Below are 234920 nucleotides of genomic sequence, written 5' to 3'. Positions count from 1 at the left end.
GTACCCGCTGTCACTCATTCCCCCACCACCACCACTCCCACTGACCCAGGCAATCCATTTTCTATCTCTACACATGTGCCTGTTCTGGAGATTTCCTATGAACAGGGATCATGCAGTATGTGGCCTTTTGTGTTGGACTCAGGTTTTTGAGCAGTTCATGTCCTTCTACCAAAGGCTGCCTTCCCCAGCAGCCATGCCACTGCCTGGGGGTGGGATGAGGGGTGAGGTGGGATCCTGAACATGGAGCATGGAAAAACTGGGGGTGGGAAGAAGGGACCCCCAGCACCTGGAGGTGCGTGAGGGAACTCCAGAGAGCGGCAGTAGGTGGGGGTGGGCCATACTCTTCCAGAGCCTGGTGGCCACAGTTAAGGTTTATTTTTTAGTCAACGCTCTTTATGATCCTCAGGGCTTCAGTAAAGTCTGTTACACAGGACAGCCTGGTGTTGGCTGTCCTCTGGGGAATAAAGGGCCTGGGTCCCCCGTTGGTGGTGAAGCTGGACAGGGGAGAGGAGGCCCGGCCACCAGTATCCAGCCGCTGGTACCACTTTAAAAAGCTCCCAGATCTGTCCTTGTCTCTCCAGGGGTCTTGAAGGTACAATGGAGTCAAACCCGTCATTCTATTTGTGTGTGTGTGTGTGTCGACTACTCATCACACGTTCTCTAAGTAAAACACTCTCTCCCGGGAGAAAGGAGAGAACAGACGTGGTGGGTTTGCAGGTTCGCCCTCGACAGAACAGACTCACGCCCACAGGTGACAGAGGACGTGGACCAGGAGGGCAACCAAGGGCACTGCCGTGAGAATTTTGAAACCATAGAAAACAATCAGAAAAAATGTATATCAACAGCATGTGTAAAATAAGCTACAGTTCAAAGTTAAGCTGAATAACCAAACCATGAACATTACCTCCAACTAATATTTGCTATTATTTAGAACATTGCACATATTTTCAATAACTTAAAAGTGAATGTATATTCTTCACATCTCCTAATCCCCCCAAGAAGTACAAGTTTCTTTTCAGTAGATTTAAATAATACATCCAAATATTTACTCATAGTAGGAGATTCTGGCATTAACTATAGCTGAGTTTAACAGAAATGTAGAAAATCAAGAAGATATATGCAGCATTTAAAAATGATCACTTGGGGCTTCCCTGGTGGCGCAGTGGTTGAGAGTCCACCTGCCAGTGCAGGGGACGTGGGTTTGTGCCCCGGTCTGGGAGAATCCTACGTGCCGCGGAGCGGCTGGGCCCGTGAGCCATGGCTGCTGAGCCTGCGCGTCCAGAGCCTGTGCTCCGCAACGGAAGAGGCCATGACAGTGAGAGGTCCGTGTACCGCAAAAAAAAAAAAAAAAAAATCACTTGTAGCAATTCCTTAGAAGTCCTAGGGGAGAAAGGCAGTTCTCTACTTCCTAACAGCACCTAAGGTTTATGCTGCATAATGTAATTCAGCAGAACAGCATTCTGACCAATGATAAGCAACTTACAGAAAATTCTTTTGCCTCTTCAATGTTTCGTTTTAAAGCTACTATTTTGACTGTCTCCAGCCCCAGCCCCAGCCTTGGCCTCACGGTGGAGGCAATTCGTAACCTCACCTCTGCGCATGGGGAACGGATTCTATGACGGAGGGTCCGTGGCTGCCCCCTCGGCTGCCCACCACCCACCCCTCCCAGCCATGTCCGTTTGTCTGTCCTGCAGGCTACGGCTCAGCTTGGCCCCAGCTGCCCCAGGAGTTCTGGGGCTCCGAGCCTGTCTCCAGGACCCAGACGAGCTTAGGATCCAGATGGCTAATTGCTAACCCCTTATACATTTCCTCTTCCTTAGTGTATTTGTTTGCTAGGGTTCTGGTAACAAAGTACCACAGACTGAATGGCTTAAACAGCAGAAATGTCTTGTCTCACAGTTCTGGAGGCTGGAAGTCCAAGATCAAGGTGTCAGTGGGGTTGGTTCCTTCTGACGGCTGAGAGGTGTGGCTCTGTTCCTGGCCTCTCTCCCTCTATCTCTTCCCATGGTCTCCTCTCCATGCAAATTCCCCATTTTTATAAGGACATATTGGATGAGGACCCACCCTAATGACCTGATTTTAACTTGATTACCACTGCAAAGACCTTATCTCCACATAAGGTCACTGAGGTACTGGGGGTGAGGACTCCAACATATCTTTATGGCGTGGAGAAATTAGATTTATTTGAGTGACTGTGTATAAAGCTAACAGATACATTCCCAGCCTCTCTTGTAACCATGCAGCTTATATGAGTAGGTTCCAACCAAGGAGATGTAAGCAGAAGTTGGTGGGTGAGACTTTGGGGACAGTTGCTTAAAAGAGCTCAGATAGGTAAATCTTCTGCCTTCCTTCTGCTTCTTGCCTGGGTTGAGGACATGATAGCTAGAGTTCTAGCATCTATCTTGGGCCTTGAGACAACCTTGAACTTGGAAGTTGTGGCCTTAGGATAGTGGAACAGAAGCTAGAAGGAGCCTGGGTCTCTGATGAGATAAAGGGGCCACCATGCCACCTGAGGGCTGCCCACCTCCAACCATTTTAAGTGAGGGAAAATAAAAAATTCTCCTTTGTTATTTCTAGTCTCTGTTACTAGCCCCCGATGGCAACCCTAATGGAAAAAGCCTCCAAGGAGCCAGGATGGTGCCGTGGGGAAGACATGTACTAATAATTTGGCACGAGACAGACTTGATTGGGTCTGGACCCTCCTCTGGACCCTTTATACACACAGTTGTCTCACAGCATAGAAATGACCTCTCTGCTTGTCTGCCCTCGCCCTACATTGTGAGCTCCTTAAAGGCAGGGTCCATGTCTGTTTGTCTTTGTTTTCCTGGTGCCTTGCACAGAGCTGCACATAAAAGTGGTCACTGAGTGTTGATCTGAACAGATTTCAAATCCTCTACACTTACCAGCTCTGTGGTCTTGGACTCTGAGTCTTAATTTCATTAATGATAAAAAAAAGGAGGTTATAATACCAGGGCTGTATTAAAGATGAAACACAAATAAATGTATAGCATTTAGCATTTGTTGGATGTCCAAGGAATGGTAGCCCTTATTAGTATTAAGAGCACATTTTCTACAAAATCCTAGTTCTAGGCCCAGTGTGATGCTCCATTTACTTCTGATGACCAGACTTTTGCTTTGTCCTAAGAGCAAGTCTCTGACATACGCACATTGTATTTATCAGGTTCCCATCTTATTCTCTTTGACTTCTTTTGGTCTTGAGAACCTTATCGGTACACAAGTCCCTGGGTTGCCTGGGTTCCAATTCTGGCATCTCCTAGTCTGTCCGTTTGAGTGCAGGTAAGCCTTCCATGCTCAGCTTGGTGATCATCTAAGTCAGGACACACGGAGCATGGGGGGCTTTACATTCTATCTGATGGTCCTGGTTATAGAAGAGGGCCTTCCCATGAAGAGAGCAGCAGAGATGGCCCCAATGTTCCACCCTTCCCAGTGCCCAGGCCATTTGCAATGTGATGGAGCCATTTCCCCACTGCTTGGGTCTGAGCTAGCCTTGTGACTCTCTCTGGCTGATAAATGCAGTGAAAGTGACACTGCCAATTTTGGGTTAAGACCTTGAGAAGTCTCGGACACTTCCACTTGTGTTCTTAGACTTCTCTGAGCCCTCTTCTTGACCAGTTCAGCAAGAATCCTGCCAAGCCAGTTTAGCAAGAATGCCCCCTCCCTCCACTTGGTACCTAACCAAGTTCCTCTTGGTATTTTTCCATCCACTGACTCTCTCACCCTGCCCATTGGCTATAAATCACCCCCCCCCCAGCTGCTTCTGTTGTGTTCAGAGTTGCATTCAATTTTTATCTCCTATTCCAATCGTCTTGACCCCTATTGCAGTAGTCTTGAATAAACTTTTCCTTGCCTGTTTAACTCTACCTGATACACGTTTTCTTTGACTGCTTCCATCATGAGAACAAGCTCAGACTAGCCTACTGGAGGATAAGAGACCACGTGGAACAGAACTAAGTCCTCCCAGCTAAGGCCGTCCTAGACCAGATGCTCTCAGCTGACTGCAGTCACGTAAACAAGCCGGGTCAAGATTGGATGAAGTAGACTCATGCCAGCCGACCCCAAGGCTCATGGGAAATAATAAATATTTGTTAGTTTACTCCACTATAATTTGGGGTGATTTGATTTGCAGCAATATTGTGTCAATAGCTTATCGGGGGCTCCCCTGGTGGCGCAGTGGTTGAGAGTCCGCCTGCCAATGCAGGGGACATGGGTTCGTGCCCCAGTCCGGGAGGATCCCACATGCCGTGGAGCAGCTGGGCCCATGAACCATGGCCACTGAGCCTGCGCGTCCAGAGCCTGTGCTCTGCAACAGGAGAGGCCACAGCAGTGAGAGGCCCGCGTACTGCAAAAAAAGAAAAAAAAAAAAAAAAAAGCCTATTGGTACAGAGGAGAAGAAAAGGGAAGAAAAGCAGAGCAGGACCTTTTGAAAGACTCCCCCTGTCTTGAGCACCGTGGGTCCTGCACGGTGTTACGATTCCCGTAGCGGTAGTGAGGGACAGCCCTGTGTCTTTGGCTGCCACTGCCGGAAAGGAGGGACTAGAGCTGCAGCTGACTGTGTGGGTCCCGCAGGCACCAGGCTGCAACAGAGAAGGGAGGGAGGATGGGGCACTGGGCAGGAAGGGACCGGCTAGTTACGGGGCTGCCCTCATGGGATGTGCCAGCTAGGGAACAGCCAAGTCCTGTATTCCAAATCCCTTCAAGTGAAGGTGCTGGGACTGAGCTATTCATAGCACCTGAAGAATTCTGCAGTGTCAGCGGTGGAGCGCACTCTGTGCCGGAGTCAAAGTCACCCCTCGAACGTTCTCCTCCTCAGTCCGGGGCTCTACCCTGCCCGGGCCTCCTGTCCTCTCCACAGCTTCTCTTGCCCCCTCAGCCCTTTACTCTTTTTCTAATTTTTAAAATTGTGGTAAAAGATGCATAAGGTAAAATTTATCATTTTTAACCATTTTTAAGTGTACAATTCAGTAACATTAAGTACATTAACAGTGTTGTACAACCATCACCACTGTCCATTTGCAGAACTTTAAAAAATCTCAAATAGAGATTCAGTACCCATTAAATAATAACTCCCCATTCCCTCTATTCCCCAGCGTCCCAGCCCCCAGCCCCTGGTAACCTCTATTCTAGGTGCTGTGTTTATGGATTTGCCTATTCTAGGTACGTCATTTGAGTGGAATCATATATTTCATTGGCCAAAAAGTTTGTTCGGGTTTTCCTGTAACATCCGAATGAACTTTTGGGCCAACTAGTATTTGTCTTTTTGTGCCTCTCAGCCCTTTATTCTTTTTTTTTTTTTGGTTGCGCCGGGTGTTAGTTGCGGCACTTGGGCTCCTTAGTTGCAGCATGCGAACTCTTAGTTGCAGCATACATGTGGGATCTAGTTCCCTGACCAGAGATGGACCCCGGGGCCCCTGCACTGGGAGCATGGAGTCTTCACCGCTGCACCACTAGGGAAGTACCTCAGCCCTTTATTCTTACCAAAAGTTTTGTTTCCAGACATCTGAAAAGCAGCCCACCAGGGCTATGGACTTTCTTTAATTCCCATCCCCCTTCCTTTGACCTGCAAGTGTCGGGTTACAAGACCTTGGCCTTGGGGTGTCCCTGTCCCCATCAAATCCCCAAACAAAACACACAAATCGGGGGCTTCCCTGGTTTTGCAGTGGTTGAGAGTCCACCTGCCGATGCAGGGGACACGGGTTCGTGCCCCGGTCTGGGAAGATCCCACATGCCGCGGAGCGGCTGGGCCCGTGAGCCATGGCTGCTGAGCCTGCGCATCCGGAGCCTGTGCTCTGCAACGGGAGAGGCCACAACAGTGAGAGGCCCGCGTACCACACACAAAAAAATTAAATAAAGAAAAAAACCCACACAAATCACTCTTCCTGACCACACTGAACAGGGGCTGTGAGGATGCCCCGCCCTGCATTTTCCTTTCCGCCTTTTGGGCCCAGCTGTTCTCACCACCCACTCCGCACCCCTGGCTGCGCTCGCTCCAGTTGGATGGGGAGCATCGAGGTCACTGTGAGCCTCAGGTTTGTCTAACCGACCCCCAGAGGGCAGGGTCCACATTCCTTGAGCAGCCCCAAGGGGCCTGCCCAGTTTTAGGTCAAAAGCTCCACAAGTAAGCTGAGCCTCAATAGCAGAAGCCCTGGCTTGAGATGGGTTGGAATCAGACCAGCCCAGTGGGGTCGGAACACCCCGGTGGAGCCTGAGGTCTGTAGGCAGCTTGTTTGTATGAGTCAATGAGGTAAAGGAGATGATGGGGAAAATGCAGAATATTTAAGTTTCCACCCTCTGCTGCTCCTCCGTGCAGCTTACACGGCCTCACACACACACACACACACTCACACACATACTCTTTCACACACTCACACACTTGCTCACACCTGCCTCAGGGACTCATGTTTTCAAGGCCTGAGGTGAGAGAGCTACCCCGGGCATAAATCAAAGATGTGTTCTACAGGACCCTGGGGGCTGTGAGCCGTGGGGTCAAAGGTGACCCTGAGAGGGAGATAGAGGGTTCTTTCTCACTTCCTTGAGAGCACAGTGCTGCTTTGGCCCTTTGGCACCCTGGGGACAGCACCTGGGGGCCCGTGGGCAGGGGCAGAGGCGGTCCTTGAGGTGAGGAGGCGGCCTCAAGAGGCCTGAGGGCCTGAGGAGACCCAAGGCAGTGGGGGAAGAGGGAGAGGGGAAGGGAAAGGGCCAGGAGGGGCAAGGGCTGGCGGCTTGTTTTTCAGTGTCTCACTCCCGGGGACTCTCAGGTTGCCTTCCATCAACTTCGCCCCCAGCAGGAGCACCAGACAGTAAATTCCACCTTGTCCTCAGGCAAGGAGTTTATTTTCATTCTTTACTTTCATTCTGAAGCTGATTCTTCATTATTGAGACTTCTCTACTTGACTTTCCTGCGTGGTCTTTCCCAGCCCCCTTGGTCAGGGGGGTGCATGGCTGCCTCTATTGGGCAGGGGGTTCTGGGCTGGAGTTGAGGAACCCCACGGAGCCCCAGTTCTTTACAGTGGGAAAGGTAATCTAGAATCTAAACCCTTGTAGGTTTGCAGACTTACACAGGAAAAAGTTATATATGTCTATATGATATGCATGTGTAAACACACATTCACCACACATGTATGTACATATGTATATGTACGTGCACCACACGCAGACCATTTATGAATGTATGGTGCTTAGCCCAGCACCCAGCACATCATAAGCCATAAGTGTTATTGTTGACCCTTATCATCATCTGGGACTCTCCCTAGCAGTGGCTTTTTGTGGCAGGGGACTTGGGGTGTCCGAGCAAATGGAGTGTGACAACAAGGTAAAGTGACTTTAACATCTTTTTTTTTTTTTTGCGGTATGCAGGCCTCTCACTGTTGTGGCCTCTCCCGTTGCGGAGCACAGGCTCCGGACGCGCAGGCTCACCGGCCATGGCTCACGGGCCCAGCAGCTCCGCGGCATGTGGGATCCTCCCGGACCGGGGCACGAACCCGTGTCGCCTGCATCGGCAGGCGGACGCTCAACCACTGCGCCACCAGGGAAGCCCGGTAAAGTGACTTTAAGGTCTCTTAGCACGTGGAACATGCTGTCACCCAGAAGCCCTTGCGCATTCATTCGTTCCTTCAGGAAGTCACAGAACAGGGCAGATTACGTTCTCTACACGTTCAAAAGCACCAACCTCACATGGCTCCCTGCACTATGGAAACAATCATTTCTCAGGCTGGCTCACTTTCCCTGTCTCTACAACTATTCCAAACGTTTTCGCTCTCTTCAAGCCCCACCCCCTTCTTGCCCTCCTCCTTCCCGTTTGGGTGGGCCCTGCCACTTAAAGGGAAAATGGAAGCTGTCAGAGGAGAGCTGTCACCTTCCCCATCTCATCCGGACAAACCTGCTCACCCGGGCACGTCTCTCCCCTGCTTTCCCCAGTTGAGAAGTCCTTCCTCTCCAACTTCACATGACTCCCTCGCCTCTGCTCATTTTGATTCCGACCCCTCCTGCCTCCTCAGGAAACTGACCTGCCCTCTCTTGGTTATTTGAACTTTCCCTGTCAGCTGGCTTGACATACCCTCAAGTCTTTCAACAAAACAACAAAAAAACAAGAATGCAAAATGTCGAACTTGACTTCTTTCTCTAACCTCGCTGTCATAAGCTGGCTCGCCAAGTGTGACCAACACACCTCCTGATAAGACAAAGCCGAGGGCATCACTGCTGCCCTGTCAGGGAGGGGAGACCAGCAACGCTTGGATCTCAAAGCCAGGAAGACAAGGTCAGAATTTTGGTTTGAAGTGAGTCCTGTATCTCAGTGTGGGGGTTTAGGATCAGGTAACGATCACGATACCACAGTCCAGGATGCGTGGAGACAGCAAGGTGAGGGGTTCAAAGAATCTTCAGGCACAAACTGGAGATGCTTTTCACGGAAGAGTTGTCTTGGGGGCAGTTTCCGTAGCAAACACTATTTGCTTGGGAGGACAGTCCCGCCAAGAGTAAAGAAATGCTAATGAAGATAATAGAAGAGCCCCATCTTGCGACTGTGGGTGGGCAGTAAGGGGTGGTTTCACTTCCCTCACCTAGGCTGAGGGTGGGTAGAACGTTCTGGTTCTCAACCTCGAGCTTCTACCCTCCTCCTTCCTCCTGTTCACCACTACACTTCTCAGAAAAACCCTTCTCTGCTTGCTGAGGCCATGTTCTCCCCTCCCACTCATTCCTTAGCCCTGCAACCCGACTCCAGGCTCCCTGGAAAGCAGGGCTCACTACGCTAAAGCCTGGATGCCACGGGGGCCTCATCATCTCCCTGTCGAGTTCCTGGGGGCAGCACTTGGGGGGTAATTTGGAGCAGCAAGGCACCCAGAGCCCATCTGCCACCTCTCCCAAGTGCTGGGTCGCCAAGGGACAGCCAGCACCAGTGTCTACCCAGCAGTGGGGACACGAAAGGAGCCACAAGGACTCCCTTGGGCTGGGTGGCGGAGAGTAAATGAGTGAAATGCCATGGGAATCAGGAGACTTCCAGCTGGACCCAAAGAAATGGGCTGGGAGCAGGAAATGGAATCAGGGCACTTGGAGGATCGCTGCAGAAGGACACTTCCTTGTCATCTCTCCGAGTCTCCTGAGATCTGAACTCCTCAAGTCTAGGGTCCATCAGAGGCCAGGGCAGGTGGTCTCAGCCCTTCCCATCCTCTCACTCCAAGCTCTGCAGCCCAGGGCTGGTCTGGTCTGACTAAACCCAAGTTGGTGGGTGGCCTGGAACTCTGGACGAAAGTGACCTAGAGGCCAAGTGCAACGTAGGCTCCGCTTCGGGGGTTCATTGAGCCGAAGGCCCTTCCTTGGAAACATCTGTGCCCCTGTCTCAGTGGGTAAAGTGCTGGCTTCAGGCCCCTGGTGTCCTTGTCTTTCCCCCAGTTTAGCCTGCAGGAAAGTGACCTTGTGAGGGAAGGGGGAGAGGTCCCAGGAGAGTGTCTGGGAGTCAAGGTGAAGTAGGACTCCCAGGTGTTAACAGGCCTCGCCAAACTCCTTATACTGACCCCCTTCCAAGAGGTGACCACCTGCCCAGCCTCCGCCAGGTAAAGATGGTTCAAGAGCTGGGTCCCTGCGCCCTGTACCACTGGGCCTGTACCACTGTACCCTGTACCACTCCTCCATAACCACCATGCTCTGGCCTCTCCACCACCCTCTTCCCTCCCTGGCCGGTTGCCCAGGCAGTTAGGTCCTTGCTGCCTCTCTGCATGGCAGCCCTGACCACCCCTGCTTGGCCTGCACAGAGGCCGTTCCATTTCCTCTGGGTCTCTAGGGAGCTCATTCACCCTCTGCACCCCTGACCATAAATAACGTGTCCTACTGGTCCTCTGAGGGGTCACATCACCCAGCTGCACCACACGGCTCCAGCAGCCAGCTGCCCCATGGGACGGGGCTCATCTCATTAGGCTCGTAGGGGTCCCGGCATTCCCTCTACCCCTACCCTCTGTTCCCTGCCCTCCTACCACCCAGCTCCTCTGAAGGATCAGGGGCAGACCTACCTTTCTCCAGCTGCCTGGCAGAAGGTCATCTTGTGAGCACAGCAGTCAGAAAGGTGTCCTTTCCTCCAGGCTTGTGCCATGGACACAACTTGGTGGGTGAAGTTACAGCTGAAGTCCAGCCTGCCTCCCAGCACCTCCTCACAGCTGCACAGCTGTGCACTCCATGGAGACCCTGGGTCGCCTAGACCCTGGGAATCCAAGTGAGTTACTGTACCTTCCCCATCTGGTCCTAGATGCCATATCTGTGCTCCAATAGCCTCCTCTATAGAGCAGGATTTTTTATTTATATTCTTTGCTAACTCAGTGAAGTTCAGTTATAAAAATAATGATGTCCATTTGTGGAACACCTACAGGTGTCTACTGTAGCATCTCACTTGATCCTCCAGAACCCCTCTGATGGGAGGTATTAAGACCCCCTTAGGAGGCCAGCACCCTTCAGTGGCTGGCTTGAGGTCACCCGGTCTGCCGGCCCTGAACCCCTCTCCTTCCTTTCTTTGCCCAGCTCTCCCAGGGTCACTGCCTCTGGGCTCCCCATGGGCTGCTACTGAAAATCATCCTTCCCGTTCTGGGCCCTCCTGCTTCTGGCTGAATGCTCTTCCCAGATAAATCTCTTGCCTGCAGTCTCCCCTTGAAAACTGCTTCCGCACCTCTCTCCAATACATAAGGAGAGGGGAAAGGAATCTATTCCATTTGTGTCTTGTTTATAGTTTGCAAATAAAAATGAAAATTGGTTTCATGGGAGAAGGCAGCTGCCTTAGGAAAAAATTGTACCTGGTTTAGAATCTCATAACACAGTCTGTAGTTTTCCCCAGGGACTTCCAGATATGCCTCAAAGGGGATCTGCTTCCTTTTTCTTAAGTCAGTAAAAAAATATAGAGAGTGAGTGGTTCCGGCAGAGATCCCATCAGCCTCCCCTCTGGACCCCCGAATTTTCTTTCTGGTCAGCCTTTATGATGAGCTCCTGTTCAGAAACCCCTCATTAGAAAACCACCAAGAATCCGAGGTCCCAGGGAAAGCCCAGTTGGTAGAGGGGGACTGGATACCACCAGTGCCCTGAGGAGGGCTGTTCAAGGTCAGGTTCACTGTAGCCAAACCGCCTTTTTTTAAGGGCTATGTGATCTTGAGCTTTCCCATCCATGTCCTCCTGCTTTCCAGAATGCTTTGGAAGTACAGGCAGCCCTGGATAGGCCATCCTTGATGGGACACCCTGCCCTCTACTCTGCCAGCTGGCTGTGTCAGGCGGGCTTGGCACCAGCAGTGCCAAGTGAAGTGAGTTCAGTGAGGAAACTATTTATGGAGGCGTGGACAGGTTAAGGGACCAGGAAGCGGTGGTGAGACCCGGGGATGAGCAGGGTCCTTTGGGTGGGGTGGGGGCTGACTGTGGAACACATCCCTGGACCTGGTTTTCCTCCTGCTCTCCCTCTCCCTCAGCGTCTCTCCTTGTCAGAACCTCTTCAGCAGCTGGAGGGCAAGGGGACCTGGGTGGTGTGGTCTGCAGGGTGGAACCTGAGTGGGACCCGAGGAGAGAATTGAGAGCTGCAGAGAACAACCCGCCCAGCGTGGTGATTGTTTTGTGATGGTTCATTCAACTCAACCAATATTGGGTAAATTCCATGTGCCAGGCACTGTGCTGGGCGCCGAGGGATACGGCGATGGATACCGTTCCTGCCCTTCTGAACCTTGTGGTCTAGAGTAGCAGCTAATGACCATGAAAGTGCCTCTCTGAACCTCTGACAAATGCCTGAGTCCTGCATGTGATGACTGGGGGCTGAGGCGCGAATAGTCTCAAACAACTCACAATCCCTAAGCCATTCTTTGGCTCCACTGTGTGATGTGAGTTTCCCTGCCAGTGGATGGCCTGCCCGAGGTATACTTGGCTTAGCTTTAGAGCAAAACAAATGTGCATTTCCTAGCCACACACAGGAGGAACAGCAGCCAAGGAACACGCAGAGCAGAGGGGCAAAGAGAATTTGTGTTCATTGGGACACACCGTGGAAAAGCCATACGCGCGCAATGAGAAACTGATGGGTCGAACGTTGGTGGACTCCCACCCTGGCCGTGTTACCCTCACTGTGATCTTCTGCTTACTTCAGAAAGCCTCTTAGCTCACCTGTTGCAGAAGCACATTTCCCCCACAGCCCACATTCTACCAGGGCTCAGGACGGTGTCCCACATCAGCTATGAAGGCTGCTCATAGCTGAGAGGATGGAGGTCTGGACTTTGCAGCTCTGGATCCCTTCTCCCCGCTGCATGGAAGGGCTGGCGGCTGCTGGGTGGGGTGGGGAGAAGGCCCCACCTCATCGGAGAGGCCATGCATGAGTGCAGCAGGTCCAGAGCGACATCTGACATCAGCCTGGCTCTGGCCTCTCCACTTTCTTAGCTTCTCTGTTTTGACCCGAGCTCGAGGCAACACAGTTGGTTGGGATTGGGGATCAGATAGACCTGGATATGAAATCCCCTGCCTTTGCCACTTCATGGCTGGGGCAAGTAAACTCAACTTTCAGAGCCTCAGTTTCCTCATCTCTGAAATGGGAGCATGATACCTAATTTTACAGTTTGTTTGTTAAGGGTAAAATAAGAACATGGGCTTTAAGGGCCAAGCACAGGGCTGGCAGGTGCTATCTGCTTGGTGATTAAGGGCCCTTGTCAAACATTGTGTCCAAGGGATTATCTCCGTCTCTGGCTTCTCACCAATCTGTCCAGGTGCCCCAGTAAGGAGTCTCCTTGATTTCATCCTGTCTTCTTGATCTTCACTCACTGGACCAAACAATTGCTCTAACTTGCCCACCTTGTAACCTGTGTGCCAGGCTGATTCCTGAGTGGCAATTTCCAACCCTGTTGCCTTGGGCTCGTCCATTCCAGGTCCATCCGGGGAGTCTGTCCTGCCCCTGGAGCATCCCCACTGTTGGGGCCTTTTGGAGAACAGTATCACGGCACCTGGAGAGGGTGCCTCCTACTCACTTCCAGTGGTCTCTCTCCAACCTCTGGAAGCATCTCAGGGGCAGGCCCATGGGGTCCTTGCTGTCACCCACAGAACACAGGGTAAGACACATTTTATAAAATGCTACATGGACCTCAATGAAGGTCAATCTGGAATTAAACTGGAGATCTGTTCATCATGATGTCCCAAGGTCATGACTGTATAGCTCCCCAGCTCTGGTAGAGGGGGCTCATGCTCCAGCACCCACTGCGGCTCTGACCCTCCACTATCGCAACTCTCCACCTGGGCATGGACCTGAGAAGCTGAGATACAGGCCTCATCCAGGCAGTGACCTTAGTCAATGCCAGATGAAGCGATCCCTGTAAGCCAGCTCTGCGCTTGGGACCTACTATCGGTTAACTGTATCTTTATCCAATTTAAATCTTTCTGGCCATGTACATCCACAAAAATGTTAAATGAGGCAGTTAGGTAAACAACTGTCAAAACTACCTTTCAGTGAGAGACTGGCACTGTTCTTTTTGGTATTAAAAACCATCTCCAGGATCAGCTCAGTGCTTTGTGACCGCCTGGAGGGGTGGGATAGGGAGGGTGGGAGGGAGACGCAAAAGGGAGGGGATATGGAAACATGTATATGTATAACTGATTAAATTTGTTATAAAGCAAAAAAAAAAAAAATTAAACTGTTAAAATACTAAAAAAAAAAAAAAAAAAAAAAAAAAAAAAAACCATCTCCAGGACTTCCCTGGTGGCACAGTGGTTAAGAATCCGCCTGCCAATGCAGGGAACACAGGTTCGAGCCCTGCTCCGGGAAGATCCCACATGCCGCGGAGCAACTAAGCCCGTGCGCCACAACTACAGAGCCTGCGCTCTAGAGCCTGTGAGCCACAACTACTGAGCCTGCGAGCCACGGCTACTGAAGCCCGCATGCCTAGGGCCCTTGCGCCACAACAAGAGAAGCCGCCGCAGTGAGAAGCCTGTGCACCGCAATGAAGAGTAGCCGCCCACCCACTGCAACTAGAGAAAGCCTGCACGCAGCAATGAAGACCCAACGCAGCCAAAAAAAAAAAAAAAAAAAAAGACATTACAGAGATTTGTAAAAGAATGTAAAACAATGCCACTCTTCCCACTAGATTAAAAAAAAAAATCTACAGTTCCTCTGTTTTAGACAACTTTATACATGAATAGTATCTTTTTTCAGACAAAATTTATTTCCTATGCATATATGGAGGAATAATACCTCTCAGATTTTAATGCATACAAATGTCCACAGAATCTTGTTGAGACGCAGATTCTGCATTTGTAACAAGGCCCCAGGGGATGCCAACTCTGCTGGTCTTCAGACCACACTTTGAGTAGCAAGATGGTAGTGGGAGACGGTACACGGGTAAGTGCCATCCTCGCCAGGTGTGTCTTCAGGGTTCAGCCAGCCCAGTGTTTGCAGACTTTCTGGAATATCTCTTTAGAAGTCTGCATGGCCCTTTGTGCAATGGGGGCTGTCAGAGCGAGCACCCCCTGCCTTGACAGTGAGAGGACCACGCCCTTGAATTATTATTTTCTTCTTTTATAGCTTTTTGCCTTGTTCTGCCTTGCACTTGCACTCCTGGAAGACACTTTCAGGTTGGTGCTGACAATATGTGACTCCAAATAATAGCCTTTGATGTTTCCTCCCTTGTCCGGTCCTCCACACTCTACCTGGCCCTGCTGGGACCTGGCCAGCAATGTCCTTAACCAAACGGTCCTGACAGCTCCTAGGAGATGAACTCAGGCTGTCCCTGGGGCAGGGGAGCCCTGGGATGCTCCGCCCCACACAGAGAAAACAATGAACAGGTAACAAAACTACCTGGCTCACATTTGCTCTGTTCCAGCCTACCCCTCCTCTGCACAGGCAGATTGCAACGCAGGCAAGAAGGCGGGCCGTTCCGCACTGAACTGGAAACGTCTGAGAAAGAGCTCAGCGGTAGGGCGGTAAACAGACCTATGTGCTGCCGCGGGAACGGAGGGGCCCGCAGTACACAGTGGTTTGTGCAGAGTACGGGGAGGCCCAGAATGGGTCTGCTGGGCGGGCCACCAAAAGAATAGAGGAAGTTTTGGTCAGGAGAAAAAAACCAAGGAAAACAAACAGCTTTGCCTTTGGTGCGGATTTCCTGCTTTAATGCAGGTTTGATTGGGGGGAAAGAAGGGAAAGGAGTGACCTCTACTGTCACTGGCCTGAGGCCTCAAGGCCTTTGGGGGATGGGGACTGATCCTGCCCGGGCAGGGCGCACAGCGGGCCCACTGCTTGGGGACAGGGCAGCTGCCACCAGGCCGGCGGCTCCTTGCTTTCCATCTCTAACCTGACTTCACAGTCAGGGCACCAGAGGAGAGACACCCCCGGTCCACCAGGCCAGTCTGGGGAAACCAAGTCAGGTGGGGCGGCTCCTGCCATCCCGAGGAGCGTGGGCTTCCCCAGACCCTTGGCCTTGAGGAGAACTGCAGAGGCTTCAGGCAACCCGAGAGGGAGCAGGGCTTGCAAGGGGTCCAAACCTGCCGCTGTGGTGGACGGTGCAAGGGCAGAGCCTCGGGGTCTTCTAGAACAGTCTGCTGAGCGGCCGCCTTCTCTCCACACAGGCACAGGCTGCCTCCACGACTCCTTGCCAAAGCCCGAGGCTGGGAAGTGACTGGCAGTCACCACATCCCAGGAGGCGCAGGCAGTGACCTTGGTGCCCTGGCCTCCGCCTCATTCCCCTTTTCCTTCGGAAAGCTCATGTGATGGACAAGGAAAAGGAGACCTCTGGACAAAATTTTTCATTCTCCGCCTCCTTCCCAACTGAATTAAAACCAATAAACTCCCCACTTAACAAACCCACAGGTCAAAATAGATGTTTAAATTGTCTTAAAAAAAATGGACCCACAACTTCTTAAGTCCACCTCATAAATGCCCCAAACCAAACTGCCCCAAACCCAAGAACCTGAGCCTGGCTTTAAGACACAGGCAGGACGCAGGGTGTTGCCCTCCGCACATCTGGGCCGGTGGCCCTTGTCACCTCTTGGATATCCCCTGAGCTTGGCGGGAGACTCAAGGCAGATGGGTGGCGGGGAGCTACAATTTCTAGATGCCAGTGGCCCTGCATCTCTGAGAGGCTTTCCACCCACCGGACCCTCACCGGGGAGCTGAGTGGGCTGGGAACCAGGGGGGGTCATCAGGGAGAAGCAGGTGACAGACACCAGCAGAGGAAGGCCAAGGGCGGGTTATATTCAGGTGATGGAGACATTCTGAACACCTCCTGTTTCTTTCCCAATTTGCCTCATAAACAGTAGGTGCCCCAGAAATAGTAATTAACCTTTCAAGCCCAAGAGATCACATTCATCATACCCCTCAACAAAATCATCTCACAACTGAATCCAGCTAAGGAAATTTGTTAGCAAAATATTTATGACTAAACTCTGTTACTCTGGGTCCTGTTTGCTCTCCCCTTGGCCACTCCTTGAATTCCTCCAACCTGTGACTGTCAGATTCTTTCAAGCTCTGCTGACTAAAGCCCGGTACCCTGTCGCCCCTTCTCTGAGGTGATTGCAAAGCTCCGAATCTGTGTGTGAAATCGAGGCGGAGATGGTGGCAGATGAACTGTAATGCAGGGCGAGGGTGACTGGTGAGACTTAACACGTCTACACATACACATACGTGGATATAGAAACAATAAAATATTTTAATTCTCTTTTTACAGGGCCACAGCCTTCCTTCCATCCGGTGAACCACAATGGGCACCTCTCCCCTGCAGCTACGAGGGGATAGAGTGATGAGGTGCCTCCATACAGGTTGTCCCAGTGAATCGGTACAAGTAGCAACGAAAACTCTGCACTAACAGCCCTGGGGACACGGTGATGCTAAGAGCTGTTGCCTCTTCGATTGACTCAGCCTCAGCTCAAGATGCAGTTTGTCCCAGCTGTCAAAAGCCTCAAAACACCAATCATGCATCTTACCCTTCTTCTGGATTTTATAAAACACTTTATATAGATAAGTAGATAGATAGATAGCACAATAAATGTGCCTGTGATGCACTCTAACATAGAGCACAGGAATGCACACCACGGATCCCAACCCCACCATCTCCACAGTGGGGTAAGTGTGAAGGTTCGTGTACATGCAGGACGTGATGGCGGAAAGGTATAGAACATCACATGCCACACCTTTCCACGCAGCCCATCCGAGTGAGAGCTCGTCTTCTTTGTCCCATTGGTGGTAGGAGCAGTAACAGAAACAATGTCATTTTCTAAGGGCAGAAGATGTCCACCTGGTTCAGAGAGAGTGACTGTTATCCAGAGATTATCTAGAAATAATTGCCGAGGGTCAGCCTGGCTCCTGACCCCAGGCTGAGGTCTGTTCTGCAGAGGGTGGGGCTGGCTTTGCGGGTGGAGGGCTGACGTGACATCTGTGCTGTGAAACACACATCCTCTCACACTCAGCTACACGCTCCAGAGGAAAGTGCACTTCCGACAGCGGATACAAAAATCGATTGGCACGCTCTTTTGACACACTGAGGGTATCATCTTTTAGGAGCTTTCTCCCAACTTCTGCAAATCTCTTCCGCAATCTGCTCTAGAACTTTGCACTCCGAGTTGGAACAGGGCTGGAGAGAAGGCCCTGGACCACACCTGCCAGGTCTGCGTGTGGTCGCGAGGAAGTCTGGGTGAGGCCAGCTGGGAAATCTGGTGAGTGGAGAGCTGGGAGAGCCGCCTTCTGCTCGGGTCTCCCCTCCCTGGCTGAGCGGTAAACGGTTCACAGCCCATCTTGGCTGGCCAGATGGAAGACTCCCTGAAAAGTTTCTGGTTCTGCTTCTACACAAAAACATGTCGAGAGGAGAAAAGTTTGCTGTGTTGAGTTCTGTTTTTGCATTTCCAGTAGTACGCGCTGCCCCAGCGAGCTCAGGGGAAGTGGTCCCGGCCCTCCTAGGAGGCCTGTGCTAGGAGCTCTGGACCAGGCGTCTGTAGTGGGGCATGACTTCGTGCTCCGGCAGATGAAGGGCAAATTCCAAGGCCACCAACACCGGGAACTCGAAGGCAATCAGTTCTCGTCTATTCAGCCGGAACTTCTCTTCCAGCTTCTGCAACAGAAATAAAGGAAACCAAAAGCCTTTTAGCTTTGCAATAAAAATCCTAGGTTTTCTCCACATGTAACCTCTGTATCCATCAGTCAGAGAGTGTTTACAGAGAAACCCGTTATGGGCAAGACTGTGGAGGAAGAAACGGAGGCGTCAGCTGTGTTTCCTGCTCTCAGTCCTGATGGAAAAGGACTCATACCTCCCTGAGGACCCACAGTCTGCCGGGAGCCTGAGATACATCCCGTACTTCATTACACCTCTTGATAATCTTACAAGGTCAGTGTTACATTTATCTCTATTTTACAGATGGGTAAACGGGGTCAAGAGGTTAAGAATTTGTCTAAGGTGACATGGCAGCACGTTGACATGCTGAGATTCAGACTCAGCTGAGGCTCAAACTGTACCTGTTACAACTAGGTTATTCAAGCTTAGAGGTAAGACTAAAACCATAGCGAATCATCCATAACAACAATATCCACGTGGGGGAGCTGGTTATGTGTAGTTTGGTCCTTGCATTTTACGCTCGAGGACCAAGTCCTGGCGAGGCTGCCTCACTTTCAGAGCATTACATGGCTTGGGTGGATCTGACTGGGCTGAGCCCACGCCCAGGGGCTCCCCTCCTGCACTGCCGCTTGGTCCAGCTGCTGCCGGAGTAGGAATGGAGAACAATCAGGGTGAGGGTGGGTAGGGAAGGCCTCATTTTTGCTAGAGTACATTCTGCTTTGGCTTAAACTTAGCTTTCGGCTTAATTTAAAAAAAAAAATCTCAACACCAGAGTAGTCGGCGACTACTTTCAGATTATAACTGGGTCGGGATCTTGCATTCAGTTAATTGCTACTGCAAATAGCCCGTCAGATCGTTACCCTTGTATTCTGCATTGGTACTATCAGCATTGCTGGATGATATATTTCTCAACGATGAAATGTGTGTAACATCACACTTGTAAAGATTCATTAGTTCATCTATGTAAACCTATTGATTCTCAGCTCAGGTTTGGTATCCAAACATCACCTCCACGGTCCTAAAAGTGTTTACTACACAAATTAGATGATTCTGTACCATTTCTTCCATGGATGGATGAATGGATAAACAAAATGTGGTGTATACATGCAGTGGAACATTATTCAGCCTTAAAAAGGTAGGAAGTTCTGATGAATCTCCTGATCTGTTGGCTTTATTGTATCTCAAATTTTCTACGAATACACTGATTTTTTTTTTTTTTTGTCTGCACTGTGCAGCTTGTGGGATCTTAGTTCCCCGACCAGGGATTGAGCCCAGGCCCTTGGCAGTGAAAGCGTGGAGTCCTAACCACTGGACTGCCAGGGAATTCCCAGAATACACTGAACTTTAAAAACAGGCATTCTTGTATCTGTCCAAGAAGATCAGTGTTTCCTTGCTTTAAAGGGGCTCTACTTTAATTTTTTTTTTTTAATTAATTATTTATTTATTTAGCTACACTGGGTCTTTAGTTGCAGCATGTGTGATCTGGTTCCCTGACCAGGGATTGAACTTGGACCCCCTGCATTGGGAGCATAGAGTCTTAACCACTGGACAACCAGGGAACCCCAAGGGGCTCTATTTTAAAAGGAAGGAGATACCACTCAGTCAAGCCCACACCCTTCCCCAAAAAAGCAGCCGAGGCCACAGGAAGCCAAGGTGTGTCTGATGGATGTTCTGCAGGTCACACCACCCGCAGGACCCCTGGCTATTACAGTGGCTTCTGTGGCTTGGAGAATAAGCTCACCCTCATGGTGCCTAAAAGTTATTTTATGGCCAGACCCAATGAGATCTTCAGTCTCATCAAAGTGGCCTATCCCTCTGTTCTAAGACAGCCCAAGATGTGGGGTCTGACATCTACTGTAGAAGGGCCAACCTCACAGCCCTGGTCCCTTAGCTGGTACTAAGGCTCAGAAGTCTCCGGGGCTGGGTCACCAACCAGGCTCTTCTGAGACCAACACAGGCCTGGAGTGCATGCCTCCCCACCCCTGCAACCAGCCAATCAGAATTCAGCCCACTTACGTCAATTAAATGCTTGACTTCATGTTTTTTGAGGTCGCTTCCAATTTTGGCTGCTAAGAGCACGCACGCCCCGGCACAAAGCTTCCGGTTGTGTTTGTTTAGCTTTCCCTTGAGGGCGAGCTTCTCAAAGTAGACAAATGCCATGGCCACCGTGGGCTCCTCGAGGCCACAGTCCTCCTGGGCAAGCTTCCGCATCTCTCGCTTCAGGCTAGAAAAAGATGGGAGGGAGGGAAGAGTCTAATCAGAACTTGGAGTTTCGGGTGACCCCAAAGAAAAAGACTACCCTGTCTTGAAAGCATTTTCTCTTTCATTTCCAGAAGGGTGACGTGGAATGGGATTAAATCCTTATGAGTGAGAAAGTTACGTTGTATGTGGCCAACAGACTTAAGTCGCTGGGACTTCGAACCCTTCTCTGTTGCTCAAGCTGTACAGAGCACGTCCAGGTGGGACCATGTTGAGCCCAAGTGGATAGCTGAGGGTCCGGAAACTAGGAATAGAGCCACCCACAGTGACAGAGGGAAACTAAGGTCACTCCAGAGAGACAGTTACTCGGATAAATTAGGTACTTGGTATCAGCTCTGCCCAAGATCGCTTATGGCCACTAACTACGGCCGAAGAGGGGTTAGACTAAGAGTGCAGCAACCAGCCTACTTAGGAAAGCTGCCCAACCAACAGACAAAATATGAATACTTAATTTTTCTCACCTCTTCTGGCCAGGAACGTGCCAGAATCAAATCAGGATTGGGATACATAAATGTATGAATGCTGGCACATGTTCCAACACTATGTTTGTGTATAGCCTAGCCTCCATTACTACACACCCACATACACACACACACACGCCCTGAAATCTTGCTGTCCTGGCACACAGATGCAACACAAGTCAGCTTCTCTCCAGCCCAGCAGGGCCAGTCCTCTCGATTACTGGGCCGGAAGATGTGGGTCACCACAAGGTCGATCCAATCAGCTGCAGGGGAAATGTGGGCCTGATTTTGCTTTGGCCGTTTTGCTGACTGCTTACACATAGGGCTTGGCTGTCACCTCTGGGCAGACGGTTGTGGGTAAAGAGTTATCTCAAATCCTCTGATACCAATTCTGTTCTGTTTTGCCTGCATTTGAGAACGCAGGGAACTGAATGTTTCCTATTCTCAGTTTTCCATAACATAAATCTTACTGAACTGTAAGCCACAGATAGTGTGAAATGATTCTTTCATAAGGAACCTCACTACAGATTCTTGTCAGCTTGTGTCAACGGCTCCGCCTCTGTCCTGCCTGCCTTGGCTCACTCACATCTGGGCACCGGTCAGCCAGCACCGGACGAGCCTCTTCTAGCTGAATGAGACCATGTTTCACTTCTCCAGAACAACAGAAGACCCACCATACAAAGCACGAGCTCAGTGCGTGCTGGGAGAGGGGCCTGGGGGAAACTTCAGGTTCATCCCCACGTACCTCCTTATTTTGCTGAGTGTTAACTTAATGTGAGGAAACTTCTCCTTGAAGGTCTCATTCATGTCCTTCTTGAGATCCGAGGGCTTCACGTAGTCGATCACCGTGGTCTAAAACAGATGGGGCGACACGGCTCACTCCTTAAAATACTGGTCATGGGTATAATCATGTGCAAGTTAGAGCCAACTTCTAACACCCTGCACTGCCAGCAACAGGGGACTCAGATGAGGGCCACCTTAAGGGCTCTGCTGGAGGCAGGAGCCTGACATGCAGGGCCTCTGCAGGTGGAGGGAAGCCAAACCCTGTCCATCAGCAGGACAACACTTAGAAATCATCAGGAGTCTGTGCCTGGCAAAAAAGGGAGACCCTCTTAGTGCCCATGTTTCAGCCTGTTGTTCACAGAGTGTGATACCTGGACCCTCGCAGATCTGGGTACAATCCTCACGACCACCATAAGTCATCTGGCTGTGAGAGGTGTATTTATTTAGTGACCCCAAACTTCAGATTCCACATCTGTAAAATGCAAACAGCAACAGTGCCTACCTCATACGGCTATTTGGAGAACTACGTCAGAAGTGCTCTGTGCGGTGCTTGGTATACAGCAAGTGCTCAATAAATGTTAGCTACTGGTTTTTTATTTTTTTAATTGTGGGAAAATACCCATGACATAAAATTGATCATTTTTACCTTTTTAAAAAAAATTAATTAATTTATTTATTTTTGGCTGTGTTGGGTCTTTGTTGCTGCGCGCAGGCTTTCTCTAGTTGTGGCGAGCGGGGGACTACTCTTCGTTGCGTTGCGTGGGTTTCTCATTGCGGTGGCTTCTCTTGTTGCAGAGCACAGGCTGTAGGCGTGTGGGCTTCAGTAGTTGTGGCTCGCGGGCTCTAGAGTGCAGGCTCAGGAGTTGTGGCGCACGGGCTTAGTTGCTCCGCGGCATGTGGGATCTTCCTGGACCAGGGCTTGAACCCGTGTCCCCTGCATTGGCAGGCAGATTCTTAACCACTGCGCCACCAGGGAAGTCCATTTTTACCATTTTTAAGTGTTCAGTTCAGTGGCATTAAGTACATTCACCATATGGTACAACCATTACCACCATCCACCTCTAAAACTGTTGTCATCTTACAAATCTGAAACTCTGTCCCGATTAAATGCTAACTCCCCATTCTCTCCCCGCAGCTCCTCCTGGAAACCACCATTCTACTTTCTGTCTCTCTGAATTTGACTACTCCTCATAGAAGTGGAATCACACAGTATTTGTCCTTCTGTGTCTGTCTTATTTCACCACGCATAATGTCCTCAAGGTTTATCCATGTTGTAGCACGTTTTAGAATTCCCTCCCTTTCTAAGGCTGGATAATATTCCATTGTAGGTATATAACGTTAGCTGTTATTAACAGTCCCATGAACCCTGAGTTCCTCCTCCTCCACTTCCCCTTCCCAATTCCATCCATCCTGAAAGACCGGCTCCTTCGAGCTCTCTCTGCGTACCCTGATCTCCCTTGCTTCTCTGTGCCTTACACTATTAACTCTGAATTAAACTCAGTCTGGTGGGGAGGGATAAATTGGGAGACAGGGATTGACATGTACACACTACTATATATATAAAACAGATAACTAATAAGGACCTGCTGTATAGCACAGGCAACTCTACTCAATACTCTGTAACGGCCTATATGGGAAAATAAAAAAAAGAGTGGATATATGTATATACATAACTGATTCTCTTTGCTGTACACCTGACACTAATACAACGTTGTAAATCAACTATACTCCAATTAAAAAAAAAAAAAAAAAACTCAGTCTGGCTGGATCTCACCAGAGTAATCTTACCCCACCTCCTCAGGAACATACTTTCCAAGGGTTGCAACAACGTGGGATGCCTCTCCTGGCTGGTTATGGGCGGTAACCTTTGTCAGGCAAAGCCAGAGAAAGAAGAAACCACAACTGTGACGAGGAGGCCGGTTCCCGTGGACAGCTACTGCCAGCCTCTTCTCAGGTGACTGCCTGGTCTTTTTCAGAAGACACGTCCAAGGTCTCCTCAGCAGCTCTAACAAAAGTTGGTGGATTTCTGTGAATACCCCCATTCAGAAGACGTTTAGTTGGACACGGTTTCAGAACAGGCACATGGAACGTCTCTGGGGTCACTTTTTTTTTTTGCGGCACGCGGGCCTCTCACTGCTGTGGCCTCTCCCGTTGCGGAGCACAGGCTCCGGACGCGCAGGCCCAGTGGCCATGGCTCACGGGCCCAGCTGCTCCGCGACATGTGGGATCCTCCCAGACCGGGGCACGAACCCGTGTCCCCTGCATCGGCAGGCGGACTCTCAACCACTGCGCCACCAGGGAAGCCCTGGTGTCACTTTTATAACCAAGAGCAGGCAAACAGCCTGCATGTCCAAATTCACACTGATCTCGGTGGCCCCTTCTTTGCTTCTCTGGCCAAGAAAGGCAAACCACAGTCCTATTAATGCACACGATTCCACCAAGCTTGTTCAGAGCTTTTCCACTTCTGGGTGGAAATGGACTCGGTGGGTGCGATGCCACGACTTCCGCCTCGGAAGTGGTCTTTCCAGCCCAATCAGGAAGGCTGTCCCTCAGCTGACCCAGGACACACCCATCTGGTAGCTGCCATGTGTCCCGGCGACGTGCCAGTGAAGAGCCGGGAAATAGCAACCAGCCGTGGAGCACGTGTGGACACGTGCACGCACACACGCATGCGCAGTGCTGCTCTGCTGGGCGATGGGAGCGGGGTGCACACATTTTATGGAAGCCACTTACTACCAAGGTCCAGGAGAGTGGACGCCTTCCCTGTGGCAGCCCTCCAAGACGTGCCTGTCATCTCAAACAAACGTCTCCTCTGGGCTGAACAGGATGTGAGAGTTTTCATTTAGGAAACAGGCGGCAGAACGGGGTACCCCATCTAACACATTTACCTCAAGCTGGGCCCATCAGCCAATCAGCCAAGTTTTCTGTTTCCTAAATAGCCAGTATCCCCTCCCCCTTTCTCCCACCCCTCCCCACATCCTGACCTCCCAGAGACAGCCCCTCCTGCTCTTCCTCTGCAGACAACCGTCGCGAGGCTTGCAATGATGTGAGCAGGTTCAAGCCAAGAGTTGCCAGCTTTTGCTGGGGGTCAAACCTGGGTGAGCCCCCAGCAAGGATATTCCAGGGGCTGGAGGAGGTGGGGTTGTGTGGGAGGTGCCTGGATCCCTCCCCGTGGCAACCACAGCGGCCCTGCTGTTTTCTGTCTTAAATGTAGATACACGCAACGCTTCTCTTGAAAGAAGGCTCCCACTGTCAGAAGAGTGCCTTCCAGCCACCTCACCTTACAGAGGAGGAAACAGAGGGTCAGAGAGGTGATGGGGCTTGCCCCCACTGAGGTAGGGCACACTGCTTTCCTGCTCTTAATCAGACTGAAAGAGCACGAGTTAGTAGCAGCCGGGAGTAGCTCCAAGAGGCTGGCAGGTGGAAAGGGTTGGGGACGGTGGTTGGCGGTTCCATCTCCAGCGAGCCAGGCCTAACTTGCAAAAAGTGGCTTAACCTCCCTGAGCTGAGCCTCACCTTCCTCTTCTCTGCACAAGGTAAGAATACCTGATGGGCTGCTTCAGAGGTTTATCTCAGAGATCAAACAGAGAACACGATGTACCTAAAGGACCCTGAAGAGTTTTATCAAGAGGACAACAGGCAGACGGCAGCACACCAGTTCCGCTTCAGTCCCACTGAGTCAGTGTCTGAGGGGGCGCCCTGCTCTCTGCACCGTGATCTTGCCCAGGTGATGTTTATGCGCATCAGAGCCTCCTTGCCTAGGCTGCAATGCCACTTCTGCAGGATCATCTTCCCTAAACCCCAGTGTTGCACCTTCACTATACACTATGGCTTGGATATCCAAGCCCCTTCTGGGATGCCTTGCTGTACTCCCCGACTCCTTTGCAGCTAGGATTCCAAATACAATTCCAGTTCTTCCTATCCCGTGTGCTGGTGTCAGAAAGCAGAGCTGAAGCAGAGGCTGGGCTTCTGTTGTTTCTGCTACCAAGCAGAGTCGCCGCAGGAGCCCTAGAGTCCCAGTCTCCATTTTGCGGGTGTGGACCACAGTAGGGCAGCATGGGTGTGGATCCAGCAGCAGTGGCAGCTTCCTGACCATTGAGGTGGCAGTATTGTCACATCCAGAGCTGACAGCCAGTGCAGACTCCCCTAGTGACCTGGTTCTGAAGTATGGTTTTGGGATCATTCCTGAAACCCCAACTTAGGCTGTTTCATCGGCCTCCCCATTGACTCTATAAGCTGTTTGGTACCCTGGAAGAAAATGCCTTTCTTCTTAAACTAGCTCGAGTGGATGCCGTGCTTCATAACTGAACCATAAGTGAGGCATACACTGTTTTCACTGAGGGCATTTATTGCTACTGTAACAGGACCTTACTGGGGGGATGTGGGGTAGGGCAGAGCTCTGCTTCCCCTAAAGGCACCGATGTCATCAGTTCACCGCAGCACTGGGGTCCTCCCACGCCACTTCCTGACCAGTCCTAGCTTTAGAAGGGCCCCGTGAGCACCAACAAGCCAGCTCAGCTTGCAGCCCTGGAGGTGGGGCAAGGAGGGCTCCGGCCACCCCCAAGCCCAGACCTTGCAGGAGAGACTCTTATTTGTACAAGTAGCCTCATCCTAGCTCTTGGGATACGGAGCTGGGACCTACTTTTCCTGGCAGCAGGATGAGTGGATAGCTGTATTTGTTTCCATGCTGGAGCCTGGAGAGGGGTGTAGAAGGAGGGCCAGTGAGCTGATGCTATGAGACCCTTGGCTCAGCACCTGGCCCCCCAGCGAGGGCTGCACGTGGCCAAGCCCTCAGGTTCATGTTCTAAGTGGCAGAATTCCTCTGAACCCCAGCTCTGCCACCTGGAGGTACAGAGGTGGCACTCTGTGATGCCTTCTGTGCGGGGTTTCCAGCCACAGGGCCATGTCCTGGTGACTGCTCCCCGCACCGGGCAGAAGGCTGGCTGGCAGCCTGACCCTCCATTTACTGATCGATTTGGCCATCACCTGGCTACTCTCTTTCCTCAACTAGATATAGTACATTTTGGGGGTAAGAGGGTCTCTGCAAACTTCCATCTTTCTGTCAAGGCCCCCCCATTTCCTGACCTCCAAGTGTCCAGCAGCCCTATCCTCCAGGGCGGTGTGGCAGAGGGAGGGTGGCTCCACTGAGGAAGGTACAGGACGGACACAAGCCAGCTGGGCCTGCATTCCTAGGGGTTGGCAGCGTCAGGAAATCCAAGGGCATCTGGGGAAAGAGGCTGTGCATGCTGACTGCTGAAGGCTTGCTATGCCTGGACCTGAGGCAGGTGCCCAGTAATAGTCATTCTAGTTCACTAGCTTACATATATTTTGGGGGTGAGGTAGGTTGGCTTCTGGGGCAACGAAACGCTGCAAGGTTCAAGACAGCAGGAGGATGGTGGTAAATCTCGGATGTCAGTCTGAGTGCCTTAGAACACAAAAGTGGTTGTATCAGTGTCCAGTGGCTGCTGTAACAAACTACCATAGGCTTCATGTCTTAAACAACAGAAATTCATTGTCTCACAGTTCTGTATGCCGGAAATCCAAGATCAAGGTATCAGCAGGGCCATGGTCTCTCTGAAACTCTCCCTTGCTTCTTCCCAGCTTCTGGTAGTCCCAGGTGGTCCTTGGCTTGCGTATGCATCATTCCAATCCCTGCCTCCACACGGTGTTCTCTCTGTGTCTGTGTTCACATGGCCATCTTCTCTCTGTGTCTCTGTCTTCTTAGAAGGTCACCAGTCCTATTGGGCTAGGGCCCACCTTGCTCCAGTATGACCTCATCTTAATTAATTTACATCTGCAAACACCCCATTGCCAAATAAGGTCACAGCCTCAGATACTGGGGTTAGGACTTGAGCCAATCTTCTTGGGGGGACACAACTCCACCCACAGCAGTGGTGTCGCTTGTGATGGAGCTGCTGTGCAGCCTCGCTGTACTCTGATCTCAGCCCTCCATCCCAGGCTGGATGCAGCGTCGCCCCTGCCTGTGAGGCCCCGCTCTGCCCCGGGCAGCAGGTTCTGGCCTTGACCTTGGTCTGAGGGAGCACGTCTCTTCTGCCCCCACCTCCTCCACCTCCAGATGGCTCTGGCTCACTCTTGCTCTCATCTCTGCTTCTCTGAGCTGCAGCTCAGTGGGGAGGATCCAGACTCCGGAGCCAGATGCCTGGGTTTAAACGCCAGCTCGGCCACTCAGCATCCGGGCACTAGTGCAGGCGGCCTAAACTCTCGGTGCCTCCATTTCTTCATCTGGCTTCTCCGTCACGTGCTTTATGATGATGGCTGCAGGGTACCAGACGTACGGGCTGCTCGTGCTCAGCGGCTCGGGGCACGTGATCAGGGTGGCTGAATGGGTGGCCCCCAAAGCGACAATCTGCTCCCAGGCCCTTGCTCAGACAGGGCCTTGCACGCACGCTGCACCTGGAGCCTGCTGCTTCAGATCGGCCTGCTCTGGCCAGGCGCCAAGTATGGGAAGAATAGCCCTGAGCCCAGGACGACCCCTTCAGGTAGATTCCATGAGGGATGACAGTCCTCACGGTCCTCAGCTCTGGTTCCCCTCTAGGAAACACTTTCTGGAACACAGCAGCCACGACTCCTCTGCATGGTCCTATCTGTCTTGAGGGAGCCTTACGACATCCTTTAGAGGCTGGACCTCCCTCCCTCCCCAACCCCGAGAGACACTCGTCCTCTTTCCAGTGACGGGGGGTGAGCCGAGGCGGCAGTTCTGGGAGGCTGAGCTGCAGGCGCGGGTTACAGTGGGCCCCCAGCCACCCATGCGTTCTGGCTCGAGAGAGAATGAATGAAACGGGAGGCTCATGCTTTGTTCCAGGTCCCCCATCAATCTAACTGCACAGTTTACAAAGACTCACAACGGCTGGGTTTTGCCAGTGGGCGTGCGTTCCTATGAATCAAAGTGCTAATAAATGGGCTGTGGTCCCCTACTGGTCTGGTACAGACCGGGTGACCACTGTGCTCAGTGCCACTAAATTCCAGGCCGCGGGATTTGCCAAGTGCAGGGGTCCTTGCGGCCCCAGCAGTGGCCAACAGCTGGGCACGGCTGCGTTTGGGATGGGCAGCTCCATCCCTGGCGCCTGTGATTCGCAGGGTGGGGTGGAGCGAGAGGTCACTTAAATGCACTTTCTTGCAGCTGCCTGGCTGCGGGGAAGCTGTGTGTGCACAGCTGCAGAAAGAAGAAGGAAGGTCAGCCGGGAGGAGGAGACCATTCGAACGCAACGCAGAAGGTCCAGGAGATGCAATTCAGAAAGGAGCCCTGCCCGGCCTGCCCCGCCAGAGAGGCAGGCAGAGTTAGGAAAGGCCCAGCATGGGGGCTGATGCCACACATGCCTTCTGAGATAACAGGAAACGACGGTAAGACCACAACCTAGTTCTCCAGCTGGAAGAGTCTACTGTGCCGCAGAGACACCCTTTGCTTTTTACAAAAACAAATAAAGGCTTGGACTCACCGGGAGAGAAGGGAGGGAGCCTCCACAGAGCTGACCTTGGGCTCCATTCTGGCCCAGGGCACCACCAGGATGCCCTCAAGGGAAGGCCTCCCAGGGTGGGCTTGGGGTGCAACAGGAGAGGGCGGGAGGCAGCAGGTGTGCGCTGGGGGTGCGTGCACCCTAGTAACAGTGCTGGAGGAGAACGAGGGGCTCAGAGCTGACAGGCTGATGGTCTGATTCCCACAGAAACAACATAAGAGGTGCTTCCGCTCGGGGCTGGTAAGGCTCTCCTTCCTTTCGTCCCCACCTCCAGGGCTCACATCTCTCTAGGGACTCTTAGAGCAGCTCTGAACTGATGCGAGCTTGCTGTCGGCTCTGCTGCCGCTCCCCTCTGGGTCAGAGGGGCCCCTGGGGGGGCAGGAACATTCCAGAGGAGCCAGGTTCCAGCGGCAGGGCTACCTGAAACCCAGGAGGCAGCAAGGAGCTCAGGGCAGGTGTGCGGCCTCTCTGAGCCTGGCTTTCCTGGCCTGTGAAACGGAGGATACAAGGCTGTGATGTCTGCAGCTCTTTCCGGTGCCAACAGCCAGCCTCCACGGCACTCGCCTGACACCCACGGGGCTCCGAGCCCAGCTGGGCACCGGAAGGCACACGTGACCTGCTCGCCAAGGAAAGCAGAGCCGCGGCCCTTGATGAAATCTATCTCACCACACACAGCTGGGCATTTTGGCTGTTCTGTGTTTATTCCTTTTCCCTGAGAGGACTGTAAATCACAAGGAAGCTACGGGAAGGAGTGCCCAGACCACTCGGGCTGGGGCTGCATTTGTTGCTATTTCTACCCATCGGATTCCAAACACAGGATCCTGGGTCTAACCCCTGCCTCTTCCCTTAGGCGAGCAGCTCTTCAGGTTCGCTCACTGAAATGAGATGGCTTGCAAATCGGGGAGAGGCACACAGGGAAAAAGCTGCGTTTGCGTCAGGATTACACCACCATGTGGACTGGCCCAGTGTGCAAAGCACGTTCACGGTTTCAGACGTGTGTCGAGTGTTTACCTGGTACTACAGAAACTTCTGGAGTAGTGTTTCCACCCACCTGAGATAACAGTGGGTGGACGTGGCCCTGAGGTCACACACACCCAGATAGTATTTGCACTTTTAAATGCATGCTTCTTAAAGGGTGGTCTCAGAGCACGAGCTGATGGACTGTGTGTGCAGTGTCATGTTAAAAACCACAAAGTGATAATCAAAAATCTGAGACAAATACAGAGAAAGGGAGCAGATGCTACCTCTTGGTTGAAATGTAAAGCAAAGTTTCGTTTCATATTATTTTTACAAGAAAAAAAGATTAAAAAACCCCCACAATACTGATGCATGCTACCACATGGATAAACCTTGAAACCATTATGCTAAATGAAAGAGGCCAGACGCAAAAGACCATATTGTGTATGATTCCATCTTCATGAAATGTCCACAATAGGCAAGTCTATAGAGACAGAAAGTACACTGGTGGTTGCCTAGGGCTTAGAGGATGGGTGGGTGCTTAAGGGTATGGGGGCCTCTTTTTGAGGATGATGAAAATGTCCTGAAATTGACTGTGGTAATGGTTGCACAATTTTGTGAATATACTAAAAACCATTGAATTGTACACTTTAAAGAGGTGAATTGTATGGTACGTGAATTTCATCTAATAAAACTGATACCAAAAAAACCCCAAATCCCAAACCCCAAACCCCAAACAGAAAACAAAACCCACCACGATGCAATAAGGCATTTTATTTTTACACTTACATCAAAAGCTGGCAGGCCTCAAAGCCCCACTGCTCAGCGTTTGTGCAGGCGCCTGGCAGGGAAGTTCCAGGGCCCCTTCGAATCTCCAGAGAGGCCCAGCAATGGTGTAACACTGAACTACTTTTCTTAAAGAGGGTCTCCCGAATTGAATAAGCTTCAGGCATCTGGAAACCTGGGGGCCTGGAAAGAGCCTTGCGAGGGAGGGGCCCCTGGGCTCAAGCTGCTTTAGCTTCTCAATAAATCCACCTGCAGACAGGTAAGTAAGTGCCCACGTCATCCAGACAGCTTTCAGTGAAAAAGAAATATGGAGGGAAAGCAGAATCCAATCTCACGGAAGCCTGGATTAATCTTCCTTTATTGTCTTCTATTCCCTCCTGCTCAGTATCTCCTACTGTCCTGAAAAGTTAAGTTCTAAGATATATTCCCACAACCCTGGGGAAATGCTGAAATGGAAGGAGGGGCTTTTCTATGAGTCCTTAGATTGTAATATTAAGTAAATAAAAGAATAGGCACCGTATCACGGAGATCAATCCAAGAGACATCCTCTCGAGACTGAGATACCTATAGGTATCACAAAGGTCGTGAGTCACCTTTCTTTCTGTTGTCAATACAGTTCGAGAGGGCTTTCTTCCTGAGAAAAGGATCCAGAAATCCCTTCACAGAACGTTAATTTTGTCGGCATTATCTCAGTCAGTTCTCTTATTTTCTCCTCTTAATTGCTCTCCACACCCATAAGGGGGGAAAAACCACTACCGACTTCAGCTGCCAGGTTCTAATGATAAATAACCGCTCTCTAGTGAAACTTTAATTATAGGCCAGGAGGCACAGGGCAGGAAGCACCCGTTCTAGTGGGAGGCCTCTGGCCCCCCTCACTGCATTGAGAAACCATATGAAGCTCAGGCCCTACAAGAACCTGCATGTAGCCAGGAGGCTCGACATACTTTCATGTTTCGTGGTCACCTTCTAGAAACCATAAGGCCAAAACCACGGGGGCAGCTGCAATTTGATTTCCACATCTGCACCAGGAATTTTTTTTTCATTCAAACCTCTCCTTTGCCCTTTCACAGTGGCTAATACTGGGAGTGACTTGCTTGGATCAAAGTTAAAAGATACAACTGTAACTACAAATGCAAGGTCAGTCTCAAAGGGTTCCACTTAAACTCTGTAAATAACAGCCTTCTTTCTGAGCCTCGGGGAATGTTCAGCTCTGGAACCTTCCCACTTTAAGGCACATCCCAGCAGTGGCAATGACTGGCCTTTTTATCTTCTAACTGAGAACAAACATGAACGAAAATATACCTTCAACTACATCCTGGCTGGTAAACATCACCTTCACTGACTCAGAAAGCCCGCTCCTAGGTATTTACCCAAGAGAAATGAAAATGTATATCCACAAAAAGACTTGTATGTGAATGTTCATAGCAGCAATATTCATAATATCCCTAAGTTGGAAACAACGCAAATGTCCATCAATAGGAGAACGGGTAAATAAATGATGGTATATCCATACAATGGAATCCTACTCAGCAATTTAAAAAAAACCAAAAAACTACTGACACATGCAACATGAGTGAATCTTACAGATATTAAATTGTGTGAATGAAGATGGATTAAAAAAAAACACAGTACACAATTCCGTTCATATGAAGTTCCAGTAGAGGCAAAACCAATCTTTGGTGACAAAAGTCAGAACAGCAGTTGCCTTTGCTGGGAGGGGGTATGAAGCAGAACACGATGGAAAGGAGGGAACTTGCTAAGGGGATAGAAGTGTCCTACATTTTGGTCGGAGTGGAGGATACAAAATTCATGGAACTATATGCTTAAAATTGGTACGTCTGATTAGCTATAAGTTATACCTTAATATGAAAAGAGAAAAAAAATGGCAGGACTTGCCTGGTGGTCCAGTGGTTAAGACTTCGCCTTCCAATGCAGGGGGTGCGGGTTCGATCCCTGGTCGGGGAGCTAAGATCTCACATGCCTCCCGGCCATAAAACCAAAATATAAAGCAGAAGCAATATTGTAACAAATTCAATAAAGACAAAAAAAAAAATTGGTCCACATCAAAAAAATCTTAAAAAAAAAAAGGCTGCTGCAGGATTTGATGGGAGTAGACGCACTATAGCTCATCACTGTAAAGGTTGCTTGATTCTGTAGAGGCCACACCAGCACCTCAGACCCTGAAATTCCACAGGTATAAGACACCCCAAAACCCAGGACAACAGCCCCTCATTCTCAGATCTGGGCCTCTGCTTGGCTGGCCGAACTTAAACTGCCCTGGGGGCCTCGCGGGGACAGGCGTATGGCAGCAGGACCCCAGAGGCCTTGGAGGTTGATATTTAGGGAGATGTGTCGCGCTGCTCAGTCAGCCTGTGAGGGACTTGCTGGTTCCCTTCCCCAACTTCCACAGCAGGGAGCCGGGGAGAGGGAGGAAGGAGCAGGGCTTCTCACAGGGTTGAGTCCGCCTGCAGGGGGAGCCCTGCCAACCATGAGGGTTCACCCCGCAGCAGGAACGCTCCAAGCTGTGTCACTGTGTCAGCTCTTCCTACCCACCTACAGGCCAAGATGTGCCCCAGACCCTCAAAGAGGGCCTTTAACAACCTGGATTAGATAACCCTGTAGCCCCCTCTGACCACCTTGGTAGCCGGCGCCTACTGACAAGTGCAGCTCCCTGAGCATGGGGTCAAGTTAGCACAGAAAATTTGTCAGGATCATCATACTATTGACGTGTGTGTGTGTGTGTGTGTGTGTGTGTGTGTATAAAGGGCAGTGACTGTTACTGTTAAAAATATCCATTTTACACAAGGTCAACCTCTTGCACACTTCAGGCTCTTGCACATGGGGCCATCCCCCCAAGGCCTGGCAGGCCTCTCTCCCCTCAGCGTTGACTTTTGCATGTCTTCAGGGGAGCCCTCCTTGAGGCCCACGTCCAACCCCTAACCCTCCCTGTCATTCCTCACCACTTTTCTAAGATGATTCCTTCCTTACCCTCCTCACTGCAGTGACTTGTGTACTGTTCGCTGTCTGACTTCTCCACTCACTCTAAGGTCGAGGAGAAGGGGGTCGGCTGGTTTGTCCTCCACTGTATAAGGAAGCACCTGGCCTGGCACATAGTAGGGCCTCAGTCAATACTGGCTAGATGGACAAATTCTATACCTGTTACCCAACACACAAAATAAAGCAAGCAAACCAAAGCCAAACCCTCTACTTTTGCTTTTGCAAGTTCAGTGCCAAAATGCATGTGAAACAGCCGCAGAAGCCACGTCTGCTTCTAGAGAGGAAGTCTCCTGGAAGCCAGTCTGAGGCAGTTTGTAACCATGACATGCACGTCTGCGCTGAAAAGTGGACGGCCCACGTTTTATCAAAGTACCAATATCTGTGGCCAGAGCAGCAGGAGATTTCATAAGGTTAGGTCTTATGAAAATGACCAGGCAAATGCAGTTCATGAGCAATTTCATTCTCTAAAAAATGGACGGTTACAGGAAGCACAGGCTACAGATTCAATGTAGTGAACTGAAAAATGACCCACTTGGGACCATAAAACGAGGAGGGTAGGACATACATACTGACTTGGCAGGTCATCTAGCGCACTGTCTGGTGGAGCGGGGGAATGATCAGTCTGCACAGGTGTGCACATGTAGACTACAGCCCAGAACCTCGAAGCTCACAATTAAATCATTTAAAGAAAAAAAAAAAATCAGAGCCACACCAGCCAGACACCAGGCCTATAAAAGGAGAGGTCAATGTTATCACCAGACGTAACACGACTACAGAAGAGCTCCCCTCCAAACCCCAATGCCAATCAAAAACAGTGCACCTTCTTATTCTCTTGGTTACGTAGAAATCTGTTAAACTGTTGGCCCAGAGAATCATCTTCATGTTTTACCCTGAGGTCGGGGGTTCTGCCACTGGCTGCTGAGGGACATGGATTCAGAGGCACAGTAGGAAGAGTACTAAGCCCAGGGTTCTAGCCTCAGCCCCTCACTTCCTGTCAACTCTGACAGCCTCACTCAGACTCCCTGAGCCACAGTTTCCTGCCCAAATTACTTAATAAAGTGAACTTTAATAAATAAAGCAGTGAACAACATGAAGAACCCTTACTGTTACACAAGTCACGAACTTTCAGTTGCTCCCTCCACGACATCAGGGTAAGGATTCTGGTCATTTATCGGACGCTTATTATGTGCCAGCTGATACGAATAAGCCCTCATTTTTAGAAAGAAGTAAATAATCTAACAGGTCATAGGTAGAAAAAAAAATAACTCTATATGGCTCTGGTTTTGCTTTCTGTGTTAGGAGTTGGAGAATAAGGATAGGAGAGAGAGGAGTCGGGGCAATTTTAAACAAAGTGCCTTTGGCAATTCATTCTGATTCAATGTGGCATTTTATTTTATTTTATGTTTTAAAATATTTATTTACTTATTTATTATTATTATTTTTTAATGATATTTAATTTATTTACTTTATTTATTTATTTTTGGCTGCGTTGGGTCTCCATTGCTGTGTGCGGGCTTTCTCTAGTTGCGGCGAGCGGGGTCTACTCTTCGTTGCAGTGCGTGGGCTTCTCATTGCAGTGGCTTCTCTCGTTGCGGAGCATGGGCTCTAGGCGCGTGGGCTTCAGTAGTTGTGGCTTGCAGGCTCTAGAGCGCAGGCTCAGTAGTTGTGGCGCACGAGCTGAGTTGCTCCGCCGCATGGGGGATCCTCCCGGACCAGGGCTCGAACCCATGTCCCCTGCATTGGCAGGCGGACTCAACCACTGCGCCACCAGGGAAGCCCCTAAAATATTTATTTATTTAATTTTTGGCTGCATCAGGTCTTAGTTGTGGCATGCAGCATCTTTCGTTTCGGCGCGCAGGCTTCTCTCTAATTGTGGTGCACGGGCTCCAGAGCACGTGGGCTCTGTAGTTGCAGTACACGGACTCATTAGTTGCTGGAGCGCAGGCTCAGGTGCCCCGCGGCATGTGGGATCTTCGTTCCCAGACCAGGGATCGAACCTGCGTCCCCTGCATTGGAAGGCGGATTCTGAACCACTGGACCACCAGGGAAGTCCCTCAGTGTGGCATTTTAGAATGATCTCTGAGCTATCTGCCAAATTACAAGAGGATATACATTGAAAGTGAACAGTGAGGGCCTGAGTTCTGCCTGGTGTTTCTCTGACGTCAGCTACTTGCCAGATGCTCAGTGAGAAGAGAAGCTGGGGAGTTGGGGCGGTGGGGGGGCCTCACTGCTGAGAATGCTAAGCTTAGAGTGAGTGCATGGGGTGGGGTCCCACTCTGGTCTTTGCAGACACAGGAGCCTAGAACAGAAGAAGGACTCCCTGCTCACTCCTGGGGCCAGGGCTTCTGACATCAGCCGGCCGGGGAGGAGCAAGGGAACCAGAGTAGGATGTTTTCAGCTGCGCTCACCCCTCCGGGCTGGCAGGGGGGCGGTGGGGACATCCTGGGTCGGTGCTCTCTACCCGATGGTGTGCGTGGCCTGGCACGGTGGGTTTCTCTAAAAGCCCGGCTCCCACAACCCCACAGCAGCATAGGCTCCGCCCACATACAAGTCAGGACAAGTCTGCCCAGTGAAAGTACACAGGACCCTGTCAGGCCCCACTGGTGTCTGGAGAAACAGCGGCCAGAGCGGTGGGAAATGGTGGTCTGCCAAAAGCAGAAACCAAATTACACAAAGGGAAGAAGAGGAAGAGCCTGTGAAATAAAAACAGCAAGGAAAGGTTTCGCATTTAACACCCACATTGTCCTACTTTCACTTTCCCGGGAGATGATTCTCTCATCCAGAACCCAGTGCCAAATGCTTGCTCAGAGTGTGTGCAGAGGCCTACGGTCACCGAGGAACTCCAAACAGCTGAACTTGAACTCAGCGCTGCCAGCGATGGGCGTGATTGGTGAAGCCCTACCTAGTGGGGTCCATGGACACATACACCCTCAGAGGTGAAGCTGCACCCTGAGCTGGCAGCTTTCACAGCTGCCGGCAATCCAGCCTTCTCAAGCCCTCTGAAGTGGTGCACCTGGGCCAGGTGGCCGGAAGAACCCTGGATGTCATGCAGGTCCTTCCCTGAGTGACCCACACGCGGCGGGGGGTGGGGGAGGTCCTCGAGAAGAACCAGACAGAGCAGTGTTTGAACAAGCCCCCAACCCCAGGAAGAGCCACTGGCCCTTAGGATGAGCACGGCACCTCCAAGTTCTCCGAGGAGGCTGAGGGGGTCAGCTCCCCTGCCACCCCTCCACCGCCACTCACCATGTACGAAGGAAAGATCAGAACTCGTTTGTGCTTGCCGCAAGGCCACTGGGGGTCATCCAGGAGATTCGGGTCATAGTCCATAAACTCTCCCAGGTCGCTACCTGAGGATCACACGCAAAATGATAACTAGGGCCCGGGACCTCCTGAAGCAGAAGTAGCCGGGTGAATGCCTGGTACAAAGTTAGACTGAAGAAAGGGTGGCTTCAGGTCACTGAGCTCAGAGTCACATTGCTCGCTCGGACCATCAATAAGCGTGTCTCTGCACGCCAGTGAGTGTATGCCCTGGCAGAGGGAGTTCACCAAACACTTAACACTCTCTGCCATTTTTTCCATTAAAAAAAATTATGAATTAATCTCCCTGACCCGGGAGAGCACAGAACCTCACGAGCATGAAAGATGCGGTGAACACTCACAGATTACAAAACGAGGCACGGAAAAGGCTCATTCTCTAAACCTGCAGATCAAATGAGCCTCAAGTGATTGCACGTGAGAAGCACGTTTGGTGTGAATGGTTCCGGGCAGGCTTTGCGGTCTGAAAGAACGCAAACCAGAGCAGCCACCAGTGCAAACAGCCGTCAGGGACCAGGGGTGGCCGAACATCAGCACAGCGCTTCTGAGCTCAGCACCTGGACAGACCTAAGGAGCTTCGTGTCCACCTGGAATTTCTCTGACAGTGGAAATAATCCTGCCTCATAAAGCATGGTTCTGCCTGTGTGGATTCTCACAAAGGCTTGTACAGGCCAAGTTGGAAGCATCCAAGTCTTCCGTCAGCAGCCGAGTAAGCTCACCCGCTGTGAGAATCACAAAGGAAGTTCTCACACCTGATGGTACGTTTATGGGCCAATTATTATTATCATTATTTTTTTTACATCTTTATTGGAGTATAACTGCTTTACAATGGTGCGTTAGTTTCTGCTGTCTAACAAAGTGAATCAGTTATACATATACATATGTTCCCATATCTTTTCCCTATGGCCCAATTATTTGAAGAAAGGCCAAACCTGAGCACTAGGAGAATGTAGGCAAGAACCAGGTATTTGGAGAGATAAGGAGCGGAGCGATGGAGAGAAGCCGGGGAGTCTAGCCATCTCTGCAAGGCGGCCTGGGCATGTCTCCTCGTGGGAGCTCAGGGGCTGGCGACTGAGGCCTTTCATTAAAGAGCTCGCCCCTCGGCAGGGTTGTGAGCCTGCCTGGCCCGAAATCGGCTTGCCCCAAAGTCCCGTCACCTGCAGGATGAGGTCACGCTCCAGGGCACCTGTCTTCCAATGTGCACATGGAGACCCAAGCCACACTGTCCACCAAGGCACCTCCTGCTGCAAGCTACCCAGACCAGCCAGGCCCCAGCTTACCTGTGTCGAGGCTCCCCTGGGTGCTGCTCGCCCGGCCGATGGAGAGGCTGCGGTGGCTCAGGGTACGGAGCTGGGAGAAGGCGGACATGGAGTCTAAGGTGTTTCTCCGCGCTCCAAAGGCGTTCGTGGGTAACAGAAACTGGGTATAAGAAACAGTCTGAAAGGTGAAGACAAAAACGGGCCAGTGATTAACCCCGGGCAGCGTTAGGTTTGCGTTCTGACCAAGCTGCGTTGCCGCGCCAAGTTCACGTCCATATTCTCATTGCTGCAATTCTAAAATCCAAGATCCGAAAAATGAAATTTGTTTTGGCACTCGTTTGTGCCAAAACCTAAACTGGACTGACTAGAGGCCATCTGTAGTTTTAATTTATCCCACTTGGCGTGAATATTCATGTTATGGGGCAGAGATATTAGTGTGTCTGATAACAAGGTACTATCGCAGAAGCTGCTAGGATGTTGTCTAACACCAGAGGCATATATCGCGGTACTTTTTCTAATCCACCAAGTGCAGAATTCTAGAATATCAGGTCCCAAGAGTCTCGGGTAAGGGACTGTGCCCTCCCATGTTCCTCTGGCAGACGCTGTGTCTCTGATGCTCATCTCACTTCATCCTCCCTCCTTCCTCTGTGAACACTCAACCTTCAGGAATGAAGAGGCAACACGTGTTTTTCTTTTCACCCACTTGGAGAAGCACGGCTCATACACCCCGACACGTGAGCTCAAGGCCGATGTCATTTGGGCGCAGGGGTGACCAGCGGGAGCGGTGATGGGTGGGTCGTTTGATGCCCCAGCAGCTTTACCCACAAGCAAGCTACACTGGACGACTTCCCCAAAGACATACTTGCGTCGTCTCCATAAAGAGGCTCTGGGAGTGTTTACAAAGACTGCCTGCATCCGGCACAAAAAGGTCAAGTTCATATTTCAACCTTCCCTCCTTAGACTTCAACCTAGCAGCTCAGTGAATTGTGGATGAAAGTGGGATATGACAGACCCTGCTCGGTGGTCACTCTCTCAGGCCGAGGGACTCTTAGCCTCTCAGGACCATGGGTAGCAGAAAACACTGTCTAGTAGTGGGGTTGCTGCCTGCCGTCACCACCAGTTAATGCATGTTCAAACCACCCGCCACTCCATCCTGGAACATGCACCTGTGTGCGCGCACGTGTGTGTGTGTGTGTGTGTGTGTGTGTGTGTGTGATAAAGTAGTCTCCCCTTACCCACAATTTCAGTTACTCGTGGACCAAAAATATTAAATGGAAAATTCCAGAAATAGACAATTCATAAGCTTTAAATTGTGCACCATTCAGAGTAGTATGATGAAATCTAGCACCGTCCTGCCCGGGATGTGAATCATCCCTCTGTCCAGCTGATCCCATCCCTTAGTCACTAAGCAGCCATCTCGGTTATCAGATTGACTATCATGGTATCACAGGGCTTGTGTTCAAGTGACCCTTATTTTACTTAATAGTGGCCCCAAAGCTCAAGAGTACAGATGCTGGCAATTCGGATATCCTCTTACTGTGCCTAACTTATAAATTAAACTTTATGATTGGTATGCATGTATAGGGGAAATATGGTATACATAGGGTACACTGTACCACCCAAGGTTTTAGGCATCCACGGTGGGTCTTGGAACATATCCCCTGAGGATAAGAGCGGGTGACTGAACTGGTCAGGACCAGCATTAGTGGCGAAATAGCTGTGCTGCTATTTAACCCATGTGCACACCTGGGATCGGGGACAGGCTGGCGTCACGCGCCCAGAAACGTGTCCCACATTGGGTTACCCAGCACGAGCGCAGCTCGTGGTCCATCACACAGCCTCTGTTTCCTGACCCTTGTGGTGTCTGTCAAACAAGCTGGTGGCCTGGAAGCCAGGCAGCCTTACCTTCCCGTCAGCGCCCAGCTCCACGCCTTCCAGGCCAATGATCTCTTTCAGGCTCACAGCTCCTGCTGACTGTCTCCCTCCGTCCAATTTCAAATCCCTGGGGGGGATAAGCCGAGGATTAAAAATGGTTCTGTTTGCACCCAAAGGAGCCACGGAGATGTCTCCTAACGGAACACTACAGTCACACTCGCAGAAATGACAGAGAGCCCTGCTGGATGAGACCCTCTCTTTGTCCCTCCTTCTCAGTGACACTCTGTGGGTAGCTAGTTCTACCCACTTTGAAATAAACGAAATCCAATGGAACAGAGAGCCTGAAGACGAGAGTCAGGCTCAGAAGCCAATGGATTACCGACATCCCTTCCCGCTTGGCAAGGCCATTGGCTCTTAGCTGGTCAGCTAACTGGAAGCCAGGGGGAGACCAGCTCTCCCTGCCACCCCCTTATTAGATGGGAGAAAGAAATTCTTACCCTAAACAGTTCTCAGCTTTACTACTAGTAATGAAGGAATTAAGGCCACAATAGCCACCCCAGCTTCCTTGCCAGGCCACTTAGACAATGATTATCTTTCTATAAAAGAATAACCTCCAGTGTTAACAGCAAGCATTTATAGAGCACTTCACACTTTACAAAGACTTTCACACATCCTCCATTTCATTCTTTAAAATCATCCTATCAGACAGGCGTTGCAATTATTATCCTATTTTACAGATGAGAAAAAAGAACCCAGAGCAGGTAAACAGCTCACCAAGGTCACCCTAAGAGCGGGCTGTAGAGACCGGTTTTGCATCTAGTGCTGTATCTTGTGCAGCACGTGGCCTCGGTCTGGCTGTGCCTCTGCTCGGGGGTAACTGCTCACATTTTCATGGACAATCCCCCTCCTTACAGTAGTTCTGACTTTCGCTGCATGTTAGAATCACCTGGGATCTTTGACAAACTACAGGCTCAGAGATACTGCGGGTTCAGTTCCAGATCACCCCTATAATGCAAATATTGCAACAAAGCGAGTCACATGAATTTTTTGGTCTCCCAGTGTTTATAAAAGTTATGTTTACAGTATGCTGTAGTCCATTAAGTGTGAAATATTATGTCTAAAAAAACAATGTACATACCTTAATTTAAAAATATTGCTAAAAAATGCTCACCATCATCTGACAATGCAAGGTTGCCACAAACCTTCAATTTGTGAAAACAAAAACAAAAACAAAAACGCAGTATCTGTGAAGCACAACAAAACGAGGTACGCCTGTACGGTGTCTGGCTTCCATCCCCAGACATTCATTCTGATTCAGTTGGACGTGGGTGGCAGGAGTTTTAAACCCTCCCCAGGTGATTCCAAATTGCAGCTATGTTTGGAAGCTCTCTCTTCCAGCTTGGCTCTACCACACAGCGCTTATCAGTCAAAGCCGCCCCAGGCTGGCAGCATCTTGCCGTGTGGGCTGGAGGGAGGCACCCCACTCAGGGGTGTCTCCTACAACCTAAGCAAGAATAAACAAAACGTAAAGGCAAGACTGTCCAGGCCAAAGGTGAAGGAATCATGGAAAGAGAGAAAGGGAGCCGCGTGAGAGGTGGGGAAGAGACAAGAGGCCACCCCCTCCCACCTTCTAAGGAGGAAAAAAAAAAGTATTCTCTCACTTTGTTGAGCAGTCATCCTTGTCTATGGGCCTCCCATGCGTGAACTGACTCCCTGATCCTATCTGATTAATGACACTTTCCATAAGAAACACCGAAGACCTGCATCTAGTAAGTACAATATTTTCTAAGGTAGTCTCCTTGGGAGGCCAAGGTCGTGTCAAGCTCAGGATTTCTCTGGAGCCCCTTCTGGAATGAACACTAACGTCATGCAGAAAACAACAACAACAACAAAAAGCAACCAACCCATTCCAGTCTTCAAACTTTATATGTATATATACAGTGCATGTGTACGTGTGTGTGTTTGGGTGTGTATATATAATTATTTATTTATTTATTTTTTGCGGTACGCGGGCCTCTCACTGTTGTGGCCTCTCCCGTTGCGGAACACGGGTTCCGGACGCGCAGGCTCAGCGGCCATGGCTCACGGGCCCAGCTGCTCCGCGGCATGTGGGATCTTCCCAGACCGGGGCACGAACCCATGTCCCCTGCATCGGCAGGCGGACTCTCAACCGCTGCGCCACCAGGGAAGCCCTATAATATTATTTAAAACCTTGAACACTTACTAGTTGAATCAGTGTCCCCCCACCCCAACGGACCAGATTTCACTGTAAATGACTTCAGGTACTTCCAAACATCAAACTCACCCCTTAAGGACAGTACCGAACAGGACAGTAACCCACAGAATTGCAAATACTTCGTTAGAAGGTGCACATCACCCCCTCGAGAGCCCCTAAAATGTTCTGAGCAACAGAAGTGCTCTCGGGATGCGTCTGAGTTCTCCCGCAGGGGCCTCCTCTGCTGGGGCCACAGCCACCGAGGGCTCTGAGGTCCAGGCTGATGTGAGTCATGTCACTTTATGAACATGCCATGCCAACAGAGAGACCTGTTTTCCAGTTATTGGCCTCAAATCCCAAACTGGAAGGACCAGGTGGGCTGGAACAGAGCAGGGCTCAGCAAGGCCGCCAGGACCTCAGGACCTCAGGTACCCAGAGACCACGTGCCTAGCTGCCTCACCTCCTACATCAGCCATCGGGGCAGCTCTCAAAAGACTTCCTCAAGCAATTAAGGATGGAGACGATGACTGCACCAGGGCAACTAACAAAGGGAAATGCCTCCAGAGCAAGAACCCGAACAAGACATGGAGGCAAAAATAGCAGTGGTGGGAAAGGCTGGAGAGGCCCAATGGCGGAAGACCAGGGGCTGAGCTGGTACAAAGAAGCAGAGCCTGGCCTTTGGTTAAAGGACCCACGGCGTGCTTCTGCGGACTTACTGCGTTTCCAAAGCCTAACCCAGCAAGCACGTGCCTCAAATTCCCAGCTCTCAAAGAACTGTCTCCTTGATTCCACTTCACCCAGATGGAGGATGTTATTTAGGACTGAAACTAATACAAAAGCAGGGAATATCTTTATGGGATGAGAAGACCAAAAGAAATAAGGAGTATTAAAAGAGGCCCCTATTAAGAGTGCTCCTGTTGAAAAAGAATAGATACATGTATAACTGAATCACCCTGCTGTACACCTGAAACTAATACAATATCGTTAGACAACTATGTTCCAATACAAAATACAAATTAAAAAAAAAAAGAGCGCTCCTGGATGGAGAGCTGGCTACAGGCAGGTACAGAGTCTCAATCCATGTCTGTATCTTGTCTACTTGGTGTCTGATGTGTGAAGATGCTTAAAGAAGTGCTTACTGAACAGAGCTAGTCTGACTCTTTGCTAGTTCATAAAGACAGCACAGAAGGTGGGTGTTTTGCCATCGTGCCCCTTTGCATCTGTCTCAGTTTGCTCCCAGGCTCACTGCTTCCCTGGGGCAGCTTTGCCTTTGCCTTTGCCAGCTGGCCCCTAGATACTGGATGCACACACCCCAGTTCGCAGAACCAAACCAGCCACCTTCACTCCACACTCTTCTTCTTCACTCCTCCCCCATGGGAAATGGAGCCATAACAAAAGTTATACTTCTTGTGCACACATGAAATGCAAAACTCCTCTCCATGAGATAAACCCCAAGTCCCATTTAAAGGAACAGGGATTCTTAGACTGTCCAAGCACCTCCTGGACACTTTGGACCACACGGAAGAGAAAGCGTGATGGGCAAAACTCCACTACCCCTGACCGCGGGCACTCATCTTTCGAGAATTACTGTGCCCTTCTGCTTATTGCAGCCACCCTTCCCGCTGGCGCTTCACTTGTATCTTTCTACTTTCTAAATAACTACGGCATGCTGAGAAAGAAAATAAGCCAGGAGAATAGTGCATCCACCCTCACCGGCTACTGAGAAAACACACACTGCTCATTATAGTCCAACAGAAACTCCCACAGTGAGGGAATCTCCTCCATCTGAGCTGTCCTACAGGGCATCCACGAGCCACATGTGGCAATGGAGCACTTGCACTGTGACCAGTTGACTGAGAAACTGAATTGTTAATTTTGGGTAATTTTAGTTAAAATTTAAATAGCCACATGTGGCTACTGTACGGGACTAATAAGTCAGCCTTTTTGCAGTGGCCTGGCCACTTTCTTCCCATTGCCTCCAAGGATGTCTCCATTCCAGGCCCCAGCTCACAGAAGAGACCCAGAGTGGGCGGGGGAACAGAAGCAGGACCCTGTGGATGGAGCCAGAGCACACCAATGAACAATGAGCAACGGTGCTCCCCAAGTTCACAGCATTCCAGGTCCTTTGTGCATCCTGGAGGGGAGAAGGGGGTGCCCAGTGATAATTAAGTCTGAATTTCCCTCCAGCCTTGTAGAAGGGAGTTTATATTATTCATATTACGTAAACTAAAAAAAAAAATGCTACATTTCTTGTACACCAAAGCTGGTGCACCTGTATTGGCTACACTCACATTTCAGAAACTTCACTGACCTGGTTATAAATATCATAACTGCTCTAGAAAATTGACTGCTTCGTGGTGGCAGTTGAGGGCACACTTTTCCGTTTTTGCTGCCTCAGATTCAGGAAGAGGCTGTTACTAACTTCGGGGCTGCCGTTTTGGCGGCATTGAATTAAGAGTGCCCACGTCCACACATCCACTTCCACAGCCACGTGTGCACGGAAAGTGAAACATGTCAAATCTATTTCCATAATGTTGGTCTCTTTTAACAGCTTTTTAATTGTATACATTGAGACTCTTAGGATATAAAAAATACTTCTTTCAAAAGAGACTGACAAACTTCTCGAGGTGCCTTAGCTAAGTGCTCTCATAAGAGTTGCTGAAATGTATACAGTTGGCCCTCCATATCTGCATCCATGGATTCAACCAACCTCAGATCAAAAACATTTGGAAAAAAATTCCAGAAAGTTCCAAAAAGCAAAACTTGAAGTTGCCCTATGCTGGCAACTATTGACATAGCGTTTACATTGTATTAGGTAGTCTAAGTAACCTAGAGATGATTCAAAGTATGCAAGAGGATGTGTGTAGGTTATATACAAATACTATGCCATTTTATATAAGGGACTTGAGCATCTGTGGATTCTGGTTCCACCGGGGGTCCTGGAACCAACTCCCCGTGGATACTGAGGGATGACCTACATTAACAAGAACCATATGAAACTGCTGTTGTCTGTCTGACTTACATAAACTGTAACTTCACATCGTGACACCTAATTTACAGACAAAGTAACTGCTCAGGACTTACATGTAAGTGTAAAGCAAGCAAAAGACCCGTGGTCCTTGATGCCCCACTGTTTTGGGAGCCAAGGGTTGAAGTCAACCACAGAAGGGAATTCTGAATGGTGTTACTGGTTCACCCAAAGAGAGTTGCCAGTGACAAAAGAATTAAGCAGAAGTCCCAGAGGAGTAGTGATAAAATCGTGATGTTTTCTAAGATGATCCTTTTGAATTCTCATTAAAATGGTGTATGAAAATAGAAATATCTCTTTGGCTCAAATGCCAGCATTAACCCTCCAGTACCAAGAGGTTGAGCTGGATAACAGAACTACAGCTGAAAGTAATTAAAAGCAAACTGAAGTTGGACTTTTCTATTTCTTTGAAAAGCCAAGAAGATTATCTTTTCCCAGATATGTCTAGAGTTCAAATATTAATTTATTTATGTTCTACCTCCTTCTGAAAATGGAATGAAGGCACGTTCAAATACCAGATGTGGATATTGTCCAAAACTGTATGCATTAAGGTTTAAATGCTATAGCTTGCACTCAGAGACAAACATGGTCAGTCAGATCATAGGAGAGAATCTCATTTGGGCAGATGCACTAACAGACCTCTAGTTAAGAAACCGGACAATGCATAGGTCTGATTCCTTCTCTTCCACAGGCCTGGGTGATGCTACAGATCCGACTTATTTAGGTACAAGAGCTCATTTCTCATTCTATTCAAGTCTGTTAACTTTCGCAGAGGCTGTAGGCAATAAACATGCTTTGAAAACTCAGCTCAAAGATTTTTTTTTACAACATGTGGCCGATGGGTTGGGGAGTGGATGGCAGCGGTTCAAGGGGGGATGGGGGAGGGGCTCGCAGAAGACTGCGGGGAGATTAAAACAGAAGATGAAAACGCATTTGGGGACACAGCCAATCAGCAGCTGTACCCTTAAGCAAGGAGCAGAAATGTAGGTTGGTTCTTTTTGGGGGTGTAAACCCATCCTTCATAGGACAGCACTGGAAGTCATTTAATGCCGCTCTCCTGAAAGCCTGTAGCTTCATGGCTGGAAACCCCCTGGACCTCTTAGTTTTGGCTCCCACGGCATAGTGAATGTACATGATTTCACAGTTGTGAAGTCATCCGGTCCAAGCAGATGGCCAGTCTAGATATCCTGGTGCCCAAAGGGGGTTACCCAGGTCGCTATTCATCACACAATGGCCAACTCCTGATTTCATCTTGTGTAATAGGCAAAATGATCTTTCGTTTCCTTTTTTTAAAGCTCACTGAGCCATAATGCATGGAACTGATCAAATGAAATTCCCTATGAGATAAGAAGAAATTCAAGCTAAGGCCCTTTCCTTAGGCAGCAATGAACCAAAATTCCTCTTACTTAAAAAAGAAAAAAAAAAAAGATTTAAATACTTAACCCCTGGGAAGTAGATGGAACAAGTGTGTGTGTGATCAATTAACTAGTTTCCAGGGCTTTCTGCTTCCAAGGTGGGGATGGCCTGACTTCTATCCCTAATCATTCCTCTCATGGAGCCCCAAAGTCAAGACCTTGGAATGCCAGCCCGGAGCTCCACTGGGCACTTGCTCTTTAAAGAACCACAATAGGTTGAGCACTTTAATGTGTAAATAATTTAAAAGCCAGTTAATTGGGAATGACACATATACACTAATATGTATAAAATAGATAACTAACGAGAACCTGCTGTATAAAAAAATAAATAAAATTAAATTAAAAAAAAAAGCCAGTTAAATATTAACAGGATTTCTGGGTCCTAAAAAAAAAAAAAAAAAAAAAAAGAGATCTGCTGTAAAGAAAGCAAAGCTTGAAAGCTGGATTAGGAAAGAAAATACCACTTGTGAGCTCATTTTAATTAAGAGATCATACATCCACTGGAACTCAACCACACAGCATTTATCATAGTCTAAGTGGTTCTAATTGTCACTTCTTCAGATACCGTACAGCTGCCATCTTGGATTGGGTCTGCTCCCTTGTATCAGAGCAGAACATTATAATATCACAGTTCAGTCGATGGAACAAGGCCCAGGAATGACAGGAAAAAGTGAAATCCAAGCAGCTTTTAGTCCAGAAGTCCAGCCCCTCTCACACTCAGCACTTCATTGATAAACCATCCCTACCCCCCTTCGGTAACTGGCAGACAATGAAGGGACCATAACACAGCTTACACCAAAATCTTTGTCTAAAGGCAGCTCCTATAAACAGCGGGGTAATAGCATGATTCATCCATGAGCTCATTCCTGAATCTGTCTCTGTGTGGAAATATGCTTGGTGTGAGGAAAGAAACACAATTTGTGAATGTGCAATTTTCCACAACGAAAAGAGATGTTTTTTGGGAAAATGGGTGGGGAGGAAGGGGGGGATGGGCTGGGAGCCAGGCAGGCAGCATTTAGGCTTAGAGGCCCTCTCTAAAAATAGAAGAAGCCGTTCTGTGTGTCACCAAATGATCAACTCAGGAAATGGACCCAAGAGGATGACCTCATCTGAAATGCCCCAATGCCAAAAAGCTAAGGACATAAACACCATGTGGAAGCTGCTATTTTAAAACACGCCCCCTAAGATACCTTGTGCTCCACTGGGACGCCATTTTCTTCATCACATGGTCTCTGATACATTTATAATAAAAGTAACCCAGCGACTTTCAATCAGGTGTGGTTATCTGAATGGGTCTGTACCCACACACATCTCAGAAACTGTTTTTTGCTGCAATCACTACCTTGGTTATTTAACATAGCCTCGAATCACAGGTTAACTGGGTTCATTCCTAATTCCTTTTGTTTGGATCCATACATACAGAAATGCCTACTGATGTCCATGTTTCAGGAAATAAGAGCATGTGGGCACCCACGTCACTCCTCTTATGTACAGTCCTGGGGCTGGTCCTCAATACAATGCCTGCATCTCCCCCTCAGCAGTGGGTTGTTATCCAAAAGCTTATGAGTCCGCCCTCTGGAACTCAGAATGCACTTCCCACTGACACGATGTTATAAATGGCCATTAGCCCACACAATGCCCTTTTTGGCCTACAATGTAACTGAACTAGCCCAAGAGTACCATCAAGAGCTGTGGTTGCAGGAGCAGCAGGTCAGAGGGGGTAAGAGGGCGAAGAAATAAGAGAAAGTTGGGTTTGTCTCGTGGTTTCCCGGTTTGGGGCTGACCCTCCATAACATTTTAAAAGAGGTCAAGTTTGCCTTATTTCCACCTCCCTCTCTGAGCCTCCTTTTCCTTCTCAGGATCCTTCCTTCCAAGCTGTTCCTATTTTTTCACAATTTCCTCTCGCTCTCTCTACTTCTGAACTCATAGATTCCTTTACAGCTCCCAGATTTTCCACTCCTGGTCCCATGGTGATGGCACAGCAGCCCAGAGGATGGGGTGAGGGCTGAGAGCAGGAGAAGGGGCAGTGGTCTTAGAGGTGTGGATGAGCTGTTAATCAAGTGGGGTTTGCCTACTTAGGAAAGTCGAGCATCTTGCTTGCAATTCATTTCATAAGTGGAGGGTCGCCAAGCCAAACCACAAATCCACGCTAGAAAAGAGAAGGCAATGACTAATGTGGATAAAAGGCAACGAGGCTCAGACAGGCCTTGGCAACTGGTTGAGAGGAGAGGGGCTGGTTTAAGGCTGGGACTCTTCCCAGAAAATGGCATAATTTACAAGCTTAATCTGAGAAGAGTGTTTACAGCTATGGAAGGTTTGATGTTTCAGTTATAGTGAAAAAGGCAGGCAACATCTGTTCCTCTTCTCAGCAACCAGCTTCTAATAGCTTGTTTTGAAAGGTGGGGTTTGGCAGGGCCTCTTAGCACTAGCAGGAAAGATCAGAACAAAACAATCATCTTGTCATATTCCCTATAAGCCCATGCACTAGGGGGAGAAAAAAGACTGGAAGGAAATAGACCAAAATGTTAATGATGCCTTTGAGGTGAGGCTCATTCATTTTTAGTCTTCCTTTTATTTTTATGTATTGTCCAGATTTTTAAAAATAAGCAGGTACCATTGAGGAAAGCAACGTAAAGACCAAGTGAAAAAGCAGAGCTGCAGATGAATCCCTTTTGTTTGTAGAAACACTCACTGGCTACCTCACCATGAACAGGATTGAGATTTGCCATGTTGGGGCGCACCTAGAAAGACTGATCAAGTAGCTCTGTGACCAGACAAACATGTTACCAAAGTTAACATTTAATGAGTATCTACTAACAGGCTGGCAGGGGGCTCAGAGTGTTCATACCTAATTTTCCAGTTAATGTTCTCAGAATTCTGAGGTTGACATTATAGCCGATTTTATAGGTGAGTAAGCCTGGGACCAGAAAGTTAGTTAATTTGCTGGGACCAAGGATCCTGTCCGAGCCAGCTCTCTCCCATGCCGATGGCTCCCTGGCTTCAGGGATGGATAAGGACTGTGGTTTCACTGATGGGGCCATGAGGGACAGAGTGGACATGAGTGGGCTTCTCATCCCCACTCCCACTTTTCTGGAATAACTCTGATGTTAGGGGTTTTATTTACTGGTGTTCTGTGTAAACCTGTGTTAGAAGAACGGTTTTTTTCAGCAAAAAAAAGAAAAAGTCTGCTAACCACAGGACTAGACAGTCTCTGAGTTCCTTCTAGCTCTAAAAGTCTACCTTCGGAGCTAAAGGGTGCTCCCTGTCAATGAGCTCACATGAACGGGCGTTAGCTGGCAAATGGTCCGTGCCAGATGTCCTTTAATGAATTAGCTGGGAGACACCCCGAGGAGAAGTTGCAATGCCCTTACGTCCAGGAAGGACTTCCACGCCCGCGGAAGTGGCTTCTGCTCATCGAGCTCAGCCAGTAGGCCTGCTGTTTTGAAAGGCAATCCACCCCTGGTGATGATTCGTGGGGCTGTGGGCTCAAGTGCTGGTTATTTGACAGGAGTGAGCACAGCCTGTAGCCTGTCTTCAATCTAAGCGTGCCAGTAAATCCCGGCATCTTCCCAACACGTGCACCTGAGCACAGATGGCCACACTGGGCCACAGAAAGGGCAGGGCAGGGAGGCCCAGCTTGTGCACGTGTGCGTGGGTGGTGGTGAGAAGGACCGAGGCAGAGGCTTCGGTTCACCCCCCAGCCACGGAGGGGGCTCCAGTGATGGGATGAAGGTCCCCCCTCCCCCCAGCACTGACCTGGGAAAACGGCCCTCTAACGCTGCGCTAGATTCAATCCAAAGTGTGTCCCTTGCCATAAGCGAGAGCAGGAAACGTGAAAGGAAGATCACGTGTTGCTCTGCTCAAAATGGGGCTGTTACTTACACTGTGATCACATGATGCCGGTTCCGAGGCGTTCTGGCAACCTGAGTTGACTGAGGGCCGGGTAAGCCGGCCGCTGAAAGCCAGGGAACTCTGAGGTTGGCAGAGACTGTAGAAGCCAGGCGTGACCTCAGCAAAAGGCCTCGGTGCTCTGGGGTTTAACATGTGGGGTGCAGCATCTGTGAGTGACTCTGAAGGAGCACCGCGTGCCTGGCTGGTGGTGCCGTCCAGGCTGTGAGGCGGACATGGGAGAGACACCTGGCGAGGCAGGTCGGGCTGGGGGACCCTGATGGGGCTCGGCACCTGCACGCGGGTGCAGCTGGAAGCCCTCTGTTGTTGTCACCGGGCTTAGCAACTTTCACTGAGGGTGTGACAGTTACTCGCAGGGAAGCAGGGCCCTGAGGTCCATGTCAGAGCATCCTTGTTAGCACCGTCCAGGCCCTTCCTTCTGACTGTCCAGCACCACTTCTATGGAGATGCCGCAGGGACGAGGTACCAGGCTGAGGGCTCCTGGGAAACAGCCCTTGCTCCTGCTGATGCAGAAGGTGTGGCCGTCATTTGCTGGGGCAGTGATGTATCTTCATAAAACTAGCCACTTTTAATAGCCTGGGGAGAGTCCTCAGAAACACCACTTCTACTCGTTCATTCAACAAGCATCACAGGAAGGAGTACTGTGCACTGAGCACTGTGGAGACGGCTGTTGGACTAAGACAGAGTCACACCCTCAGCGGGGTGAGGACAAGCTACAAAGAGGTTAAATACATGGGTGAGCGCTATGACAGGCCTAAGCAAAGGCCCCACAGAACATGAGTGGATTCCTGCGGGGCCTGGGAGGGGGGCGGTAGGACCTGGGGAGCGGTGCCTGAGCAAGCGGCCTGGAGGAGAGGTCCGGGTATGGTCCCAGCTGGAGGGCTGCAGGTTGGTGGTGCTGCTTGTGGCTGAGCTCAGAGTCCTGGGGTTTAGTTATCCATGGAGTCTGATTAGAACGTGTCTCCTTTCAGGGAAGCATGGTGTGGGGAGGGAGGGGACCCTCTGAGGATGCTTCCTATGGATCCTCTCCTCCCGGAGGGCTCCCTCCCAGGGCTGATGCTGGGTTGGGGGTTGGAGTCCCTTGGTGGCCTCCCCAGGTCCAGTTCGGGGGCAGGTGGATTCTGCAGGGAGTCACGGTGGCAGAGGCCAAAGTTGGCTCTCAAGTCCCAGGAAGGCTGAAAACTGCATTTCCCATACCCCCGCGGGTGACCCCGGTTCTGGCATGGGAGCAGTCTGTGAAGCCGGGAGACAGAAGTGAGTAACACACGGGGAGACCAGGGCATCTGTCGGGCATCAGGTGGAGGCATCAACAGCAGCGTTTCCACAGGAGCCCCGGACTGGGCTGCATGTTTGTCCTGGCTGCACGGCCTCCCACTGGGTTGTTTCTGGGTGTCTATACTGGTTTCTCTGTCATTCCTAGACATTCTGTGAACTATCCCAACTCCACTCCCTCCCACCCCAACCGTCAGCGAGGATCCCACTGTCTGAGTGGACCCGACCCTGCGTTCTGCCCCTCCATGCCCATCACTGCCCCTGTGGGTTCAGGCAACAGGCACGACTCTGAAATCCTAAAGTGAAAGAGCGGGGACAAAGGATAGTGATTAGGAGCATCTTATTTCATCTAATGGAAGACTTCCTGAAGTGCTGTGCGTGAGCAAACTCTGTAGATCCAACGCTATTTTAAGAAATAAAGTAAGAAAGCTTACCAAGAAAGAAACAGGGCTTCCCTGGTGGCGCAGTGGTTGAGAGTCCGCCTACCGATGCAGGGGACACGGGTTTGTGCCCCGGTCCGGGAAGATCCCACGTGCCGCGGAGCGGCTGGGCCCTTGAGCCATGGCTGCTGAGCCTGCGCGTTCGGAGCCTGTGCTCCGCAACGGGAGGGGCCACAGCAGTGAGAGGCCCGCGTACCGCAAAAAAAAAAAAAAAAACAAGAAAGAAAGAAACAAAGCTCTTAATCGTCAAAAGCCCTGTCACCAAGCCTTTTGTAAAGTGAAGACATATCTGGTGCTGCGAATAATAATCCTCTAATGTAACTGTTCGGCACAGTTTCTCAAAGGAAGCCTTTTCTATGCATAGCATGAAGACAGTAGAAGACCCTTACCTGTCCCGGAACTGCTTCCAGGTGGGCCTGTGGGGTGACCTGGGCGTGGCTGGGAAGGTCTGGGGAGACGTGAGCCAGCAGCCCATCAAGGTCGCGAGCCAGTGACGCCCACACACGGCCCGCGTGTCTGCACAGTGTCGACACCTGGAGAACGTGCCTACCCCCACCTGCCCCGCGCCCCACCATATACCTTCCTGTTCTACAGTTGACAAATATCCACGTGGGAGAATTAAACAGATGACTTTCCACCCAAGACTCCACCCAGAGATGCCTGGGGTTTGCCCTTGGAGGAGCCCAGGCTGCAGTGTAAATGGGCACCCTCCAAAGCCACCACCCAGCACCATGGCCACCGGGTCCCCAGGAAGTGGCCCTCCTGTGGCACATGACAGAGCTCCGTGTCACCCAGTGCACATCTGTCAGCCAGTGAAGCCCGTGTGTCACTGGTCCTGAGCCAGCAAGCCCAGCCCCAAAGCAGTGATGCTGCAGGGAATCCACTGGGCATGAGCGCTTTCGGGATGGCCTCTGGGGGGTCAGCTGGGCCCAAAGCAGCGCCTGCAGCCAGCCTGCCTGCCCTCTCTTCCCTCTGCTGCTGCAGCCATGCTTCCCTCTGCCCCCGACTCTGCACCTGTAAAAGGATAACTGGAGAATCTGCCTTCTGAGGTTGTTGTGGAAATTAAATGAGCAAATGTTTATAAAGCTCTCAGAACAGTGCCTGGAACACTGGAAGCATTATTTACCTTTCAGCTTATGTTATTACCTGTATTTGTCATGTTCATGCAATATCTGACTACACAATCAGCTAATCCTAAGGAAATACGCTCTTTTCTCAGAGAGCTGTATCTGTAAATCAAGGCAGGGAAGAACAGTTTGGAGACTGCTGTAGTTGGTAAGCAATCAGAGGGGTCTGCTTCAAGCAGAAGCTCTGGAAATCACTTTGTGAATAAGCCTATTGTCAGCTTTGTATAAATCTGGTAGCATGCAAAATGACCCCAAACATTTCACATTGTTCTCAACTCTGGGTTGCTTTAGTACCTATCCTTTTAGCCCATACCAGAATAGAATGTACCAAATAAGACTGCAGAACGTCACTAGATCTGTACATTTTAAAAACTGCACAGAGAATAATTATTCAGATGTGAGGTCTAAAAGCAGCTGATGGGTGGTGGATGGGGAACGTGAACAGTATGTTTCATTCATAAACTCCTTGTTCAGCCAGACTTACAGCTTCCACATTAGCAAAGCAGACGGGGGTGCGAACACAGAGGCAAGCATTCTGAGCTGGCAGGATCTTTGGAGAGTGTCGTCAAACCTCCCCATTGGACAGTGAGGGAACTGAGACCCCAGTGACAGTGACATCCCAGGACCAGGCCTCTCAGCACAGCTCCCTTCTTTCTGTCCCCACTCCTTCCCCCTCCCCTCACTACACAGGCCTGAACCCTGCAGTGTCCTCAGCAATGGGATTACAGCTGGGATGGCGCTTTATGGAATTCTCTCAACAGCTCAGGCATCATAGAGACCCTGCCCGGAAGTTCATGAGCCAGAGTGTCCTCGAACATCCTTGGAAGTCAATGCTGAGGCTGGAATATCCTTCTCCACCTCTCTGACACCTCACACTTGCAATCTAGCTGAAGCGCCACCTTCTGTGGGGAGCACTCCCCGATCCCTCTGTCCGAATTCACCCAACTCTTCCCTCTGTGCTCCAGCTGTACGCTGCGTAGGACTCAACTGTTTGCTCTTTGGCTTGAAGGTTAGTTTGTTTACCCCCTTGTTTCTGTCTCCTACTATTAGACGGTGAGCTCTATGGGAAAAGAGGCATTTTCTTGTTCACCGCTGTATCCCTGGATACTGCCTAGAACACAGTAGGTTCAACAGACTCCGTGCGGTGAATGAATGAAGTCTGCTGTGCAGTGTTAGCACCTGAATGTCTACAGGGAAGGCAGGCAGAGATGGCCATGTACTTGGAGGTGTAGGCGGGGCTGAAGAGACTTTACAGAGCAAACATCTGGCTTTTACTGAAGACTGTAGATTTACTGTAAATGTGGATGTTGATAAAGATTTGGGGGCAAAGTGCTCTCTAGCGCCTCTTTGGGGCTCCCCAGTTGTCTTGGTCTGGCCGTTCACATGTTTGGCTTCCTTGTTCAATAATAAGCTCCTGGAGAACAGGTCTTACTCACCCCTGCGCCCTCCCAGCCTCCAGCAGGGCCTCACACTCACTAGGGGCAGAAGAAATGACCAAATGCATGAATGCAAGAATGAATGGATGGATGGTAAAACCTCTCCTAACACTGTCCTGTCCGCTTTGGTCACCTGATGTTGGGAGCCAAAATAAATATTCAGTTCAGTTTAAAGCCAAGAAAAAGCTTTGGGGTCAGGGTGGCGGGGAGGGTGAACCAAGATATGAGGGCAGGACTTGGGAAGCTCCAGCACAGCACAAGAAGCCAGAAAACAAAACCGGAAAGAGATAAGGCCATCCTGATAGATGCTTTCCATGAAAGGGAGGTTCAAGTACACAGTGGATGAACTTTTGAGTTTCCTGTTTTTAAAACTTTCTTATGGTGAAGTTGGAACTGTACATTGTCCCCTTCAGCGGGGGGTTTGTGCTTATCTGGAATAATCCAGCACATGTGGCTTAGTCCACATGCATGTGTAAGGACAACGGAAACATGGGAGCTGGAAACCACAGTGTCAGCAGGCCAGGGTGGCCGGAGTCCTGGGCTCTGGCGCTGCTGGGTTTGCTGTCAGTGTGAGTGAGTCTCATCCCCCCGCGGCCCCAGGGGCCTGAGCTATGATGCACGGAGGCCATACCATGTCATCTCTAGAGCCCTTTCCAGCCTTGAAATTCTAAGACTCATGTCTTGGCCACAGAGAGAACTTTAGCATAAAAGCAAAGGAATTTTCCACAGTACAAAGGCATTAGTTACTATGTACACAGACTACCTGACTTTAAAATATATATGTGTATAATTTACTAGGATAAATATTTTTTTTTTTTTTTTTCTTTTTGCGGTATGCGGGCCTCTCACTGTTGTGGCCTCTCCCGTTGCGGAGCACAGGCTCCGGATGCGCAGGCCCAGTGGCCATGGCTCACGGGCCCAGCCGCTCCGCGGCATATGGGATCCTCCCAGACCGGGGCACGAACCCGTATCCCCTGCATCGGCAGGCGGACTCTCAACCACTGCGCCACCAGGGAGGCCCAGATAAATATTTTTTATTATTTGAACACAGCTGTTTCCCAATAATTAGTTTGAAAAAATCATAATTATGATGTGGCAGATATTCATAAATAGGATGTCTGCTCATTAAAAAAATTTTAAAAGCAGAATGCTTTTCTTTTTACATTTTTAAAATTGAATTATAGTTCATTTATAATGTGTTACCTTCAGGTATACAGCAAAGTGATTCAGTTTTATATATATATATATATATATATATATATATTCTTTTCCCGATTCTTTTCCATTATAGGTTATTAGAAGACATTGAACATAGATCCCTGTGCTATACAGTAGGTCTTTGTTGTTTATCTATTTGATACGTAAGCAGAATGCTTCTTAACCCCGCCACTAATTTACAATATTTTGAATTCTGTTCAGAGTTTCTTATGTGAGAACTTAAGGAGGGTATGCTGCAGAAATAGGCATGCTCTTTTCTCTGTTAGGTATTATGAAGGACCCGATTATGTGTTTTGTTACAGAAAATTAACCCTTCTGCACCACGGTTTCCTCATCTACAAAATTTGAAGAATTAGTGTGTTTGAGTTTATTCATGTCTAGGATGTAAAAAGTTACGTCCTGTGATCCCACACCCTGGTTTTGCTTCTCTATCTGGAGTCATCGGGCAGAATAGCTGACACATCCTATGATATATCCTCCTGAATCCCACCAGGGCTTCCCAGCAGTGGGGAGGAGACCTGGGCTCTGACAGGCCCCATTTCCCCGCATCCTGGCTGCCAGCTAGCACTTCCCTGAGGTGTTCAAAATGTGGAGGGCCACTTATTTCCACAAGGATGTCAAACAGAGATACTCTGGGTGATCTCTTCCCAGGTAATCTAAGTTACAACACATCCCAATGGGCTTTGCATAAAATGCAGTGATCTTCAAATTAACGGCACAGGTAGTAACCTTCCATCCTCGTTCTAGAGAGGACCAAGCACAGGCTCACAGAAGGTAAGTGATTTGCCCAAGTGAAAAACTGTAAGTCTCTAAGTTCTCCACACGAAGCCCCGCATTTCTTTTGCCTGTGTGCCAGGCACTGTGCCGGATCCCAGGCACCCAGTGAGCCTCAGTTAACTTCTGGGAGGCGGTTATCATAACAGTCCCACTGCACAGACAGGTTTCTGTGAATACAGAGTTTGTCTCACCTGTTGGCCAGAGAGAGTCACGGGAAGCCCTAGGCTGGACAGACTCAGGTTCAAATTCCTGTTCTGACAAAATCTATAAAGAACTCATACAATCCAACCACAAAAAAAACAACCTGATTAAAATGGGCAGAGGATATGAATAGACATTTTTCCAAAGACATACAGATGGCCAACAGGCACATGAAAAGGTGCTCAACATCACTAATTACCAGGGAAGTGCAAATCAAAAGCAAAATGAGATATCACCTCATACCTGTTAGAACAGCTATTATCAAAAATACAAGGAATAACAAATGTTGGAGAGGATTAGAGAAAAGAGAACCCTTGCCTTTTCCACTGTTGGTGGAAATGTAAACTGGTGCAGTCACCATGGAAAACTGTATGGAGTTTCCCCAAAAAATTAAGAATAGAACTACCATATGACCCAGCAATTACACTTCTGGGTATTATCTGAAGAGCATGAAAATGTTAATTCAAAAAGATATATGTACTCCTATGTTCACTGCAGCATTACTTATAATAGCCAAGATATGGAAGCAACCTAAATGTCTAATGATGGATGAATGGATAAAGATGTGGCACCTATATGTGCGTACACGCACACACGAATACTATTCAGTCATAAAAAACCCTGTGATTTGTGACAACATGAATGAACCTTGAAGTTATTACGCCAAGTGAAATAAGTCAGATGGAGAAAGACAAATATTGTATGACTTCACTCATATGTGGAATCAAAACGAAACAAAGCAAAACAAATGAACAAACAAAATAAAACAAAAACAAACTCATAGCTACAGAGATCAGACTAGTGGTTACCAGAGGAGGAGGTGGCTGGGGGGTGATGGAAATGGGTAAAGGGGGTGAAATGTATGGATGGTGACTAGACTCATGGGGGTGATCACTCAGATATTGAACTGTAATGCTGCACACCTGAAATTTATTTTAAAAAAATTCCCATTCTGGCCCAAAGTTGATGTATGAGATGTTAAGTCTTGACGATCAGTGGTTTTATCTATAAAACGGAGATAAGCACTTGGATACCATAATGAGGGGACCCCAGGACTTGGAAATAAGATCATCTTTCAAGAATGAAACTAACGGAATATTACTCAGCCATAAAAAGAAACGAAACTGAGCTATTTGTAATGGGGTGGATAGACCTAGAGTCTGTCATACAGAGTGAAGTAAGTCAGAAAGAGAAAGACAAATACCGTATGCTAACACATATATATGGAATTTAAGAAAAAAAAATGTCATGAAGAACCTAGGGGTAAAACAGGAATAAAGACACAGACCTACTTGAGAATGGACTTGAGGATATGGGGAGGGGGAAGGGTAAGCTGTGACAAAGTGAAAGAGAGGCATGGACATATATACACTACCAAACGTAAGGTAGATAGATAGTGGGAAGCAGCCGCATAGCACAGGGAGATCAGCTCGGTGCTTTGTGACCGCCTGGAGGGGTGGGATAGGGAGGGTGGGAGGGAGGGAGACGCAAGAGGGAAGGGATGTGGGAACAGATGTATATGTATGACTGATTCACTTTGTTATAAAGCAGAAACTAATAAAAATAAAAAAATAAAAAAAGAATGAAACTAACACGAACACTTCAAAGATGAAAATGTGGAGAAGCCAGATTGTGTTAAAGAAACAGAATGAGTCCTTGGATAGGAAGACTTGGCAGTCACGTGACTGAATACTCTTAGCCATTATTAAAGGTGGTTATTAATCATATGTGAAATTTTTATGTGTCTTCCCTCTTGGTTGTAAGTTCCATGAGGGCAGGAACCAGATCCATCTTTCCCTACCTTTACCTCCAGGACCTAGTCACACAGTAAGCCCTCAATAAATGAATAAATGGAACATAGCTAAGGACAGAATGCGTTCATCAGAAAGGTGAGCAAGGAAAGCCCAGAAAAATAAGGCTGGCACCACAGTGTCCAGGCAGGTCCTCGCCATGAGAAGATGTACTTGCAGACAGACTGATGATTCAGATCTCCTGGAAGTGCACTTACAGGCTAGTCACACTCAAACATTCTGAGCCCTGGGGCCATTACTTGTAATTAGATCAATGAACTGGCCTTCTGGGTCACACAGAGGTCTGTGAGCTGGTACAAGCTACTGACCCAAGAAATAAGCCTGCTCTCAGGGGTGGCCAGACCCAGGACCACAGCAGGTTGAAAAGATAAAGAAAACCTTTCTTTTTTCCCCTCTACTCAGTAGAGTAGAAGTCTCTTAAGGGCAGCCCGCTGGCCACACCCAGATGGTCCTACAAACCTCAGAGCTGCAGGATTTGCTGTTACATTTTTTAGAGCACCTGCTTTGCAAGGTTGTCGTGAGAATGCAGATAATGAAGAGGACTGGCACAAAGTAAGTGCTCAATAAACAGTAAGATTATTATTGCTCTTTAAGGCACACATCTAATAAATGACGGAGTCAGCATTCCATGAATAAAGATGCCTGATGTTCTGTCCCATGGAGCTTACAGCGTAGAGTAAAAATAAGGACCATGGTGAGTTTAACAGGCTGAAAGTCTGACAGGTCTGCAGTGGGGAAGGGAAAGTCATGGTGAACGGGGATGACCAGGCAGAGCCCATGGAAAGTGGTGGAAGAGGAATAAATGGCAGTGTTCGGGTGTCATTGTTGCAATGACCAGAGGGCAATACCAGCATTTAGTTTGCAGAAACCAGAGCTGACATCTCACAATGCTTCCGGCATCCTACGCAGGGAACCATCCTGCCCTAAATACCAGCAGCTCCATGACCACAAATAGCGGATGCAGTGACCAGGTGAGGGGGCGAAGGAGTCAGACTCAGATGGAGAAACAGCACAGAGTTCGGGGATGTGGAATGAGGAGGGGGGCTTTGCCAGGTCAGAGCCTCACTTACTTATTTTTAGAACAAAGAAGGGGCTTGTTGACCTAGAGCAGTGTGCAGTCCTCCGGCCTGTGGCGAATCACACAGGTCTGTTCCTGATACCACTTTGCTTTGTACAGCTTGCTGGTCAGCGTCCAGCCCCAAGCCCACAACGCAAGGAGGCAGGATGGCCACGTGGTTTGTCTGATTCCTTTCCTGAGCTGCCTTTCTCCAAAAGTCGATGAGGCCCTGAGAGGTGGGTGGGCCCCAGATTGCTCTTGCTTTACAGAATTGTAAGAGGTGACAAAATGCACGTTTAGAAACAGCAGGCAATATGGTAAGGACACACATGCGCACGTACACACACACGCACACACACACACACACCAATAACAGGGAAGCTTCCTGGCTGAAAAGAAAGTGGAACATTTTTTTCTTTCAAGTTTACAAATACTAAATTTGCAGTGTCAAAGCAAGGCAAGTTCTTTGAAATGGAAAGGGTGGTCACATTATACACATGGTGTCAGAAGTTTTCACCCAGAGAACTACAAAGCAAGCATGCATATACATACCCAACTTGGGCACTGTCGCGGTACGGCAGCACTGAAAATATACTACAGAAGGATCTTCTGCCACTGATAAGGACTATTCTAAAAAAAAAAAAAAAAGAACAAATAACAAACACACTAAATGCAAAGCCTCTTAAATAAATTTTAAAAATCTATAGCAATTAAGCATTCATGGAATTCACAGCAGTATTTGCACACTCCCGCCACCTCCTCTGACAGATGGTATTCTGCTCCCCTTGCAAAATGCAACCTCAGCGCAGCACAATTACAGTGCCTCTCCTCATCCGAATTTTAACATGGTGAGACTCTGGCAAGGGTCTCCAAGGAGCACACGTGAATCCATTCTCCGATGAGAGAGGCTGGCTGTGGGCCGCATGTATTATACAAGACGGAGCAGACGGAGCTATGGGTCCGGGGTGCCCAATGCTGGGTGAACAGTCATGCCACATTTAAACCATCAATTTCTACATTGCAGTAAACAATGCAAGAGCAATAGTGCCAGAAACCATGAGCAGGAAAGACACTCAGATGCCACTGTGATCATTAGGGTTTTTCAAATGCTGGCAGCGTGTTAGGTTCTGAGAATAAACCGAGGGAAAAATTACATAATCAGTCTTAGCCTCCATTCCTGCTATAAAGATACTACTGGAAACAGTTCTACATGACGCTCTTATGCAATCAAAGGCACTTAAGAAAACGTTAAAAAAAAAACCTCTCAAAAGTACTTATCTTGGCATCTGAGAATAACTTGCCAAAGAGAACTGCTGATGAAAAATTGGAGAAAAAGTGGAGGAGATTAAAAACCAACATCCTTTAGCACAACAGTGACACACATCAGATATGGAGCTTACTGACTTTTGTCATCTTTTCCCTCAATAATTATAAAAATAAAACCAGGGGAAAAAAGCAGTAGTACTAACAGCATCAAGGTTTGGGTATTCTGACCTTGTGTTAAAACTATGATATTAAATTGCTTACATGCTCAGGATAAAGTCAGCTTCCCTGGCAGGCAAACCAGGACCTTTGTTTTCTGGCTCTTTCTGTCTCTCTGGTCTCAACACACATGATATTTGCCCCTGCATTTTATCACGCATCCCATGCTAAAGTACTTGCAGTACCCCACCTTTAAAAAATTTTTTTCGTAAGGTCCCTGGTGGGGACTTTTTTTTTTGGCTGTGTGGCAAGCATGCAGGATCCTAGTTCTCTGACCAGGGATCGAACCTGTGCCCCCTGCAGTGGAAGCATGGAGTCTTAAACACTGGACAGCCAGGGAAGTCCCCACCCATACCTTAAAAAAAACTCTGTTGTTTCATATCTCTGTCCTTTGCATGCTATTTCTTCTGACTGTTGTGTCTTACTAGGTATGCTGGATGAACTCCTATTTAATCTTCAAAACCCAGCTCATGAGTCACCTCCCCAGGAAGCATTTCCTCCTCTTTCACTGAGTTACTCATTCTCTTTAGGGTGCTGCCTCTACTCCTTATTTCCACTTCCAGGAGCACCCTGATCACTAAGTGCTGCTAAACATTTGCTGCCCTGCCCTTTTCTAGAGGACGAGTTGAGGGTTTCGCACACAGTTTGGGCAAGGTCGGGCTTCAGAGCAGCACCTGAGCACCCATCCCTGGGAAGGCAGGACCAAAGCTACATTCCCAGCTTCAAATACCAGCTCTGTCACCTTTGTATAACCTCAAGCAGCCCACTAATTCTTTAGTTTCCTCATCTAACACAACGGGATAAAATGAGTAGATATCTTATTGGAATGTTGAAGAAACAGCAAATGAGTCCCTATATGCGAGAGCCCTCAGAACAGTGACAATAATACACGCTCAATAAATATTCATGATTTTTACTGGGAACTGCCTTCTTGGGTGGAGGTAAGTTTTCCCACCAGAGTCTGTGGATTCAGAACCTCTTCAGACCTCTGTGCTAAAATACACAGGCCTGCTAAAGGTGAAAGGTCGAGAAAGGACAGCTGAAAGCCGACATGTGTGGCCTGTCACAAAGGTGTAACATGTACACAGAGGCACTGCTTTCACCCCTTTGGCCCTGTGCTGACAGTGTCTGACCAGGCAATGTCTAACGCCATCCAGGATCCTTAAGTGTTCTCTCTTATGCCGAAAACTGGCTTCTTGTTCTATTCCCACAACCCTGCAGAGTCTCTGTTGCCTGTGGGAAGTTTTGATCTCTTCCAGGTAGAATATTCTATTATAGCAATGATATTCACTTAAGGACATTAAAAACATGCAAAGAACTTCGAAAGTCAGGGCAAAGAAAATCACAGTTGCAACAATGGTGGGTGAGTACACTGATACGTGAACACAGCCCAGGAGCGTCCACCACCCAGGGGTGCATGTTGGGTGCTGTACACACATGTGGAGACGCATTCTCAAATTCTGTATTTCATTCCCTCCATGCCCAAGAAGCAAGAGAGAGCATACTTTAAAATGCTGGTATTGTGGTTTCAATCGTGTTCCCCCAAAAGACGTACTGAAGTCCTAATCTCTAGAACATGTGGATGTGGCCTTATTTGGAAATAGGGTCATTGTGGATGTGATCACTTAGGAAGAGGCCATAATATATTAGGGTGGGCCTTAGATCCAATGACTGGATTTCATAAGGAGAGAGATGTGGAGATTTCTAGAATACAGAGAGAAGGCCACGTGATGACAGAGGCAGGCATTGGAGTTAGTCTTCTCAGCATGACTGCCAACACCGCCACCACTTCCACGACCACGTCCATTACTGCTAATGTTACTATGACGACAGTGCAGGCCTCCACTGCCTGCTAAGGTGTACCTTATCCTACAATCCAGGGAGGGGTGGAAGATTCCTGAGAAACAAGTTATAGGATCTTCCTCTCCTCCTCCCTCCCTTCCACAAATATTTTTGGAGCACCCACTCATGCCAGACATGGTGCAAGGTGCTGGGGACCTGCTGATGCATGACACAGACAAGGGCTCAGCCTCTCAAAGCTTATGGTTGTTGGGTGGGAGGTAGTTACGCAGGGGTGTCAGTTCTCTGACTGGGGACTAGAGGGCGCTATCGCACATCGGAGGGACAGTTAATCTAGCTTGAGGGAAGCTAGGTGGGCTTCCTGGAGGAAGTGATGGCTAAACTGAGACCTTGGGGAGAAGGGACAACAGGCTACAAGGAGAAGATACGCTGGCAGAGGGATTGGTATGAGTCAAGGCTGGGAGGAGGAGTGGAAGGCCTATTAGCGGAACACAGGGTGCTGTAAAACTCTTCACTGATTTCCCTTGCCTAACCCATCAGGGTCTCCACTCCCCTCCATAAATCACTTTGACCAACACTCACGGCACACCCAAAGCTCAGGCTGGTAGGCTGCTCTCTAGGACACCCACACTGAGTTGTATACTTGCTAAGATCAGGTCTGGATGCCCTCCACCTGTTTCTGCCAGTTGTATTTGTTAGTTATACTTTGTTCATTAAAGGTTGCACAGGGGCTTCCCTGGTGGCGCAGTGGTTGAGAGTCCGCCTGCCGATGCAGGGGACACGGGTTCGTGCCCCGGTCTGGGAAGATCCCACATGCCGCGGAGCGGTTGGGCCCGTGAGCCATGGCCGTTGGGCCTGCGCGTCCGGAGCCTGTGCTCCGCAACGGGAGAGGCCACAACAGTGAGAGGCCCGCATACAGCAAAAAAAAAAAAAAAAAAAAAAAGGTTGCACAAACTAATGCCATGTAAAAATCAAAAAAAGGAGAAACGCTGTTTCTATAAAAAATAACACTGAGTGCTTTAAAATTTTTTCAAACAAGGCAAATCACTAAAAAAAAAAACAACCAAAAAAACCCTGCAGTTGAAATAGGTACGGGCAAGACGTCTATAAAAGATAAGAAAGAATTGTAAAAATCCAAAAGGATTCTACACTTAGTTTCTTGGGTTACTTTAAAGAAGTTCAATCTGGACATGGAAGCAACAGGTGGGCACGATGATAGTGTGAGGTCAGTGACACAGACAGAGTCTGCTCCGTGAGCCCCAAAGGCAAAGAAAGACCTGGCATCCCAAACCTGTGGAATGGGCGATCGCCAACATGCCTGAAATGAAAGTGTGGTGTTTGAACTACGTATGTCATTTCTGTGGGTATTTTTTTCAGCATTTACTAACCTCTTCCCTTGACCAAGCGATTACTGTAAATAATTCAGCAGAGCTGGACCTGGGGCTCAGGGGGCCGGGGGCGGTTAGGATGGCGATGGTGACGGAGCCACAGCTGGGTGAGTGCCCACAAGGGTGGGGAGTGCAGTGAGGAGAGGCGGACAGGGAGAGGACAGGCAGCAGAGCGCACGACTGCAGTGAGAGAGAGACTGAGGGAGTGTGGAGTTTGCCAGGGCTGCCGTAACAAGGTGCCATGCACCTTGCTCCGTGGCAAGGGCTCCCACAACAGAAATCAATCATCACAGTCTTCCAGAGGCCAAGGTGTGGAGGGCCAGGTTCTCTGAGGGCAGGACCTGTTACCAGCACCTCTTCCAGCTCCTGGGAGTTCCTTGGCTTGGAGCAGAATAACCCCAGCCCTCACAAGGCTGCATGGCGTCTCCCCATGTGCATGTCTGTCTCCAAGCTTCCCCCTTTTATAGGGACACCGGTGATTAGATCAGGGGCCACCTTGCTCCAGCACAATCTCATCTTTTTTTTTTTTAACATCTTTATTGGAGTATAATTGCTTTAAAATAGTGTGTTAGTTTCTGCTTTATAACAAAATGAATCAGCTATACATATACATATACATATATCCCTATATCTCCTCCCTCTTGGGTCTCCCTCCCACCCTCCCTATCCTACCCCTCTAGGTGGTCACAAAGCACCGAGCTGACCTCCCTGTGCTATGCAGCTGCTTCCCACTAGCTATCTATTTTACATTTGGTAGTGTATATATGTCCATGCCACTCTCTCACTTTGTCCCAGCTTCCCCTTCCCCCTCCCCGTGTCCTCAAGTCCATTCTCTATGACTGCGCCTTTATTCCTGTCCCACCCCTAGGTTCTTCAGAACCTTTCTTTTTTCTTTTCTTTTTTTTAGATTCCATATATATGTGTTAGCATACGGTATTTGTTTTTCTCTTTCTGACTTACTCTGTATGACTGGACTCTAGGTCCATCCACCTCACTACAAATAACTCAATTTTATTTCTTTTTATGGCTGAGTAATGTTCCATTGTATATATATGCCACATCTTTATCCATTCATCTGTCGATGGACACTTAGGTTGCTTCCATGTCCTGGCTATTGTAAATAGAGCTGCAATGAACACTGTGGTACATGACTCTTTTTGAATTATGGTTTTCTCAGGGTATATGCCCAGTAGTGGGATTGCTGGGTCGTATGGTAGTTCTATTTTTAGTTTTTTAAGGAACCTCCATACTGTTCTCCATAGTGGTTGTATCAATTTACATTCCCACCAACAGTGCAAGAAGGTTCCCTTTTCTCCATACCCTCTCCAGCATTTACTGTTTGTAGATTTTTGATGATGGCCATTCTGACTGGTGTGAGATGATATCTCATTGTAGTTTTGATTTGCATTTCTCTAATGATTAATGATGGTGAGCATCCTTTCATGTGTTTGTTGACAATCTGTATATCTTCTTTGGAGAAATGTCTATTTAGGTCTTCTGCCCATTTTTGGATTGGGTTGTTTGTTTTTTTGATATTGAGCTGCATGAGCTGCTTGTATGTTTTGGAGATTAATCCTTTGTCAGTTGCTTCATTTGCAAATATTTTCTCCCATCCTGAGGGTTGTCTTTTTGTCTTGTTTATGGTTTCCTTTGCTGCAGCACAATCTCATCCTAACCAGTTAATTACATCTGCCACGACTCTATTTCCAAATAAGGTCTCATTCTGAGGTACAGAGGGTTGGGGCTCAGCATAAGAATTCTGGGGGTATACCATCCAGCCCATAACAGGGAAGTAGGAAGGAGGAAAACAAGTTGAGTGTGGTGTCACAGAGGTTAGAAGTCCCCTCTGGAGCCCTCTCATCCTTGCTCTTCCAGGACAGCACTGGTCCTAAGTGTCCTAAGCGTGGCCCCAGCCCCGCCCATCTACTGGCCCTAATGATGGTTTTCTTCTCAGACTGCTGCGGACCACTGGTGGGGACCAAGGTCTGGATTCCCCCCGGCTCCCAGGCCCTCTCATCAAGCAGAGAGTCGAAACTGAACCACCAAGGGAAGGTTCTCTCCAACCTCTCAACCTTTTTTTCCTGTGTCTCATTTTATTTCCTGTAAATCAAACTGGTTGAAAAGAAGCAACAAGCATTCCCAGGCCGAGCACTTTTCAGCACAGTACATCGCACAGGAGAAGCACCAAGCACAGTCGCTTATGACTGAAAATAATTTATCTCAAAAGCCTCATGCGGAGTCACAGAAAAAGCCAGCATACCCTCCGTGCTCCTTAAAGAGGTAGAGATAATAACACCGTAATACACCTGCATATGGTGCTGACCCAGTGCCAGCCCCAGCTGGGCCCCCGGGTCTACAGCCCAGGTCCTCCTTCCCCCTGTGGCACCAGGGAAGAAGCAGAGGCCAATCAATGGGGCCGTCATGATTGAGAGCAGCTCTGGGGGCCCCTTCGGTGACAGAACAGGCTGTGCCCAGGAGTCTCAGTGAGGTTTGGGGGTTATTAAGTCTCTTTCAAGTCTATCCACTCGCTGTCCTTCAGGACTGAGGTTTTGCTGACAATTGGTTAGAAACACCGATGATGATACCGATAAAGATGCTTCCCTGCCAGCCTCCTGCTGCTGGGGGGATGGAGGGTTCTAGTCTTTTAATAAAGAACAAAAGTTCTGGGGGGTGGGGGGCGGTTCCCTGGTGGTCTAGTGGTTAGGATTCTGGGCTTTCACTGCTGTGGCCTGGGTTCAATCCCTGGTCGGGGAACTGAGATCCTATAAGCCGCATAGTGCAGACAAAAAGAAAAAAAATAAAAGCTCTGGGAGTAGAAATGCGTGCTTGGGAAGAGACAGATGTTTCAGGGAACCTCACAGAAGATGCCTGACATCTATCGAATCGGATGGAGAGAGAAAAGGCGATGACATATTTCTTCTTTCTAGAAGGCCCGTCCAGAGTTGGTAAACTAGCTGTTTTGTTTTTTGGAACGTGCCACTTCCTCCAACTCATTTTTCAAACTAAACTAAGCTGACAGGTCAGAACTGATGAGATGACAAACGAGGTTGTAATTTAGTTATGACCCATTCGCCCAGTTCCCTCCAAAATTTTCAATATAAAAATGAAAGGCTACAACTTGACTTCAGTTACTGCACTTTTTTTTTTCTTTTTAACCATCTTACTTTACAAAGTAGATAAAAGCTGCGGGAATCTTTTATATTTTTGCTTTTCCTACTGAGTTCACCCTTTAAAGAGACAGCCCTCGAGCTCGATGCTCTGTCCATTATCTCAAATCTTTTTAAGTCTCTTTGAAAACTCCTGTCAAGGGATGAGACAGACCAGTCCACTCATTGCAAAGGGCACTTCTCTGCCTGTTCAGAACGCAGGGATTCTCACGGCAGACCCAGGCGGGGGCACTTCCGGTGCAAGTGGCAGCCATCGCTTGTGCTCAAGGCAGACATTCGAAAACCAGATGACTTCAAAAGGATGCAAAGTAATGCCTGAGGGAGGGTGACGTCCACTTGAAAGCAGAGCTCTTGTCTTCCACTGCTCTCAAAGACAAGCGCCCAGAGGAAAGGTCCTGTCCTAACGGGACCGTGAGGGTCACCGGACATAATGTGTCTTTGGCCGGTGGCTAGTCTTCAGTCTTCACGCTCACCTTCCATTCTGATGACCCAGATCTACCTGGCCAGCAATCAGCTCTCTGTTGGCACTAGCTAGCCTCATAATGGTTGTCATTTTCAAGGGTGTCTCCTCCCCAAGGGCCGAGATCTGTCTTTACTTCCGGTTAACCCAGGAGACTGGGGGGCCGCCGGTGCCCCGTGTGGAGATGCAGATCAGTGTGAATGGTGACTGGCTCTTCTCTACTAACCAAGCGGCAGTTCCCAGTCTCCCACCACCATCCTCAGGATGTTCAATGGCCCCCTCCAGACGCTAAGGCCCTGGACTCCTCTCTGTCATGACAAAGGGTTTGCTTCTACATGTGTGAACAGTTTCTGAAAGATCTCAGGTCATTTCTGAACTTCGTATCAAAATTAATTCGCTTTTAGAAGACAATACACTATACACACACCCCCTCTAATTTTCTATAAGAATAAGGTTACCAAAGAAGACCTATGGGACTTCCTTGGCGGTCCAGTGGTGAAGACTTCGCCTTCCAATGCAAGGGGTGCGGGTTCGATCCCTGGTCGGGGAGCTGAGATCCCACATGCCTCGGGGCCAAAAAACCAAGGCATAGAACAGAGGCAGTATTGTAACAAATTCAATAAAGACTTAAAAAAAAAAAAAAAAGAAGACCTGTGATGCTTGCCCTTGATTTTTGGTTGGCCAGAGTGCTCCTGATCAGAGCCAAGCCAGAGCACGTCAGTCGTCTGCCTAGCACCCTCCATAGCTCCCATCTCACTCAGTGAAAGCGGACATCTTCACGATTCACCCTCCCAGGACTCCTCAGAGTGCATCTCTCCCTCCTCTCTCCCTCTCTTCCACCCACACGGCTTTCCTATGGTTCCCCAGGCACAGCCCTTGCGTTCCGGCCTCAGCACCTCTGCAACTGATGTTCCATCCACCTTGAACGCGCTTCCCCGCTGGGACCACACGGCGCTGGCTCCCTCACCTCCTTCCCACGTCTGCTCAAAGCTCTCTCCATCAGTGGAGTCTTGCCCCAGCATATGCCCTGCCCCCACCCCAGCAGCTTCAGTTTTCCTCCAGAGCACATCTATCCCATCTCTGATGGGACACACTTACTTGTCTATCATCTGCCTCCCTGACTAGCCTGTAACTCCATGAGACAGGATCACGGCTTTATGCACAGATACATCTCATCACTTAAAATAGTCCCAGTGCAGAGCAGAGGTCAGCACCTAGGTGCTGGAAACACTGAACACAGGTTATCACTGCATTCTTCATAGTTAAGGAACTGCTTTATTAGGCGCTGTCTATCCAGATGCACTTGTCTCCTTCCAGAAAAATGGCTATTTACACATAGGCGGTTCAATGAAATGAGGCGAAATGGTTATTCCCATTGGCTATGTGCCATGCCTCCTACCCTCCGTGGGGAGGGGGGCTTGGAAAATCCTAGTCCAACAATGGGGCCGTCCTAATACAAATCCAGTGTCCTAAAACGTGACACTCGTGCAGATCGAAGCTCAACAGATGCGACTAACCCTGACTGGGTGCAAAAGTGATACATTTCTGGGATGCTATCTCCTTCTATCAGGACGAGCTACATTAGCTCACTCTGTAGTGACCTCACATCGTTAGCCCCTATGGAGCACACTGTTTAAAATCTAAATTCCAAGATATTTTTCACATGAACTTCTGAAAAGTCTGTACCCTGTACTGTAATTGATCATCTACCTCTGTTACATTTATCCTCGCTACGTTTAACCTCGGGGAGCTGTTGAAGGACCCGAGCCTTGGTTCTCCGCTATAACACAGTCTGCAGCTCCTCCTGCTTTTGGTCTTCCACGTGGGCCACCACGAGGCCGACTGGCCTTCATGCTGCAGGGGAGATGATGTTCAAGGGCATATACCACGTGCTCTTCCTCGCAAGCTCCCTTCAGGCTGACGAAGCTTGGCTAACACACTTCAGCTGCCTGCAGTTTCTCCAGCTGCACAGTCACCCAGCATCCCTGGGAGATGCCATAATATGGAACCGTCTAATGTTCTGCTGAAATCAGGAAATGTCAGTGTGGAGGTCCTCTAATTTACTAGCCTAGTTGTTCCATCTATAAGGAGATGAAGTTAACATGACCCTTTCTCAGGGAAGTCATGTTGGCTGTGGCCACCTCCATTCTTTTCTAAAAGCACACAAACCATCTGTTTAACAACCCGTTCCAGAGCTCTGCCAGCGATCAGCTCTAGGCTCGCTGGTTTATGACTATTAGGACTTGTCCTCTGCTACCATCTCAGTCTCTTTTTGACTTTTTCTTTTCTTTTTTTGGCTGTGTTGGCTCTTCATGGCTGCACGTGGGCTTCCTATAGTTGTGGCGAGCGGGGGCTACTCTTCATTGTGGTGTGCGGGCTTCTCACTGCGGTGGCTTCTCCTGTGGCGGAGCATGGGCTCTAGGCACACGGGCTTCAGGAGTTGTGGCTCACAGGCTCTAGAGCACAGGCTCATTAATTGTGGCGCACGGGCTTAGTTGCTCCGCGGCATGTGGGATCTTCCTGGACCAGGGCTTGAACCTGTGTCCCCTACATTGGCAGGTGGATTCTTAACCACCGTGCCACCAGGGAAGTCCCTCTTTTTCACTTTTTAAAGGCAATGTGTGCCTGGCATTCAACTCAGCACTTCTTTTATTCTCCCCGGCACTTTAAAGATCATTTGTATTTCTAAATTCTTGCCATTCCCTGATCTAGTCCTGAAGACTGAAACATTCAAAATGTAAGGCCTCTCCGTTCATTTATTCCACAAACACTCGCGGAGGACCTCCTGTGTGCCCGGCACCTTGCTTTGTTCAGTCTACATTTCTTCACAGTTCCACTTGTTAAAGATGCTAATGCTAGCCCAGCAGCTGACATCTGCTCGTTCCTTGTACCATCAACCCCAAGAAGTTTACCATCCCTTTCCTCCCTCTTCTGAATATGGTTTTAAAAGCCCCATGGCTATCACTGGTGTTTTATTTTATTTTATTATGGCAAAATATATGTAATATAAAATATGCCATTTAACCACTTACAGGTGTACGATTTTGTATCATCAAGTACATGCACAATGTTGTGCAATCATCACCACTATCTGTTTCCAAAACTCTTCCACTGCCCCAAACAGAAACTCTGTCCCCCTTCCCCCAGGCCCTGGTAACCTCTAGTCTACTTTCTGCCTCTATGGATTTACCTATTCTGGATATTTTGTATAAATGGAATCATATATTGTGTTTGGCCCTTTGGGTCTGGCTTATTTCCTTTTTTTTATTTTAATAAATTTATTTATTTATTTTTGGCTGCGTTGGGTCTTCATTGCTGTGTGCGGGCTTTCTCTAGTTGTGGCAAGCGGGGGCTACTCTTTGTTGCGATGTGCAGGCTTCTCATTGTGGTGGCTTCTCTTGTTGTGGAGCACCAGCTCTAGGCGTGTGGGCTCGGTGGTTGTGGTACTCAGGCTCGGTAGTTGTGGCTCACGGGCTCCAGAGCGCAGGCTCAGTAGTTGTGGCACACGGGCTTAGTTCCTCTACGGCATGTGGGATCTTCCCGGACCAGGGCTTGAACCTGTGTCCCCTACATTGGCAGGTGGATTCTTAACTACTGCATCACCAGGGAAGTCCCGGGTCTGGCTTATTTCAAACAGCATAATGTTTCTCAGGATTCATACAGACTGTAGCAGGTATCAGTAGTTCATTCTTTTTTACAGCTGAATAATACTCCTCTGTATGTATATACCACTTTTGTTTATCCACAGTCTGTTGATGGACACTTGGCTTGTTTCCACATTTTGGCTATTGTGAACGATAATACCATGAACATTGATGTGAACGTACCTGTTTGAATTCCTCTTTTCAATTTTTTAGGTACACGTGCCAGTGGAATTGCTGGGTCATATGGTAATTTTATGTTTAACTTTTGGAGGAACTGCCAAATTGTTTTCCATAGTGGCTGGACCATTTTACATTCCCACCAGCAACATATGAGCGTTCCAACTCAGAATCTGATGTCTGAATTTGGACTCCACCCCCCACTTTCTAGCCACGTGCTCTAGTTTCCTCCTTTGTAAACTGAAATGATGAGTGTTTTAGTTTCCTATGGCTGCAGTGATAAATTGCGGCAAAGTTAGGGTCTTAAATCAACACAAAATTATCTTACAATTCTGGACATCAGAACTCTGAAATGCATGGGGCTAAAATCAAGCTGTTTGGAGCTGCTTCCCACCGGAGGCTTGAAAGGAGAATCTGTTTTCTCGCCTTCTCCAGCTTTGGGGCTGCCGCAGCCCTTGGCTCATGGCCGCTTCCTCACCTTCAAAGCCAGCAATGGGCAGTTGAGTCCTTCTCACATCACATCACTCCAACACTGACTCTCCTGCCTCCCTCTTCTGCTTTTAAGGACCCTTGTGATTACACCGGGCCCACCCAGACAATCCAGGATAATCCTGCTACTATTTTAAGGGCAGCTGATCAGCAACCTCAACTCCATCTGCACCTTTAAGTCCCCCTTGCCACGTACCTGACATAGCCACAGGTCCTGAGAAGAGGACAGTGACATCTTTGGGGCACATTATTCTGCCCAACACAACAGTAGTAATACCTTCCTTATGAGGTTGTTTCAAGGATTATTTGTATTTTCTAAAGTCTCTCCATCCCTCGAAATACAGGCCTGAAGACTGAACTCATTTAAAAGGTCTCTCCAGGGGGTGGAGAGAGGGGGAGTTGGATGAAGGCAGTCAAAAGGTACACACTTCCAGTTATGAGATAAATAAATACTAGGGATGAAATGTACAACATGATAGATATAATTAACACCGCTGTGTGTTATGTATGAAAGTTGTTAAGAGTGGATCCTGGGAGGTCTCATCACAAGGAAAAAAAACATGTTTTTTCTTTTACTTTGAATCTATATGAGATGATGGATGTTTCCTAAACTTATTGGGGTAACCATTTCATGATGTGTGTAAGCCACATGATTATGTTGTACCCCTTAAACTTATACAGTGCTGTAAGTCACTTATAGCTCAATAAAACTGGAAGAAACATAAAATAGAAGGTCTCTGCCTTAATTTACTCAACAAATACCCATTGAGATGAGTTAATGAAACAAAGCCTATGAAGTACTTAGAGCCTGGTGCCCAAGAAGCTCTCAATAAATGTTACCCATCATCACTTTATGTTACTCTGAATTTTATAATCCCTTTTGGCAATATGGATGCAGCCACAATAATCCACTTCTCAGTCTGAACCTTCTGAGATCTGTCTTCCTAAAACCCAGACAAGCATTGCTTTCTTTTCATAACTATCAAGTCCAACATGGCCTCCCCATCAGCAGCCCGTCTTCGTGTTAAGGCAGAAGTAGACCTAGAGGGTGACAGCTCCCTCACCACCTGCCCCACCTGCTGGGAGATGAAACACCGGCCAGCCAGGGAGGAACCCATCATGCCATCTGGCTCTAACAGTGGAGCTGAAGCTCCCACCACGGAATTTGTAGCCTGTGTTCATGCTCTGTCCTTCTTCGCTCCTCCTGCCCGAGGGTCTGCAGCCCGAGTCCCACACGCTCTCAGCATGGTTCTCTGCTCTTGATCCGACGCAAAGCCTTCTGGCAGGTCCCCAGTGCCAGCCTCATAGAATGCACCGATTCCAGACAGAGGAAGACGGTTCTCACTTCAAGCGGGCTCCATCCTCCATCGGAGCCACACCTGCTATGGAAGAGGCTCACCTCCGCTTCTTGTGCTGTTGGACTTGGTCTAATGTCACAGAATGAAGTGGGTGAGCACGGACCGGCTGGGGCCCCGAGGTTTATTTCTCAGTAGCTATCTTGATATTACGGATCATGAAGTTAACTTGGACTTTTTGTTTTTTCAGTGACACAAGTATTGTCTTTTATTGTATTTGCTTCTCAGTTTTAATATTTTTTCCCCTTTCTATCTCAAAATTTTGCTTAGAACTCTCAGTCAGGTCAGGCTAGAACCTTATAACGGACACTCTACTCATTTCCCACGCTGCGCTCTAGTCCTTGCTGAGACCGGAGCCCAAGTCCCCCTTGACGCCAGTGCCTCTGCCCCATGGTCAGCAGGCTTGGAGGTGGGGGAACCTCAATACCAAGGTCTTCGGGTCCAGAACAGTGAGTGGGCCCTGGGTTCGGCCTGCTGTCCAGGAGGCTGGTCTGTGCTGCCCGGAGGTCACAAGGAGACTCCGGAGCTGGGCAGAGCTGTGAGCAGGCAGAAGTCGGGGCTGGAGTAGGGACAAGCCTGCCCAGCTGGGAGGATGCCTCCCACAGGCCTGGGGGGCTAAGCAGGCCCCCTTTCAGTCTGTCTTCCCCGGCACAGGAAGAGGCGGACGCACTAGTACTCAGGCCACTCTGTTCTCAGTCCAGACCTTTGAAGTGCTTTAGTGAACATCTCCAGGCTTCTCAGTAAAGCCTCTTTCCTCCCAACACGGCAGGCAAACCCGAGTCAAGTGGCTCCCATGTGGGCTGCAGGAAGGCCCCCTTTGGTGTGGTGTGGTGTGTGTACCCCGCACGCCCGAGGTGGGAGCATCAGAGACCCCCAGGCATCGCCCCAGGCCCTCCCTCCCGAGAGCATGTCCAGGCCCCCTGCTACCCACCACCGCAGCTCTGAGCTCATCCCCGTCCCAGGCCACCTCCAGCAGGACGACCTCACGCCTGCTGCCCGGCTGCGGTGGGTCCCCTCCTCCCATTCATCAGCTCCTGACCACAACTTCCTCTGTCACCTCAGAAATCATAGTTTCTTCCTGGTGCCCTCCTGAGTTTTTCTTTCATCTGTCTGAGAACAGTCCATCCCTGCTAATAAATCAACCAGAGGGAGGAAGGAGAGCATCTCTAGGCCTTTCATCTTCTCCGGCACCGAAAAAGCAGTTCTCACCTAGGCAGGTACAACCGGCTGTCACCACTGCCTATATTATATATAGCCTGTGCCGAGAGCTTGCTTTCCTGCCCTAAAGCCCATTTCTTAGATCTCCAGATAAGCTAACAGTCCCTCCTGGTTCCCTCTGAAAATTCCCCAGCAAAACTGCCAGCAACTGCACGCTTTCTGGACTGTTGACATTGTTCCAGGGTCAAGGGTGTGCCGGGGAAGGAGGCTTCGGAATACACTATACACTGGTGATCCCATTGGTCCAAACCTTTTACTAACTGCATCCTCTCACTACAAACCATGCCAGGTGATTGATTATCTGACTTTGTGTCCTCAACAGCATTGAGAAGTGGGGAATACCATTAATTTGGCCCACTTTTTGGTATTGTCATTGATTTTATTTAGGAAGCCGAGGCTTTCTATGTTTATTTTATGGTTCAAGAGATTATGGACAAAAACACCAACATACATAAATGATGAATAATTATACTAAAAATGGCATAAGTAAGGTTTGTATTCACTAAGAGCCACGAAAGAAAAGAAAAACACGGTGGTTAAGTGAATAAGACACAATAATTGTGACAGTGAGAGTCAGGGTGAGAGAAAGAAACTCAGGGTATTCTATTTCACAGATGACAGCTGGGTTCATTTTAACTAAAAGCTCTGTACTTAAAATAGGAATATATACTGAGTTCGTAAAAATTATTTGATGGGAGAGTTCAATTTGGCCATTCTAAAATCGTTGAATAGCTATAAAATTATGTTCTCTGTTCAAGTGAGGTTTAAAAACTTGAAGAAAACAAGTCTTTAAGTACTGTAATTGTTAGGTATTCAGGTTGTGCGGTGTATTTTACACCCAATTATAGTAATGCTGGGCCTTAATCATGCCACGAGTCTAACATTTTAGCAATTTTCATTTGGTATAGATTAGAGAGTATTAGTGGGGCCCATATGAGCTTCTGTAAATCAGGAGGAGATCAAACGAAATGGTCTTGGGGCAGGAACTCTGCTCTGGGATGCGTCTCTAACTATGATCCAGGTCACAGGTTGGTGGAGAAGAGCCACCCCCAGGAGCACAGAGCATCAGGGGACCCCAAGAGGTCTTGGAGCCCTCTTCCCAGCACTGTTGTGAGGCTGCCATGAATGGGCTTCGCCATTCAATTATAAGCAATGCCGGCAACAAGGATTCACATCCACTTGTCACCAGGAAGGTTTGAATACCAAGGTCATATACATTTAACCATAATTTTCATTTAACAGCCCTTTCCTAAAGAGCAACTCTTTGCTGGAGGAACACATGCTCCAGACGTACGTCAGCAGGCCCAGGAATCTGAATCGGCGCCCAGGGAGAATCTGCTGGCAAAGTCGTGATTCTCCCCTCTTAATGAAAATCATCAGAGAGAGAGCCAAACCCGACTTCAGGTGCAGATCTGGCAGGATATTGACTGACCAGAGCACAGAGCCCTGGTGAAAAAAGAAAACAAAACCCCCAAAAAGCAGAAAAAGAAACAACAACAAAAACACCCAAAAAATTCAACTGTTTTCTGTTCAAAATTTCCTAATAAAAATATATTTCAGTACTATTAAAAATTCAGTTTTAGTTAGTCTAAAAAACTAAGCCTTTGGTTGCCATTAGAGAGCAGTATTTTCTATCAACTTCTTTGGATGATTCTGGCAGGAGTGGGGTGGAAATAGTAGTCTGTTAGGGAAGGTTACATGAGATCCTGTTCATCCTAACAGTGGGCTTCACTCTGTGAGGTCTGGCCATTCAAAGGGTCCCCTCTTCCCTTCCCCACTGGACCCGCCCCCTCCTACAGCAGGGAGGATGGGGGCAGCTTTTGTTAGCATGATACCTGCCATTCCTGGTATCGTGTTGCCGCATATTCTTGATAAAATGAATCTTCTTAAAGTTCTTTGGTCTGGGCGAACCTGAGAGAGTACGACATCTGAAAAATAAAGCCATTTCGAAAACACAGTCAGTTGCCCGTGGACAGCTGAGACATCTCCACACAAAGACAGGAAGGAAAGACCAGACTCAAATGGTTTGAGTAACCCCAAGGATAATGAGGACTATATGGCTGGAAGCAAGGAAGCTTTAAAAAAAAAAACCCAACGACAGACAACTTCCTTGATAATACTGATAATAATTTATATGGGTCTCTGAAGAGCCAGCTAATGAAAACTATTGTCCTGAGTTACAATAACATAACCTACACGAATTCCAAAGACATTATTTGTTCCTGTCATCTTAAAAAGAATCCTCCTGTATCAACACAGGTAACGGGAACAGAAAGCTGTAAATTTAAAGAATCCAGAGGGGGGAAAAACACTGGAAAATTCAGTTTAAAAACAACCCCGAATCATTTTTCTTCTGTAGCAGGACTCTGGCTTGAATTACTTGGACTATTTTTTTTTTTTTTTGCGGTATGTGGGCCTCTCACTGTTGTGGCCTCTCCCGTTGCGGAGCACAGGCTCTGGACGTGCAGGCTCAATGGCCACGGCTCACGGGCCCAGCCGCTCTGCGGCATGTGGGATCTTCCCGGACCGGGGCACGAACCCGTGTCCCCTGCATCAGCAGGCGGACTCTCAACCACTGCGCCACCAGGGAAGCCCCTTACCTGGACTATTGCCTCAACATTCAACTTGGCTCTGCCTGGAAGTCGCAGCTTTACTTTGAATGAGAATCAGAGACTGAGACCCAGCTAGTGGCTGTTTTTTTTTTTTTTAAAGATAAATTTTAAATAAATATTTGTTGAACAAATTGACTTGGATTCCAATTAATTTTTCCTAGAATATACAACATGTGTTTGCACTACAGGAATGACAGGACAGACCACAGGCTGAAAAGATCTCATTTGTGTATATTTTTTCAAAGGTACCTGGCAAATTCTAAGATATACAACTGCAATAAGAACTAGGAGAAAAGCAAAATTCCCAGCAACTGAGAAACTGAAGTTTGGTGTTGTATTGAGAAAGGGAGCAATGACTTTTCTAGTTGAGTTTTTGCTACCAAATTTTTTTGTTTACCTTTCTGACCATGGACCCCGAGGGCTGGCTCCTGGCATCAGACGTGGGTGCCTGAGACCTTATGCTTCAGAGAGTGAGTTCCAGAGAAGCAGGGCCTGGCTTCCCAAAACCACACTAAGGTCCAGGCCATCACCCGAGTTCAGTCACTTCTGACCTTTGAGGCTTCAGGTAAGAGAATAACAAGATGACCCAACGAGGAGGTACAGTTGAGGGCAGGTGGGGTGTGTGGGCCCATTGGTGGCAAAGGACTAGGGAATGGGCAGCATTACAGACCTGCCTAGCAGCTTGAACCTTTACTCTCCTCCAAGGGCTCCCCTCAAGGGAAACTGGGGGATAGCCCTGGGCTAGGCTAGGTGTACAGCTCCCAAACCCCCTTACCTGCCCTCAAGTAAGGGTCAGTCTTCCTATAAGCCCTTTCCCAGAGAGTGCTGAAAATTTTTTTTTTCCTTAAGAAACAGCACCTTAAAATGTAATTTAACTCGAAAAATATATATAGTAAAGTGCATGAGTGCAGGTCAAAGCAAAGACATGGTAGCAGGTATCTGGTGGCTTTCATCAGGGAAACGGGGTGCCCTGGGTCTTGGATCTAGAGGAAGGAAGGCCCCCTGCCAGTCATGTCCATTCCACCGGAGCAGGGTTCACAGCACACGGCCATAACCTGAGTGGCCCTCCCAGCATCCACCACAAACTCACTACCAACCCTAGTGACCTATCACTAGTAATATTTCAGACCCCTCCCTGGAGCTGTTGTGAGGATTAAACGTAATGATTTCTACAAGAGCTTCATACAGTGTCAAGTGACACGTTCAAATACAAATATTCACATTCATACATATGTACACACATTCATATACACAGTTCAAGTGTGTATTATTAAAATCTTTAACTACAAAGGGTGCATATTTTGTTACTGTTTGCCTCCTGTATTCTGAAAACCACAGCCCTTATTAAGGGTCCTGAATTCTTCTTTTTGTTGTTGTTTGTTTGTTTGTTTTAAATAAATTTATTTATTTTATTTATTTATTTTTGGCTGTGTTGGGGCTTCGTTGCTGTGCGCGGGCTTTCTCTAGTTGTGGCGAGCAGGGGCTACTCTTTGTTGCGGTGCACGGGCTTCTCATTGTGGTGGCTTCTCTTGTTGCGGAGCACAGGCTCTAGGCACGCGGGCTTCAGTAGTTGTGGCACGTGGGCTCAGTAGTTGTGGCTCGCGGGCTCTAGAGCACAGGCTCAGTAGTTGTGGCGCACGGGCTTAGTTGCTCCACGGCATGTGGGGTCTTCCCGGACCAGGGCTCAAACCCGTTTCCCCTGCATTGGCAGGAGGATTCTTAACCGCTGCACCACCAGGGAAACCCTGAATTCTTGGTTTTAAATAGATTCTTTTAAAGACGTGCAGAGGGACTTCCCTGGTAGCACAGCGGTTAAGAATCTGCCTGCCAATGCAGGGGACACGGGTTCGAGCCCTGGTCCGGGAAGACCCCACATGCCGCGGAGCAACTAAGTCCGTGCGCCACAACTACTGAGCCTGTGCTCTAGAGCCCGCGAGCCACAACTACTGAGCCCACGTGCCACAACTACTGAGCCTGCGTGCCACAACTACTGAAGCCCACGCGCCTAGGGCCCGTGCTCCGCAACGAGAAGCCACTGCAATGAGAAGTCCGCTCGCCGCAGCTAGAGAAAGCCCATGCTCAGCAACGAAGACCCAACACAGCCAAAAATAAATAGTATAAATAAAAATATAAATTTATAAAAAAAAAAAGACGTGCAGAATCCTGCCTGAGGGCATTTTGTAGATGCTTCCTGTGGACCTCAGGAAGGGTTTGAATAGGGAAAAGCACCCACTAATCCCCCTCCCTACTCCAAGCCTCTGAACCCACATTGAGCCTTCTTGGGGTCCAAGAAGATTCAGCCTCACTCAGCCTTCCTGGGGCAGCTCTCTGGAAGCAGACCCAGCACCTCAGACTGCCTCTGTTCTACCTCCAGAATGACTGTTAGAGTCTGAAGGCCACCCAAGGTCCCCAATTGTCTCTCTCACACACAGCAGAAGGTTCTAGAACTATGTAGTCACTGGAGAGAGGAGAATCCTTGAAGGCATAAATGTGTGCTATCATTGGTTGCTGGACCGTTGTTCAGGAGCATCCTCACAGCCTTACCCAGCTTCCCCCCAAAATGCAGAGCTTCCTGGGCCCCCCAGTCTGAGGGCAGTGGGCTAAGAGCTAGACTGTGAGGATACCTTCCTAAGACCCCAAGCTGCTCCCTGCCTCCACAGCTGCAGAATGAGGTGCTGTTACCCTCAGGTTTGGGCACAAAATCTCCCAGCCTTCTGCTGAAACCGGAAGTTGGCAAAAGGGGCACAGGTGGCTTTCGGCACCAGTAATTACTTAATGGCACAGCAGCCCGCACACATCAACTGAGACAGGCTGGAAACTGGGGCAGGTGGTGACGGCTGCCGCATTTGCTGCAGCTGAACTGAGGTTTTTCTGGACACCTAACAGAGACATCCTAGATCCTTATTTCTGGGATACCAGGTAACCACCAGGCAAAGTGGAAAACCCCAGTCTAAAGCCTCTCATTGCAAATGCTCAGTCCTTGGAGTTCAAGGTGGATACAGGAAACTCACCTGTGATGTGCAAGAGAAAGGCAAGACCTTTAAAAAGATAACAGAGGTGCTTTCTTTCGATACCAGCATCCAATTCTAACTGTATATGCTACTGATATAGCCCTTCGATCAGCAAGTTGTTTGTTGTCTTTTGTTTTTTTTAAGCATTCAGCCTCCACCCCCCACCCCCAACCAAGAAACCCTTTAAGAGAATTGTGGCATTAACAACAATTGCCAAGGAAACTGGAAGACTAAGCACTCAGGTTATGGCAGGTTAAGCAAAGAAGGAATTAATTTCGAAGCCACCTGCATTGACGTGTAAAAATACCCATTTAAAACTACACATTTTGGGCTTCCCTGGTGGCGCAGTGGTTGAGAGTCCGCCTGCTAATGCAGGGGACACGGGTACGTGCCCCGGTCCGGGAAGATCCCACATGCCGCGGAGCGGCTGGGCCCGTGAGCCATGGCTGCTGAGCCTGCACGAACGGAGCCTGTGCTCCGCAACGGGAGAGGCCACAACAGTGAGAGGCCCGAGTACCGCAAAAAAAACCCAACAAAAAACCCCCATATATATTAAGTGATGTAAAATTAAATTAGGATAGAATTAAACTGAAAACTAATTTAATGAAAGATTAGCTCTTTCTCGTTTGCACTGGTTATGGGATACACTTCATTATGCAAAAGGTTTTTAATAGATGCCTTGGAGCCGTTTGTTCTAGGTGCTGAGTTTAAAAGCAAGTTGGGCTAATAGCCTTCCGCCCCCGCAGTTCCCAAAACACTTCAGCATCATTACTGGTACATTCATTTCACAGAATCGGGGAGCTGGAAAGGACAGAGATCAGCTGATCTGCCCCTCCTGTTTTACAGGTGGGAAAACCGAGGCCCCAGAGTAGGTAAATGAATTTCCAAAGCCACATAACCAGTTGGTAGAAGAATCAGGCCAAGAATTCAAGTCCCCTGACTCCCAAACTAATGCCCCTTCTGCTATTTTAATTTCTTAGGAACAAGTAAGTTTCTAAGTAAATATCAGAATTTTTTATTGAGGTATAGTTGATTTACAACTCTGTGTTAATTTCTGGTGTACAGTAAAGTGAGTCAGTTACATATGTATACATAAATATATATATATATATCTTTTTCCATTATGGTTTATTACAGAATATTGAATACAGTTCCCTGTGCTATACAATAGGACCTTGTTGTTTATTTTGTAATAGTAGTTTGTATCTGCTAATCCCAAACTCCTAATTTATGCTCCCCCCCGCACCTTTCCCTTTGGTAACCATAAATTTGTTTTGTATGTCTGTGAGTTTGCTTCTGCAGTAAATATCAGAAATTTTTCAATTAAAAAAAAAGTCCATTAGGGAAAATAAGGACTTCTTAAACTGCCAACTCCCTTGGTTTCAGACTTACTTTTTAAACTTTATATGTACACAAGATTTGTTGAAAATGAAGTATAGCATTCTGTAGGTAAGGGTGGGATGAAGTTACAGTTAGGGCAGATAAGCCATTTTTACTCTGCCCATTTCTGCTATCACAGGACTGAGGGGTAGAGGTCCAGCCTGGGCAGATTCTGAAAGGAGGGTACAAGGGTGATGGGGCCCATGACCAGGAACACAGCACCCAGCTCCTTCTCCAGCCCCCCTTTACCACCTGGAATCCCCGAGGTGATATTTTAGAGCCTGTGACTTTTTTTTAACCTGGTTTCCTTGGTCACAGCTACCACGTTGCTCGAACGACCACGGCTCCTTGCATCCTCTCCAAACTCCAGGGCCTTTGTAGCTCTGTTCATTGATTGGCATCAACTGTACTCAAATGCCAAAGCCACTCGGTGCCACCGGAGAACGTTTCTCCCCGACGCTCGCTGATTACTTTGGGCCACTTAATAGAGACTGACAGAAGAACACTTGTACCCAGGCCACGTGGATCACACAGCCACACACCATCAGCCTAAGATGGTCCCAGAGGCTATGTGTGTTTTCAAAAAGACTTCAAAAGTGGAAATCGGACTGTCTGGCCCTGACTTTCTCTTTGGAATGATGTCGGTGATGAGATTCACAGTCACTGATGCTTCCAATCAGATCCCAGGCCTGGCCTGTCTATGCTCCACCTTTTATCCAGGTGGTCTGTGGACAAGACCCGTGACCTGGGGGTGAAGCTCCAGGCAGGGAAGGAGCTGGCTCCAGGGGGAGATGCTTACCTCCACCTCAGCATCCTCCCAGGCTCAAAGGGAGGAGCCGGGGACTCCCAATCCCTGGCCAGCAGCCAAAGCATGCATGAAGGGTGCAGATGCGGGTTCCCGTAGGAGCTGGTGCGAGGGCATGAGAGCACACACCCTCCCTTGGCTCGGCCCCATCTGCAGCCTGCCACGCATCCCCTGTAAAGCCACAGCGTCCCACAGGGGCCCGTCTTGCCTCAGCTCCTCCTGCACAGCCAGCTCAGCTGGGGCTGCGGTGAGGGCTGCAGGGGACGCAGTGTGTGTCTCCTGAACTCCAGGAGGGCCAGGTGGACCGAGGCGCAGATTAGAGGAAGGAGAGCTGCCAGTCAGAGGCCCGCCACAGCTCAGCAACTGATGTCACCCAAAAAAAGATGCTTTGAAAGCACTTTTCTAATCCGGAGGGAGAAATGGAATGCTTTCAGCCCCAAGGGAGCACTCACAGCTGACCTACCTGAGTTTCCCAGCACCTGGCTCTGGAGGAACATCGTGGCACCTGCTATTGAAGTCGGGGACTGTGATTACTGTGTCACCGCGCCTGGGAAAGCCGGGGCAAGTGACGCGCTCTTCTTCATCAAGCAGCAATTTTCAAGAGGAACGGGTAACCGCACCTGAATTCACATGCAAACTGGGCTATTCTGATACATAATTGGGATTTCATAGTGTTCTAGTTCTAATGTTCCAAAGGGCTGGGGCTTCCAAACAGAGTCTGGGGATCCGATTGTCATTTTTAGAATTTAATTCTGTAGATCAAAAACTAAAAAAAAAAAATTCAAACTTTGGCCGCCACCTTGTATTACAGGCCATTCACACACACATAAATGCAACCCGAAAACTTACCTCCGTAGAGGAGCGTTCTCCTCAATATCTTCCAGGGTCTCCAAGGACGATCTCTGGGAGATGAGGCGACGTCTGCAGAGAGAGGGAAAAAAAAACCTAGGAGTTAAAACTGCATTGTGAAATGGATCAGGCATTTCTATAAAGCTAAAACTGTTCTAAAAAAATAAAGTCCACTAAGGAAAAAATCAGGCAAAAGGTGTTTTAAGAGGCTGCCATATTCCCAGCCTGTACCCTGAATGCCAAGCCCATCTTGCCTTGCTGAATCCTGAGCTTTCTCCCTGGTGGTAGGGCTGCTTTTTGGTGATTAGGGAAGTGATGGATACTTTTTATGCCGCCTAAAACCAAAAAAAGACAAGGTGCCTCTGATAGTGTATAAATTTGGTACTGTGTGCACTTTTTCTAAAGCATTAGATAGTACTGTTAAGTATTCAGATATCAGTGGTCTGAACCAGCTTTAGCTGATAAATATTAAATATTAAAACCGTACTAAATAAAATCTCAAAATCATTAGGAGGCAAGAAAAAACGTATGGTCTCTGGGCCATAATTTCGAAAGCAACTAGAAACAAGGCAGACATTATTCCCCTGGGAGAATTTCTCTGAGACCAGTGAGAATATATATCAGGGCGTGATTAGGCAAAACACAAACTCTTTCCCTCTGCTAAAGAAGTGCAAACCACCTGCCCAAACCTCCTCAATCTAGTTTCTTTTGTCAGACTGAAATAAGAATGGGTCCTAGTTAATTGAGAATATCTGGTACAGGGACCAGGCGGGATGGTGGTTGGTAATATTACAGCAAATCCGTTTGAACAAGGGCCATCACTTCATAGTAAATGATTTGGCTGAAGGGTGGTGTGGACAGAAAAATATCTGATTGGGTCTTTACCTTGGAAAACAATGGGACTAAAATTAGAAGACTATGTCTATTTTGTGTTCATCTGATAACATTTAGGTTAAGAACATGCAATTATAACCATGTTCTAATTTGTTCTAAAGAATAAAAAAATGAAACAGATGTTTTTTGCTTTGTTCTGTGTGTACTTTTTCTGACCAACCACACTGATACCTTTTTGCTTCGTGTTTTATTTTTAATAAGACAATCAGAAGGGTCATTTTTGCAAACCATTCGAGGGCTTCATCAATTTTCTGAGAGCCTGTCTTCATGTTTTGACAGTCAAATCCTTTCTAAAACACTCAGCACACACCTCCCTGCTTCTCTCTCCAATGAGCCTCGTTTGTCCACATGTGAGAACCAGGAGCTCTCCAACATCACCTTCACTGTCTTCATGACACACGGACCTTCTGCAAGATCTGCAGTTTACTCTGTAATTAACTTACGCTAAGCTTCCATTTCTGTAATATGGTATTGTTAGACTTCCAGCAGTCAGTCAGACCAGGGAGACACTGGTCTTACCTGAGTGGGTGGGGAACTGATTTTATAGGTGGGGATTTGAGAGGTGGCCAATTCATGAGGGAGTAGGACTCGCCTGTGTGCAGCCCCCTAAGTCCAGGGACTCGGCATGCCAGGACCCCTGTGACAACACCTGGCGGCTGTGGCTTTGAAGGAAGTGTCCAGGCCATCGTGAGGCACAGCCCCTCTAGGTGCCAGGTCTGGCTGGGACGGAGTCCCAGGCTGGGACGGGGACAAACCCCCAGTTAGTCACACTCCCACCCAGTGTAGCTCTCAGGGATAGGTGTCCCCATGCTTCCCATCCAAGGGACGGTATGATGGTATGATGCTACATGTGTGCTGGGTCAGACAGTCTCAGATTTCAGTCCTGGAGTGTGGAGGCTCTGGGACCTTAGAAAACTCCTTAATCCTTGCCTTGAGCCTCAGTTTCCTCACCTATGACACGGGGAAATGAGAGTAAGTATGAAACAAAGCGACATGAAGTCCTTGGCACAGGACAGTTAATGACCAGGAGCTCCTGGGATTTTCAGATATTTTTTTTTTTTGCGGTACACAGGTCTCTCACCGTTGTGGCCTCTCCCATTGCAGAGCACAGGCTCCGGACGCGCAGGCTCAGCAGCCATGGCTCACGGGCCCAGCCGCTCCGTGGCATGTGGGATCTTCCCGGACCGGGGCACGAACCCGTGTCCCCTGCATCGGCAGGCGGACTCTCAACCACTGCGCCACCAGGGAAGCTCACTCCTGGGATTTTGATTGTTACTCCAGTTTCCTCCACTGGGGCTGCAGCCTGACCTGATGCCCTCCCCGCTCAAATGACTGGGGTCAGCCTGGCTGTCCCAGCTCTGGCCGCTCCTCCAACCCCTGCCAGTGGCAAGGTCACTCCCAAATGCCTTGTGCCCGAGCCAACCTGTGACACGTGCTCCTTCCACCCCTACACCCCCTTCGAAGCAGAACTAACTTGGTGTCACCTTCGCTGAGGCACTGGCCACCTATAAAATGAGAGCCCCAGGCCTCCATGCACTGTTCTTACCTAATACCAATGTCTCCTCTGCAGCTGTGATTAAAATGACATTTACTCTGTTTATCGTGGATAATGTTCTGAGTTTCGTTCTTCATTTTTTTTCTTTTTTTGGCTGCACCATGCAGCATGTGGGATCTTAATTCCCCGACCAGGGATCAAACCCTCACCCCCTGCAGTGGAAGCACGAGTCTTAACCACTGGACTGTCAGGGAAGTCCCTCTTCTGAGTTGTTAAATCAAAAGTGAAATATTAATTTAAGTATGCACCCCTAAATTGTCATTAGACATAACATAGTCACAGGCAGAAATAAATGTATGGGTTTCAGATCCTGAAAATCCCAACAAATTCTGTCAAACTTTGAGCCTTCCTCTGCAGGCAAATGCAGAGGCACCTGTCCCCTCTGCATTTTCAGGTGACAGGTAAACAGACATTTAACATTTGGCTCAATCTGCACCCGAGGTGACTGCAGCAATTGTGCATCTTCAAGCTCTCCCTTCCTTCAATTATCGTATCAGAGGTCCCCTGGGAAGCTCTGTGGTTGGCTCCTTGGGCAGTGAAGATACAACCAAGGCCGCAGCAAAGGCCAGGCAGGTGCATCCTTTTCTGCCCACCCACCCGACCAAGCCTGGCCTGCTGGGACCACAAAGCTGATCCCGGCTTAACTCTTGTCCTCAAGGAGCTCATATTCAAGGGGGAATCCGTGGGACCACCAGCAGGGAATTCCATTAACAACCCTTCAAGCTCCTCTGGCATTTGAGGTTGTCTCCCTTTCCCACCCCAAGAAGAGCATGGCCAGCCCTCCAGCTGAAAATGTGGCCATATGAACCCACAGAGGACACATGAGGCACTGCCAGGCGCCCTGGGGCCCACAGGCTCCCGTCCAACATTCAAACCAGGGGGTTCACCCTAGAAAACTAGGTCAATTCATAAAAGCACACAATCTGATTCCCCCATCTAAAACCCACATCCGGCAATTCCTATGCTGGAAAAGACAGATGCTATTTGGAAAATAATCAAATTAGAATACACCTTTCTATATATTTATAAGGATTTGTTTTCTAAAAGCCAGTACATCTGATATTCTCTTCATGAGTTGAACAGGTATAGATTCTCTCCCTGTCACACACACAGAGGCACTTAAGGTCTGGATTCCTTAGAGGGAAAAAAATTCAAAACCCAAATGCCCATCTGTTCCTTTAAATTCAGCAGACGTGCGCTTCCCTTCTTCATGAACAGAACTAAGCAATATATTCTTTGAGATGCACATATAGAGCTTGGAAAGAACTACCACGGATCGTTGTAAAGACACTGTCACATGGTGCCAGAAAAGCGAAGATGCGATGCCTGCTCTTCCTGCACGAGGGCCTGCCCTGTGGTGGTAGCTCATCTCTGCCCCTGCCACCTGCTAAATCCTTCCAAGCTGTGTAGTAACCTTTCCCCTTGCCCTCTATCTTCAGAAAGCCCACAGTGGAAGGGAAGGCTAAGGGCTTGTGGCCCACCTTCACCAGGCACTTTTCACCCTGTAATCTGCCTCATAAACCAAGTCCATTACTGTGCAGACTCCTTACCATTGGGCACAGTTAACAAGCAGAGGTCTTTGAATATTTTAATGACTGATGAGGAATACTTAGCCTTGGGCCAAAACAGCATGCCCCTTTCTGAACCAAGAAGACATTCAGTGAGAGCCCAAGCGTTATACGTCGAAATCACTAAACGAAAGATTGAGTCCTCAGAATTCAGGGTTCCCCATCTTGTCTGACAATTATAATTTGGGCCCTTCCACACTGGCCACCAACACTTCTGAGGCCGATGGGGTTCACATTCAACACTCATGTGTAAGTCAGCCTCCCTAAAGCACCCAGACTCATTTTAGAATACTACCCTTTGAATGTTGGATTCTGCCTAGGCAAGGAAATTCTAATCCATGACAAGGTTGCCTATCTGGATATCCCTACTTGGACCAAATTAATCCACTTTTCATTAGGGCTAATGGTTGATTGTGGTGTACACCAGAGTGGACTCTGGGCTCACTAATGTCCCTGCTGACCAGTGAGGCTGGGGCAGGGTCATCCTAGCTCCAGCTGGGCCCAGGGTTTAGGACGGTGATTTAGGACCAAGCTGGGATAAAGAAGGTGACCCCCAGCCTCAGCATTGGTGTCAAACAAGTAGGTAGAGTTGGATCAATGCTCTCCACCCAGGGAACATTAATAATCTCTGGGGGAAAAACACAAGCTTTGGGAGCAAGAAGGGACCCTGACCATCTGGGCCAACCATTGCTACCCTCACAAAAAGGCAATTTAGCTGTGTGGTTCCCCCCACGTATGGAGTCCCCTTCCTGGCTGTCAGGCCGCTGGAGGGCAGGGTTACCTCTTCACAGACGTGAGGGAATGAGGGCCTCACGGATTCCTCAGTTACATAAGGGATGGGCCACCTGAGGTCATAATTACTTCAGATTTGTTCCAACAGTTATTATGACCAAAAAAAACCCCAAACAAACAAAACCTCCAACCATAAAAATAACTTATTCTTATAGCCACAAGACACCCACAGACTTGTTTTTTTTTTTTTTTTTTTGCAGTATGTGGGCCTCTCACTGTTGTGGCCTCTCCCTCTGCAGAGCACAGGCTCTGGACACGCAGGCTCAGCGGCCATGGCTCACGGGCCCAGCCACTCCGCGGCACGTGGGATCTTCCCGGACCGGGGCACAAACCCGTGTCCCCTGCATGGGCAGGCAGACTCTCAACCACTGCGCCACCAGGGAAGCCCCCAGACTTGTAATTTATTTGCTGTGTTACTTGGGTCCTGCTCCCACTGACCACATCACCTCCCTCCCCCAGACAAAACTGACCACTCCAGCCAGTGAGCAGCAGGCTCTCCTCACCTGCATAGCCCCAGGGATGGAAGATGCTCAGTAAACAGCAGGGACTCGATCAGGGCCGGCTGAATAAACTAATGAAGTCCACCATCTGCCGGTGGCTGTTTGGGATTTTCCCAGAGAGCACCAGACCTTCCACTCAATGCTTTTCTATACACAATTACTGGCTCTTCTCTATTCAATACACAAGGTCCCAATCTGATCACCAGGAGCCCAGAAATCATCCTCAGAAAGCTTCCCATTGTCTCACTATAGCGAGAAGAAGAGGGAGGCAGAAGACCCTCATCCTGCAGGGCTGGGGTGACTGGGTGGGCAGAAGGGCCAGGGTCCCCAGCACAGCCCAGCAGTTCACAGGCAGAAGGCATGATCCGTTTAAAATGGATTTCTTCTGTTTGAGTTTATTAAACATTCATCTTACCAAATGGATTTTTCCCCCTGCTTTTGTGACTATAAGAGTACTATGTTTCACTGTTTAAAAAACAATTCAAATCAGGAAACGTATAAAGTAGAAACTGAGGAAATGACCTGCAAACCCCAGGGCCCAAAGAGCACCTTCTAAGAGTTTAGTGTATGTCCTTTTAGACTTGTTCCTATTTCCACCTCAACTTATAAATGTGCGTGTGTGTGTGTGTGTGTGTGTGTGTGTGTGTCTGTGATTGAAACTATGAAAAAGACAAGAAGGGTTTGCTTTTTTAAAACCAAAGGCAACAAGGAAGAGCAGCCCGCCATGGGGTGAAGCTGGAAGCTGGCTCCACTGTTGGTGACATGTGCAGTGTCTGAGCAAGATATAAGGATGGGATCTCAGAGAGACCGCAGCCAAGAGAGAATCTGGGGTCCTTCCCAGGCTGGGAAGCAGCCCCCGGGGCTGGGTGCCCTGTTCTCTGGCTCTGGACCAGCAAGTGAGAAGCAGTGAGCACAGAGGGGCTGTGCTTGATTGCTTGCAACACCAGCTACGGAGAAGGGGATCGAGGACCCCCAGTAGGATTAGGGCTCCAAGCTCACCACTGAGGCTTGGTCCTGGTGCCCGCAGGTCCAGCAGCCTTCCCCACGCTGAGGTGCAGATGCGGGAATGGTGGCCCGAGACCTTTCTGGGGGCTGGAGGACTATCTCACTACCTCAGGTAAAAGAGGTACTGCAGGCAAGGAATCAGGGCTGGACAGCAAGCAGTCCCACTTCAACCTAGAGACCACGGGAGTCTTCATCTCTCAGCCTCCTTTTCTGACTCAGAGTCAAGTCACAAAGCTTCCAAGGTCCCAATCAGGGCCCAGCAAGAAAAGGTGTGAGGGTCACTAACCTAGACAGCAGAGCTGGCCTTTTTAGCAGTTAGGAAATCCCTTTGCAAAATGTCATAAGATCCCATCCCCTGGTTCGTATATCTCATGTACGAGAGGAAGCTCACTACTTCAAGAAGCCCTAAAGAGAAGAACCACTATGTATCTAAGAATTGTACTTTCATTGATACAGCTTTTGTGAAAATTCTCGTTTTCAAATACCAGGCTTCAAAGTCAAATGGTAACATCCCTCCCCACTGTTCTTTCCTTCATTTCTCTAACGTAGCTTCAAGGTGTTGAGGTCACAGCACCAGGAGCTTGATCTCCAGATTCAGCAACTAAGTTGTGATAACTCTGGTCATGATTTGGCAAATTTTAAAGCCAGGATTCCAGATGCTCCTGTAGCAGAAGTCAAATCAGACTGTGCTCCTTGAAGAAGCAAACTGTTTTGCACCAATACATATGTGATCACAGATGAGAAAGAAAAGCCAGCTGTCCCCTCTCAACAGAAGCTACAGTCTGAAAGCAAAAACGGTCTTGGCTTCAGCCTGAAGGCATGTTTGTTAGATGCATGCTCAGTTCTGCTTTCCACGATCTAAAGCTTCATCCAGCAGCAAAGGTGCTGAAACTGAGTGAGGCCCTACCTTGCTCACCTGGCAACGGCTGGTTGATAGACTGTGGAAGAAATCCCAGAGGAGAGCTGTGGAATCTGACACAGCAGTGGCGCACTGGCTGGGCCAGGCCACCAGGCTGGGGTGACTGCAGAGCACCCTGCCTGGACCCGTCAGGTCCTGCAATGCCACCGAGCAAAGAGCACACGGCTGATTTGCTTGTGCAGGGAAAAAACCCTCTCCCCGTGGCAGCATATGTGTCTAAAGGCAGATCCATATGCAGAATACGGATGGACACAATTCACACCCCCCCAGCGGTCATGGAATTTTCCTTGTAGAGGAAGGAAAATAGTTCATCTTTAAGAAAAGAATGGCTGCGTGGATCAAGAAACAGACAAAATGCTAGGAAACTGATTTTGAATCTGGCTATATTTTAGAGTCTCTAGCTGATAATCAGGCACAGAATCAAACTGAAGTCAATACACCAAGAATTGCCAATCAGCTTGTTGAAATAAGATCTGTTTCTACATTAAAAAATATTCAGCCATTTATTTCCTATTTTTGCAAACATTTATTTATTAATGATATATCAAGTATCAAGCAGCAAGCTGGATGCAGAAATACAGCAGTGAAAAAGGTAAACACTATCCCTCCCTCATGGAATTTAAATTTATGGTCAGGAAGACAGACACTAAACAAGTAACATAATTCTAGTTGTGAAAGAGATTAACACAAGGGAGGAAGAAAACAAACTACCTATAATACTGTGGGGCTACTAGCAGGATACATTTCAGTTATTTGTAAAGATACTGAGTTCTTGTTTCTGCATGTGTGGCAAGAACTTCCCTGGTGGCACAGTGGTTAAAGAATCCGCCTGCCAATGCAGGGGACACAGGTTCGACCCCTGGTCCGGGAAGATCCCACATGCCACGCAGCAACTAAGCCAATGGGCCACAACTACTGAGCCTGCGCTCTAGAGCCCGCAAGCTACAACTACTGAGCCCGTGTGCTACAACTACTGAAGCTCACGCAGCTAGAGCCTGTGGTCCGCAACAAGAGAAACCACCGCAATGAGAAGCCCGCGCACCACAATGAAGAGTAGCCCTGGCTCGCCACAACTAGAGAAAGCCCATGCACATCAACAAAGACCCAATGCAGCCAAAAATAAATAAGCAAACAAATAAATAAATAAAATTTAAAAAGAAAGAATGCAACTCAAAATGTTTACAAAGAATACAGAGACACTCGGCTTGCCTGACGCTACGTTTGTTTCGAGGTTCTCATCAGACTCACCAAATCCTGTAAAACCAAGGTGTGAGGTCATCTTAGCATTTAGGGCTGTGCAGAGACAGACTTGTTGGCAGGATTTAATGACTAGCCAGGTTTTCACTCCTCAGATTCCCCACTCCACCCTGCCCACTGTGCCCTGCTGATCTTACAAAACACCCTTTCCATCATGTCATTCCCTAATTTGAGGATCCACAATGATTCCCTCCGGGAACAAGTTCAAACTCCTCTGACAAAGGGACTAGATGGGGAGATCAGAAGACAGCAGACACAGCACACAGGGCCATCCCGGAGGCACCTCCCAGTCTCCTGGGGCATCCCAGGAAATAGAGGGGCCATGCCAGAGCCACGAGTTGACAGTGCCACATTCTAATTCCCCCTCAGCCTCATCCCGGAGGGAAGGGCCTGGCCCTGCAGCTGGAGGGAGCAAGTTGGGCCAAATGTGCAGAAGAAGAGAAACCAAGAGCAGGTAGATTGGTTGAAAAAAAAACAATCAGGACCCAGAAAGGTTTTGGGTTTGTGTGGCCGATGAGATAAAACGACATTACCTTTACAATAGAACATTCTGGATAGCCATGGGGGTGACAAGTGGGGCCCAGACCAGGGCAGGGTGAGGGTGGAAAGGAGACATGAGCAATGGAAAACCACTCAAAATTAAAGAATCGCCTTCATCCTGGAGACGAAAGAGCCCTGTGGATCAAACAGAACCAGTCCAAGGAGTTTGGGGCCAACTCACGTATGTTCTGGGTGGGCCCCAGAATCAAAGGAATCAAATCCAGGTGTTTCTGTGAAAAGAGTGCCCTGAGCCAGGTGAAGGAGGGCGGCTGGGAACCCAGCACCTGGACCCAGAGTTTAAGGCCAGGACAGACCAGGTGTGGAGTGTGTGGGGGTAGGGGAGGGCACGAGTGAGCTTGAAGGAGAGCCAAGATTTCACTGGGAGAGGACCTCCTGGGGAAGAAGCAGCTGGACTAGCCCCGGAGGCTCAGGGTAAACTCAGGAGGGACCTGAAGAGGGGCATGCATGCCTCATGGGAGTTGAACAGGATGCAACACCAGGCTTTGCAAGACATAGAGGAATTCCCTGAAGCAAAGTCCGGGAAGGAGCCCAGTAGGAGCTGGGAGACAGACAGGCCCCTATCAGATGGCTGAGGTCAGTTCCAGGAGGAGCTGGCGAGACCCCAAAGGCCAAATGAACACGCAGATGGGTGGGCTGGGGCCTGGCACCACAGTGAGATGGAACAAACACGTGCACCCATAAGCGTGTGTGCACTTGCGTGTGCATTTACACAGTGTTTCCTTCTGAATGAGAACAACGGAGGTGCAGGGACACCTGCAGGGCACATGTGGGGAAGCAAGGTGCAGGCACAGTTGGCTGGAGATGCTTCCTTAGACGGAGGCTGATTGCAATGGGTTCTGAGCCTTCCAAAGACCCACAAGCATCTGAGTCGTGTCAGATGGACCCTCGGCCTCCACTCATCTCCAGCCTCTTCAGGAAGAGTGGGTCACCCTGGACCCTCTTCTCTGTACTCAGGACGGGGCCTTCTCTTAAACAGTCCACCCTGACAATAGCCCAAGCATCGGTGACCTCACCTTTCTTTCCCAGTCATTAGGAGGACTTAACTGTTGCTTTGCAAGAATGCCTTTACATGCTGAAGACCTTTTAAGTTGTTAGACGGCTGAATGGGTGCCCTCTATGTCCATAGACAGTGCTATGGGGTCTGCAGCACAAAGGCTAGAGATGGACGAGAAGAAGCCAAGCCCCGCCCCGGGAGGTGACCTCCTCTCCCCAGCTCCGCCCCCCCCCCCCCATCTTGAAGGGCTGAGATGTCAATGGGGCCTAATTTAATTAGAGCAGCGGAGTCAGGTGGGGCTGGTTACTTCCCCGCTGGCATTTCACTGAAACTTTCAGAGGCTGCCTTCCAGCATAATCACTCCCCTGAGTTTCTCCCTTGGTTTCCAGCTTGACCTTTCTCTGTTCCGAAGGGCTGTCAGTAGAAATGGATTCTGACAGCTCGGAAACAGCATGCAATTATTTATAGCAAATTCGGGATGGATCGGGTTTCATCAATCTTTATTTTCTGCTTTTTCCGATTAACCATGGCCCACGTTCAGTCGCAGCTTATGGAAACGAAGACTAATGCTCCCTTGTCTTTCCAGCTTCAAGCATCGGCCTCCCTTTTCCTAACGAGGGGCCCAAATGATCTCACTCCTCTCTGGAAGCCTTTTTAAAATGCCTTGCTTCTCCTTGGCTGCCGAGGTTTATTCCCTTTATTGAAAGCTGATGGGGATTGGGCACAGCTGAATCGCTGGTCTCTTGAGGGGCTTATAGGGTAAGGAATGCCCCAGGGGTGACCAAATCTTAGCTCAAAAGAAAACTCAGAATCTGCTTCACCTGCTCTTCATCCAAATGCTACCATCTTCCTAAGGCACAGGGCGGTGCCACCTGCTCTGCGAAGCTACCTCTGACATTTTCTGAATTCCTACATTTGGTATCTTTACTGTATTACGTGGAAATTTTGATATCTAGATACTTGTAGAATGATTGATTTTATTCTTATTACACATTGTATCTCCAACCTGACTGCAAATACCTTGAAGAGATAACTATGTCTTCCCTTCTCTGAAACCCCCTCGGTGACTGGCACATTACCTGGTCATAGTAGGTGCTCAATAAATCCTTAAGTACAGCATGAACAACTGTCTGTAGCTACAGCTGGCACACAAAGGGCAAGGATGGATCTTAACTCCAGGGAGTCAGACTAACACTGCTCTGAGGGACTATTCTGAGACCCCTCACCGAACCAGCAGAGGCCCAAACCATATCAGGAATGAGGTCCAAATGAAAGCTGGGAGGGATCTCTGAGATCACCAGATCACCTGTGTTCAAACTTCTTCTGAGCAGCAGAATGTTTTTTTTTTCAAACTAAATCTGATATCAAGTCTCCACATATGAAGCAGATTAGAATAATTATAAATTTTATAAGTAATTTTTATATTCAAATGTATAACTCAATCACTATTAGAACAGTGAAGCTATTTTGCTGTACAAGCAAATCTGAAGTTATGGTGACATTTCTAGTCTGAGGTCAATCTCAGCATCTAGCTTATTTCTTTTGGTCTTGGTTGTACAGTATGGAGATAATCCCAATTGATACAGATAGGTAGGTGCCTATGGTAACCATTTTTAAACGTCTCAGGACCCACTTCAATTAAATAGATGTGGCAGGTGAAGCTTAGGTGCACAAAATCGACTTACTGTGGCAACATGTTAATTAATGCAAAATTAATGTATTGACAATCACCAGCATGATAGCTATGAACACTACTGAGTTTGTACTTTTCCACAGTTTTAAAAACACTTTATATATGTATATAAGTGTGTAACATACGCACATATAAATTATACCTCAAAATGTTAAACACAGAATTACCCCATATGACTGGCAATTCCATTCCTAGACATAATCCAAGAGACATGAAGGTTATACTCACACAAAGAGTCGTACATGAATGTTCACAGCAGCATTATTTACAATAGCCAAGATGTGAAAATAACCTAAATTTCATCGACTGATGAATGGATAATAAAATGCAATATTCTTCAGCCATAAAAAGGAATGAAGTACTGATACATGCTAGAAAACGGATGACCCTTGAAAACATTATGCAAAGTGAGAGAGTCACAAAAGACCACATGGTGTATGATTCCAATTATATGAACCCCATAGAGGCAGAAAGTAGATTAGGGGTTGCCTAGGGTTGGGTGGGGGGAGCGGGAAGAATGGGGAGTGATTGCTAATGGCCACAGGGTTTCTTTTTAGGGTGATGAAAATGCTCTAAAATTAGAGAGTAGTGATGGCTGCACAACTTTGTGAATATACTAAAAACTGCCGAATAGTACACTATGACTGTATGAATTATCGCAATCAAGCTGTTAAAGTGATATAGAAAATCTATGTAAGTAGGAAACTATATTCTGAGGAAAAAATTAGAGTCAAAATGAATCAACTGTTTGTGGAATTCCTTAAAGCCCTTGCTGAGCTCCTTAGTGCTCTATTGAGATAATACGATTATGAAAACTATGGATCTGGTTCCTTTCCTTTGACCAGACCTATGGACACTGAGAGCTTAGCTGACCCGCCCAGGCCAGGGCCAGATGGTCTGAAAGAAAGGACAGGGCCCAGGTGATCTCACCGCAGAGCTGGCTCCTTTCCTTTCTAATGTGGCTTAAGCTGGCCCTTTCAGGGTTTTTTTTCCAGCACTCCGTAACAAGAACCAGGTGAGCACAGAAGGCAGTATAGGGGCAAACTCACCACTTTCACCAGGGCCTCGTTTTCTCCCCCATCTCCCACGGGCATCTCCAGCTCAGCATCACCAACACTGCTGACAGACAACACGTCCGTCCCCTTTCTCCCTGCACCCTTGCAGGGCAAAAAGGGACCTCCTTACTGCACACATCAAAGTGGCATATTTGTTTGGAGTCTGAGACTTCGGCTTCCTTAACTTCCCATTTCCCTCACCTCTGGTGCAAGACACACTTGCAAACGACTCCCTTTTTATTAAAGGCTCATCCTGTTTTCTAGAGAGGAGAGAGCCTGGGAGCAACTTCAGGCCTCCAAGAAGCAAGATGCAAGACAATACACCCTCTGAGGTGCTTCTGTCAGCGTCTGGGTAGGTAGTTTAATTTTTTAACAGTTCGTTTGGAGCCCTTTGAAAATATATTATTAGCACATTGGCCTCACCATATACCTAATTTAGCAACCATGGTTCTAATTACCAGGCTGTTCAAGAAAGGTTTCCAAAGTGAGTTTGCAGCCTCAGAGCTGTGCGGAAAACCACATGAATATTTACTTAGATGTTCTGTGGATTCAACTTATTGGATACTTGGCGAAAGCCTAACCCAGAGGTCTGAGTAGCCCTTTATGCCAGGGCTTTGGTGTGATACCACGTGGTTATTACAAAAAATAATATATTTTTTAATAGAAAAATATTTTATTAAGGTATAGTTGATGGTGTACAATATTATATTAGTTTTGGGTGTACAACATAGTGATTCAATATTTTTATAGATTATGCTCCGTTTAAAGGTATTATAAAATATTGGCTACATTCCCTGTGCTGTACAATATATCCTGGTAACTTATTTATTTTATACATGATAGTTTGTCTCTTAATTCCCTATCCCTATTGTGCCCCTCCCTCTTCCCCTCTTTCCCATCAGTAACCACTAGTTTGTTCTCTATACCTGGGAGTTTGTTTCTGTTTTGTTATATTAATTTGTTTGTTTTATTTTTAGGTTCCACATATAAGTGATATCATACAGTATTTGTCTTTCTCTGTCTGACTTATTTCACTCAGCACAATACCCCCCAGGTCCATCCATGTTGTGGCAAATGGCAAAATTTCATTGTCTTTTATGGCTGAGTAGTAGTCCATTGTACATATATACTCACAAATAATATATTCTTAAAAACTTCCAAGGTGGGTGATATACCATTTTCAACCAATGTTTTCACAAAGCAACAGACTATAATCAATGCAATCAGCTGCCATTTTATTTTCCTAAGGATGCTCAGTGGTGTCATTCTTTAGGGCAGGATCCTTAAACTGGGGTCTCTGGACCTCTTAGGGGTTCTGTGCACCTTTAAAATCAGATGTAAAGCATGTGTGTGTGTGTGTGTGTGTGTGTGTGTGTGTGTGTGTGTGTGTCCGTCCATTTTCTCTCTTTTCTAAAAGAGAATCTATGAGATCCCAAGAGAAGATTAGAAACTACTGTTATCAGGCAAAGAATGATGCTACCAGGGGTAGCAGGGGTGACAGGGCAGAGTCCTAGATCCAGTTCTATCTCTATTACGTGACTTTAAGCAAGATGTCACTGTCACCATTATCAGTGTCATTGGCACAGATACAAATATTCACAGTCCTAGGTATTGGGCATGCAGAGAAGGGTAAAGAAATGTAAGACTCGGTTCCTGTTCTGGGTGTCATGACCTAGTATGGAGACAGGGCAAACACAGCTCTGAAACTTGTAGACTTTAGTCAAATACTCACAGGCCAGAGCTTGGAATGCAGGTGAGCTCTGACCTGTGCCCCATTTGGGAGGGAGGCAAGGCTGAAGGGATCGTGGGGAACCAGAGCTCCATTGAGGGTGCATGTAGAAGCACCCTAGAAGTCTCTGTGGAGCCTTTGGCTCTGCTCAATGGGGGTCAAGCCCAGGTGGCTAGGGTTTCACTGGGTGGCAGGAATCTTGGAAAAAGCTGAGGGATGACAGTCAAAGCAACACCAAAGCAGAGATGAGGGCCTTCTCTGAAAATTGGGTAGATTCCTAAAGATCGCACTTATGTATCAAGTAACACTTTGATCTATTGAAATGAAAGTAGAGAAAAGCAAAACAGAAGGGCTTTGTAAACCTTTACCAAGAGATGGGGGCATGAATCAAGATATGCAGGGCAGAGGAGAAGAGTGCACATATACTCTGGGAAGGTCCAACACACGTGAAACTGCCCCTCTACCACCTGGAACAAAGCTCACCTGAACTACCAACTGTCGTGCATTCGAACGTCCATCCGCCATTTACTAACTACCCACGACAAGGTGCTGGGGGATCAAGAATGCATAGAGCTCAGTCCCTGCCTTCAAGGACAACCTGATGGGGAGACACCTTCAGAGAGATGATTAAAAAGGAGAGTGCACGGATGGATGTGTTGTGGAAGCAACGAGGAGACTCGGGGAAGGCTCCCAGGGTGCCAGTGCTGGGACGGACCTCGGCGACCACTCATCCAGGTGAGGAGACCATGCACCGCCCGGCTGCACAGGTCACGTGTTAGCAAAGCCCCAGTAATGTACCACACCGCCCGGCTGCACAGGTCACGTGTTAGCAAAGCCCCAGTAATGTACCACACCACCTGGCTCGTCTCCAAAGGCGAGAGCAACCTCAGCCCTTCTTTGCCACCAAAACGTATCAAGGTTAAGAAGGCGGTCTTCACTGTTTCTCGACAACGCAGAGCAGCCTCTCAAACTGATCCCTGCTCAGCCTGGGAGATTTTGTTCCTGGATTTCAACACGTGTCCTTTGAAACTGAAGCTCGTCAAGCGTCAGAACAGGCAAGGCGCACTCTGAGGCTGGACTGGACCTATTACATTGGCGCCAAGATTTAATGCCTCGTAATCATCAAGAGCCCACTTTCCCAGGTTCATAAAAACCCAGCAGTCTGGCTTCTGCGTTCAGACTAATAAAAAGCACAATGGGCATAAAGGGACTGAAGGCCCGTCCACATGCCACCCGAGGAGCCTCGGTTATGTGGTCCTGGAACCCAGAAACACCCCCACTGCCCACCCTGCCGGAGGCCATAGAGAAGGGGTGGAAGAAGACTGATGTCCATCCTGTACACCTGAGACAGCGCCTCCAACAGCACCCAGGCTCTCGGGAAGGACATCAGACCAGACTGAAAGGCGGCAGGCCCTCATTACCTGTTTCTCCATCATTCTGCGAACATTACATCCCAAGCACTCTAACAGTTTTATAGACATCTTTCTTTTTTTAACACCTTTATTGGAGTATAATTGCTTTACAATGGTGTGTTAGTTTCTGCTTTATAACAAAGTGAATCAGCTATACAGTATATATATGTCCCCATCTCCCCTCCCTCTTGCGTCTCCCTCCCACCTTCCCTATCCCACCCCTCTAGTGGGACACAAAGCACCGAGCTGATCTCCCTGCGCTCTGCGGCTGCTTCCCACTAGCGATCTATTTTACGTTTGGTGGTGTATATAAGTCCATGCCGCTCTTTCGCTTTGTCCCAGCTTACCCTTCCCCCTCCCTGTGTCCTCAAGTCCAGTCACTACGTTTTGTAGACATCTTTGTGTTTAATTCTCACAACACCCCTGTAAGGTGAGTACTATTCTGACTCCCATTTCACAGGTGGAGAAACTGAGGTTCCAACATGGTATGTAACTTGCCCAAGGCCCCAGAGCCGGGAGGTGGTAGATAAGGAACAGGGCAACTTCCATACTGAACACTCTGAGGTGGCACTTTGCAAAGGAGATTCATTCTTGGATCTCTTCCAGAACTAGCATTACGGAGGAAGGAGTGGGCTGTCTTCCACAGGAGAGCTGGGAGGGATGGACGGCTGCTCAGGGATCCCTCCTTCCCACGGGGCTGGCTGCCCTATCAGGGCCACCATCAAGCCCAGGCAGGAGCCACCTGCCCCGCAGCTGCCTATGACTCCACGGTGGCTGGCTCTAATTAGGGGAAACCAACAGGTTTCAAAGGAATCTCTGGAGAGCCTCTGCAGGTCACATGCTGCTTTAAACCCCCTCATGTACTTATCTGAGCAACAGGACATCTGCCCCCACGGTCCTTTCAAATTCTGATGAGTTCTCCAGACGTTTGTTTCAAAAGAAGTGAAGCTCTAACAGTTTCTGCTAGGTTTGAAAGAAAGCTCTTTTACTTCAAAGTGAAAGCTATTTTGTCAAAGAAATAAGACAGCTTTACCCAACTAGGTTGGAATGGTGGGTTCAAAAAAAAAATTAACTTTGGAACCTTGGACTGGGTGTAGGGGAAGCTTCACTCTTGGAACTCTAAGGCCCCATTCACATTAGAAATAACTGAGTTTTCCTCACAGACTAGGCTTTTTTTTGGCGGGGGGCGGGGCATGCCACACAATGCATGTGGGGATCTTAGTTCCCTGACCAGGGATTGAACCAGTGCCCCCTGCAGTGGAAGAGCTTAGTCCTAACCACTGGACCGCCAGGGAAGTGCCCTCACAGACTAGGCTTAATGTGTTTAGATATTAGATCAGGTCTTCAGGTGGCTGGAGCTTCGTGGAGATCCCGTATCGTGGGCACCTGTTGTGGGAGCCCTCTGATACAGGTGAGGGCCTCATCACAGGGGGCGTGGAGAGACTGGGGGCTCTTCTTCCAGGCTCAACTGTCAGCCCCATCTTGGACACAGCTTTGCTCTGTGCCCTGATTTTTTTCCCCCCACTAAAAAAACTTTTTTTTATCGTGGTAATATATATAAAACAAAATTTACCATTAGAACGATTTTTTAGTGTACAATTTAGTGGTGTTAATACATTCACACTGTTGTACAACCATTACTACCCTCCAACTTAAACTCTGTACTCATTAAACACTCACTCTCTTTCCCCCCTCTCCCCCTGGAAACCACCATTCTCCGTTCTGTCTCTGTGGATTTGACTCTTCCAGGTACTTCATCTAAGTGGAATCATACAGTATTTGTCCTTTTTTGCTGAGCATAATAATTCATCCATGTTGCATGTGCCAGAATTTCCTTCCTTTGAATAGGAGTACAGACCACATTCTGTTGAGTTTCATCCATTGACAGACACTTGGGTTGCTTCCAAATTTTGGCTATTGTGAATAATGCTGCTATGAACATGGGTGGGCAAATATCTGTTCCAGTTCTGTGCCTGGATTTTTTTTGTGTGTTTTTTTGAACTCTGAAAGGGCAAACTGGCATCAGTCCCATCAGATGCCCCAGGAGTTGCCCCTGGGTGGCCCGGAGGTGCCTCAGGAGTGAAAAGAAGGGAGGCGGCCCTGGGAGCTGCCCACACAGCTGTCACCCAGAGGGCTGCCAGCCTAGCTCCGGTGTTTATGGGAGCCGGCCTGTTGCTTTTAAGCATGGGAATGAACGGAAGGGCACAAGCCCCTGCGTGCCCGTCTCCTTCCCCACCTCAAACACACCCTTCCCTCCACGGAGGCAAAGCTGCCCGCTGAGCCCCCTAGGGCACACGTGGGCAGCTGGAGCCCTGGTGTGGAGCAGCCCCTTCCTCCCTTCCATCTCTCTTGCCCCCTCTGCAGATGGAGACCCCTCGTTGCTCTCGTGGCATCCTGGACATGGCTCTGTCATCGCAGCCCTGCACCGTCCTGGTGGATTTTCCTGTCCGGCTCTCCTAGGTGACTCAGGGCCCCCTAAGTCCAGGACTGGCTCATATTAGGTGCACAATAAATACCTGTTGAATGATGGAACAAGCCAAAATAAACAGCTCCTCAAAGCCCCCAAAACAGCCCCAAATGAACACTACACAAATTATAACCGACAGCATCTACCCAATGTGAGTTTCCTAAGGATGGCACCTTGCTAGCCTTTTAAAGTGTATTTTGAATGAGCTAATACAACTGCAAAAAAAAAGAGACATCTGGTAAATAACACAGACCCTGAACTTCCAAACAACTTCTTGAAAAAATCAGCCTGCAGCTGGACCATCCAGAGCCTGAGGATTCTCAGTGGGGGCGGTAGGGGCCGTCCCAGGCTCCGTCTGTTCTGCGGCCCCTTTTCCAGACATGTGAGGGGAAAGATCCAGGAAGTCTCCCAAAGAAGCCTGGAAAGTTTTTGTTTTTTAAGTGGAAAAAAAAAATAGACGTGGAAGTGAAATTACCATTAAGCAAACATAAAAATATGAAAGCACACTCCCAGGAGATTAGGGAAAATAATTTCCGCTGATCGTGATCTTGAGATTAGTTTTGTCGAGTGAATCAAGCACCAGGCAGTGAGCAAGGGAATCTGGCTTCTATTTCTAGCTTCCCGCTCCCTGGTTCAGTCATTCAGAAATAATTTCTACTCCTTGCTTTTTCTACTTTAAAACAAGGGAAATGCCACCCTTCCTCCTCTGTCAGCAAAGAAATTGTGCTCCACACAGAACGTGCAGGATGCCCGGACTTCTGACACCATGGAGAGAATTCAATAAGCTCCCAGAAAAGCAGCCACCAACAGACATGTGCAGGATGCGATTTAATGACAAGAGGGGGTGTTCATAATGTATGACTGAGTGAAAAAAGGAAACTTGCAAAAATGGTATGTGCAGTTTGTTCTCTAGTATTAAAAAAGAGAGAGAGAATAAATATCCACACCATCACCGATGTTAACTGACAGATTCTAACGCACCCATATCCACGCATGCCCTACGCCAAAACATTAACTGGTCATTCCTGGGTTTACGGGTAATTTAAATTTGTTTTTTTCTAAATGCTTCACAAAGGTATTCCTTTTTGTTATCAGGGGGAAAATACATAGTTTTTAAGAAAAATGTATTCATATTATACACAGAGACATAAATATGTATGTGTGTGTGCTCACTGTGATTGTATTCTGGGTGGTAGTAAAGAATCAACTGGCGCCATTATTGAAGAAAATAGGTGGACGGGCAAGATATAAAAGGTTGATAAGACAACCCCTTTGGATTAAGTGATTTCTTGGCCAGCTGCTTGCACACACATCAAAAAATCCCTAGAATCGCTTCTTTCCAGCAGACAGGAAATCACTCATTTCCCCTGAAATGTGAACTTTCAGGCACCAAGTCTGATGAGGAATCAATCGTTGCATTCAAACAAACCTTCCCTTTCCTTTTGTAAATCACCTCTAAATGAGAGATTGCTTCTAGATAGGCGGGGAAAAAAGAGCAAAACATTTAGAGTGATTACACCCATGTTCAAAGCAGTATTAGTCACAATAGCCAAAAGGTGAAAACAACCCAAGTGTCCATGAATGGAAGAATGGATAAACAAAATGTGGCATATATATATATATATATATATATATATATATATATATACACACACAATGGAATATTATCCAGCCTTAAAAAGGAAGGAAACTCTTGACACGTGCTACAACACAGATGAACCTTAAGGATTTTATGCTAAGTGAAATCAGCCAGTTATAAAAGGACAAATACTACATGATTCCACTTATATGGGGCACCTAGAGTAGTCAAATTCATAAAGACACAAAGTAGAATGGTGGTGTCCAGGAGCTGGGGAGAGGGAGTAGTAGGGAGTTACTGGTTAATGGGTGTAGATTGACAGTTTTGCAAAATGAAAAGAGTTCTGGAGATTAATTGCAAAACAACGTGAATGTTTAACACTACTGAACTGTACACTTAAAAATGGATAAGAGGGTAAATTTATGGTGGGTTTACACTCTACCCGGTTTGGTTTATGAATGCAGGAAGCAATTTCTGGCACGCAGAAATCCCTCTTTTCCTGAGTGGAAGAAAGACAGAACCCGACCCTAGGAGTAAGTGCACCAAAATGTTAGCAGTGATGGGATTACACGTGGTTTTACTGGTTACTTTTTTTTTTTTTTTTTTTGCTTTATAACAAATTTAATCAGTTATACATATACATATGTTTCCATATCCCCTCCCTTTTGCGTCTCCCTCCCACCCTCCCTATCCCACCCCTCCAGGCGGTCACAAAGCACCGAGCTGATCTCCCTGTGCTATGCGGCTGCTTCCCACTATCTATCTACCTTACGTTTGGTAGTGTATATATGTCCATGCCGCTCTTTCACTTTGTCACAGCTTACCCTTCCCCCTCCCCATATCCTCAAGTCCATTCTCTAGTAGGTCTGTGTCTTTATTCCTGTTTTACCCCTATGTTCTTCATGACATTTTTTTTTCTTAAATTCCATATATATGTGTTAGCATACAGTATTTGTCTTTCTCTTGCTGACTTACTTCACTCTGTATGACAGACTCTAGGTCTATCCACCTCATTACAAATAGCTCAATTTCATTTCTTTTTATGGCTGAGTAATATTCCATTGTATATATGTGCCACATCTTCTTTATCCATTCATCCGATGATGGACACTTAGGTTGTTTCCATCTCCGGGCTATTGTAAATAGGGCTGCTATGAATATTTTGGTACATGTCTCTTTTTGAATTATGGTTTTCTCAGGGTATATGCCCAGTAGTGGGATTGCTGGGTCATATGGTAGTTCTATTTGTAGTTTTTTAAGGAACCTCCATACCGTTCTCCATAGCGGCTGTACCAATTCACATTCCCACCAGCAGTGCAAGAGTGTTCCCTTTTTTCCACACCCTCTCCAGCATTTATAGTTTCTAGATTTTTTGATGATGGCCATTCTGACTGGTGTGAGATGATATCTCATTGTAGTTTTGATTTGCATTTCTCTAATGAGTAAAGATGTTGAGCATCCTTTCATGTGTTTGTTGGCAGTCTGTATATCTTCTGTGGAGAAATGTCTATTTAGGTCTTCTGCCCATTTTTGGATTGGGTTGTTTGGTTTTTTGTTATTGAGCTGCATGAGCTGCTTATAAATTTTGGAGATTAATCCTTTGTCAGTTGCTTCATTTGCAAATATTTTCTCCCATTCTGAGGGTTGTCTTTTGGTCTTGTTTATGGTTTCCTTTGCTGTGCAAAAGCTTTTAAGTCTCATTAGGTCCCATGTGTTTATTTTTGTCTTTATTTCCATTTCTCTAGGAGGTGGGTCAAAAAGGATCTTGCTGTGATTTATGTCATAGAGTGTTCTGCCTATGTTTTCCTCTAAGAGTTTGATAGTGTCTGGACTTACATTTAGGTCTTTAATCCATTTTGAGCTTATTTTTGTGTATGGTGTTAGGGAGTGATCTAATCTCATACTTTTACACGTCCCTATCCAGTTTTCCCAGCACCACTTATTGAACAGACTGTCCTTTCTCCACTGTACATTCCTGCCTCCTTTATCAAAGATAAGGTGACCATATGTCCGTGGGTTTAACTCTGGGCTTTCTATCCTGTTCCATTGATCTATCTTCCTGTTTTTGTGCCAGTACCATACTGTCTTGATTACTGTAGCTTTGTAGTATAGTCTGAAGTCAGGGAGCCTGATTCCTCCAGCTCCGTTTTTCGTTCTCAAGATTGCTTTGGCTATTCGGGGTCTTTTGTGTTTCCATACAAATTGTGAAATTTTTTGTTCTAGTTCTGTGAAAAATGCCAGTGGTAGTTTGATAGGGATTGCATTGAATCTGTAGATTGCTTTGGGAAGTAGAGTCATTTTCACAATGTTGATTCTTCCAATCCAAGAACATGGTACATCTCTCCATCTATTTGTATCATCTTTAATTTCTTTCATCAGGGTCTTATAATTTTCTGCATACAGGTCTTTTGTCTCCTTAGGTAGGTTTATTCCTAGATATTTTATTCTTTTTGTTGCAATGGTAAATGGGAGTGTTTCCTTGATTTCACTTTCAGATTTTTCATCATTAGTATATAGGAATGCCAGAGATTTCTGTGCATTAATTTTGTATCCTGCAACTTTACCAAATTCATTGATTAGCTCTAGTAGTTTTCTGGTAGCGTCTTTAGGATTCTCTATGTATAGTATCATGTCATCTGCAAACAGTGACAGCTTTACTTCTTCTTTTCCAATTTGGATTCCTTTTATTTCCTTTTCTTCTCTGATTGCTGTGGCTAAAACTTCCAAAACTAGGTTGAATAAGAGTGGTGAGAGTGGGCAACCTTGTCTTGTTCCTGATCTTAGTGGAAATGGTTTCAGTTTTTCACCATTGAGGACGATGCTGGCTGTGGGTTTGTCATATATGGCCTTTATTATGTTGAGGAAAGTTCCCTCTATGCCTACTTTCTGCAGGGTTTTTATCATAAATGGGTGTTGAATTTTGTCAAAAGCTTTCTCTGCATCTATTGAGATGATCATATGGTTTTTCTCCTTCAATTTGTTAATATGGTGTATCACGTTGATTGATTTGCGTATATTGAAGAATCCTTGCATTCCTGGAATAAACCCCACTTGATCATGGTGTATGATCCTTTTAATGTGCTGTTGGATTCTGTTTGCTAGTATTTTGTTGAGGATTTTTGCATCTATGTTCATCAGTGATATTGGCCTGTAGTTTTCTTTCTTTGTGACATCCTTGTCTGGTTTTGGTATCAAGGTGATGGTGGCCTCGTAGAATGAGTTTGGGAGTGTTCCTCCCTCTGCTATATTTTGGAAGAGTTTCAGAAGGACAGGTGTTAGCTCTTCTCTAAATGCTTGATAGAATTCGCCTGTGAAGCCATCTGGTCCTGGGCTTTTGTTTGTTGGAAGGTTTTTTATCACAGTTTCAATTTCAGTGCTTGTGATTGGTCTGTTCATATTTTCTATTTCTTCCTGGTTCAGTCTCGGCAGGTTGTGCATTTCTAAGAATTTGTCCATTTCTTCCAGGTTGTCCATTTTATTGGCATAGAGTTGCTTATAGTAATCTCTCATGATCTTTTGTATTTCTGCAGTGTCAGTTGTTACTTCTCCTTTTTCATTTCTAATTCTATTGATTTGAGTCTTCTCCCTTTTTTTCTTGATGAGTCTGGCTAATGGTTTATCAATTTTGTTTATCTTCTCAAAGAACCAGCTTTTAGTTTTATTGATCTTTGCTATCGTTTCCTTCATTTCTTTTTCATTTATTTCTGATCTGATTTTTATGATTTCTTTCCTTCTGCTAACTTTGGGATGTTTTTGTTCTTCTTTCTCTAATTGCTTTAGGTGCAAGGTTAGGTTGTTTATTCGAGATGTTTCCTGTTTCTTAAGGTGGGATTGTATTGCTATAAACTTCCCTCTTAGAACTGCTTTTGCTGCATCCCATAGGTTTTGGGTCGTCGTGTCTCCATTGTCATTTGTTTCTAGGTATTTTTTAATTTCCTCTTTGATTTCTTCAGTGATCACTTCGTTATTAAGTAGTGTATTGTTTAGCCTCCATGTGTTTGTATTTTTTACAGCTCTTTTCCTGTAATTGATATCTAGTCTCATAGCATTGTGGTCGGAAAAGATACTTGATACAATTTCAATTTTCTTAAATTTACCAAGGCTTGATTTGTGACCCAAGATATGATCTATCCTGGAGAATGTTCCATGAGCACTTGAGAAAAATGTGTATTCTGTTGTTTTTGGATGGAATGTCCTATAAATATCAATTAAGTCCATCTTGTTTAATGTATCATTTAAAGCTTGTGTTTCCTTATTTATTTTCATTTTGGATGATCTGTCCATTGGTGAAAGTGGGGTGTTAAAGTCCCCTACTATGATTGTGTTACTGTCGATTTCTCCTTTTATGGCTGTTAGTATTTGCCTTATGTATTGAGGTGCTCCTATGTTTGGTGCATAAATATTTATAATTGTTATATCTTCTTCTTGGATCGATCCCTTGATCATTAGGTAGTGTCCTTCTTTGTCTCTTCTAGTAGTCTTTATTTTAAAGTCTATTTTGTCTGATATGAGAATTGCTACTCCAGCTTTCTTTTGGTTTCCATTTGCATGGAATATCTTTTTCCATCCCCTTACTTTCAGTCTGTATGTGTCTCTAGGTCTGAAGTGGGTCTCTTGTAGACAGCATATATATGGGTCTTGTTTTTGTATCCATTCAGCCAATCTGTATCTTTTGGTGGGAGCATTTAGTCCATTTACATTTAAGGTAATTATCGATATGTATGTTCCTGTTCCCATTTTCTTAATTGTTTTGGGTTCGTTATTGTAGGTCTTTTACTTCTGTTGTGTTTCTTGCCTAGAGAAGTTCCTTTAGCATTTGTTGTAAAGCTGGTTTGGTGGTGCTGAACTCTCTCAGCTTTTGCTTGTCTGTAAAGGTTTTAATTTCTCCATCAAATCTGAATGAGATCCTTGCTGGGTAGAGTAATCTTGGTTGCAGGTTTTTCTCCTTCATCACTTTAATTATGTCCTGCCACTCCCTTCTGGCTTGTAGAGTTTCTGCTGAGAGATCAGCTGTTATCCTGATGGGGATTCCCTTGTGTGTTATTTGTTGTTTTTGCCTTGCTGCTTTTAATATGATTTCTTTGTGTTTAATTTTTGACAGTTTGATTAATATGTGTCTTGGCGTATTTCTCCTTGGATTTATTCTGTATGGGACTCTCTGTGCCTCCTGGACTTGATTAACTATTTCCTTCCCCATATTAGGGAAGTTTTCAACTATAATCTCTTCAAATATTTTCTCAGTCCCTTTCTTTTTCTCTTCTTCTTCTGGAACCCCTATAATTCGAATGTTGGTGCGTTTAATGTTGTCCCAGAGGTCTCTGAGACTGTCCTCTGTTCTTTTCATTCTTTTTTCTTTATTTTGCTCTGCAGCAGTTATTTCCACTATTTTATCTTCCACCTCACTTATCCGTTCTTCTGCCTCAGTTATTCTGCTATTGATCCCATCTAGAGTATTTTTTATTTCATGTATTGTGTTTTTAATCGATGCTTGATTCATCTTTAGTTCTTCTAGGTCCTTGTTAACTGTTTCTTGCATTTTGTCTATTCTATTTCCAAGATTTTGGATCTGGGAAATAGAATCTTGGATCATCTTTACCATCATTATTCTGAATTCTTTTTCAGGTAGACTGCCTATTACGTCTTCATTTGTTAGGTCTGGTGGGTTTTTATCTTGTTCCTTCTCCTGCTGTGTGTTTTTCTGTCTTCTCATTTTGCTTATGTTACTGTGTTTGGGGTCTCCTTTTTGCAGGCTGCAGGTTCGTAGTTCCTGTTGTTTTTGGTGTCTGTCCCCAGTGGCTAAGGTTGGTTTAGTGGGTTGTGTAAGCTTCCTGGTGGAGGGGACTAGTGCCTGTGTTCTGGTGGATGAGGCTGGATCTTGTCTTTCTGGTGGGCAGGTCCACGTCTGGTGGTGTGTTTTGGGGTGTCTGCAGACTTTTTATGATTTTAGGCCACCTCTCTGCTAATGGGTGGCGTTGTGTTCCTGTCTTGCTAGTTGTTTGGCTTAGGGTGTCCAGCACTGTAGCTTGCTGGTCGTTGAGTGAAGCTGGGTGCTGGTGTTGAGATGGAGATCTCTGGAAGATTTTTGCCGTTTGATATTATGTGGAGCTGGGAGGTCTCTTGTGGACCAGTGTCCTGAAGTTGGCTCTCCCACCTCAGAGGCACAGCACTGACTCCGGGCTCCTCAATTTGGGATGATGTGTTGTCTATTCATGTATTCCACAGATGCAGGGTACATCAAGTTGATTGTGGAGCTTTAATCCGCTGCTTCTGAGGCTGCTGGGAGAGGTTTCCCTTTCTCTTCTTTGTTCTCACAGCTCCTGGGTCTCAGCTTTGGATTTGGCCCCGCCTCTGCGTGTAGGTCGCCGGAGGGCGTCTGTTCTTCGCTCAGACAGGACAGGGTTAAAGGAGCAGCCTCTTCGGGGACTATGGCTCACTCAGTCCGGGCGGGAGGAAGGGGCACAGAGTGCGGGGCGAGCCTGCAGCGGCAGAGGTCAGCGTGACGTTGCACCAGCCCGAGGCGCGCCGTGCGTTCTCCCAGGGAAGCCGCCCCTGGATCCCGGGACCCCGGCAGTGGCGGGCTGCACAGGCTCCTGGAAGGGCGGTGTGGGCAGTGACCTGCGCTCGCACACAGGCTTCTTGGCGGCGGCAGCAGCAGCCCCAGCGTCCCACGCCCGTCACTGGGCTCCGCGCTTTCAGTCGCGACTCGCGCCCGTCTGTGGAGCCCCTTTAAGCAGCGCTCTTAATCCCCTCTCCTCGCGCACCAGGAAACGAAGAGGGAAGAAAAAGTCTCTTGCCTCTTCGGCAGCTCCAGAGTTTTCCCGGACTCCCTCCCGGCTAGCTGTGGCACATTAGCCCCCTTCAGGCTGAGTTCTCGCCGCCAGCCCCAGTCCTCTCCCTGCGCTCTGACCGAAGCCCGAGCCTCAGCTTCCAGTGCTGCGCGCCCCGGCAGGCGAGCAGACAAGCCTCTCGGGCTGGTGAGTGCCGCTCGGCACCGATCCTCTGTGTGGGGATCTCTCCGCTTTGCCCTACCCAGGTATGTGGGGGGTTTCTTGCCTTTTGGGATGTCTGGGGTCTTCTGCCAGCGTTCAGCAGGTGTTCTGTAGGAGCTGCTCCACGTGCAGCTGCACTTCTGGTGCATCCGCGGGGAGGAAGGTGATCTCCGCGTCTTACTCTTGCGCCATCTTACCCGGAAGTCCTGGTTACTTTTTAACTGTCATTCTTTTTTTTGGTTGGATTGGGTCTTTGTTGCTGCGTGCGGGCTTTCTCTATTTCCGGTGAGCACGGGATACTCTTCGTTATGGTGCGCGCGCGTGCTTCTCACTGCAGTGGTTTCTCTTGTTGTAGAGCATGGGCTCTAGTGGCGCGGGCTTCAGTAGTTGTGGCTCGCGGGCTCTAGAGCGCAGGCTCAGTAGTTGTGGCGCACGGGCTTAGTTGCTCCACGGCATGTGGGATCTTCCTGGACCAGGGCTCGAACCCGTGTCCCCTGCATTGGCAGGCAGGTTCTTAACCACTGCACCACCAAGGAAGCCCTGTCATTCATTTTTTTTTTCTTTTTTTTTTTTGCGGTACGCGGGCCTCTCACTGCCGTGGCCTCTCCCGCCGCGGAGCGCAGGCTCAGCGGCCATGGCTCACGGGCCCAGCCGCTCCGCGGCACGTGGGGTCCTCCCAGACAGGGGCAGGAACCCGCGTCCCCTGCATCGGCAGGCGGACTCCCAACCACTGCGCCACCAGGGAAGCCCCCTGTCATTCATTTTTAACACAACTTTAGAGACAACTTTTCTGAAACACAGATTTCCAAAAAGCACCACTAAAGTGTTTTAGGAGAAAGTATGAAGGTAAAGTGAGAGTTGGTGGTTTATTGATTGATTGATTGATTGGTTTGTTTTAATGTTCAAAGCAGTATCTTTATCACAGTCTGCAGGCCAGTTCGAATTTACAAGGGGCCTCCACTGACAAGGGGGTCTCAGGATGAAGTCCAAACCAGACATATGGCCCCTACAGAGAGCATTTGGCGGGCGGGGCGGGGCGGGGCGGGGGGGATGCGCATGCCCACCTCTCCCCCACACACGTTGGGCCTTCTGTTTTAATGGTGTCAGACAACAGATGTGCCCGAGGTCCCTCCTGGAAGGGCCCGCTGGACAGACGGACAGGCCACAAAGGCATCACACGGCAGCACACATGACAGCACAGGGCAGCACAGCCGCCCACAGCTCCACACACTGTGCACCTGGCATTGCACCTGGGGCAGAGGGTCTTGCAAAAGAAAACTGGAAGACAACTCTGCCTGTCTCTTCTCATTTCTCAGTTTCTCTCTAGTAACCCACCCCCTATCCAAACAGCTATCTGAGCATCAACACATCTTTTTGAAAGTCCTCACTTGGGAGAACCTCCTTTTATTTAGATAATTTCAGAGTAGCCACAGACAAGAATGACCTGACAATTCTCCAGAGACAAGAATCCTAGCACCTGGTGAGGCTATTTTAACGGTGTAACTTGACAATGAGTTGAAAAAACCAGTCAAACCTTTATCATTTTCTCTACCTAGATTTTTAGGATGAGATAAAAATGGGCAAAAAAATCATAAATTCTTTTGAGAAAAATATAAAGAGCCTTTGGACAGCAGACTAATTCTAATCTCGCTAGGAGCAACTAACTTTTTGTCCGTGAATGTGTTTTAATTATTTATTTTTAAACTTCAACAGATGTCTTTTATAAGCTCACACGTCCAGGATCATCTGACTGGAATCTATTTAGCAGCCTATCTTGCACTGACGCCTTGGGTTGAATAAACACTGACATGGAAGAAAGAATCACTTGTTCACTGATAAAAGTGTATACGATAGAAAAAAACCATCTAGGGTAAAAGGTCTACTTGAAACGTGTCACAAAATACTTGCTTATAGGAAAGGTGCCCTTTCCCCTTAAGGAAATAGGAGTTTTCTTTCTTTTTAAAACAATTTTATTGAAGTGTAGTTGATTTACAATGCTGTGTTAATTTTTGCTGTACAGCAAAGTGATTCAGTTATATATATTCTTTTTCATATTCTTTTCCATTATGGTTTATCACAGGATACTGAATAGTTCCCTGTGCTATACAATACGACCTTGCTGTTTATCCATCCTATATAAAATAGTTTGCATCTGCTAATCCCAAGCTCCCAGTCCTTCCCTCCCCCAACCCCCTTCTCCTTGGCAACCACAAGTCTGTTCTCTATGTCTGTGAGTCTGTTTCTGTTTCATAGATATGTTCGTTTGTGTCATGTTTCAGATTCCACATATAAGTGATATCATATGGTATTTGTCTTTCTCTTTCTGACTTTCGTCACTTAGTATGATAATCTCTAGGTCCATCCATGTAGTTGCAAATAGCATTATTTCAGTCTTTTTAATGGCTAATATTCCATTGTGTGTGTGTGTGTGTGTGTGTCTGTGTGTGTCTGTGTGTAGGTGTATGTGTATCACATCTTCCTTATCCATTCATCTGTCAATGGACATTTAGGTTGTTTCCATATCTTGGCTATTGTAAACGGTGCTGCTATGAACACAGGGGTGCATGTATCTTTTTGAATGATGGTTTTGTCTGGGTATATGCTCAGGAGTGGGATTGCTGGATCATATGGCAACTCTATTTTTATTTTTTTGAGGAACCTCAAAATAGAAGTTTTCTAACAAGAGAACTCTGGCGAGCTTATGTTATAAAGGCAAGCAGGTGGGACTTCCCTGGCGGTCCAGTGGTTGGGACTTCGCCTTCCAATGCAGAGGGTGCGAGTTCAATCCCTGGTCAGGGAACTGGGATCCCACATGCCTCCGGGACAAAGGACCAAAGCATAAAACAGAAGCAATACTATCACAAATCAATAAAGACTTTAAAGATGGTCCACATCAAAAAAAAATCTTTTTTTTTTTTTTGCGGTACGCAGGCCTCTCTCACTGTTGTGGCCTCTCCCGTTGCGGAGCACAGGCTCTGGACGTGCAGGCTCAGCGGCCATGGCTCACGGGCCTAGCCGCTCCGTGGCATGTGGGATCTTCCCGGACTGGGGCTCGTACGAACCTGTGTCCCCTGCATTGGCAGGCGGACTCTCAACAACTGTGCCACCAGGGAAGCCCCCCAAAAATAATCTTTAAAAAAATAAAATAAAATAAAGGCAAGCAGGTTAGGCAAAGCAAAGTTTAATATTAGATACAAACACAAATATGAATTTAGCTCTGCAATTTTTTATAAGCAAATAACAGAAAGCCCCACCTCACGCCCCAGGGCTGGAAAGTTCCAAACTCTGTTTCTATAAAGCAAACAGAAATTTCCTATATTGCTCTCATAGTCTGCTGCTGTATGTCCTTGTTCCTAATTGAAGCATCCCCCCGCAAAAGATTAATTTTGTGCCACTCAACTGTGAGACCCAGGTCTGTGGAAGGAGGGAAGAAATGCAGAAAGTAACTTGACTGCCCAAGAGTGGGGCTTCCACAGAGAAAAAAAGAATCGATTCCCCAATCACTACCATATTGTAATTACCCAGATGTGGAAATAATGTCACATCCTTTGTTTTCACCTTCTGCTGGTGACATGAAGGGCATTACCAAGGAGATGGGCGGGCTGCCTGGGGTCTGGTTAGAAAGGTACATGTCTGATGGGTCCTGGGATGACTCCAGTTTGGGGACCCTCCACATGATCTGGTCTCCCCATTCCTGTGGGACACAGGACTGCTTTTGACTAACATCTGTACCAGTTGCTGAGTCGCAGAAGGAAGGGAAGGAAAACTCTGGCAGTTTTAAATACACTTGATTAGCTGTAAAGATGGAGGTTCTGGGGTGACACAGAAATTTGCTCTTTACATGCCTTAATTATGCTTTCCCCTTGTGACATCTCATGTTCTTGTCTTCTACCACTTGAATGTTCACAGTCAGGGACTATTAAAACCCAGCAGATGCCCGCTAATATTTACTTGTCTGATTAGCTGTCCACTCATCAAAAATGGCAGGGACTTGACAAAAGTCTGTTTAATCTGCTGACTGCTGACAGTCAAACTGGATATATAAAGCTCTAAAACAGATTTTCCAGGTCTGAACTACATAACCCAAATGGATCAAAAGGACTGGAAAATCGCAAAATCTCCTCTTGGCTCTGGGCCGTGCAATTACAACCATACTTTACTATTTGCCAAATTTAAGAGCCATCGCTGATGACCGGACACTCATTTTCTGAGCACCTGTCAGCTAAATGATCATCATGGCTCATGCACAGAGGATCTAAGGTAGGAGCAGGTCTAAGCACTGAATATGAATTACACAGAATTCTCACATTAACCACACACACTTGGTGTTAATACTATATTTTACAAACGAGGAAACCAAAAGCTAGAAAAAGTTTTACTTTATTTAGAAATTGCCCGAAGTCATGCAGGTAGGGAGTAGCAAAGCCAGGATTCAAACCTAGCTCTGGCTCCAGAATTTACATTCTTAGTCACCTTTATCTGATTAAATCAGAGAAATCATCAGGAAGATAACTTTTTCAACGGTATTAAACTGTGAAGCCAGCATTCAAATTCTGCTGTTTAAAGCACTCATCCTATCTTGTAACTGTGCCTGCACGGCAGAGTGGGAAGAAAATGGCCAGAAAGTCAGACTCCACTTTCTGCTGGGACCCCCGAGTCAAGTCTGCTCTCTGGTTCTTGGTTTCCTCATCAATACAGGGAAGACAAAAACGCCAGCCTTTCCCCAATCAAGGGTGTGATCAGGAATAAATATGAGAATGGATGGGGCAGGCTTCTGTAAAACAGAAAATGGACCCCCCCGCCCCCCAAGACAGGCCAGCTTTAGGAAGCCTCTAGCACACAGCATGTACTTATACCTGGACAAAGTACAGGCAAGTCTCATTATCTGCAGATTCTGTAGCTGCAAATTTGCCCTCTTGCTAATATGTATCTGTATCCTTGCCACATTTTTTGCACTTTCGTGCTTGTTGTTGGTACTTTCGCTGTTTAAAATGGCCCCCAGGCCAAAGGCTGTCTCGTATGTGACCAACGGGGAAAACCTGTGACAGAGAAGCTTTGTCCAGGCATGAGTTACTGCTGGCCGTGAGTTCAATGCTAATGAATTAACAATATATATTAAATAAGGTATCTCCAAGCAGAGACACACGTAAAACCAGATTATACAGTGACTGGATGATGAAAATGTGACCAGAGGCCGGCAGGGTGCTTTCCCTGGAGCGATGGTCCAGTGTTCAGTGTTTGTAGCTCACTCAGGGTTCACGGCCACTTGATAGAACATAACTATGCACTACCATATAAGCTAAACGTTTTATAATACAAATTCACTCTCCTGGAGTGGAGGCAGTTAACTTAGGTGGACAAAGCTGAGCTCTAAAGAGGAAACGCTTAAGTACTTGGAGCTCGGTCTTGGCCCTCCCTGGGTCTCCATCCACAGCCCATTAGCCTTTGGCCAATATTAGCCTCAGTGAGCAGGGTCGTGGGCCCTCATCCTTTCATTCCATGGCAGCCTCGCCGCGCTGGGCCTCTTCAAGGTCCCGCTCGTCCACCTGAATGTCCACGGCCCGGCTGCTGTAGGAAACACCAAGGCCCGTCTGGGGGGCGTGGAGCCCCTCTGCTCTAGGTGACCCTACTCCACTCCACTCCTGTGATCCTCCCGCCATCCGGCTCTGACAGTCCTCTTTTCCAGGCTGAGCCTCCAAGAGAGATTCTCACCCAAGTCTGACAACGGCATCCAGGGTTCAGAGCCAGAATCCAGACTCATCTCTCCCTGTCAGGTCACCCGGGAGGCTCTCCAACAACTTGAATGGGAAAATCAGCATGTATTCTTACACAGAGGTGCACCTTTTAGAAAGCATTCAAGGAACGCAGCAGAGGTGTCAGGCTACTCAAGACTCATTTTATGAGGCATTCCAGCGCCAGCAAGAAAAATGGCCTGGAGGAGAAGGGAACGCTGCTGAGACCAAAGACTCAAAACGAAAAACCAACTTTTTTCAGCCACTAGGGGAAAATGTGCAAGTCACCCGATGAGCCTGGGGTCCTGTGGAGACCACAAGAGGCCGGCTGCCCCAGGTGCAGTGCTCTTGTGTTTCTCCTCTGACCTAAGGTTGAAGTAGAACAGAAATGAAGCTACTGGTTCTGGACATGGCAACACAGGCTGAACTAGCTCCCAGGGCAAGGGGGAGATGCCAATACTAATAAAATGTCACCTCGATTCCTTCTGCCAGGGTTATAATAAGAAACTGGAGACTTCCTCCCTTGGGCATCCTCTGTTAATTGCCATTTATAAAAGTTCTGTTGGCTGGGCCTGTAATATGCATTATTTTCCCTTTGAAAACAAAACGAAACTTCTAAAATATCAATCGTCATTCCAAATGGCACAGTGATTTGTTTTCCAACTCACACTCTCGGATTAGCTGGGGAATCTGTCTGAAAGGCAGTCATCTGGTATCAATTTGTGACAATATGAAATCAAAGCTGAACTCCCATGTAAATACACTTAAAAAAAATTCCAGATTTCACCAGCCAGCATGTATTTTACTCATTTCCTTACATTTCAGTCTTGACTGTTATTTTCCTGGCTCCAAAGAACTAAACTTACATATAACAAATGTTGCACCTCTTAATAAAGCTCTACTGGCTAAATTCTTTTCAGCTCTGTGAAATACAGCTTTCAGGGAGGGTGTATCTAGATGGATGACTGGGTTGAAATATACCATTACCATCTCTTCCAATCTTCCTGGCCTCAACGGCTCACTTGTGTTTGGAGCAAACAGGGTCAGATAAAAAAGCTGGTTGAGTCACTCTATATACACACAGCAGCTCCCCGCTGACACATCCATAGTCAAACATGGGCTGGATAGGTAACTCACACAAACATATTCTTGGACAGTGCAAGTGTCAAGAAAACCAACTGGAGGCTTCCCTGGTGGCACAGTGGTTGAGAGTCCGCCTGCCAATGCAGGGGACATGGGTTCGTACCCCGGTCCGGGAAGATCCCACATGCCGCGGAGCGGCTGGGCCCGTGAGCCATGGCCGCTGAGCCTGAGCGTCCGGAGCCTGTGCTCCGCAATGGGAGAGGCCACATCAGTGAGAGGCCCGCAAACCGCAAAAGTAAAAAAGAAAAAAAAAGAAAGAAAACCAACTGGATCCTAAAACAGTACCTGTTTTTTGCTCAGGAAGGACACAAAACTTGTTTGGATAAAATGTTACACTTAACAAAGGCAAAGCTCAGTGGCAGGAGTATGGCTCAGGGTTAGATATGATTCCAGCTCTGCCGAGCTCTACCTTGGAAAGAAAAGTAAACTCCCCAGAGTTCAATTCTCATCTACATAGTGATGTCAGCCCCTACAAACACGCAGAGCACCAGCAGCGTGGCTGGGACATAACAATCACATCGGATATTTATTGAGAACTACCTGTGTGCCCAGAACTGTGCAAAGTGCTTCAGAGAGATAATCAGGTTTAATCCTGGCTGTCATGCTATGAGGTATCTGATTATTGATATTTCCCACTCTTTACAGATGAGAACCGAGGCTCATGGAGTTTCCAGATTCTGCCTACCGTCCCACCCGGGACACAGCAGATCTGGGATGTGAAGCGATTTCCACATGGCTCTGCAGCTCGTAACGTTAGTGTTCAATAAGCATGCCATTATTATGAAAAACCACCTATAAAACGAGAAGAAGATGCAATTGCTGCTGGAATATTAAGACTGCATCCCAGCCTCACTGTGAATTACAGAGCAAACACAAAATCACTGGACACTGGGTAGTGTTTAGTTACTGCAGCAGATTGCTATGCAGCTTTGCAAAGGTATCTTTTCTTTTTCTTGAGAACGTTATCTTTATCCTTCACACTCTAGATCACTCAGACTTCAACACCTGGTAATTAGGTGCAAATACGCACAAGCTGAACCAGGAACTGTTTGAAAAAAATCTTGTGATCTTGCTCAAGAGTAGTTTTTTCTTTAATAAAAAGAAATTATATGTCTTTAACTGAAATTAAATGAACAAAATCTGATCTGTTTTTGAAACTGACATGTTCAACATTTACCTTAAAAGGTAACATTAGACTTTTTAGACCAAAAGAGTTGGAAATGAGTGTAAAACTTGAGATGATCTCTCTCAAGCAGAAAATGTACACATTCTCGGTCAAAAAGTTTTTTACGACCCTATATACATCACCTTGAGCTATGTGGAGAGTAAAGGCACAAGATTATGTGAAAAAAAAGACAATGAGAAGAAACAGGGTCATCTTCAGGTCTGTAAATTTTTCTTCTAGGGAGTTTCTTAAACGCATAGCATTGGATTGTGCCAATACCCTCCTCTCTGTCACAGAGGTGGCTCTGCCATCCAATCAGTCCACACACTCAAAACCCGGTGGGAGGGTCTCCCTTGACGCCTCTATCTCCCCCATCTTCCACAGCCAGTCCATTGCCAAGTCCACTCTGCTGCATCCTAAATCTCTGTGGAATCCGCCCCCTTCTCCCCACCCCCATGACCACCACTTCAGCCCAAGTGGCCACCATCTCCTGCCTGGACTGCGGCGATAAGACTCTGATCTCCTCCCACGTATGGCTTCCCTCCAAACACACTGCCTGTCCTTCATCTACTTTCTCCACATCTCCCTGCTTCTTCCCACCAGAGACCCTGCCCAGGCTGGTCCTGCGGTCTGCACCAGTCCTCCCAGCCCTTGTTCACCCTTTAGACACCTCCAGAAGCCAGCCCTCCCCATCAGAAGCAGGTCAAACCCATCAGGGCGCTCATCCCAGGCTCTGAGAGGACCAAGGCCTTCCCCTGTGTCCACGCACCACAGCCACAGCCCCTACACTTGTGGGTGATGATTCAAGAGTCTCTCTCCAGCTCCACAGAGAGCTCCATGCTGGCAGGGACCACCCAAGTAACGTACAAGTCCTGTCAATTCTGTCTCAAGTTGAGTCAATCATCCCCTCACCATCTCCACCTAGTCTGGAACTGAACCCATAGGATCTCTGAGGTGAGCCTATATCTCCAAATAAGGTCACACTCTGAGGTTCCAGGTGGGCGTGAATTTTGGAGGACGCTATTCAACCCCGTAACCACAAGAGCTGCAGAGATGGGTGACCCGAAGGACTTCGGGGAGCACAGGCAGTGCCCCAAACCGTGTGGTCATCGAGCCTCACAGTGGGAAGTTAGGCACCTCTGCATGCCTTTATGCTCAGGCCCTCACTTCTCTCTGGGATTCCTAACACCAGCTTCTTCGCTGGTCTCCCTCCCTCCGGGAGAAATTTCCAAGCGTCCACGAACCCCCAAAACTCTTTCTAAAATTCTCTATGTGTAAAAATAGACGAACCCCCAGAACAGAAAATTTTGGATGGGCACAAGTCCATCTTTCTGAAGCAACAACTAAGATGCCAAAGGGTTAAAAACAAAAGGCACTGCTCTCCCTCCTCCGTCCAACCCGCCTCCAAGCTTTCAAAACACAGCTGTACTCACACCTGTCCCTGCTCAACAGCCTCCCTCCTTCCTCTGAAATAAAGTTCACCTCCGTGGCCGGGCGCCCAGTGCTGGGCCCTCACCCGCCTGCAGGCTCGACTCCAGGGCCACCGCCAGGACAGCTGTCTGCTCCAGAGCAGAAACAGGGAGCCGGGCTGCCTCGGCCTCTAATTCTCCTCTCTCCCAGAAGGCGGGCACTGGTCTCACTGATCCCTGAACCACCAAGCGACTTGATGGTTCACACAGAGGCGTGTGAACAATCCGGCACGCGGAGGGGTGTGGGTTGCTGCTGACCCCACGCCACGCGGGCTACACTGGGGACCCTGGTTAGGCCCCAACTCTGTCCGCCCAGGGGGTTCAAAGAGCAAAGGCGGGGTCCAGGTGCAGAGGGACCTGCGAGCAGGGACGGGGGAAGCCAAGTCAGTCACCAGAGCAGCATACAACCGACTCCAGGGTCACGGCCATGGGGACCCCGAGGGTCCCCCCCAGGAGCCCTCACACTCCAGGGGTGTCCTGCCTAGAAAAGGAGGCCGAGCAGGCGGCACTCAGACCACAGGATGAGGGCCGTGGCTTCTGCAAAGGGCGGGAGGGAGCAGAGGTATATCTTCCACAATTGTCTTGGCAGGTAGCACTCCCCTCCCGTGGGCCCCAACGGGCAGGGCAGCGTCTTCCATGCCTGCGTGTGGGCCAGACCAGCTGTTGTTCTTAACCTCACTGCTGTGCTGCTCAAAGGGTACGACGCTGAACACGTGAATTCGCCCCTTCTTGTTTCCCTGTCCCGGAGACTGTCATTTTGCAGTGTAAACAGGGGCAAAATGCAGCACCTGACGGAGGGGGTGTTGTTTGCCTCAGCTGCTCTGATTTTACTTTACCATGAAATTGAAATTGAAACGATGCGGCAAATTGTCTGCAAGCAAAAAGCTCCACCCTGGGCTTCCCTGGTGGCGCAGTGGTTGAGAATCCGCCTGCCGATACAAGGGATACAGGTTCGTGCCCCGGTCCGGGAAGATCCCACATGCCGCGGAGCGGCTGGGCCCGTGAGCCATGGCCGCTGAGCCTACGCGTCCAGAGCCTGTGCTCCACAATGGGAGAGGCCACAACAGTGAGAGACCCGCGTACCCCACACACCACAAAATCTCCACCCTGGATGATCTTAGAAGACCCTGTCAAGTTTCTCAACTGCTTCTTGACTGACGGTGTGTGGGCAATACCCGGCAACTGTGACCAGCTACAATTTTACCAAGCAATCACCGAGGACCAAACCTCTGCTAGGTGCTTCTCATTTTCATGCTCACAACACCCCCAACGGGCAGGAATTATTATCCCCATCCTACAGATGAGGCTACTGGGGCTCAGAGGGTTAAATGAGTTTCCCCAAAAGGTGCTGCTAGGGGGCAGAGTTGCCTGGCTCCAAGGCTGGTCTCTCTGTTCTCGAATCTGTTCACCTAATTTGCTGAGAAGGAGGCACAGCATCAGGGCTGTGGGAAAGGAGCAAGCGACACCACACTATGACTTGGAGAGAGCTATTGTTATTGGGAAAATTTTCCACAACTTAGGCCCCAAACCAGGGTTCTCTGTTGGCCTGTCCCTCGAGGTTATCACATGAAAATCAGCATCCTTGCTTGACGAGAAGGCGCCACTGGCCAAAAATACGGCACAATATTTCTTTGTACTTTAACATTCTGACCTTGACTGACTCTAGCCCATAGGTCTGAAATGGATGAGGCCCTAGCATTTTTGTTCTCTGGAGGTTAACTAACATACAAGTGGAAGATTGGGGGCAGGAAGGAGAATAAAATGCTACAGCATGTAATAGAGTCCTTTGCTTTTCTTAAGTGATACAACTACATTAGAATTTGTGGTTTGTTTTAAAACTCTCGGAATCAGAAAACACAGGTTTCAAAACTCCAGCTCTGCCATGTATGGGGTACGTGACCATGGATGTGTCACCTCGTTCTTCACGGTCTTGATTTTCTAGTCTATACAACAGCTACCACATTGCCTTTTTGAAAACGACTTAATAGACAGGAAAGCACTTTGTAAACTGTAAAGCCCCAAACAAGTAAGTAGAATTTAATTATCAGGTGTTCGTCTTAGGATGGATAAACTGAATCCCTCAATTACTGACACACTCACCCAGGAATTTGTCATCTCATCTCCCTTCCTCAGGTCTCCCTCTCCGAGAGCAAACTTTATTCAACTCAATAAAAATGTAAAAAACTTCAAGAACTACCTTTCAACATCGGATCAACCATTTATCTCCTAACATTCCAATATTCTTTTTACTATTTTTTAATTGAAATATAGTTGACATGGAATATTATATTAGTTGCAGGTGTACAACATAGTGATTTGACATTTAAAAACATGGAAGTCTGCACCTCAATTCCCTGCACCTATTTTGCCCATCCCCCCACCCCGACATGTTAATTTTAGTCCTTCAGCAAAACATTATAGACTTTGCCTGTCCTCCAGTCCCTCACATCCTCCCACCCCCTTCCTAAGATGATCAAAGCAGACATTTCGCTGTATAAAGCACTGGGTCAATGAGTAAACTGCTTTAAAATAAAAATCAATGTGCTAGGCACACAAATCTTTGGCATTGTCAAATATTTTATTAGTCTCTTCTTGAATGGCTTGTCATCTATTTGTCATGAAATTAAACTTAGATACTAAGTACATCCTAGCCTTTATGTTTTTTATTTTTATTAAAAAAATTTTTTTTGATGTGGATCGTTTTTAAAGTCTTTATTGAATTTGTTACAATATTGCCTCTGTTTTATGTTTTGGTTTTTTGGCCACGAGGCACGTGGGATCTTAGCTCCCCAGTGAGGGACCAAACCCGCACCCCCTGAACTGGAAGGCGAAGTCTTAACCACTGGACCGCCAGGGAAGTCCCTCATCCTAGCCTTTAGATCAGGGAGAAGACTGGGTCCTTTCATGCACACACACATTATTACAATATTCCAAGTCCTAAACTTCTAGTATTTGCGTGCTCTGTGTTACAAGCTTTTGTCTTTGTGACCAAATGTGCAGCAATAAACCTCAAACCACATCAATGATAACCCCGTTAAATATAAACTAGTGTGCAATTATCCAAAATGCTAACACAAACAAAAAGGGAAAAAAACCAGGAAACCCTGATTGATTGTATGTTCTCAGAGACTTTTAAAAACCAAACAAAAATAAAAATACATTACACAATTTGTAAGGCAGGGTAACAGCTAATGATTTTATGATTCCTCCAGATAATACTGAGCAGTCTGAGCCCCAGTGTCTGAAAAGTTTAGTTTTTAAATTGCACACAGGTTGAAACTTGAGGCGGGGGGTTGTTAGATATTTTTTTGAGGTGGAAAATGGGTGGTGGTGACCCTTTGGGAAATTCACAGAATTATGTGAAATAATAAATTCTGATAAAAACGTCTGGTTTTCAGCACTCTTCCTCTGATGATGACATTTTACACAGTCCCCCAGGGGACAAAGGAACAAAGAGACGTGTGGTGAGGCTCCTGGTACATGTGCTGACAAACCAGGTCTCCGGAAGGAAAAAAGCAGAACCCTGGCTTGTAAAACTGGCTGATTCCTGTGGTGTAAATACTCCCACCATGACTGATTTCAGTTACTGATCAGCTCAGATTCCTCATCGTCCGGTTCCTACCAAGTTATAGGAGCCAGTCCAACACACTCCAGGCTCTGGCAGAAAGCCAGATTAGAAGAGACCAGGGCTCAAATTCTAGCTCTAGATTCCAGTTATGAGGCCTTAGACCAGCTTCCTTAACCCCTCCAACCCTCAGTGTCCATAGCTCTAAAATGGGTATAATCCCAGTGCCTTAGGATTGCCACACAAATAAAACAAAATAATGCATGTGAAGCCCACAGCACGCGGGAAGGTGCTATCTTCCCTCCCTGGGGAGGGGGAGAAGCTGCTGAGCGTGGGGTGGGGTTGGTGGGTGGGTGGGTGGATGATGGGGAAGAAACATTCAGGGAGGAAGGTTCATTGCTGCAGGACTGCGGAAGGAGGTGGTAGGTTGGCTACTTTACCAAATAAAAGTTCGGGAGTGACTGCTGGGTGAAAATAAAAGACCTAGAAAGTTGGGGTGAGGGGCAGCCTCAGGCCTGTCTCCAGCAAGTCCCCCAACCAGCGAGGGGCCAGGGCAGGTGCACACAGACCCAGGGAAGTGAGAAAGTCCCCCCGGGAGGGCGTGCTCAGTACCATACCCGGGGCGGGTGATTCTGCAGGGTGATGGGTCCAAAAGGGAAGAAGGGTGTCTGGTGGGGACCCTTCCCATGGAGAAGCCCGTGGGTGCCAGAACCCAGGTGTCCTTTGCAAAGCCAGCACAGCATGGAGGTGATAGGCGTGCAGGGGAGCAGAGAGGGTGCCATGGTGGCAGGAGGGCCACACATGAAATACAAGGAATTTAAAACTGCCCAGATCCGGTGTGGGCCTCAGAAAGGCCCCTCTGTTGGCCGGGGAGAAGGGCTGGCGGGTCCAAACAGAAGCCAGGAGCCTCCAGGAGACAAGGACAGGGAGGGACCAAGGCGACCAGCCCACATCTCTGGGGACAGAGCCCTGTGCGGGGGGGCAGAGGTCTCATGCGTTTCTGTAAGGAATCAGAATGAATAGTTCAGGCTCTGCAGGCCACGTGGTCTCTGCTGCAACTACACCACTCTGCTCTTGTAGCACGAGGGCCGCCAAAGACAATACAGAGATGAACAAGCGTGGCTGTGTCCTAGAAAATCTTGTTTATAAACAGACCATGGGCCATAGTCTGCTAACCCCTGGGCTGGGGAAGCGGTGACGCTGAGAAGATAGAGAGGGTCAAAAGAAAGGAAACACGCCCAGGAGGGAGGTGGTATTATTATTCCCATTTCATGGATGAGAACCTCATCCCAGAGTAAGTGGCGGAACTAGGGCCACAAACCCCATTCCTGGGGGTGCCAGCCTCCTGTTCCTCTCCCACCTCCCTGTGCACGATGGAAGGCACAGAAAGCACAGGTGCACTGAAGAGATAACAAAGGTGACAGGAATTTAGGTGTGGTCGAGAAGGGCGGGCGGGGGGGGGGTGGTGGTGCAGGCAGGCCCTGGGCAAGACTGGATCACTGTAGTCACGGAATCCTGTCCGCTCTGGGCTGTCCCCTGGGCTCTCACGCACAGAGGTCCTCCCTGAGGGACAGAGAGGCAGACACCTACATAAGGAAACCACAGGGCTAGCAGTGCCCTTCGAGGTCACGTACGCCACCTTCACCCCAGTTCCGCTGAAGCCAGTTGAACAAGCATTTATGAGCCTGGCTCAAACCACAGTGGAGCAGAGGCAAGCGGGTTATAGGGCCCAGGCCCTGGAGCCAGAATGCCGGCGTTCAATCCCAGCTCCCACGGACAGCCTGAGGGATCCTGGGCCAGTAGCTTAACCTGTCTGTGCTTCAGACTAGGGGCGATTCAGGGGTGCTGTCCAAGGGCTGTTATAAATGTGAACTCGCCTGACCTCCACAGGGTGCTTAGAACGACACCTGGGACATGGTAGTTAAATAAAAATACTGACTGCATCAAGGCACTGAGCCAGGTCCCATGGTGGGGAGCGTGAAGTGTCCCTGCCGTGGTGAGGGCTCAAACAGCAGGCTCACCTCTAACCAAGCTCTCATCACCGGAAAAATCGGCCCATTTACCTGCGTCTCCCAACACACAAAGGGACCACGCTCATGTTTGTACCTCCCATAACTGACAGGGGTGCTCCATAATTGATATTCATGATGTTCATGTTTGTTGAATAAATCATACAAGGCATTAGGTCCCCAAACTAGAATTTCCTCCGCGACATACCTGACAGATACCAGAGCACCTAGGGTCACCCTCTACTCACTCTGTGACCTTGGATTCCTGCCCCTCCGTGCTGTTGGGGGCTGAAATCAACATCTACAAAAGCACTTTGTAAACCTGAAGGCCCTTGAAAGGCAACAGAGGTGGGGACCACAGATCACTTCCGAGACAGGAGTGGTGGCCCTGGCTTCCAGCCTGGATGGCCGCCTGGGGCCGGCAGGCCAGTTGCAACACCTCCCAAGCCAGAGGGAGCACAGCTGAACATGTCTTTTAAAGTTCTCCCTTACACCCGGGGAAACCCATTCCTTCATTCATTAGTGCACGTCCTGCCAGCTGGAGCCTCCCAGGATACACGTAGCTCCACCTCTGCATCTGACACTGAGGTTCAGTTACCCACTCATCCCCAGGCGCAAGGGCGAGGACACCTAGGGCACTAGGCTGGAAGAACACAGCACTCAACTGTCCCAGTGCTTTCATCCCAGAAGGAAACGGAGAGGCAGGGGGTAGGGTGGGGGGGTGAAGCGACCTGCCCAAAGTTACCAGCCAGGGCAGGGGCAGGTCCAGAGCCCAGGGGGGCAGGGTACTGGCTGGGCATTCCTGATCGACATCGTGTCACCTCACCCGGCCTCACCTACTGCTCCTTCCCAGTGTATTCAAAGGCCACCTACCTGCCTTTGGCCTTCTCCCTAACAACTCTCCTTCCTGGAGAAAAGTGTCCAGCAGGCGGAGCTCCCCAGCCCGGCTACGGGGACACACTGCAAAGCCACGCTGTGGCTTCCCCCACCCTTCCTGGAGGGCAAAGGGTCACACTTGAATTCACTGCCCTCGCTGGGCACTTGCCAGCAGCGGGCAGGCTTCCGATGCATTTCCCTTGCTGAGTTCACCCACGACATGACAACTTGGTGACTGTAAGGAAGGGGACAAGCGGGTGAACCTCGGGCTCTCACCTCAGGCCCTGGCAGGAGTCGTGGGTGAGCATCCTGACCAGGGCGTGGCCTGGCCCGGAACTGCAGCTTTGGCTTCCACAATGCATGTTGCTGGAAAGATGGCTCAACAATAACTTGGGTTGGCTTACCGCAGAGGAGGTCAAAGTCCTTTCCTGACTTCTAAAATCCAGAAGGGTCAGGTGGCTTCCAGCTGGAACACAGTGTGGTGACTTGCCTGAAGTCACAAAGCAGGGAGGTGACAAAGTGGGGAGAGAAGTCCATCCCCCCTCTCTTACTCTGGGCGGCGATCTCCTATTTAGCTCACGTTTTTCTTTTCAGTAAAGAGGACACCACAGACCCAGCACCAGTCCAGGTCTCACCCCAGGAGGGGCCCTGAAGAGGGAGAGCTGGTTAGAAGCTCCAGAGCAGTCAGGTGTGAGCCTGAGCTCTGCCCCAAGGGGTAAGTGACCTCGAGCAGGTTATTTAATCTATGAGCCCTGGTTTCCTGGTCCTTAGAGTAGGAACAATCATAATATCAGTAAAGTCTTTATCAGGGTGCGGCCCATTTGCCTCCCAGGAAGCTAGTTAACAATGCAGACTTGGGACCCTCAGACCCACAGGATCAGAATCTGCCTTTTCTCCAGATCCCCAGGTGACTCTAAACTCATTTACATACATAATACATACAGCACTTAGCACGTGCTCCCACCCACACAGTCGCCCCCCCCCCAACCCCGATAATAAATGTAAGCTCAGTCTGCACCTGAAAGGGTCTGGAACACAGGCCGGGGCTCTCTGGAAGGGCTGACTTACTGCCCAAGGCTGTGCACCACGATTCGAACCCCAGGCTTGGGACTCTTCTGCACTACATGCTCTCTTTTCCACTGAAGACCCGAGTCTCCACAAGGCACACGCTAACACGGGTGCTCTAAGAAGCAAAACCCTCACGTTTTAAATTAATACCCTGGTCCCCGTGTGCCCCTCTCATCAGGGCCGATGGTGCACGTCTGTTCACCTGGGCTCCATTCTGCAATTCAGGAGCTCTACGAAGTGCAGTAACCCGCTGCCAGCTGCTACCTGAGGTGAAATTTTTAAAGTGAAAGAAAGCCTTAAAACACACCGTATAAATTTACACTCCTCTTCTTCACCTATTAACACCTTCCTCGGGCAGAGAACACAACAGAATGTCAAGCTAGAAGGCATCCTTTTGGTTTCCCAGCTCTGATGCCTAGCCATAGAGCAAACCCCAGCACAAACAACTCCAGGCAGGCCTGGAGCCCCATGCACGAGGCCCGTGGTCCTAAGTTCGCTATACACCTCAGTGGAGACTGGTTAAGTAGCAAGGCTAAATGTGAGGACTAGGAAAGGGAGGAGAGAATCATACCAGCACGACTGGCCTGCTGAATCCCGGACAAACATTTACAGCCAACAGCTCCAAAATTCTCCTGGGGCCTACTGCATGCAAGGCACAGTGATACCGCGCAGTGGCAGAGGAAAGACATCAGGCTTGGATCTCAAAGATCCTGGCCAACACTGGGTCTGAGAAAGAATCTACACATAGGGTGGCTGTGAGGATTCACTGGGATAAATGTCAAATATCCAGCCGAAAGCACAGAGGTGGAGTCATCAATCCATGGACACATCTGTGCCAAGGCCTGGGCACAGAAATTTTCCTGTCATATTTCAAGATTTGGAAGTACAAGTAATAATTGTGATTAGTTTTACAAGCGTCCAGATGGAAGTAACAAAAAAGAAAGGGTTTCAAGATTTCAGGTCAGGAGATTCTGATTTTTATATACCCATAACAAACCGGGTATATGAAATCCCGAATTCATGAAAAAAAAAAAAGGCAGATTTCAATTAACTATGGCAGTGCTTTCCAAACTTTCACTTGTATATGAATCATCTGGGGGTCTTGTTAAAATGCAAATTTGCACTCAAGTAGTCCAGAGTAGGGCCTGAGGGTTTGCATTTGTAAGAGCTCTGAAGGTCCAAGAACTCACTTTTGAGCAGGAAGGTTGTTTGGAATTCTTTAAATTGCAAGCAACAAATCCAAGGAAAGCATAATATGATTTAAAAACAACACCCCAGGAGAACATCTATGAAGTAGTATATGGAACCACCGAGGCTAGGAGAACTTCTTAAAGGGAGGCATACCAGGAAAACAAATGACATTCTTTAAGTTGGCCTGGGCCTTATTCAAATGAGTCTGTACTCCACATCACAATTCATCTAGGCAGGTGAAAGTACTCTCTAGTGATCACAAAAGCACCACACTTCTGACAAAATTCTTGCAACCAGGGCAGTGTAGGAAACAAAGTGTCCTAGGAGATTCCAAGTTCCTGGCCACTCCATGAGTAGTGGCCAAGCTAGCTTTTCACGGCCTTTCTTAAATCTCTGTTTTACCCATTTACTTCCTCTCTGCACATTAAATTTGACACTATTTCTGTTGACAGATGTAATTTTTTAAACGCCCGTCAAGTTGCCGGAGATGGTTAATTCCGAAGTAGTAAGATGAATGTGGCTGTCAGGTTAAGGAAGCATCTTATACTGACTAACTCATCTTAATGTGTGTGTTGGGGGGGGGGGATCAATAAAACACCCAAGAGGTTCATATTTATATGTTCAGAGGTTAAATCTGGCTATTTTTTGGATCAGAAATATCAACACACAAGATCCTCCGTGTCCTCTGAAATGAGATTCTTGGAGACAAAGTGTGAAGTTATTTGGTCTCCAGATGTTCTGAGCATGGGAACACATCTGTCTACTACGAGACACAGGCCAATCTTGCACACTGGCTTAGAATAACATGTATGTTTATTACAACTCCTGTCCTGACCCGCTGGACAAGCTGGGCTCACGCTCAAACTAGAGTCATTAAGAGCCAGTGCGTGATGTCAAGCTGCCCAGAAACTGCTGAGTCCAAACCACTCACCCAGAACGGAAGGGATTCCCCTCCCCTCCTGTGCACTGGCCCAATAACGGGGAGAGGCATGCTCTGACAAGAAATGCCAGGCCCAGGCTGTCACCTGTGCCCAGCGTCACTAATCATCCGTGCAGTCACAAAGCTATTCGACCGCTCCACACCCCTGCCCGCAGCCCATGTGCACTCAGCTAGGATGCTACATACCAAGCAGGGTCATGATTTCACCACTTGGGAAGAAACAGACTCAGAACAAAATTCTGCAGGAGCCTGTCTTGTTCTTTCCCATCTGTCCACTGCGGGAGGAAGTTAAAGTTTTCCAACAGGCCACCTTCTTACTTAGGCCAGAAAAAGCCTAAGTGTTCAGATGAACATTACAGGAGAGAGGCTGTAACAGGAAAGGTTCCCCCTTCTCACCTTGAGGCCTGCAACATGTTGGCAAGGTCCCATTCCAGAAGGGGAAACTGAAGCCCCAGGAGGTTAAAATAACTGAGCCATAGGGAGCCTAAGAGGCCTTCCTAAGTAACAAGCTTCCCAGGGAACAGGTCTGCACTTCCTTGGGGCTCCCCACTCCTGTTCTCTCCCAACCTCCAATCCACTGCCTGATGCAGAACTAGCTCCCCGACTGTCCCTGGAACATAAGTGACAAGCTCTAGACATTTCCTGAATAAGCAAGTGTCCAACATTTCACGGTTTTGCTAAGATGCTTGATACCCGCAGATGACTTAAGCGAGCGAACACAACCACCTTTCCACTAATTTCGGCAAATTCACCTTGGAATGGAAAAAAGGATCCTCAAGCCCTGTTTTCTCCCTGTCCCCCACCCCCAAGGCCTGGTTCAAGGGAACACAAGGACTTCCCTTTTCTTAGAAAAGCAAAAGGAAAACGCCAAGTTCTCCTGGGACACTGGAATACTTTGAGCGCAGGCAGAACTTCTCAAGAGGGATTCACGGCGTGTCTGCGACAAGTTCGGCTCACACGCGCCGCTTAGCCGCCGGCCGGACCCACGGCTCAACTCTGCGCCCCGCCTAGTCTTGCCTGGCGCAAGGAGAGTGCTTCTCCGGGTCCGGACCAGGTTTCTGGAAGCTCGTGATCTCCTCCTTGCAGTGGGAGGTTTTGGTGCCGCTTTTTAGTGGGCTCCCGCAAGCCCTAACTCGGGACCCACTTCATGAGCATGGTGCTTCTGCTCTGTGAGTGCCGGGCTCGTGCACACACGTGTGAACACACACACGCTCCCTAGAGACCTTCCCTCTTCCGCGTGCCCTCGTGGTTTGGAATTCGCGCCAGAAGCCCGGGGATCCGGCAGGGCGCGGGAATTGGGAGCGACCAAGTCCCGCAGCAGAGAGCGGGCCGGGAGGGACGCGAGGTAAGGCGCGTGTGGCGTCCTGGATACTCACCGGGACCTCTGCAGCTGCTCGAAGGCAATGGTGCTGCCCCCCTGGCCCGGCTGGTCCAGGGAACAGTAGGTCTGCGAGGTCTGCCTGGAGAAGGCGATCGGCAGGATTCCCTGAGTGAAAGAGTTGAGGCGGCCCCGACTACCGCTCCCACTCCCGGGGGTCCCGGAGCCCAAGAAGGCGGCCGCCGGCACGTGCACGCTGGTAAAGGCATCGTCTTCCTCCAACTCCTCCTGCCCGGCGCCCCCGGGCCCGTCGGGCAGCTGCGGCTGAACGCAGGCAGCGAGAGGCGCGGGCCGGGGCGTCTGCAATTGCTCCCCCGATGCCCGGCCTGCGCCCAGGGGGCTCGCGAACCCTCGGGCCGCCCCAGGGCCGAGCACGGTCGCGTGGCCGCCGGGGACCAGGGGCGGCAGCGGCGAGGGCGGCGGATGGCAGGGGCCTGATCCAGCTGCCAACGCCGCCGCCGTGCCCGCCGCGGCGAGCGCGCCGCAACCGCCCCGCTCGGCGGCGGCGAGCAGGCTGAGCCGCGTCCTCGCGCCGCAGGCGCTGCCGGCGCCCGGCTTGGCCGCGCCGCTCTCCTCGCCGCCGGCCCACTCCTCGTCCTGCAGCGGCGGCCGTCCATCCAGCGAGATGTTGGTGAGGAAGGAGAGGGCAGCCTGGCGGCGCCGCGGGTCCATGCGCGGCTTCCTGGGGGGCTCGGGCGGAGGCAGCGGCGGCTGCGGCGGCGGCTGGGCCGGCGCGGCGGCCGCGGGCTGGGGCTGCTGCTGCGGCTGCTGCTGCAATCTTCTGGTGCCCGCGGCGACGGTGCCGGCGCTGCTGCTGCTGCTGCGGACGGCCTTGCCGGCGGTGGCGGCCGTGGTGGCGGCAGTCGCCGCCATTGTGTCCGGCTGCGGCGATATTTCCGCGATGCCCCGAGAAGCGAGCGGCGCCCGAGTGTTAAGCGGCGGGCGCGAGCGCCGGTGACCCGGGCTGGGCAGGGCGCGGGGCGCGGGCGGCGTGCGCGGCGGCCCGGCCCCCCAGCGGGCGGGCCATGCTTGCCCCTCGGTGCTCGGGCGGGGGGCGCCGCCGCTCCGGCCCACGCGCGCGGCTCGCTGGCTCGCTGGCCGTCTGCCCGCCCGCCAGCAGCCTGGGGGTTCGGTCCCGGGCCCTCTCAGACCCCGCAGTCTCCGACTCTCGGGCCCCGGTGTCCGTATTTATAGGTGCGCGCGCCCCGCGCTCGCGCTCCGAAGCGCTCTTTGCAAAAACACTGTATCACGTGTGGGGAATGAAACCTGGGAGGAAAACAAAGCCGCAGGCGGCAGCCGCGGAGGCTGGCGGCCGGAGGCGGGGGGCCGGAGGAGGAGGAAGAGGAGGAGGAAGGGAAAGCCAAACGGGTGGCGGGGCGAGGGATCGGCCGGGCGGTCCAGGTAGTCCGAGCCGACTGCGGGGAGAGTTGGTGGCTGCCAGGGCGCGCGCACAGGTGAGGGAGGTAGCACGTTTCCTCGTAGCGCTTGGACTGGGAATTGGGGGCGCGAGCAGAACCCCATGAGTCACGGCGTGAAAATGTGGTCGCGGGAGAATTGTGGGTCTGCGGGACAATTAATTGGAGCGACGCGGAGATTTGGCCCGCGAGCTTGTTAACTAGAAACCGCGCTGCTGTTGGGCCCCGAGAAATACATCCTTATTAATAGTTACACACCCCTTATGTGGACAGTCCCACCAGAAAGCTGTCGCTAACCGTTGAGTTTGTGTCTCATTCATTCGCAGACTGAGGATGCAGCCCCTGATTTAAATGCATACCCGAGGGTGCGTAAGAACCCAGGCGTGAACATCAAACGTGTGGCCAGACTAATTGATACATCTCCATTTGATGGTGCTGTCAGTTTTCATCTCTTTCTTAGCAAAGGCCAACATAAATTTTTACTTCGGCCCAGAAACGTGCTCCGTTTTCCATGAAGACCAAGGTAAGCTAAGATGGCCTCACAACCTTTTCCCCTTGTCACCTTGCAAATTTTTTGTGGGTTATGATCTCTTTTCCTCCCGTATAAACTGGGAACAATATCCACAGCTACTTTCTGTCATTTATTTCATAAACATCCGTCTGGCACCTACAATGTCTTATGTAAAGATGAGTACCTGTCCAAGCTGCAGCTCTGGATCTGCGAGGGGTGGCAGAATTCTGTACCCCAACCTCACGCCCAACAAATGCCTGTCCTGGGGGGGTTGGAGTGGGTGGGGGTTACCATGAGCCATACGAAAACGCCTGCAGATTTCCCTGTGCGGTTCGGGTGACTTACCAAATGCAGTAGGAACAATTGTCACACTGACTTGAGTTCTGTGACATCTAAGAAACCCTCTACACTTTCCTGAGGGAGAAAAAATGTGTTTAAGATCAAGGGATTAATTTAATTAAAGGTTTAAATTTAGCCTTGGAGCTAATGGGTAACTGTGCATTGAAATTCCACTCCATTTCAAGTTCAAGAAAGTAAATTGAGTAATGTAGAGCAAATACACCCTTCCAGAGACATGCAGCCAGCCTGGAGGATGAGATATGGGTGAGTTCGGGTTACAGTGGTTTAGGACAAACATGGCACATGGCCCTTTACATGAGCAATTGTTCATTTTTTATGTTATGCCATTTTTAGGCCTTTTGAGAAAGTGGAACCCGGTGTCTATATTTAGAGCAGCCTTACTGCAGCTAAGCGACCAGTGCTGTGTAATTTCATTAGGATTTTAATTACTCTCTTCAGCTAACGACTTGAAACTTCCAAGTTACTTTATTACAACTAACTTAATTTACTTGACCACTGGTCTGGTTGTGCTGGCAGGCAGTGTTTAAAAAAAACACCAACTCTGCACATGTAAAAGAAAAAACTATTTTTATCAAAAAAGTGATACATGTTTATTGCAGAACATTTAGAGAATAAGATAAGCAAAGAGAAGTAGGAAAAAAAAGCTTCACTAACAATCGCATCTCCTATGGAAATTTTGATTTCTGTCCTGTGTATATTTTTAAACAAAAGTTAAAGCGGGCTGTTTGTGTCTTGTGATCTTTGCTTGCTGTATTGTGATCATCTTTCCTTTTAGGATATTCTTCTATAGCATCATTTTAATGACTGCACGGTGTTCAGTTTGATGGAGAAACTATAATTATTAAGCCTGTGCCCTACATTGAACATTTAGGTTGTTTCTTCTTATGCTGTTATAAAGAGTGGTGATGACATCCTTTGTTTTGCTAAGTCTTGCTACCATCCAATACTATTTTCTTAGGTTAAATGGATTTTGGGGCAAAGGACATACCATATTTTTAAGGCTTTCTATCCAGAAATGTTGTTCCAATTGGCTTCCTCACTCTTGCCAGCACTGGGTATTAAAATTTTCTCATCAATATTCATTTCTTTGCCCAGTTAAGCTATTGTAAGGGTCAAATATGCAAACTAATTTCAAATATTTATTAAAACATCAAACAAGAATTAATATCGATTTAACCTCCAAACCGCTCCTGTGATCTTCTTATGGGGATCAGGAGAGATACAATTTACAGTTCACCTACTATGTTTTAGCCACAGAAGATTTCTAATCCTTATGACTACGCTGCAGTGCTGGGGGGAGGGGAGATTATCATCATTAGTTTACGGATGAGGCTCAGAAAAATAAAATGATTTGCCCAAGGTCACTAGCTCTTAAAGTGGCTGGGCCAGGGGCTTCCCTGGTGCCGCAGTGGTTAAGAAGCCACCTGCCAATGCAGGGGACACGGGTTCGAGCTCTGGTCCGGGAAGATCCCACATGCCGCGGTGCAACTAAGGCGGTGCGCCGCAACTACTGAGCCTGTGCCCTAGAACCCGCGAGCCCCGACTACTGAGCCGGCACGCCTAGAACTGGTGCTCCACAACAAGAGAAGCCACCGCAGTGAGAAGCCTGCACATCGCAACGAAGAGTAGCCGCCCCTCGCCGCAACTAGAGAAAACCCACACAGAGCAACGAAGACCCAACGCAGCCAAAAATAAATAAATAAATAAATTTATATTAAAAAAAATAGTGGCTGGGCCAGTATGCAAATCTTACTCCAAGACCCATACATATTCTTGCGCCCTCTGCTGGTGAGGATGTTTTATGGGGGGGTTGTCTCCACATTTAATCTCATATTCATAATTAAGAGTCAACTATAATGGAAATAAAACAAGCTTTGGAGGAAGGGGATCTGGGTTTCAAGAGTAAGTCTCTTAACCTCTCCAAGCCAGTTTCCTCTGGGTTATTCTGAGGTACAAATGAGGTTGCTTGAGAAGCATTTTATAAACTTTAAAGTACTTTTTAAAATGTCTGTTACTATACCATCCTAATTTACTTACTCCCTGAATTTTTCCAAATTCACTTATTTTTCACCTATTTATACATGGATCAAGTATTACTGAGCAAATTCTATGTGCACAGCACCATCTTGCTACGAAAGGGATAAAAAGAAGTGTAACCTTTAGCCCTTGTGCCCTTGACACTGAAAGTAGTGAAACCCAAAAGCTCAGGACACATTTCAGTAAAATGGTAAGGAAGACTCTGATTAAGTGATCGAATGAGCAATCTGACTGGGACGCTGTATATATATTATCATAGTGTGAAAAAGGAGCTTTTCATTTGAGAGGAGGCCTTAAGCAAGAGCCAGGATTTAAGCTGACCTGGGAAATGAAGGAAGGAAGAAGTTCAGTTCAGGAAGAGGAAATTCTGCAAATTCCTCACAGATTGCAAGCTTAGAAGTATAATTCTTACTAAACCAGTTGCCAAGGTTTGATTTTTTTCCATTTCTTTTCATATTGCTCCATTCCAAGCACCCATTCTGAAAACTGTAATTGCATGCACAAACTGTTTTGATTGACATACATGGGAGTCAATTTAAAAAAGAACCTACAAGTAATCACTGATCCTTTAAAAAAAATAATTCCGCAGACCAAGAAGTCTGAAAATTAGCTTAGAGAAAACAGTGGATATCAGTCATATCAGAAGCCATCTGACATAAGTGGCAATAACAAGCGGTTCTGATGCCAGCTTAGGCCCTTACAAGCTTATGACCTTTGGGGCCTCCTGCTTGGGAAAATTACAAAATTTTTGCGTTTGTTGCCTCGTCTGTAAAGATAGGTTTAGTGTAATATTTTACCTTGCAGAGTTGTGAGGATTAGTGACAGCATGATGATGTAACTAGTAGAGTATCTTTAGGTAGCTATTATTAGCAAAATGCAAAATATAGAAGGTGCTCCTAACAAAGGCCAGGATGTTCTCGGTTCTAGGTTTTTGTAGTTTTCACTACTGTCAGGCAGGTAGGACCATGAGAAGCTTCAGATGTCAGCTCCAGTTCAGAACAGATTATTGTATTGCATGTTCCCTAAAAGTGCAGGCTGTTGCCTGCTTTTTATAGGCATAAAATATAGGCATAGTGCCGATGAGAAACCTGCTACTTTCCTTAATCAAGTGAAAGTCAGATTTTCCAAGACTAGAAATGGAAAATATCCAAGAGACAGTCGTTAACACCCCAACTGTTCTCCCTGAAATTCACCTTCCCGTCGGGACTCTTAATCATCATTTCTGTTATCCTGGGAGAAGGGGAGGGAAATCGATGGGGGGGGGATTGTTTCCCCCTTTACAGTTTGGCATAGATACCTTAATTTCCTTACTTAATTCTCCAGGACATCTGAGACTAGATACAACATTTAAATATGACTTGACTAGAAGCTCAGGGATATTTAACAGAGAAATAAACTCAATGAGTAACAGACAGCCACATAGAGCAACTTACAGAATATGACTTCCTTATAGTCCTCATCTCAATATTTCCTAAATGCCAATCCCATGCTCGGTTCTGGCTTATGTTCTGTGAGTAGCAATGATCCTACCCTGGAGCCCTCAAGCTAATAGCAGAAAAAGGCATGGAAATATTTTCACCATAATATATCTGGTATTTTAAAAAGAGAGAGAGATATATATGTGCAGGGATCAACCAACCCCTGGCATACCTCCTAGAGTAGGGGCTATTTAAACTTTTGTCCCCCAGCACCACCTATCTAGGACACTCTCCTCTCCCTACGCAGGAGGAAGTGCCCAGAGGAAATGGCATTCCTGCTACTGGCCATGATCCCATCCTCCAAGTCTCCTTTTCCTGTCTGAGGACCTGCCCATCCCTCAGTAACTGGCACCAGCAGCCCCTGACATTGTTAAGTCATCGGCCCAAACAGGATCATTTTGTCTCCAGACCCCTCACACTACGTGGAGGAAAGAGGAAGAAGGATGTTTTACCACAGTACCTGCCTAGCATAATGGAGGGCCTTCAGACTTCTATAACTTGTATGAGAAGCTGAGAAAAGTAGGCAATAGAAGATCTTGTCCATTGGACTGTATGAACAGTCATGTAAGTGTGTGTTACTAATTTTTCAAGGACGACAGCTCAGGGCAAGAATGGATTTTGATAGCTGTCAGTCTGGGGAGACAAGTGCCAGTAACCCTTCGTCACTGTCACAGTGTCTTTCGAGTGTAGATCCCCAAAACAGTAGTGCAAATGCATTTACTCTTCAGATTTCTTCTGATCCACCAAAATTCTCCCTTGGATGCAGCCCAGCCAATTGTGAAGGAGGAGGGATAGCCATTCATAATAAGCGGTCCATTCCACTAGCCCTCCGCCAGAGGGGTGCAGCCAGTGGGCCCAGGTTCGGGTTTTCAGATTCTGAGCTCTCCCACTAACCTGTGACTGCTGGGCCTCGGCTTCTTCATCTCAAGGCTGGAGCAAATCCTGTTCACCTCGCATAGTTACTGTGCAGATGAGAACCAAGGCATGTGTAGAACACCTCCCACTGTCTTAACACATAGTGGGTGCTCGTGAATGGTGGCTGATGATAGTATACAAGGGACCCCAGAGAAGCACGCCAGACTTGTGACCAGTGGATGTCCCATTCCACTGCCCAAGGCATTAACTGTCCTGGAAGAAACGTGGCGTCAAAACTGTGTTAGTAAGAAAGATACATTTCAGGGATTCCCTGGTGGAGCAATGGTTAAGAATCCGCCTACCAATGCAGGGGACATGGGTTCGGGGACATAGGTTCGAGCCCTGGTCCGGGAAGATCCCACATGCCTCAGAGCAACTAAGCCTGTGTGCCACAACTACTGAAGCCCACATGTCTAGAGCCCGTGCTCCTCAACAAGAGAAGCCACTGCAAGGAGAAGCCTGTGCGCCGCAACGAGGAGTAGCCCCTGATCACCGCAGCTAGAGAAAGCCCGCGAGCAGCAATGAAGACCCAACACAGCCAAAAATAAATAAATAAATTTATAATAAATAAATAAGTAAATAAATATACTGTGTTAAAAAAAATACATTTCAGATGCTACCCTGAGATGGCCTCAGTCTTCCAAAAGGGGATTGTTCATGCCCATAATGCCACCCAAAATCCAATTGCAGAATTTTTATGATATTGGCATTTTAAAGAAAAATCAATGAATTTTCTTTGTGTTACTTTTATACTTCAGTTTTAGCAAACTCTTGATTTTCTTTGAAATTAACCTGGTTTTATTTCTTTTGAAATTATACCGATATGCATGAATAAGCATCTCACGTACAAAGAAGAAAGCACTTCTTATGTAATTATAGCACTTCTTATGTAATTATGTAATTTCCTGAACATGCAAATTACATATGGCGCCGGCTTCCAGATGAAAGCTCCTCTAGACTGTACACAAATCGACAGGCCTAGAAGTCTCTATGTCTCCCAGTATAAAAATGTTATTTTATTTTATAGTGTTTGCATTTGTTAGGTCACTCTCACATCAGAGTGGGACAAATGTGGCCAGATTCTGGAGGAAACATCACCACTTTGCCTGCCACTGGGAAGTTTAGCTGAGCTAATTAGTGGTCTGTGGTAACCTTCACTGATAGATGGGCAAACCACATGAAGAGACAGCCCAGAGAAACTGAAATGCAAATGCCTACCAATCACTTGAAAAAAGGAGAAATAAGAGTGATGGACACTCTTATATTGCTGGTGTAGACGGGAACAACCTTTCTGGAAAGTCATTTGGCAAATGTATCAAGAGCCTTAAAAAGTTCACGCCTGAGAGCATGGGCTTGGGAGTCACACTGGCCGGGTTAAATTTTGGCCACACTCTCATGGTTTTGAGCACATTGAGCACATTACCCTTTGTGCTTCAGTTTTCTCATCTGTGAAATGGGAATGATAATCTACCTTTTATAGCATTGCTATGAGGATCCAGTGTAGTAACATTACAGTTAATGCTTGGTACATGGCAAACACTCATGAAATGTAGTTACTGCAGTAATCCTAAGGAGCTATTGAGAAACAAGGTCAAACATTTATGCACAAAAATATTCATTGTAGTATTGTTTAAAATAAAGGAAACTTGAAAAAAGAAACCCTAAATGTGGAGCAATGGAAAAACTAAGTAAATTATGGTTTACTCAAACAATGGGATATTGTGCTTATCGTGCTTCTATTTTTTAAAAAATTATGTTTACCAAGCTTTCTTAATGACATGAAAAATGTGTTTTGAAACAATGCTAACCAAATAAAATAGAGTAGAAACTAGATAGATCACAATATCTCAACTTTGTGAAAAAATTGAATGGAATTGTTGTTTTAAATACTAATATGTGCCTAAAGCGTACATGTGACCAGAGGGTTAAATCACTGGCTAGGATAGTAGGATTATGGTGATTTTTATTTGCTTCTTTTTGTTTATGCAAGTAGAAATAAGTGTGTGGTGGTCATTATAGAAACTGCTTCCCAATTAATATTTTTTAAAATATTTTTTAAATGCATAGAAATAAAGCTTGGAAGAAACTATGTCCAAATGTCAAATGGTGGAATTATTGGGGAACTTTTTTCAATTTCTTTAGGGATATTAGGAAGCAACTAGCTTTCTCTGCCACCGATGAGTAGGAGGTGATTAGGCAGAGAGAAGGAAATGCCTTTTAGTAAGGAAACCAAGTATGAATGAAGGTGCAAAGACAGGATAAGAAAGGAAAGGACTTTTTGGAAGTGGCTGGCAATGACTAGACGTCCCAGAACAGCTACATTAAAAGGACTGTAGCAGTGAATAATGGGAAATAACACCAAAAAAACAGTATATAGGGCCAGATCATGAGGAGCCCTGAATCTGAAGGAAGGAATATGAACCTATGGGCACTAGAGAGCCATAGGTGATTTTTATTTTTTAATTTTTTTAAAGTTTCATCTGGTTTGTTTGTTTGTTTGTTTGTTTGTTTTTGGCTGCTCCACTCAGCATGTGGGATCTCAGTTCCCAGGCCAGAGATCAAACCCGTGCCCCCTGCAGTGGAAGTGTGGAGTCTTAACCACTGGACCGCCAGGGAAGTCCCCATAGATGATTTTTCAACAATAAGTGACACATATGTCGAAAGCCAAACTGAAGGCGTATTAATTTGGCAAAAGTGCACATGGGGTTGAACAGAGTCTTAAGATCGGAGAGGGTTTTTTCTTCATTCTTCCATTTATGTATTTATTCATTCAGCATGCATTGAGCTCCTGCTTTATGCCATGCTCTCTGCAAGGCACCCAGTAAGGCAAGATCCCAGGCCTCAAAGAGTTAACAAACAGTCTGCTGTGAAAACTGGAGAAAGAGAGCAAAGGACACAAAAGTGGGTTCCCTTTTATGAGCAAGCCCTGAAATGGTCATTTCTACCTTCTAGTTTGAATTCTCACCAAAGCCCCGCTATTTATCCTATCTGACCTATGAAGAAACAGAGGCTCAAAAAAGTTAAGCATGGGGTCGTGCTTCTGGTCACACAGCTGATCCCTGGAGAATTCCTTCTGTAACATCTTAGGGTAGAGGTCTGTGTCACAGGGAGAGGCCGGATCCTAGGTGGTCAGAGAGGCCCCACAGTGAAGGTGATATTTCAACTTGGACTCTGGTGCATATGTGAGATAGGGCATTTCAGGCCATGCACAGGCATGGGGTCAGTAATGTTAGGACTCCATTACAACCATTTGGGCCCGAGGAAGTAGCACTTGGAATTGGCAGTGAGAATGGAAAAGAAAGGTCAAGGGCAAGAGGCACTGAGGAGAAACCGGCTTCCAGATTTCCAACCTGGGGGGCAGCTGTAATTCCTGAAAGAACCAACAGTACCCTGGGGAGGCGAGAACAGATGAGAGGGTCAGACGCTGGCTACGTTCTGGCATGAGTTCCTGGTCTACACCATCACACAGGGGCCCAGGGGAAAGTAAGAAGGAGTAAGAAGGTCTCATTTTTCTAAATAACACCTTAATCAGGTGGAAAGAGAAGTAGGCTTTGTGTTTGTACTGTGACAACCCTCCAGTCTGGTTACAGATGGGCTCACATGGTGGGTGGCTGAGGACCCTGGTCTCTGGAGCCCCTACACTGGCCATAACCACACATTCCATTTGCCCTTTGAGACACAATTCAGAGCGGACACAGCATCCTGGCCCCCTTTTGTGATGTACGCGAGAGAAGCTGTTGGAAAAAAACCATTCCAGGACTGGGCTCATTTCAGCCATTTTCTAGGATCCTTTTGATGGCAGGTGACAGAAACCCAGGTGAAAGCAGCTTAAGGAGAATTTATCTAAAGATATAGGAAGGTCTCAAGGAACACAGAAACAGGAATACAGCTGGAGTCCGGGCACACAGAGAACCGTGGATGTGGGCCTGCCTTTTCTTGCCACCTAACCTTCTCCATTGCCTGGTTCAGACTCCATCATCTCCCTCCGCAGATTCTGTTCCTCTAGTCCAGTGGGCAAGAAATGTGGCCTCTGACAGTTTACAACCTTTATAACCTACAGAGCCTGGACCCTCCGGGTTTCCGTTTCAAATTTACAAAGAAAGACTGAAAGCACAGCTTGTGTGGAGCTGGCCTTGGACTTCTCAACTAACAGGCATTCACTCCCAGAGGCAGATGGATGGTGTGTGGGTCGTCACATCTCTAGGTCTAATTTCCTTGCTTGGGAAATGGAGATACACTCTCTACCTTGGAGGTTACTACTGTGAAGAGTAAAGAGGATAAAAAGACATCGGTGATATTCAGACTTCCCACCAAGTGCTCCTAAAGGCAAAAAAAGAGGAGACTGGGAATTCCCTGGCAGTCCAGTGGGTAAGGCTCCGCGCTTCTACTGCACAGGGCGTGGGTTTGATCCCTGGTGGGGGAACTGAGAGCCCACATGCCGCGTGGTACAGCCAAAAAGTAAAAAATAATAAAAAATAAATAAATAAAAAGGAGACTGACAGCCTGAGGGGTCTCTTGGTGAAGCTGGAAGCAGGACATTGATTTGAGGTCTTGTTTTTAGCATAAAAATGTGTTGGCTATGGGAATTTAGCATATGATAAAACTGACATCTCAAGTTAGTAAAGATAAGATAAATTATTTAGTCAGTGATGTCGAGATTGAGTGGGTTGCCAGCTGGGGAAAAAAAAAAGATCCCTCACAGTCTACAGCAGATTAAATTCCCGATGGAAGAAAGATTTAAATGCAAAAAAAATGAAATCGTAAAAGTAGTTAGGAAAAGTGCGAAAAACCTTAGCAAAAGAACTCAGAACGTGTCCTCGTGGTCTGCCTCGTTCAACACTGCAACTCCATCCCCTAAAGCAGCGCTTGGTACAGAGACAGGACTTAATAAACTTTTCGTGGAAAGAATTAATGAGAGAATATTTCTTAAATCACCTCAGATAGGGGAGAAGCTTTTCTAAAGATGATCTAAAACCCAGGAGCTATAAAAGCAAAGGTAAATTTAGCTACCATATATATGTATAAAACAAATGAGGTGAGGGGGGAGGGGAGGGAACCCAACTAATCAAAAGACAAACATACTGGAGGGAAATATTTGCAATTCACATAGCAAAAGGGACCCTTCCTTAATATTTAAAGAAATTCTAAATGTTGATAAGAAAAAAAAGCCAACAATCCAGTAGAAACATGGAGAAATGATATGAAGAAACAGTTCCCAGAATAAGAAATACAAATGGGTCTTGAACATTAAAAAAAAGAAAAGAAAGATACTCAACCTCCTTCATAATTAAAAAAAAAAGCAAATAAAAACTCTAATGAGATACAAGTCTTCACCCATCAGATTGGCTAATGTCAGAAAGGTTAAGAACACTGTGTTGTCTGTTGTGCATTGGCTAAAGGATCAGGAAACAGATACTCTGATGTAGTGTAGATTGGGAGCACTCTTCAGAGGGCAAGTGGACCATGCAATATGCCCTGTGACCTACTTTCAGGAATCTCTCCTACAGATATACTAACACATGTACAAATGAAGATTATTCAGGGTTATATTTGTTGTAGTGTTGTTTGCAATAGGAAAATACTGGAAATAATCATCACAGGGCTGGTTAACAAATTCTGGCACATCCATACAATGAAAAACTGTGCAGCTGTTGAAAGAATGAAATAAGTCTCTATGATTTATGAAAAGGTCTCCAAGATGTAGTGTTATCTGAAAAAAGCAAGATGCAGGGCAGTGTGTATTTTATGCTCATTATACTGAACAGCAACAATAACCCACATACACGGGTACTTACTTGGACTGTGTATGGATGATTTCTTGGAGGATTCCCAAGAATCTGGGCATAGCGGTTGCCTCCTGGGAGTGAAGCTGGGTGGTTGGAGAACAGAGGGGTAAATTTTCATTCTAAACTTTTTTATACTTTTCACATTTTGCTTCATGAACATGTATTACCTCTTCAAATAATAAATTAAGAACATGTGTTAATTTAGCATTCTGCTCCATGCTATTCTATATCCACTATTGATTAATGTGAAAATCATGTTTTACATTACTTACCTCACACTAATTAACTCTCCCTCCCAAGTCTTTGAGTGAAATTAAAATTCTAGAAAGATGTAGCACATTTATCCTGGGACTTTGTCTGCTGGGCACACCAACAAGTGGCCCCTTTCTGAAGAGAACAGAACTTTGCAGAGCGTTTGGCACATTAAGTAGCTGCCCTACAAATGTGAGTTCCTTTCTCTGCAGGAACGGAACTGTTCTGGGACAGGGGCTCCAGGGAACCTCCGCTCCCCTGGCAAGGACAAGAGGCTGATGAGTGTCTTGTGTCCTGATTAGGACCTTGGGAGACCTGGAAATCCAAGGTCATATAGGGTCCACATTCTTCAGCCTAGCCCAGTCCCTGGCACATAGTAAGCACTCAAAAAAATATGTTTCTGGGCTTCCCTGGTGGTGCAGTGGTTGACAGTCCGCCTGCCGATGCAGGGGACACGGGTTTGTGCCCTGGTCTGGGAGGATCCCACATGCCGCGGAGCGGCTGGGCCCGTGAGCCATGGCCGCTGAGCCTGCGTGTCCGGAGCCTGTGCTCCGCAACGGGAGAGGTCACAACAGTGAGAGGCCCGCGTACCGAAAAAAAAAAAAAGTTTCTGGAATGAATGAACATACCAAGAGTTAACGGGAATCTCGCCTGAGGGAGTGACAAATGCCATTGGGGAACTTTGGGGAAGTCCCATAAATAGATGACATTTAACCTGGGGCTTTATCTTTTCCATTTTTTATTTTTTTGGCCATGCCATGGGGCATGTGGGATCCTACTTCCCACACCAGGGATTGAACCGGTACCCCCTGCATTGGAAGCATGAAGCCTTAACCACTGGACCGTCAGGGAAGTCCCTAACCTGGGCCTTTAAGAAGGAATCCCTCACCTGGAGGACAAGGGGGATAAAGCAGGATTTCAGGCAGAGAGAACAGCTTACCTTTGGGCATAAGAGCAGAGGGATTGGAGCTCACAGAACACCTATCCGCCCTGCTTGGAGCAGCCATCAGATGTTGTCAGTTACCATGGGGTCATCACGTGTGTTGGCGGCTGTCTGACAAAGTGAATTGGGAAAGGTCCAGAAGCTGACAGACAGGAAAGAGAGTAACCAGGTCCCATTCACTTGAAGCCAGAGGAGGCTTTGGGAAGGGAGGCCCTCAGGTGGACCCTCACACACCCCTCCAAAGACTGACCGTGAGATGCTCGCAGCCTATCAGATCCAGCGCCTCGTTCTTAAACCACCCCCTTCATTATATTATTGCCCAGTGAGGGCCACAAAACAGAGGGCCACAATCACTTATCCAGAATCCAAAACGCTTCGGACATCCTAAATCGGTTTTTAAAATTTTGTCAACAAAACCCGCCCTGAGCTGATCTGAAGTTACACGTAGACGTAATTCATCGCACTCTTATGTGTTCATGTGTACGTTTTGCTGTAGAAATATGTGTGATCGACGACAGGATGCTATTCTAGACCCCGCTGAGGGGTTATATAACATATTGTAGGTGCACCATACTACTTTTAGTACTTAAAATCTGGAGAATTCTGAATTCTGAAACACATCTGGCTCCCAAGAGGTTTGCATCGGGATTTGTGGTCTAACATAATCGACCAACACACAAAATGTTTAAAAATAAAAGTTATATAATGTCCTGGGTGTAAAAGAAGAAATAAAAGAATAGAAGTGTATAAAAACAGAATATGTATTTCAACATGTAAATGCTGGGGCAGGACTATACCAGAAGATGGGAGTGTGGGGCGGTGAGTGGTAGACATAGACCCCTCCTATGGAGGGGGGTTGCCTCTAAAGTGGACTTTGAATGTGGCAATTCAAATAAAATTGATTAAGTTTTATATATTTTTTGCAACTCAAATGCTAGGAGTCCTTTTTGGGTAAGCAGTCTGAGGTGATCTCCAAAAATGGTTCACTATTCACTTGACCCACAGAATCATGCAAATCAAGAGGCTCAGATCTTCGTGTTCACTTTAAGAACACTCGTGAAACTGCCCAGGCCATTCAGGGTATGCATATCTGAAAAACCACCACGTATCTGAAGGATGTGATTTTACAGAAGCAATGTGTGCCAGTCTGTCTTTACAATGGTGGAGTTGGTAGGTGTGCCCAGGCCAAAGAGTGGGGCTGGACACAGGGTCGGTAGCCCCAAAAAAGGGCTGAATTTTTACTGCACATGCTCAAAAATGCAGAGAGTAATGCTGAACTTAAGGGCTTAGATGTAGATTCTCTGGTCATTAAGCATATCCAAGTGAGCAAAGCACCCAAGATGCCACGCAGGACTTACAGAGCTCATGGTCAGATCAACCCATACATGAGCTCTCCCTGCCACACTGAGATGATCCTTCCTGAAAAAGAACAGATTATTCCTAAACCTGAAGAGGAGGTTGCACAGAAGACAAAGATATCCCAGAAGAAACTGAAGAAACAAAAACTTACGGCCCAGGAATAAATGCTGCAGAAAAAAAAAAAAAAAAGCAAATAAAAGTAAAAGCAAAAAAAAAAAAAAATACTAGGAGTGGCATTGCCATGATTTTCCAAAATGGTGAACAACTCTCGGGAAAGTTCCATATAAAAAAAAATACAGTCTCCCTCAATTTACTCAATAGTTGCATTCCTGGAAAATCTGGTGCATATAAAAACCATGCAGAATTACTTTGTGTTCATTTGCAAAACGTAATTAGGTTTTAGGCCCAGATGATTATAATGAGGTTTTTTGCTTACAAGATACGTTTTAATGAGACGTTTGGAAGTGATTCACGATGCAGGGCAATTCTTTGTTGTGGGTGACTGCCTCACACATGGCAGGGCGCCTCTTGTCCCTGGCTCCACATGTTAAATGTCAGTAGTGTCCCCCAGACGGATTGTTATGACAACCAGAAATGCTTCTCACATTTCCAAAAATCTTAGGGTGGTAACCTTAGGAGGGAACACAACTCACCCGTAACCGCCCTCAGAACCACCGAGTGGAGAAGTCGGCAGGGGTTGGCGGATGCGCCAGTGGAGTCCCAGGGCACGCTCCGTCCAGGTGGTGAATCCTGCAGTCACGTCTGGACTGAGCAGTTTGGATTTGAAGACCCTTGTTTTCCCCAGAATCTAAGGCTCAGGGAAGCACAGTGGCATTGGCTGTGCTAGTAGCATGGAGCTGTGGCTCTCCAGCTGATCAGCCTGGGGGATGTTTTGGCCTTGTGCACCGCTTTCCCCTGCCAGTGAGGTGGTGCCTTCCCCAGTGGGTGATGGAGCACATGGTACTTGGCTGATCTCAGGTTGGGGCATGTCAGGCAGCCCATGGCGGTGCGCCTTCCTTTAAGACTCATTCTCCAAGTCTCTATGTATCTTAGTGGTTAGGAGTTCAACACAGCAGCATATTCACAATAGCCAAAAGGTGGAGGCAACCTAAGTGTCCTTCCATGGGTGCAGGGACCAAAAAAAAGGTGTTCCATACATACAATGGAATATTGTTCAGCCTTAGAAAGGAAGGAAGTTCTGGCACATGCTACAACATGGATGAAACTTGAAGACATCATGCTAAGTGAAATAAGCCAGTCACAAAAAGACAGATACTGTCTGATTCCAGTCTCTAGAGAAGTCAAATTCTGAGAGACAGAAAGTGGAATGGTGGTTGCCAGGGGCTGGGGAGAGGGAGGATGGGGAGTTATTGTTGAATGGGGACAGAGTTTCAGTTTTGCAAGATGAAGAGAGTTCTAGAGATGGATAATGGTGATGCTGCACAACAGTGTGAATGCACGTAATGCCACTGTACTGCAGGTAAAAAGGGTTAAGATGGGGTTTCCCTGGTGGCGCAGTGGTTGGGAGTCCGCCTGCCGATGCAGGGGACACAGGTTCGTGCCCCGGTCTGGGAAGATCCCATATACCGCGGAGCGGCTGGGCCCGTGAGCCATGGCCGCTGAGCCTGCACATCCGGAGCCTGTGCTCCACAACGGGAGAGGCCACAACAGTGAGAGGCCCGCGTACCACAAAAAAAAAAAGGTTAAGATGGTAGATTTTATGTTACGTGTATTTTAGCACATATAAAATTTTAAAAGCAAATAAAGAGGGAAGGTGCTGATGGAAAGACTACGAATCAAGTGTGGGCTCTGCTGTTTACCAGGCTGTTGTGGATCTTGGCCAGGTTAACCTCTCTGAGTCTTAGTCTTCCCATCTGTGAAACAGGGATAATGATGTACTCCCCTAGGGGTGGGGGGGAATTATGAGGGTCACTAACTCGTGTTTGTAAGCCACAGGGCACGCTGTCTGCACTCAGGAAGTGTGGCTGTTATCGTGCAGGTGGATTTCACTTATTCACTGCTCCGGAAAGCAGTCTTTCCCCTCAGACACTCTCATAGAAGCATTTGGGACATTTAGCCTAATAGCAAGATCATATGGACACTAACAAAGCAGAATGACTGGGGACCCAGGACAGTGCGTGTATAAGCTTCCTGGGTCTTCCTGCCTGGGGGTCAGCTTCCTCCCCGCCCACAGTGAAGCATTCTCAACTGTACTTTAGGCAACTTCACTGTATCTAGACGAAGGCCTTCTTAACTGACCCTCCCTCCCAGAGGGACACTTCTCCGTAAGTGTAAAACCTCCAGTATTCTCCTTTAGACTCTTAGGGAGAGTTGATAATTGTTGACAGCAACAAGCATTCATTTTCTTTTGTTTTGATTAAACAATACTTTGATTGGAAAATGCTTCTTGGTGCAGTAATTAATGACCGGCTGGAGCTGCTAACGCCAGAGGTAAAGCAAAATGCACTTAACCCAGCTAGCATTAGCTACCAGGAAATGTTAGACCTGCAGGGTAATCCCTGCTGGTACAATCTCTAAAATGGGGAGGAAGAAAAAGAGAAAAAAAAAAAAAAAAAAAAACCTAAGCAATTTCTTCTTGTGCAATGAAAAGTTTAAAAATGGAGTGTTGTGTTGCCATAGACAAAATTCCTGGCTCTGGGCTGTCCTCCATGCCTGCATCCAGCCGCACAGCAATTAGACACGGTTTTCAGCAGGGCAGCTGAGCCTCCCAAGTACCTATAATGAATATCTGCAGCTCCAGGCTCCCGCGGAACTCCTCAAGCCTTCACTTGTCACTATAATTTCCTTGGGAAGTGTTTCTAATTACATATTTCTTGCTGCCTGCTCCAGGTCAAGTCTTCTTGTATACAATATTCGAATTACATAAAACCACAAAACAGTGAGAGCGACCCTGGAGTGGTCCAAATTGCTATGTAGTTGCTTTTAACTTAGTAATTAAGCATTACTGGGTGTAATAGGGCATCGTTTGCATGAGCAAAAATAACTTTAAAGGAACGTGCCTCATTCTTTTTAAATCTCTGTAGAGGTCAGACCCATTTCAGCAAGACATTTATATAATAACAGAATTCCCAACTCCAACACATGGACCGTTTAACTATTATAGCAGGGTCTTTGTCAAGAAGAACTTAATTCTTTTGTATTATCTCCTGGGACCTGCCATTTAGGGAACTTCTGGCAGTTTAGTTCCCTGGAGGGGGACTGTTAGTTTAGGTAGTTCTCCAAGATGTAAGACAACCTTCACCCACTAATTCTTAGAGAAAACTGAAGTCAAATGAATCTCAATCCAGATGCTACTGTATGGATGTTAAGTTTTCTTTGGAGTTGAGTAAATTGGAGGATACTTCAGCTCTTGAAGAAGAGGCAAAAATGGTTTTCTAAAAGGGTGGGTTGGCTAGGGTTGCGGGTTCCCCCCCTTACAGGGGAGGGGTCTAAGTCCACCACCCTCTCTACCTTGCCTTGTGTTATGGAAGATTGAGCACCTGCAGGACCCAGAGTTACTGACTACCTGATCGTCTTGGTGGGCCTGAGGAGTTGTGCTCAGCTGAGCCCCCAGTCAGTGCCCACTGGGGGAGGGCCGGTTCTGGCCCTGGCTTGCAGCTGATGCTGATGCTGATGCAAGAACATGTTCCAACCCCATTCCCTAAGGAGTTTCAGCAGAAAGTGGCAGCCCTGCAAGAAACAGCATTTGCTCTAGGCTTGCTTCTGCCCACTGGCTCCTCCTTCCAGTCTCTAAATGTTGAGGCCTAGGGTTCAGTCCGGGACCTCTTCTCTCTGTCTTCACTCAGTTCCTAAGTGATGTCATCCAATTACGAGGCCCTGAATCAATACCATCTGTAGCAGATTGTGTTTTCCAGAGTTGGCCACAACAATATCTCCATCCCATATGCTCTTCTACAATGTGGTCTTCACACTCTTTCCATGGAGAGAAGGGATCTATATCCACCACCCTCCCCATCCCACCTTGAATCTTGGCAAGCTCTAGCTCTCTGGTAGCCCAGAGGATGAGGTGGAAACGATGCTGCATGACTTCCAAGGCTAAGTTAGGAAAGCCGATGCAGCTTCCACCTTGTTCACTGGTACACTCCAGCTACCCCAGGGAAGCCCAAGCCACATGGAGAAGCCACTCTAAATGTTCCAGTTGACAGCCCCTGCTGAGGTCCCAGTGAATAGCCAGCCTCAACTGCCCGATTTGTGAGTGAAGACACTTCCTGGTGATTCTAGCCCCAGTCATGTTGCTTCAAACCCTTGAGTCTTCCAAGCTCAGACCCAAAATTTGTGGAGTAGAAACTAAACATTCCTGCTGTGCCCTGCCCTGAATTTCGAACCCACAAATTGGTGGGTAAATGAAATAGCTGGGTTTTTTTGTTTTGTTTTCGTTTTTTTGGGGCGGTCCGCGGGCCTCTCACTGCTGTGGCCTCTCCCGTTGCGGAGCACAGGCTCCGGACACGCAGGCTCAGCGGCCATGGCTCACGGGCCCAGCCGCTCTGCGGCATGTGGGATCTTCCTGGACCGGGGCATGAACCCACGTCCCCTGCATCGGCAGGCGGACTCTCAACCACTGCGCCACCAGGGAAGCCCTGAAGTAGCTGTTTTAAGCTAAGTTTTGGGGTCATTTCTTATACAGCAGTACTATCTGGAACACCATCTGTATGCCAATGACTCCCGAGTTTATATCTCCAGCTTAGGGCCTCTCTCTGAGCTCTAGACTCACATATCCCACTGTTGATTTAGCTTTTTCACTTGGATGTCAAACAGGCTTCTCATAGAACATGGCTCAGCTCCAACTACTGACCTACCCTGCCCTGCAAAGCTACCCTTCCCTCAGGTGTCCTCATCTCAATAAATGACACTGTCACTTCCCTGAAACCCAATTGCTCAGACCCAAAACCTAGACATAGTCAGTGACTTTTCTCTTTCTCTCCCAACTCCCATCTGATCCATCAGCAAATCCCATCAGCTCTACTTTCAGAACATTTCCCACATAGGATGACTTCCCACCTACTCTACTGGTATAACCCAAACCCAAACTGCATCTTCTCTGTCCTGGATTATTGCTCTAGCCTCCTAACGGGTCTCCCTGCTTCCACTCCTGGCCTGTAGTCCTCACCTCCATCAAGTCTCCAGAAGGCACAATAAACATCTCAAGATGTAAATCACAGCAGGAGCCTCGACGACTCCTTATTCACTCATCTGATTGTTGACCAGGAATCTAGCTGGGGCTGTGGTTGAGAACACTCACATCCAGCCTCTCCATGTGGTCTGCACTTCCTCATAATATGGTGGCTGGGTTCAGAGACCAAGTGTCCCAAGAGAGAGAAGGAGAGCCAGCTAGGAGTGCATCTAGGATTTAGCCTTGGGCGTCATGTAGCAGCACTTCTATCACATTCTACTGGCTGAGGCAGTTATGAAGGTCCACCCAAGTACAGAGGCAGGGAACACAGACTCCACCTTTCCATGAAGGCTGTTAGGGTCACATTCTAAGAGGAGCATATATAATGGGATATACATTGGTGCGGCCATCCTTGGGAAGTATAATCTGTCACACTGTTCAAGAAGATTTAACTACATAAGAAAGAAAACCGTACACCAAAAAATTCCATAAGCATAATGTAAATGCAAAAGACAGTATAAAGAAATGCTAACTCTTTTTCCTAAGCCCCTCACTGAGCCCCTCCTCTAGGCTTTGTGGGTTGATTACAGGCATATTTGGCTGGTTAACATTTTATTTTTTATTTATTTTTAATTTTTTTCGGCCACGCCACGCAGCTTGTGGGATCTTAGTTCCCTGACTAGGGATTGAACCTGGGCCCTCTGCAATGAAAGCGCGGAGTCCTAACCACTGGACCACCAGGGAATCCCCCCCCCCCCTTTTTTGTGTTAATACTGCGGAGGGAAATTGAGTCTAATGTGCCTGCTTCCTCTTTTCTCTGAGGGCAGGAAGAAGAGAATGATGTCTCCTTCATCTCAACCTATAATGCTCGCTTCAAATGATACTTTCTCCACAGACCCTCCCTGACTTCCACTGTGTGAACACTGAGTTTTTCCCCATCTCACAAGGTACTTATACTTTCTTCCTTGTATTTCAGTTATTCATCTGTCTCTTTTAAATCTTACCTCTCTTTAATTCCTCCAGGGTATACTGAACTATAAATTTCTCAAGGGATAGGGACTTTTTTTGGATTTATCACTGTTGCTTTTCTGCCCTGGTCTTTGCACTGTTCACATGTGTTAATTATGCAATGTGTGCTGGTGGAATTCATGAAGAAGCAGTTGTGTCCAGTGTCTGTCTCATCTATATTTAATAATCCTGGAATGTAGTAGGTGCTCAATTAAAACATGTTTTTGGTGAATGGATTGTGCTCTACTAAATACAGGACAATTTAAGGGGGAAGTAAGCATAAGAGCTGGTCCCAGCCTTCAGTTACTATTTATACCTTGCCCAACAATGAAAAAGCTATCACAAGGTAGGGCATGATTATGATTTTTTGACAAAAGTCTGTGGGACTTAGAGAAAGCTTTTCTAAACCTATATAGCCAAAGTCAGAAAACATAAAGGAGAAGACTGATTGTTCCTACTGCATAAAAATGAAACACTGTACATTAAAAAAAAATCATAAATACAAGTAAGGCAAATGGAAAGCCAGGAAAAACGTGTCAGTATATTAACAAAACGTTACTACCTTTAATATTGGAAGAGGTCTTCTATGTCAGTAAGAAAAAGACAAACATTTTTTAGTTAGGGAAAGAATATAAATACTCAAAACAAAAAGAAAAATATAAATGGTTAATAAACAGAAGAAAAAAAACCTTTAACCTCATTAGCAATCGTAGAAATTCATAGGAAAACCACACTGAAATAACATTTTTCTTTTATCAAATTGGCAAACTATTTTTGTTAAGATAATCTGCAATATTGGCAAGATTAGGAAGACTGAAAATTGATGTTTAAAATGGACATGGTTTGTAATCCAGCATTTCAACATCCCCAATTTATGCCAAAGAATTTATTGCTGAGGTTTGCCAAGATCTGTACACAAAGACACTTCATGAAGTACTGATTTTAATAGCAGAAAATTGGGATTAATGTCCAGCAATTGGGATTAAATTGGTTAAATAAATCATAGCACCACCCTGTGATACAACATTATATAGCCATTTCAAGTGCTGATATGAAATAATATTTAATGAAGTGGGAACATATTCATGTTACATAGTTAATTTAAAGTTTCAATTTATCAAGCAAATGTAGAGTCATTTTCTTTTTCATCACATATATTTCCATAATCAAAAACATGCATAGAAGCCTAGAAAGATTTACATAAAAAATTTTAGGATTCTGTGATTTTATTTTTTCTCACCGCTTTTTTGTGTTTTTAAACTTTCTAGGGAATTCTCTGGTGGTCCAGTGGTTAGGACTCTGTGCTTCCATTGCAGGGGACACGGGTTTGATCCCTGGTCGGGGAACTAAGATCCCGCAAGTAATGCAAGCTGTGTGGTGTGACCAAAAACAAAACAAAGCAAAACAACTTTCTACAGTAACATTCTCTTCTATCCAGGAAAAAAAATACCATTATTTCTTTCTTTTTTTTTTTTTTTTTGGCTATTAAAAATAATCGTTATCTTTTTTTTTTCATTTAAAACCAAAGTCATCTATCTTTGTCTTTATTCATTTCATCTTTTTTTTAAAATTTTTTGCTTTATAACAAATTTAATCAGTTATACATATACATATGTTTCCATATCCCCTCCCTTTTGCGTCTCCCTCCCACCCTCCCTATCCCACCCCTCCAGGCGGTCACAAAGCACCGAGCTGATCTCCCTGTGCTATGCGGCTGCTTCCCACTATCTATCTACCTTACGTTTGGTAGTGTATATATGTCCATGCCGCTCTTTCACTTTGTCACAGCTTACCCTTCCCCCTCCCCATATCCTCAAGTCCATTCTCTAGTAGGTCTGTGTCTTTATTCCTGTCTTACCCCTATGTTCTTCATGACATTTTTTTTCTTAAATTCCATATATATGTGTTAGCATACGGTATTTGTCTTTCTCTTTCTGACTTACTTCACTCTGTATGACAGACTCTAGGTCTATCCACCTCATTACAAATAGCTCAATTTCATTTCTTTTTATGGCTGAGTAATATTCCATTGTATATATGTGCCACATCTTCTTTATCCATTCATCCGATGATGGACACTTAGGTTGTTTCCATCTCCGGGCTATTGTAAATAGGGCTGCTATGAACATTTTGGTACATGTCTCTTTTTGAATTATGGTTTTCTCAGGGTATATGCCCAGTAGTGGGATTGCTGGGTCATATGGTAGTTCTATTTGTAGTTTTTTAAGGAACCTCCATACCGTTCTCCATAGCGGCTGTACCAATTCACATTCCCACCAGCAGTGCAAGAGTGTTCCCTTTTTTCCACACCCTCTCCAGCATTTATTGTTTCTAGATTTTTTGATGATGGCCATTCTGACTGGTGTGAGATGATATCTCATTGTAGTTTTGATTTGCATTTCTCTAATGAGTAAAGATGTTGAGCATCCTTTCATGTGTTTGTTGGCAGTCTGTATATGTTCTGTGGAGAAATGTCTATTTAGGTCTTCTGCCCATTTTTGGATTGGGTTGTTTGTTTTTTTGTTATTGAGCTGCATGAGCTGCTTATAAATTTTGGAGATTAATCCTTTGTCAGTTGCTTCATTTGCAAATATTTTCTCCCATTCTGAGGGTTGTCTTTTGGTCTTGTTTATGGTTTCCTTTGCTGTGCAAAAGCTTTTAAGTTTCATTAGGTCCCATTTGTTTATTTTTGTTTTTATTTCCCTTCCTCTAGGAGGTGGGTCAAAAAGGATCTTGCTGTGATTTATGTCATAGAGTGTTCTGCCTATGTTTTCCTCTAAGAGTTTGATAGTGTCTGGCCTTACATTTAGGTCTTTAATCCATTTTGAGCTTACTTTTGTGTATGGTGTTAGGGAGTGATCTAATCTCATACTTTTACATGTCCCTATCCAGTTTTCCCAGCACCACTTATTGAAGAGACTGTCCTTTCTCCACTGTACATTCCTGCCTCCTTTATCAAAGATAAGGTGACCATATGTCCGTGGGTTTAACTCGGGGCTTTCTATCTTGTTCCATTGATCTATGTTTCTGTTTTTGTGCCAGTACCATACTGTCTTGATTACTGTAGCTTTGTAGTATAGTCTGAAGTCAGGGAGCCTGATTCCTCCAGCTCCATTTTTCGTTCTCAAGATTGCTTTGGCTATTCGGGGTCTTTTGTGTTTCCATACAAATTGTGAAATTTTTTGTTCTAGTTCTGTGAAAAATGCCAGTGGTAGTTTGATAGGGATTGCATTGAATCTGTAGATTGCTTTGGGTAGTAGAGTCATTTTCACAATGTTGATTCTTCCAATCCAAGAACATGGTACACCTCTCCATCTATTTGTATCATCTTTAATTTCTTTCATCAGTGTCTTATAATTTTCTGCATACAGGTCTTTTGTCTCCTTAGGTAGGTTTATTCCTAGATATTTTATTCTTTTTGTTGCAATGGTAAATGGGAGTGTTTCCTTGATTTCACTTTCAGATTTCTCATCATTAGTATATAGGAATGCCAGAGATTTCTGTGCATTAATTTTGTATCCTGCAACTTTACCAAATTCATTGATTAACTCTAGTAGTTTTCTGGTAGCATCTTTAGGATTCTCTATGTATAGTATCATGTCATCTGCAAATAGTGACAGCTTTACTTCTTCTTTTCCAATTTGGATTCCTTTTATTTCCTTTTCTTCTCTGATTGCTGTGGCTAAAACTTCCAAAACTAGGTTGAATAAGAGTGGTGAGAGTGGGCAACCTTGTCTTGTTCCTGATCTTAGTGGAAATGGTTTCAGTTTTTCACCATTGAGGGCGATGCTGGCTGTGGGTTTGTCATATATGGCCTTTATTATGTTGAGGAAAGTTCCCTCTATGCCTACTTTCTGCAGAGTTTTTATCATAAATGGGTGTTGAATTTTGTCGAAAGCTTTCTCTGCATCTATTGAGATGATCATATGGTTTTTCTCCTTCAATTTGTTAATATGGTGTATCACGTTGATTGATTTGCGTATATTGAAGAATCCTTGCATTCCTGGAATAAACCCCACTTGATCATGGTGTATGATCCTTTTAATGTGCTGTTGGATTCTGTTTGCTAGTATTTTGTTGAGGATTTTTGCATCTATGTTCATCAGTGATATTGGCCTGTAGTTTTCTTTCTTTGTGACATCATTATTTCTTTTAAGTGGTGTGGAAGTTGCCCCTGCAGTATAGGTGGGAATGCCAGTTCTAGCTATTTCCTTTGAAAATATCTCTAGGTGCCATGGGTACACATTTACAAGAGCCCATTTTCTCCTGAGAGTAGAGTGAGGGTGGGAGGAATTTTGGTGAATGTTTGTACTTGCAGCTTGTCCTGGAGTAAATCTTTAAGACTGTGGGAATAGGTGCTTTGCGCTCTGTTGAGGTGGCGAATGTATGTCAGGTTTCCTGTCCTTCTGTCTCCGTCACGTGCAAGGATCTGTGAGTGGAGGGGTTTCATTAATCTGAATGCATCTGCAACCCCATCAGGAGCATTTCAGTTTCATGGGCAAGTGGTTTGCTTTATTTGTTTTATTTGCTCCTGAAGAAAATAAAGGGATGATACAATTAGTTCTGTCCCCCGCACGTGGGGGTGGAGCTTAAGTGAATTACAACATTCTGTGGCAAAATAAACATGAAATGGGCGTGAGAAGTTGGATAGCAAGAGGAAAGCAAAGTTTACTGATTTTCTCCTTTATTTGGCTCTCAGGTTTGCGAGGATACACAAAAGTCGCACAAAGAAATCTGATGGGAATCGTCTCTAAAACTAAAAAATAACATCACCACTGATTCATCCTTCATGAATCCCTCTGACTCTATTTCCAAATATAAGCTCTATATAAAACCACCCCGTTTCACTTTGGAGACCACTAAAACAAGTGACTATTATAGGACAGAAAAAAAGAAGATGTTTTAATAATATGTGTGTTCAGATGCTTGCATCAAATGTTAAAAACCCATCAATTCACAATGCAGAATACCACCTGCCCACAGGTACAAACAAAAATGTTTCCTTTGCTCCAAGGGATCTTTTTTCCATTTTATTATTGCTAGTATAAGAGATCAGGAAATGTCTTAAAATGCACAAGTGGTTTTGCTGACTTTTTATGTGGTTTCTTTTGAATTCAGGAAGCTTTGAATGACATAAATGAGCTCTGTACAGATGTTTCTAGAAGGCTTATGGCTCATCTCTGAGGTTCCCAGAGAGTGGTCGGCCCCACATCACACCTCATGGGACCCCATGGCCCATGACAATGAAATCAAAGGAGGCTGTAATTTTCTCTCAGCCTTCTTTGGGCTTGAAAACTGGAAACAGCACAGAAGACCATACATTCAATGACACATCAGATTGGCATCTTGCCTGTGCCAGCAGCCATGCCCACGAGCTGTCATGGTGTGGTGTGTTACAGTCCTTGACCTGCTGGTGTTTATAGCTGGGGGTGAGAATGGAGCCAGGGAGGGGACATTAATTTAATAGGCTTCTGGGTGTTTCCATTCTTATTTCACTCTTGGACAAGCCGAAGAAGGAAATGGTTTTCAGCAACCTCTGTGATAAAACTATTTGCTTATTCAACTGAGTTATCTCTAAAAAATGTTAAAGGACAGTTTAATAATCACTGTCCCCCAACTGTCTCTCTCTAAATATAGTTCACATATATGAACCATGAATCTCTCTCTTCCTTTCCTCCACACTCTCCCCGAGTTTCCCCCAAACTGGCCTACTTTAGCTCTTTTCTCCTCTCCTTTTTCTCATCTTTTTTCCAATGGATTTTTCCTTCTTCTTCTCTAGCAACTCTCTGTTCTTCCCCATGTAAATCAAACCAGCCTACCTTGGCCATTCTCATGTTCCTCCCTAACTCGAACACCACACACAAAGGCCCAGAGTCTCCCGGGAAAGGTAGAATTCTCTTAATGGGTGTGATAACTCCAAGTATTAGATACTGTTAACTCACCGGACAGATGAGAAACCCGGACATAGAGAGGGCAAGTAACTTAGCCAGGACTGTGCAGCCCTCGAGCAGCAGAGCCAGCCTTCAAAATTCCTCATTCCAAAGCTTGGGCTGTTTCCAAAGTACAAGCGGAGGTCCTCAGGGAGGGCTCCGGGTGGATGAGGAACAGAATTAAGTCATATTTACCGACAGCCACATCCTCTTAGATTCACGGAGCGGCTTCCATGCCCAGGACAGGAAATAGCCCTTCTCCCAGGAAGCCCCCCGTGGTGTGTGTCTCAGGCGACACACACATTGTGGAAAAAAAGCATTCTTGTTCTCAGAGGCGTGTATCTGCACAGCGCCAGGGGACCACTCACACTGTTTTCCCATGAATGGTGCCCCCTGGAGTTGTGTGAGGGCTCGGCCTTAGCTGCACAGTTGCTTTATTTCTCACGTTGCTTTTTTTTGGAGGTCTTGAGGGGAAGGACTGTGACATCTGCTCTTGGAATGTTTCCAGCCCTGCTGAGGTTCAAAGCCCACATCTGTTCCAGGGTCTTTCACTTCTGGTTCCTCTCAGTTCTCACTGATACTTCGGGCGGGGACCGATAACCTAAGCTTAAAATTCACGTTGTCTTAAGAGCCTAGAAGAGGCAACTCGTGTAGTTGGAAGTATTTGAAAGACTCTGAGAAAAACGTATCCCAAAATGTATGTGTGAATATACATTCTCTAGAAGTTACTGTCGTGTAAAGTTCAGAAATAACCACTTTTAGGTGAGAATCTATGAGTCATTTTGGTGAACGTGGGGTGGGGGAGGGGAAGAACAGGAAGGGAGGAGACTTCAAGTTTTCTGTAGAAATAATTCGAGGGTAGGGGCATCTTCTCTCCCTTCGTCCCCCTTAGGTAGGTTTTCCGACTTTGCTGGGCCCATTAGAGTCTGAACTCCGCTTTCCTGTGGCCGAAGGGTCACGGCAGTTTCCTAGCTGAAACTCCTGGGAGCTGGTGACCAATGGGAAGACCGGCAACAGTGAGAAAAGCAGCCTCGATCTGTGGACCAAGGGCAGCTTTAAATGAGTGAAACTCCCTGTACTTGGGGTTTGAATAAGCCTGTGCGTCCTAACCCATTTTTGGTACCTGTATTTGATCTGCTTTTAGCATGATGACCAATCAACAGACAATTGGCTCACAAGAGCCAGAAGGGAAGGGAAGCTGAAGGAGGCTTCTCGAAAGCAGTGCTACCTAAAACAAAACCATTTCTCATGGCTGGCTTTCATCTGTCAGAAAGCTTTGCACGTGAGATCAGGGGTATTGAAGCAAGAAGAAGGGAGTTATGGCTTTTGTTCCTCTCTATTCTGAATCAATAAAAGTAACAAACCTTGTGTGATTACAATAAGAAATATATACTTGGTCTTCCTCACCAGTTCCTGACACAGAGCTCCTAAATCCCTTGGAATTCCCTGGATGACAGGGACTCTTTTATTTTTTCTTAAACATCTTCATTGGAGTATAATTGCTTTACAATGTTGTGTTAGTTTCTGCTGTATAACAAAGTGAATCAGCTATACGTATGCATACATCCCCATACCCCTCCCTCTTGTGTCTCCCTCCCACCCTCCCTATCCCACCCCTCTAGGTGGACACAAAGCACCGAGCTGATCTCCCTGTGCTATGTGGCTGCTTCTGACCAGCCATCTATTTTACATTTGGTAGTGTATATATGTACATGCCACTCTCTCACTTCGTCCCAGCTTCCCCTTCCCCGTGTCCTCAAGTCCGTTCTCTACATCTGTGTCTTTATTCCTGTCCTGCCCTTAGGTTCATCAGAACCATTTTTTTTTTTTTTTAGATTCCATATATATGTGTTAGCATACGGTATTTGTTTTTCTCTTTCTGGCTTACTTCACTCTGTATGACAGACTCTACGTCCATCCACCTCACTGCAAATAGCTCAATTTCGTTTCTTTTTATGGCTGAGTAATATTCCATTGTATATATGTGCCACATCTTCTTTATCCATTCATCTGTTGATGGAAACTCAGGTTGCTTCCATGTCCTGGCTATTGTAAGTAGTGCTGCAATGAACATTGTGGTACATGTCTCTTTTGAATTATGGTTTTCTCAGTGTATATGCCCAGTAGTGGGATTGCTGGGTCATATGGTAGTTCTATTTTTAGTTTTTTAAGGAACCTCCATACTGTTCTCCATAGTGGCTGTATCAATTTACATTCCTACCAACAGTGCAAGAGGGTTCCTTTTTCTCCACACCCTCTCCAGCATTTATTGTTTGTAGATTTTTTGATGATGGCCATTCTGACCGGTGTGAGGTGATACCTCATTGTAGTTTTGATTTGCATTTCTCTAATGATTAGTGATGTTGAGCATCCTTTCATGTGTTTGTTGGCAATCTGTATATCTTCTCTGGAGAAATGTCTATTTAGGTCTTCTGCAATAGGAACTCTTTTGTTCTAATTAGGCTCCTCTTGTCTGGCCCCTAGGTAGCTTCAGCATGGGACTAGTCTCTGGAAAGGCCAAGCCATGATTAGAGGCATGGACCTATGGGGAAAAAGGAGGGGTTAGAGATGGAGTTCAACCACCAGTGGTCAATGACTTAATCGATCACACCTACGCGATGAAACCTCCATAAAAACCCCTAAACAATGGGTTTTGGAGAGCTGCTGAGTTGATGAATGCATCTTGGTGCTGGGGGGTGGGGGGCAGCAGATGCAGAAATGGCATGGAAGCTCTGCATCCCTCCCCCATACCTTGCCCTATGCATCTCTTCCGTTGGCTGTTCCTCCGTTGAAGTCTTTGTAATACACCGTAAATAGTAAAGTTTACCTGAGTTCTGTGAACCATTCTAGTGAATAATCAAACCTGAGGAAGAGGTTGTAAGAACCACCAAATTTATAGCTGGTTGGTCAGAAGTACTGGTGACAACCTGGGACTACGGCCAGCATCTGAAGTAAGGGGAGTGTGGTTTTGTGGGACTGAGCCTTAAACCTGTGGGGTCTGCACTAATTCAGTGGAGTTAGTGTCAGAATTGAATGGAATGGAATTGTAGGACACCCAGTTGGTACAAGAACTGGAAAATCGGTTGGTACAGAGGAAAAAAATCACCTCATTTGGTGTCAGAGTGGTATGAGTGGAAACAGTACACCTTGTTACAAGTGTTCTTTGTTGAGGACTGAGAATTCTGCAACCTTGAAACAACACTGGGGTTTCGAATAGAGCAGGCGGGGACAATTAATAGCCTTCTGGCTGTGTCTGTTTTTTCACTCTTGGACAAGCAGATAAAAGAAGATGGTTTTAAACAGCCGGTTTGATAAAACTATTAGTTCATTTGAGGCTTTGGGAGGGTTGTTTTATTTTTTTAAAGATAAATAACTGTTAACTGCTCTACCGTGTTGTAAGGCTCATGCCTGCCCTGTTGTCCTGGCTCCGGCAACAGTGGGAGAGACTCAGCAGCCTGGGATCCAGAAGTGACCTGCTGGCTATGTTGGTGACGCTGGACAAACAGCTGGGCCATAGACCACATACTTGAGGAATGTTTTCCCAGCCTGGCCAGGGGAGGCTGCGCACTGTCCCGGTTTGTTCGTCTGCTTTCTGCAGCCAGTGTAGAAAAAGCAGGTCCAGCTTTTTCTTTTCCAGGGGCCGTTGTCACAAATCGATGATATGTACCTCCCATTCAAAGTTCTTCACATATTGTTATGCTATATAAAAATAACATTCTATTTGTCATTTATGTTTTTTAGAATCAAAGTGTGTTCACTATGCAAAGATGAGTTGACAACATATTCTCTAAACATAGCTGAAGAATGTTAAGAAACCGGAATAGGATTTTAGAGAGAAGCGCACTTGCTTTCAATGAGTAAAACTCCATGTGCTTGGGGTATGAATAAGCCTGAGCATCATAATTCATTTTAATATTTGTCTTTGATCTGCTTTTTGCATAATGATCAATCAACAGACATTTGAGTGACTACTTGAAGAACCTTTGATGTAGAAAATGCTAGGCTAGAATCATGTTCTCATGCCCTATTTGGACTCTATGGAAAAGAAAAGTATTCTTTCTCGTTTAGTGTTCAGGAGAAATCCCTTCATCAATTTATGTTGGTATTAGCAATTCAGAATCTACTAAAATGCGGAACAGAATAAAATTAAAAGTTCATAATAAAGAGCTGAGTACAGGCTTTCTAAAAACTCAGTCATCAACACATTAAAGTGATTTGTCCAAGCTGTGGTCTTCTTAGAAACTGTCTAGAAAACTCTGTCTTCATAGAAACTCTCTAGTCACGCACCGCCCCCCGCCCCAGAGTGTTTTTTTGCTCAACAGTAGTACATAGACATCATCAACTGCTTTGAGTTGCCAGTTGTTTTTCCCAAGAAAAACATGCTGTTGTTATCAAGTATCTATGTTGTGAAATTTTTACAGCTTCTCAAAAGCTCTTCATGAAGAGAAATGTTCTCCAGCAAGGATAGCAATCACAGCCTCAGACACACGCACACACACACACACACACACACACACACACCCTTATCCTTCAAAAATTCAGAACATTCATGCCTGTGTCAACATGATTTCAGATAAGCACCAACCCACGAACCCAAACATGGTGTTGGCAGAGCCAGTAAACAAAGAAAAAGCAGTGTTCTGTTTGCCTCCACCTCATCCGCCACCATGGGCACTGTATTTTAATGCATTTTTGTTAGATAGCCAACCCTGCTGTAATTTGTGTCTACTTGGGCCTTTTGCTAGGAAGTATAGTTTCTGATTTTTAGAAGAAAAAATTTGTTTTCTTAAAGACAGAACTGTGAATGTCAGTCACTTAATGAAGGCAAAAAAGGTATATGATATGAGGTTTTAAGAAATCACATTTGGGGCTTCCCTGGTGGCACAGTGGTTGAGAGTCTGCCTGCCAATGCAGGGGACACGGGTTCATGCCCCGGTCCGGGAGGATCCCGCATGCCGCGGAGCAGCTGGGCCCGTGAGCCATGGCCTCTGAGCCTGCGCTCCGCAACGGGAAAGGCCACAGCAGTGAGAGGCCCGTGTACCGCCAAAAAAAAAAAAAAAAAAAGAAATCACATTTAGGGGACTTCCCTGGCGGCCCAGTGGTTAAGACTCTGGGCTTCCACTGCAGGGGGCACAGGTTCGATCCCTGGTCCAGAAACTAATATCCTGCATGCTGTGCAGTGCGGCCAAAAATATAAACTAAAAAAAAATCACGTTTAGAAGGAACACAGTCATTTATTTCAGGCTGTCACGAGTATTACTGCCCCAGCAGATACATGAATTACACAGCAGGGTCTTTTTGGTCACAGTTTGTAGCATGACTCACCTAGATTTACCAACTCCCGAAGGAGTATATGAAACAATGCTTTAAAAAAAATAAATTGCACATCTATTTAAATTTTAAAATACTGTAGCACTTTCTGTGACAAAAGTCCCCCAATTCCCATTTAAAAACTTATATGGTGTTTTCTCCATGAACATGGATTGCCTTTCTGGCTGGACTCTAAGCTTCTTTTTTTTTTTAAGTGAAATATAGGTGACATGCAATATTATATTAGTTTCAGGTGTACAACTTAGTGTTTCACCATTTATGTACATTATGAATTGATAACCACAATAAGTCTAGTAACCATCTGTCACCATGCAAATTTACCACAATATTATTGACTACATTCCCTATGCTCTGCATTACATCCCTGTGACATTTATTTTATAACTGAAAGTTTGTACCTATTGATCTCCTCACCTATTTCAGCCAACCCCCCATACTTCCCCTCTGGTGACCACCAGTTTGTTCCCTGTATCTATGAGTCTGTTTCTGTTTTGATTTTTGGATTCAACATATAGGTAATATCATACAGTATTTGCCTTTCTCTGACTGACTTATTTCACTTAGCATAATACCCTCTAGGTCCACACATGTCTCAAGTGGCAAGATTTCATTGTTTTTTTGTGGCTGAGTAATATTCCATTATGGGTATAGATATAGATATTATATAGCTCCACATCTTTATCTATTCACCTATTGATGGACACATATTGTGTCCATATCTTGGCTACTGTCAATCAGTGGACATAGGTGTGCAGATACCTTTTCAGATTAGTTGTTTATTCATTCAACCACTCTATGTCTTTTGATTGGAAGCCTTTAGTCCATTTATGGTCAAAGTAATCATTGATAGGTATGTTATGTATTGGCATTTTAATTATTTTCGAATTGTTTTCGTAGTTCTTCTCTGTTCCTTACTTCTCTTGTTCTCTTCTCTTGTGATTCGATGACTTTCTTTTGTGCTATGTTTGTATTCCTTTCTCTTTATTTTTTTGTGTCTCTGTTATAGACTGTTGGTTTACGATTACCATGAGGTTCATGTAAAATAACTTATGTATATAGCAGTCTGCTTTAAGTTGATGGTCGCTTAATTTTGAGCACATTCTAAAAAAACTACATTTTTACCCCCCCTCACATTTTATGTTTTTGACATTGTATTTTACACTTTTTTACTTTGTGTGTCGCTTAGCTAATCATTTTAAATATAGATGATTTTACTACTTTTGTCTATTTTTTTTTTTTTTTTTTTTGGTGGTATGCGGGCCTCTCACTGTTGTGGCCTCTCCTGTTGCGGAGCACAGGCTCCGGATGCGCAGGCTCAGAGGCCATGGCTTACGGGCCCAGCCGCTCCATGGCATGTGGGATCTTCCCGGACCGGGGCATGAACCCGTGTCCCCTGCATCGGCAGGTGGACTCTCAACCACTGCGCCACCAGGGAAGTCCTACTTTTGTCTTTTAACATTCATACCACCTTTACTATATGCTTGCCTTTACCAGTAAGATTTTTTCTTTCATAATTTTCTTATTTCTAGTTATGGCCTTTTCTTTTGTGTCTAAAGTTCTTTAAACATTTCTTGTAAGGCCAGTTTAGTGGTGATGAGCTCCTTTAGCTTTTGCTTGGCTGGGGAACCATCTCTCCTTCAATTCTGAATTATAACCTTGTCAGGTAGAGTTTTATTAGTTGTGAGTATTTTCTTTTCAGGACTTTTAATAAATGGTGCCCGTCCTTTCTGGCCTGTAAAGTTTCTGCTGAAAAATCAGCTGGTAGTCTATGGGGGTTCCCTTGTATGTAACTAGTTGTTTTTCTCTTGCTGCTTTTCAGATTGTCTCTGTAACTTTTGACATTTTAATTATAATGTGTCTGGGTGTGGTTCTCTTTGGGTTCCTCGTGCTTGGGGCTTTCTGTGATTCCTGAACTTGGGTGTCTGTTTTCTTCACCAGATTAGGGAAGTTTTCAGCCATTATTTATTTAATAGGTTTTCTGTCCCTTTCTCTCTCTCCTCTTCTGGGACCCTATAATATGAGTGTTAGTACACTTGATGTTGTCCCAGAGGCCCCTTACACGATCCTCATTTTTAAACATTCTCTGTCTGTTTGCTGTTCCAATTTGATGCTTCCCAGTTCCCCGTCTTCCAGATCACTGATACCTTCTGGGTCCTCTGCTCTGCTGTTGATTCTCTCTCGTGTGTTTTTCATGTCAGTTATTGTATTCTTCAGTCCTGACTGGTTCTTTTCTCTATTTTCTATCTCTTTGTTGACGTTCTCACAGAGTTTATCCATTCTTCTCCCGACTTTGGTGACCATCTTTATGACTATTTCTCTGAATTTTTTATCTGGTAAATTGCTTGTCTCTGTTTCATTTAGTTATTTTTCTGAAGTTTTGGCCTGTTCTTTCATTTGGAAGGTGTTCCTTTGTCTCCTCATTTTACCTAACTCTTTGTGTTTGTTTCTATTTTTTAAAAATATTTATTTATTTATTTGGCTGTGCTCGTCTTAGTTGTGGCATGTGGGATCTTGGTTGCGGTGTGCGGGATCTTTGTTGTGGCATGCGGGATCTTTAGTTGCGGTATGCGAACTCTTAGTTGCAGCGTGTCAATCCCCTGACTAGGGATCGAACCCTTGAACCTGGGTCCCCTGCACTGGGAGCACGCAGCCTTAGCCCCCGGACCACCAGGGAAGTCCCTTTGTGTTTGTTTCTATGTGTTAAGTATATCAGCTACATCTCCAGATCTTGAAAGAGTGGTCTTATGTAGAAGGTGTACTGTGGGGCCTTGTGGCACATTCCGCCCCCCGTCATCAGAGCCACATGCTCCAGTGGGCTGTGTGGGCAGTGTATGCCCTCCTGTTGTGGTTGGGCCGTGATTGCTGCAGGTGCATGGGTGGGCAGGGTTGGTTCTTAGCCATGCTGGCTGAGAGGTCCTGTCACAACTGCTGCAGGTGTGCTGATATGCAGTCCTGGCCCCCAGTGTTGCAGTGCCTGGCGTGACTGTTGCAGGCATGCTGGTGTGCAGGGCTGGCCCCTCCTGGAGCGGGAGCCACCCCCTGGAGTGGGCACTGGTGCTGGCCAGGGTGGCCTGCCGGGTGGGGGAGGGCAGGAGCCACTTTGGACGGGCTGGCTGGGGTGGGCAGGTTGGGCAGGGCTGGTCCTCAGGGGAACACCAGGGCAGGACACATGGGGTTAGCTAGTTTGATGAATAACAGCAGACGTAGTACCCACTGGCACCAGGCCAGCTGGGTGGAAGGAGAATTTTTTAAATGGCGCCCAACAGCATTTCAGTCCCAGAGAAAGTTCCACCAGATCGCTGCCCCTCCAGCACATACCCTAAAATTAGTCAGTGAATCACCTGAAACTTTACAAGCTGCTGCCTCTGCGCTGGGCCTCTGAGCCAGTGAGTTTGTGCCCAAGCTCTTCAAGATCAGCGTCTCAGTTTCCCACAGGCCTCCAGCTCCCCTGGACATAAGCCCTCTGACTTTCAAAGCAAGGCCTTATGGGGGCTTCACAGTGCAGGTCCCCTACTGTAGGGGGGCTTCCGCAGCTGTGCTATCCCTCCCGCTTTGTGGGTGTCTGCTCGGGGGGTGGGGGTTCTGACTAGACTGCGTCTCTGCCCCTCTTACCTGTCTCACTGTGGCCTTTTCTTTCTATCCTTAGTTGTAGAAAGTTGTTTCTGCTAGTCTTCAGGTCGTTCTCGGGGACAGTTGTTCTCTATGTAGTTGTAGGTTTTGTGTGTCCATGGGAGGAGGTGAGCTCAGGTCTTCCTACTCTGCCATCTTGATCTGGAAAACCCGGGATCAATGCTTTTTTAAAGCTGATTCCAGATACCATACTGCTACTGATTCAGTTACCAGCATTTTAGTAAATATTATTCCAAAACATTCCAGTCTATCATTCATGATGAATTAATACAATTTCTCTATCAGGTCTGGTGCCAATTTTTAGAAAATAAAAAATGAATAAATAAAAAGGTATGTATCAAAGCCTAGAGAGGAAAAGAGAACATTTTTGGACAGATTTTTCCCTTGGATTTGATTACGTGAAAGCACCCAAAGACCATGATCTCAGTTCCCTCTCCAGGTAAAATGCTGTGCTCCTTCTCTTTCTTGGTAATGTGTCTGAGCCGTTTGTCCAAGCGTGACCAGTGACACTCCCTTGTATCAGGCCGAGGCACCGAGGCAATTGGCCAGAAGAGATCTGAGAGATCTGAGGCCAGAGGACAGGAAAACCCAAAGGCCTGAGCAGCGATGAGTCAGAGGCAGGTGTACCATGGGAATCCAGAGCCCAGAAATACCCAGGGGCTGAGCAAGACAACAAGGCCAGAGTCCAAGCACACGCCTGCTAGGAAAGTTGGTAGGGTTTCTATGTTCTAAGTCAAGGCGTGGTCAGAGGATGAGGCCTTTGCTCATTTTCTTCCTTGTCCCCCAATTCTGTGCTTTCCACAAATGCACTCTCTCTCTCTTTTATGGTTATTCAAAACCTGCCCCTCTTTTAAGATCAGGGTTACATCCCCTTTTGTTCCACCCCTTGCTGACTTGAGCTGCAGCTATTCCTTTCCTTGGCTTATGCTGTTAACCATCTATGCAACTCATTTAGGACTTAATCTTACGGTGTTTTTTTGTTTTGTTTTGTTTTAAAAGTTATTTCACATACTAATTCATTTTACAAGGATGGTACAATCTTTTTTCTTTTTTTAAATTAATTTATTTATTTTTGGCTGCATTGTGTCTTCGTTGCAGTGTGCGGGCTTCTCATTGTGGTGGCTTCTCTTGTTGTGGAGAGCAGGCTGTAGACGCCCGGGCTTCAGTAGTTGTGGCTTGCGGGCTCAGTAGTTGTGGCTTGTGGGCTTAGTTGCTCCACAGCATGTGGGATCTTCCCGGACCAGGGCTCGAACCCATGTCCCCTGCATTGGCAGGTGGATTCTTAACCACTGCTCCACCAGGGAAGCCCAATGATGTTTTTTTGACATTCAGAATTGTTGTTTCAACATATCTTGTTTCCCCAAACCAGACTAGAAGCTCCTTGAAGTTAAGACCTGATCCATAGTGTGAGAGGCCAGACCAGGAACTTCATTTCCAGTGGTCAGTCTTGCTCACCCACCCATGGAGCCATTGGTCTGTGGCTTATTAGGTTTTCCTGAGTGGGGACAGGACGGCTCCGAGAGCCTAAGGCGAGGCTGGAGTCTTCCCGGGCGAGTGGTCTAGGTGCAGCCTCCTTGGGGTCTGGGCATGAGGTCCTGGTGGTGCTTTCTCACGATTTACCCTCTTACCATTTTGCTTTCCAGCTCTCTTTTAACCACATTTGTGCTACCTTTTCTAGATTATACGAAATTCTATCTTCTTTTTGAAACCTGCAGAAGCTATATTGTTACTGTACCTCATTATGGTGTTGACTTGTGAATCTTGGCAATTGTCTAATAATCCAATCTTTGGCTTTCGTGGAACTTTTCTTACAATTCCATGTGGGTCTTTGTTATTCGTCCTTTACTATTTATTCTTCCCATCCATGGGCATGTGCTCTTAAGGTCAGGTTAATAGAAGAGTTCCTTTGGTTTCATCAATTCAGTGGAGGTGCACCTGGTGTTGGGGGAACAATTCTATGGTCCTTGGATTAAAGGACTTTCAGCATGCCTGGCCTTCCACCACTGAGAACCAGCATTGCCCTCAGGTATTACAACAAGCAAAAATGCCTCCACCAATTTCCAAATGGCTCCTGGTCGAGTCACATGGTTTTTGATGCTGTCTTACCACCCAGCACTCCAAAAGCACACACGTCCTCCCTGAATGGGATTGTTTGGGCGTCTGCCAATGGACTGTTTCTTTTCTGAAAGCTCATCATACCTTTAAGTTGTTCTTCCTTTTAGAGGGTTTATTTTTGCGTTGGAATGAGTCATATATTATTTTGTTTCATTTTACTTATTATTATGGGAATTGTCAAACATACACAAATAGAGAGAATAGCAAAATGAACCCCCATGGATCTATCACCTGGTTTCAACAATTAGCAGCTCGCAGACAATGCTGTTTTTCTCTATACCCTTACCTACCACCCTCCACCCACTTCCTGTGCCACTAAATAATCTTGAAGCAAATTACAGACATCATTCATTGTATGCAGCTTTTAGATAAACTTTGGGATATCTTTTTGTGTTTCAAAGGCAACAAGGGTTAAGGTGAAACACTTGCTTAATTCTCCAGGACTCCACCCTTCCACATCCCTGCACATTCCTTCTGATTCAGCTAACTTCCTTGCTTCCTCTATATTCTGAGACAAAAATGCCAAGACAAGTCAAGAATTTATCAGATGTTCTGTTTTTAGCAGAGGGAGACTTGAAGCAGCTGTTTGGAGCATGCAAGTCTCACTGCTGCTCCGCGTTTTCTCTGTGCTAGTTTGGTGATCTGTAACAGGCAATTGACACCCACATCTTCTCTAATATAGTTTAACAGCATCCAAATATCATTTCTATTTCTGCCTCTCTTAGTATTCCCCAAAAAGCTCTCCACCAGGCTGGGAATCTGAGTCTGTGCTTTAACCGGCCCTCCTGTTTTGTTCTTTGCCTATCCTGCTAATTTGGAAAAGGTGTGTCCTTCTGCTGATGTACTCGAGTTACAGTTCCCATCCTAGCACTAAATGAAGCCAAAGAGATTGCTTTTCAGTTGTGACTCTAAACGTATTTTGAAAATAAGGGGAACACATGTTGAGTCAGGTAATGGTTGAGTGGTAATCCGGCAACGGGAGATCAGAATGATTGGTTCTGTCATGACTGGTTCTTAAATGATTGGGACAATCACATGGTCTGTCCTGCTTTCTTCTTCCGTACCCTCGTGGGATGCCTTTGCTGACTATTTGATTGCCCAATGGTTAGAATTCATTAACCCTGCTGACATAGGGGCAGCTCTTTGAAAACAAGTTGATGAACCATGTAAACACTAAGCTTGACCTGGAGCACTCCTAAGTGCCAAACCATTGACTCTGAGGCCCCTGGGTCTCTTCAGTTTATTTGGGGAGCAATGAACTTGACTTGGGATTCAACTTTTCAGCCAGCCTCTCACTGAATTATGACTATCCCCTTGGATTTTTTTCCCCCAAAATGTAACTCCCCTCCAACTTCTTGCTTCTAGATGAGTGTTTAAAAAGAGTATAGATCTGTGTTAGGAACAGTTTGAAGCCTCCCTGTATACCTGGGCTGCAAGCAGGTCCAGCAGAAGGAAAGGGATGTTAAATGCTCACGCCAGACACTCCAAGGGAATGCTTAGATTGTTATATTCATTTAGTAAGTGCAGCATTGTTTAGAAAAGTCTTGTAAGAATACTTTTTAAAGTTCCACTCCTAAAAAGATGTAATTTTGACGGCTTTATCTTCTTTTGTGCTTGTAACATTAGCCCTAGATTCGAGAGTGTAGTGGTATTATTATTGTCATTATTATTGATTTTGGCCAAACGCTGAGGGTGATTTAAGGAACTTGCCTAAAATCAAATGGTTTATTAGTACAGAGTCTGGAGCCTATGTCTCTGCTAGAATAGAGAGAGATTTGCCAGGCTTGTCCACTCATTCTATCTGCTTTTGCCAAAGTCATAGTCTGTAATAATTCAGTCCACCCTGGCCATTTACATGGCTGTCAGCAAACGAGCCAGTCACCATCGTGAGCTGCAGAGTAGAAGGACTTTGAGACAAGAAAGATCCTCATCCTTGCCTACCTCTCTAAGGTGCTGTGGCAACTAAAAGAGCAAATGTGTATGAAAATTCTTTGTAAGCTGTAAAGCCCCATTCAAAGGAAAATAAGGATGCTGATACAAATAGCATATGACACCTGCGGTGTATTTTCAGTTAGCCAGTCATTGAGCTGAATCCTTTATGCATCATCTCATTTAATCCTCACACCAATCTTATAATGTTCTGTCATAATTATTGTTTTTCTATCTACATATAAATATATATGGTATAGGATAATATAGCAAAAGTATAAATGTGCTTAATAAAAAAATACAGTTTTTAGTGCTGTAAAGACTTCTCTGGACCAATCCCACTCCAAATCATTGATTTCTGCCAAAAAATACAAAAGGAACAAGAAAACCCAATGGGCACCCCCAAATAAATCAGACCCTCAACCATATCCTTCTCCGGCATTCGTAATTCATCACTCACTTAACAGCGGTTTCTAAGCATCTAAATGTATATATATATATATATATATATATATATATATATATATATATACACACATACATACATACATTTAGATATATTCTAAAATATATATAAATAAATATGTATATGTGCTCTTAAATATGTCAGCAGTGACCTTCTATTTATAAAGAACAAGAACAAGGCTTCTTCCAAGTGGTTACTTTAATAATTATCCATTTAATAATTAATAATTCCTTTAAATTATTCCATAAAATATATCCATAAAATAATTTAATAATTAGCCACGCCTTTGGTCAAGTTCCTCAAGGTGGTGGTCTCTTTTCTCACTTCTACTCATCAGTATAACAAAAGGAGAAGCCTTCAAATGCAGTTAGTGTGAAACCAAAGACAGCTAAGAGATAATTAGGGGCAGAGAAGAGGAAATGCCAGCTTCTTTCAGGATGATGTTGCTTCCTTTTTATAGGTGGGAAAACCAGTCTTCATACTGGCTTGTCAAGGCATAAGTAGCAACATGGTTCCTAAATGTCTAACAAAATGGAAATAATTTAATAAATTATAGTGCAGCCATACAATAGAATATTATGAGCCAATTAAAATGATTTTTAGATGGGGAAAATTATAGTATGGGGAAATCCTCAAAATAAAATGGTAAATGATAAAAATCAGGGTATACAACTGTATGTGTGGTATGCCCCCAAGGTTGTTTTACACACACACACACACCCCAGCACAAAATAGGCATCAAAATGTTAATAGAGGTTATCTTTGGATGTCAAAGCTATGAGTTTTTCAAAAATTTTAATTATTATACTTTTCCTTATTTTCCAAATATTCTATAATGAACATTTATTATTTTTATAATAAGAAGATGGATGTAAAATAGTAAAGCGGTTGTATATTGTGATTTAAATGTAGGCAAGAGTTTCTGAAGATTATAGTTTCCAAAGTTAATGTGGTTTTAATAGTCCTGTTTAGTTATGAACAGAAATCTGATTTTTCTACACTGCTTTCCCTTATTCTAGGGGCTTTTTTAGCAGATTCCTATTGCACTGCATGGTTCTTATCTTCTTAGCATGCATAGAATTTCCCAGGAGTACCTGATAAATGTTTTGGGCAAATGACTTTCAGATGACTGGGGCTCAGCCTAGCAAAGGACTACTGCAGTGCATTGAGTTTCCTTCTAATTTAAAGAAGATTATTTAAATTTGCCTAAAGCTCTCAATGTGCTACTTGAAAATTCTTGCTAAACATAGAACAAAACCAATAAAAATCTCTAGGGAATAAATGTGACAAAAATAGGACTAACATGCATTTTTATGAGCAGATATTTGAATATTAAGTGTTGAAAAGAAAGACATTTATTAATTGGAGATAAACCTCTGAAAACCTATTGAAACACATGGGACATGATCATAATGCAGAGTTATTGATTCCTACCTTAGAAAAGTATTTTTAAAACTTAATAAAAATAATGCCATTTGCAGCAACATGGATGGACCTGGAGATTGTCATACCAAGTGAAGTAAATCAGACACAGAAAGACAAATATCATATGATATTGCTTATATGTGGAATCTTAAAAAAGGCTACAAATGAACTTATCTACAAAACAAAAATGGAGTTACAGGTGTAGAAAACAAACTTATAGTTATCAGGGGGTAAGGGGGAGAGGGATAAATTGGGAGACTGGGATCGACATATACACACTACTGTATATAAAATAGATAATTAAAAGGACCTAGGGAACTCTATTCAATACTCTGTAATGGCCTATACGGGAAAAGAATCTAAAAAAGAGTGGATATATGTAATGTATAACTGATTCACTTTGCTGTACAGCAGAAACTAACACAACATTGTAAATCAACTATACTCCAATTAAAAAAAAAGCTTAATTAGAAAAACAAAATGAAAATTACTTTGGTATTTCCTAAAAGTTGGCCAGCCCTCATGGAGAAGAGCAAGGCATCTTTGTCAGTACCTACTTAGCTAGGGCTTGGTGCCTGTGGGATTATGAGGAGGTCTGTGAACACGCCTGGGTTAGAAGTGGGCAACACTTTGTGTGACAGAGCTTCATCTCTGGGGCTCAAAGGCATGGATTGTGTTCCTGTTTGCTGTCAGACCCCTTCCTTGCCTCTCCCCCGCTCCTATCTGCTATTTCAGGGAGAACACTTCTCAGATTCCTTGCCCTCTGGCTTGATGTAGTTTCCATTTGTCCAATGGAAGCTCCTGGAAGACTGGGGGAGAAGGGTAGAAGCCATGGTACTTTTCTCCCTCTCTCTGTACCTTGGGCGGTGTCTTTGCTTATAGCTTTTCCTCCTTTTTGGTACTGGCTTCTGCCAGGTGATTCCGAATTCTGGGCTCCATCAACACCCTCTGCTTCCTTTGCACTCCCAGCCTCCATAGCTTCCAGCTGTCGCTAATCTGTTTGGCTTCTCTACTCTTTCATCACTTATATATTGAATTCTCAGTATTAAATTCCCTGCAAAATACTCAGATTGGGGGGCTTCCCTGGTGGCGCAGTGGTTGAGAGTCCGCCTGCCGATGCAGGGGACACGGGTTCGTGCCCCGGTCCGGGAAGATCCCACATGCCGTGGAGCGGCTGGGCCCGTGAGCCATGGCCGCTGAGCCTGCGCGTCCGGAGCCTGTGCTCCGCAGCGGGAGAGGCCACAACAGTGAGAGGCCCGCGTGTCGCAAAGGAAAAAAAAAAAAAAAATACTCAGATTGGTTTCTGCTTTTCTCACTAGACTCTGGCAATACAGCAGGTTATAATTTAGGTTCATGCTGGGAAATGCACCCCAGCTCAAGGGAACATACATAGGGAAGAAAAGTGGAGAGTTTTCAAAGATCCACTGCATCTCAGATATTTTGTCGCAGTGGCAGCAGGGAAAATGCAGGGGCCGCGTAGACTGGGGCTTGTTTATGCACAGAGATTTAGAGAGAATTTTAAGCATGTGTCAAAAGAAAAACAAAAGTTAGCTATCTTCATGATTCAGGGCTGATGGCTGATACCTGGTGAACTGTTTATGGATCATGTGGAGAAGCCAATTTTTTCCTTAGGAATCAGCTTTTTGATTCCATGGAGCTTCAAACAATACTTATTCTCTTGAGTAGAAACTTTCCGGAAAGACCTAAATTTAATAAAACTTGAACAAAGTCTGAATATAAGAGGACGTCTCCCATGGCTGTGCTAAGCATGATTGGGTAAAAGAGTGTATATAATTTTTAAAAAACCACTCTGGGATAATTACTAGGTGCTTTTTAAATTTAAAAATTCTCAACTCTGTAAGTCAGGACCATAATATGTGAAATCAAAGAATTACCAGTTGCAGGGGCTTCCCTGGTGATGCAGTGGTTAAGAATCCACCTGTCAATGCAGGGGACACAGGTTCAAGCCCTGGTTTGGGAAGATCCCATATGCTGCGGAGCAACTAAGCCCGTGCACCACAACTACTGAGCCTGTGCTCTAGAGCCCATGAGCCACAACTATTGAGCCCATGCGCCACAACTACTGAAGCCTGTGTGCCTAGAGCCTGTGCTCCGCAACAAGAGAAGCCACCGCAATGAGAAGCCCGTGCACCGCAACGAAGAGTAGCCTCCCACTCACTGCAACTAAAAGAAAGCCCTCGTGCAGCAATGAGGACCCAACGGAGCCAAAAATAAATAAATACATAAATTAATTAATTAACTAATAGATTTATAAAAAAAGAAAAGGAAAAGAATTACCGGTTGCTATAGTTTTGTCATCAATGGGAAATCCTTATGATAGAGGCAGGCATAGAACAATTACAAACCACACTTTCTAAAGAAAGATGGCAAACAAGATGTGCTCAGTACATAGCAGACAAAATCTTTGCTGAGTGAAGGCATGCACACCTGAAATCATCAATGAACAAACAATTCTTTCTGTCTGGACTTAATAGTATCTTTTAAGTGAGGTTCTGAAGAATGGCAAGTCGTTCTACAGGCAAAAGCAAAGTAGGATCACAGGAAGACCCAAGTGATAGAGTGGAACGAGTGAGCAGTGGCCAGGTGAGGCCAGAGTTGGGAGGGTTATAAGACGAGGCTGGCAAAAAGCAAGAAGAACTACAATCCTGCAGTCTGTGGAACAAAAACCACATTCACAGAAAGATAGACAGGATGAAAAGGCAGAGGGCTATATAACAGATGAAGGAACTAGATAAAACCTCGGAAAAACAACTAAATGAAGTGGAGATAGGCAACCTTCCAGAAAAAGAATTCAGAATAATGAGAGTGAAGATGATCGAGGACCTCAGAAAAACAATGGAGGCAAAAATCGAGAAGATGCAAGAAATGTTTAACAAAGACCTGGAAGAATTAAAGAACAAACAAACAGAGATGAACAATACAATACCTGAAATGAAAACTACACTAGAAGGAATCAATAGCAGAATAACTGAGGCAGAAGAACAGATAAGTGACCTGGAAGACAGAATGGTGGAATTCACTGCTGCAGAACAGAATAAAGAAAAAAGAATGAAAAGAAATGAAGACAGCCTAAGAGACCTCTGGGACAACATTAAATGCAACAACATTTGCATTATAGGGGTCCCAGAAGGAGAAGAGAGAGAGAAAGGACCAGAGAAAATATTTGAAGAGACTATAGTCAAAAACTTCCCTAACATGGGAAAGGAAATAGCCACCCAAGTCTGGGAAGCGCAGTGAGTCCCATATAGGATAAACCCAAGGAGAAACATGCCAAGACACATGGTAATCAAATTGACAAAAATTAAAGACAAAGAAAAATTATTGAAAGCAGCAAGGGAAAAACGACAAATAACATACAAGGGAACTCGCATAAGATTAACAGCTGATTTCTCAGCAGAAACTCTACTAGCCAGAAGGGAGTGGCATGATATATTTAAAGTGATGAAAGGGAAGAACCTACAACCAAGATCACTCTACTCGGCAAGGATCTCATTCAGATTTGACGGAGAAATCAAAAGCTTTACAGACAAGCAAAAGCTAAGAGAATTCAGCACCACCAAACCAGCTCTACAACAAATGCTAAAGGAACTTCTCTAAGTGGGAAACACAAGAGAAGAAAAGGATCTACAAAAACAAACCCAAAACAATTAAGAAAATGGTCATAGGAACATACATATTGATAATTACCTTAAACGTGAATGGATTAAATGCTCCAACCAAAAGACACAGGCTTGCTGAATGGATACAAAAACAAGACCCGTACATATGCTGTCTTCAGACCTAGGGACACATACAGACGGAAAGTGAGGGGATGGAAAAAGATATTCCATGCAAATGGAAATCAAAAGAAAGCTGGAGTAGCTATACTCATATCAGATAATATAGACTTTAAAATAATGTTACAAGAGGCAAGGAAGGGCACTAAATAATGATCAAGGGATCAATCCAAGAAGAAGATATAACAATTATAAATGTATATGCACCCCACATAGGAGCACCTCAATACATAAGGCAACTGCTAACAGCTCTAAAAGAGGAAATCAACAGTAACACAAAAACAGTGGGGGACTTTAACACCTCACTTACACCAATGGACAGATCATCCAAAATGAAAATAAATAAGGAAATAGAAGCTTTAAATGACACAATAGACCAGATAGATTTAATTGATATTTATAGGACATTCCATCCATAAACAGCAGATTACACTTTCTTTTCAAGTGCGCATAGAACATTCTCCAGGATAGATCACATCTTGGGTCACAAATCAAACCTCAGTAAATTTAAGAAAATTGAAATCATATCAAGCATCTTTTCTGACTACAACGCTATGAAATTATAAATCAATTACAGGGAAAAAAACATAAAAAACACAAACACATGGAGGCTAAACAATACATTACTAAATAACCAAGAGATCACTGAAGAAATCAAAGAGGAAATCAAAAAATACCTAGAGACAAATGACAATGAAAACACGACTATCCAAAAGCTATGGGACGCAGCAAAAGCAGTTCTAAGAAGGAAGTTTATAGCTATACAAGCCTACCTCAAGAAACAAGAAAAATCTCAAGTAAACAATCTAACCTTACACCTAAAGGAACTAGAGAAAGAAGAAAAAACAAAACCCAAAGTTAGTAGAAGGAAAGAAATCATAAAGATCAGAGCAGAAATAAATGAAATAGAAACAAAGAAAACAATAGCAAAGATCAATAAAACTAAAAGCTGGTTCTTTGAGAAGATAAACAAAATTGATAAACCATTAGCCAGACTCATCAAGAAAAAGAGGGAGAGGACTCAAATCAATAAAATTAGAAATGAAAAAGGAGAAGTTACAACAGACACCACAGAAATACAAAGCATACTAAGAGACTACTACAAGCAACTCTATGCCAATAAAATGGACAGCCTGGAAGAAATGGACAAATTCTTAGAAATGTATAACCTTCCAAGACTGAACCAGGAAGAAACAGAAAATATGAACAGACCAATCACAAGTAATGAAATTGAAACTGTGATTAAAAATCTTCCAACAAACAAAAGTCCAGGACCAGATGGCTTCACAGGTGAATTTTATCAAACATTTAGAGAAGAGCTAACACCCATCCTTCTCAAACTCTTCCAAAAAAGTGCAGAGGAAGGAACACTCCCAAACTCATTCTATGAGGCCACCATCACCCTGATACCAAAACCAGAGAAAGATACGACAAAAAAAGAAAATTACAGACCAATATCACTGATGAATATAGATGCAAAAATCCTCAACAAAATACTAGCAAACAGAATCCAACAACACATTAAAAGGATCATACACCATGATCAAGTGGGATTTATCCCAGGGATGCAAGGATTCTTCAATATACGCAAATCAATCAATGTGATATACCATATTAACAAATTGAAGAATAAAAACCATATGATCATCTCAATAGATGCAGAAAAAGCTTTTGACAAAATGCAACACCCTTTTATGATAAAAACTTTCTAGAAAGTGGGCATAGAGGGAACCTACCTCAACATAATAAAGGCCATATATGACAAACCCACAGCAAACATCATTCTCAATGGTGAAAAACTGAAAGCATTTCCTCTAAGATCAGGAACAAGACAAGGATGTCCACTCTCACCACTGTTATTCAACATAGTTTTGGAAGTCTTAGCTACAGCAATCAGAGAAGAAAAAGAAATAAAAGGAGTCCAAATTGGAAAAGAAGAATTAAAACCGTCACTGTTTGCAGATGACATGATACTATACATAAAGAATCCTAAAGATGCCACCAGAAAACTGCTAGAGCTAATCAATGAATTTGGTAAAGTTGCAGGATACAAAATTAACGTAAAGAAATCTCTTGCATTCCTATACACTAATGATGAAAAATCTGAAAGAGAAATTATGGAAACACTCCCATTTACCATTGCAACAAAAAGAATAAAATACCTAGGAATAAACCTACCTAGGGAAACAAAAGACCTGTATTCAGAAAACTATAGACACCGATGAAAGAAATTAAAGATGATACCAACAGATGGAGAGATACACCATGTTCTTGGATTGGAAGAATCAATATTGTGAAAATGACTATACTACCCAAAGCAATCTACAGATTCACTGCAATCCCTATCAAATTACCAATGTCATTTTTTACGGAACTAGAACAAATCATCTCACAATTTATGTGGAGACACAAAAGACCCTGAATAGCCAAAGCAGTCTTGAGGGGAGAAAATGGAGCTGGAGGAGTCAGACTCCCTGACTTCAGACTATACTACAAAGCTACAGTAATGAAGACAATATGGTACTGGCACAAAAACAGAAACATAGATCAATGGAACAAGATAGAAAGCCCAGAGATAAACCCATGCACCTATGGTCAACTAATCTATGACAAAGGAGGCAAAGATATACAATGGAGAAAAGACAGTCTCTTCAATAAGTGGTGCTGGGGAAACTTGACACCTACATATGAAAGAATGAAATTAGAACACTCCCTAACACCATACACAAAAATAAACTCAAAATGGATTTGAGACCTAAATGTAAGACCAGACACTATAAAACTCTTAGAGGAAAACATAGGAAGAACACTCTTTGACATAAATCACAGCAAGATCTTTTTTGATCCACCTCCTAGAGTAATGGAAATAAAAACAAAAATAAACAAATGGAACCTAATGAAACTTCAAATCTTTTGCACAGCAAAGGAAACCATAAACAAGATGAAAAGACAACCCTCAGAATGGGAGAGAATATTCGCAAATGAATCAACGGACAAAGGATTAATCTCCAAAATATATAAACAGCTCATGCAGCTCAATATTAAAGAAACAAACAACCCAATCCAAAAATGGGCAGAAGACCTAAATAGACATTTCTCCAAAGAAGACATACAGATGGCCAAGAAGCACATGAAAAGCTGCTCAACATCACTAATTATTAGAGAAATGCAAATCAAGACTACAATGAGGTATCACCTCACACCAGTTAGAATGGGCATCATCAGAAAATCTACGAACAACAAATGCTGGAGAGGGTGTGGAGAAAAGGGAACCCTCTTGCACTGTTGGTGGGAATATAAATTGATACAGCCACTAAGGAGAACAGTATGGAGTTTCCTTAAAAAACTAAAAATGGAATTACCATATGATCCAGCAATCTCACTACTTGACATATATCCAGAGAAAACCATAATTCAAAAAGACACATGCACCCCAATGTTCATTGCATCACTATTTACAATAGCCAGGTCATGGAACCAACCTAAATGCACGCTGACAGATGAATGGATAAAGAAGTTGTGGTACATATATACAATGGAATATTACTCAGCCATGAAAAGAAACGAAATTGAGTCATTTATTGAGACATGGATGGATCTAGAGACTGTCATACAGAGTGAAGTAAGTCAGAAAGAGGAAAACAAATATCGTATATTAATGTATGTATGTGGAACCTAGAAAAATGGTACAGATGAACCAGTTTGCAGGGCAGAAGTTGAGACACAGATGTAGAGAACAAATGTATGGACACCAAGGGCGGAGAACCGCGGTGGGGTTGGGATGTTGGTGTGCTGAATTGGGCGATTGGGATTGACATGTATACACTGATGTGTATAAAATTGATGACTAATAAGAAAAAAAAAAAAGACAAGTCTGGCTTTGTAGGTCAAATTAAGCAATTTTGACTTCCTTTTGTGTCCAGGGGGGCACCGAAGGCTTTTGAGTTAAGGAATGACATGACCAGATTTGTGCTTTGCAAGTTCCTTGTGTTATGGAGTCCAAGCTCATACTGATTGCTGCATGACAGGGAAATAAATCGAGAGATGAGCTGTTGGGGTAAGGAAGAGGGACTTTACTGGGAAAGCCAGCAGCCCAAGAAGATGGTGGACTAGTGTCCCAAAGAATTATCTTTCCCAAGTTAGAATTCAGGCTTCTTTTGTACTCAAAAGGGAGGGGGTGTGACTGGCTTTTGCCAACTTCTTGATGCCTGAATCCTTTGCTCTTGCATCTCTCCACATAGGTCTGGTCACAATGTCCCTATAAAGCTCTGACAAGACGAATGTTATTCTCTGTTTTGCAACGTTTTATCTCTATATGAATGGAAAAGTGTTATATTTTTAAAGGTCAGAACCTTGAGAATGGACTATCCTGTATATTTCAGGCTATGGGCAACATTCTTTTACAAGAGGTGTAGATCCAGCATGACTAAGCACGGGTAACAGAGCACAAAAGTTAGAGCTAAAGGAATAGATCCAATATGGACTCAGGTTTGTTCTTCTCTGTTACAGTTGCATGCACAAGTTCAATAAGTATTTGTTAAACTAAATTTTTGAGAGTTGATAATGAAACAGCAGCTAAGAATTCCTCTGACTATAATTACAGTGCTTTAGATTGGGAGCATTTTCATGTGAGGTGTGGTTAACACCTGCTGTTGGTTTCCTAGCAACCACGCATCATTTTGGTGGAGAAAACCAAAGGGTCACTTAACATCTCCACTTAGAACCACTCACAGGACAGTTTGTCTCAAAGGAGACTTTTACCTCATTTGTTCCCTCAGCTTCCAGAGAATATAAGACAGGTCAGAAGGGATGACTGAGGTTTGGGGTGGGTGAGATTGTGCTTTTGCAGGAGGTTTGATGAGTACAAGATGGGGGAAGCAGTGCAGTGCTCTCCTATCATGCATGCTTGCATCAGAATAAGGTTTTCACAGTAAGTTTAAGCACAAAGGAATTGGCAGAGAGAGACTCAGATGATGTGAGAGGCAGGAGATTGTCAGATGAGCTCCAAGGGCGAGAGTTGGGTGAGGGAGGATGAAAACAGAAGGAGCGAAGGGTGGAGCATCACCAAGACACTGAGAATCCTTTTAGTGATCCTTAGAACAGTCCTGAAGGAAGTTTTCATGCCCAGTTTATAGATGAGCCACCAGAGACCCATAGAAGTTAAGGGACTTGGCCAAACTAGCCAGAGCAGGGCCTCATCATTCCAGGCATGAGGGGCACGAGCACAGAACTCATTGACCCACTATGGTCACCTGTGGCCAACTTCTGCTAAGTCCACTCTCTGCTGATCTTCCTTGACCCCTTTTTGGCACTTGCCCCTCTCCCACTTCCTCCTCAAAACATTACGTGGTTCCTGTCCTCACCTCTTTCCTTCACCTCTTACCTCTCCAGCTACTCCTGTTGGCATCCTTGGCTGGCATCTCTTCCCTTCCTCTAAGAGGTGGTCCCCAGACCTCCATGTCCGGCCTCTTCTCTTCTCAAACTACAAACCCTCAAGGGTGATTCGTCTACCATCTGGGCTTCAACCTGCACTTACATCCCACTGATGACCTGTAAATGTATGCCTTTGCTTCAGACAGTTCAGCTGCCTTCAGTTCCATACTTCTCAGATATAAATAGGTGGATATCCTACAATCATTTCAAATATCAAACCAGAACCCACCATTCCTACCCTGAAGCCCCCATCTGATTCCAAATTCTGTTATGAGTTTCTGGTCAGGGGACAATTTATTTCAAAAATATGGCCAGTGTTCTCTGGGGATCCTTTCAGATCTCAAGTCTATAATGGCAGCACAAGCATATCACAACCCCAGTTTAATGCCAGCATGGCTTCTCCAAGAGGGGAAAATAAATCTCAATCTGTAATGTGTGTTTTAGAAACCAGATCATAGCTTTGTCCCAAATGTGAGATTTGCTCAGTAAACCTCTCACTCCTCACTCCCACTCTTCTGGGTGATCTTTTCCTTGACTCTGTCAGGTGAGAAGAGGAGTGGATGATGGAGAGGAGGGAGGGACAGGAGACCCTTCCAGAACTGGGTTGGCAATTGCTGGGAATGAAGTCGATTGCCAAGCAACAGTGCCCTCTCCTCACCTCCCCCTAGATATCAGTTTGTGATATTCCATTCCTCCCTCCCTTCTTTTAGAGCTGCTCTTGGTATTTATTTTAACTAGATTTTACCTATGTGAAATAGGAAGGGAGGGGATGTATATGTCATATTCTTAGGATTACACAGTTGAATATCGAATTTGCAGATCATAAGAGAAATGCACAATTCCTCAAATAAAGATGCCTTCTTTTGGCCATTACTTATTTAACAAATGTTTTTGTTGAATGTGTCTGCTTTGTGTCTGATACTCTGCACAGTACTGAGTTGAAATATCTTCCACAAGAAAGTTTAAAAACAAAAATAGGTCCCTTGTGTCCAAGAAAGACTAAGAATTGGCTGAAGGATCACACATTAAAATTCTAACTTTAAGAACATATGTGGGTTGCTGAACATGACGTCAATAGATTAAAAATCAATTGTAAATACACTAGTAATAAGCATCTGAAAAATACCATTTACAACAGCAACAAAACCACAAAAGTACCTAGAATTAAACTAACAAATAATGTGTTAAGACTTGTGTGGACAGAATTATAAAACTCTATGAAAAAAGTATTTGAAGAAATCTAAACAAATGGCGATATCTCTCCCATGTTTGTGGATGGGACGACATCAAATCCTAAAGAAGTCAATTCTCCCTAAAGTAATTTGTGAATCCAATAGAATTTAGGCAAAATCCCATAGTTGATCCTAAAATTGATACAGATAAGTAAAGGGCCAATAACAACCATAGAAATTTTAAATACAAAGAACATGGCAGATTTGTCCTACCAAATGTTAGGATTTCTTTTAAGGCTATAGGAATTACGGCAGTGGTGCCAACCACTGGAACAGAATGGGGACCCCTGCAATAGACTTATGCATAACGGAGTCTTGATACACAACAGAGATAGAATTATCAATTAGTGGTGGAAAAGTGGGCAATTTAGTAAATGGTGCTGAGGAAACTGGCTCTCCATGGGGAAAAAAATTAAATTACATCACCATCTCACACCATCTAAGCAAAAATCTATTGCAGATAACTTAAATATTAAAGTAAAACTTCAATAGGCCTAGAAGAATAGGTATGAGATATCTTTATAATCCTGAGGGTCAGAATAATTTCTTAAGACACAAAAACACAGACTGTAAAGGAAAAGGTTGATACATTTGTTAAAGGAAATTTTCAGAAAAGGTAAAATCATGACTCTCATACAGATATAAAATGAACGTGTATTAAAGATTTTATTTACTTCATTATTAATGAGGGAACCAGGCAGGTGTTAACACCTGTTAAAAGGAGAAAGCAGAGAACCACAAGTTTATATGGAATGAAGGAATGTTGAAATAAATTTACAAATGGATGTGAAGCTGGCTTTTCCTGCAGGCAGGTTGTGGGAGGGGGATTAAGGGATTTGGGCAGAAGAAGGCAACAGAACCACCACCAGACAGAATTTATTTTCACGTCAAGAAACAACAATTATTTTGCATTGCTAGCAGTATCTGCAACTTAAAAAGTTGTAAAATAGCTCAAAACAATGAACAGCTAAAATCCAGTAACACAGAAGGATGTGCTCTAAACAATGCATGATTTTCCACTGAGAGCACGCCATAATCTTTTGTGTTTATTCCAAATCTGTCACATATTTGACAACATTAAAAAAAATTTTGCCCATCAAAAGATATAAAAAAGTGAAATAATAAGTCACAGACTTAGAGAAGCTCTTTGTAATGACTATAATTAACAAAGGGTTAGTATTCAAAATAGATAAAGAATTCCTACAAATCAATTAAGAAACATAAAACAGCCAGTAGAAAATGGGCAAATGACATGAACAGGCAATTCTAAAAAGAGAAACTCAGAATGACAAAGAGATGTATGCAAAGATGCTCAACTTCGCCAGTAATCATAGAAACGCACGTTAAAATCACAGTGAGATAACATTTTACATTCGTCAGATTGGAAAAAAAAATAGAGTGGGCTGACAGTTACAAACGTTGAGGACTACGTGGCACTATGGGAAAAAAAGTTGGTCAGAGTGTAAATTGGTACAACCACTAGAGCAACTTGGTTATTGCTTGTAAAGTTAAGGCTGCATGCCCTCAAGCCAAGTGATTCATTTCCTGCAGGTCTGAGTTCCTGGGGCAGCGTCATGGCTCTGCAGGGAATGGCAGCAGTCGCCTTGAGTTGCTCAGGCTTTGGGGAGCAGCACCCCTAGCTTTGCAGTGATAGCTGCAGCCCCCTCACATGACTTCTTCTGTGGCTAGATCTGCAGCTCTTGTCTGAGTAGCACTGAGCCCAGTGTTTCAAGTCTTCCAAGAATTCTGGGAGATATTTTTTCTGCTTAAACTGGCCAAAGTTAGTTTCTGTTGCTTGCAATTTAAAATCTCGACTGATATGCCTAATAAAGCAGCCTTGAAATCGATAAAATAAAAAGGATTAGAATCACATAGAGAGACTGACAAATACCACGATCAGAATGGCTTATCCATGTGTTTTTTTTTTAACATCTTTATTGGAGTATAATTGCTTTACAATGGTGTGTTAGTTTCTGCTGTATAACAAAGTGAATCAGCTGTACATATACATACATCCCCATATCTCCTCCCTCTTGTGTCTCCCTCCCACCCTCCCTATCCCACCCCTCTAGGTGGTCACAAAGCACCGAGCTGATCTCCCTGTGCTATGCGGCTGCTTCCCACTATATCCATGTTTTTTAAGTTGTAAGAATTATGAACTTACTTTTCTCTCTTTGCCAGATAACCAAGAGGGGACAGAAACTAAATTATAAGCCCATATAATTTATGATTCTCCAAGTTTGCTACTTGGTGAATAGCAATAAAATAACTTGACAATAGTGAGAGGACCCAAGAACACCAGAGGTCACTTGATACGATGCTATTTATAGAAAACATGCCACCGTTATAAATTTAAGAGTATTATTTAAAATAGCCAACTGGGAAACCCATGCCACAAATCACCTTAGATTATGGCCTTCGAGGTCGTTAAAAAAACCCCGACTTTTTGTTTACCCTAAAGTTTGATAAACAGGACCTTATAAAGAAAACTTTTTTTTTTTTGGATGATAATGTTGCCCTGTCTACCTTCTTAAAGAACAGAGAGAAATTATTTATTTCATTTGGCAACAATACAGTTTCTCTCTTCCAGGAACTCAAAGTATGTGTACAAATATTAGCTAATAGCCTTGTAGAGATGGAGGAGAGGGGTGGAGGGCGGTGAAGGGGGAAAGAGGAGGAAGAGGGAAGGAGGAAAAGAAGGAGGTGACTGCAGGGGCCTGTGGTCAAGATGATAAAATGATTTTCCTGTTTTACTTAATAATCCCCAAGGTGTCCACACCTAGGTCAGTTCACCAATAAGTCAGCTGCAGTATACTCTGTCCTCAACCTAACATTTGATCTATAAATGAGAGCGCCCTGCTTTATATAGTTGTTCTTGTTCACTTGCGTCTCTGTCTCAGCTGGGAAAACGTGTAAATATTTCTACAAACCAATCTGTTATCTCAGAATCCAGGATTTTCTCAAAGCGGCTTCAATTCAGCTTAATGAATATTTATTGAGCATCTTCTACCTTCTGGGCATTCTAGGGATTTGGTGGTGGATATATTCATGCAGTGCTTTTCACAGTGTGCTCCTGGGGCGAACCTCGGCATCACCCGGGAATTTTTGAGAAATGCAAATTCCAGGGTTCCACCCCATTGCTACACAATTGGAAACTCAGGGGTCCTGGGCCAGCAATCTGTATTTTAGCAAGTCATCGGGGTGACTGTGAAACAGTAAAGTTTAAGAGCCACTAAAGTTGTGTTAGTGGATGACTTTCAATACAGTAACAGCTCAGTAACTGTTAGATGAATGGATGAATGACAAAACAAAAACAACAGCAACAAAAATGAATGAGCTGCTGTAGAGTTCAGGACAGGATAAAGTATTTGCATATTTATAAGAATGGGCGAAAAGGGCCCGGTCTCACAGCTTTCCCTGTTGACTTTGGCACACTCCTGTGTTCCCAGAACGGTTGTCGATTTCTTTTTCTCTGCTCATTAATTTATTGGTCATTGTTCACTGCCAGCTGTGGGAAAAACAAAACAACAACAAAATAAATGAACAACATCAGACAAAACCAGAAGCAGCAGCATTTGGGAACCGGTGATGTCAAGACAGCAGTTTTGGTTTTCTACTGAGAAATTGGGGTAAACGTGAATAGAATCTGGTTTGTTATTTATTTAAGAGACGAACAGAATTCATTGTCAATTCACTGTGCCCTGGTGTGGAGAGAAAATAGGCTTCCCCCTCTTTCTGGAAGAGGCTGGCAGAGCTTAGCTCAGCTGTTTTAGTGAAGTCAGAACTTGCTTGGGGACACAGGACTTCCTCCACAAAAGATTTTTTTTTTTAATGAAAGAAACACTTTTGTGTCTTCTAAGCTTCAGCTGGCCCCCAGCCTGGCTCTCTGCAGCCCCTGTCTTCCCACGATCTGACTGCGAGGCTAGAGGGGCTTTCTTTGGCATTCTAAACCCTGCGACGTTTTGCCCAGGCCTTGGAGTAAAATAAGGGCCTCTGAGAACCTCTTGAAGTGAATTTCATGGGAGTCTCAGCTGGGAGCCCTGGAACGTATTCTGCCCCTGGGGAGACTGGAGATGAGGACACTTTGGTTTCGTAATGTTACTTTTGTCACAGTAGAGCACACTTTGGATTCTCACTTCCTGTTTTAATTTTGTCTGGAAATAAGAAAATCTGCTGAGATTTCATTTCAAAAGAGCAGTTCGACTTCGTGAAGAAAATTTCTCTGCAAATTAGAAAAGCGAAGGAGAACAAAACTGTAATCAGCAGTACAGACAGCCAGTTAAATCCTAATTTAAGAGCCAGTTAACACTGGTGGTTAAATAGACAGTATTTAGCATGTGCTCCGTGTTCTGAGCACCGTGGCGCCGGGGAGGAGGGGAGAGTAGAGAAAACATCGCACAGGAGGGGCCTTTGAATGAGATCTCAGAGCTGTTGGGGGAGGGGGCACCGGGAAGGCAGGGTGGAGCACAGGGGTCGCAGGTGCGAGCGGACATCATAGGCTTGCAAGGCTGTTGGGAGTCAGGCTGTGAGGGGTCTCATACCAAGTTAAAGAAACGTGGACTTCACCCCGTAGGCCAGAGGGAGGTGCTGAAGGTATTACCTCCGGGAGGATGGGCTGTGCCCGCTGGGCTTGCGAAGATCACGGTGCTGGAAAGGAGGAGGCTGCTGGGATAATGCAGGGAGGCAGTGGCCTGCGGGGGAGCAGCCTCCTGGTCTGGGCTTTTCTTTTACCCCAGAGCCCCCTGGCAGAGCAGAGTTCACAGCTCCTCCCCAACTGGAGGCACGGCTGGAAACGGAATAAGGCATGTCAGAAAGTTCTTGGAAGTACCATATTTTGTCTTTAAAAAAATCATGCAAATGTTTGCATTCTGTTTCATTCAATCGGGGCTCCAGGAAGCTGGGCCATATGTGTTTCCTGTGGCCTTTGGTGTCCCCTGCATCCCCCAGGGTCACCCATACTCCAATCTGGGGAGGGGCCTGCCCCGTGTTGACATCCCCTTCAAACACCATAGGAGCAAAGTGTTTGAAGGGGCAGTATTTGCAGAAATAATACCTTTCTGTGCCATGTGCACAATGGCTGCACTTGTCTTAAGGATTTACTGAATTGGATTTCCTTAAATGGATTTTATTGTCATTCTCTAATACCTTTCCTTCCCCTCACTCTAACTGATAAATATGTAACTGACTTTACAGATCAATAGCTGACTGGGTGGGTTAGAGTGCCAGGGGTGACTCCCAAATGGGAGGCCGGGCTTTAACTTGATTGCAGAGTATTTCATAGTTTCGATCTAACTTTTCTAAGATAGATAGTAATAGTTAACATTAACTGGGCACTTACTAGCTGCCAGACACTACACGGGGGTAGGTTATTTCATTTCCTCTTTACAAGAAGCCCAAGGTCAATGTGTTATTGTTATTATTATTATTTCCATTTTATAGATGAGGAAACTGGGATTTGGATATGTTTTAAGTTTCTTAGATTTCCACAGCCAAGAAATGCAGGAGCCAGGATATGGTCTCAGGTGGTCAAACTCCAACATGTGAGTTTTTAGCCTCTCCACTAGAGTACTGAAATCGAAACTTTGGTGGATGACCAGACAGTAACACTTAAGATCTTTGCAACCCTGACACCCGATGATTTAGTGAACTCTTAAAAGAGCAGGTGGATTCTGAGGAGAATTGATGGATAGAATTTACCTTGAAATTACACTTTTTCTCCAGTCTGTTATCTTAAGACAAAATGGTACCCAGTAAGACTTTTCCATTGGAGTTTTTCTTCATTTTCATTGGGTATATAGGTAGAAGTGGCAGAGATTAATATATCTCAAAGAAAACTTGATTTTTCTTTTTAGTTGTAAAACGAAAATAAAGATATTGTCACTGTCTTAGTCTCCTAGGGCTGCCTAACAAAATATTACAGACTGGGTGGCTTAAACAAGAGAAATTTATTTTCTCACAGTTCTAGAGGCTGCAAAGTTGAAGACCAAGGTGCCAGCAAGGTTTGGTTTCTGGTGAGACCTCTCTTCCTGGCTTGCAGGTGGCTACTTTGTCCTCATGTAGCTTTTCATCTGAGGGAGGGGGGGGGGAGAGAGAGAGAGAGAGAGAGAGAGAGAGAGAGAAAGAGAAAGAGAGATCTCTTCTTTGTACAAGGCAACCAGTCCTATTGGATTAGGGCCCCACCCTTAAGCCCTTATTTAACCTTAATTACCTCCTAAAGGCCTTATTTCTAAATGCTGTCACCTTTGGTATTAGGGCTTCAACACATGCAGCTAGGGGACACAGTTCAGCCTGTAGCAATCTCTGGAATTTGCCTTGGCAGGTAAGCTGGAGCAGCGGCCCAGTGACTGTCCCAGGTCCCCCTTGTGCACATGGGGGAGCCAGCCCTTCCCAGGCTGTACATTTCACCTGCCTCACCCTCCTCCATGTGTCTGAAACACTCAGGGCCTGTGCAGATGCCAAGTCCCCATCTAACACTACCTTGCTGTGTTTTTGTTATCTTATGCTTGCAAAGCTTCCCCTGGGTTTAAAAATGCAGTAGAAGTCTCATAATGAATTGCATCATTCTTTCTGGTGCATTTAAGTGGAAATCACTGTTATATATGTTCTTCCAGTGAAACTCCACTTCCTTTGCATAGACATTACAGAACAGCAATAATACAATTCATCGTATTTCTAGAGCACTTTACAGTTTTCAGATTGATCTCACTTACCTAATTTCCTCATATGATCCCTAGGTGATCAGCAAGATGAGTATTATTACCCCCCATTTTACAAATGAGGAAATTGAAACTCAGAGGAGTTCATCGACTCACACAGATAAGCTGGGAAATTCTTCTATCTGCAAATAGTGTTCTTCCTACAATGTCTCACGTATCACCTACACCAGCCTCTGTAGACTTCTGCCCCAGTTTCTCAATGGCATTATTCAGTCTCTTATCTCCTCTGGGTTCAGTACCCCCTTGACCCAAGAACAAATTCTTCCTGAAATTAGGTTCTGGATTGTGATGACCTTGAGTCAGTTCAAGGGCAAAGCTTTGGAAGATTCCGGGGAGGCTTGTTTGTAGTGTCCCTATGTGATGGCTGCCTCTGAGTGTTTCAGGGTCACTTAGCAGCTGAGACACAGCACTGCCTTGCTCACGAACACCCCTGGCTTGTTTTGACTGTACATCGATGTCATCTCTGAGCTGTGGCTACGGTGGTTTGGGGATGCAAAGCTTCACAGATGGCAGGTCAGACTGTAAATACTCCACTCCCATCCCATCGTAAAACCAGTCCAAGGAAAACACCAGAAACTAATTAAAACTAAGACAACAGTGCAAATATTTATGGGGGCAGAAATTCAAACAACGCTAGCAAAAACAAAGCATGCTTTTCAGATGGGTATTAAAGTAAAAGAAACATAATGCTGTCTAATGGAAATATATATATATTTTTACCATCAGATTTGATACCTGCAAATGATTGTTTTAACTGGGAGGATAAAGTCATATAAGTTATTTACTCAAAATGGTAATTAATTTCAGCCATTTGCCTTCATACTGATTGTCTAGTGTTGCACAGTGTCATAGGAAGGGCACAGGAATGGGAGTCAGGAAAATGCCGCAAGGAGTTGTGTAACTTTGAGCATGTCATCTAACCCTGTCCAAAGTGACCTTCGGTTTCTTCGGTTGAGAGGAAAAGAAGAGAGGAAAAGAGAAAAGAAAAGAAGGGATGGGGAAGAAAGACAGCTCTGAAGACACTCTCATCCAGAGGGGCTGAAATGTCTAATCTCTAATCTGTTGGCTCAGGCTGTGGACTTGAACTGGGGTGCCTAGGTTCAAATCCCAGCTCCATCATTCACTAGCTGTGTGACCTTGACAAATTCCTTAGCTTCTCTGTGCCTTTTTTTTTTCTTACTTGTAAAACCAATCTGTGTTGTGAGCATTAAGTTAGTAAATGTAAGTACTTTCAATACTGCCTAGCTCATAGGAAGTACCTCGTAAGTGTTGGGTGTTACTGTTATCATCAGATGATCTTTACTTGGAGGATGGAATAATGTGCACTGGAGGAAAGAAAGAATGGAGGGGATTTCTCTAAGGATTCTGTGCTTCTGACTGGGGAATAAATAGCAGAGGGGAAAGAAACTAATATTTAAGTATGTATTATATTGGAAGCTATTGTATTCCCACTGACTAGATCAGAGATGATACAAATGAGGACTCAAAACAATATTTATGCTAGGAATAAATAATCCTGTGATTTTTTTTTAATTTCTGTTTTTTGGGAGAGGAGTCTGAAGATCAGAGAGGTTAAGTAATTTGCTTGAGATCACACAGCTAGCAATAGCTGAGCTGGGATTTGAGCCCAGGTCTCCGTGGCTCTGAAGCCCCTGCCCTTTCCGTTATACCATGATGCTCTCACAAGGGGTCAGCCAGGAAGGGGACACTAATGTGCCCTGCCAGAGTGAGACAGGGCTCCTGCTTGGTGATTGCTGCACAGCAGACAGAGCCAGGAGTGCCGTAATTCTACCAAGTGTTGCCTGGGTGCCCCTTTATCACTGGCTGCTGCCCTCCGTTGCCTTCCAGCTGCTACCATCATCCAACTCTCCCCTCACCCCTCTCAGCTTCCATCACCAATGCTAGGTCAGGGTGGGCTTGATATGATGTTGTTTCACATGCAAAATTAGCAGATATGTGGCTGACCCTTAACTGGCACAAGGCAGGCATTCAATATGTTTGTTTTGCTCCCTTGGCTCCCTTAACCTCTGACAGCAGTCAGGCCTGCCTAAGGCCAAGGACCCAGCTGATTTAGATGTTCACGTTAAAAGCCAATCATGGTATGAGCTGTTAGGGATCCTGAGGTGAGTGAAGCACGTAGGACGCTGCCCTCGGGGAGTTTACGTGTAACCGGGGACAGAGCCGTACTGCAGGGGTGTGCAGAGTGGCGAGTGGTGACACTAGTGGAAGCGGGAGGCCTGGGGGGCGCTCCACACAGAGAGCAAGTTTTGAGCCAGGGAGGGATGCGAGGAAGGGCAAAACAGAGACCACCGCAAATGCAAAGGCCAGAGTCACAGAAGACCCAGAGCTTCCAGGACTTGGTGAGTGCTCAGGGCTGCACGTGGTACAGGCTGCCTGGGGAGGACATGGGGCTGCACGAAAGGGACAGGGACGTGCAGTGCTCCGGGGCCTGGACCATCCCCAGGGCCAGGGTCCAGCGACTAAGGAGGAGAGCAATGTGGTTGGACTAGTTTGGAAGAAACTCCCTCAGGCAGTACGTTCAGATGCTGCGGTGGGGAGATAGGTTCATGCAGGGGGAGCAGTTAGGAGACCCTCCCAATTCATCCGTGGCCTCCTCTAGAGCAGGAGATTGACGGAAAATTGAAGAGAAATGACTGAGGTGGCATCATAAGGATTTGGTGACTGGTGGGGGTGAAAACTCAGGGAAAGAATCATGCAAGCATTTCCAGTTGAGAGACTGAGCAGGTGATGACCATTTAACGGAGGTAGGAAGAGCCAGATGAGGACAGCGTAGGCTTACAGCCCAGCAGTATAACAGAGATAATACTCTCTTTCAAAAAGCACCCATGAGAAGAGTCCACTCCCAGAGCCTCAGCAGGGAGGTGTGCTGAATCCCTGAGCATCCGGTGTGTGAGTGGGGCCTCAGGGACAGAGCTCTCAGAGGGAGAGGCCCCCCCACTACAAGGGAAGGGATTTCTGAGGAACTGCAGCAGGCAGAGCTCAGCTTTGGAGGAAGGCACTTCATTCATTCATTTCTTCATCCTTTCATCCATGGAGTGCCTGCTGCATGCTGGCTCAGAGCTAAAGGGAGCAAAGCAGAGGTAGGAGAGCCAGTGCTCATCCTCCAGAGACTCACAGACTAGCTGTGAAGGAAGAAGTAACAGGGGAAGCATGTTCCAGTACAATCCACGCTATGGTAAAAGTGAGACAGGAAAGAATGGGGAAGGCTTCCTGGAGGAGGTGGCATTCGACTTGGATCTTGAGAGGTTTGTAGAACTTGGCCAAAGAATAGGACCTGCACCTTCCAGCAGAGGAAACAGCTTTTGCAAAGTGTGGGGAGGAAGCAGAGTGGGACCAGAAGGAGATTCAAGGTGCATGGAATGGGAAACAGGTGACCCTGGATTTTAAAAATGAACTTTGAAGAACAATGGTAACTATGTGAGGTGATGGATGTGTTAATGAACTTGATCGTGGTAATCATTTCATGATGGACACATATATTAAGCCCCATTGTACACCTAACAAAGAAAAAGAATAATCATATTATACAACCTGAATGTATACAATTTTTATTTGTCAATCAATCATACCTTAATAAAACAGGAAAAAATGGACTTTTGTTACCAACCCTTTCAAGTTGGGCCCCAGCAGGGGTCCTTCTGCCCGGTGTCTTTCACACCCATAGAACCAGACCAAGTTGGGTTCAGAAGCAAAGGAAAGCTTTATTCTTTGATCAAAGAATGGAGAGCTGCAGAACTGCGATCTAGAGCACAGGGTCTCTCCCAGGCTGTGGGCCGGGCTGCTTTATAGGGATCTCGTTAGCAGGGAGGGGGCAGGTTCTCAAGGGAAGGGCACAGCTATGCTGCTGACACTCCAGATCGCAGTGCAGGGCGCAGCATCTCTGCACGAGCCCCCCACCCCCCACCCCCGTGAGCAAGCGAAACTAGAGGAAACACAAAGGAAGAGGTTAGACCTTATCACCTAGATTCCATCTTATTCTCCCTCCCCCACCCCAGTGGGCTTTGCTGGTGACACTGAGCAATTTCAGAACAAGAGGTTGAGGATGTTCCAAAATAGTAGTGACAGCCCCATATCAGGTATTGGCCACCTCACCCCAACTCTGAAGGGCACTGGCCGGACTGCAGGGGATACACAGGTGGAACCTGCTGGTGACGGAAGTGGGTCTGCTGGGTGAGACCAAGCCAGCTGGGGCACCGCCCACGCTTGGCCCAGGACACCTGCCGATTCCTCCCGTGTGTGTGGAGAGAGGGACATGAGCCTCCTGAGCCCTCTCCCGAGTGTTTGCAGTTTGTTCACCAGGGGCTTCAGCCAGGTGACGAGTAACCTGCAACACGGTACTCGGGCCATGGTGCGGCTTCACTCAGGCCAGCTTAGAGACCCACGAGGACCGAGCGCCCAGGTGTGTTTTACAGTTACACGTGGGTCCTTCCTGATCGTGGCAGGCAACGTTGATTCTGGTCAAACCAGCAGGATGTCCCCGTGTACCTTTCACCGTGACGAGTTACAACCGCTCAGATGGGTCAAAATATCTCCTTTCCTCTCCTGAGCAGATGCTGCCCCCGTTCCTCCTTTTCCTGGATTGGAGTCAGGACACCTGGGTCTCATCCATGTTCTGCAATGAATTTCCCTGGTGAGTACGGGCCAGGCCCTTCACTTCTGTTTCTCCATTTTGAAAATTGGTGGCCCGTCCACATCCAGCTCTTGGTGAAGGTGTTCAGATCGAGGTGCCCGCTTAGGTAGCTTGCTCCGTCTCCCAGCCTTCTCACGCGGGGAACAGGTTATTCATATGAAGTGTTCAACTTCAGCATTCCTTTTTTTTTGGCGGTACGTGGGCCTCTCACTGTTGTGGCCTCTCCCGTTGCGGCACAGGCTCTGGACGCGCAGGCTCAGCAGCCATGGTTCACGGGCCCAGCCGTTCCGCGGCATGTGGCATCTTCCCGGACCGGGGCACGAACCCGTGTCCCCTGCATCGGCAGGTGGACTCTCAACCACTGCGCCACCAGGGAAGCCCCCAGCATTCCTTTAGTGAAGTGTTATTAAATAACCTATTCTTTCTCCCCCACTCCCTCTCTTTCTCTTTGTTTTCTTCCTGCACCATCCTCCTCAGGTTGAGGAGCTGGAGAAAGAGGACTTGGTCTTAAATTGGGCACAGCTGTGTATTTGAGAAACCATCAATGACGCCACTCAGTTTTGACAGGATTCCTTTTCTCCTCACTAGAGGAGCCAGGAATTTCCACTTGACAGTTTGTTCCTACCTTCCTAGACAACGCTACCATATCATTGCAACTTGGTACAGAGAAAGAACAGTGAGCTAGGCATTGGCTGCTGTTCCCTGTTTGTATAATGAATAGATCAAAGAGATAACAGAGGAAAGCATTCATTTAAGCCAAAAGATAGCTGAGCAAGTTACAGACTACCTAAGAAAGCATAAACTGCAAATTAATTACCCATTTTGGAAGTACCATAGTTTATCAGATTATTATAAAATTCCAGAGGAGAACTTGGAAAGCAACTAGTCCTATCATATCTTTTTATAGATAAGGAAATTTAAGATTGAAAATAAGTTAACTCACCCAAGGTCACAGCAGTATTATTTGGTCTTATTCTGGGGAGCTGTGAAATAAAATGACAAAGAAAAAAAAGGGCTAATCTTCTAAAATAGAGTTCAGCAAACTTTTTCTCAAAGGGCCAGATAGTAAATATTTTAGGTTTGTGGGACATACAGTCTCTGCCATTGTAGCAAAAGCAGCCATAGACAAGTAAATGAATTGGCATGGCTGTCTCAATAAAACTTCATTCACAAAAACAGGTGATGACACTAGGATGGCGATAGCAATTTTTAAAAAAGGGAAACAACAAGTGGTGACAAGGATGTGGAGAAATTGGAACTCGTACATTGCTGGCAGGAATTAAAATGGTGTATATAGATAAAATAGTGTAAATAAAATAAAATCGTAAAATGGTGTAGCCACTGTGGAAAACAGTTTGATAGTTCTTCTAAAAGTTAAACATAGAATTACCATATAACCCGGCAATTCTACTCCTAGATTATATACTCAAAATAATTGAAAACAGGGACCCAAATAAGTACATATACACAGGTTCATAGCAGCACTATTCACAATAGCTAAAAGGTGGAAATAGCCCAAATGTCCATCAATGGGTAAACAAATCCTTGTATACACATGCAAGAGAATATCATTCAGCCATAAAAAGGAATGAAGTACTGACACATGCCACAGTGTGGATGAACCTCCAAACCATTATGCTGAATGAAAGAAGCCAGACGCAGAGGCTACATATTGTGTGATTTCATTTATAGGAAACCTCCAGAATAAATAAATCTGGAGATTTCACATAAATGATAAATGAATAAGTAGAGACAGAACACAGATTGGTGGTTGCCAAGCACTGGGGGAGGAGGGAATGGGGAGACATTGCTTAATGGGTACAGGACTTTTTTTTAAATTAATTTATTTTTTGACTGTTGGGTCTTTGTTGCTGTGTGCTGGCTTTCTCTAGTTGCAGCGAGCAGGGGCTACTATTTGTTGTGGTGCGCGGGCTTCTCATTGCGGTGGCTTCTCTTGTTGCAGAGCATGGGCTCTAGGCACGAGGGCTTCAGTAGTTGTGGCTCGTGGGCTCTAGAGTACAGGCTCAGTAGTTGTGTCACACGGGCTTAGTTGCTCCGCGGCACGTGGGATCTTCCTGGACCAGGGCTCGAACACATGTCCCCTGCATTGGCAGGTGGATTCTTTTTTTTTTTTCCCAGAGGTCTTCTTAGAAGCCCATATGATTTAACTTTATTTATTTATTTATTTATTTATGGCTGTGTTGGGTCTTCGTTTCTGTGCGAGGGCTTTCTCTAGTTGTGGCAAGTGGGGGCCACTCTTCATCGCGGTGCGCGGGCCTCTCACTATCGTGGCCTCTCTTGTTGTGGAGCACAAGCTCCAGACGCGCAGGCTCAGTAGTTGTGGCTCACGGGCCCAGTTGCTCCGCAGTATGTGAGATCTTCCTAGACCAGGGCTCGAACCCGTGTCCCCTGCATTGGCAGGTGGATTCTCAACCACTGCACCACACAGGGAAGCCCCTGGGTACAGGATTTTGCTTTGGAAGGATGGAGATGTTTTGGAACTAGGTAGAGGTGGTGGTTGTGCAACACTGTGAATGTACTAATTACCTCTGCATTGTTTCATTTAAAACAGTTAATTTTCTGTTATTTGAATTTCACCTCAACAAATTATTTTTTAAAAAACCCAAAAAACTAAACGGCAACCAGGCGCATAGGGCCCATGGACAGTAATGTGCCAATTCCTGTTATAACGGAGAGGATAGGATGGTTCAGTGACAGTGAGTTTTTATTGTCAAGAATGTTTGTTGTTGTTGTAATCATTTATCCTATCAAGGAACAGAAATAAAGCCATTTTCCAGGTGTAATATTTTCATGGCTAAGAATTTTGAGTGGGAAGATGTCTCCAAACCTAACCCGGTGGGTTTTGGACAAATTTCAGACAAAATTTAAATCCATTGACTCTTTTGGTAAAGACCAAATTCATGCTGAAGGGCTTTTACTATTTTTAGAACCTATCGGACACCTCCCATCCCAATTTTGGGAACTAAAATAAATGTTTGGAGCTTCTTGTCAACTTCCTGTTTCTAGGGAAGAAGAACCTAGAAACGTCTCATGTAAAATGTGCCAGAAGCTTTTGGAACATCAAAGAATTCCCAGGAAACAAGGGAATTTGTTCATTGTAAAAGCATCTGAAAGAAGACACTAGATAATTTTATTTAATAAATACACACGATGACCCTTTCTCAAAGATAATTTAAGGGATTTAATTAATTTGGGGTTCAATGACCCCAAAACCATGTCTAATTCAAACATGAAAACAAACTGAGAAGGCTGTGAGCTTTGGAAAGATGAGAAATTCTCATGTGAAACTGGACAGCTTGGCCTGATAGGGCTCCCTCGTATTTTGAATTCATTTGAACAGTTAGGAAACGTGAGACAAAGAGGCTATTTTCAATGGAGAAGAAGGTAGAAAAGAAATGATGTCTGTGATTTGACTTTTGTGTGCCAGGCCAGCTTTCCCAGGTGATGGAGGTACCATAGGGCAATTCACTGGAAGACAAGCCCCCTTAGGTGGCTTTCGTTCAAAGAATGGCCGTGTTTCAGGTTACGACAGGATCCATTTAGGCTTTAAAAGAGTCACTAACAAGAAGGGCTGCCTGACATTAGAATGGCTCATTCCTGAATGAGGACTGTCTTTCATGGCATCCTGCTTCCTAACTCAGATGCCTAGAGTTCTGGGGTGTCCCCCTTTCTCCTTGTAGAAACATCACACAGACCTTATTTACATTTTAGTGCGAATGAGCGTAAGGCAGTGAGTATTTATACTTAGCCAAATTTCACTGTGAAATAACAAGTGCTGTTTCCTGAGTTCTGGTTCTGGGGAGCAGATTGAAACAGTATATCTGGGCAGAAGCCTCCTTGGGGACCCTGGACATTCACTTTATAGGGGCTACCAGTTCTGCCCAAGACTAAGGCTGGCGCAGGAAGGGTCACCATGGGGGGGTTTTGGGACTGTGGATGGGCAACTCTTGGAGTGAACGGCAGATGCCAGAACATTTAAGGACATTTCTTGATCCTGGAAGATTCATTTAGCTCCAGATTCATTTAGCTTTAGGTTGAAAAAGCTGTTCACAGCCAAGGTCGGAGGAGGGTTATTGGTGATTCTTCTTGTTTTTCTTTGTGCTTTGCTGTGTTTTCTGCAATGAGCTGTATTACTTTAATAATCATTAAAAAAATCTAAAAAAATGTAAAATTAAAAAAACCATTTTCTGCCTATAAGTTATTTTCACTGATCCACAGACTCATCCAAACTTTCATTCAATTTGTCATTGCCAACCTTCTGAAACTGCTTCTTAAAATAATTGCACCAGGAAAATTCCCAGAATTACTCTGGGTGCAGCTTTTGGTCAGACTGATCGATGTTTTCTGTCCACACAGCCAGGGAGAGCTGGTAGGATTAGATGTTCCAATCACACTGGAGTGCAGACAGATCACCAGGCTTGGTTTGATTGAAAGAGACAGTTGGAATAGTTGTTGGAAGGAATCTGTCCCTGTGTGCGGAGACAGTCTTAGAAATAGATGCCCTTTTGTACCCCTCCCCGCATCCTTAAACTAAAATACCACGAATACTATGCTCAATGTTTATAATCTTATCTGACTGAGGAGAAAGGGGAGGGATGAATGAATGAGGACCCCAGCATACTGCATCATCATGAATTTCAAGGAGACGTGGATTGGAAGGAAAAGGAGTATTTTAAAAATGTATATACTAAATATGTATAAATGAAATATAAATATATATACATTTAATAGTTTAAAAATATATCCATGTTGATGCAGCATCCTGGGGTCTCCATTCATTCATCCAGATGTATACATTTGGAGGCAGTCACTGTCTTTCAGGTCATAAGTATGTACCATGTACAAGTTTTATCTTCAATCCCCACATTTTATACTTTTGTTACTATAAGCATATACCTCTTAGATCAATATCAGTGTCTGGAAGAAGGTAGGAATATTTTACTAGCAAAGAAAGTTGCTGGGCCTGGCTTTACATTTGAGAGCTACAATAAAGTGTTTAATTACCAAACCAGACCCACTTCGCCAGCCACTTTCATCTTAGTGCAATAACAGCACGCCAGCCCCTCCTGCCCCTGCTGGTTTAGATGATGTTAGGGCAGTGGATGGGTGTTCCGCATGCCACAGGCAATCAGCTCAGGAGTCATCAGCTCAGTCTGAAATTCGGCTGAAAGCTGTATAATGTCAGAATGATTATAATTCTCTCCTTTTAGATATTTACACTTTGTAGTAAGATGATAATATCCATGGTTCAAGTTTCAAATCTTCCATCAAGATGCCAGTTTTTTGGGGGGTGCGGGGAGAGGGGATTCCTCTCCTTTCCTGGGCAGTTAGAATCTTTGCCAATGCATTCTCCACCCCACACCCACTTTTGTCCCTCGCAAGCTGTTTGAGACATGTCACCTGTCTCTGGTGGAATGCATTATGTTTCTATTTCTGAAAATAAAGCATGAAAGTAACATGTGTATGGTGGAAAGAGTTTGAGTTTCTGCGGAGACTATCGTGTTTGAACTCCATGTGTCACGTCTCTGTTCCAACCTGGGTTTTGCACATTTGGAGCCTCACATCTTGCAAGGAAAGCATGACTTTGATGAGCTGCCCGGGTCAACCAAGGGGCAGAACAGGTGATCTCTTTGGTAATCAAGAAATTTAAGAGAGTCAAGCCATCCGTTTCAGCCTGGCACCCTCAGGGTGGCTGTACGTTAGCGGAGTCACCACGACCTCAACTCTTAGCTTTGCACGTTCAGATACTCGGTACTATCAGACCCCCGAGAGCAAATCAGGCTTTGGGAGACTGATCCCCAGTAATCAAACTCGCAAAAGGCTGGTGGATAAACCTACTTCATCACGTGCTTGTGAGGATTAAATGAGAGCGTGGACATGAAGCTTACTTACCTCTGGCCTGGCACATACAGTAAGTGTCCTGTAAATGTTGGCTTTTAGTTGACCCAGTGACCTGTCAAATAGTATTTGCAGCACAGGATAAACACTGACCAGTAGTTACTCTTTGGCTTCCTCTCCCAGTTCGAGAATTCATACAGAGCACCATCCTTCTAACAGGCAGTCAGTCATGATGTGATAAAATAGGTCATTTTTAAAAAGTTCCTGTCCTCAGGATGCACCGGGCCCAAACTCTAAAGACACCTCCTTCTCTTGATCTGCTGGAGAGGTGCTCTTGTCTCCTGACTGTACTTGGCAGAGCTGCTGGCCTGCGTTTACAGCTCTGAAGTGCACTGCTTCTGCGTGCAGGTGGCTGATCTTACCCATTCTTTGTTGAGTCTCATTAGCTTCCATTGTAATGGACAGTGCCTGTAGGTATTCCCGATGCTACCTCTCGCAGCTGCTCTAACACAGTGCTCATCAACGATCCACTCATCATTTGCACTCAGGGAGTAGTGAAGGTGCTGGTTTGTCGTGGGGGTCCACAGAATTTGGTGGAATTCACTGTAGCTAACACTTAACGTAGGTTACGCCCATGGTCTGAAGAAAGGCTCCACCTCCAGTTTCTGTTGTGCATTGAATTGCAGCACTCCCTCCCATCCCTGCCTTTTGAGATAAGCAGTCAAGCCCTTGGGAAACAGAGAACAGAGCCCTAGTAGACTGAGATAGGACACTGGTTATGGTTCACTAGGAGGCTGGAGTGAGAGAATGGTCTGGAGCACAAAACTCTGCCCAGGGAGAGAGGACCTGACCGCAGGGTGGGGCTGGGGTGGGGGTCAGGGTGCCAGGTAGCTAGGGGCCAGCAGGAAAGCACATCATACTCCCCCGAGGTCTGAGGGGACACTACCTGTGCAAAGAGGTAGAAGCGGAGTGGCAGCAGAAGTCAGCACTGTCCTGCTTTACTATAACCCCCAGGGTGGATTCTGTTGATGACGGTGCTGAATAGTGCTACCTGCCTTGGCATGAGAGAGAGATGCAAAGCATTTGGAAGGGCATGGCAGCTAAGGTGAGAAGTTAGTATAGCCCCTACTCCGTCTATTCTTGACTCCCTCCTGGGGGAATCAGAGCTGTGTCTGCAGATGGTTACTCTTCATGGAGTGGTAGAAATGTACCCTCCTTTCCTGAGCCACGTGGCAGTCTGTTACCTCCCTGTCTGCAGCAGTGCGATAGGTCGGCGATAACTGTTCAACATCAGCTGAAGAGGCATGCAGGAAAGAACACTTTCATTTCTATTCTGACTTAAAAAGGAAAACACAGATCTCAGGTTTGAGCCAGGGAGTTCATGTCTTACTAACAAGAAAGTCTTCTCCCAGCCTCAGCATAATCAGTGTTTCTTTGGAGAAGGGGTGGGCAGGGGTGTTAGAAATCACCGAAAGTTCTCTATTTCTCCTTGTCATTAAATCCTCTGAGGCCAGCGTCCGGCGTTTGCCCTGGGAGCCAGGTCAGATCACCAGCGGGATGTGCGTGCCTCCTACAGACGTAAAGGGCCTCTCTGTATCTTCCCCCCAGGGTCCCGGCTGTGAGGTCTGAGCCACAGCCTGTGCGCTCTCCCAATTCCTCCGGCGCTGGCCCGCGGTGTGAGAGTGGATTTCTCCGTATGGATGTGCGTGTGATTCCCTGCGCTGGATGAGGGTGGCCTCGTCCAGGCAGGGCTGCGAGTGCCTCAGACCCTTGTGATGCTCATGTGCCACACTCACATTTCCTTTGAGCACTCTCAGGCAATGTAAAAAGGGGGAGGAAGTCATCAAAGCATAGCCCTGGGCATCTTCACCCATAGGCAAAAGTCCCCTGATTTAAGAGGTATTCCAGTTACTACGCTGTCAGCTCAACCTCTGCTGTACTCAGCTCTGCCAAAGGGGGCGCTAGAGGGCGGCGCTGCCCGTTTCCTGTACTGCTTATCACCCCAGCAGTCTCCACCTTGGCAGCTACAGTTGATTCTAGAAGCCTGAAGTTCCAGTTTCCAGGTTTCCCACCCCAGCACGGCACTCGCTTCAGAAACAGCAGCACCAGCCCGGCCCCTCCTCTGGCTCCAGGTTCTACTAACGCCCACCCCAGGGTGGAAGCTGCTTCCTGCAGTGAGTATATCTGTGCGACCTCGTGTTCTTGCCTGACCTTTTTGCACTTCAAAACCTGCTTCACCAATTCCCATTTTACGTGATCGTCAAAACAACTAGTATGATTTCTGACCGACAGAAGCGGCTCTTTCAATAACTCAATCCACTAACATTCATGGAGGGCAGTTCTGGGTGAGGCTCTTTGCTGATGCTGTTGTTAAAAGATAAACAAAATGCATCTCTGTCTTTGAGGAAATCATTGCTGAATAATGATAACAGTGGTCTGTATAGAACTCTAGTTTTGACGAACAACAACAAAAAACAAAGGATTAGAATTAACACATCATTTAAAGAAAGAAAAAAGATCTAATTGAAAAATGGGCCAAGGATATAAACTGGTAATTCACAGAAGAAATAATAAAAATGGTCAACATTTATATAAACTGGTGTTCAACCTCACTTTTTTTACAGTTGGGCATCTTTTTTATTTTTTCTCCTTCAACTGTACATTAGATAGTGAATATATTTTTTTAACATCTTTATTGGATTATAATTGCTTTACAATGTTGTGTCAACCTCACTTTAATGGAGGAAATTCAAATTCGTTCAGTATACTCATACACAGCTGGAGGGAATATGGGTGTGAGTAGAGCCACTTAAGAGGTCACTTTTTATAACCCATCACCCCAAAGTTCTACTGTTAATAGCTACCCCAGAGAGAAACTTAAACCATGTGCTGAGGGAGCAAGTACAAGGATCTTCTTCATTGTACTGTTATTTATAACAGTGAAAAATTCAAAACAACAGAAATATTCATAAAAGGAGGAATGGCTAAATAAAAAATTGTGCACCCCTTTTACGGAAGACCATGCTGCAATTTTCTAAAATGAGGTGGACCTAATCGTACTGACATAAAAAATTGTCTAAGCCGTATTGTTAAGTGAAACAATAGATACATCGCTTATGTTAAAACACATACACACAGATATCTTTTCTATGGGCAACTCCTAGAAGAAAAGCCTGGAAGCATATATAGTATATTGCTAATAGTGACTATTTTTAGAGAGAGGACTAAGATAGGGGGCATTGGAGAGGGGAACAATCAAAGGGCACAAAAACAAGCCAAAATAAAACCCGCTAATTTGCATATCACTCTTTTACATAAAATGTCACTTACTCCTTACATTGACCTTACAGTGTAAGCATCATTTCCACTACAAGTGAGGGAACCACATCTAAGAGATACCAAGCAACTTTTGCAAAGTCATGCAACTAGTAGACAGAGAAGTCCCTGGGCCTGATGCCTGATTCCCAGGCTCCAAAAGGAATCAGTGGTTAGATTAATTGGAATCTGACATCTTTGTCACTTCTTTTAATTATTTCTCACTGTTTAAAGTGAAAGACACTTTGAGGTACCTCAGACAGTCTCCTGTCTGTCAGAGTAAGAGGGAGGGGAAAGGAGACAATTTGCAAGTGATCAGAAGATATACTGATGTTTAAGATTCTCTTACCTTTCATTTAACAGGTGGGGTCTTAGACACCTCAGGGTCAGGCATCAAAGGACCAGAGCATCTGCACCCCAGCTCTCTCACTGCCAGGGTCTCCCACCAGACTGGAAGCCGGGGTGGGGTACAAAACTCTGCCCCTAGGTCTCAGGAGGGGCAGGGAAGAGGGGAAGCAGTGGGAACAACGACTGAGCTTTGACTAGATGCCAGTCCCATTCCCCCAGTGGCCACGAGCTGCAGAGCCCCTGGTGGGTGTTTAGGGAGGGCCCCTCGGGACCTGGGCCTCACCTTCTGCAAGAACTCTGATTGAGTCTTATGACAGCTTCAAATGAGGTTAGGTATACAGTTGTACTTAGCAAGTGCGTGTGCTGAAACCATTGATTTGTTAAATGTAAACAAAATATATCACACTTTTGGTAACTTTGGGAATTTTCTTCCTCCTCCGGTCCCTCTACTTCCCCTTCCTCCCTCCGTTTCCATTATCTCTTCTCTCCCTCACCCTTTCCCTCTCTCTCCCTACACTTTCCCTCCCTCCTTCATTCAAGGAGAGGGCCTAGTAGCTGGCCTTTCCTCTAATTTCATACCAAGTTTGATAGAGGTTTCTTAATGTAGCCTCTATTGGCAGTACAGTTGCTATTTCAAACACTAAAAAAAGTTATAAGTGTATGATGGATAATATTTTGAGATAATAATTGAGGTTTCTCTCTCTCCAGGCTTTCTTGTACCCATTGACCTTTTCCTACTACTGGGGACACATGGGTAGGATCCTAAATGCACTACCCTCAGGAGAGAGCTGACAAAGAGACAGTCTTAGCTCAGAATTCTAAAGTAGGTAAAATAAAATAGGTGCACAGCAAGGGGAAAAGTCTTGAAAGCCAAGGCTTCTGTTGTTAAGAGCTGGGTTTTTAAGACAGAGAAGGATTTTAAATTCTGAAAGTTTGGCTTTGACCATCAATAGCCAGTGACCTCAACATCCAGGGGTGTGCCTGAGCGGGCCTGCACCTGTTCCTGAGAACCGACTGTGGTAGCAGTGTGTTCACCATAGAAGTTGGCAAACACTACAAACCAGGGCGTTTTTTCTAGAGAGTCTGTTGTTGAGATTTGGGGAGGAGGGGGACTAGGAGAAAAAAGCACAGGTGAACTGCCGGGTAGACCCTTCCTGGGCTGAAGTCGGGGTGCAGAAAAATTTCCAGGTAGGGCTGGGGCTAGGAGGCCGAGGTATTGCATCTCACTTCCCACCTGCAACTCTGCGAGAAGGTAGCAGCTACACAGAGTGCTGTCTGTGAAAATGGGCAGAAATGACAGCAGAGCGGGTCTAGGTGTAAAGACGACCTGAGAGGGGCTTCCCTGGTGGCGCAGTGGTTGAGAGTCCGCCTGCCGATGCAGGACCCACGGGTTCGAGCCCCGGTCCGGGAGGATCCCACATGCCGCGGAGCAGCTGGCCCCGTGAGCCACAATTACTGAGCCTGCGCGTCTGGAGCCTGTGCTCCGCAACAAGAGAGGCCGCGACAGTGAGAGGCCCGCGCACCGCGATGAGGAGTGGCCCCCACTTGCCACAACTAGAGAAAGCCCGAGTGCAGCAACGAAGACCCAACACAGCCATAAATAAAAAAATTAAAAAAAAAAAAAAGACGACCTGAGAGAGCTGGTCTCCCTGTCCCCCACCCCCTGTGCCTCCCTCAACTCTGTTGAGGCCAAGGAGTCCAGAGAGACTTCCTGTTGGACAGCGGGATGGGGCAGAGATCAGCTCAGAGTCTCAGAGTGCATGAACCAGTGGGGTCACAGACCTTCTCTTGGGCTTACTAACTTTTTCCACCAGTTCCTCCTGTGCTATGCTTTTCTCACTGATGAAATCCCATTAAATGGGCAGCCACCCCAAGGATCTCACTTAAGGTACATCCTGTAGAGCTTCCCCCTCTCTGGGTGTTGAGTTCATTAAAATGCTATATTGAGTATCAGAAAATTAGGAAGAAAATGCCCCAGAAGTCTGTCTGCTGTAGGTTTCCTCACAGTTCTGACAGACATGGATTCCTGTGACCTTCTTTTAAACATAAGCCACCACTATTTAAAAAAAAAAAAGAAAAAAGGGGGAAGATTCGCAAAAACCATGGAAAATGGCAGCTGAAAACTTTTGTGCTGATGGATGGAAAAAGGGAAAGGGGAACACATGGAAGACAATGAGAGTAAAAGAAACGGGGGGAGGGGGCTTCCCTGGTGGCGCAGTGGTTGAGAGTCCGCCTGCCGATGCAGGGGACGCGGGTTTGTGCCCCGGTCCGGGAAGATCCCACGTGCTGCGGAGCGGCTGGGCCCGTGAGCCATGGCCCCTGAGCCTGTGCGTCCGGAGCCTGTGCTCCGCAACGGGAGAGGCCACAGCAGTGAGAGGCCCGCGTAACGCAAAAAAAAAAAAAAAAAAAGAAACGGGGGCTTCCCTGGTGGCGCAGTGGTTGAGAGTCCGCCTGCTGATGCAGGGGACACGGGTTCGTGCCCCGGTCCAGGAAGATCCCACATGCCGCGGAGCAGCTGGGCCCATGAGCCATGGCCGCTGAGCCTGTGCGTCCGGAGCCTGTGCTCTGCAACGGGAGAGGCCACAACAGTGAGAGGCCCACGTACCACAAAAAAAAAAAAAAAAGAAAAAAAAAAGGAAACAGGGAAATAGAAACAAACAAATGACAACAATACCAAAGAGAGCCACAGAGGAAACATAGAGAAGAAAATGGATTCTGTGAGAAATACCGTATAGAGAATGCTGCACCAGAAAGTAGCAAGATCCATGGACGCACAAAGAAAATAAAGAAGAAAAACCAAGAGAGACGTCGTGAGTTCCAGTGTGATCAGGACCCCTAAGTTCCTTGCTTCCTGGGACTGCGATAGAGGTGGGGAGCTCTTCCATGGTTCCTTAACTCCCATCGAGAAACAAGGTGTTTCATGGTTTGCCAAACCTGGCAGGTACTGGCCTGTGAGAGCCGATTGCTAAATTTTCAGGAATTTTGTTAAACACGGTTATTTAAAAAATTAAATTATATAAACCTACAACTAACTAAGTTACATTCAAAACATGTAATACTAAAAACTCATCACATTCTGATAATTTTAGTATATTGTACTGTCTGTGTGTCTATCAATCTATGTCTATTATGTGGAAACACTATACAGTGGTTGTCACTGCCTACACCTCCCCAACTCCACCTTTAAGTGACTTCACGTTGGTAGATTGAAATCAGCCACAGTGGGAGTATTTACCCCATGCAAATCAGCAAATGCTACAAATCAGGCTTAAAAATACTGTCTTATTGATTGGCTAGGTGTAACAACCATGTAACAACATGGTGGAGACAATAATAATGTAAATTAAGCGTAAAAGTGCATTGTGCCTGTGGCTGTTACATTGTGAATAACATAAGACAACGAGGACATGATCTTCCAGTATTCAAAAACCTTCATCTGATTCATCAAAAAAAATTGCTCACATCATTAATGAATGAGCATTTTCGTCATTTCCATTTTTTCTTATTACATGAAAATATCAACCAACATTCATGGCAGAACTGTACTTGTTCATCGATTGCAACCATTGTTGGCTGCAGACACAAGAGTTTGGCAAGTCAATGAAATTATTCCGTGAAAATCAATTGCTACGTGGAATTTAAAATAAAGAGTGTTTTATGTTTTAGTAGTAGTAGTAGAAGTAATAGTAAATTGGGTGATTCACATCCTTTATATCAGTAAAAGTTATAATAAACTTATATGCCAATATTTGCGCACAAGTGTTTTTTGTTCTTGTTGGAGAGCCAGTTGTTAGATATTTACCAGCACATCACTGGCTAGTTTAGTCCCTAACCATTGCCTCACTTAGCAATGATGACACCCAGAGGCCTCCCTTTAGAAAAAGACCTGGAGGCAGTGAAAAACACGGATATATTCTCCTGCCTTTTAAAAAAAGTGTGGCCAAATATATAAAATTTACCATTTTTTCTTTTTCTATGATATATTTCTCTTATGGAAATTGGAATATGTAGGTATTTATAATGAGGAATACTATTATTTTCTAGTTTTAATTTTTAAATTTTTATTTTTTAAGTTAAATTTTCTTTTTTTAAAAAATTGAAGTACAATTGACATATAATGTTATGTTGGTTTCAGGTGTACAACGTAATGATTCAAAATCTGTATACATTGCAAAATGATCACCACGATAAGGCTAGTTACCACCTGTCACCACACAAAGGTACAATTTTCTCTTCTTTTTCTTTTCGTTAATATTTATTTATTTATTTAGCTGCGCCTAGTCTTAGTTATGGCACGCAGGATCTTCCTTGTGGCATGCAGGATCTTTAGTTGCGGCATGCAGGATCTACTCCCTGTGCCAGGGATCAAACCCGGGCACCCTGCATTGGAAGCACGGAGTCCTAACCACTGGACCACCAGGGAAGTCCCTTTAACCATCTTTCAGTGTGTGGTTCAGTGGCATTAAGTACAGTCACATTATTGCACAACCATCACTATCCATCTCCAGAACACTTCGTTATGCCAAACTGAAATTCTCTACCCGTTAAGCAATTGCATATTCTCCACTTTCCCAGCCCCTGATAACCTCTATTCTACTTTTTGTTTCTGCAAATTTAACTACTCTCTGTAACTTATATGAGTGGAATAATTACAATATGTGTTCTTTTGTGTCTGGCTTATTTTATTTAGCATGATGTCTTCAAGATTCATCCATGCTGTAGCATGTATCAGAATTGCCTTCCTTTTTACGGCTTAATAATCTATTGTATGTATATCGGCATTTTTAAAATTGAAGTATAGTTGATTTATAATATTGTGTTAGTTTCAGGTACACAGCAAGGTGATTTAGTTACACACACACACACACACACACATATATATACACTCATATTTTTCAGATTATTTTCCATTATAGGTTATTACAAGATATTGAATATAGTTCCCTGTGCTATACAATAAATCCTCGTTGCTCATATATTTTATATATAGTAGTTTGTGTCTGTTAATCCCATACTCCTAATTTCACCCCCCCACTCCCCCACTTTCCCCTTTGGTAACCATAAATTTCTTTTCTACATCTGTTTCTATTTTGCATATAGATACATTTGTATTATTTTTAGATTCTGCATATAAGTGATATCATTTAATATTTGTTTTTCTCTGTCTGACTTACTTCACTTAAGTATAATATTCTCCAGGTCCATCTATGTTGCTGCAAATGGCAATATTTCATTCTGTTTTATGGCTGAGTAATATTCCATTTTCTATAAACACCACATTTTTTAACATCTTTATTGGAGTATAATTGCTTTACAGTGTTGTGTTAGTTGCTGCTATATAACAAAGTGAATCAGCTATATGCATACGTATATCCCCATATCCCCTCCCTCTTACGTCTCCCTCCCACCCTCCCTATTCCACACCTCTAGGTGGTCACAAAGCACCGAGCTGATCTCCCTGTGTGATGCAGCTGCTTCCCATTAGCTATCTATTTTACATTTGGTAGTGTATATATGTCAATGCTACTCTTACTTTGTCCCAACTTACCCTTCCCCCTCCCCGTGTCCTCAAGTCCATTCTCTACGTCTGTGTCTTTATCCCTGCCCTGCCCCTAGGTTCATTAGAACCATTTTCTTTTTTTAGATTCCATATATATGTGTTAGCATACAGTATTTGTTTTTCTCTTTCTGACTTACTTCACTCTGTATGACAAACTCTAGATCCCTCCACCACACTGCAAATGACTCAATTTCATTTCTTTTTATGGCTGAATAATATTCCATTGTATATATGTGCCACATCTTCTTTATCCACTCATCTGTCAATGGACACTTAGGTTGCTTCCATATTCTGGCTATAGTAAGTAGTGCTGCAATGAACATAGTGGTACATGTCTCTTTTTGAATTATGGTTTTCTCAGGGTATATGCTCAGTAGTGGGATTGTTGAGCCGTGTGATATTTCTATTTTTAGTTCTTTAAGGAACCTCCATACTGTTCTCCATAGTGGCTGTATCAACTTACATTCCCACCAACAGTGCAAGAGGGTTCCCTTTTCTCCACACCCTCTCCAGCATTTATTGTTTGTAGACTTTTTGATGATGGCCATTCTGACTGGTGTGAGGTGATACCTCATTGTAGTTTTGATTTGCATTTCTCTAATGATTAGTGATGTTGAGCATCCTTTCATGTGTTTGTTGGCAATCTGTATATTTTCTTTGGAGAAATGTCTATTTAGGTCTTCCACCCATTTTTGGATTGGGTTGTTTTTTTGATATTGAGCTACTTGTATATTTTGGAGATTAATCCTTTGTCAGCTGCTTCATTTGCAAATATTTTCTCTGATTCTGAGGGTTGTCTTTTCATCTTATTTATGATTTCCTTTGCTGTGCAAAAGCTTTTAAGTTTCATTAGGTCCCATTTGTTTATTTTTGTTTTTATTTCCCTTCCTCTAGGAGGTGGGTCAAAAAGGATCTTGCTTGACTTATGTCATAGAGTGTTCTGCCTGTGTTTTCCTCTAAGAGTTTTATAGTGTCTGGCCTTACATTGAGGTCTTTAATCCATTTTGAGTTTATTTTTGTGGGTTGTAGCTTTGTAGTATAGTCTGAAGTCAGGGAGCCTGATTCCTCCAGCTCTGTTTTTCTTTCTCAAGATTGTTTTGGCTATTCAGGGTCTTTTGTGTTTCCATACAAATTGTGCAATTTTTTGTTCTAGTTCTGTGAAAAATGCCATTGGTAGTTTGATATGGATTGAATTGAATCTGCAGATTGCTTTGGGTAGTATAGTCATTTTCACAATATTGATTCTTCCAATCCAAGAACATAGTATATCTCTTCATCTGTTGGTATCATCTTTAACTTCTTTCATCAGTGTCTTATAGTTTTCTGCATACAGGTCTTTTGTCTCCTTACGTAAGTTTATTCCTAGGTATTTTATTCTTTTTGTTGCAGTGGTAAATGGGAGTGTTTCCTTAACTTCTCTTTCAGATTTTTCATCATTAGTGTATAGGAATGCAAGACATTTCTGTGCATTAATTTTGTATCCTGCTACTCTAGCAAATTCATTGATTAGCTCTAGTAGTTATCTGGTAGCATCTTGGGATTCTCTAAAGAATCATGTATCATGTCATCTGCAAATAGTGACAGTTTTACTTCTTCTTTTCTGATTTGGATTCCTTTTATTTCTTTTTCTTCTCTGATTGCTGTGGCTAAAACTTCCAAAGCTATGTTGAATAAGAGTGGTGAGAGTGGGCAACCTTGTCCTGTTCCTGATGTTAGTGGAAATGGTTTCAGTGTTTCACCATTGAAAACGATGTTGGCTGTGGGTTTGTCATATATGGCCTTTATCATGTTGAGATAGGTTCCCTCTATGCCTACTTTCTGGAGAGTGTTTATCATAAATGGGTGTTGAATTTTGTCACAAGCTTTTTCTGCATCTATTGAGATGATCATATTTTTGATCAAGGTTTTTATCCTTCAGTTTGTTAATATGGTTTATCACATTGATTGATTTGCATATATTGAAGAATCCTTGCATTCCTGGGATAAACCCCAGTTGATCATGGTGTATCATCCTTTCAATGTGCTGTTGGATTCTGTTTGCTAGTATTTTGTTGAGGATTTTTGCATCTGTGTTCATCAGAGATATTGGCCTGTAGTTTTCTTTCTTTGTGACATCTTTGTCTGGTTTTGGTATCAGGGTGATGGTGGCCTCGTAGAATGAGTTTGGGAGTGTTCCTCCCTCTGCTATAGTTTGGAAGAGTTTGAGAAGGATAGGTGTTAGCTCTTCTCTAAATGTTTGATGGAATTCGCCTGTGAAGCCATCTGGTCCTGGGCTTTGTTTGTTGGAAGATTTTTAATCACAGTTTCAATTTCAGTGCTTGTGATTGGTCTGTTTTTATTTTCTATTTCTTCCTGGTTCAGTCTCAGAAGGTTGTGCTTTTCTAAGAATTTGTCCATTTCTTCCAGGTTGTCCATTTTATTGGCATATAGTTGCTTGTAGTAATCTCTCATGATCCTTTGTATTTCTGCAGTGTCAGTTGTTACTTCTCCTTTTTCATTTCTAATTTTGTTGATTTGAGTCTTCTCCCTTTTTTTCTTGATGAGTCTGGCTAATGGTTTGTCAATTTTGTTTATCTTCTCAAAGAACCAGCTTTTAGTTTTATTCATCTTTGCTATTGTTTCTTTCACTCCTTTTTAATTTATTTCTGATCTGATCTTTATGATTTCTTTCCTTCTGCTAACTTCAGGGTTTTTTTTTTGGTTGTTCTTCTTTCTCTAATTGCTTTAGGTGTAAGGTTAGGTTGTTTATTTGAGATGTTTCTTGTTCCTTAAGGTAGGATTGTATCGCTCTAAAGTTACCTCTTAGAACTGCTTTTGCTGCATCCCATAGGTTTTGGGTCACCGTGTTTTCATTGTCATTTGTTTCTAGGTGTTTTTTGATTTCCTCTTGGATTTCTTCAGTGATCTCTTGGTTATTTAGTAGCGTAATGTTTAGCCTCCATGTGTTTGTATTTTTTACAGATTTTTTTTCCAGTAATTGATATGGAGTCTCATAGCGTTGTGGTCAGAAAAGATACTTGATACAATTTCAATTTTCTTAAGTTTACCAAGGCTTCATTTGTGACCCAAGATATGGTCAATCCTGGAGAATGTTCCATGAGCACTTGAGAAGAAAGTGTATTCTGTTGTTTTTGGATGGAATGTCCTATAAATATCAATTAAGTCCATCTTGTTTTATGTGTCATTTAAAGCTTGTGTTTCGTTATTTATTTTCATTTTGGATGATCTGTCCATTGGTGAAAGAGGGGTGTTAAAGTCCCCTACTATTATTGTGTTACTGTCCATTTCCCCTTTTATGGCTGTTAGCATTTGCCTTATGTATTGAGGTGCTCCCATGTTGGGTGCATAAATATTTACAAGTGTTATATCTTCTTCTTGGATTGATCCCTTGATCATTATGTAGTGTCCTTCTTTGTCTCTTGTAACAGTCTTTATTTTAAAGTCTATTTTGTCTGATATGAGAACTGCTACTCCAGCTTTCTTTTGATTTCCATTTGCATGGAATATCTTTTTTCCATCCCCTCACTTTCAGTCTGTATGTGTCCCTAGGTCTGAAGTGGGTCTCTTGTAGACAGCATATGTATGGGTCTTGTTTTTGTGTCCATTCAGCCAGTCTATGTCTTTTGGTTGGAGCATTTAATCCATTTACATTTTCGGTAATTATCAATATGTATGTTCCTATTACCATTTTGTTAATTGTTTTGGGTTTGTTATTGTATGTCTTTTCCTTCTCTTGTGTTTCCTGCCTAGAGAATTTCTTTTAGCATTTGTTGTAAAGCTTCTTTGGTGGTGCTGTATTCTCTTAACTTTTGCTTATCTGTAAAGGTTTTAATTTCTCCGTCGAATCTGAATGAGATCCTTGCTGGGTAGAGTAATCTTGGTTGTAGTTTTTCCCATTCATCACTTTAAATATATCATGCCACTCCCTTCTGGCTTGCAGAGTTTCTGCTGAAAAATCAGCTGTTAACCTTATGGGGATTCCCTTGTATGTTATTTGTTGTTTTTCCTTTCTGCTTTTAATATTTTTTCTTTGCATTTAATTTTTGATAGTTTGATTAACATGTGTCTTGACGTGTTTCTCTTTGGGTTTATTCTGTATGGTACTCTCTGTGCTTCCTGGAGTTGATTGACTATTTCCTTTCCCATGTTAGGGAAGTTTTCCACTATAATGTCTTCAAATATTTTCTCAGTCCCTTTCTTTTTCTCTTCTTCTCCTGGGACCCCTATAATTCGAATGTTGGTGCATTTAATATTGTCCCAGAGGTTTCTGAGACTGTCCTCAATTCTTTTCATTCTTTTTTCTTTATTCTGCTCCCTTGCAGTTATTTCCACAATTTTATCTTCCAGTTCACTTATCCGTTCTTCTGCCTCAGTTATTCTGTTATTGATTCCTTCTAGAGTATTACTAATTTCAGTAATTGTGTTGTTTATCACTGTTTGCTCTTTAGTTCTTCTAGATCCTTGTTAAATGTTTCTTGTATTTTCTCCATTCTGTTTCCGAGATTTTGGATCATCTTTACTATCATTACTCTGAATTCTTACTCAGATAGGTTGCCTATTTCATCTTCATTTATTTGGTCTTGTAGGTTTTTACCTTGCTCCTTTGTCTGTAACAAATTTTTTTGTTGTTTCATTTTTTTTCTTTTTGATGGGTGGTGCTGTATTCTTGTCAACCTTACTGGTTGTTTTGCCTGAGACGTCCAGCACTGGAGTTTGCAGGCAGTTGGGTAGAGCTGAGTCGTGGTGCTGAGATGAGGACCTTGGGGAGGCCTCACTCTGATTGATATTCCCTGGGGTCTAAGGTTCTCTCTTAGTCCAGTAGTTTGGACTTGGAGCTCCCACCACAGGAGCTCGGGCCTCACCTCTGTCCTGGGAACCAAGATCCCACAAGCTTCGTGGCATGGTAAAAAAAAAAAAAAGAAGAAAGAAAGAAGAAAAGGAGCAGTACGATATCAAAGAATAAAAAACAAAATAAAATTAGAAAGATAAAAAATATATTAGGAAAAATAAAACTGTAATTGAAACAACTGCAACAAGGTAAAATAAAACCACAACAGAAAAAAAAATAAAAAGGGGGGGGGGGGAGGAAGCCAAAAGGAGAGATAACTAACAAAGTATAAAGAATAAAATAAAATTAGAAAAATAAAGATTTATTAGGAAAAATAAAAATATAAAAGAATCAACAACAATGAATCAACAAGGTAAAACAGAACCCCAATCTAAAAGAGGAAAAAAGAAAAGAAAAAAAAAAAAGCCTATGCTATGGGGATGGAGTTTAGGCAAGGGGTGGAACTTAGGCAGGGGCTGGGTTTAGGGTGGGGTGGGGTGACATTTGAGCGTAGGGCTGGGCCTAGGTGGGGCGATGTTCAAGCATGGGGCGGGGCCTCTGATTAGGACCTGCGCAGAAGGGGAGCAGCAGCGCGTGGAAAGGACGGCCTTTGGAGTGTGGAGTTCTGGAGTTTGGACGTAGGCCGCTGAGTGAGGGTGTGTGGGTGAGGTCTAGGCCCCGATCGTTGGAGCTGGTCTCAGAGGGGGTCTCCGAGTGTAGAGGTGGGGCCCTGGGTGGGGGTGTAGGGGCGGGGCTTGGACTCTGTGCGGCAAGAGGGAGGCTCCAAGGGCGGAGGATTAGGCCCGGGAGCCCAACATGCTTCCTGGTGCCTAAGTGGACAGGGAAAGCTCTGGTCTCATTCCCTTCTGTTCCTTTGCACCCTCCCGCACTGTCTCCCCCAGGGTCTCCCTCTTTGCCACTGGACCCCAAACTGTGGGTGGGCCCCACTGGGTGTAGGAACTCCTGCCCTCCCCCAGCCACCCATCAGGGGTGCCGGTCCCAGAGGTCCAGCCTTTACTTTGGCTCCCCCTTCCCTCCCTCCCACTCCCTCAGGACCCGGGGCCTAGGTGGGCAGAGGGCCAGGCCTGGGATCTCAGCAGGCTCCTGGGGGCCCAGGGGGGCAGGGGGAACCTGGCCACGCTCCCTTTTGATCCTCTGCCCTCCCGATAGTTCCCCAATTTCCCCTTTCGGGCGTGGGATCCCTTCCCCTCCCCCAGCCGCCCCTCAGGGGGGGCCAGTCCCGTCCCGCCTCCACTTCTCCTCCACCCCCAACTCCCCCCCCCACGCCCCACGTCCTACCCGGCCACTGGAGGTTCTTCCCATCCCCTTAGGTGTCCGTGGTCCCCCACTGGTGCCTGGTGGGTGCCCTAGTTGTGTGGAGGTGTGAATTCCGTGTCCTCCTAGTAAGCCATCTTGACTCCACCCTACACCACATCTTTTTTTTTTTTTGCGGTACGCGGGCCTCTCACTGTTGTGGCCTCTCCTGTTGCAGAGCACAGGCTCTGCACGCGCAGGCCCAGCGGCCATGGCTTATGGGCCCAGCTGCTCCGCGGCATGTGGGATCTTCCCAGACTGGGGCACGAACCCGTGTCCCCTGCATCGGCAGGCGGACTCTCAACCACTGCGCCATCAGGGAAACCCAATACCACATCTTCTTAACCCAATCTTCTGTTGATGGGCCCTGGGTTGTTTCCATGTCTTGGCTATTGTAAATAGTGCTGCTGTGAACATTGGGGTGCATGTATCTTTTCAAATTAAAGTTTTCATCTTTTCTGGATATATACCCAGGAGTGTGATTGCTAGATCATGTGGTACCTCTATTTTTTTTTTTTTTAAAGAAGATGTTGGGGTAGGAGTTTATTAATTTATTTATTTTTGCTGTGTTGGGTTTTCATTTCTGTGCGAGGGCTTTCTCTAGTTGTGGCAAGCGGGGGCCACTCTTCATCTCGGTGTGCGGGCCTCTCACTATCGCGGCCTCACTTGTTGCGGAGCACAGGCTCCAGATGCACAGGCTCAGTAGTTGTGGTTCACGGGCCTAGTTGCTCTGCAGCATGTGGGATCTTCCCAGACCAGGGCTCGAACCCGTGTCCCCTGCATTGGCAGGCAGATTCTCAACCACTGCGCCACCAGGGAAGCCCTATTTTTAGTTTTTTTAAGGAACCTCCATGCTGTTTTCCATAGTGGCTGCCCCAAATTACATTCCCACCTGCAGTTATACCCCACATTTTGTTTATCTGTTCATCCATCTGGGGACGATTGGGTTGTTTCCACCTTTTTTGGTGCTGTGAATATGCTGCAGTGAACACGGGTGTACCAGTAACTGTTCTTTCCTTCCTTTTTATGGATGTCTTGAATTCTGGAGCCCCTGAAGGGCAGATGAGAGCTGGATGGGTCAACATGGGGGCCCTAGAACCATCTTATCTCTTGTCCTCCCTAAATGCTTGCTGGCTGTTTCTGCTCCCTCTTCTCAAATGAGAGGCTGTGTGCTTTGGGAACAGTACCCAGAGAAGCCAAAAGCCTGGCTGTTGATGCGTGACACCCCCTAATGCCTTTGCCAATGGCTGGGTTAGGTTCACTGTGAACTGTCCCCACAATGGGAACCACCATGCCCCCCCTCCACGGCCACCCTGAAACTGTTGGCAGAAACCACGGAGGGGTGGTGGGGTAGTGAGCAAAAGGTCTTTGATATTGTGAGAAGCAAGTGGCCTCAAGGGATGAGAGGAGCAGCCAAGGGCTTGGCCCCTCTTCAGCGTCAGGAAATGCCAATGACACTGAGTGACCAGTGCGATGTGGATCTAAATAAACTTCTTTTTTCAATGCTGGAAATAATCCATCCCAATTTGTGCCTGGTTGGTGACAATGCCATCGGCCTTTTCTCAGATGGAACAAATTATGTGCTATTAAAAATTCAGTTAAAAATAACGTATCCAATCAATGTGTTTCACTGTCAGCTTATCCTTTAAAAGGAACTGAAGAGAAAATGGAAATGGGAAAAGTTTTGTCTTTTTTTTCTGAAGGAGAAAACAGACATGTTCAGTTCCTCTGAGCAAGTGGTAGAGCCGTGCTCAGCAGGGCAAGGTCAGTGCAACGAGTCTTTTTATGCGACATGAAAGGATGTGCAGACAGTGGAATCAAAGCTTGAAATGAAGAGCACTTCCAGATAAATTTTTAAAGTCTTTTGTTAGGCTTAGAAAAGCTTTCCAAGTTGTGGAGTGCTGGCCGGTGCTGATATGTTAAGAGCCTTGATAAGGTAGGTAAGGGCAGAGGACTGAAATGTTGGGGTTGCTGACGAAGGTCGAATAATACACAGCAGCCACCTTCCTCCACACCGCCTGCTCTCCAGTTCCTATCCTCCAATCCCCCCAGTTTAGAGGCATTTGCAGTCCATTCCTTAATTCTTGCCCACACCCCCCTGGCCATGTGACTCTCTGGAAGCTGAGTCTGTTCTGGGCCCAGTATCTATAGACTGAGCCAGTAATCAGCCTGGGTAACCCTCTCAGTTGTGCCCAGGTGGTCCTCAAGACCATCACTATGGAACAGCCAGGTGCTCTAGATGGAAACAAGCCCCTTCAGTCCATGTCTTCACCTGAGGCAGCTCATACTGGGCTTGGCACCCTTTTGCTCAAAAAAATGCGTATGAATCAGCAGAGCTGTGTGTGTGTGTGTGTGTGTGTGTGTGTGTGTGTGTGTGTGTGTGTGAATGTGTGTGAATCTGTATCCCCAGAAGGCAGGAAAATCTAAGCATCTAGGGAGTCAATGTGCTTTATTGTTTTCTGACCCTGTCTTAAAAACTGGTACTTACCAGGTGGGCATAAACAACCCTTAGCACCTCTGAAATTGCTGTGGGGTAAAGCTAATTTCCACTTAAATAAATTTTGCAAGATGGGCTTCCTATGGACAAAAGTAACCGGATTTCCACTTCAATACAAACCATTTTCTTTTTTTTTTGCGGTATGCGGGCCTCTCACTGTTGTGGCCTCTCCTGTTGCGGAGCACAGGCTCTGGATGCGCAGGCTCAGCAGCCATGGCTCACGGGCCCAGCCGCTCCGTGGCATATGGGATCTTCCCGGACGGGGGCACGAACCCACGTCCCCTGCATCGGCAGGCGGACTCTCAACCACTGTGCCACCAGGGAAGCCCTAATACAAACCATTTTCAACAGTTAAAAAAAAAAAATCCAATCAGAAAATGGGCAAAAGATAAGAAGAGACGTTTCTGAATACAGATGATATACAGATGGCAAATAAGCACATGAAAAGATGTTCAGCATCATTAGCCTTCAAGGAAATGCAAATTAAGACCACAATAATGAGATGTCACTACATATCTATCAGAGTGCCTAAAATAAAAAATAGTGACAACAATTTGGTGTTTGGTGTTGCTGGCAAGGATGTATAGAAACTGATCACTCATACATGGCTGCTGAGAATGTAAAAGCTACAGCCATTCTGGAAAACAGTTTGGCAGTTTCTTATAAAATGATTCATGCTATTACCATACAATCCAGTAATGACACTTGGGCATTTTCCCAGAGAAATGAAAATTTGTGTTCACACAAAAATCAGTATGTGAATGTTCATAGCAGCTTGATTTGTAATAGCCCCAAACTGGAAACAACCCAGATGTCCTTCAACAGGATAAACAAACTGCGGTCCATCCACACTGTGAAACAGCAGTCAGCAATAACAAGGAATGAAGTATTGATGCATGCAACAATTTGGATGAATTAATGCTGAGTGAAAAAAAGCCAATCCCAAAATATGACATGCTGTATGATTCTATTTATGTAACACTTTTGAAATGAGAAAATCTTAGAAATGGAAAACAGTTGTCAGGTGACTGTGGTGAATATCTGAGCGTGTGATAAAATTGTATAGAACTAAACACACACACACACACACACACACACACAAAGGTGTATAGATGAAACTGGGGAGATCTAAGATGGGTGGATGGTATTGAAGGCTGGCTGTGATATTGAGCTATAGTTTTGCAAGATGTTACCACTGTGGGAAACTGGGTGAAGTGTTCATGAGATCTCTGTATTATTTCTCACAACTGCATGTGAATCCACACTTATATCAGTAAAATTTTTTTTTAATTTAATTTAATTTTTTTTTTTTTTTTTTTTTTGCCATACCGTGTGGCATGTGGGATCTTAGTTCCCCAACCAGGGATTGAACCCGGCCCCCTGCATTGGAAGTGTGGAGTCTTAACCACTGGACCACCAGGGAAGTCCCCAAAATTTTCATTAAAAGAACATGAATCATAGCACAACATTTTCTTTAAAAAGCATAAGTCCAGGAAAACTCCGGGCCAGACTTTCAATTCTCTTATGGGATGCCACACGTCAGATCACCCTCTTCCTATACATCAGCTTGGATGTACTCACCTGCATAATTTTTCCCCCTAAAGCAGATTATTCTTCCTTTTCTCGTCCCGCCACCCTCCCTCCACCCCATCCTAATCCCTCCACCCCATCCTAGAGTAGACATTATTTTTTAAATAATTTTTATTTTTTTCTATTTTTTTAATATTTATTTATTTTGGCTATTCCAGGTCTTAGTTGCAGCACATGGGATCTTTGTTGTGGCATGTGGACTCCTAGTTGCGGCATGTGGGATTTAATTCCCTGACCAGGGATCAAACCCGGGCCCCCTGCATTGGGAGCATGGAGTCTTGCCCACTGGACCGCCAGGGAAGTCCCTAGAGTAGATGCTGTGTTCTTTGCAGGTTGGTGAACTAATCTGTAGCTAATGTGACCCTGAGACTTGCAGCCCTTAATGACCCTCCAGCCCCTAAAATCTCATATAAAGAGATTTCTTTTCTTGGAGGTCTTGAAATTGTCTAGCCGATGATCCTCAAAGCACTAAAAAGATTATGACTTTAGACCTACTAAAAGAGAAGTCTTACATACTGGAAATAAAATCTTTTTATAGGAAAGAAACTAAATTTTTTAATTTTTTTTTTTTTAGTTCCTACTATGTGCCAGACATGAGGCATATTACTTTGCTTTGTTTCATGTTCTTAACAAGCCTATGAGGGAGGGATAGTTTTGCTATCTCACATATGTAAAAACCTGAGGACCAGCCACATGGTCCTCACCTGATCACATAGCTCATAAGTAGCAGAGTCATGACTGGGGCCTCAGCTGATTCGACCCAAAGTCCCCACCAGACCTGCAGTTCTCAGACTTTTTGGTGTCAGGACCCCTTTTAACTTACTTAAAAATTATGCTTTGGTTAATGTGGATTATATTGATTGATATTTACCACATTAGAAATTAAAAGTGATATATTTGAAATACTTATTAATTCCTCTAAAAATAACAAAAATAAACCCATTTTGATGTAAAATATAAAATTTTCATGAAAAATAACTTTATATCTCCAAAAAATAAACTTAGTGAAAAGAGATGTTTCAAATCTCCTTAATGTTTGGCTTAGCAGAGGGATAGTTGAATTCTCATGTCTGCTTCTGCATTAATTTGTTTGTGATATATTGTTTTGGTGAGGTATAGGAAGAAAATTAGGTCTCACACAGTTTTTTAAATAGATTTTTCAGATAATTTTGGATATTAGTCTTTGATGCTATATCAGTACTCGACAAGTGGTAGTTTCTTAAAGGTCAGTTACAGTGAGGAGTATGAAACCATATCAATGAATTTTTTTTGTACCCTGTTGTGTTAAAATCCATGGGTCTATCTTGCAGTTTGGTTCTTTTACCCATGCATGGTTCATAACAAATCATTGGTCATTTGAAAAGTATTGACTCAGCTGAGGTATTTAGATCTTTTTTTATCTATACTGAAACGTGTTTCAGTTTCACATTCATCTACACCATCACCGACCTCATCAGAAAAGTCTTTAAGTAGCAGTACCGGCTTTCCAAAATTTTAATTTTTACTTGAAAGCTCAAATTTTATCACTGGCAACAAATATGGACATTTGTTTTCCTTGCAGCGACAGGCTTACTTCATTAATTTCTGAAAAAATGTCTGCCAAGTAATCAAGTCTGAATAATCATAGTTCTGTTATTCCTTCTTTTGAAATGGCATTCCATGCATTGCGGATGGTTCAGCTTGCAACTCAGCTGTACAAGTGCTTTTCCTCAAGACAACCATCCCTATGCAGAATATTAAAAAGATGTTAATACTTAATAAAATTAATATATATTTTTACTGCTTCAGAAAGGACATTCTTAAGTGGAAATGGCTTTTCTCCTTGCCGGTGCCTGGCAGTGAGGAATACGGTGAAGAATACTGCCTTGACTGTGTTAAGGCACCAGTTTTACCTGCCTACCTACCTAGCACCAGTTTTGTGCTCTCAGTGAAAATGCCAACACAGAGAAAAAGGCAGATGATGTTAGTATGATCATGAAAAGGACATCAAAGGACCCCCTAGGGGCTATGGACCATACCATATCATATGTAGAGCTTCTCAGATTTTGTTTTTTAGCATCAAACCTGCCAGGGTTGGTGCAGCAACACGGACAGCTGAGGCATATTTATTCAAAAGTCCCCATAGGGCTTCCCTGGTGGCGCAGTGGTTGAGAGTCCGCCTGCCGATGCAGGGGACACGGGTTCGTGCCCCGGTCCAGGAAGATCCCGCATGCCGCGGAGCGGCTGGGCCCGTGAGCCATGGCCACTGAGCCTGCGTGTCCGGAGCCTGTGCTCCGCAACGGGAGAGGCCACAACAGTGAGAGGCCTGTGTACCGCAAAAAAAAAAAAAAAGTCCCCATAGATGTGCACAATTTCCACCCAGATGAAATATCAAAACCAGGAACCATCATGAAACATTCTCTTCAGTGTCTTGTTCCCAGTATCCCAGGTGCTCTGGGCTTCCTGCTGCCCAAGGCCACACAAGAGGGGCCCCTGTTGTGCAGTGTAGCTTTAAAGAACAGGTGTGGAAAGAGCAAGCCTGCCACCACCACTGCTGTGCTCACTGCATGGAAATACAACTCTAGGAACCCAAAGGAACGAACTCTGGGATGCCCAACAGACTCCACTCTGCTGACTTTCCTGGGCAATGGCTGAGCTCTCTGCTCTGTGTGGAGTACATTGTACCTTGGACTCTTCTCTTCAACATTTCACTTTCCAGAAAACCCTTCCCCAAGACCCTGTTCTCCTTTTCCAACTTGGCAGCTGGTTACCTGAGAAACGAATTGCTGCACAGGTGAGAATGACCATTAAAGTGTTCAGTGTGTTCACCTTTGAACAGGAGCCTGCTGGAGTTCTGTAGGAAACCTGACCATGAAATAATTCTGCGGTGAGGAGCGTTTCGTTAGGGTCACAGGCAAATGGGGGTGGTTCTGGAGCCCCTGAAGTTACATCAGGGGTCTCCTCAGCCGAGAGCAAGTCAGAGGAATCGGACGATAAAATGATTGGAGGAGGGAGACAAAATCTACACAGCAGTGGTTTATCTCCTCGTGCGACGAAGGCTGTAGGTTTTTATTTCAGTCTCTAATGAATGAAAAACATGCAATGTTTACATTGTCAAAGGATAAATAGAACCACCATGTACATCCTCACTTACACGGCTGATTTCATGGGCGATCCCATCTCTAACATTTCCACACTGCTCTCCCTTGCAGGTTATTGGACGTTACTTAAGTAGGTCATGTGTTAGTAGTTTGCGGGGAAGTCTCCTCGGCACGCCTCCCACTGTAGTTTTCTTAAGGAGGCTTTCATCTATTTTCTGCAGAGGGAGAGAGGGTGGGGTGTGCTGGGAGCCTCTAGATAATTCAGCAGCTGTGTCAGGTTGACCTGGCTAGCCCTCTTGTCTGGAACGAATGGGGTGCCCAGGAAAGTACGTTGGGGTACAGGTGGTGCTACCCAGCAAACACCTTGTCCCTGAAATGCACACTCACGAGCTGAGCTATCAGCCTTCTGTGTGCTGCATCTGCAGACAGGCAACCTGGCTTCTCTTTCAAGCCCTGAATTATAAAACAAGGTGGTGCACGTTTTGGAAAATCCCTTCGTGGGTGTTCTTCTAAAAGTACTCATTTGGTCTTTGGTTTTCATCTGGGACTGGGAAGGCTTTTCCACTTCTGCCGCTAGTCTCTGCTGACTTAAGTATGAGCAAATAAGGTCAATTAATATCTATGGAATAAAACGTACAGAATTAAATTCACTTTTGAAAAATGACAGCATTTGAATGACTCTATGGCCTGGAAGTAACAGCTGCTCTGTATCCCTCCTCCAGAGTTTGAACGTTCAGGGAGTAGGGAGGATCCGGGGGCTTAGAAAGAGCACTGGGGTCATGGAGCCTCCTATGTGCAGTTTTCCTTAGAGATCCCGATGTAAGCACCCGTGTGTGCCCTGTGGGCTGGGACTTCCCTGGTCTCTCCTACCGGGTAATTCTCTTCTCCTTGCAGCTCCCACCACTGCCTGACATACCCGTCCTGTTCTACCGCCTCTGTATGACCCTGCCCTTTATGAGCCCCTCTCTCCCACCTTACCCACCCCGCTGGGTCTCTCTAAATCCCACCTAGTTGTTAGGGCTCAGCTCAAATTCTGACTTCTCCAAGAGGCTTTCTTTCTGATTCATCACCACCATCTCTGCAGTACAGACAATAATGATAACAGCTATCAGTAAGTGAACAGTTACTGTATACCAGGCTCTGTAATAAGTGCCTGTAGCATCTCATTCAATCCCCACAATAACCTTGTTACTTGAAGGTGCAGAAAGCTTGGAGAATTTGAGTGCACTGGCCATGTCATACCCTAAGTGACAGAACTGGAATTCCTGCCCTGACTTGCCTGGCTCTGGAGGCCATGCGTTTAACTGTTCTCCAGTCTGCCCTCCTGAAAGGGGTTAATCATCCAATTGTGAGAAGCTGATGAAGTTAGCTGATGAAGGTCATATTGTCCAATCCTCTCATTTTACAGGTGAGGACCCTAAAGCCCCCAAATGCAAAGAGACTTGCACACGGTGAAGTGGTGGCAGAGCCTAGCAAGTACCAGTTTTTCTGGTTCTCAATCTCACTTATCCTTTCTTCATTCAACAAACATGTATTAAATCCTTCCACATTTAAGGCACTGTGTTGTGCCCTGAGTATCTTTCCTGCTGCACATCCTCTGGGTGCCCCTTTTGCAAGCTTAATGAATCCACACCCAAAGCTGCCTTAAGATGGGGATTGGGTAAGCCCCTGCCTCCTCTTAATGTGGCTCTGTGTAGAAGCGCCATGCACCTCTGAGGCCCCCACATGGAACCCTTGTCATTGGCCTGTCCCACACTCAGAGCAGCTGCATAGGGGAGGGTGTGCTGGAGACTGGAGGGGAGGGTGTTTGATTACAGGGTAATGTGAAAAGTGCAGAAAGGCCCGGTTTATGAAAATGATTCAGTGCTGCTCCAGTAACTGCTTCAAGAACAAGCATTAGAAAACAGGAAGCGTGACTCCTAGTTTTACCAACTAAGTCTAATCCAATTCCGAAAGATGTGTCTCTCTTTTGCTGTCGTTCGTGTATATATATAGAAGTCACCAAGCTTGTCCTCTTAGGTGTCTCCCATCCTGGCACCATGTCTGGCTTTATTATTATTAATTTCATGGGCAGATTTGGCTGAGGATCCTTGGAGAGGCCAGAAAAACCCTTTCAAATGAGCTGACAGGACTTGGGGGGACACAATGGGGTCCTGTTTGAGAACTTGAAAGGAAAGGAAAGGTAATGCAGTTGTTCCTCGAGAGTTAAACAGTAATGTCAGCACAAACTAGGGTTAGAGTAAGGGTAGACATGCACGTGGATGTAATGGAACAAGACTGGCGACCCAATCAGCAGCATGAGACTGCAACTTATCTTGTCACCTTCCACTCAAACAAGGGTGACTGACCAGACTGCACACAAACAGCCCTTTTGAAAACTGTGTCTACTGGGGAACTCTGCTGTGCAGGACCCTGTTGTGCATCACATTCTAGTGCAGCCTGCAGTGATCTAGAGAGGCCAGACATCGGGCTGTAGGGAGCCTGGCCCTTGGGCTGTGAAGCTTTTATGCTTCATGGTTGGGAAGCATCCACAAAGCTCAGTCTAGCCCAGGTAGACCACCTCCCACTCCCAACATCCCCCCTTCCTAACACAAACTTCCTGACAGGTAAGGCCAAGAAGGAGGCTGTACCTACCACTGATTGGCCACCTGCTCTAAAAGACCATCAGGATTCCTGCCAACATGCCCTAAAACCCAGCACCTCTGTTACTAGAAGCCCAAACTGCAATCAACCCTCCTCACCCAGATGCCTCTATGAGGACAGATTCATATAACCCTAATCTCCCTCAAGCTTCCAGATCTCTTCTTGTTTCTATCTACAGTCAAATCTTGGTAATCTCATGCAGGTCAGTTGCTTCAAGTAACACCTAGAGGTTGGACTCCCAAATTGATACCACCTACTTGGCCTCTCCCCTGAACTTCAGAGTCACGTACTCAGTTCTCTGCCTCATGCTAAGCATCTTAATCTTGGAATTAAGATTGAAAGCCTGCTAAGCATCTTAATCTTAACGGGTCCAAAGCAAATTCCTGTTGCTCCACTGCAAATCTGCTTCTTCCTCGTTCACCTAGCTGCACGAGCCAAAAACTCTGGAGTGATCCCTAACTCTTCATTTTCCCTTAGACCCTTTCAACGTACCCAGTGAATCCTACTGATGCTCGACCTTCAAATGACCAACTCCACTGCTACCCTCTCAAGCCACCATCGTCCACAGGACGGCTGCAGTAATCTACGACTCTCTGCTGCCACCTCGGCCCCCCTGTTATCTCAACCCTTTCTCACATCAGCTTGAATAATCCTTTTAAAACAGGCCAGGTCAAATCCCCTCCCCTCCCCTTATGGTTGCCCGTATCACTTAGCCTAAAACCCAGTCCTTTCTGGGCACAAGGCACGACATCATCTTGGCCTTGCCTTTCTTTCTGACCACACCTCCCACCAGATTCCCTGGTTTGCTGCGCTCCAGAAGAAGACTCAGCATGCTAACAACATGCTCCTACCTCATGGCCTTTAAGTTGTTCTGTTTGGAAAGCTCTTCCTCAGATATTCCTGAGCTCACCTCTTCACTTCCTTCTGATCTTCTCAGCCAGGCCTTCCCCGACAGCCCCTATCAAAGCAGCCCCTGTTCCTACATCATAGCCCACCAGGCCTTTCAACTAAGAGTCTGGTAGGTAGTTAATCTGGTAAGTTAGTTAGTTTCAACTAAGAGGGTAAGTCCTGAGCATCTCTTTAGCACCAACAATAGTCTGTCGAAACTGTTAAAAAAATTTTTTTTTATTGTGGTAAAATATACATAAAATGTACCGTTTTAACGATTTTCTTAAGGTTTTTAGCATAGCTTTTTAGCCTCCATCTCGTGTAACTTCAACATTTGACTAACATCTTGAGGACAGGACTGTGGAGGAGGCTCCTCAGGTCTCCAGTTCTGTTGCTGCAGCCTTGGGAGACTCCCAGGGGTTCTGCCAGGCTCTGCCCTTCCTAGAAGTGACCCTCTGGTTGGTGAGGCCTGGATTTCTCAGCCTCCTTCCCCAGGGAAATACCGTTAGCAGAATTCAGCTCACCTGTTGGCGTCTTCTCTCTCTCCCCCTCCCCCTCTCTCTCTCCCTCCCCCTCTCTCCCTCCCTCCCCCTCTCTCTCTCCCTCCCTCCCTCTCTCTGTCTCCCCTCTTCTCCTCTCTCCTCTCTCCTCTACCTCCTCTCTCTCACCTTGGTATCTCCAGCCTTTGTTGCTTCAGCAGCTCTCTAGGGCATTTAGAGATGATCTTTAATCTCTCCCACCTGGAAACCTGAATACCCTTCTCTAATTTAGAGGCTTTCCCTAGCTTGCCCTCCTCTCTCTTTTTGCAAGTATTACTGACTGACGTTTGTTAGGATCACTAGAAATCCATATCACCCTTATTTTGAGACCACTTTTTTCCTCCCAAATATCTTATTGAAATAGATCGACGGTCTGTATGGCCAGGCCACTCAAGGTGGCTGTTCTCTTGCTCTTTGTACATCCCCTGCTCGACCAGTCCCTGCTTCACCTACACTCTGCTCACACGAACGTGCTTGCTCTCTGCCCCAGCTAGCGACTGTTCTAGTCCTTACGCCAGATGGTCCACCTGCTAGTTTATTAAAGGGAAACATCTGCCCTTGTGATGATTGTTAACCTGAGGGCCTGGGAGGGACCTGCCCCAGCTGCTAGTTTCCTTGGTAACTGATGAGCCAATCTGAGGTCAATTCCCCCTATAAATGGTAGCCTCTTCCCCCCTCCAGGTAGCGAGATTGTTGCTATGGCCTGCCTACCCGCCTGGTGGGGTGGAGTGGAGTGTCGCTCCAGGACCCTTTGTTTTGGACATGTAAGATCCCCTTACCCAATAAGTCACTGATGTCTCTGTCTTCTGGGCTCTTTCTTCAGTCTCGAGACTGGGCAACTACAATGCTTGCAGCCCAACAATTGGTGAGCCAGCCAAGAGGCTGAGGAAACTCCCGTGAGCCCTGAGATGGGGGGAAATAAGGCCGAGGAATGGAACATTGCCGGGGAAATCCCAAGGTGGCTGTCCACCAGCATTTGGGGCCCTGTGGTAGCTGACTACCATGAGAGATGTCTTTCTCTTCCATTATATTGATATCCTGTTAACCTCAGAGCCTCCTTCCAGTTTAAAGGTAGCAGCCCCGTGCTCGTGGCTCATCTGACTGCAGGGTGATGGCTGGTGAATACAGACAGCGTGCAAGGATCTGGATTCGCTGTCAAATAATTGGGTGTTATCTGCTCAGGGAAGACGAGCATACCCCTGACCCACCACTCCTAAACAATTACAGACGCCAGCTTTAGGGATGTTAACTCAGGGACAGGCTTGTGAACTGAATGTGGCCGGTTACTCGGAAGGGTTTGGTGGGGGCCTGAGGCAGCGACAAACTAATGCAAGGGTGCTCTTGGGCTTCTGGTCCCAGCTGTGGAAGGCGGCAGAGCAAGGACGCCGTGTGATGGAGCAACAGCTCTGTGCTGCTGACACTGCGTGACAGCAGGTGGAGGACATTACAAAAGGCCTACCGGAGTCACAGAGCAACACACAAAAACCCGCTACCTGGGGTCTAAAACAGCTGTGTGCGACATAGGGGACCCCACCATGGACATCGATAGTGACCAAGGAACCCACTTTACCGGCCATGAAGTTCAGGAATGAGCCGATTAAGAATGACGTACACTGCCATTTCCTTATTACCCCACTGCTGCTGGGCTATGACCGGACTGCTTAACAACTGAGAGGGGAAACCGGCTCTCTCAACATGTGACACATCCCCGGAGCAATTGTCCCAGTGCCTACACCATGATAACCCAGAAGCAACTAGTCAACACAAGCCGAGTTCACCTGTTGGCCACTGAAGGACCGTTGCCAGGTATTGGTCAGGACAGTAACTTACTTTTGCCCTTGCCACAGGGTCTATCCCCAGGAACACGTTATAAAATGGCCCTGGGACTGGTAGGTAAGTCCCCGGTGGTTTGCTTTTTCCCGCCCCATGAGGAATAGGATTTGAAAGAGACTTAAGAGATTTCATCTGTTTTCTATCCAGCCCCACCTGAGACTGCTGAAACAATCCAGGCCCCCTATTGGAGAAAGGCACCATTATATTAGCCTGTGGTCAGTTGTTATACCACCTCTCCAGCATTCGGCACCCGCTCTGAGGACTGAGGGTGGACAAGCAGTATAGTACTGCAGGCCAGGACATGGCGGCAGACGTGGCGGCAGAGGTAGTGTTATCTCAGAATGCTGTTACTGCTTGTATTTTGCTTAATGGTCATGACCTTCCCTGTATGGTGCCTGTTAAAACATCTTACATTTTGTCCCTAGTCTGAATGGAGGGAATCTGTTTGTGGACTGGGCAACAGTGGTGGCCTCACTGCGAAATGAGTTTGATTGCTGGAACTCCAGCGAGATGCTGTTGTTGTCCTCTGGAATTCCATGAAAATTGATCTGATGAGCTGCCTGGCTCTAAAGTTTGCCCACCTCTTGCACTCTTGATGCTCTTTAGCTTCTGTTGTCTGTATTGCATTTGCGGTATTTGGTTGCAGGGCACCACTACGTACCTGACCCCAGGGATATCTTGGAAGAGGGGTGAACCAAGATTGTAAGGGTCATGCAGGGTATGTGGGGTGGAGTGTATGGCCAGGCCACTCAAGGTGGCTGTTCTCTTGCTCTTTGTACATCCCCTGCTCGACCAGTCCCTGCTTCACCTACACTCTGCTCACACGGACGTGCTTGGCCTCTGCCCCAGCTAGTGATTGTTCTAGTCTTTAGGCCAGAACGGCTCCAGCTGCTAATTTATTAAAGGGAAATATCTGCCCTGGAGATGTTTGTTACCCTGAGGGGCTGGGAGGGACCTGCCCCAGCTGCTAGTTTCCCTGGTAACTGATGAGCCAACCTGCGGTCATTTGCCCCTATAAATGGTAGCCTCCTTCTCCCCTGACTAGCAAAGATTGTTGCCATGGCCTGCCTGTTGTCTGTCCTACATGGTAGGGTGACCCCTTGTTTCGGATGGGTAGGATCCCCTATCCAGTAAATCGTTGTCTCTGTCTCTGCCTTGGGGCTCTTTCTTCAGTCTCGAGACTGGGCAACTACAAGGCTTGCAGGCCTGCAGGGTGCAGCCCAAAATGGTCTAAGGTTTTTCTGAGTTTCATCTCTTATTAGTTCCTGCCAACCTTTGGAAATGTTAAAGAACACTGAAAGGGTCCAGAGTCAGCATGAATGAATGATTATCTGAGTGAATAAATAGAAGGATCAGTACAAATGAAAACCTCTTGGACAAATCTTCAACTGGATAATGGGCCTCCCTGAATTTGAGTGGAGAGTAACATATATGAGGGAAATGCTTTAGAAAGAGTACTAGAGGCCAATTGTTACTGCCCTGTAATCTGGCCTATGATTTCATAAACTGGTTTGTTGGGCAAATGTCCACTATGTAACTGTTGCTGTATTCTCTAATGTGTCAAAGTTCACTTCAGAATTAGAGATGAATGTATTCCTATTAGTTTTACAATTATAAATGATGTGTAAAACAAGGGTATCTTCCCATTTCCAGTGCGAGACCCCATCCAATTGACCGTTATGTCCCTTGTTACAACTGAATTGGTTCTCAGCTCACTGAGGAGAAACTCATCTTCATCTTTGTATCCTCCCTCAGCTGCCACAGTTCTGGTAACAGTCATTCAATTGCTTAAATTTCTTTCCGATTCCTACTGCCACCTTCTTGGCCCAGATGTTCGTCATGCTTGGAATATTACTAAATTTCTTTATTGCACACCTGATTCTATGCTTGACTACCCCCTGCCCACCCCCCCCCAAAAAAACCCCTCATTTTATGTATTATATATTGCTGCCTGATGATTATATATAAATTAATACGTTACTACCCAACTCAGTATTTTCAGTCAGGGGATGTTTGAAAGCTTATCATATAGCTATTTAGTTTTCCCTGTTGTCTTAAGCAATATTTCTTAGATTTGACTCATACTAATAATCTGAGGAAAAAAAAAAAAAGCTCAAGTTACACCTGAATCAAAATTCCCACAGAGGGCTTCCCTGGTGGCGCAGTGGTTGAGAGTCCGCCTGCCGATGCAGGGGACACGGGTTTGTGCCCCGGTCCGGGAAGATCCCACATGCCGCAGAGCGGCTGGGCCCGTGAGCCATGGCCACTGGGCCTGTGCGTCCGGAGCCTGTGCTCCGCAGTGGGAGAGTCCACAGCAGTGAGAGGCCTGCGTACCGTAAAAAAAAAAAAAAAAATTCCCACAGAAGGAGCCCAAGAATCTCTATCTCAAGCATCCGGGTGACTTTTATGATTAAGTACTTGTGGTTATTGTACTAGCAGCATTAGTATCACATGTGAAAAAGTAAATTTGGGGCCCCTTCTCACTTTGGGGTCCAGCAATCTGATTTAATAAGTCTTCCAGGTGATTCTGATGTACACTAAAGTTCGAATACCATTGAACTAGCCTGTAACAATGACTTAGGGCAGTGGTTCTCAGATTTGGCTGCACACTACAATCTAAGGAAGTTTTAAAAACAAAAACAATACTGATACCTAGACCTTACCTCCAGATATTCTAATTGAATTGGGGCACAGCAAGCACTTGACTAATATATCATCATGGATGCTGAGGCTGATGTAACCTACCACCTATAACTCATCTCAGAATTTTAAATTTAACCTTACTGATTGGATTTATATGGTGACAAGTTTGAATTCTTAAGATAAATGTGTGCATTTAAGATATTGAGGTTCTCTGTAGACAGATTTAATTTGAATAAAGGGATCTTCTACTAATGGTTTGAAAACCACAAGCCTACAGACTCAAGTCCACTTCAGTCTTGCCTTTAAAACACGAGTTTATTGTCTCTCTCACTAATACCGCATAGCCCACTCTCTAGCTGTAATATTGGGTTGGCCAAAAAGTTTGTTCGTTTTTTTCTGTAGCAGCTTATGAACGAACGTTCTTGGCCAACCCAGTATACCTGTAGGAAGTATGCTTCCTAGCACCTAAGAAGGGGAAAGAGCACCAGACTGAGGTCCCAGACTACAGTCTAGTTCCAGCCTGTTGGACCTTGGCAAGTCACTCTCTTTTGGCTTGTTTCCTCATTACGAAGGGAGGGGCCAGAACCGAATGATGTCTAGCACTCCTTCTTAGTGTTTTAGCATTTTCACATTCAGGTTCATTTCCAACTTAGACTGTGTTGTCCCTTCTGTAGGATAACTCATCCAAAGGCACAGTTCAAGATCTAATTATCCTTAGCATTTCTTTGGCACTCAGTCCAAGCTTCTTTGACCTCTTAGGCATCTTTGTGTGTTTACGTCTGTTCTCCCACTGGGTAATAGATTTCACATATCTCTTTGTATCCCTAAATGCCCAGTATAAAAGTCCATGTTTGTTATCTTTTTTCTCAGGACCATGAATTATGGCCGCTGCCATTTGTTTTATTCCAACAATAGCTATGTTGAAAGCTTGTTTTTGCTGAGTGAGCTCTCATGACTGTACCAAAGGTTTCCAACTTATATCCTACTTACCCTACAAATCTTCTTTTATGATAGTCCTATTCAGCCCCTAGTTTCCACTGATTATTCTCAAAAAATAGCTCTCTTGTGGCCTCTGCTGGTTTGACAGTAGACAACTGCTTCACTGATTCCTTAAATGCACACTGAAGGATTCAAGTGTAAGGACACTTCAGTTTTCCAAGGAACCATTCTAACAGCATCAGCTCAGCAGAGAAAGATTTTGAGATGTCTCTTAAACTGCTAGGCTTGCTGAGAATAGACAGTGGTAAAACCTGAGATATTTTAAATGCTTATTTCTGAAGTGGCATTTTTCAAAATTAAACTCATGCTTGTTAAGATGTCAGGAACAAGTGAATAAGATTCTTAGGTGTGTGCTTTAAAAGCTTGCCCCTTTGGAATAAACTTGTCAAAATTTGCCTGATTCTGATACTTGTATTATACCTGGCAAAGATAAAAGTGCTTGATAAAGGTTTAAGTAAATGTACTAGTGTTATTTGGTTTATGTAACACTATTCCTTTTTGACAACTAAATTATAAATTAAAGACGATCTGGGCAAGAATCTTTTCAGAGTTATTTGTTTTAGAGGGCCTAAGAATGTTCTCTGTTAACTTTTTAAATACATATGCTAGATGCAATTTTAAATCGAGTTACTAATATGTTAAGCTGCCTTTCCAGTTGGACTTTGGGAAATTTTTCACTACGTGAGAGGTGTTAAGAATATTCTTCTGCTTCATTTGTTCTTTTCTCAAGGTAGCATGTTGTATCTTCTATATACACTTGGATATCTATGATTAACTCATTCAAACTGTTGCCTCTGACAACCTTATGTTTCAAATGATTTAATCGGGATGCCTGTCTGTCAAAGGCAGGAAAGGTGTTAATCCAATGTGAAGTGCTGACGCTGAGGTTCTGCATGCTTTCAAAGTTTAAATCACAGGTCTTCAACTTTAAAAGGCTCACAGGCAACCTGAAACTATATGTAACTGCATACAGTGATTGATACATATTTGTATGAAAATACTGTCTAACATATATAATGCTTTACAAATGAAGAAGCCCTTTCATATATCTTCTTAAATCACAAACTGCAGTTCTGTGTTTAAATGCATCTAACTCAAGTGTTTTTAAAAAGTGTCTATTACATTACTTCATTTAAAGGTAGAGCTGGTCAACAGAAGATGAAGAGACCTCAGTTTACCCAACCTCACAGGTTTACTGAGGAAAAATGAAAAATGCTGGCTAAAGGATTGGATTTCTGTCAAGCCACTATCAGGTAGACAATCTCTTGTCTCTGCTTAGGCTACCTTTAAAAAAAAAAAAAAAAAAGATCACTGGAGATATACAGCTCTAACTGCACATCCTGTGGTGCCCTGTTCCAATCCAGGTGTCTCTCAGTGACTATTCTGGCCATTGAGACACAGGGAAAGTTACTGGGAGGGGCCTTCTGGAAAACTTTTTAAAGGACAAAAACAAATGACATGTGCCTTTTTCTTTTCCCTTCTACCTGGCTAGAACATGGACATGATTCCAGAGGTGGCATAACTATTTAACAGTCACAAGAATGAAGGCCACATACAAAATATGAAAGCAGAAAGCTAGAAGAAATCTGGGTTTACGAGGGCACAGACCAGCTTTGGACTGCCCATCTCCAGACATTTCGTGAGAAAAGGAAAACTAACTAGTCATTTGTTGTTTAAT

At 46.1% G+C, this 234920-nt stretch overlaps 1 protein-coding gene, 1 long non-coding RNA gene and 1 pseudogene across 8 annotated transcripts; 2 read left to right on the top strand and 1 right to left on the bottom strand.

Moving 5' to 3' along the window:
* Positions 1-16626: 16626 nt before the first annotated feature.
* Positions 16627-132449, bottom strand: CABLES1 (Cdk5 and Abl enzyme substrate 1). Of its 4 annotated transcripts, XM_081252067.1 has the most exons (10): positions 131455-132449; positions 83952-84023; positions 77130-77222; positions 60667-60744; positions 40239-40335; positions 38355-38511; positions 37003-37106; positions 21507-21613; positions 20058-20265; positions 16627-18041 (listed from the first exon to the last, which is right to left on the bottom strand). In XM_081252067.1, exons 1-10 carry the CDS (start codon positions 132327-132329, stop codon positions 17901-17903), a joined length of 1932 nt encoding a protein of 643 aa, XP_081108193.1. In that variant the 5' UTR covers positions 132330-132449; the 3' UTR covers positions 16627-17900. The 4 variants fall into 4 exon arrangements, with proteins under 4 accessions (XP_081108193.1, XP_081108194.1, XP_081108196.1 ...); XM_081252068.1 differs by lacking the exon at positions 60667-60744; XM_081252070.1 differs by lacking the exons at positions 16627-18041; positions 20058-20265; positions 21507-21613 and adding an exon at positions 34759-35493.
* On the top strand, positions 131242-195297 carry LOC308626693. Of its 3 annotated transcripts, none has more exons than XR_014017289.1 (4): positions 131242-131423; positions 133198-133394; positions 152471-152590; positions 195227-195297. It is a non-coding gene; the product is annotated as an uncharacterized lncRNA (long non-coding RNA). The 3 variants fall into 3 exon arrangements; XR_014017290.1 differs by lacking the exon at positions 131242-131423 and adding an exon at positions 131992-132087; XR_014017291.1 differs by lacking the exons at positions 131242-131423; positions 152471-152590; positions 195227-195297 and adding exons at positions 131992-132087; positions 135179-135423.
* Positions 146132-146848, top strand: LOC308626623 (large ribosomal subunit protein uL22-like; annotated as a pseudogene). The gene has a single exon. The product of its transcript is annotated as a large ribosomal subunit protein uL22-like (transcript).
* Positions 195298-234920: the final 39623 nt, after the last annotated feature.

This window comes from Mesoplodon bidens (assembly GCF_964165515.1).
Source record: "Mesoplodon bidens genome assembly, chromosome: 13".
Taxonomy (NCBI): domain Eukaryota; kingdom Metazoa; phylum Chordata; class Mammalia; order Artiodactyla; family Ziphiidae; genus Mesoplodon; species Mesoplodon bidens.
Note: the sequence above shows the minus strand (reverse complement) of the source record. Positions and strands in the feature narration are given on the sequence as shown.

Coding starts and splice junctions, on each gene's coding strand:
- CABLES1 (XM_081252067.1), bottom strand. CDS start 132,329: ATGGCGGCGACTGCCGCCACCACGGCCGCCACCGCCGGCAAGGCCGTC. Junction 21,614..37,002: donor TGATCTTTCCTTCGTACATG/GTGAGTGGCGGT, acceptor CATCTGTTTTAG/ACCACGGTGATCGACTACGT. Junction 18,042..20,057: donor AAGTCAAGCATTTAATTGAC/GTAAGTGGGCTG, acceptor TTTCTGTTGCAG/AAGCTGGAAGAGAAGTTCCG.